The 236,067-nt window shown below is 36.0% G+C and overlaps 1 protein-coding gene across 1 annotated transcript; it reads left to right on the forward strand.

Annotated features, from left to right (window-relative positions):
• Positions 1 to 38,064: 38,064 nt before the first annotated feature.
• Positions 38,065 to 224,693, forward strand: LOC145680895 (methyl farnesoate epoxidase-like). The gene is made up of 9 exons (XM_081752053.1): positions 38,065 to 38,211; positions 94,823 to 94,918; positions 114,963 to 115,208; positions 116,442 to 116,866; positions 127,594 to 127,708; positions 152,836 to 153,016; positions 177,753 to 177,879; positions 206,103 to 206,247; positions 224,121 to 224,693. Exons 1-9 carry the CDS (start codon positions 38,136 to 38,138, stop codon positions 224,348 to 224,350), a joined length of 1,641 nt encoding a protein of 546 aa, XP_081608179.1. The 5' UTR covers positions 38,065 to 38,135; the 3' UTR covers positions 224,351 to 224,693.
• The last annotated feature ends 11,374 nt before the right edge of the window (positions 224,694 to 236,067 follow it).

The following is a 236,067-nucleotide window of genomic DNA, read 5'->3' on the forward strand; positions in this document are numbered from 1 at the left end:
ATTTTATGGCAAACAAGGAAATTCTGGACTAAACTTTAATCCCAATAACTCGCAGTTACATATAATAAATAATTTCTATTCTATTTTTAACAGATTATGCTCAGGTATATTATCATGTATGGTAAATAAGGGTCATTTTCTCGATATTAGAATCTCTGGCTTGGACGATTTTACTTCTGAAAACGTATGGGATTAAAAAATCAAAGATTGTATTCAATATTAAATTCTATCACCAAGAATCCTATCCGATATACAAGTAAATATTGCAAAGCAATCACAGTGTTAATACAGTCATTAATGGTAGCAAAGTAACTGGCTGGAACAGGGAACGAAAGATTCGTGTAATGTCGTTTTCTGATTATTCACAGGCAGATTTGGTTGGTCTGGAAAGTGGTAACAAATTTTTAATCTGCTAATAATAGTATGTAACGGATGTGGCCCACAAGAAGGAACCGTAATATTACACGTAAAATAACATACCATAATATGGAAATCGACTAAACATTAGTGGATACAGTGTGGTAGAGAGAGCACTTTTACATATAGTGTATTGAATTCAGAATTGATTCACGCGTTTAGAACTACATAGATATGTTAGACGCGCCAGGAAATGTACGCTCCACAAATACCGCAACTCACTTCTGAATTCATTTGGAATATTAATCCAAATATATTTTCATTTAAACACCCAATAAATAATTCGCTCATAGTCTATTTTAAACTATGTGCTTAACTACGATGAACTGTATAGCTTAACAATGAAATTATAAACAACGCTTAGTCTGTGCAGTACTGTCTACTTGCAAGTATGCACGGCAAACCAGGTTACAAGGAATGGCTGTGCTATCGATCTCCCCCAAAATAAAAAAAATAAATAAATAAATAAAATAAAATAAAATAAAATAGACAGAATATTGAGCGTTATGTATATAAGTTTCCAATCATAGTTTAGTGAAATCCATGCCAAATGTATAAACGTTAGCGCTTATTCAAAAATTTACTTGATTTTTTAAAAATAAGGAGACAATATAACTTCAGATATTGAAATTGGTTCCATTATTCAAGAGCGAAGATTTTCTGTTTGTTATAATAAAAATTTAACTAACTGCAGTATGTGCCCCTTAAGTTTAAAACTTCAACATGTTGAATCGCTAAACCCTACTATAATTTATATGAGGAATTACATTTTATGGGAAACTAGTAAATTCTGGACTAAACTTTAATGTCAATAACTCGCGGTTTCATATAATAAGATATTTTCTGTACTATTTTTTACAGATTGTGCTCAGAAATAAGATCATGTATGGTAAGCAAGTGTCATTTTCTCGATATTAGAATCTCTTGCTTGGACGATTGTTACTTCTGAAAATGTATACGATTACAAAATCTAAGATTGTATTCAATATAAGATTCTGTCACAAAGAATGCTATCCGATATACAAGTAAATATTGCAAAGCAATCACAGTGTTAATACAGTCATTAATGGTAGCAAAATAACTGGCTGGAACAGGGAACGAAATATTCGTTTAATTTCGTTTTCTGATCATTCACAAGCAAATTTGCTTGGTCTTGAATGTGGTAACAGATTGTTAATCTGCCGATAACATAATGGAATAGACATGCCCCTCATTATGAAACCGTAATGTTACATGTAAAATAACATACCATAATATGGAAATCGAATAAACATTAGTGGATACAGTGAGGTAGGGAGAACACTTTTACATATAGTGTATTGAATTCAGAATTGATTAATACATTTAGAACTACATAGATATGTTAGACGCGCCCAGAGTTCACGTTTATATACATAATGCTCACTATTACTGTCCCGTGGGTCCTCCTCTTTTCGTAAGTGAAAATAACTGATTTGATGCTAAATATACATAAATTCCTAGAAGTAAATACCATATCATTATAATGTATAATACTGTCGGCAATATATTATTGCATTCAACACACATTGATAGAACCAGTAATATATTCTCGAAACTGTAAAACATATTATTTCAATTTTGGTATTTGCTTTGGTCAGATTTTATTTTCATTTAATTTATTTTCACTAACTGCAGCCAGGCTTGGAACTGGCCCCGGCAGAGTTACCCACCCTCCACGCGGAAACCGAGAGCACAGTCATCCCTCTTACTTGATTTACCTTGCACAGTACTGCTTTTCGTTAGACAAGCAACTAATCAATACTAATCAGGTGTAATCTAAATATGTGCGCTTTATAAAATATTATATCATGGCCCTATTCTATAAACTTATCAGAACCGAATACGTGCTTTGATGCGACACACCTATTCCGTAAACAAATGAAGTTCAGAAATACTAGCGGTGTTTCGGGAATAAATTATTTCCATCCTCAGGGCTAGTATCTAGAGGCTCCAGTATATATAGTTGCTTAGTCCACCATCTTCGAAAAATGCAATATCTGTTCCATCGCCAGGCAACTTCATCCCGTTGACAATTACATACAGCAACACCACATACTCTAATATTAGCAACGGCTTTCTCTTCAATAGTCACCAAACTAGTATTCACTCTTTGACGGAAGGGGAAACACTTATAACAAAGTTCCTTTCTCCACTTTTATTAACTTTACACTTGGATTAAAATGCAATGTTGGTGAGACGTTGTCCTACATCTTCGCTGTTCGACTATTTGGGCCGTCTCCTCTTCACGCTGCTAAATGCACCCTGTATATGCTGGAGCCTCTCATATTCTGTCCCTGAGTTAGGAAATGTACGCTCAAAAAATACCGCAACTCACTACTGAATTCATTTGGAATATCAATCCTAATATATTTTCATTTAAACACCCAGTAAACAATTCGCTCATAGTCTATCTTAAACTATGTGCTTAACTACGATGAACCGTATAACTTAACAATGAAATTATAAACAACGCTTAGTCTGTGCGGTACTGTCTAGCTGCAAGTACGCAAGGCAAACCAGATTCAAGGAATGGCTGTGCTATCGATCTCCCCAAAAATAAAAAATAAAATAAAATAAAATAAAATAAAATAGACAGAATATTGAGCGTTATGTATATAAGTTTCCAATCATAGTTTAGTGAAATCAATGCCAAATGTATAAATGTTAGCGCTTATTCAAAAATTTACTTGATTTTTAAAAATAAGGAGACAAAATATCTTCAGATGTTGAAAGTGGTTCCATTATTCAATATCGAAGATTATTTTTTTTTTAAATAAAAATTTAGCTGACTGCAGTATATGCCCCTTAAGTTTAAAACCCCAACATGTTGAATCGCTAAATCCTACTCTAATTTTTAATGAAGAATTACATTTTATGGCAAACAAGGAAATTCTGGACTAAACTTTAATCCCAATAACTCGCAATTACATATAATAAAATATTTTCTATTCTATTTTTAACAGATTATGCTCACATATATGATCATATCTGCTAAATAAGGGTCATTTTCTCGATATTAGAATCTCTGGCTTGGACGATTGTTACTTCTGAAAAAGTATGGGATTAAAAAATCAATGATTGTATTCAATATTAAATTCTATCACCAAGAATGCTATCCGATATGCAAGTAAATATTGCAAAGCAATCACAGTGTTAATACAGTTATTAATGGTAACAAAATAACTGGCTGGAACAGGGAACGAAAGATTCGTTTAATGTCGTTTTCTGATTATTCACAAACAAATTTAGTTGGTCTGGAAAGTGGTAACAGATTTTTAATCTGCCAATAACATAATGGAATGGACGTGCGCCACATTAGGAAACCGTTATGTTACATGTAAAATAATATATCATAATATGGAAATCGAATAAACATTAGTGGATACAGTGAGGTAGGGAGAACACTTTTACATATAGTGTATTGAATTCAGAATTGATCCACTCATTTAGAACTACATAGATATGTTAGACGCGCCCAGAGTTGAGGTTTATATACATAATGCTCACTATTACTGTCCCGTGGGTCCTCCTCTTTTCGTAAGTGAAAATATCTGATTTGCTGCTAAATATACATAAATTCCTAGAAATAAATACCATATCATTATAATATATAATACTGTCGGTAATATATTATTGCATTCAACATACATTGATAGATCCAGTAATATATCCTCGAAACTGTAAAACATATTATTTCAATTTTGGTATTTGCTTTGGTCAGATTTTATTTTCATTTAATTTATTTTCACTAACTGCAACCAGGCTTGGAACTGGCCCCGGCAGAGTTACCCACCCTCCACGCGAAAACCGACAGCACAGTCATCCCTCTTACTTGATTTACCTTGCACAATACTGCTTTTCGTTAGACGAGCAACTTATCAATACTAATCAGGTGTAATCTAAATATGTGCGCTTTATAAAATATTATATCATGGCCCTATTCTATAAACTTATCAGAACCGAATACCTGCTTTGATGCTACACACCTATTCCGTAAACAAATGAAGTTCAGAAATACTAACGGTGTTTCGGGAATAAACTATTTCCATCCTCAGGGCTAGTATCTAGAGGCTCCAGTGTATATAGTTGCTTAGTCCACCTTCTTCGAAGGATGCAATATTTGTTCCTTCGCCAGGCAACTTCATCCCGTTGATAATTACATACAGCAACACCACATACACTAATATTAGCAACGTCTTTCTGTTCAATAGTCACCAAAATAGTATTCACTTTTTGACATAACGGGAAACAGTTATAACAAAGTTCCTTTCTCCACTTTCATTAACTTCACACTTGGGTTAAAATACAATGTTGGTGAGACGTTGTCCTACATCTTCGCTGTTCGAATATTTGGGCCATCTCCTCTTCACGCTGCTGTATGCACTCTGTATATGCTGGAGCCTCTCATATTCTGTCCCTGAGTTAGGAAATGTACGCTCCACAAATACCGCAACTCACTTCTGAATTCATTTGGAATATTAATCCAAATATATTTTCATTTAAACACCCAGTAAATAATTCGCTCATAGTCTACCTTCAACTATGTGCTTAACTACGATGAACTGTATAACTTAACAATGAAATTATAAACAACGCTTAGTCTGTGCAGTACTGTCTAGCAAGTATGCAAGGCAAACCAGTTTACAAGGAATGGCTGTGCTATCGATCTCCTCCAAAATAAAAAAAATAAAAAAATAAAAAAAAAATAAAATAAAATAAAATAGACAGAATATTGAGCGTTATGTATATAAGTTTCCAATCATAGTTTAGTGAAATCAATGCGAAATATATAAACGTTAGCGCTTATTCAAAAAGTTACTTGATTTTTAAAAATAAGGAGAAAAATAACTTCAGATATTGAAATTGGTTCCATTATTCAAAAGCGAAGATTATCTGTTTGTTATAATAAAAATGTAGCTGACTGCAGTATATGCCCCTTAAGTTTAAAACCCCAACATGTTGAATCGCTAAATCCTATTCTAATTTTTAATGAAGAATTACATTTTATTGCAAAGAAGGAAATTCTGGACTAAACTTTAATCCCAATAACTCGCAGTTACATATAATAAACAATTTTCTGTTCTATTTTTTACAGATTATGATCAGATATATGATCAGGTATGGTAAATAAGGGTTATTTTCTCGATATTAGAATCTCTGGCTTGGACGATTTTACTTCTGAAAATGTATGGGATTATAAAATCAAAGATTGTATTCAATATTAAATTCTATCACCAAGAATGCTATCCGATATACAAGTAAATATTGCAAAGCAATCACAGTGTTAATAATCATTAATGGTAACAAAATAAGTGGCTGGAACAGGGAACGAAAGATTCGTTTAACACTACACTGCTCGCGCGTATTACTATTGTAGTCCAGTGGGCTTCAGTTTTCTGTTATCTGAAGATTGGCAACACTTGTGACCTTAAGCGGTCGTCTACCTTCCTCCCTCATTTCTAGAACATCATTAGTTGAGTGATAGCACCCAAAGTCAACGCACTGATGTAATACGGATTGTTATTTTCGCATGGACTACTATTGTAATCCGTGCGAGTACTGAGGTGATAGTTTCTTTTCTGGCTAACTTTTTTACTGTTCTCGTTTTGAATGTATGATTTCACATTATTCGCTCAAATATATGTGATATATATATGTTAGTTTAAAATTTCAGAACAAGAATAGTTACGACAGTGGCTAACAGAAACTGAAAGTAACGACGAAAGTGTTTTGAGTATTGAATACTAAGATGAAATAGAGGACGATGTTGTTGAGTAGAGACTCTGAAGAAAGTGGTAGTGACGATTTTGAAGAAATAGAAGATGAAGAAAGGAACGGTGCTATCCAGGAAGACAGGTTTTATGGAGAATTTTACATTGCAAATGGCAGAATTACCAGATGGTATATTGATCCATTGCACCCAAGAAATACGCGAACAGAGCGTCATAACATCATACCTACACTCAATAGTTATTACTCCATACAACAACACTAAATTTGGAGTTGATATATTGGACAAATTGTGTAGCCAGTGTGATACAGCCAGGACTTCGCAAAGATGGCCACTCACTCTCTTCTTCCACGTGTTAAACGCTGCTGGAGTAAACGCTCTCTTTCAAAGCAAATAACAATGATGCTGTGATCAACTGTAGAGACTTCCTGCAATCTGTGGCTATGGAACTTATCGAACCTCTTTGTGGAAGATAAGAAACAAGAGTACCCGAAAAAGATGTTTCAGGTGCAGAATTCTTCCTTGGCTAAAACTCGAGAAAATAATTTACCAACCGATAAACATACATTTAAAACAAATACAAGCATCGCGAGCCTTAACTTTATTTAAACTTACAGTTACAAGGTATTGCACAAGTCTCTAAGCTATCAACCCTAATTAATCTTTTAGTCATTGGCATTGCTATTCCTGTGTTTTACAGGTTGCTCCTGTCTTATAATGAAATCAAATAAAACGTAATTTTTATACAATCTGCCTAATACATGGTAGAAACTCAATTGCGTGCTATGTTGTTCTTAAATTGTTAATTTCCATGCATATGTCATTATCCACAATACATCTGCATTACTGCAGGAATAACCATTCCTGCATTCAATAACAACTATATAATTTATAGCGTTCTTATTAAGCGAAACAGATTAGGCTATTTATAACATGTAAACTGAAACTTTTAGAAATCGTTGGATACACTGCAGAGTGACGCTCTCCTCTCCCCTGACTCACCGCGCTTACCTAGAAACTGATGTAAACACAACAGCAGCGACCTCCTCGAAAAACCGCACTAATATTCTGGTCAGGTTATAACTGCTGTAACACAGCTAAGCAGACTTCCTTATTGACAGTTTGACCATGTAGAACAAATTCGTGATGCATTATCCTGAAACAATCAGTAGCAATTTTAGTACTCGAAATTCGATTTGTCTGACCATTTTGGATCTCGAGGATCCAGGTGACATCCATTGGGATGGCATTACCTTGGTTTCAGGGTCGTATCTCAAAACCCAAAATTCATCGTCTGTGATGATATTGGCCAAGAACATCGTATCATTGTCGGCTGTTTTCTTCAGATCCCTGTTGATGCTAACATGAGTGTCTTGGCCCTAATAAGAATCTTTGGTATTAAATTTTCGTGTAAGTTTTGGGGACATAAGGGGGATAATTTTGGAACTGGGGGGGAATCAGGTAAAAAAAAAACACCTTTTATATGGTATTTAAACTAGTTTCATGGAAATTAAAGGTATCTTCATAAGAGGAGTTTGTTCAATGTAACTGTAAATATACATATTCTACATGGAATGTTTAATTTCGTCCTTTTTTAAAAGCATTAATTATAGTTTAGAATTCCCACCCCAAGGACGTTTCATGATAACGTCGCATTGTTATAGCCTACCTAGCCATGTAAACATTGATTGAAATCTGATTGAATGCGATGTGTTGATACGTGTCTGACTGTACAAGGACGATGGAAAAGAATAGCGAATCGGTAATAAATTTGGTTTCAAACTTGGATAAATAGTTACAAAGACGCACAAAATGGTACAAAGGGAGAATTCTAGTATACATTTTTACACACAGGCACAAAAAAAGAAAAAAAAGAAAAGAAAAGAAAAGAAAAAAGCAAAATAGAAAGAGAAAGAAACGCAAAAGAAATTGAAATTGAACATTCCATGTAGAATATCTATATTTACGGTTAAATTGAACCAACTTGTCATATGAAGATACCTTGTAATTTCCATGAAACTAGTATAAATACCACATAAAATGTAAAAGTAAGATTTTTAAAATCAATTAAAAGGTATTTAAATATGTATACCTAGTAAATTCACTTTCAATCAACTCAATTATGTATAATGCAAACTGAATTATACAACGTTAATAAAAGGTATTTTTTATGTAGGTATAGTGGATCATGAAAATATAACTCAACACTAAAACCTGATCATTACTATTATTACAATAAAAAAATTGGTAATACATTCACGTGTGTAAGAGATGCTGATGGGGTTCCTATTTACTTCAATGCCGCAGTGCATGTGTTGATTCTACTATTTTCTCACGGTATTGCTACGAACAACGCACGTGCTTATTTCTTTAATTTCACGCTACAACCACTGACGGTGTGCAATATGAGCACAGAAATTAATATAAAACCACTTGCCGTAAAACTCAATAATTAAAATCTACCGAACACACTTTTTTTGTTGTTGTTTGAATATTGGTATGGCAACTGGTACATTGTTATATAAAAGAATTATTTTAATTGTTTTCTTTGTTTTCTAAATATTTTGTTGTAACGACTCTAAATATTGTTGAATTGTCTTTATTTTCTTTAAAAATCTGTTAAGTTTTATTTGAATAATGTTAGTTTTCCTTGCTATTGTTTCGGCTACTTTTCGTCTACATTCATGTTCAGAAGTTAAGGGATTCGATATTTTTTCGAAGCCTCAATGGCATAAAATGTGATTTTGTCGATGCCAGAAAATACCACACCATGCGTAACGTAAGTGACAATTTGTAGGCACATGGTTAACCAGGGTTGCCAACCGTCCCTTTTAATTCGTCCGTTTTCATTTTTAAATAACCCTCTTTTCTACTTTCTGGCTACACCCTTATCCGATTTTACCCCCTCCCCTTCCTCCGAATCAATAGCTCATAATTGCTTACTTATTAAGCTCTTGTAACAGAGAGGAGTTCATCAAATTCGTTTTTAATTGTGGTTTTCTTCGTTTTTCTATATTTTCGCACTATTAAGAGGGAATTTCACCCCCTTCCCCTAGTCCAATTTTGTTTCCCAACGAACTCGACCTATCATTTGAACCAATAAACACTCTGTGAAACGAACAGTAGACCTAATGATAAACCTGCGAAAGTTTGATTCGTATTCGTCAATTTTCACTTTTAGATAACCCCCTTTTGTAATTTTCTACCTACACCCTTTTCCGATTTCCGATTTACCCGCCCCCCTTTCCGAAGAAATAGCTCCAGATCCCCGAAGTATATTTGCTGATTTATAAAGCTCTTGCCGGAGAAAATAGACCATTAAATTCGTTTTTATTTTTTTCTTTTCTGTGTTTTTCTACATTTTTGCACTTTTAAGGGGGTTCCACGCCCTCCCCTTGGTTCGATTTTGTTCCCCAACGAATGATCTGTAACTTGAACCAATAAACAATCTGTGAAAGTTTCATTTGAATCGGTTCACACGTTCGACTTTATCGTGCGACATACACACAGACAGACAGACAACACAAATGCCAAACTTTCGACTAGAAGACCTTCGCAAGCTCGGTCAAAAATTGTCAACAGTAATGTAGCTAAAAATAGTTGCAGGAGCATTGTGACAGCAAGTGTTAGCAGTTTCAGGGTTAGTGTGAAAATTGTCAAGGCAACCGTGAGTATTTGGAAGATAAACATAAACCAGTAAGTCGGCAACTATGAACCCTAGGTCCGCAATTATGAACGAAAAGTCGGCAACTATGAGCGTTTTGACGGCAACTGTGAGCCCTGTATCGGCAATTATGAGCGCTTATCGGCACGTGTGAGCATTCTGACGGCTTGTGTGAGGATTCTGACGGCAACTGTGAGCCTTTTGACAGCAACTGTGAACCACTTTGTCTTACACTATCAGCCGTGTGTTTGATATTATGAATGAAAAGTCGGCAACTATCAGCATTGTGACAGCGAGTTTAGCAGTTTCAGGGTTAGTGTGAAAATTGTCCAGGCAACCGTGAGTATTTGGAAGATATACATGAGTTATGTTTTCAACTATGAGCCCTATGTCCGCAATTATAAACAAAAAGTCGGCAACTATGAGCGTTTTGACGGCAAGTGTGAGCCCTATGTCCGCAATTATGAATGTATAGTCGGCAACTATGAGCACTTTAGCGGTAAGTGTGAGCATTCTGACGGCTTGTGTGAGGAATGTGAGGAGAACTGTGAGCCTTTTGACAGCAACCATGAACCATTTTGTCTTACACTATCAGTAGCGTTGCCCTTGTACATTGGTAACTCCACCTACCCTTTGTACATTTGATAAAAAACCCACCTCTGGGTTTAAACCTGGGTAAAACCCAAAAGGTAAAAACCCGAATTTTTTCCCATCACTAGTCACAACAAGTGGTGAAAAAAAAAAAAACATTTTATTTTTTTGGCTTCAAATCCAAAGTTTTAAACCGGGTTTAAACTCAGAGGTGGGATTTTATTAAATATACACTCGTCAAATAAATAAATAAATAAATGGATATATAGTTGTGTTCGTCATATCCTTCAATATTGGACAACTAACCATCACTTGTGGTCACTTGGTGGGTGAATACGAAAGATCTCGAAGAACCTTGGTATTAATCCACTAAGCAACCAGATGTTCGTTTTTAAATCAAATGATCTGACAAATACAACTGTTTATTCACTTGTACGGGTGTACAAGGGCAGTTAGTGTTATCAATGTACAAGGGCAACTGTTCTCTCTGATTATACTGCAGTGTTATTTTTATACCACCGTGATATTCATAAAAACCGTAAGAAGTACCACAGACATGATTATTCGGATATAGTATACAACAGTTCCTCATCATTTCCCGAGGACTCACGAGTTCAGTCTTTTACGGATTATTCATTGAGGATCTAGGAATTTGAAAATTGGGTGACAAAGCGACTTTCATTTACTTATCGACTGAAACTTGTACATGACATACCACCATTTCTGTACGTGGTGCAAGAGTTAAAATTATTCTCGAGTACGGTGCACTTTATGTGCGCCTCTGTAGTGCCCTTGTACTTTATATTTCACTATGTGTGTGTGTGGGGGGGGGGACTTGAACGCATATTGCATGTCTCGTGCTCGTGGATAGTTCTTACTGTTGCATTACGTACAAACGTGATGGTATTTCATGTAGAAGTTGTAATAGCACACATACACCGTAAGAAACGCAGATCACGGTGTACTCATACTGCATATTCCAATGTGAGTACAACATGATCTGGGTTTCTTATGTGTTCTAGTACCACTTGTACATGACATACCACCATTTCTGTATGTGGTGCAAGAGTAAGAACTATCGTCGAGTACGGAACACGATGAGGAACTGTTGTATATTTATTTATTTATTTATTTATTTATTTATTTGCCTGTTTTGCATACAAATGAGAGTATTCTCGAGCACGCATACAGTTGTCAAAATTACAAAATAATTACATATATGGTATAGAAAAAAACTTAGATAAAATAATACATACATAACTATGACTTTTATAAGCTTATACAATCATAATATAATTAACAAAGGAAAAAAACATTTATACATTATCTTCAAAAAACTCATTTACCGAGTAGTAACATTTATCTACTAAGAACTCGTGAAGATCCGATTTAAACATAGAATATGATTTGTTTTGTTTTAGAAAGTCAGGTAACTTATTGAAAATTTTTGTACAGTTAATATATACACTTTTTTGAAAAAACGAGAAATTTTGGGGGATAACATGCAAATTATTAACGAATCGAGTATTGTATTTATGGACGTTACTGTTTTCAATAAATAGGTGTTTGTTACTTACGGTAAACAAGATAACTTTATATAGATACGCACAAGGTAATGGTAATATTTTTTGTCCTCGAAAGATGGGCTTGCAAGAAGATTTTGGTGACAATCCAAACACATCCCTTAGTGCTTTCTTTTGTAAGCGAAACGTGCTAATACATTCAGTAGAATAACCCCAAAAAATAATACCGTAAGTTATTAAAGAATGGAATTTTGCATAGTACACCGAAACTAAGGCCTCTGTTGTGACATTACCTCTTAGTCTACGGAGGCCGAAACAAATACTACTTAATTTTTTGTTGAGTTGAGAAATATGCTCATTCCAAGTTAGTTTCGAACTTATGGTGACACCAAGAAATTTAGTTGAAATAGAAAAGTCGACTTTTTTGTTACTTACCATTACGTAAGGAATAAATTTATTTTGAAGAGGATAATAAAAATTTAGCAAGGAAGTTTTATCATTGTTTAGAACTAACTTATTGTTACTTAACCAGTTACTTAATCGTGAAAGCGCAGTGTTTAGATTATATTCAATATCATGTCGTGAGTTACCTGTAATAATAACATTGGTGTCATCAGCAAATAAAACACATTTATTAGGCTACATTTCATATGTCAAATCATTGATGTAAATAAGAAAGAGCAATGGACCAAGCACTGATCCTTGAGGGGCACCAGTTAGTATTGTACCTTTATAACTACTAAACTTACGCATTTCGCCATTATTTTCGTTCGTAATTTGAACTATCTGATACCTATCCTTCAAGTAAGACTCGATCCATTTATTGGCAGTTCCTCTTATACCATAAAAGCTTAATTTTTGAGTAAGAGATCATGATTTACAGTGTCAAATGCTTTAGTAAGATCAACAGAGTCCAATTGCCCATTTTTTATTATTTATTGCATGCATAACAGTACTAAGAAAATCGAAAATCGCAGAATCAGTTGATTTGCCAGTTAAAAACCCATGTTGAGATAATGGTATTAGATTATTGGAACGTAAGTAATTCCTTATCCTATTTGACATTACCGTCTCAAAAATTTTTGAAAAGACAGATAAAACTGAGATAGGGCGATAATTCTTAATATCGTAACGACTGCCTTTTTTGAACAAGGGAATCACTTTAGCCACTTTTAACCGTTGTGGGAAAATGCCTGATTGAAGGGAAAAATTTATTACATGAGTCAGGTGAGGAGCAATTATCGAAGCAGATTGTTTTATAATAGTGGACGGTACTTCATCAAGACCTGCAGAACTGCTATTTCTCATCTTTCCTATAATTGCTAATATTTCATCAATAGTTACCGGGGTAACAAAAATACATTTTGGATAAGAAGGCATATTTGAAGAACCACTTGTACCAGCTTGGTGGGATAGAGCACCAAGAGCTACCTGAGGAGAAGTTATAAAATAATTATTAAATTTATTTGCAATTTCAGCAGGGTTTGTAATTCTTTTATTGTCAAAAATGACGTGATTCAAATTAGCAATATTACCCTTCTTTGCATGTAGTCCTACCGACTGGTGAATAATATTCCACATAGTTTTAATTTTATTTCTGGAGTTATTAATCATTTTCGAATTATGCATTCGCTTTGCTGTCTTAATAACTTTCTTATATGTTATCTTATATTTTTTAACGTAATTTCTGAATACATCAGAAACATTTGTATCATTAAGCAGTTTAGCATACTTAATTAAATTTCGTTTGGAATTACGAATACCAGTTGTAATCCAACTCTTCTTAATTTTATTACATTTACTAATTGGCATGAGAGGAAAAGCTACATTAAAACAGTGCAAGTATACATCTAAGAAGGAGTTAAATTTTTCGTCCATAGTGGAAGCTGAATAGATTCCATCCCATGTCTCAAGAGCCAACAAATAACAAAAGTAACTAATGTTACTCGGTGAAAATAACCTTTTTTCAATTCTGGTAGTATTTTGCAACACTGGTAAGTTAGATGATGGAAGCGATAAGCTAACTAATTGCGCATCATGATCTGAATAACCTAGAATAGAATAGAATAGAATAGAATAGAATAGAATACTTTATTAGTCATTAGACAACATAGTTGCAATAGACTTCGTCCAGAATAGTATTTAAATTGTAAAAATTATTGAAATGTAACAAAAAAAGAAACTATGGCTATTACTAATTGACAGTTAATAACTAATTGAAACTATTGCTAACAGTTATAACACAATTTGCATTCTTCATATTTACATACTTCATATTTACATACTTCATATTTACATATAGACTTCATAATTACTTCATAGAAGTATTACTACATATATACTTCATAGAATAAATATATTTCATATTTACATTGTTGGCACTACCACATATCAATAAACAAAAAGCCCATTATTACCATTATTAGGGTTAAGCCTTCTATTGAATTACATCTTTCAAATTTGGGTGAAGATCCGTAGAAGCAATAGCAATGGTAACAGTAGCGATAGTAGTAGTAGATTAGGTAATTGCAGGTTTAGTTGATTACTGCTACCATGTTTAAATCCTTTAAGGAAGTATGTCGTCTACGGAACTTTACCCTCACATTTTTACCAGCTATTTACATTTTATTGATTACAAATGCATTCCTCAAATTCCGTAATACTATATATACAATACTCTATTAATATATTACTAATGTGTTTAACAAACTGCTTGTTTTCCAAATTACGTACATGTAAAGGTAACAAGTTGAACAGTTTTATTGCATTATATTTAAAATTTTGCTGCGTCTTGCATAATCTGACAGACGGCGTTTCTAAATTATCTTTGTACCTTGTATTATAATCGTGCACGTTAGATCGCAAATTATAACTAGTTTGGTTTTCCTTGATATAAATTAAACTATAATAAATATTTATTGAGGGAACTGTCATGATTCGGTATTCTTTGAAAATATTCCTACAGGACTCAGTATCAGGTACACCTTTAATACAACGTAATGCCTTCTTTTTCCATTTGAACACGTCCTTTGCACCTGCAGAGTTTCCCCATAGTAAATTACCATACAATAAATGAGAGTGAAAAAGAGCATAATATACTGAAATCATCATTTCCTTACTTACAGACCTTTTTAATTTCCGCAATACGTAAAGAACACGAGCGAGTTTTTTGCATAGTTCCTGAGTGTGAACTGCCCAGTTTAATTTTGTATCTAAATATATGCCTAACAACTTCACATAATTCTGGTTATTCAAGATACACGGTGGTTTATTTAGGTAAAAGAAATGAGTTTCTGTTTTTGTCGTGTTTAATACCAAGCTATTTGTTTGGAACCATAGAGAAGAAGCCTTTAACATTTCTTTATTTTTAATGTTTACATTGAGTATGCTATGGTCATTTGTAATAAAAGTAGTGTCATCAGCATAGATTGTTGTTTTATACGGTAGACAACTTGGTAGGTCGTTCATGTACACTAAGAATAAAAATGGGCCTAGTACCGAGCCCTGAGGAACACCAGTCAAAACTTCTAACTCATCAGATATCTTATTGTTAAACTTTACTATCTGCCGTCTGTTAGTGAGGAAACTCTTAAGAAGAGATAGTTCAATGTCATTTATTCCATAGAATCGTAAGTTTGTAAGTAAGATATCGTGTACAACTGTGTCAAAAGCTTTACTTAAATCAATAAGAGTAGTACACGTATATGAGCCGGATTCAAAACCATTTAGTATTTCGTCCACGACTGTCTCGACAGCATCAATAGTAGATAACCCTGATCTGAAACCAAAATGGGCTACATTAATAAGTGAATTTTGTTCAAAATAAGGAGATAATTGCTTTTTAACGCAATACTCTATTATTTTAGAAAACACTGGAACAAGGGATATAGGACGGTAGTTACCAGGGTTACCTCTATCACCCTTTTTATATATAGGTACTGTTATTGTTACTTTTAGGCTATCAGGAAAACAGCCGTCGTTTAGTGTCCAATTAATAAGGTGCGTGATAGGAAATGCAATTATATCAATTATTTGCTTTAAAATAAAGGTAGATAGACCATAAAAATAATAAACACTTCTGACCAGAGTATATACACTTGTTTATTAAAAAACTAAATTCCAGTGTAACAGTTTCAACAACGTAACGTTGTCTTCATCAGACACTAACTGCAGTTAGTGTCTGATGAAGACAACGTTACGTTGTTGAAACTGTTACACTGGAATTTAGTTTTTTAATAAACAAGTGTATATACTCTGGTCAGAAGTGTTTATTATTTCTTTAGTGAGCTCCAGAGTCGTGATGGATAGAGTACCATAAAAATCTTCACTGTACGTATTTTTCATTTTTGACACAATATTTAAAACTTCATCTGCACTAACCTGTGTCCATTTAAAATTTAGGTTGTTAAGTTGTGGTAAACTCTGCCTATTAAGGTACACATTAAGATCATTGTTAAGGTTGTCAGCGTTGTTCTTAGAAATATTAGTTACATGTTGATTATTTACAAAGAAGCTATTAAACTCGTTAGGTGTAATGCTAGGCAACTTTGTTCCATGTTCTGTCTTAATTTCTTTTTTTATTATTGACCAGGCAGCTTTGCATTTATTACTTGCTTTGGCTATGTGTTCTTCATGAAGTTTTTGCTTGGCTATTTTTATTTCTTTTCTGTATTTTTTCTTAATCACATTGTACTTTAATTTAACAATATTGTCACCATTTTTAGCTTTAGCGTGTAAATTGACCATTATAGCTCGAAGGTTAGCTAATTTTGGAGTAAACCATGTTAAATGTGTTATAGGTTTCTTATTATTTATGTGAACAGTTTTAGATTTTATTGGACAGCACTCATTATAAATACTGACGATAGTGTTTATAAATGTATTCCATGCTGTAGACAAATTATTACATGTGCTTAACAAATCATAAAAATTTACTTGATACAGGCTATCCCTTAAGCTACTGATATGTGACAAGCTTAGCAATCTATACCTCTTAAATGTCGTAGTGGGAGGAACGGTATGATTTAAAATAGGTAGGACAAGCCATAGACCACTATGGTCTGATAAACAGGGTTCTATAGTTCCACATGATATCATACTTCTGTTTACATTAGTGATCACATTATCAATGCAAGAATTCATTCTGGTTGCTTGATCATTAACATAATAATAGTCATACGACCTGAGAGTATCACAAAATGATTTTTTTACAGTGTTATCAATTAGAACATTTATATTTATATCCCCCATGTGCACTACATCAAATCGTTTGTACCTATCAATATATAAAGCAAGTTTTTCCCACTGTAACATAAATATATTAGGATCCGAATTCGGAACACGATAAAAAGAAATAATCACCAATTTTAAACTGTTAAATACGATACCAGTTACTTCGAACACTCCTTCAATACATAGGTGATGCATATCCAACGGTTGATACTCAGTGTTAATATCTAATCGTACATAAACACCAACGCCTCCCTGATTCATTACCTTTCTGGTGAAAACACTAGCTAACTTATAATTTGAGGGGATATACATATCTATTTCGTCATCAACTAACCAGTGTTCGTTGACACAAAGAACATGACAGGGAAATTCTTTTAGAAAAATTTCTAACTCGGGTAATTTATTTCTAATCGACTGTAGATTAATGTGAAAAAATAGTAAATTTGTTGTATTTTCTGGTTGTGAAGTTTGCATATTATCATTATTATTAATAGAACATACTACATTATAAAGACTACATTCAAGCGGCTTCGTTAGACTCGATTGTTTAACCTGGCTCCATATTGTTACCGGTACTGAGTTTTTTATGGAGTCAGGTTCGCAAGAGAGTTTCCCTGTTCATGCCAGCTCATTGGTATTATTCCTTTACACATACTTGCATATATTTTGTTACTTACATTCTGTATTTCGCGACTGACATATTTCTTACCCAGCTTATTAAGGTGAAGTCCGTGACTTGTATAAAATCTTCTTCCAATCAAACTTATGTCAACGACACTGACATTTTTGAGATGTTTGCTGAGTTTGTATATTTCTTGATTTACTCGGTGTATTTCCCTATTTACACATGATGAAGGTAGGAGGTCATACCGATGAGGCACTGTAAACACAAGGACATTGGTATGCAAAAGAAGTTGTAATCGTTTCCTCAGATTACTAAGAAATTCACTAGCTTCATTTCTAGCAACATCATTTGTTCCTGCTAAGAAAACCACAAGATCCCTTGCACCGAGTTGCTGATTTTCTTGAGGCACTTCCGCTGTAACAACCTTGAAAGTTGCGCCAGGTTTCACCGTACTGCATATTTGATTACTTAATTGAGTATGGAGCTCCGTAGCTATATTCCTTCCTTGGCTATCCGCATACAAGCGTATTTTCCCCTTGCGATTTCTATTGCTCGAAGACTTCTCATCACCGGAATAACCCTTACTGTTATGTGAATTCACCTTGCACTTCGAACTATTTGTTTCTTCTTTTTCAGCAGGGATATGCTGAAGCACCTCGAAACGGTTTCGTAGTTGGATGTTGAAAGACTTGTCCTTCGTAAGACTCTTGGATTTCTTTTTGTTCTTGACGACCGATGTCCATGAGTTGCTTTCATTACTGTTCGACATGTCCGGTAGATTTGGCCAGTCTTTACCTAAACTGTACCTGTGATGGTCCTGAGATTCTTCACCTTTGCTCTCTAATTGTCTTTGGAGAATTTGATTTATTGTTCGCACAGATTCCAATTCCTCCATGAGATTTTTAATAATATTCTCATAGTCTTCTTTCTGTTTGACATGGTCCTCACATTGTGCACTTTCTTTTGTCACTACTTTTTGGTTGTTTACACAGAGCATACACACCCACGCATTTTCCGGTATATTGTCCTCATTTATATTAGAACATTTAGAGAAATGATACCATTTATCGCAGATATCGCACAAAATTCCATTTTTCACTACACGAGTACATTTGCCACATTTATTGTCAAGTAAAAACACTGAAAACTGAGAGCACGAGATACCTATGTCTACCTTGTCAGCCGCCATTTTTCTGTTGAATATTTCAAGTTTGTGGTTATGACACTCTCTGCTTACTATTACTTGATCAAGTGCTGATTTTCCAAATCTGGTAGGCGTATTAACCATAGATTTGAGGTTAAATGAAGTTAATAGGTTTTGTAAATCAGTTTTAACTTTAGTGTTAACCATCCAATTTATATTTATGTCACCACACAAAATGATAATACTGTATCTTTTGCACAGATGGTCAATAAGAAGTTCAAGATTTCTAAAAAATACCCGTAAGTTGCCCGAATTAGATCTATAAATACTACATATACACACTTTATGAGCAAGACTTATTGCAACTACTTCAAAGTGAAGTTCCAGATTGAACATCGATACATCAACTTCATCAGCATTTAACTTATTATGAACGATTATGTATACTATTACCGATTATTCAATTACAATATCATATATCAATACTGAAAAATAAAAACCCGGTTTAAAATTTAAAAAAACGAGGATTAAAACCCAAAACTGCCTAGGGTGGTTCAAACCTATTCAAGCCATCAGGCTTTGGGGCCGCTACGTTTCGACGACACCGTTTCGGCGCCAGCTCAGTTCGGCGAAAATTTTATGTACAAGGGCACACATCCCATTTGATTAACATAAGCGCCGAGCTGAAACGGTGGCGCTGAACTGAGCGGGTCCGTCAGGCTTTAACGCAGCACCTAGTCACAATTAACCACACATGCATTTAATACAAAAGAAAACGCTAAGACTGCGGCTATTCGCCGTAAAAAGCAATCGCAGAAACTTTAAACGTGTTCACCTCTAGTGTTTGTGATTGTATTACGTGGTGAACATTTTGGAGTTCCAATTCAAAATAGAATCAATTTCGAACTAATGTATTCATTGATTTTTCGCGTCTGAAATGTAGAATGGCGACGGTTTTCTACACGCTTTCAATTTATGCTTTAAATCATGTTCACTTTCACACGCGATCACATAAAAAAATGCAATGTTTCATTTGATTTGCAAGATATCTTGATCAAAAGTTGTTCGTACATTCTCCTATCCTTCGACAATAAGGATATAAAACTAAACTATGATCACTCTGGCGGTTTCTTATACAATTTTTGTCCGTGCGCATCTCAGAACGTTTAATTCCTAGACCTTAGTAGGCCTATTGGGAAATCCGGGCCTGCAGCAACAGATAATGAAATCTAATTGGAAACTTTCGAAATGTGGGCATAGAGAAAAAGGTAAATTATCAGACAAAATATATAATGAAGGAGAGCAGAAGAAATTAAGTGCTGTAACAGCAATATTAAAAAGATGGAATTAAAGAGAAGTAGAATGGGTGAGACTACGCACTAACTGAAGAATGCGATAGGCCAGGGGGAGCGAGAAAGAAGCTTAGTATTAATGCAGACTCTTCAGATCAAATATGTAACACTTGTACGAAAAGCAAGTATCAGCATTTAGCTGCCCGTCTGTCTCATTTTCCTTGGATTAGAGTCATAAAACTATCCACTCTTTCATACACTAATGTCAAGCAAGAGAGTTCCACACAGAATTTTCTCTACAATTCAAGACTACATCTGTATAGCTCAAACGATTGATTCAATTCTAACATTGCAGTTTGGAAACCCACACTTTCTTGTAACATTGTTCCGATTGTTCTCCATCGAGATGGCGTCCGTAGAAAAACACCCGAAAATAATATCAAGATTAGCACAAATAATTGTTGTTCCAGCCTAATGCTGCTATGACACTGTTAGTTTCCTTTATTGTTGTTACTGGTTTAAATAAAATACAGTGATGCACCTCTGAAAATATCCTAAATATGGTCTATACCCTCCTCAAAATATTCTAAATATGGCCTATACCCTTCTCAAACAAATCCTGGGTGCGGCCCTCTTTAAGACGAACCCCATTCTCAGCTTTTGAACATCCTACTAAGAGGCACGCAAACAAAAATGCTCTATATGGTCATAAATCATGATTTTTTAGATATTCCTTGTTCTATCAGATAGTCTTCCAGAAACCAGATACACTTAATTTGCTTACGATTGCTCAACAGATGATCTCCCCAAATAACTCACTTCCATAATTGTTCATCAAAAAAGTCCTTTTTTTTTTTTTTTTTTTTTTTGCGAAGTGTAGGCCTACTCACGCTAATAATTGATTCACCTTCCGTAACGAAATAAGCGTTTTCACGAAAAGAATTTCATAAGACTAAGCATTTAACCTGATCAAAGAAAGCATTTAACCTGATCGATGTTTAAGAACGCGCCCCTAGAGTCAGCGATGCATGAAAACGTGGCTTTCACGGCAGAGTCGCACGGTCCGTACTTACCATGATTTTTTAGCGGAAATATTGCAACGATTGCTAAATACTGCTTGTAATTTTTTAAGTAAAACGAAAATTTTGTAAATAATAATCATCTCTTTTAATAAAAGATAAATAAATTTAAAATAATTCGAAAATCCTCTAGTAGAGGGCAGTAGCTGACTGGCCAATAGCGATATAGATGCGAGCCATGCAACTCTATATTGAAGGGCATGTATGTATGAACTGGAAACGCCTTAACTGGTAGAGTTTGTTAGAACAGACATTTCAAATTGGGTCGTTGACGACAAGCCTGGACACATTACTCAAGTGTCCAGGTTTGTCGTGGTCGATCCCGACAAGCTTGGACATCTTCAGGACCTTGTCGGGATCGACCCCGAGACGCTTTGACATATCTCATTTTGGGTCGCTGACGACAAGGTTGGCCAACGACAAGCTTGGACACAAAAAGTGTCCAGGCTTGTCGTCGTCCAATCTTGGCGCGGTCCCCTTAGGAGCAGCTGACAACCAAGCTGTGTGGCCATAAGTTACCTAGGTAGAACCGGACGCATTAAAACTTCGTAAGTGTTGAGGAGATGGAGACCTCATTTGGTACTGATTAAGCGTTTGAGTAAATTGAGTAGGGCTTTCACGATGACAATGAGATGTTGCATCCAAATGAGCTTGGAATCAAACCTCAATGCGAAGATACTTAAAAGTACTGTGGATTGTGACCGGTGAGTGGTCAACATGAAGGAGTAACAAGTAGAAATTTCGATTGACACGAGACTGTCGTCCAAATATAAGAGTATGATTGCTTGTGTTTTCGTAGTATTAATTATCAAGCGCAAAACGTTGCACTTGTCAACAGAAACGTTAATAGCTAGTTGAAGGCGATGTTGGACAGAGTTAATTGTCCGTCTGACAGCCAGAAATGCGGTATCATCAGCAAACTGAAGAAATTGTATGTTAGGAGTAGTAGGTAAGTCGGATACATATAGCAAATATAACAGGATGAGATGAAAGATTCCTGAGGAACGCTGGAATTCAAGAAAACCGGAAAGAACAGAACATTGTTGATCGAGGTGTTAGTGCAGTCCGTAAGTGAAATAATTTGTATGGATTGTGCATTTCCGGTTACCAGCACGAAATTTGGTCAGAGTGTTTAACGCGACATGTAAATGAGAAAAAAGCCGGGAGACAGCTTCTTAATATGTTTCGTGTGCCTCTGGGCGCCATCTTGAAAAATAGCATACTTTTCACAAGTTCCTCAAATTTTGTCCGATTTACACCGTCTTTGGGCTCAAATTCACAGGCAAAACGACTATAGAAGACTGTGAACTGATAGACAATAACGGCAATAGCTTTAATTTCTTGAGGGGGCTAGAGAAAGGGCACAGGCATTCTGGGGGGAGGCAGTTATTTTGTGTACACCAAAAATAAGACTGTTGTGTTACTTGACCTTATATATCAAGTCAACATCTCTGCAAAGGGGGCTCACGACAGGCCCGTATCCACTAGGGTGCATCGAATTTCCACTTTTTTTGAAATCAGCTTACCCTTAGTGATATTTTTTTGCGAAATGGCCTCCATATAACGTATAAAAAGTTGCAAGTCGATTGGTCAATATCTTTAGGTGCCACCAATGGCCAAAAGTTTTAAAATTTTGTTAAAAAATAAATATTATTTTTAAAAATGTAAAATATCTAGTTTTATGAAATATGGTTATCCTATCTGGTTTTGTTTCTGTAAAAGGTCAATATTTTACGTGAAAAAAAAATCAGCTTGATGAGTTAAGTCATTCAGGTGCCACCTGTGGCTTAAAATATGGACAAATGTGTCCCTACTTTTTCATTTTTTAAAATTAAGTAGCATTGTTTGTGATTCATCTGGATCGTTAATTAGATAAGAAAGATTTTGTTTTACATCTGCAGCTATTTGCTTATTTCCAAACGTTAATGATTGAAATGACCCAGAACTCACCATGAGGAGGTGGCTGTAGTTCGAGTTCCGCCCACCCGTATATACTAATGTTGCATATGGTAGTGCAAGTCATATTGTTACTCTTTTACCTCAAACTGTTTTTCTTTTCTTTTTTGTATTACATTCTGGTATGTTTTTTTCTTGATTGTAGTGTTAATAGGACAAATCTATGTCGTGCTTCTTGCCCACATACCGTTGATGCCGCTTCTGTCCTCAACTTCACCATTCTTTCTACCGCGCGAGTGTGACAGGGTAAGGATGTAATATATTCATTAGCCATTGGAGCCGTCTTTACATTTTCTCTTAGCTTCTGCAGGCTCAAGTGTTTCGTCAGTGGTGACTCTGTCAGCGTCATGCTGACCAATTAATCATCATACACACGAATGAACTCCCATTTCGACATTTGATTGAATTTATAGACGGCAAGTCTACTTTACCAAATACATTTAAAGGACCAATAGGATCAGCACTTCCAATCTGTGAAGAGTTGTCACTCCAGATTTTTCAGCCCGTTCCAGTAGACTGGGATCTCAACTTCACTGAAGATTCATTAAACACGGATCAAAAATAAGTGCTGAATATCTGCCAAGCGGTTTCTTCAGGAGAATGGCCCATTGAGTTAGCTCACATGAACCCTGGTAAAATCCATCAAGCCAGATGGGTAATTACAGCAACTAGAGTCTTACGTTTGTGCGTAGGAACAAAAGAACCCACGAATGAACTTAAAACCATCGTCCAGTACATCATGATGGTCTACGCTCCACTCCGGTTTGCTGTGATCCGTAATACATCGTGTGCAGAAGAAGCTCGTCATTTGTGGCAACTCATCACGACTTCTCGCCACATGGAAGCGAAATACAGGAAAATAATTGATCCAATGTCCGTAGAAATGAGTGGTACGGTCATCCTGAAAACCTACTTCTATCAATGACTGACCAAGATGCTAACGTACGAGAGCTCGGCTGGAGGCGAGTCCTAAAAGTAAGACAAACGACCCAATCTGGTGATCGCGTACCGGTACGAGAATTCGTCATCCCTGAAATCAACTTAGAAGCGACAAACTATGTTGATATGATTAATTGGTCAACATGACGCTGACAGAGTCACCACTGACAAAACACTTGAGCCTGCAGAAGCTAAGAGAAAATGTAAAGACGGCTCCAATGGCTAATGAATCTATTACATCCTTACCCTGTCACACTCGCGCGGTAGAAAGAATGGTGAAGTTGGGGACAGAAGCGGCATCAACGGTATGTGGGCAAGAAGCACGACATAGATTTGTCCTATCAACACTACAAACAAGAAAAAACATACCAGAATGTAATGCAAAAAAGAAAAAAAAAACAGTTTGAGGTAAAAGAGTAACAATATGACTTGCACTACCATATGCAACATTAGTACATATGGGTGGGCGGAACTCGAACTACAGCCACCTCCTCATGGTGAGTTCTGGGTCATTTCAATCATTAACGTTTGGAAATAAGCAAATAGCTGCAGATGTAAAACAAAATCTTTCTTATCTAATTAACGATCCAGATGAATCACAAACAATGCTACTTAATTTTAAAAAAATGAAAAAGTAGGGACACATTTGTCCATATTTTAAGCCACAGGTGGCACCTGAATGACTTAACTCATCAAGCTGAATTTTTTTTCACGTAAAATATTGACCTTTTACAGAAACAAAACCAGATAGGATAACCATATTTCATAAAACTAGATATTTTACATTTTTAAAAATAACATTTATTTATTAACAAAATTTCAAAACTTTTGGCCGTTGGTGGCACCTAAAGATATTGACCAATCGACTTGCAATTTTTTATACGTTATATGGAGGCCATTTCGCAAAAAAATATCACTAAGGGTAAGCTGATTTCAAAAAAAGTGGAAATTCGATGCACCCTAGTATCCACGGGGGTCATGGGGGGCCACCCCTAAATTTCTACTGCCCCCTAAAGTTTTCACGGTAGGCATGCAAGAGCAGATATTACAGTTAATATGGTTGGATCAGGCCCCCTAACATCTGCCGCACCCCTACATTTTTGCGATGGATACAAGCCTGGCTCACGATGCCACCAGAGGGCACTTGCCCTCTTCTTCCCATCTAGCGTTGTCACAGTGCTGCATGTACTTGTTCAAGCTGGAGTAACAACGCCCGGTTCAGCTGATGCGCTTCTTACGGCATCTCACGTGAAATGTGCCAGGTACGCCCATGAAATCACAATCGCTGCGCTACACGCCCTACTGTACGAGGCCTACGAGTCTTCCAATCATGAAGCTTCCGAAACTAGTAATATAGCAATGTGGATATCCTAGCAGTGGCAGCACTCGGGTCAATTCCAATACTGGGTTACAGTTATGGAGCTACAAACACTGTTGTTACTGTCTGTGAAAAGTGTGCGTGATGGTAATTTCATGCTTTATATAGAAGTACTCCAGTCCATGTGTCCGTGTCCTTGGACCACGTACACTACGGGTGATGGTTACCAGTCTTTCTTCATACTCTGAAGCAACTTCCAGTTCGTCATCCTGACGTATTTAAGGAATTCTCTAAGGGATTTTTCACCAGTAGGAAATCTTACCGGCACTTTTCACGTATGTCAGACGACCAGCTTAACGAACAGAAGAACAAACTGATAAAAGAAAGTGGTTCTCTATGGGTAGCTTCCGATAACCCATTTACTCTTTTGAACAAAATAGTCAGTTGTCACGAAATCGCTCGTTTACTGGCTGACAGCAACTCTGTTGAGTTGCACATATCGAGATCACACCACGAGGACACGGATGGATTCCAAAGCAAGTACAGGAAACATGTGAAGAACCTAATTGATGTACATCGTGACACTGGTAATCCTTTTGAAGAAGAGCATCTGTCTACAGTTGGGTTCACCAGACGTATAGCGCCAGAAGATTCGTGCCAGTCTGTCCGCATCGCAGCTACCACAGGAACCAAAATATATGAGGACTTCGTTTATAACCGTCTAATGACATGCAAGCAGTCCATACACGATGTTATAAAGAAAGTTAATATGCAGCTTCTCATCTGTAGCTCGTTGAAAGTTCGTTACAAAGATAAGATGAAACTTGCTAGTGCACACAAAGATTAGGCCTATAACCTGTTCTGCAAGATGTTCATAGCATGTCAGGAAAGGGAGGGCGATATCAGAGAATTCATTTCTCATGAGAACACAACTTATCCTCCATCAATATCTGAATTTGGAGATCTCAGACTTCCTACCTCTAAATCAGATATTTTGAAAAATTGGATGGGTGTACAAGTACTATCATCCCTCATTCCTCTTGTCTTGTCGTCGATGGAGCGATGCTGGTGCACCAACTGCAAGAAGGAGCAGCGAAAACATTTGCAGAATATGCCGCAGTTGTGAATAACTGAGTTTCTTTCACACTTTGAGACACTAAACGCTTATACGTGGTCTTTGATTGCTACATTGAAAAGAGCTTGAAAACACAGATGCGTCAGAAGCGTGGGCAGGGCGACCGCTTTGTTGTCAAGCCAACGGGACCGCTTCCAAAAAATTTCCAGAAGTTCCTTGCAAACGATGACAACAAGGAAAGACTATTTCATTACCTCCCCGAAACAATAACTGCAGCTGATATTTCAGAAAGAGAAATATTTTGCACAAGAGGAAATCAAGTCTTATCCTCTTCCTCAGGCTTAGATATTACATGTATTTCTCCCTCATCCCACATAGTATCTGATGGAAGAATCCTTGTGCACGTCCGTCATGCCGTCGAGAAGGGACACAAAAATATTACAGTTCGTACAGTTGAATCCGATGTTGTTGTAATTGCTCTCTTTGCGTTTCTGCATCTGTCACCCACTCTGGAGAAACTATGGATTGATTTTGGTTCTGCAAAAATGTGACGTTTCATTCCTATACACACCATGTGCACGAACTTACCTTCTGGGAACGATAAAATTGCTGCCGTTTTTTCACAGTTTTACGGGCTGTGACACAGTGTCAGCCTTCCTTGGCGTTGGCAAGACAAATGCATGTTATACGTGGATGGCGTTTAAAGAAATGGATACAGCTTTCCGGGAACTATCAGTCGTTCATTCTCACGATGTTGTAAGCCACCAATCTCGCATGCTAATCCAGCGATTTGTGACGCTCATGTACGACAGATCAAGTACTTGCTAGGAAGTCAACGAAACCAGACCTATTCTATTCAGCAAGAAAAATCGCACAATAGACAGAATACCTCCAACCGAAGACGCATTGAATCTCTATACAAGAATAGCAACTCTTCAGTGCAAGATCTGGCGACAATGCCTCGAAAAGGATGTGCATGATGTTGAACCCTTCAACTGGGGTTGGAAGGAAACAGATGACCGAGTCGGTTACCAATCTGTGTAGATTACGTTGAGGAGTATGTCTAATAACAGTCGACGACTAGTGACATGCCGTTACAAACTGCGCTGTACTGGGAAATGTACTTGTTTTAAGAACGGCCTCGTTTGAACGTTGCTTTGCAAATGTGAAGGACAATGCTCACAGTGATATCACTATGAACAGAGCATCTGAACTTTTTACTTAAATGTGAAAGTGTATATGAGTTATGTAGATATGTAACATTGTAGAAAACGTATTAAAGTTGTAGAATGATAAACTGTATTAGTTTGTACTTGATATACAACATCTCTACAATAAAAACTCACAGTGAGGTCGGGTGACCGGGAAGGCCATTCATGCAGTTAATCCTTATGGGACCTTGCCTTTTTTTAGGTAAATTTTAGTTTCAGTCAAGCACCTATTGCAACGAGACTATTTATCGTAGGATCATGGTTCATACCTCGTTTTTTGTAATGAAGCTGAGTTTCCAGCTGTATTAGTCAAATTTCCTTATTTTGTACCTAAGGCGGGAAATTCCCGCCCAAAGTGGGAAAAACGGAAATTACAAAAAAATGGCACCAATATCTTCCCTCGAACATGCAAATGGTACATGACATGAACATGCAAGTGGTACCAAAACAAACTTTGCTTTATAGTGAATAGAATGAGGTATGAAGAATGCCCCCCCCCCAAAAAATTAGTGCAGATGCTCTAGCCGATTTACCAATTTCTCTCAACAATACATTGTCAGTCAACTGTTTTTCAATGAGCTTCAGCATAAAGACTATTCTTCGTAGGAACATGAATCGTACCTTGTTATCTTTGGAATGAATCAACCTCTTGAGTGGTAACCCTCGCATGTGGGTACCGTGTGCCTGTGGACGGAAAACTACCTCCAAATGGAAATTTTGTCAGAAAAAATCACTCTCTTTCAAGTTTGGGTCCCTCTCCCCCCTGTGTTAACGCTTGGATCTCAAAATTGCTTAGAACATACTACATGGTGTATGTAATATCTGTGGAAAATACCAATCTCATACCTTGAAAACTGAGGGCGGTAAAGAAAATTCCCCCACGTGGAAAGCATAACCCGTACTACTTTAATGGAAAAACAAAAAATCCCTGACGTACCTATTTATCCGAGGATCATAATTCGCAAACGATTTCGTGTCAAATTAGAGTAGATTTCAAATGGTATCACATATCCGCATCTCAGGAGGTTGCAAGTCTACGGAATTCGATCATCGCGACCCTTCCAACTGACTTTCTCCACCCACTCCCGGCTGTGAAGATTTTTTTCAGGGTAGCCAGTCTTATATATACAAATACACGACTAACTCTATTCCTTGAAATGGAAGGGTCTTGGAGAAAACGAAGCAACGGAAGGGCAGATAGTGTTAGGTGTGTGCATTGTCCATTCTCAACATGGCACTTGACACAATCTGTTTCACATTTATCACATGGCTACTGGTTCACATTTGTAAAGAATACTCTCATTTCACGATAATTTAGAACTCGTTTTAAGTCCTCCCAGTGAACTTTTTAAAGCGTGTATCCATTCGTGCTTCAAGATAAAGGATTATCTTCTCACTTATTGACAATTCATTCATAGAAAGTGTCCTACAATATAGAAAAAACTAAGAATACTAACTGCAACTTTTTCGTTCCATTTGACCGAGATCCCGCCTCTATGTTGGATACCAAATGCCCAAACTCTTCCTGTTTTTCTTTTTCATATCAGACAAATACTAGAACCGGCACTTAGAAAAGCTTGAGCCACTTTTTTCCTCATTTTATGCCATAAAATGTAAGCAGGTATTTGGACTTGAGATAAAAGTATACATGCAAGATGCCAACAAAGGAAACAATGTGAAGTCTAGTCTAGTGGCATTTTGATGTTATCCAACAATCGCAAGTTTTCTCACCTTTCTACATATGAACTTATACATAAGAATATTAATTAATAATAATGTCCTCAGCTAAATCTATTATCCATGAAAGCATTATGACGCAATTGAAATAAATAAATGCAAAACATTTTCTAAGAAACCCCCCAAAAAAGTATGTCTTGATCCCGGTCGTGTGGTAAGAAAGTTCTTTAGAGAACTCTTTTTATTGCACTTATTAGACATAGCTGTCCGTCAGATCGTTGCACGGGTTTTGCTCTATCGTAAGTTCTTCTTAGTTATTTTATACTTATCCAAGGGGGTCTAGGGGGGCCGGCCCCCTAAAATGTTCACGATAGGTTTGCGAATGAACTATAATATGTAGATGATTATAATATGGTTGGATCGGGCCTCCGTAATTTCTAACGCCCCCCCCACCCTACATTTTTGGTCTGGCTACCGGCCTGGCCTTTCCCTTTAGTTATGATTTAGTCTAGAGTTGAAGAACTGTTTGGTTTTATGTGAACCGCAAACTGAAACAACATAACCTAAAAAGATTAACTCGAAAAAGTTTTCTAATTACTTTTCGTTAATCATCAACAAAGCACCACTCCATAATCGAAAAAAGTAGTGTATATTATATTTAAGACTAGCAGCGTTCACCCCGCTTCGCTGCGGTCACCCCGGAACGCAATAAACTTTGTTACTTAGATAATTTTTACTTTTTCGCTTTCAAGTGATATGATAAAAACCATAGAAGATTGCAGTAAATGTTAACATTATATCGCCTGTCATTTATGTTAACCCGCCCCGCTTCGCTGCGGTCACCCCGGAAGTTTTCGCTTTCAAGTGATATGATAAAAACCATAGTAGATTGCAGTAAATGTTAACATTATATCGCCTGTCATTTATGTTAACCCGCCGAGTGACACGGTCATGCGGGTTGCATATAAATACGTTTATTTTTACCTATGATGAACTAACAAAGGATTTGTACGTTATGGACACTTGAATGGTCAATTATCTCAAGACACTGGTAATTAAAAATTAAAGTGATATGATAAAAACCATCTAGGGTCCAAATCCTAATAACCCCCCAAAAATAAAAGAAATTGGTTCAGCCGTATTAGCGTGATGAGGTAACAAAGGATTTGTGCGTTCTCTTTTATATATAAGATAAAGAGGCATATATTTAAGATATGATGGCTGAAATTAAAGAAAGATTTTTTATTGCTGCGGGTGGAGTGGTTATAATGTATGTAATTGCTTGCATTGTATTCCATTCTCAATCCTTCTTTGTTCATCCTTTAAAAAGTGAGCATTTTTAAAAAGTAGGCCTACTCTTAATTTGTAATTTATTTCTTATATCCGAATGTTAGTAAATATATAGTTTGTACGTTAAAGGGCATATATTTAGAATAGGAACAGAAATATCATTTGATTGTTACCTTTCTGTTTCTGCTCGAGTTTTTTTAATTTCTGTTTTTCACTAATCTTTCAGAATGTCTCATTCCGTTTATTACTAAATTCTACTGCTTGTTTGTATGCCTGCTAAGTATTTTTATTAATATGTATATAATTTTAATCAGTGTGAAATTTGTTCAGATTCCGAGTCAAATCTGATCAAGTGCTCCTAAATTTGCCCTTATTAGCCAAACATAACTGCAACTGAAATGGATAATTTTGGATCAAATCGCTCACGTTGGTAAGTTGTTGGATAGTTGTTTCATAACCGTAATTACAAGTATCTCGATATGATACTAAAAAAGAAAGGAAGTTATATTTTGAGTAACCATTGACAATTAGTTATTGAAATTTTGTTAACAAAACTAAAACTATTTAAAAAAAAAATGTTTGGAAAAACTTCCTTTAAAAACTGTAGGCAGCTGTTACACCGACAAGATAAACATTTCTTGACAATTTCCTGTTTTGACCAATCAAAAGCAAACATTTGCATTCATGTTTCAACTGCATACTATATGTATCCCAGTAACTACCCTTCAGTTTTGTATAAATTATCCCGATTTGCATTTCCATCATTAATGTTCGTAAGTGCTGTAAGAAAGTTTTGGGAACTGTAAGAATAACAGCTAATTCCTTTAGGTAATAAACCATGATGATATTCTTCCTCAGGAAGAAAGTTACGAAATTAACAAACGGGTAATCACCAAGAAGGACAGTAATCACAGATCCTGTCAAGTTTTTAAGTTTAAAACTACTTTAAACCAAAATATGAGATAATAATAATAATAATAATAATAATAATAATAATAATAATAATAATAATAATAATAATAATAATAATAAAGTTGTTCGAGTCGATAATGAATGCTAGCTGCAAGAACTATAAATTCAATGGTGATGCGAGGTAAATTGATTTATAATTTTATTTTCTGACCATGGAAGTATCAAGACTGAAAAAAGTGTCAAATAATTTGTATTTATTTTTTCAAACAATCTCTCCAGACTCTCCCTGTACTCTAATAAATTAAACTAGCGAAATGAGTAGCATATTTACTCTCAATAATTGAAGTACAGGGAGAGGGATATTTTTTCTCCTTCATTTTAAAGACTAACAGGAAGACGGAATTTCTCTGCTCTTTAACTGCTGGCTAGCCATGTGTCAGGTGTCACTGAAGCTTGATTTACAGCATCTCCTCCCTCCAAATGATCAGAAGGGAACATTTCTTTGGATTTCTACACAAACATGGCATTCACCATATACCTGGCAACTCTGAAAAAAAAAAACTTTGCTTTTGGAGAATAATAAACTATCGTAAAACTTTTCAGAGGGCAACAACTATACCCTCTGCTCCCCACTTCCTCACCCCGCACTTGTATTCTCCTCTGAAGGGGACAGTACATGTCTCCATCGTGTCCCTGAGGGGTGAAATCCCGAAAAAGGGAATTTTTCCCTGAAAAATCTCATTTTTTCAATTTGGACGAGATTTTCTCACTTCTGATACACAATAAGGGAAATTTTAATAGTACAGTTGAAAACAGTGCTTCATTACGAACACAACGAGGTACGAATCATAATCCTAGAATAAATAGGAAGTGTCAAAAAATTACCCAAAAAACTCGAAAATTTACCCAATTTTTTCTTCCATAGGCATCGCACGAATGACTGGAAAATGCCCATGAAACACGTTCTTTGATGCTTTCACGCTTGAATAAATGCAAAAAACCCGATGTGAAAAGCTTAACTAGAGACTTATAAGGCAAATTCCAAAGGTCGACGCTATGGTACAGATCTGTTCTATCGGTCTCCAAAGGGTTAAATGACTAGAATCGGAAAATTTTTGCTATTAACTGTTTCTTGTTCTGTGTGGCAGCAGACTGGAAAAGAAGAAAAGTTTTCTAAAGCTTGCATGTAAATATTTAGATTAAGTTGCTAGAAGTTAGCCATTTTCCAATATGGCATCCAGTGTCGACCATAATGATTCTACGAACTGTCTCCCGGTAATTTTCCAACCTTGATTGGACATGTAACAAAATGGCGAACTTTCATGCTGGTAACCGGAAATGCAGGATACTTACGCTAACATACCACACTATGTAGTTGAGTCGAGGTGTGGGAAAGGAATGCATAACTGATGTAAGAGGAGGAAGTTAGAAGGAGTATAACTTGCATATAAGACCCTGGTACCAAACTTTATCGAACGCCTTTTCAAGATCGAACGTGACCAGACAGGATGGATTGCCTCGGTTGAATTAATTGTATATAGAAGTGCTGAGATGTAACAGGGGATCTGGAATGTTAAAGTTGAGGCAAAACCCAGCTTGGCACAATGGAAGTGAGGCGAGAGTCTGCAAATGGTCGTGGAGACGACGAACTAATATGCGTTCGAAGATTTTGCTTATTGTAGAGTGGATGTCAGTTGTAGCGGTCGATAAGAGGTAACGCCAGAAGGTGGTTTATTAGGCTTAGGGACTTTTGAGTACTTCTAAGTAATGGTGAAGAAGCCTTTTCGGAGTATGAATGTATAAATGAATTTCAATATGATGAAGACTACAGGAGCATCATTCTTAATCAGAATATAGGTAAAATCGTCAAAGCCTGGAGCAGAATTTCATTTATTGAGAAGTGTAACCCTGATGTCTGGAGGTTGGATGGGTACTGCAAGTAGATGATTCAATTTCAGAACATAATTTATGAATAGGTTATAAATGTGCTAAGTTGGGATCAGGTCGCCTATCGATAGCTGTAGTTAAATGTGGTGGAGTGTGTCCTCCAGATAGGGGAGTGAAGATAGTTTGAAAGGGTTCGGCAAATGTATTGGATTTGTCATGATCATAAGATTCTTCTAGTGGATATAGTGTCCGTTGAAATTTGGCGATGAGTTGATTGTTTCGATAGAGTGTTGCGGGTTCCGTTTGTCGCTATTACCATTTAAATGGCGAAACCGGAAATTGTTAATTTGAACCATTTCTGGCTTATTAGAGTGTTGGCGGAGGAGGTGAAATTTATTCTTGAGACGGTGAATCGATTGCATAAACCGCATCTCGATATATCTTACCGTTTTTACTCTACGGAAATCAATATTCATTCCAAAAATAGCAGTAAATATCAGCCACCTCCGGTTTTGGTAGTGTTACGAGTTATGATGATGTGTTCTCTCTAGACCTAATTATTTGTTAAAAACAGCTTCTCGCTATCTGTTACCATTTTTGTTTTGTGGGAATAAATGTTGAAAGCATAAATGACTCATTCGAACCACTTCCGGTTTGAATAGGAGGTTAACGGAAAAGATTGATCCTCTTCTTGGCACACTGAATCGATGCAAAAAAAATCCCAATTTCTCTTATTCCTTTTGCTCTGATACCTGTTAAAAGACGAATGAACATAGCCATTTTATAAGACTTCTGACATTTATACAGAGGATAGTTTAGTTGTCTAGAAGTTATATTAATAGTTAACAACTCATATTGAACACAATAGGTAACTTTTCGACAGAGAAAATCAGTGTACAAGATAGTGAAAGAAACATATCCAACACGGAAAACGTCAGGAAAGTTATATTTTGAAAAATCTAAACATTAAAATTATAATAAATCCATCGATCTAAAAACGTGGTCAGCATAATAAACAGGCACATCGCTACTAACAAAGGATAAAAGCGACATGCAGGGGCGTCGTTAAGGGGGGGTAAAGGGGGGGAGCCTCCCCCCCCAAAGTTACCAATTGCTTGACAAGTTGGCAAATTAAAATACATAGTTGGCAATTTGAAGAATGCCGTTTTGTTCAATTGACTTATTCGGTTTAACATTTTCTTAGGTAGCCAGTTGCTGTAAAACATTATCAGTTCTTTTATAGACTTGGCATAAATTTTGTGTAGTTACCTATCTTGAAATAAATTGATTTATTCGTTTAAAGCTTCTTTACTTGTTGCAAGTGATTACACTTCACTTTTCTTCATTTGATATTCGTAAACATTTTGAAGAATCTTTAATGAAAATCGGAAATTGTACCACTGACAAAAGCAGAATGGAGTTGGCATGCAAAGACAGACAGAAAAGGCGTTTCGGTGGCAAGTAGAGAATTTACGCAAAAGCATTTGATACAAGAGCGTATACAAGGCAACAGGTAGTGACTGAAAGAATTGATATTAATAAAACAAGAACAAGGCAGTGACTGGTTAGTATTAAGCCTACTGTTCGTCCCGTATAAAACGGGACAGTCCCGATTTTGGGCCCGAGAATACCGCGTCCCAATAAATTTAGTCAGGACAGGCAAATGTCCCATATTTTAATTCCATCCCATTTCTCCTATCAATATAAGCTTATTCGAAAAGTAATGAAGTGGCTGGGATAATGTGAATGAACGATAAAGTGTAGCATGTAACAGTTTTGATCAAGTTATCACAATACCCTGTCCGACTTGATAGCGAGCGAAATTTGCAACAATGCTTTTTCCATTGTACCTGGTGGAAACTCGGATACTCTCCAACATAAAAAAAAGAAAAAAAAAGTAAGATGGCTTTGAGTGTTTCTACATGTACAAGCACAGGAAAGATGAGTGACTTTTTCTTCATAGAGACATTAAATAAAGTAACAAGAATTATAATATTTTTGAGATGTTATGGGCACAGAATTGTGCTTGGTCCAGGGCTTAGAAATATGTAAATCTGGTCCTGATAATTATACACGACACAAGGAGAAAAATCAACTTTTCATCAGATTAAACTGACAAACGTAATTTTGGCAAATACTACCATGTAAATAAATATTGCTAAACACGCGAAGAATATTGAATGTAGATTGTATGACTGATTTGAACCGTTTGCATATTGTTTTTCTGTAAAGCATTTATATAAGACATTATCTTAAGTTTTTAAGGCATTTTTTTTATTGTAGTTGGATTGTAAACATCTTCAGTCCGTCAAGTTAATTGCAGGGAACGACGAGAGAAAAGTAGCTGCAGCTTAGGAAACTTCCGCCTATTATATTGTTGAAAAAAATAAATGTTGGCTAGGCTAAAGGAGATGGTGATGATGAGAAATGAATGAAATGGTGGAATGAAGAAAGTGGGAGGAAACGGGAGAACCCCGAGACGCACACGGTGTTTTTCCACTACAAAGCTCACTGGAAGTGAGCTGAGATCGAACCAAGGATCCCATGCACCAGAAATGAACGCTATACCACTGAGCCACCGCGGCCTATTATACTGTTATTCATAACCAGAGGTACAGTTTATTGGATTTTGTTGGAAAGTTTTTGGGGGGAAAGGGGATCTAAGATCCCGTATTCCCATGAAGAAAACATGGCAGGTTTATTAGTATAAACCTTTTACTATGTATAGTATGTGAATTTGACAAATTTAAGAGTTTTTTTCTAATAGTAAAGTGTCAAAGGGAAGTAGATTTTTATACCAGAGTGAATATACTTTGTATTGTGTAACCGTGTATGCTTTGTGTGTGAATAAACCTTTCGCTTTGAAACAAAAGGTGATCATATTAATATAGAGGACAAGGATAGCGTATTTCAGTTCTGTTTTGCAGTAAGACTTTCTATTTACAGGGCTTTTCGAGTAGGGAGAACTGAACAAAAGTGTGTTTTGGGAATGATATCATCAGTGCCTTGCATAACGGGGGTGATAGCTCCGGGCTCCGAAGAAAGGGGGCGCAAAATTGGGGAAAAAAATGAAAAAAGAGAATGAAAGAAAAAGAGAGACAGGAAAAATTATTTGGAATACAACTAGTATGTACTTAAATCCTCTTTCTGCTTTAGGAAATGGTCCTATAATGTTACTCATGTTAGGAAAATATATGTACACATATATAAAATGGAAGGAAAAAAGTAATAAAAGGTGTTCAAAATCAAGGAAAAGCAGGGTTTATTTTTGAAAATTTTCTTACGCTTCGCGCCAACCATGGTGGCGCTTCGCGGATGATCTGTCCCCTAACTCATATGTACGAGGACGCCGTCATACTCTCGCCCCGGCTGCTGATTTTCCATGCCACGGCACAGGGGAACACAGTAGGTTTCTGGAAATGTTGTTCGATGGACGAAAGCTACAATTCATGAGTCAAGTCGTTCTGTCTCTTCCGCTATGAACCTAAGTGCATGATTCCAAAAGTCACATTTTGGGGGGCCAAACAATACGTCTGCTGGGTGAAAGCATAGACCGGTGTGTGTTTCACTTCATTTTCATACAAATGTGTTGCCTTTCCTACTTCATTTTTAATCACGTAGTTGGTTCTTTCGGAAAGTAAAACAAAAATTGCAATTCTTCCTTTCTTTATAGTATTTATAAGTCAAAGCATTACGTAATCATTGTATGTTACTTACGTAGCTCATGGGGAAGCAAGCGGGGCACGTGCCCCGGGCTTGTGGTTGGAGGGGCGCCTAAAAGGGAGGTTATATATTAGTATTTTTCTTGCTGGTATTTAATAATTTTCATCAGAGTGCGAAATTATGAAATCGAAGTGGGAGGAGACTGGAGGACAGAAGAGAAAAAAACTCTCCGCATTTCTGGTGAGGACTGACTGGCGCAGACTATCAAAACTAGCCATAAGTTGTCAAATTAACAGTTGTACATCGTGGGAGATGATAGTGATTCTGAGTTGAGGTGTGAAACTTTACTCGAAACCGGGGGCTGTTCGTCCGTCACTCAGATGGGGCAAGGAATGGGGCGAATATGAAAATAAGGTTGCTGTGAAGTTTTCCGCAGGTAAAAGTGAGACTAAGATTTTCGAAACACTTGATATATATATATATATATATATATAATCAAGACTTGGCATTTTTAAAATCAAGACTTGGCAATTTCAAGTTTCATCCCCCCCCCCCCAATCTTGTAATGCTCGCTACGCCGCTGGCGACATGGATTTAGGATCCGCACTTGGAGAAAATACCTCACAAGAAGTCGAAACGAACAATTGGGAGATTCCCGCAAATGTCAAGACGAATTCGAATCTTTCATTATGATACGTCATTTTCATAAGTGTTTACATTAAAATCACTATCTATCAAACTATAGTAATATAGGTAACAGAAACTCGGTTTGCATCTGAAGATGATAAACTTTAATTGAAGTTAAAAGAAAGAGAAAACGATTCTGGTTGATATTCAAAAGGAACAAATAGAGAAGTTTCTAGGTGCATTTTGCGAATAAGTAAAATAATGTGTCCTAGTTTTAATCCCATGAAATTCAGATCATTACAGGATGTAATACATGATGCTAAGGAACTTACCCAAGGTTTGCCAAATATTATTTCTCTTGCGAGATTTCTAGTGACAATCATTAAAAGTCTTGTTTAAAAATTTAATTTCGAATGACACAGAAATCGATTGATGAAATTCTAAAGGCGTTTTAGTATACTCCTTTTGACTTAATTCTTACATTCTTGATTTGAGGTTTTTGCTCACTTACGTAGGTGTGTCTCAACTTCTATTATAACTAACGCAGAAAAACGTTTGATGCCTTGTTTTATTTCCAATTAATTAGTATAACATTCGTGTCGGGAACATATATATATGTATATACCGGATGTACCATTTATAATGTCCCACCTTTATAACAGAGGAACCAAAGAGAGAGAGAGAGAGAAGCGAAACTTTGCACAAATAAACTACAAGAAGCGGGACATCTATCCGTATATTGGGTAACATCACTAGGTGAACAGTGTTGCCAACCCGGCTTAAGTTTAGAGTTGCCCCTCCAGTCTGAAGTTGCCCTTGGACTTTGCAACATACAAAAAACAGTGCTTAAAGTATTAAACATTGTTAGATTTCAATTAATTTCAGTACTCCGTGTGTTTCACAAAAATGTAAAAGGTTTTCTTCATTATTTCTGCACATCCGTTACACCTGTTCGCCATATTCGCCATATTTTACAACTACCATGCTGCTGAAACCTTCCGCAATGCTTCCGCATCCGGCAAATAGTACTAACTTCCACATATCTTTTCTCGTATTAAACATAACTCTCCTGCCGAACTTGCATTCCTAAACATCAAATAAAAACTTCAAATTATCATTGCTTACCTCATTTCTCCTGTAAATTTTCCTGATTTTTTTATAAAAAGCGGAGGGGTAACTCTAAACTTAACCCGCCAACCCAGTATAAAGTTATAATTCTTTAAATGGAATGACCTAAATTTAATTTCATAATTCGAATCAGCAATGAAAACAAAGACGAAAGGGATTACACTCGCAGATCAGTGTTGCATACTTTTTGAGTTGAGTTGATTTTAGTTTAGCGTCCCTTTCAGCAGCGAGGCTATATAAGACGTGGACCTACTGATTAACGTGGAATCCGAACCACATGAGCTCCCACCGGGAGTCGAACCCGGGTCTCCCACGCCAAAGGCGCATACGCTAACCGCTTAGCCACGGAGGAGCTCCTGCATACTTTTTGAGAAATAATGTTAAACATGTGTCAAATTTAAACGCTAACACACAAGGTATGAAGTAGTAACTATTTGTGCACATTAAATTAAACACTGGGAAGAACTCTTTAAAATGACTTCAAGTTTAGAAGGATTAGTTAAAGTGTTGCCAGAACAGAAGAGAGAAAAGTTGAGTTTGGAAATAGTGCAATAACATGGAAAAGGACCCTAGTACAGTATGATTTAAAATTTATAGAACAAATCAGTATGTCATAAGGAGCATTGTCACGTTTATTTGAGATCGATAAGTCAAGTACTTACCGAGATATTCGTAACTTTGTAAAACCTGATAATTTTGTGCTGTACAAGATGGTAACGCTGTTTCAGAATTCCCTTTTTTCCCTCAGCGTTGGAGAAATCGTGAAGAAATGATTAAAACGAAATAAAACATTAATGAATGGACATACAATGAAATGAAACCCATTCGAGTTCTTGAAGGGACTAATTAAACGTAATGTGGATATAAATTTTTCTTGAGTTAGTCATACGAATTCACATTTCAACAAGATGGTAGAAATACGTTTACGAGAGTTACCTAATATCTATTTCGTGCGCTGAATATACTTAATCTCGTGCAACCAGGGGTGGATCCAGGACCGAATTCTGGGGGGTGTCATACTGCTACTTTTAAGGGTTCCAAACTTTGGGATGGGTTTTATTTATATATATATAACAAGAAAGCTCCCTCTTCCGGGAGGGGGGCGATCGCCTCCTGGATCCCCCCCCCTGTGTGCAATTTTAGGGGAGTAATATCGAAACAATTCAATATTATCTGTAAATATTACCGACTTGTTACCATTTCTTTTTTAAACACGAATGAGTGAAATAAGTAACAGTTTGTTGCAATTGAAGTAATAGAAAGGATGGTTTCCAAGCACAATTTCTTTGGCTGCGTTGTAGCTGATTGGTGTAACCAAGATAATTACCCACTTTCTTCGTTTGCTAACATACATCTAAGAGGATCATTCGCAAGCAATGTTCAAGAAATTGTACATACAACAAATGTAAGAAGTCATCATAACTGCTATACGGAGGATCACTAACAAAATGGTAAATATTGCTTTGCGTTGACGCAATCCATATCGGAATAGTTCCCCAATCTCTCGCATTACCCATCAGGTCACGAACAAATTTCTTTGTACAGATGAACTCTCACCTAGGAACTTAAAATTTTAGTCATTGGCCCTGAGTATTTTTTTTAATTATTATCATTTTGCTAACATATTATAAATCTCTGCAAAAGTTAGCTGTATGAGTTGTAGCCTATATTCGCCAATGAAATAGGCATTTTTCTGTAAATACATAATTATATGTAGAGGAAAGTTGCCAATTATGGTGAGGTTTTTTTTAAATAAGGCTTCCTGCTTAAACATGATTTGTAGGAAATATGTGTAACTTCCGGTAATACTGTACAGAAACCTTGTTCGTCTATTCTACACATGAAAATGTGAGAAAAAACAATAGTCACAAAATAAAAAAATAAAAACAATCAGTATTGCTGTTCCCCATATTAGGCTACCGGGGTTCCCAATATGGGGATGCTGGGGTTCCTAATATGGAGCTATGACATATAGATGCTTACATCAATATTACTTGCATAAAGCAAGGACACACAACCTTTCTGAGAAACTATTGTGATAAATACGGGAAAATGAAATAAGAAGATACAATATGATTGTATTGACGTTATTGTTGATCAAAAATAAAATAGATCTACATTGTTCTAAATCTGGAAAAACATTAGGTCTAATACAAAACGTTAATACAAATCATTAAGCCTACATAACTGTGAAGAAAAAGAATTTCAGATGCAGAACACAATATCTTGGAACTATTTAAAGAAACAAATGCATTTATAATAAATTGTTGTTTGAAAATAGTTTTTATAAAAAAGAAGTCTTTTCCCATTTCTCGTTGTCAATTAAATGATAGACGAAACATAAAAAATGTCTCTCTTCCTGTTTACTGAAGTTGGAAATCTAGAAAAACTTAAAAGCCTGATACTTTTTCACTCAAATTGTAAATCCACACACGAAAAAGTCATCTTCTTTTCATGTATATATTTAATTGTAAATCTACGAGAAAAAAGAAACACTGCTTTGCACTGAAATTAAAACTCGACAAACCATAATTTTATTTAGAGCAACATCTTTCACAGACGAAAATGTCATCATCGATGCCAGCACAGAGAACATGATCCCACCGTGAACACACTGCACATTGAATCCACTCTTCACCTTCACGATCTTCGGAAAATAGTCCATTGCAATAGAAACACTCGGCTTCTTCTTTGTTATCTTCGTCGGGACGTTATCGTAACAGCTACGGACCTACAACTATAACTTGGTGTTTCATATCGGAGGAAGTCATGAGTTCTGAAGATATGTCTATTAGTCGGAAATAGGCCTGCTCTTTTGAAACCACTGGCTGCATTTTCGGCTGTTGCTGCTCTCATGTACGCATTTCCAAATAATTCGCCAACCTTATATATAGTCACAACACGTCCTGGATTAATTCGCAACCAGCGTTCTATTTCCTGCCTGTAATAGCACTTTAATGGTCCCATAAATGTTAGATCCAAAGGCCGCATCTTATGGGCGGTAGTGATATAATGGTAACATAGTTCTCGCGTCCTAGATTTATGACATCTAAGTTCCGTACATGCGAGAAATGGCCATCTCAAACCAGAACCACTGGATCTTCTTCTGTAGCGTTGACATAGTTTATAAAATGTCGGAACCACTCTGTAAATATATCACTTTGTATCCAACCAGATTGGTGACATGCATAAATAGAACCAGGTGGGGTTCCATTCATCAGTTCAATTTTCATATTCTTGCGTGGGAATACGAGTAGCGGTGGAACGTAATTTCCTGTAGGGCTCATGCATGTCACTACTGTGATAAGAGTACCTCTTTCAGCCGACTGGAGAGCAGAAATCTGGCGTTTTCCTTTATGAGCAATGACTTTGGTATGTTTACTTTGCACAACAGAAATGCCAGTTTCATCGCAATTAAACAATCTTGATGGAGAATGCTTGATTTTATCCATAGCTGGTTCAAATAAGTCAAAAAATTTATCTACTGCTTCAGGAGTAAATGATATAGCTCTAGAACGTGAGACCCTGTGGCGTTCTAATCGATAGCTAAGGGTGACGTTTAAGAAATTGTTTCAACCATTTTTTACCTGCCATCTTCTCTGTCCGGGAAAAAGGATTCGGAATTTCATTTCTGACTGCCAATTGGTACGCTAAACCAATTGGTGCCAAGCCAAATAACTGTTTTTCCATACTAATGCAATGATTCACAAGGTCTTCTTCAATATGTAACGGAAGAACGTGCTTCCTACCTAATTTGGTTACCCTCGGTGCAGTATCCTGGCCTGATTCAATGGCTTGGGTTACATATCTTTCTAACGTTGTTTGTGGTACGTTATAAATACGGGAAGCCTTGAAACTTCCCATTTCCTTCTTCATCACAGAGGAAACAGCTGCGTTCATATTCTCTTGCTGCCATTGTTTCCTTTTCAGCATCTAAAACAGACAGAAAAGTAGGTCTATCCTCAATTTCCAGAATAAATTAAGGGTTCGTAATATGGGGAGCCCCATATTAGGAACTTCTCACCACCCCATAATAGGCAACTTTCGTTGACATTTTCCTCACGCATATATCAACAATTAGTAAATCTAGAAAACACGATATACACTATTTACTATGAGCTTCGTTTTCTACTTAAGCGCGTAAGATAGTGTAATTGAATATTTCTTACCTTTACAGCGACACACAGACGTTACTTCCGAGACGGTGCAAATTTTCTCTTGCACACCAATCACTTCCATTCGACTGAGACAAAGAAACTAGTTGCGACGCCACCTATCTTAGGCCGTGTTGCCAGTTCGTGACATTAATTTACCGTTCACGCAATTTCTCTTCCACAAAATTCCCTCGTTTATGAGAAATCCCACCTCCCCATATTAGGCAACCTCCCCATATATAGCAACTTTCCTCTACCATAAAATTGGTGTACTTTTTAAATTTCTATTTTGCCGCCAGCTTGTCAAACTGCACGTTATCTTCTGTATTTGTCAGCTCTTTTATTGAATTATAGTTACAATTCATCGAATAAGTTTGAAACGCTCTACTACCTTTGATGTGAAGCTCGACATAATGTTTTAAACACTTTTAAGAATATTTCTCGTTCAGGTTCACTTTTGCCGCACCACTCAAAATAATTGTTCCAAAATTACAATTCTTTCACAAATTCCTTATTATTTACTAAATGATTTGCGCTGGCCGACATGAAAACATCTCAAATGGCATAGTTAAGTTTCAAGGGGACTATCATAATCAATTGTAGAAAAATTAAAATGCTTGTAGGATTTGCGTGTTAATACGGCGTCCGGATGTATGCATAAAAACTGCAATGCAAAAAGAAGAAAACCTGTGTTAGTAGGCCACTAAAAAGCACGAATGCTATCTAACCGAGTCACGGCAGGGCAAAGCTTGGGGCCCGAGCTCTAGCGAGAGGTTGCGTCCGAAGGAAGCAGGTGCGTCAGCGAAGGTTGGTATATGCGAAAATGAGGATAGTGAAAACGAATGGATTTTGGCAAATATGAGTTTCAATAATACTTGTCAGGGTTTCACACTTGTAGCGTTCCACATGTAAACATAAAATACAACTTCTGTAAACTGTCCAGAAATACAGCTCCAGTGGAAAATAGTTTCTAATACAACCATCATTTATATGCACTCATTTATTTTATCCGTAGTAAAGTACTCGTAAGGATTTTACACTAATAACCTACACTTGTAAACATAAAATATAGCTGTGTATTACTTTGTATTTAATTCCATCGCTCTGCAGAAATTTGTTCCTTATAAATATGTCTTTTCATGAGAAGTACGGAATTTTACCTGTAAATCTTTCATAATTTGGTGCGCCGAAAGTAGACCAGCACCATATTTATTATAAATTCAAATGTAAATAAATTGACTAAAATGCAAGTAGTAAGACTGACGTAATGTACTATATAGAGGCTCACGCACAGCAATGCGTGATATGTTTAACTTCTGTAATATAGTGCTGATGTGGTTCAGTATATTTTACTTCGGCGTTTTTTTTTCTTTTTGTCCTTGAACATAAAATATGAGTTAGAATGGGTAGGTTGGCTTTGGTCAGCTTAGCAGAGTATAAATTTGGTAAACTCCTTCTATGATACTTCACCAAACGTGAATTGTTCATTAATATCACAAAAATCACAGGTTCAAGTTTTCCTTTACATACGCAGCAGCTGGGTCGTAATTAATGAATGTCTTAAAATGTTTCATGCTGCTTCATTCTCCCGTGGATTAGGTTAACGAAATGTAAAGTTTGGCTTTTTTGCAATACTTGGTATGCTACTTTAATTACTTATTTCGTTATATTCGTTTGTTTGCGATGCGCAAATTTTGCGAACATTAATACGAAATTAAACTCATATACTGTTATTTAGCATGGCACATAGACTGTTATTTGTTATGATACCAATAGTTTCTAATGTTTGCATTCAGTGTTTAGATGTACCATTATGTACAATATGTCCTAGCAACAGTTCGGAACGTCTTTTGTAATATATTGTACGACAGCCATTTGAAAAGTTCTGCACACTGAAAGATATTATGGAATTAAATAATTTATTGTACAAAATACTTTTACAGACCTTCAAAACAATCTCCATACTTGTTTACAGGCCCGCAACCAGCCCCAAAATTTAGGGGGGGCGACCCAATCATATACTTCGTCACCATATCATAGTTCATTTGGAGGCCTACCGTGAAATTTTGTGGGAGCCAGCCAAAATTTAGGGGGGGCCGGCCCACCCTTGCCCCCGTGGATACGGGCCTGCTTGTTTATGACAGCCTCTCAACATTCTGTATTCTGGATAGGGCACCTTCATTGTTAAGGCGTTTGATCACTCGGGTCACCTCACTGAAAGCTTCGTCATTCGAATCAAATCGTTTTACACAGAGAGTTTCTTTAACCCATTTGGCGCCAATGTCCTATATATAGGACAGCGACAAAATACGTCGGTTTGTAACACTGATTAATCAACCGAATGTTGTTCGGTTCTGTGCATGTTCAGACAAGTACATGCTTTCTTTGTTCGTCGTGTCTGGAAGATTGGTACATTTTGGAGGGAAATCTGGTATCGTTAAGTATCTGGAATTTCGATTGTTGATGAACGTTTCTCTTGTCTTCGAAACAGAAAATGGAAAAGGCCGATAAATCGAAGGTAAGCATTTGTTTTATATTCTTAAAATATAATTCTTTTTGATACATTAGTTGTTTAAACTCAGAAAATAAAATAATGTGATAAAAATACCTTGTTTCTTTAGTGTCCTATATATAGGACATCGGCCATTTAGCCTACTGGTTTCAAGGAATTTCAATTTCCGGATAATATAGCGAGGAAACTCTATGTATACATAACTTTGAACCGGATTTGACATTTATTTACGGAAAATTTGAAAACAGAATTAACAAACCGAACGCCAATTCAGATATTCGAACATTTCATTGAAAAGATTATTGCACACATCGTTACTGAGACAAACCGATATGCTGCTCAACATAATACAGACTTTTCCGTATGTGAAAATGACATCAGGCAATTTTTAGGAATTTTGTTGTATAGTGGTTATGTTTTTGTTCCACGTCAGTCGATGTATTGGGAGACACCAGCTGACTGCAATTTTCCAGTAATTGTGCAAACTATGTCACGCAACACATTCAGACATAAAAGTTCCTTCACTTCAACAATAATGACGTTATAGACAAATCTGACGGTTACTTCAAAGTCAGACCCTTGTATAATCTAATAAATGATGCTATTAAACAGTTTGTGGTATTTATCCATGTACTAACTATGAGAGAATGGTGCGATATTATGGTAGAAATAGTTTGAAAATGTATATGAAGGGTAAACAGGTGAAATTGGGTACAAATTATGGATGTTAGCCACACACAATGGTTACCCACTGCATATAATTTCCTACCAACCTGGATCTCAAGGGGATACCAGATTATCCGATTATGTTGTGGAATCTTTGCTGTCCGTCGTGGAAAACCCAGAATGCCATTCGGTATATATGGACAACTTCTTTTCGTCATACAATCTTGCTTCCAATCTGAGACAAAGTAACATTTTCATGACTAAAACAGTCAGGAAAAATAGAACCGGAAAATGTTCTTTGATGTCGTCAAAAAGAACTAAGATAAAAAAAGGAAAGAGGATTTGTGGATACAAGGTTTGATGGTAATTCAGAAGTCAGTATGGTTAAATGGAATGATAAGGCTGTGACTGTTGTAACGAATTGTGAATCCGTTGATTGTGTGGAAACAGTAACACGAAATAACAAAGGGTGTAAAGAAAACATCAAAGTGCCTTAATGTATTGTTTCATATGAAAAATTCAAGAATGGCGTAGATTTATTTGACACATTGATGAGCTTATACTCAATCAAGATCAATGGTAAGAAGTGGTATTGGAACTTATTTACGAATGTTGTTGAAACTGCTTTAGTTCCTGGATGGAAACCTTTATCAGATCTTGGACTTAAATAATTTGGATCTTCTAGAATTTCACAGAAGTGTTACAATGGCATTGCTCTCACAGTCTGCATCGACAAGACTTCGTCCGGGGCTACAGAGACTGTACAGAAAGTGTTCAAAAGCACGGAAAGCTAACAAACATACCCCAATACGAAATGAGAATGGAAAGCAAAGAAGATGTCATGGATGTCCAAAAAGCCGATAACATCATGTCAGGAATGCCAAGTTGGCTTGTGTGCTGTTCCGTGCTTGGATAATTACCATCGTTAGTGTAACAGTGCTGTGTAAAGGTGCTAAGACACATTGTACGGGTATGTAATCTTGCAAACATTGTTTAATAAAACTTAGTAAAAATTAGATATAATTGTGCTTATTTTTTAGAATTGTCAATCCAAAAGGCCAATGTCCTATATATAGGACAGGCTGTACCGGGCGTACCCCGGTACATACAATCAAAAGCTATTTTTGTTTTGTATATGTGTCCTATGTAAGAGAAAATATGTAGCACTCAACCAAAAATATGCATTAGAAAAATTATGGCACCAAATGGGTTAATTTGGGAACAAATCAAAGTCTGATGGAACCAAATCAGGGCTATATTGGAAAGAGAAGTATTTCCCATCAATACTTGGTAAGTGTCACCCTTACTTGTAAAGCAGTATGCGGTCTTGCATTATCGTTCAGAATGAGGACACAAGCTGCAAGCATGTCAGGATTTCTTTCACGAATTTTCGGGCGCAAAAATTTTTGCAGAAACCGCTTGTAGTATATGCCTGGTACAGACGTCCACTCTATTGTAGCCATCTCTCCATTTGTATGATACGCAAAGATCATCGTGAGTTAAACCTTTGATTCTTGCCGGCGGAATTTCTTCGGGCGTGAAGAGTCTGAACTGTTTTATTGTCACGTCTGAAACTTCAGTTCTGGTTCAAACTTTAGTATCCAGGTTTCATCAATTGCAACAGTTCTTGTAAAAACTGATTTCCTTCTGTTTGATAACATTGAAGCAATTTTTCTGCAATTCTTTTGCTACGTACTTTCTGCTCTTCACTCAGATAATGCGGAAACCATCTCATTTTCATCTTCAGCTTCTCAGTAATGATTCTGTAAACTAAAATGACAAACATTTTGGCCTCATATGCAATTTTCTTACATGTTTTCGTCGATCCTCTCTCAAAATGTCATTCACAATAATCTCAGAGGTGTAGTCTGTTGCAGTTGATGGTCTTTCACTTCTTGGGGTGTCTGCAGTGCTTACACGACATTCACGAAAAGGAGCTGAGCACAGTAATACAGTGCTATGATCCACTACACTATTTCCACAAACCTCCCGCAAAGCATTGTAAATTTCAATTGGATTCTTTCCACATAGAGTTTCGATATAGGAACGCTTATCATCATGTGTAACCAACCTCAGTCAGGTTCACCACTGAATTTCTCACAACACAGATACGCAAATTAGAAAACACAGGACCAATCGTCAAGCCCAAACTCTGACCCACAACTAACCTAAATGTGAACTGGATCAAACCACTCAAACGGTTGTGCATGGTCTGTGTAAAAGACTTTTGAAATGACCCTCGTACTTACACCTGGACCTCATTTTGCAACGGTTTGCATTAACACAAAGCGAAAATAAGCATTTCGTTTTTAATTTCACGTGGTGACGTGTTTGTTTTCTACGGACACTGTTCCACATTTGCTTATCCTGAACTCCAAGAATATGTTACATTATAATGGCCACGTAGCACAGGATGGTGCATGTTTGGCTCCCTTGTCTTCCTTCAACAGTGGGAAGCAAGAAGGTGCTTAAAACATCAATGTAGGCCTGCGCTGTGAGAATACCACCAAAACAACAAGGGGTGCAAGCCCCCTCCAAGAAAAACACGACCACACCGTAACACCACCACCTCCGAATTTTACTGTTGGCACTACACATGTTGACAGATGACGCTCACCGGGCATTCGCAATACCCACACCCTGCCATCGGATCGCCACATTGTGTACCGTGATTCGTCACTCCACACAACGTTTTTCCACTGTTCAATCGTCCAATGTTTACGCTTTTTACACCAAGCGAGGCGTCGTTTGGCATTTACCTGCGTAATGTGTGGCTTATGAGCAGCCGCTCGACGATGACATCCAAGTTTTCTCACCTCACGCCTAACTATCATAGTACTTGGAGTGGATCCTGATGCAGTTTGGAAATCCTGTGTGATTGTCTGGATAGATGCCTTCTTATTACGACCCTCTTCAACTGTCGGCGGTCTCTGTCAATCAACAGATGAGGTCGGCCTGTACGCTTTTGTGCTGTGCTGTCTCTTCGCGTTTCCACTTCATTATTACATGAGACACAGTGAACCTAGGGATGTTTAGGAGTGTGGAAATCTCACGTACAGATTTCTGACACAAGTAACATCCAATCACCTGACCACGTTCGAAGTCCATGAGTTCCGCGGAGCGCCCAATTCTTTTTTCTCACAATGTCTAATGACTACTGGGGTCACTGATAACGAGTACCTGGTAGTAGGTGGCAGCACAATGCACCTAATATGAAAAACATATGTTTTTGGGAGTGTCCCGATACTTTTAATCACAGTGTATGTCTATATATGTATATAAAATACTTTGAACCTAATTCTCCTCACCTGATGATCCTTATTTGAATCGAAATTATAAAAACAGAGCTTGACTCAAGTGCTATGTTAAAAAAAGAATAGTAGTTATTTATTATCTTCTCGAAAGCCATCGACGACTCAGGTCTTTAACCTAATATATCTACTATAACAAACAGCATTTATTCCGAAGTCGGTCATCAGCCTAGTTTTTGGCTAAAAGCGTAATAATTGGTTCCTTTGTGTACCAAAGTTTAATATTTAATTCACATTCGTAATAATATTACCGAGCAAGCGTTAGCGATTGAAGGCGGGTTAGAGCCTCGCAGGGCGCGTTGTTTTCTGTCTTTATTCAACGAAGTGGGAAGAAGGACCTGTGTTCTAGAACCTTCACGCCATGTTGGTTATGTTACTTATTGTTACACTGTAAAAGTATAACTTTTTTCACGTTCCTGTACAGTTAATTGCTTACCGTCCCCATGCCGTAAACGTCGGCAACCCCTAGTGGCCCACTTGCCGGTAAATGTCAATCGTCGCTATAGCGACACGTCGAAGGACTGCCGCTAGTGTGCTACTGCCGGCAGGGTTTTATCGAGTCGAAAGAGATATCTAGAGTTGGAGTATTGAAGATACTACCGCGTAGCAGCGAGGACTTCATTTTGGTCCGCGCTTCTTCGATTCGTCACGGAGAATCGCGAAGGGACTATGCCCAATCATGTGCATGCGGTTATTGATATATATTATTTTTCCTGACGAATTATTCCTAAAGTGAGCTCCGGGGTCAAGAATAACCCCTGCTTCTACATCATGAAGTGAAAAATCTTGAGATGAGTGCGTATAATTGTATGAATTTATATGACAACTGTAGCAAATCATTTGAAAGTGAATATGGGAGAACCATGAAATAAAGTAAATAGACGCGCGTCATTTTGTTATAAAATTACATGTCGAACGGATTTTATCTAGTCTCAAACGGTTATAGTCGAATATACACAGTTACAGGAGCACTCTGATTAGGTAAATTAGAAATACCTCAACGATTTATGTCCATACAAGCGACATTTTCCCCATCGCCTCCGTGGCCAAATGTGGTTTTTCGTTACAGACGGTTGAACGGAGCGGGCGTGTGGAAGTACAGCTCCGACTACCTGTGTTACTAAGTTTGTTTAAGCAAGTGAATTTGTTTTTCTTACATTTAGTGTGTGCACTATAATTCAGTGATTTTTGTTTTGTGTTTGAGAAGTACTGTAATCAAGTTCGATACCAGCAATGCAAGAACATCGGAAAAACTCAGTCAAATTTGTTTTTGACAAAACCACGCGCAGTAAACGACCTTCGCCAGCCGATTTATATTCCTGGTTATGTATACATTTCGAGAATATATTCCAGGATATTCAAGCCTTACAATTGCACAATGAGGACTACAGCATGTACTCCCATGCGCAAAAAAAATTGCGCGTATACTGTAACTCACGATTTTTCGCAATTATTTCATTTTCCATATGTTTACGGGTAAAATTTAGTTATTAGTAAGTGGAGATAATAGAAAGCAATCCATCTAAGGAGATATTTCCAATAAATATAATAAAATAATAAAAATATAAGCAAAAAAACAAAATTATGTTCGGTTTTGTGTATACTGGCAATAATGTTTTCGAGGGAATTTTTGGAGTAGCACAGCACGATTGCAGAGGGAATAACAAGATTAGTAGGAGAAGAGCTGAATGAAGGAACTGGAAATTGGAGTAAAATATTGCATTTATTGGCTTAAATCTAGGGTGTAAATTGTCTGCCAAATATAAATTAGCTTCTGTAAGCAAGATGTTATAAGAAAATATATAAACAAAGAGAAAAACTGTTGTCTTAAGTTTGGAAGTGACATGCTCTATAGCCATGAGACTTTATTTCTTAAGAAAAAGATAGGCAACAAAAGAAAATCTGTGTGGTCAAGTGGGTAGAGTGACAGACTAGTAATTCTTATACTGTTTTGACACCAGATCGAATCCCATCCGGTCCTGTTCAATTTTTTTTCTTTACAAAACATTGTAGAAAGTGTATAATTTTTATGTTAATAAAACTGAAACAATACAATTAGGAAATAACTTTTTGTTTCCTCTGATGATGTATTTATTTAGAATTAGTGTACTATTAGTAATACCGATTGCTTTCAGTTTATGGTGTTGTATAGCTTCCTTTATCATCCTCTTTTCTTGAAAAAAAAATTGTCTCCAGTCAAGTATGAAAAATATATATAGTCAGAAACAGACATCTTAGTATCAAACGTGATTTATCGTGATGAAATAAACAAGTTTCCCGTTATTAAAAAAGAAAACTATAGAAAATCATTGAATTTGGTCTTAAGGTTTTTATTATGCTATATATATTCTTTATAAGACTATACTTTATAAGTCAAGATGAGCGATCATACCCTCAAATTTAGCTAGTGGGTGAAAGATGTTTTCGGCACAAATGTTTTACAGGTTTAGGTGCATGAAACACCAATACGCCATGGTCTTGACCTGCGTTTATTTCACATTATTATCCGACATATCATAGCAGGTAAAAAGCAGCATCAATCGGCAAGAAGAACTGCAAGTTGTGGTCTTAGTCTGTTTTTGATGCTCCGGACTCGATCGCCTAGCACGCTCGTCTATACCTTGACTCATACGTCTATCATTCAGTGCAGGCACATATCCAGCTTTTCTTTTCGGAGGGGGCCCAACACGAATCGTCGTAAGCACGTAATTCTAATGTTTCAAAAATATCAATAATAATAGTAATAATAATAATAATAATAATAATAATAATAATAATAATAATAATAATAATAATAATAATAATGCAACAGTTCTGTATTTCTCTTAAACGTTTCTTACTTGTCATTTATGAACCGGTAAAACTTAATTCTAACTCACATGAAATCAAAAAATATTTTCTAGAGACATGTAAGGAAAACTGTCTGCTACGTATATCACATAACAAAAATAGCAAATGGCAATGAGTGTATCGTTCTAATACAGTAATGTTATAAACAGACCGGAAACGAAATTGTACTCCCATTTAAAAGTGTTCTTTAATTCCACCTGGTATCAATGGCATTACGGTATATTCTTACAAGTAACACTTCCCAAGTGTAACACTCCGATTTTGATAAAATTTGACAGGCAGATACTACACATAAAATAAACGAATACATGTTTTTTATTTTCTGCGGTAAAACTGTTTTACGGGGGCAAAAGCACTCATCCAAAATTTTGAAAGTTGACGCCCGAAAGACAAAAACAAGTGGACCAAAGTGTACGAAATTGTGCACAGATATGGCAGACGTAAAATGAAGGAATACGTGTTTTGTATTTTCCTGAAAAAAACGGTTAGGTGGGACGCAGACCCCTCCAAACCTTTGATCATGAAATATCAAAAGTGCTAGTAACAATATGTCTGATGTGTGTAAAGGACGAAGAATTCCGATGACACTTTGTGTATGGACAATACGCAAAAACTAAACGAATGCCTGTTTTAGGGTACAAAATCCCCCATCCAAAATGATGAAAGTTGACGCCCGAAAGTCAAGAAGAAGTGAACCGAAATGAATGAAATTGTGCACAGATATTGTAGACGAAAAGTGAGGGAATATGGGTTCCGTATTTTTCTGAAAAAAAGAAAAACGTTTCGGTGGGACACAGACCCCTCCAAAACTTTGATCGTGAAATATCAAAAGTGCTAATAACAGTATGTCAGAAGTGCTTAAAGGACATGAAGAATTGGAACGACACATTGTGTAGGGACAATACGCAAAAAAAAAAAAGGTTTATTTTCTGCGAAAAATTGGTTTTAGGGGGCAGAATTCCCCACCCAAAATTTTGAAATCGTGCACAGATATTCTAGACGTAAATTGAGGTAATTGTGTTTCGTATTTTCCTGGAAAAAAGCGATTGAGTGGAACACGGACCTTCTAAGCTGTTGATTAGGAAATATCAAAAGTACAAATAAGTATGTATACGTCAGAAGTTCCTAAAGAGTATGAAGAATTGCAACGAAACTTCGTATAGGGACAATTTGCAAAACAATAAATGAAATGCATTTTAATTTGTATGAAAAAACAGTGTTGGGGCCTAGAGCCCCTCCAAAAAAAAGTTAATATTACCGTAAAAGTGCAGGAAGGAGTGGACCGAAGCAAATGAAATTGTGTGTAGATATTGTATAGACTGTATGTAAAATAAGGACTTTCGTGTTTTAAAGATGTCCCTATCAATTTTGGCACATCAACAGCAAACAGGAAATTAATCGGTACGTGTTTTTGTTTATGCGGAAAAACATTGTAAGGGTTAAAGTTGCCTCGTGAAATACTACAAGATACGCTATACTGTTTGTGCTTGTTGTTGATCTGCCAAATTTGAAGAAATCTGATGGAGACACTTGTGAAACACGAGAGGCTTTATTTTTCATATCCAATATTTACAGACAATTTCATTCGCTTCGGTCCAATCCTTCCGACACTCAACGCCTCGGTCCACTCAAAAGGTTTTTTTCTCTTTTCAGGAAAATACGAAGCACGTATTTCCTCATCTTACCTCTACAACATTTGTGAACAATTTCATTCAGTTCGGTACATTTTTTCTTGCCTTTCTTGCGTCAAATTTCAAAATTCATGGGGGGGGGGACCTTTTGTCCTCTAAAACCGTTTTTTCGCAGGAAATAAAAAAGCCGAATTTGTTTTTTTTTGCTTATTGTCCTAACACAAAGTTTTGTTCCAATTCTCCATGTAAATTTAGGCACTTCTGACATACTGTTATTACCACTTTTGATATTTCATGATCAAAGGTTTGGAGGGATCCCACCTAACCGTTTTTTCCAGGAAAATACAAAACACGTATTCCCTAATTTTATGTCCGCAATATCTGTTCACAATTTCGTTCACTTTGGTCCACTTGTTTTTGCCTTTCGAGCGTCAACTTTCAAATTTTGGGTGAGGGCTTTTGCCCCCTAAAACCGTTTTTCAGCAAATATATATATATATATATATATATATATATATATATATATAAATAAAAAAAGCACTTAATTGTTTATTTTATGTATAGTATCTACCTGCCAAATTTTATCAAAATCGGAGTGTTACACTTGGGAAGTGTTACTTGTTAGAATTATAACAACAACGCATTGTCCACAGTTTGGACACTAACACAAAGTAATCTGACATTAAAAAAAACCTCAAAAGGGAAAAAGTAGGTTTATTAAAAAAGTACTTGAGGTTTGGTAAGGGACAGTTTCCAGGACCTCACGCTGGATACGTCACTGAGTCAATGCATTATATTTGTTTCTTGCAAAGATGATAATTAGATGCGTAACGTGTAAAATTATATTATAGTTTGTCTTTTTATAGATCTTTCCTTAACACATCCATATTATCCGGCGTTCTGCCTGCCTGTTTTATGTCGGATAAGCGAAACTCTACTGTATTTTCAGATAGCATATACACAGGAGCTAGAGGTCTGCACGGGCCGGAATTTTTAGAACGGACCCGGCCCGTCCCCTTTAATTTATATTCTATAGGCATTAGCGGATTAAGGGCGGAGCCAATGGAGCCCAGGGCCCCTAGCTCAGGGGGCTCTTTAAAATCCCTCTGTTTAATACTTACGCTCGCGGTATCGCTAGGTTTAAGTCTTTGCATCAGCAGCATTTAACTGTTAATAATGAATGCAATTATTTAATTGTTAATAATGAATTTAACTAAACTAATTATTGTAAACTTGGAACACATTCAAATATTACAGCATAGTTCTCGGTAGTTCCATAAGTAATTTCAGAGACCACGGTGTTTCAGTGGTAGAGCGTTCACCTTTGGTGCATGGAGTCCTTGGTTCGATCTATGCTCGAGCCAAGTGAACCTTGTGCTAGACAAACACTGTGTGCGTGGGTTTTCTCGAGGTTCTCCCGTTTTATCCCACTTTTTTCATTCCTCCATTTCATTCATTTCTTATCATCACTGTCTCCTTTAGCCTATCCGGCATAATCGTGGGACGTAAAACTTAAAAATTTCATTTCAAATCATTTCAATCAAAAAACAGTTGCAGGAATTATGTAATTTCGAATAAAACAAACAATTCTGAGTACCGTATATTATTCTTTTATGAAATTCTCGCGAACCTTATTTCTAAATTGAAGGGTAAGAAGACTAAATTCATTCTCTTATTATTATAGATCCATTTCAATTGAAGCAGTTGGAATAGTTGGAAAAAAAATTTAAAAAAAAAACACCCTATATTCCAGTGTGCCACAATCGGTATAACGCGCCACACTGGTGTGTCCAGCAAAGTGAACAGTGTGACGTAAACTTTTTCCTATTATTTGCAAGAATATTTGTCGAGTTCCTGTTATTTATTATTATTATTATTATTATTATTATTATTATTATTATTATTATTATAACGATTTTTCCATGGATCAGCTGTCTGTATACGGTTAAGCAACCACAAGTATCACATTGAAGGAATAAGTGTAATTATTTACTTTAATAGTAATACAAAAGTCTAGTTGCTTGTATATTCTACCGGTAATAACTGCATCCGTCTAGAAAGCTAGGACTAACAACAAAGGGATACCAAGTTGTGACCACACACCGCCCCAAATCGTGGGCGCCACAAGTTCTCTTCTACGCCTTAGAACAATAAGGACTGTAGCGTTCAGGGAGAGAGAGAAACAACTTAATTCCATTTCAGTTATATGCTTATTAAATGTTAACTTATATTTATCAATTATGTAAGTGATCGTATGGTTTTCTGTTTATTATTATTATTATTATTATTATTATTATTATTATTATTATTATTATTATTAATAATAATAATAATAATAATAATAATAATAATAATAATAATAATTCTTATAATTATACATTTCTTAATACGTTGATTGCCATGTGTATGGAATTCCATACACACGGCTGTCCTGTACAGTAGAGCGTGATTATTTTCCATACACAAACAATGTAGATATTCCAAGTTTGTTGTGTTCGTTCTATAGGTGTGTATGTAATTAGATACATATGGCGTAGAAATCAAAATTTAATGTCCATGCCACGTATATGCAAAACCATAGACAAAGACATTTATGAACAAAGACATTGAGTTTGAGTTTAACGTCTCGTTCAGCAACGAAACTATATGAGACGTCGGCCTACTGATTAACGTGGACTCCGAGCCACGTGAGCTCTCGCCGGGAATCGAAGCCGGGTCTTCCACGCCAAAGGCGCGTACGCTAACCACTAAGGAGCTTATGAACAGAGACATTTATGAGCTAAAACAAAGGCGAAAACAAAGATGTGTGATGTGATTTTGAATTTATCGTCCCTTTCAGCAGCGAGGCTATATGAGACGTGGACCTACTGATTAACGTGAAATCCGAACCACATGAGCTCCCGCCGGACGAAAACAAAGACCTTTGGAATTGACAATTGTTTAGACATTCCAGTCAAACCTACGTAATATTAACAACGTTTCTACGATAATTTCGTAACATTGTATTATTTCTTTTGTTGATTACCTTGGTTAGGCTTATTTAAACACTTTCTTCTTTGCACCGACGTGTCACATCTCTTGGATGAAGATACACTAGCTCTCACTGGAAATCTAATCCAGAACCAATGCACTTGAACCATTTGACCACAACAAGGCACATTTATAAAGAAGTTTCGATTTTGTTCGTAAAATTGTGATTAGGTGTAACATTTAAAAATATATTTAAGAAAGGGTACGGAGTAAACGCACTGTACTTTCTCGCTCGAATTTTTTACACTGACTTATTTTAGGCTGCAACTGCTATTGAAACTTTTATTTGGGAAATTGCGAATAAAATAATGTTTTGGAAAACTTTGCTAGAAGAAACTTCAGGCCCAAAAGTAAAGTACCCATTGGTCATATTTCCGTTACAAATAACTTGATCCATATATTAGAATTATAAAGGATATAATTGTATGTGAACTATAAGCAAAAGCGTCTGAGTAATTTCTGAGAAAATTATGCAAAAAGTCACCCCCAAGAATAAATTATCCCTTGTGGATCTTTTCAGTACAAACGAGCTATGCTATATTGTTAGTGTTTTCATAAAACATTTATTTATGAAATACGAACACAATCGCCTGAGTCGTTCTTGAGAAAATCGCAGGGTAAAACTTACTGTCAAAAGTAATATACCATTTCTAGATTTTCCGGATGAGGGAATTATACCATATAGCTAGGTTATTTATGTAACACGTATTTATAAAATATGAACAACAAACATATCCTGAGTTGTTTTTAGGAAGGTCATCGGGAAAAGCTTACCCCCAAAGGTAAACTCTTCTATCTGTAATTTTGACAGTATATCGAGTAATTTTTAAGCAAATCGTCGGGAAAAATTTCACTGTCAAAGTAAACTATTTCTTTTGGATTTTTCTTTTCGGAACAAGCGAGTTATACCACATTGTAAGATTATTTCAGAAAATATTTTTACTGAAATTAGAACAAATTTGTCTCAGTTATTACTGAGACAATTGTCCAAAAAAGTCAACCCTTGAGAAAACCACTTCTTCTGTATGTTATCGGAATAAACTATTTATGCTCTATGTTAGTTTATTAATGAAATATTTCTTACGAAATATGAACAAAATTGCCTGAGGCGTTAATGGGAAAACCACCTGGGGAAAGCTCACCCTAAGATTAAGCTACTCCTTCGAACGAGTTGTCATATTGTTAGGTAATTAATGATACGTTTATTTATGAATTGTGGTTGAGAAAATTGTGCAAAAAGAACGCATACCATACAGTAAATTACACCATATATATTTTTTCAGAAAAATTATTCATATGTGGTGGAGATTTGTTAATAAAATATATATTTATCAAAAGTAAATAAAATCATCACAGCTTTTTTTTATTTGAGAAAATTGAATTATTTTAAATTTTAATCCTTCAGTAAATTACCATTGCTTTTAGGTGTCGAAGGACATAAAATTCGAAAGATATTATGTTATTAAAACGTTATGTCTAGAATTCGGTGCAGATACGTTGAACAGTATGGCCTCTATTTGAGTGCGTGTAAAAGCGTGACGAACCGAGAGACAAATACATGGACAGACATCGAAAAATCATTTTTTTTTCGATATGTAGGAGCCATGTAACTTGAATTTATTGAAATCTGGTATTCGGTTTTCATAACTATCACCACACTTTCTTCTTTCGTCGCTCGAATGTGAAAACGAATAGGCCTACACCGACACGTAATGTGATAATTTGTAATCCCAAAGATTTAATTTGTTATGTTTAATGTGTGGTTACTCTAGGAAAAAAAAGCTCATGCATGTTACATCATTTTATTATCAGTTTTTCACGCTACTGTATAGTTCGGTACGATTATAGTTAATATTCATGGCATCTTTTGGAAGCTTTCGCGTTCCTCACAAAGAGAGCTGTAAAATTTAGTTTTGTTTAAAGAAAGCACTCTTGATTTTTTTTCACACAGACTTGCATTTGTTGCACTTGTGGATATGAAACAAAAGGAGACAGAGAGAGAGAGTCAAAGAAACACACACAGAGAAACACTAGAACAGTTTTTTTTCTTCATGACAACGAGCTATCGCTGTGACTGTGTTCCTCACGCTGTGTGTAAAGCTGCAGATTGCTCTTGTTTTGTTTTTTCCAGTTCCTGACTCACAGACACTCGCAGTGAGTTGAAGCTGTGTAAAAACGGAGAGGGAACGGTTAAGCATACCATATCATAAACTAAAAACAATCGCTATTAGTAATAAATAGTAAGCTAATTCTGAATAAATACGTCATCAGAAAAACAAAAAGTTATTTCATTATTATATTATTTCGTTTCTTATTAACATAAAAATTATACACTTTCTACAATGTTTTGTAAAGAAAAAAAATTGAACAGGACCGGATGGGATTCGATCTGGTGTCAAAACAGTATAAGAATTACTAGTCCGTCACTCTACCCACTTGACCACACAGATTTTCTTTTGTTGCCTATCTTTTTCTTAAGAAATAAATTCTCATGGCTATAGAGCATGTCACTTCCAAACTTAAGACAACAGTTTTTCTCTTTGTTTATATATTTTCTTATAACATCTTGCTTACAGAAGCTAATTTATATTGGCAGACAATTTAACCCTAGATTTAAGCCAATAAATGCAATATTTTACTCCAATTTCCAGTTCCTTCATTCAGCTCTTCTCCTACTAATCTTGTTATTCCCTCTGCAATCGTGCTGTGCTACTCCAAAAATTCCCTCGAAAACATTATTGCCAGTATACAAAAAAACCGAACATAATTTTGTTTTTTGCTTATATTTTTATTATTTTATTATATTTTTTGGAAATATCTCCTTAGATGGATTGCTTTCTATTATCTCCACGTACTAATAACTGAATTTTACCAATAAACATATGGAAAATGGAATAATTGCGAAAAATTGTGAGTTACAGTATACACGCAATATTTTTTGCGCATGGGAGTACATTCAATTCAAAACTAGTGCCTTACATAAACAATTTCTCGAACACGCACCGGACAAACTGTCTTTTACCCATTTCGATCAGACCACCAGTGATGTCTACATTCTGGATGCTCAAGTACATGTTACCCGTGTGAAGATCATGGACCTCCCTTTCGATTATCCCGATGAGAAAGTTTCGCAAGTGTTAAGTGACTATGGTGACATACTCAAAATTGAGCATGAAGTATGGAATACTATCTTTCCTACACATATCTATAATGGCAATCGAGTGTTTTCCATGACATTGAAAAAACATATTCCTACCAGACTCATTATTGATAATGTGAAATGCAGTGTCTCTTACGGAGGTCAACTTCAAACTTGCCATTTTTGTGGTTCCTTGCAACATCTTATGTCTTTCTGCCCAAAGCGCTGGCGTCCAGCTCGTCTAATGAACCCAGACATCGAACCAGCAGTGATGACGGATCTTCGGAAAGTGTCCACGTTACATAAAACAAATTCGGGACCTGCCCGAAATCCCATTTCCCTAGTTACCAGTGTGGAGGATACGCGGGATTCCGTCCCAGAACCTCCCGCTCTCACGGCCACAGAATTTCCACCGCTAATGTTGACATCGCAAACTATGGCTAGTGTATTAAAACCTCGAACCATACTCACGGACGTTAACGACGAAAAGAACCAGAATATGCATAATACCAACAACGACGATCGCATCCACGACCTTCGTGATAGAAGCCTATCTCCTACTCCTAACGTGCTTCCAGAACAGACGACCGTGGCACTAACGGATGAGCATGACGTTAACACGGATAAGTTGGCTCGTTCTCTCTCCCCTCCACCTTCTAGTGACGCGAGTAGTGCCGTACATAATGTTTTTCCAATATTATCCGTAAAACACGTTAAAAAACGAAAAACAAAATAACGTGAGTTTCAAGGTGACCTTCAGGATGTTAACTGTGAGTCTATGGTGTACGGAAGTTGTGTCTAGATAAGCGCTCTACATAACCAGAAGGCATCCAAGGTGTTTGTGATTATAACGTGCTTTTGTTTCTTGTCGTACTGTGGCAGTGTTATTATTATTATTATCATTGGGGTTAGTGTTATGATTGTTACATGGTCCACAGCCTGTACTCCCGAGCAATATTTCTTGCCTTGTTCACACACATAAACAGGTGAGTTACGATTGTGTTCTGTTTACTATTTATCGCCTCCAGTTACGGCGGTTGCACGTTTTGGTGCTATGTCTATACAAGGGTCACTGATTTGATAGGCGTTTTAAAACATGTTTTTGTTTCTATCTTATGTGTTTATAAGATGATAGCCAGTGTTAACGGACGTTCATATATGACCTTGAACATTAATTCTATTAGTAGCATGGCCAATAAACAGGTTTTAGCCCAGTTTTTACTCGAATAAGATTGTGACATATATTGCCTTCAAGAACTGACCTTTAGTGATCTATCATTTGTTTACAATTATACAGCAATAACGAATATGGCTCCCAACGTGTTAGGTACAGCAATTTTATTAAAACGAGGACTAGTAGCTTCACACATACAACTCTCCTCGTCTTGTAGAGCGATTAGTTGTGTCGTAGACAAGTTGTGTATCCTCTGTGTTTACGGGCCTTTTGGAACAGCTCAACGTGTGGCCCGCGAGCGCTTTTATGCGGAAGAGGTTGTCTCACTGTTACCCACCACACGTTACCCACTCCTTATTCTCGGGGACACAAACTGTATTATGTCCCCCCAGGACACAACTGGTATTTTTAATCCATGTTTAGCTTTCCAAAAGTTCGTCACTCAACTAGGTCTCGCTGATATTTGGTTACATACTCATCATAATCACCAAGCCACATATAAGTCGGCGCGAGTTCAGTCTCGATTAGATATGTGTTTTATTTCAAAAGAATATCTTTCTAGCGTGTTTGACATTCAAAATTTACCTTTGAGCTTTTCGGATCACTCATCATTAAAGCTCATATTGAGATTTCCTCAGAACATTCCCCGGTTGTATGGTCGTCCTTTTTGGAAATTGAATAGTCAGCTTTTAACTGATGACGTAATACAACAACTCTTTGCTGATAGATGGGAACAGTGGACACGTGCTCAGACAGTTTATCTGAATATAAATATGTGGTGGTGTCATTTTGTCAAACCCCAAATTCGTTTGTTTTTTCAAGGAAAGGGCAAACAAAAACGTCAGAGATATAGAGAAACTTTTGAATTCTTATATGCCACTTTATGCGATCTCTGGAAACAACCAAGCAGTATTTCAAATATGGCCGCCATCATGCGAGTGAAACATCACTTAAAACAGCTACAGTTGGAACATTCTCTTAGTGTCTGCGTTAACAAAGGGACACCAGGCAGAATGGTTGCGGAACCTATCTCCTTATACCATTACATACATAAGTTACGATGCCAAAACTTACAATGTATCACAGAGGTGACGTCCACGACTGGCACAACCTTTACGACAGCTGATGGACTCTAGTCCCATTTTCAGGAATTTTATACCCAACTGTACTCACTTCAGCAATGCGATACCTCGTTGTCAGATCCCTTTGTTGCCAGCATTCCACACAGCCTTTCCGATGAAGAACGACAACAACTTATCACACCTGTCACGGTTCAAGAAATACATGACGTTCTCCGCACGGTCAAGCGACGCACGGCGCCTGGAAGAGATGGATTGATCTACCAGCTTATATGTGTCATTTTTTCCTTTACTAGGTCCGACCCTATGCAATATATAGAACTTTTTGTTGCAAGGTGGTCCAATGTATCAGCACGAAGGAATCATTTTAATACCCAAAGGAGGAAACCAAACTGGAGTTGCTGACTCTCGACCTATCACTCTGCTCAATACAGACTATAAAATCTTCACTGCTCTCCTGACTCGACGTATCAAGAAGATTGTCCAATCTTACAGCAGTTCAGCTCAAACGGCGCTTCATTCTGAACGAAACATCCATACAGCTCTTGCAACCATTCGAGATATTCTAGCCTATTTCAAATTTAAAAGACTCCCTGTAGGTTTATTAGCTTGCGATTTCCACAGAGCTTTCGACACCGTGTCACACGATTACTTATACAGGGTCTTGCAAGGATACAACTTTCCTGCCCAAATTATATCTGTAATACGTCACCTATACGCAGGAGCGACCTCGCAGCTACAAATAAATGGGCATCTTCTTCCACCTTTTGAAATCCTTCGAGGAGTTCGTCAAGGATGTTCGCTTTCAGGTCTTCTGTTTTGTCTTGCCCTTGAGCCTTTACTCCATTGATTGTCGACGCCTAATGCGGGCGACACTCATCCCTTTCGGCAATTAACAGCCATTGCCTTCATGGATGATCTAACTATTTCTTGCTTAACCTCTCAACAACTCATGTGTGCGTCACAGCAAGTGGAGCTGTTCTCGCGCGCAAGCGGCCTTCATCTCAACATGCGGAAAACAACCATCCTTTCTGTAAACAACTTTCATACTTTGTTACCAGAACATTTGTCACAAGCATTTGATCACACAACTAATAAGATTATTTTAGGTGTTCCTTTCACAGCTGACCTGACTCCTTCCTATGATCACGTCTGGAGCCCATTAATTCGAACTTTGCGTATGCATCTGGCAGACACTCGCCTGCGCTCTCTTACGCTTGCTCAGAAAATTCAATATTTAAATGTGTATGTCAGCTCAAAGTTATGGTTCACTGCACGAATTTTTCCATTGCCAGAAAAGTATGCGCGCCAAATTGATTCACTTTATGGGTGGTTCATTTGGAAAACTTACATGTTTCGTGTGAAAAGGCAGGTGCTCTATCTTCACCGTAATCAAGGAGGTTTCGATCTTTTTAGTGTCCGACACAAATGCCTAGCATTATATATGGCCACAGCCAAGATGCATATGGACAATGAACTATTGGCACCACAGACAGCGCAGTGGCTTCATTGTTGGGTGCCTCATCTCTGGCCTAACAACAATCCCGCATATGTTCGCTTTCCAAATGTGTGTCCTTCGTATATTTTACAGTTAGCACTCGCATGGTCCACAGTGCCTTTTGAGGATATGCCGGAACATTTGAGCCCAAAACTCCTCTATACTGTGTTACTTGCGCCGATTATTCAAAGTGTCATACCCCTATGCCAGCAACGAACACCAGATCGTAATTGGATGAGTATTTGGAAAACAATTCATGCACCATACCTCATGAGACGAGCCACGGACGTTTGGTATGGCATTGTGAATAATCTAGTAGTTACCAACGTACGACTTGCTAAAATAGGCCGCAGTACATCCGAACTTTGTGACTTGTGTTCGCACATAGATACTCTGGAGCATCGCTATACTTCTTGTGTTGATACTCAACCTGTGTGGCAGAGGCTATGCGGCTTTCTCGGACTAATTTGCCGCTGTCCAGCGTCCGCCTTTACATCTACTATTCTCTTTTTCCCTGACTTTCAGTGGTATCCTCCTATGAAACGACGGGCAGTAGTTTGGTTAATTGGTACTACTATTCTTTTTATAGACCAATACAGACCTTATTGTGATCCTCGCCTATATGTACAGTATCTTAACAGGGTAAGGAAAAAGACTTTCACTCAATCTCAAGAACAACAACTCTTCGCTCGCTTTTTACAGGTAATATTTGACAATTGATTTTTTTATTGTACCATTCAATTTCTTTGTAAATTTACATTGTTCAGTGACAATTTCACGTCTACCAAGCATCAATGTGATATGCTAAATAGCTTGGTCATGTAACTTGTTTTCCGGAAATAAAAAAAAATCGGAAGAGTACGTGCCTAGTAATCCAAAGGTTGGTGGTTCGCGCCTACCTTGGGGCATTTTTTTTTACTTTTTTAAAAGTGTTTTTTAGACTGCTTAATGTAACAAATTACGTATATAGGCGATTTAACATATTTTGCGGTAGTAATTTTGTTGTTCATTGGCGTTTCGTCTCGTCTCTGACGCTAGTGATCCGCTGTTGTTATAATTTTCGAAACGGAATTGAGGCCACCGCGGATCTTTGCTGTGGAGCCGCCAATTTCTGGTGAGATATCTCTAGTTGCCCGTCGATGTTCCTCCGACACCTACGGCATGGGGGCATTTTCTACAATCTTTTACTTAGATTTATTAAGCCATGACTTTTACTTTAATAGATTCTCCTGATTATCACCAGCCATGTTTGCAAAACTAATTCTTATTACATTCCCATAACTCTACCATGAAGTAACTTGTGCCAAGTAGTTCTCTCCGCTTGCCAGATAGTTCCATGTTTAGAACCTCTTATTAAGAAAATAAACACAACTTTTGCCCTCCTTATACATTATCAAGCACACAAACAAACAAATTCTTCATTTCTTCAAGGTAAATACTCAAAATTTTGCTAGAAATGGACTACCAATTTTGGAATTTAACCCTAACAAACCTCAGTGACTACCCAGACAGCACGTACGTGTACGGCACATGTGCACTATCCATGCATAAACCGTACGTGTGCATTTGCGTGGATGATGCACACATACATAACCCGTGCTTAAGCCGTATATGTGAATTTGTGTGGATGAAAGACATACATAACCCGTGTATGTGCACATGTGCATTTGCGTGCGTTATGAACACGTACATAACCCGTGACCAAGTCGTGCATGTGCACGTATGCACTTACATGGGTGAAGCACACATTTATATAACCCGTGCCTAAGCCGTTATGTGCATAAGTGCATTTGCGTGGAAGAAGCACACGCACATAACCCGTGATTAAGTCGTGCATGTGCACATGTGCATTTACATGAATGAAGCACACATTTTTATAACCCGTACCTAAGCCGTTATGGGTACATGTGCATTTTCGTGGATGAAGCACACGTAAATAACCCTGATTAAGTCGTGCATGTGCACATGTGCATTTACGTGGGTGAAGCACACGTACATAACCCGTGATTAAGTCGTGTATGTGCACATGTGCATTTGCATGGATGAAGCACATATTTATATAACCCGCGCCTAAGCCGTTATGTGCACAAGTGCATTTGCGTGGATGAAGCACTTCGTTTAGACCGTCAATATCTCCAAATAACACACAATTACATTATAGCCTACAAGAAAAGACAGTGGGTTCAAACGCTTACCACGGAAACTCATCCAAGCAAATATTGGCGTAAATTCCATCAACTCACTGGCAAAACGTCTCGCACGCCCTATCCTCTTATTCACAACAATCAAGCTCTTAATACTAACATCGACAAGGCTAGTGTTTTTGCTGCATTTTTCCTAGATATCTTCACTCCGCTTCCTAGATGGCACACACAGCAACGCCTTCAATCCTCAATTTACCGTCACGCTGATCCGACATTTGTTCATTTACAACCATCTGACCAGCATGTTCTGGAACCTAATAATCCACTAACTCAGACTATAGACCCAGATGACATCAGAGCTACTTTAGCAACTAAACGCAATACGGCACCTGGATTCGACTCCATTACCTATGCTCTCATCAAACATGCACCTCCTTCTTTCATTCCGATTCTCAGTCATATTTATATTTACGTTCATCCTTCGCACTGGCTTATTTCCGCTCGATTGGAAATACTCCAAATTTCTTTTATTTCCTAAGCCAAAGAAACCACCTCTGACGTCCAGTCGTATCGTTCAATCCATTTAACAAGTTGTCTTTGTAAAGTATTCGAACGTATACTCGTTCAACGACTTCACGAACACCTCCTTACATACAATCTTCTGCCAATCCATCAAGCTTGTTTCCGACCGCGTTTCAGCACACTACATCAACTATTATGACTTACCAATACCATTTACAACCAATACAATAAGGCCTTTCCTTCTTGTTTAGTTACATTTGTTTTGGAAAAGGAATTTGATAAAGTCTGGCATCCTGGCTTGATATACAAATTACATAATTATCTGCTACCCTATCTTATATACGCTTAATCAATACCTTCTTAACTGGACGTATTGCATATATTTCTATTAACAACACTTTGTCACGCCAAATGTTCTTACACTCTAGCGTACCTCAAGGATCTTCTTTGTCTCCATTGCTGTACTTACTTTACGTTGCTGTTCTCAGACTCACTCCTCATGTCCAAGTCTATCAATTCCCTGACGACACAGCATTTCTAACAACGGCTCGTACTATCCAGCGTATCAACAGACTTATTGCAGCCAGCTATCGACACATTTGTCCACTGGTGTCACGTATGGTGGCTCAGTATTAACTCTCGAAAACACAATTTATTGTATTACTACCACCTCGTAGATCATCCAGTGTTTCGCAATCCAAATCTATTAAACATTCATGTGGACAACACGCTAGTTCCCCTTTCGTCGTCTCTTACTTACTTTGGGGTGATATTTGACACAAAGCTCACTTGGACACCACATCTTAAGAAAATTATTACTCAAGCCAGGAACAGACAAAGTCTCCTTAAACGCTTAGTTGGAACCAGCTGGGGTTTACGACCACCTACTGTCCTCCATACTTACAAAGCTTTTATGAAGACTATTGTAACTTACAGCCATACTGCTTGGGCCGCTACCCTTGACAAATTATATAAACAACTATCTATAATGGAGCGACATGCTTTCAGATTGGCCTATCGCATTAAATTATCAAGTCCAACCAGGCTCCTATTTGTCCTCATAGATTTTCACCATTGCTCACCCATCTAGAACAGCTTCGCATCCGTTATATTACGAAACGTTTTGGCTTGTAACACCCCATGCTTCAGGACATAATACGCTATGACCGAGACAATGATGCACCACCACGATACGTCGATACTCCGCTCCAGCACTATCATACATTGTACAACTTGCAAATGGATCCTGCCGACCGAGACCCAGAAGTATTTGTTATATATCATCCACGTCATTTGTCATCTTCCATATATCCATCATGTGCAGTGGCGTATTTAGGAGGGGCTTCCGGGCTTAAGCCACCCGAAATATTACTTACTATAGTAAAGTATATGAAATATCTTGCTTGATTTTCACATTTTCAGGCAAAGCCCCCGAAAGTTAGCAAAGCGCCCCCGAAACTAAATCGTAAATACGCCACTGATCATATGCACAGTAAATACCTACTAACATGGGCCTCTTCTTTCTACATCAGTTCCTGAATAGCTCCAGGAACAGAAGATAACCGCATCTGTGCACTAACAGAACCTCGTGTTGTGGCGTCCAGAACAATTCATCCTCATTTCATCATCATTTGAAAATAATTATTCCTATGAGGTCTATTATTCATGTTATTATGTTTTTGCTATGAATTGTTATTCCATTTTAATGTTTTTCATATTTGTTGTTATATTCACGCACTGAGCCTTTATGCACTGCACTGATTTTGTTACTTTCTTGTTTCATATTACTAATCGCCTCCATGCACATCTTTCTCTTCTTATTTTGTTATTTATGTATATCACCAGTTCAAGTTTATTTCTAATGTATACATGTTAATGTCGTTAAAAAATGAATAAAGAAAAATCCCTTAGACCAACCAAAATTGTTATAGCCTTAACAATATAAATGTAATACTTCCCCGAAGAAAGGGCGCAACCCTTTAGACGGGTAAACCGTAAAAAAATATAAAAAAATCTTAATGTTTACAGATGGTGTAACAGCGTAAGGCACCAAATATATAAACTCCTTTTTTTTCGTTAGATCTCGAATATGCTTTTACATCACCTCTGCACTACGAGGAAATCACCTGTGTTCTGCATGTAAATCATCTGGGTACTGCGTGTAAATCGCCTGTGTGCTACGTGTAAATCACCTCTGTCGTACATGTAAATCACCTCTGTCCTACATGTAAATTACCTCTGCACTATATGTAAATCACCTGTGTGCTACGTGTAAATTACCTCTGTCCTACATGTAGACTAAATCAAATACGTGCTACGTGTAAATCACCTGTGCGGTAGGTGTAAATCACTTGTGCAGGACGTGTGCATTGTAGTAGTAGGCCCCCCGTTATGCGCGAATGACTCATCCTCACTCTCTTTTATGACCGGGATTTTTGAAATTCGTTCCCTGTTACGGCTTAGATGAGGGTCAATGACCTAGGGGTACATAGGACCACCCCCTCTAAATTATGGCAGGGGTACCTTGGCCCACCCCCCTTAAATTTTGGAATTGCCAAATCTAAAAATTTGGTATGGTAGTCTAGGACCATAGTATGTACCTCTATCAGTATTGGGAGTGTATGTTGTTCCCTTTCATGGGTAAAAGATTGCCAAAAAATCAAATTTCGGGGGTTTTTGACCTAATTTATCCCCTTTGATGAGGTGTTATTATCTTATATACTTATATGGGCGTATACAGGGGCCCATTCCCTTTCATAAGACATGGGTATATTAATTCACCCCTTGAAAAATTTGGGAGGGGTACCTTGGTCCACCCCCTTAAATTTTGGAAATTGCCCAATTTAAACATTTGGTATTATAGTATAGGGCCCTAATATGTATTATGATAAATTTGGATGGTTCACCTCGTTCCCTTCTAGGGGTTCCAAATTGCCAAAATATAAACGTAAGCAATACGTAGTACCACGTGTTTGGTTTTCACCTAAGTTATCCCCCTTAGATGAGGCCCTATTACCTTATATGGTTATATGGTCATGTATAGGTGTTAATTCCCTATCACAAGACATGGGTATATTGGTGCACCCCTTTAAATTTTTGGGAGGGGTTCCTTGGCCCACCCCTAAAACTTTGGAAATTTTCCAATTTAAGCATTTGGTATTATAGTACAGGTCCTCAATATGTATTATGATAAATTTGGATGGTCCACCTCGTTCCCTTGTAGGGGTACAAAATTGCCAAAATATAAATGTAAGCAATACGTTGTACCACGTGTTTGGTTTTTGGTCCATTTTATCCGCTATGATGAGGTCCTATTACCTTATGTGGTTATATGATCATGTAATCGGGTCCATTACCTATCATAAGACATGGGTACATTGGTGCACCCCTTTAAATTTTTTGGGTGGGGTATCTAGGCCCACCCTTCAATTTTAGAAATTGCCCAATTTAAACATTTGGTATAATAGTATAGAACCCTAGTATGTATCACTATAAATTTGGGTGGTCCACCTCGTTCCCTTTCATGGGTACAAAATTACCAAATTTTAGTACAACCACGCGTTTGGTCTTTTGACCTAATTTATTGCCTTTGATGAGGTGTTATTATCCTATATGGTTATATGGGCGTATACAGGGGTTCATTACCTTTCATAAAACATGGGTATATTAATGCACCTCTTGAAAAATTTGGGAGGGGTACCTTGGCCCACCCCTTAAATTTTGGAAATTGCCCAATTTAAACATTTGGTATAATAGTATAGGACCCTAATATATATTACTATAACCTCGTTCCCTTTTAGGGGTACAAAATTGCCAAAATATAAACGTAAGCAATACGTTGTACCACGTGTTTCGTTTTTTACCTAATTTATTCGATTGGATGAGGTCCTATTACCTTATATCGTTATATGGTCATGTATGGGGATTCATTTCCTATCATAAGACATAGGTACATTTGTGCACCAGTTTAAATTTTTTTGTAAGGAGTACTTTGGCCCACCCCTTTAATTTTGGAAATTGCCCCTTTTCATGTTTGGTATTATAATATAGGACCCTAATATAGATTAGTATAAATTTGAGTAGGTCACCTCGTTTCCTTTCATGGGTACGAAATTGCCAAATTTTAGTACAACCACGTGTTTGGTTTTGGCTCAATTTATCCCCTTGGATGAGGTCCTATTACCTTATATGGTTATATAGTCATGTATATATTGGTCCATTTCCTATTATAAGACATGGGTACATTGATGCACCCCGGGAGGGGATTCGGTATCATAGTACATGCCTCAACATGTATCATGATAAATTTGGGTGGTCCATTTTGTTTCCTTTCATGGGTAAAAATTGCTAAAATATAAGCATAAGCAATATGTTGTACCATGTGTTTGGTTTTTCGCCCAATTTCTCCCCTTTGATGAGGTTCTATTACGTTATATGGTTATATGATCATGTATATGGGTTCATTTCCTATCATAAGACATGGGTACATTGACGCACCCTTTAAAAATTTGGGGGGGGGGTATCTTGGCTCATCCACTCGGTTTTAGAAATTAATATAAGCATTTGGTATCATCGTACAGGACTTCAATATGTACCACTATAAATTTGGATGGTCCACATCGTTCCCTTTCATGGGTAAAGAACTACCAAAAATCAAATTTAAAAAACTTAAAACTTAAAAAATGTCAAACCAAAATTTTCCAAACAATTTCAAACAAAAAAGTTTGCAAACAAAAATTTCGAACAAAAATCTTTGAAACAAAATTTTGAAAAAAATAATTTGAAACGAAAAAACTTGGAAAGGAAAAAAATTTAAACGAAAAAATTCAAACAAAATTTTGAAACGAAAAAAATTCAAACAAAATTTTGAAACAAAAAATTTCAAACAAAATATTTGGAAACGAAAAATTTCAAACAAAAATTTTAAACAAAATTTTGAAACGAAAAAATTTTTAAAAATTTCAAACGAAAAATTTTTAAGCAAAAAATTTTGAAACAAAAGTTGTCAAAAATATTTCAAACAAAATTCTGAAACAAAAAATTAAAACAAAAATTTGAAAGCAAGAATATTCAAACAAAAAAATTCAAACTAAAAATTTTACGTTTCACGGTTAACTGTCAAACTGTATCCGGTTTTTAACTATTCGATTAACAAACGGTTTTGATTATATTTATTAGTGAGTGCAAAATGTTGAACGAAACCAAGATTTTTAAATGTTAAACAAAACTTAAAACTGAATGCAGCAAAGATTTGAAAATCATCAATCAATCAGATTGCACGAAAGATAGTGATCAACCAATCAGATTGCAGGAAAGATAGTGACCAACCAATCAAATTGCATTAACAATAACTTTGCTAGTGTCAGATTACATCACCTTATGATTAAATTTCAAACTGTTGTAGCATGTATTGCCTTTCGTCTATGAGTCATAAGATTCAATAAGGTTAACTATCAGATTTCTAAAGCTCAACGTCAAATCAATCACCACTTAGACTATGAGCTGTGACTAAAGTTCAATGTATTGTTTCAAATTTCGCGCCTTATGTTAAAATTCTGTTTATCATCATTCCCAAATTTAAAGAATACTTCTCTTGATATACCTAAGTCTTAGAGTTAATCATATCATTATATGTTCAATAAGGTCAATAATGTCCGTCAATTGTTTACCAGAGTAGAACCAACTGTTTTCTAGAAGTGTGTACTCCAACTTAAAAAGTACCACAACAAAGGAAATGAATCCCTGTACACTGCCTTATCAAGGACAATCACGTGGTACAACGTCTTGCTTACGTTTATATTTGGCGGGAATAATCAAAACCAATGACGTAATTTCATTTGACAATTCTCAAATTATCCTACAAAGTTTCAATGTACCAATGTCCTGGACTCCTAATCTCATCATAGGTCAATAACTGATCACGTGATCATACTCATATTTGACAATTATTTACCCAATGAATGAGAAACTATCCAATTTTAAGAACAATTACCAATTATTGATATGACAATAAGAAATGTACCCCCCCTCCCAAAATTTAAGATTGGTACACAAATACAACTGTGCCTTATGAAAAAGTAATCAGTCATGTACTCATTTAATAATAAAGTCGGTCAATAACCTTTAAAGTTTGAATATTTGGTCATAAGAGGAACACCAACATCTACAATGGGTCCTAGAAAACGTTTACCGAATTTTGTTATTTGATAATTCCCAAATTTAAAAGGGAACATAAACATATAAAGGTAATAAACCTCTGTACATACCCATATAACGTGCTAAATACTTATCCAAGGGGTCAATAACCTCCGAAATTTGATTTTTGGTAGTTCTTTACCCATGAAAGGGAACGATGTGGACCATCCAAATTTATAGTGGTACATATTGAAGTCCTGTACGATGATACCAAATGCTTATATTAATTTCTAAAACCGAGTGGATGAGCCAAGATACCCCCCCCCCCAAATTTTTAAAGGGTGCGTTAATGTACCCATGTCTTATGATAGGAAATGAACCCATATACATGATCATATAACCATATAACGTAATAGTACCTCATCAAAGGGGAGAAATTGGGCGAAAAACCAAACACATGGTACAACATATTGCTTATGCTTATATTTTAGCAATTTTTACCCATGAAAGGAAACAAAATGGACCACCCAAATTTATCATGATACATGTTGAGGCATGTACTATGATACCGAATCCCCTCCCGGGGTGCATCAATGTACCCATGTCTTATAATAGGAAATGGACCAATATATACATGACTATATAACCATATAAGGTAATAGGACCTCATCCAAGGGGATAAATTGAGCCAAAACCAAACACGTGGTTGTACTAAAATTTGGCAATTTCGTACCCATGAAAGGAAACGAGGTGACCCACTCAAATTTATACTAATCTATATTAGGGTCCTATATTATAATACCAAACATGAAAAGGGGCAATTTCCAAAATTAAAGGGGTGGGCCAAAGTACTCCTCCCAAAAAAATTTAAACTGGTGCACAAATGTACCTATGTCTTATGATAGGAAATGAATCCCCATACATGACCATATAACGATATAAGGTAATAGGACCTCATCCAATCGAATAAATTAGGTAAAAAACGAAACACGTGGTACAACGTATTGCTTACGTTTATATTTTGGCAATTTTGTACCCCTAAAAGGGAACGAGGTTATAGTAATATATATTAGGGTCCTATACTATTTTACCAAATGTTTAAATTGGGCAATTTCCAAAATTTAAGGGGTGGGCCAAGGTACCCCTCCCAAATTTTTCAAGAGGTGCATTAATATACCCATGTTTTATGAAAGGTAATGAACCCCTGTATACGCCCATATAACCATATAGGATAATAACACCTCATCAAAGGCAATAAATTAGGTCAAAAGACCAAACGCGTGGTTGTACTAAAATTTGGTAATTTTGTACCCATGAAAGGGAACGAGGTGGACCACCCAAATTTATAGTGATACATACTAGGGTTCTATACTATTATACCAAATGTTTAAATTGGGCAATTTCTAAAATTGAAGGGTGGGCCTAGATACCCCACCCAAAAAATTTAAAGGGGTGCACCAATGTACCCATGTCTTATGATAGGTAATGGACCCGATTACATGATCATATAACCACATAAGGTAATAGGACCTCATCAAAGGGGATAAAATGGACCAAAAACCAAACACGTGGTACAACGTATTGCTTACATTTATATTTTGGCAATTTAAGGGGGGTGGTCCTAGGTACCCCTGCCAAAATTTAGGGCGTGGGCCAAGGTACCCCTGCCATAATTTAGAGGGGGTGGTCCTATATACCCCTAGGTAATTGACCCTCATCTAAGCCGTAAAAGGGAACGAATTTCAAAAATCCCGGTCATAAAAGAGAGTGAGGATGAGTCATTCGCGCATAACGGGGGGCCTACTACTATTGTACACTCCGCATCAAAAAATTGCGACACCTAACGCCGTGCAGTTAGGCCACCCAATATACACTTTCTTATCCCATAATCGTGTCTAGTAAAGAGAACACCTCTCCCTCCGCCTTTCTTCTCTCCCATACTAAAATTAGCTAACAACATGAGCGCAATTCTGATTTCAAACTACACATGCATTTGTTTCGATAAAATGAAATAACAAAACCGAGACGAAACAAGGTTCATAAGTTGATTTAGGGAGAAACTGAAACAAACATAATGAAAAATTGAAACCAATGGATGTAATTACACAGAGATTCATAAATGAGGCAGAGAGAGAGGGAGAGAGAGAGAGAGAAGGAGAGATAAGAAGAAAAAGAAAAGGGAAAACAGATAAAAATGTAGAATTTTAAACTTAGTAAGAAAACAACCTAACATTATAAAGTTCCGTTACCAGAAATCCAACAGTAATATAGAAATAACGATTGTTTTTATATTTTTTTCAGGACTGTTCGAATACATAGAGAATGCTTGAAATAATCATTAAGTCACTTTCAAAAAGGATAGCATACTCAATTTCAGTAGAAATGTAGATCTCACAGACGCATCTAAGATAATGTCAACAGTTTAACACACATGCTTTGTTTCCGCGTAGTTCATTTGTAAATTCGGTAGTGTTCATTGGACGTACTGATGCAAACCACATTCAAATAAACCCAGGAGGTAGCGTAGGTCATATCTTCCATTCCAGACTACTAATGCAAAGTGAACAAAAAACGAAAAGAAAAAGGAAGAAAGAAAGTAAGATAAAATTGAATGAGTGCTATTTTACTGGTAAATGTTTATCGGAAATATCCTATATTAAAAGTCCAAACTGTATCATTATGAAAACTTACAAATGTTCAAATGGAAAATTGGCTGTTCCTTTTAGATGTAGCAAACCTTGAATGTTTCAAATTTCAACGTGAATAAATCACACTGAATTATAGGGTGGAAACAAATTTGTCGAACTAGTATAAATAAAATTTTGTTTTCAAATAACCATAGATGTTGTTATTTTCTAGTCTTTTCCGAAGATTTATCTGTTCCGAACATCTAGCATCACTTTCATCTCTTGCGGATATAACGTTGTAATTTGCATAGATAGAATGAACACGCCAGAGCTCAAACGGATCATAGTGTCAGTCGAATGATATTGGGTAACTTATGGACCAACACTTGGTCGAGGATTCAAAGCCGTAGTGACCCAGTAATTTGACTGAGACTCCGTAACCCAGATGATAAAAAAGATATTTTGCTTATTCCCTTGCGTTTAAACAGTATTTCTTTCAGAGATGACCAGGACTGGAAATGTTTACCCCAGAGCACAAAAACTCGACGCTGAATTTGGCAGTTAATTACATATTCCAGACCAGGTCTATCGGTCTGTTGCTCCGTTTTAATTTTGGAACATGCAACCCAGAGAGAGAGAGAGGGGACGTGACAGAGAGGGGAGAGAAGTGAAAGATGCAAAGACAGGATAGGGAAACGTCAAGAATGACAGAGAGAGAGAGAGAGACGAATATAAATATGAAATATACTTATCATTACAGTGTATGATGAACACACACACTGTTTATTCGAATTCTCATCAGTGATGCTTTGTAAGTTCTCCAACAGAAGATAAATCTCTGTTTGCAGCCATTATTTTATGCGAAAAAGTTAAACTACCTGACGGGGAATCGAACCTAGATTTTCCGCTTGGACGTCTGGTACTTTACCCCTACACCACCGATTGCTTTACCCAAACTTTGTCCAACAAATGCTATAATATTTCTTTCTGAGAACGATAACATGAAAAGTATTTACTGCAGATCAATGAAGTGTTTCGAATGTCCTGGTAAATCCCTTGCCCTTTCCCAACCAATATTCGTAAATCGTCTCTATCATGATAAAGGTGTTTGCTTCCACATTCTTAACCATTGCACGTCTAATATGAGAAATGGATTCTTCACTATCACTTTGTAAGAAATGCAAGTTTGGTTTGAACAGGATTCGAATCTATGCTTGACAGCTTTATTAACCATAACTCCGTTACGTTACCGCTACACTAACATGCCACCTGAAACTAAAACCGAAATATTACTTACCTTAGCCTTGATCTTTGGAACGATCAAGCTTCTTCCTGTGAGGTTATTTGCACCTAAGTGCACAACGAAATTAATTTATTCGATGACCTAGAGAGATATTAGTGCCCATTAGTAATGGAGATAGCATACAATCCAGGAAAAAATACAGAAATAATAACATATTATGAATTAATTTCGCCTTGCAAGTTCAAAAGTACACGAATAATTTTATTACGATCCTTTGACTAATTCTAGTGTTAGCTCGTTCTCCGGACGTGTTTCCAATGCTGTTATCAAACTTTCATAGCTGTCCGGTAAACTGCATAATAGCATCGCCACTACCAAATGAGAGCTCCTCCGTGGCTAAGCGGTTAGCGTACGCGCCTTTGGCGCGGGAGACCCGGGTTCGATTCCCGGCGGGAGCTCATGTGGTTCGGATTCCACGTTAATCAGTAGGTCCACGTCTCATATAGCCTCGCTGCTGAACGGGACGTTAAACTCAAAATCAACTCAACTCAAGCCACTACCAAATGATCGGCCAATGTCTCTCCTAGTCCGGTAAGCTGATCCACGATGTTTAACATACTATTAATGTGTTGTTCCATATCACCATTTTCTTCTAACTGCATACGACACAGTCTTTCTCAGCAGAAACATCTTGTTTGTCAAAGTCTATTTTTCATGATATGACCTTAAGGCTTCTCAGTAGTCCTTTGCACTTTCCTGTCGCCGTAAATGAACTAACTGATTATCTTCAACTAGCAGTCCGATCGTTGCCCTAGCTTTCCCATCCTTCTTGCACCATTCTGCATCAGGAGATTCCGGTTTTTGCTTTTGTACGACATCCCACAGTTCTTCTTTCATGAGAAGCAACTGCATTTTATATTTTCAAACACTGTAATTGCTATTGTTTAATTTTGGAAACAAAATTTTTGCTGTGTCCGCCATCTCGTGCAAGTTTTGCGCCAATGAGAAAAAACGATCGATCCTAATGACTGCGAGACGTCAAAATCACAGATACAATTTTAACAGTTTTAAACCAATTCATTTACATTTTCCTCGTCTTCATCGACATTTCACTGGGTTTAAATACTTAACTCTCTGGGCCCATAAACAATGTTCTGATTTGTGTAATGACACGCAAGAATTAAACCACAGAACCTTTATTGATAACCATGATTTTGTGCAAGTCAGGTGCAAGTGCAATAGCGATCACAGAATACAAACTTCTACTACTCACAACACTGTTGCCATAACATGTATTTCGAAAAAGCCAACTTACAATACCAACAAATTCCACTTCCGCTACTTGGGCACAAATTACAATAAATGCCAGAGGAGGATATAACCCTCTCCTCATGTTGGAAAGTTGTCTCAGCTGTAGGTACGGGCACAAATTCCGGGGAAATGGGGATACATGTCCACCCCTAACATTGGAACTGGAGACTCTCCCAATAATCCGATTTGAAAAGTGCTTTTTGCAGGTAAGTGTGATGATTTGTTTCCGACTGCCACGAAGGAAAGTGAGATGAAATTTATTTCTGTTGGCTTTTCCATTTTTAATGAAAATGAAGGCGCGTGACTGTGCGTGACGTAACCTGATATGAAATCTTATCTCCTTTTCTCCCCTAGGCCCTAGCACACGAAGAGTATACAGACTATCCAATGTCAGTAGAACCCATCTTTTCAGTAAATGCGCATTTAATCTATTTGTAGTATCAGCCTAGGCATCTACTCATGCTTCGTAAGCTAACTAACTCTATAGCCTATGGAACCCGGAGGTTCAATGCCGCGTTCACAAAAACTTTCCACTGACTTCTATCCTTAGCCAACTGGATCCAGTTTCTACTTTGTATTCCTATTTTTGCGAGATCATCTTAATATTGTCTTCCCATCTGCGCCTATAGATCTTCCTAATGGTCGTTTTTGGGTTGGTCTTACCGCTAACACTTTGAAAGCGTTCCTATTTTCTTCTATCCTGGCTATATGCCCTGCCCACCTAAGCCTCCTAGACTTGATGACCCTAACAATGTTTGGTAAGACGTATAATTTACGTAGTTCGTATTTACGAAGTTTCCGTCATTCCCCATTCCCGTTCCTCTTGGGTACGAATATTCGTCTCAGGATCTTGTTTTCAAATACTTTCAGTCTATGTTCTTCCCTCAGAGTAAGCGACCATGTTTCGAAACCATACAGAACAACAGGTATGATTTTATCGTTTTATATAGGATCTATTTTAAGCTTCAAATTCCTCGACAGAATTCGCGACGACAAGATATTTTCAACTGAAAATAACACGAATTCCCTGTTTTTAGTCGACATTTAATTTCTTCGTGAATATGATTTTCGTCTGTTAAGATTGATCCTAGATGTTTGAAAGTATCCACATTATCAAAAGTAATATTTAATAATTTAACGCATTTATAATTTGCCGTATTACGGTCCCGACGCACTTCCATGTATTTAGTTTTCTCTGCCTTTACTTCTAAACCCTTGTCCCTGCAAGCGTTTAATAAGACCTCTGCATTTTTTTCTATTGTTCTCATATCATCCCCTATTTATTTTACATCATCAGCGTACGCATAACCTGGTGAACACCGTTCAGCTCTAGGCCCTGGTTGCTATCTTTGATTTTCTTTATAGCGTATTCCAGGACAAAGTTGAATAATAATGGCGATATCGTATCACCTTGTTTCAGGCCATTCTCGACGTGAAAGCTCGTGGCCAAAACTTTTCCTACCCGGACTTTACTTTGGAATTCATTTAAACATGCCTTAATTAATCTAGTTAGTTTTTTCGGTATTTCAAATTCTGTAAGAACGTTGTACAATATTTCTCTCCTAAACGAGTCGTAAACCTTTCTAAAATCAATAAACAGTTGATGTACCGGAGTACTGCATTCCCACTTCTTTTCGAGTATTTGGCGAATGGTAAATATTTGGTCGATAGTTGATCGATTTTGTCTAAATCCGCACTGATAATCTCCAATCATTTCATCTGCGTATGAGTCAATGTTGCTAATAGAATATTTGAAAGGATTTTATAGGATGTTGACAGAAGAGAGATGTCTCGATAATTATTACAGTCAGTTTTGTCGCCTTTCTTGTGGATTGGAACAATGATTGATTCTTTCCACTCTTGTGGCAATTCTTCCTTGTTCCAGATAAGGATAATGAGTTTGTGTATCTTGGTCCACAATTTTTCGCCTGCGGCTAAAATTAACTCAGCCGGAATTTCGTTTACACCCGGATATTTGTGTTTCTTTAATTTCTTTATAGCGATTTCTACTTCTATTCGGTTGGGTTCTGGAATATACGTTTTTGCGGTGTGTATCTCCCTTTCCCGACGCACATTAGTTTTTGCTACGTGTTAAGCAAATCGTTAAAGAAATCTTTCCATCTATTTAAAATGCTATCTGTATCAGTGAAAACTGTTCCATCAGCTTTCTTTAATATAAGCACGAGGTTGATAGCCTTTCTTAAATTCGTTGATCCCTTTATACATGTCCCTAATGTTTTTATTTTTACTATTATTTTCAAGTTCCTAAATTTTAGCTTTCAAAAAATCGCGTTTCTTTGTTCTAAAAGTTTTGGAAGTTTCCCATCTGATGTCTACGAAATGTTCTGTAGTTATTTCATTCGGATTTTGTAGCCAACGTTATTTTGCCTGTTTCTCTTTTCTGCTAGTTCGAACCATGGTTTGTTCCTACATATTTCCGCGTGTCCCAATTTTTCTTTTGAGAGAGGATGCTTCGTAAGCAAAGAAAAGAATTCAATTGGTGGAATATTGTTCTCCATAATCTTAAGGTTACATCTGTTAACTAAAGAGTATATGACATGCGTCAGATTTCTTTAATGATTCCTGTAATGTTATTGAGATCAAGGGCGCCGATCCTGGGGGGTCGGGGGTCCCGGGCCCTCCCAAAGCTCCCGTGAACCCCCTGTATTTTTATGAATATATATTTTTATATGTATTTTCTCTTGTTATATATATTGTTCTATGCATTTTTTATGAATGCCCCCCCCCCTCCCAAAGTTACAGAGAAATCGGTGCCCTTGATTGAGATTATCAGCATTTTGCTCAAAGAGTATTGTTGCGTCATACATAATTGATATTCTTTCTTCATAGTTTTGGGGAAGTCATTATTTATATTATTAGTATATATTATTATAAAACAATTTTAACGTGGATCTTTGTGGATGCCTAATTAGAAACATACCAATTATAAATATACATGAATTCAGATTTCAGAATGTGTTCACGGCAGTGATTTGTAATACTAGTACTACTACTTCATCTACATCGCCTAATATATAATATACTCTACAACAGTTGATCAGATTCATCTACCGTAATATGGTTCATCTCCCTTCTCTAGAATAAGCTTCAAATCTGCCTACTTCCCAATGTTGGAGACAACCAATGGCGTATTTAGGATTTTGTTTGGAGTGGCTATGCCCAACACAAAGAAGGAAGTGGGCAATTGCCCACCTGAGTTTGAGAATTAAATATATTTTAATTTATGTATAAATTGAAGTTATAATGGCAAGAATTGCAGACCGATAAATCCTATATGATATGATACAAAAATTTAGGAGTGAATCTAATCCTTTATTCTATTCATACAAGAAAAAGGGAGCATCCTCTTGGCCTTACTTATTTCCCGGGCTAATTATTCCCCCGTTTTGATTTTCTTTAATTCAAACATTTCCTTCTTTTAAAAATAACTAAACGATATAGTTTTCCCTTTGTTATAATAACTCAAGTCCTGTCATGTTGATATCCGCGCAAGTTGGTGTGGAACACTAGTTTCGCTTATCAACTCCTCTTAATTTTGGTGTTACTGATGACGGCCGACTTGAATCACAACTGACAACGGTCCATAAAGTATGATAGACGAAATGAAAGAAAGTAACTTCAAGAAAAAGAAACAGAAAAGTAGAAAGGACGAAAGAAAGAACAAAAGGACGCAGTTCTTACATGGAATGAAATTTGACAAGTACAGTATTATTTCTGAACAAAGAGCATAAGAAAATGGAAAGTCAATGGCCTTCTTAAAAATGGTAAGAAGGATTATTGTTGTGCGTGGAATGCGAAAAACTAACAAATTTATTTCGGGGGGAGCTTGAGCCCGATAGCCTCCTAAATACGCTACTGAAGACATTCTGCTCCCCTGATCCTTCACAGCATTGTTTTTCAACTTCATGAATATTTTGAACATCTTTTATAGATAGGTTCAAAATATTCATGAATATTCATGTTTATATATATATGACGGTATGTCCTCATTGCTGAGAAACCAGAGGCGGTATGGCATACCACTGCATACCGTCTCACTTCGACCGCTATATATATATATATATATATATATATATATATAATATGGGAACGGTCTTACCCGTTCCCCTAATGTTGAAGACAAATTTGCGCCGATGCGTATGAATAAGACTCGTCAAGGCATAAAATACATAAACATACATAGTTGTGACATATAAATACTGATTACATTAAAGTACTAGGCTACATTTACGGTCAGAGAAAAAACACAAAAAATAGACATTTTTAATACTATAAGTAATCAAATTAATTTACACATGTAGGTATTCCTTCACGGAATAAAAGCAGTGCTGTAATAGATAGGTTTTCAGTAATCTTTTGAATTCTCCTCTTTGTTCTGTCATTCGAATATACTGAGGAACTTTATTATATAATATGATACCCATAAATGTTGGATTCCTTTCGTATAACTTTGTCTGATACTGTTTTCTGGGGATTTTATCCTTGCGCCTGGTGTCGTATTTATGGGTTGATGGTGTGTTGAGTAATTCAATGTTGGTTTCAACGAAGAGTAACATGCGAAGTATGTATAGTGACGGTAAAGGCAATATTTTAAGTTCTTTGAATATTGGCCTACATGAGTCGTTTATTTTGGACCCTGTTATAGTTTTAAAACTCTTTTTTTTAATCACGAACAATATATTACTTCTTTGAAAACTTCCCCAGAATATTATGCCATATGTTAGTAAAGACTGAAAGAGTCTGAAACATAAGTTATGAAGAGTACCTAGATTTAAAACATGTTTGATTGATTTTATTGCATAGAGCATTTTATTAATCTTTTGTGCCAATGAAGATGCGTGTGTTTCTCAAGAAAGATTATGATTTAGCCAAAGTCTCAGAAATTTGGTTGAGCTTGAATACATTATTATTTGATTATTTAACATTATATCAATATCTACGCAATGCTTATTTTGAATGTGATAAAAATTTAGGGCTGTAGATTTGTCTGTGTTTACTTTGAGCTTGTTTTGGGCAAACCAGTTTTCTATTAGAATTGGGCAAACCATTCCTAATATTGACCCTTGAGGAACACCAGTAGAAATGCTTTTAAATTTAGATTTATGAGTAGCTGAATCAGCTGAGTCTGACACAAATGATATTTCAACAGCTTGGGCACGAATTTGCAAATACGATTTAATCCACGAGTTGACAACTACTCTTAAATTGTAACCCTTAAGTTTATGGATAAGAATGTTATAAGGGCCAGAGACGAAAGCTTTGGATAAATCCAAAAATACATTTCCACGCATTTTTTGCCTTTGTCCAGGGCTTCCGTGACCTAATTGGTATAATTATATATAGCAATTTCAGTTCCTTTGTGTTTCTGAAAACTAAACTGTGTGGGAGGAACTACATTATGTTTACATAAAAAATGGTATAATTTGGTGAGAATAGCTTTTTCAATTAATTTTGAAAAAGAAGACAACAAGGAAATTGGTCTGTTATTTTCTATTTTTGTTTTGGTCCCCTTCTTATATAACGGTTAACCTGGGCATATTTTAACTTCTCAGGAAATATGCCTGTTTGAAATTACATTTTAATGAGGTAGGACAACGGTTCCGAGATATGTAAGCTGCATTGGTATTTCATCCAGATCAGAAGACCATTTTGATTTCAATGCCATTATTACATTATGTACCTCTCTTGCTGAGATGGGGCGTAAAAACATGAAACCGATGGTTGTATTTATCTTGGGGTGCGATTTATCATTAGGAATATGCTTGTTATGAATATCTGGTAATAATCATTGAAGGCGTTTACAATATGGGCTGGATTTGCAACTTAGTTCCCATTAACCTCTAATTCAGTAATTTCATTTTTCGTTTTGGTGCTATGTTTTAATTCTGTGTTTACTACCTTCCACATAGCTGTGGGTTTGTTTTCATTATTGTCTATGTAATTTGAGTAATGGGATTTCTTAGCAAATTTAAGTATCTTTCTATAAATGCTTTTGTAGCGTTTATGATATTCTTGTATTTCTCGAGATAAATTCCCTTTTTTATACGCCACATTTAGAGATCTTAGTGTCTTACTTGATATTTTAATACCGGTTGTTACCTATGTGTTTATTATTATATGCAGAAGTAGGAACGGTATACTTTTATTTTATTTATTTATTTATTTATTTATTATTTATTTATTTATTTATTTATTTTTTGAAAACGCTTCATTGAAATAATTTACGAAGATGTTGTGAAAGCTATCCCATTCATTATTCATGTTATTAGCCGTGTATACTATCTCCCAAGTTTCGTTTTGCATTTCAATCAAAGTGCAATGGTAAAGACAAGTCAGTCCAAATACTACGTTTATAAGAGCATTTTGAGCGGTTCAATCGTGGGAAATTAAGATACTGCATATTGTCACCTTCAACCTTTAAAAGCGGAACTTCGAAACACTGTGACGAGGGGCTATTTATTTCTAATATGGAGTTTATATAGGCCCTATCGGTACCAAGTCTCGTCTGCCTAACTTGAAGGGCTCAAAAAATACGCGATTTTTGGCATACATTTTAGACTCTCATTTTCCCTTAGAATACTCGTATTGATTCCAGTAACAAAAGAACCGGACTCAAGCTAAGTAGACCTACTATGTTAAAACTCCATTTCTAACGGTTCACCAGTTTTCCCTTGATCATGGAAGAGACAACATAGATTTGAATGTAAATGAAAGATATTATAATTGCCTTCTTGCCTCTTTCAGAACCTAATTTTTTAGAACCAGGAGTTTATGTATAGAGTATCATCTCCCCAACTTAAGAAACTTGCGAGTTACTTAAAAAGTGCGGCCAAGTTTAGCCCCAGTTTCATCTTCCCATGAATTTGCCCGAAAGTGATTGCAATCGATAGCTTCCAATGCGTAGAACACGCCTGTGAAGGAACCAGAGTTGTCAGATGCACCGTTTCGTTCCAAAGGTGTGGGATGCCATGAGATGGCGCCAACATCGAGGTTAAGGCCGACGTGGCACTTTAGTTTATCAAACTCAATCAGGTACATCCTCATCATCGGAAGCATTTTCAATGCGAAGATAAACGTTGGACAATCGATGACCAGGCACAACAAATCCATGGTTGTGGCCGTATTATTTGGTGGCTACGTGTGAACAACATCCTACTATACGTACTTCAGACTCACACGCATACAGTAGTAGGCAATGATTACCGCTCTACTTGTCTTCGTCTTGTCCATCAACACAAATATGTAGTGCTCGGTTCGGTTGCGATATCTCGAGTGCAGTGTAATCGTTTTATTTTGCAGCAACTATAAGCACTAAACCAGAGCCGTAGCTAGAGATTTCTGCGCCCGGGGCGAAGTAGAATTCGGCGTCTCACTACATTCACCATACCAAACTTTTATTTATTTATTTATTTATTTATTTTTATTTTTATTTTTTTTTTAAATCAAGAGAAGCAGCTTTTGTTATGCTATGCTGGATTTTTATCAAACTGCTTGGGCAGACCATTGCAACATCCAAAAACGATCATTATGTATTCTTTTACAAATAAGAACTGTTTTCGAAAGGCTTTTTTGGACTAAAACTTCACAAAACTATCTTTGGTTGTATACAAATCCACTTGGAGAACAGTTATGGAAATTTACAGTGTTTCATACTATCGATAAGAAATGGAATGCCAATACATTAGAAACTATGTACTTTTAAAATGTTCGAAATAGGTGACAGCATTAATTTCTAGTAATAATTGTAAACTTCTGTAGTTTTATTCTGTATATAAAAACACAAATAGCATTTTAATTTCGATTCGTTTAATACCAGCAATTAAACGGGTTGAATTTGTTAATGATAGACTTTCTTTTATTACTCTTAAGGATTGGCGGTGTGATATTATTGTTTTAAATATGCATGTTTCAACAGAAGATAAGGATGACGATATAAAAGACAATGTTTACGAAGAAGTAGTAGAACAAGTATTTGTTCAACTGCTGCAATACCATACCTAGAGGGGAATACCAGATTGAAATGTCGAATAGATTTTTGGTTGTAGAAGATTCGGAGTGCACTAGTGTTGAGGATACTTGAGTTCAAATTTGGGATAGCAGTAAAATTCCAGTAAGAGAAAAAAAATGGGGCACGCGGAAATACGTAGGAACAAACCATGGTTCGATCAGGAATGCATTAAGCTAGTGGAGAAGGGAAAACAGGCGAGACTGCTTGGGTACAAAATTCAAACGATATAACTACACAAAATTTCGTTGACATCAGATAGGAAACTTCCAAAATATATAGAACAAAGAAACGCGATTTTTTGAAGGCTAAAATTAATGAACTTGAAGACAATAGTAAAAAATCGAGACATGTATAAGGGCATCATCGAATTTAAGAAAGGGTATCAATCTTGCGCGTATAATTTGAAAAGAGATGACAGAACAATTCTCACAGATACAGATGGCATCTTGAATAGATAGAAAGATTTCTTTGACGATTTGCTTAACACACAGCCAAAACTAATGTTTGTGGGCAAAGGGAAATGCACGCAGCAGAATTATCCTTAAGAAATTAAAGAAACACAAATCTTCTGGTATAGACAAAATTCCGGCTGAGTTCATTTTAGCTGCAGAGGAAAAGTTTGGAACAAGGTACACAAACTTTATTCTCCTTATCTTAAATAAGGAGGAATTACCACAAGAGTGGAAAGAATGAATAATTTTTCCGATTCACAAGAAAGGCAACAAAGCAGATTGTAATAATTATTGAGGCATTTCTCTTTTGTCAACATCCTATAAACTCCTCCCAAACATTCTATTAACAAGATTGATCCCATACGCAAATGAAATGATTGGAAATTATCAGTGGGGATTTCGATCAACTATCGATCAGATATTTACCATTCGACAAATACTCGAAAAGAAATGGGAATACAGTAACTTGTTACATAAATTATTTATTGATTTTAGAAGGCTTACGAATCTTTTAGGAAAGAAACATTGCACAACATTTTTGCAGAATTTGGGATATCGAAAAAGCTAGTTAGAGTAATTATGATATATTTGAATGAATACCAAAGTAAAGTTGGAGTAGGAAAATTCTTGTCCATGTGCTTCCACGTCTAGAATGGTCTGAAACAAGGAGATGCCTTGTCGACATTATTATTCAACTTTATTCTGGAGTATGCTATAAGGAAAATCAAAGATGGCAACCAGAGTCTAGAGCTAAATGGTATTCACCAGGTTATGGCGTACGCTTATGATGTAAATCTGAAAAATGAAATGAAATCTTTGAGTTTGACGTCCCACGGATATGCCGGTTAGGCTAAAGGAGAAGGTGATGATGAGTAATGAATGAAATGGTGGAATGAAGAAAGTGGGAGGAAACGGGAGAACCCCGGGGAAACCTACGCACACGGTGTTTGTCCACCACAAAGTTCACTTGGCAAGAGCTGGGATCGAACCCGGGACCCCAAGCACCAGAGGTGAACGGATATAAATCTGATATGGCATAATAGGAGAACATAGAAAAAATGCAGAGGCCTTGTTAAATGCTTGCAGGTTTAAAAGTAAATGCAGAAAAACTAAATACATGGAAGTTCGCTGGGATTGTAATACTGCAAATTATAAATGCGTCAAAGTATCAAATAATACTTTCGATAAATCCACGAAGAAATTAAATGTCAATTGACAACAAGGAATTCATGTTATTATTCAGTTCAAAATCTCTTGTCGTCGCGAATTCTGTCGAGGAATTTGAAGCTTAAAACATATAAAATGATAATCATGTCTGTTGTTCTGTATGGTTGCGAAACATGGTCACTTACTTTAAGGGAAGAATGCAGACTGAGAGTATTAGAGAATAAAATCCTGAGACGAATATTTAGACCCAAAACGAATGGGAATGGGCAATCTCGGAAACTTCATAAAGAGGAATTGCATAATTTATATCCTTTACAAACATCGTTAGAGTTATTATATCTAGGAGGTTCAGGGAGGCAGGTTATGTAGCGAGAATGGAAGAAAGTAGGAACGCTTTCAAAGTTCTGACTGGAAATTCAATAGGAAAACGTTCATTAGGAAGGCCTAGGCTCAGATTAAGATGGATCTCGCGAAATAGTAATAGAAAGTAGAAACTGAATCCAGTTAAGTAAGGATAGAAGTTATTGTAGAGGCTTTATGAACGCGACATTGATCTTCCGGGTTCCATAGGCCATATAGTGAGTTAGTTAGTCCTTTTACGGTAAAAACAAAAATATTTTGTGACGTATAACGGAAATTCACTCCTTCTTTGTGAATTTCGATGGAGGTGAAGAATATGTTTAATGTTTGTATTTAAAATCCAAAATGTAGTTTGGCTACTACATATGTTTGAAATTATAGTAATTACTTAATTGCTTAATAAATGAAGGTTCTGAATTCAAGATTACTTATTATTAAGTAACATATTAAAAGTACACTAGAAAAAATATCGTGGTGATGCAAGTAGTTGATGGGGAAATGCTACTAATAAATTCCTTCAATTTGGAAGCATTTTATATGTCAATGGAATAAAGAAAAATCACTCGTAGTTATGTCTTTGAAAAAGACGAAATTCGTTGTGTTAAGTTCTGACACCTTAAGCCCCTATTCCACAAGTTCGAAAATGTTATTATTACCCTTGTTTACGTTAATTTTGAATGTTCCCCTGTAAACAGCAGCTTACGTGTGTCTCTTCTTTTCTCTCGTTTTCATACCTTCATTCTCACCATCGTGATTAATCCGATTGGGTAGAAAAGTGTGATTAACTAAACTAACTCATCAGCATCACAACGCCGAACACGTGTTTCCGACTTTAAAACCGCTCCTCCGTATACAATAGGTCATTACTCGGCACCTTGTATATCACATTGTCATTAACAAATCAAAGTAATAAGTAAACATTTGTTGTGGCTGTCATTGAAACGTGTGAATTGCAAGTGGAGCGAGCAAGAAAATTTTTAACAAATTTCTTTCTTTGCAAACCGACAACAATATTGATTTAGTAGGGCGCCAATATTCATACGGGGCGCTGCGTCGTTTGCGCGTTTCCAACATCTTTTCTTTCTTCTTGCTCGTTCGGCGCTCCCTTGCTATCAGCGCCCGAGCAACCGCCCCTCTTGTACCTCTCCCCCCTAACTACGGTCCTGCACTAAACACGAATGCAATCAGTTGAGGGAAGAAAAGATAGAAACAACGAGCTTGATCAACGAATTTAATACGATACGGAGTTATGTCTGTGACCACTACAACGTACTAGCTTCACGCTTGATAGAAATACTCTCGGGGCGTGTAGAGGCGATCTCGTAGCTGCGCCTCGATACTGGCGTCATCTCGTGGCATCACACATCTTTGGAACGCGATATCGCAGGAACGGTGCATCTGACCACTCTGGTTCCTTCGCAGGCGTGTTCTACGCATGAGAAACTATTGCTTGCACTCAAATCCGTGCAAATTCATGGGGAGATGAAATTGGGGTTCCAGGCTAATGCTTTGTTGGCCTCACTCTTCTTCCACCTCGCTCGCATTAAATGTATCTTGTGGTGGACGAACACCATGTGCGTGGGTTTCCTCGGGGTTCCCCCGTTTGCTCTGACTTCTTCATTCTGTCATTTCATTCATCACCATCTCCCTAGCCTCAGAATATAATCATGGAACGCTAAACAAAAATAAATAAATTAATTAATTAAAAATAAATAAATAAGCATGGTATTGAACCAAAGACCTCTCACACCAGAGCAGGCTCGTAGCCAGGCCAAAAATTTAGGGGTAGGGCGGTCGAAGTTTATTTATTTATTTATTTATTTATTTCTCTTTCTCTTCCCCCCCCCCCCTCTCTCTCTGTGTGTGTGTGTGTGTCAGACCTACTTTGAAGTTTTAAGCACAAGTTTGCTCACCCTTGGTTTGGTGTGAAAAATAATGGACACTTGTTTCGAATTTTTTTTTATCCTAAGTTACAAACCGACGTCTCTTCAGAGTATAAAGAGTGGAACAGTGGTGGGATTAAATATTTCCGGTGACGACAAATTTAGATATTGTGTCAGAATTTTGAAGCTTAGGGTATGGTATCGTGAAGTTGAGTGTCATATAGGGAGAATATCTTCCATTGGCAGCGAAGCCTGTTCCTGTTTGAAATTGTAAAATGTGTGGGAGTACGGAGGATATCTGTAACATTTTTCAGTTTGTTTTATCGAAAAAGGCTCGGTATATTCTTTTTATATTGTTACCATGTCTTTTTTTTTTTTTTTTTTTTTTTTTGTTTGTTTAATAAGAGATAGAGAATATGTAGAATTGAGAATATTTGTAACAGTGTGTGACAACGTTCGATTCGAAGATGACAAAGTCAATTGTGCTGTCGTAGCTGTGCGTTTCTGTGATGTTAGTATTTTTGTTCGGATAATTACGTTTTCGTGACTTCGTAAGTTAAAAACGCAAATACAAATTGTGTTTGTTTATATTTTATTAGTTCGTGAAAAGGCATTCGAAGACAATTGATAGCTTTTTTAAGCCAGTGAATAAGGTAGTTAAAAGTGAGTCGGCTTCTAATTCAAAAGTCAAAATCCAATTAAATGAAGATGATAAGAACAATGATGATATGTCCAGTGTTTCCTTCCATCGAAATAACATTGGTTTGTTAATGAAAGAGACAAAATATATCAATATTTCAAAGGAAGTGCGATATGAAATGTTGATTTATTATTTTAAGCCAGAAAGATCATTTGTTTTTCCTATGGAATTTCATGGTTTTAAAGGACTTCCATTTCAGTATCAGTTGCTAGTGAAGGGGATTGGTTAACTTACTCGAAGATGAAGGATGGAGATTTCTGTCGCTACTGTGTTCTGTTTTGTAAAACGAATATTATTCATTCTTCACAGAAGACAGCTTATCACAAAGCTAGTGTGATATTAGGTGACAACTTCATGGCTGTAGAGAGTGGTTAAACGCAAAATATAGCCAGTCTGATAAGTTGTCAAAGAGCGAAAAAAGTAGAAGAAAAGGAAGCCGCATTTATTTCTATTGTACAAACCGTAATTTTTTGTGGACAGCAAAAACTCCCTTTGAGAGTAGATAAAGATAGCAGACTTTGTCGAAACCTTCACAGAAAGACGGACACATTCGCTATCTTCTTCGGTTTCGTGCTAATACCAATGCAAATCCCTAAAGAAAAATTTAACAAATTCTAAAAGAAATGAGAAATACGTTAGTCCACTAATCCAAAATGAAATTATAGAAAGTTGTGGGGAGTTAATAAGAAATAAATTGGTATCTTAAATCAATGAGACACAAGTTTTTGTGTTATTGCAAATGAGACTGTGAATATGGAGGGAATTGAAAGGCTTTCATTAAGTGCTCGGTATGTAAACACTAGCCTTATGTTGCGAGAAGTCTTTTTGGAGTTTGATCCAATTCATGACTTTACTGGAAAGGATATTGCGAAAATAATAATTGAATAATGTGTGAAAACGGATCTTGACATGAACAATCTCGTAGGACATGGCTATGACGTTGTGGTTTCCATGGTTTGCAAAGTAAACTGAGTTCAGTCAAAAGTGACAGAAATGTATCCTAGGGATATTTTTGTACATTACGCAAATCACCGGTTAAATCTAGCACTTTCCTCTGCCGTGAATGTCCCTCATATCAGAAACTGCTTAGTTACGGTGTTATAAAAGACGTTTGCGATTTCTTTCGAAATAACAATTTTTCTGGGATTACTCTGAAACAATACACACAAGAACTATTTCCAGCAAGCAAGAAAACTAAATTAGTCGGATTGTGTGACAGGACTTTTTGAGCGCAATGATGCCATCATAGTTGTTGAACTATTTGAACCAATTGTTGTAAGTTTGCAATCTATTGTTGGAAGTGAGAAAAACAATACCCATACTGCTCAAGAATTGTTGTCAGCTATAGAAAAAAGCCCCTTTTTGATCTCTTTGTTAACATGCGAAAAATTGCTTAGTCTAACAGTCGACTTTCAACTTATCTACAAAGTTTCAAACGTGATATAAGTTCAGCAATGGAATATACAGAAAACATCTTAAAAGAACCGGAGATTTTAAGAACTGAAAATGTGGAAGCCATATTCAGCGATATCTTCCAATAAGCATCCCGTATCATTAAATCTCTTATCAGTAGCAAAATGAGACTTCCACGTCTAAGAAGAAAGCAAGCAAAGCGAAAGAATTACCCATCAGAAACACCGAATGCCTTGGAGCAGTACCTCAAAAAGGTTAATTTCATACTCCCTATCGATACCTTGTACCTTGTATCATCCTAATACCTTGTATCATCCAGCGTCTCAAGAGAACATACCGTCGCAACCTGCAACACTCTACCAAAACCAGAAGTGGTTAAAATTTACTAAAACTGTTGGTTTCAATACTGATTTCTATAGAGCAAACATGGTAAGAGATATTGAGATGCAGTCTTTTGCTATCGATTCAGCTTCCCAAGGGTAGGTTCTATTTTCTCCCTTAATCCTTTGAACCTGAAAATGATTAAAATTAACCATTTCCAGTTTCAAAGGCTTCCGGTTTCCTTAACGATCTGTTCAATTCGGAATGGGTTCAAATTATCGCCAAATTACTATAACCTTTATCGCCATAGAACAAAAACAGTAATGCTTAGCGAGTAATGGCTTTTTAATATAGATTCAGGTACGGGGAACAGGTTTTTTTTAATCTATTGCTACCAGTAGTTATAAATGTACTACAAAGTTTGAGTATTGAATTCACATAGTTTGTAATTTCACACTACGAAACGAAACTTACTTTTCTATTACTTGATTATAATACACATCTGGAGGGCAGATGTCACCGGGGCTCTCCCTTCGCCTCTGACGTTAGCACAGATTTTTTACCTTTACATAATTCAGTACATCGCAAACGTATTAGGGCATAAAAAGTAGAAAGGTACCACGAAGGGCTATGGAACTTCAACTAGGGAAACTACAAGAGGGAAAACAATAATATGGTAACATGTAATAAAGAAAATAAACATCTTATATAATGGAAAGTTCAATGGCGCAGTAGTTCAAGAATATAAACACATCTGTGATAGATTCTACAATTAAAAAAAATAGAGTAATTCAATGGTGGATTGCCCATAAAGTAGAATACATTTGTAATAATCGTACCTACAAAGATGCGAACTTCCACGCAATATACAGTACATATTTTATTATTTCTTGTAAATGATAAGTCATACACTCAAAGGATATGTCCACGAGAGTTGATTCTGTACTAAGACAAAGATGAATCTCTCCTTTCGAATTCTAACAGTATTTTTCTAATTTGAACGATGTACTATATTTACTTTAGTTAAAGTATTGTACTTGATTGTTATTTTTCCTCATTCAAATTTGTCATAAAATACTTCAGAAATTCTGAAATTTCTTTGAGGGTCACTCTTGCGCCGCCCCTGCATCACATCCAATTCTACGTTTATAGAATCTATGGGTAAAAACAATAGACATTTCCTTTTATCTGATTTCAACTCGACATTTTGTTCTCGAACGATGACTGTTTTGCGTTTTACCGAATACATTTTTGGCTGATCTTAGCGCCGAGCATTTCTATAAACATGTTCGTCTATACTTTTTAAAATATAATTTTGAAATTAACATAATTGAAGTTTCACTTAAAGATATTAGTCAAGTTTCACGCCCTTGATATATAAACAATAATATCAAAGATTTGCAGATAGTTTCTTATCATAAAGTTAATACATTCACTGTGTGATTGTTTTCATCAACTCATTATTATTATTATTATTATTATTATTATTATTATTATTATTATTATTATTATTATTATTATTATTATTATTATTATTATTATTATTATTATTATTACTATTATTATTATTATTATTATTATTATTATTATTATTATTATTATTATTATTATTATTATTATTATTATTATTATTATTATCTCTCACAAGAGGAAGACCTAGGCGCAGATGGAAGGACAATATTAAGATGGATCTCGCAGATATTGGAATACAAAGTAGAAAGTGGATGCAGTTAGCTAAGGATAGAAGTCAATGGAGAGCTTTTGTGAACGCGGCATTGAACCTCCGGGTTCCGCAGGTCATAGAGTTAGTTAGTTAGTTAATTATTATTATTATTATTATTATTATTATTATTATTATTATTATTATTATTATTATTATTATTACTATTATTATTATTATTCCCAAATAATAATAATAATAATAATAACAATCATAATAATAATAATAAGAAGAAGAAGAAGAAGAAGAAAAAGAAGAGGTGTGAGCGGTCTCGTGTTCGATTCACGGTGGGGACACTCAGTCGAAAAAGTGTAACAGCTTTTTCAGGCCAGCCATAGGTTTTTCCTGGGTTTCCTCACTCACACCAGGCAAATACCGTGATGGTACCTAACATACAGATCCCAGGTTGCTTCCTTCCTTCCCCAGTCCTTTCTTCCTTCCCTTTCATCGGATAGTGTGCTCGCCGAGGGACGTCATTCCTCGTGAACGTGACGGGCTAAATGGCCTTAGATGCCGACAGCCCAGAAATCTAATTAATAATAATAATAATAATAATAATAATAATAATAATAATAATAATAATAATAATAATAATAATAATAATAATAATAATAATAATAATAATAATAATAGTGGGATGTTATCTTTTGAATATATCAACTTAGTACTAAGCTATTGACATACTATCTCTGCATTGAAGTAGTAATTCTAGTATTTTATTTTTATCTTTCTATTTTTTCTTACTATAGAATTGCGAATGACAACATCGTTCCTTACATATGTTGTTGCACCATTTTTGATCTTAGTGTGGTGGTTTTTCAAGAAACCTGAAAAGTTTCCTCCAGGTAAGTATCAAGAAAACAATTCGATTACGAAAAACCATTACAACAGAATTAATAAAGAAAACTGAAAAGTAAATAGAAGAGTATATAAGGGACATAAAACAAGAGAAAATTACATAAGTATTAGGATATAATATCATGATATCAGTCGATAATGATTTTCGAGACTATATTCTATTTGTTAATTTATTTTTGTAGTATATTCAGATAGTGATATTGTTCTTAGTAGAAGTGGACAGGACAGCCGTTCTATTCAAAGTGGTCTTATAAATAAGGCATAAAACAGTTGTAACACTTCAAAATATGCAATTCCTATTATAAAGAAATTTGTACTTAATAACAATCATAATAAAAACTGCACGTGTTCGTATAAGGTGGCACTAAACATTTGAGCTTTTGAAGAATCATACATTCCAAGTAAGCATGTAGATTTTTAGTTTTTTTCATATCCAGAGGTTATATCGTAGTAAGTAAGTAGTAAGTAGCTGTATCGTTAAACACTACCTTCTCACATTTTAATCCTTCGTTATCACACCAAGAAAATTTCTACATCTATTCTCATTGTGTGATAAATTGTTGCAATAGATAAAGACTATTATGGCTTGATGCTCTTGCTAAGAGTCTTCCAGATTGTTGCTTTTCGTAATCCCAGTGTTGTATTTGAAATTAATTTCTGTGGGGTATGCAAAAAACATGTTTGCATGGATTTCCTACTTTGCTCTAAAATTGACAGGTAGCTAGGTGACTTTTTCTTGCACAGGTAGTATACTTTCGTAAAGTATTTGTACATCGTAGCAATTAAATTGCCACTAAGTGAATTGTTATTGAATTTGACAAGAAATGCACATTGCAGAGTAATTACGGGTTTTTAAATTAAACAGGAAACCAATTATATGCGACTATTTTTTACATTTACAGAAAATCTGTTCATTCTTAAGAAGTTAAATCCAACTTATGATTAAATTTCTTTCTGTGAGTGTATAGGCTGGCTTCATCCGCGCAAGATATCATATATCAGCTAGAAATAAGTTTCCAATTAGGTATTAAAAAAAGGTATGAAAGACATGCTTCGGAAAATTTAAGAAGGCAGGCATTTGGTATCTATAACTTTCCGCACAAGATCACTGTCAAGATGAGTTGGGACTTCACTTCTCCTATGGCATAATTATCACTTAGAAATATAGTTTTCAGATCAATTGCAAATCTCCTTAAATATCGAAAAGTGTATCAAGTGTTTTAAGAACTTTTTAGTAAATGACGTAGTCCACTCAGAAATATATCGGGTCAGATGTGATTGTGATGGTATCTACATTTGTATGACCAGAAGGAACATTGGTACGCAAATCAAGGTGCATATAAAGAATGTTAAGGATTATAATTCAGCTATTTCGGGATAGTAAAAACAATTAGACATCAAACATGAAATAAAAATTGTCAAAATTATATGCAAAACTTCATCAGAAGTTGAAAGGAATGTCTTTGAATCGTGTTATATAAAAATAAAATAAAATAAAGTAAAATAAATCCATCTTTAAATTCAGAATCTGCATAAAGACTGGGATTTGTAGTAAATAGCTTTATCCAGACACGCAATTTTCGAAATTCTTTCTTCTCTATATACAGAATGCAGTTAATTTATTTTAGTTTAATGTCCTGCAATTATGCACCGAGGCTAAGCACGCACGTAGCCAAGGGGGGGGGGGGTCCAGGGGGTCCGGACCCTCCCCCTTTCGAGACCAGAAATGAAAAAAAAATTAAGGAAGAATTAAACAAAGTAAAGTGAGAAAAATAAGGATAAACGTTAAAAATAATAATAATAATAATAATAATAATAATAATAATAATAATAATAATAATAATAATAATAATAATAATAATAAAACAACTAAAGGAAGCCTTTGGTTACTCTTTCTTATGAGGAGATCTGTATTACTTACAATAGATGGTGGCGAGCTAAGCGAGATATCCTGGAAGAGTCAGGGATTTTGAAATTTCTAGAAAAGTTACGGAATTCTCAGAATTTCTGCTACTATTCAGGGAGATTTCAAGTTTCCAAAAGCATAGTGTCGTTGTGTAACAGTGTGGACTTTTTTTATCATAACTTTTCGTCATCGCATCCTTGCAATATCAAACATGTTATTTCAAGAAAAATTTTCTACTGCTCCTTTAATCTGTCATTTGGAACCGACAGTAATTGGCGGAATAATAAAAACAAAATTTTTTGTGTGGAATGTTTTGTTAGCATTTGATTCAACAGAGAAAGGAACACAGATATTGTATAATAGTTTACAAGACATTATTGAGTATGTAGTTTTTATAATAGTGAATATGTACTTTTTATAATAGTTCAGGTCATAATGAAAGGAAAATTGTTATATTTGAATAAACTGAGGAAGAACGTAAATATTGTAAAATCTTCAATACGTTTTTTTATTATTATTATTTTACTCGAGATTTCTTCATAGTTTTTTTATGAAAATACTTGCCAACATATCCTCATTTTATTGTCCTAACAAACCAATATATGTTGATAGTAAAGTAGTTTAGATTGATCAAGCTCCTGGGCCTTCAGAATTTTTTCACCTCCCCCCACCCCCTGCCGTTACGAAATCCTGGCTAAACGAACCAATATATGTTTCAGTAAAATAGTTTAGAATGATCGAGCCCCTGGTGTGATGACCACAGTATTTCATGTCACGCCCCCCCCCCTTCACGAAATCCTGGCTACGTGCCTGGGCTAAGGGAGACGATGATGATGAGATGGATGATGTCAATGGTGGAATGAAGGAAGTGGGAGGAAACGGGAGAGCCCGAAACAACCCACGCACACCACTGAGCCACGCGTCCCTATCGAAGAAAGGAAAATAACAAGAATGGTATTTTTAGATTTTTCTAAAGCCTTCCATAGACTTGATTTCGATATATTATTAGCTAAACTAAGTTCTTATTTTAACTTCTGCTGTTGGATGCACTCATATTCATTCAATCTTAAACAAGCAGTAATGACAGATGAAGAGTCATCTTAATAGATATATTTACAACCACAGGTACCACAAGGTACAGTACTTGATTTTTTTTTTTTTTTTTTTACTTATTATATAGGCTTACTCATGATCTTCCAAAAGTTACAAGGTATGCAAAATATCATCTATACGCGGAAGACGTCCAACTTTATGTATCAGCAAATTCACCTAATATTTAAGAAGCATTAACAAAATTAAATTATGACGTTCAGAACATCGAGATGTGTGCAAAAGAAAACCCACTCGAAATCCACCTCAATCAATATCCTATTTTCATTGGATCCATGAGAATTATGTCAAAAACGAACTATTGATACCCCAAAACATATCCATAAATAACGTAATAATACCTGTTGTGGATAAAGTAAAAAAGAATAGGGCTCTTTTGATAAATATTTGAACTGGGAAAGGCATGTTGATTATATATGCAAAAAAGATTTTGCCTCCCTTCATTCCCTAAGTAGACTGAAAAAAAATCTCCCAATATCCATAGAAAATACTACAGTACTGTTTATTTAGATTTGAACGATCATCTATCGAATAGATTGCAAAGAATTCAAAACGTCTGCATTCGTTATTATATTTAACTTGAAATATTCGGAAATATTTAAGCAGCTAGTTTGGGAAAACTGAAGTGGGTGAAATTGAAGGTACGACGTAGATATTACATACTTACAACTTTATTTAAGATATTAATAAAACCAGAGTACATAATGTCGCGTTTTCAGTATCAGCACGAATCTCATTAACGCAATACCAGGAGTAACGAAATATCACTACTTTCTCTGCCGAGGCATAAAACTTGTATTATGTTGTTATAGCCCGTGCTTACGGGTTGCTTTATCTCTTCCGATTACGCAAAATTTTATTTTTGATAGTCCCACGACGGGTGACATGGACATGCGCCGTGAAACTGTAGGCCCATGGTCGCCATAGAGATGTGTCCTCTAAATATGATAACGCATCCGATATTGCATCCAAGTCCATGAATTCTAGAGAGGCATGATGAAGTCCAAGTATATCACAAATCACGGTGGTGAAATCTTTGAACCGTGACGTAATTGGAATCAGAACTTAATAATGATTTGATAATATAGAGTAAGTTACAAGTACACAGCACATGAATTAAAATGTAAATAAATTGTTAAGATAATTTTGAAACAGAATGTTGTATTCAGTCCAAAATAAATTGCACTAACAACATGTAACTATAGCACTGAGATCCAACAACATGCGTATACGACAAATAAATAATCCCAATTAACATAAGTTGAATTGAAAAGCTTTTAGTCAAGTTAGAAAACCATATACAGAAGTTCAAAGCATGCATAGAATAGTTTCAAGTTTATTTGAGAGCAAGCAAAATGATGGAAGTAAATAACATAGATGTAAGCAATAGATCCTGTTAGATGTATGTTACATAAAAGCGTAGGTTAATTAGAAGAACGTTGTGCCTTAATATAAGAAAAAATATAATCAATATTTATTTGTTTATTACAAAGATGACAGGTGAACGAACCATTCTTGAAAACAATTAAATATGACCAGATAAATTAAATTGCTTACATATTGCACGTGGCAATACCTCTTTTTAGTAACATTCATACTAGTTTCATCATTATTTATTATCACTAAGAATAGCAATAATTAATATACTTTAATTAATTCACCATTGGACTTTACTCTCGAAGAACTAGATTTTTACCGGTGCATATTAATTGTACTTTATTTCATTTAGGTTATCATGTGTCAGCTGTCTCAAGAATGACGTACCTAACCCCAAGAATATCGTTCTTATGTAACAACATCAAAAACTTCCATTGTGATTGCTAGTGTTTTGCTCTTTAATTCTCATTGTTTAGAACTTCGCACATTTTACTTCTTAATATGTTATTATTGTATTAATACACTTCCTTATTACATGATGAATATGAAATTTTAAAAGCCAACTACCTGGTGTTTTAATCACAAATTGGAAAGACAGCAAACAATCGGCTTACTTGAAGTTACCATTAATTTTGAGATTTAAATGCAAATATTAAATGCTACATGAATTTGGTGTTTGGTCGCTGTCCCGGATTATTGGAGAAAGGGGAAGTTATTTTTGAGATTATCGAAGCCTCTTACTTTTACAGACACATAATCTGCTGGTCTCTTCTCTCTGTCACGAAATTAACAGAATAATACACACAATTATATCACAGTAAGTTCTTACGTAAATACTATTAAAATATTGTGCTTTTTCTCCTTCTATCAGCATTGATTTCTGTTATGGTCCAGACCATATTCCAAGTCCCCTTAACGCAGCTTATGTAACTAAGTTGAAAACAAGGTATCTTCGACAAAATTAACATGAACTTCATTAAACATTTCAGAATAATAAGAAGATTGTAATACCCATACCAAAAGGGGCATTACAATGTCAAATTCATGCACTGTCACACCCTAAAATTGTGGAATGACCTTCCGGCAGGTATTCGAAAGTCATCCTCGATAGTCATGTGTAAAAATCAACTCAAAAATGACTTCTTTCAAACTTACCAGCACAACAAAATCAAGACTTATTTCGGTGTGTACTATATCTAGCACATGGTCATTATTATTTTTTTTTCGTATTTTTAAATGTGTTCTCTTTTCAATGTTTTTTTTCCATGCTCGGTATTTTTTCTATTTTATTTTTATTTGTTTTTTTTCTTTTTTTTTTTTGACAATGTAACTATATATTAGATCGAGTGGAAGATAAGGCATAATCATGTGGTTTGGATTCCACGTTAATCAGTAGGTCCACGTCTCATATAGCCTCGCTGCTGAACGGACGCTGAACTAAAATCACTTCACTTCAAGATAAGGCATAAACCTTAACTCAGTCTTTAATGAATTGAATTGAAATTGAAAATACAGTCAAGTTTATCCGCTTGTTCAGAAGAGACCTACAAGAACAACAATTGTACACACGGCCCTCAACGCTAGTCTAGTGTCTAGCACGTAGTCCCATGTTCGATTCCCGGTAGGAGAGTATTTAAAAAATCGGAATGCATTATGTTAGTTTGGATCCCACCTTAAATTGTAAGTTGACGTTTGATATTGCTTCGGCGCTGAAAAGGGGCGCTAAACTTCAACAAACAACAAACTGTACACAGGTTAGAAATGTCAATGATTTCTATGTAATTATCATCATATTTTATGTATTATAGTGTCCTCTTCTTCTATTGATGTTGCATGTTTAAATGTCTTAAGTGTCTTCCAAGTTTTATTATATATACAAACTTTTTAAAGCTTGTTTCCTTTGCATGAAGAGTGAATCGCCTTAACATAATTGACGAGACTATTTTGAACAATTTTGATCTTCAACTCAAACACTTTGCTGGAGGCTGTGTAAAGTGGGATATCAACTTTTGCTTTTCTACGTCGACTGATGAAAGAATCTGTGAGACACTAGCTTTCGAATTTGATTTCGAAAATAAGTTGTGCAAGAAGATGAAGAGAATTATGTTTTGCAGGTATGTGAACAATTGTTAAGGTATATGGAAAGAAATAAGGAGACAATTGGAGAAGTTTGTACAAAGACTTGAAAATCAGGAGAAAATAATATAATTAAAAATGAAAAAAAAAAGAATATAATCAATTTTTTGCAGATGAATAGAACGAAAGAAGAAGGGAGGTTTACACACACAAAAAAAAAAATGTCAAGAAAAGAGTGCTCGACAGGTTTATACTATCATAAAAGGAGTAATATACATTCAGGTAGTACTAAAATGAACATTTTTTGGAGTAACGAAAATGGAATAGAAGTTATAAATAACGAGAAGGGGAGAAAGAAAGAAGGCATTGAACTTCTATGGATTGTTAGCTGAAAACGGATACACGAATGAAGAATTGAGAAATTGAAAGAAGAGAAGGAAAAAGAGTGAAAGAAGAAGAAATAAAAAATATGTTTTAGGATAGAAAGTAAGTGAGCTGAAACAGAAATTCTTAAAAAGATATTGAAGAATGAAGTATAATATATAGAAAAAGAAGTAAGAGAGTATTGGACTTCCAGAAAAGAAAAAAAAAGTAATGAAGCGGGTAGTAGATAGGATTAACTGTGAAAAGTGTGAAGAGACAGGGAAGAGGCTGGTAGAGCATTAAACGGCACAAAGACAACGGAAGATTAAAAAAAGAAAGCAACGCACTGATGAACATGTGAAAGAAACAGGTTATAAAACACATTTGAAAAGTGTAGAAGAACTAGAAAGGGAAGGAAAAAGAGTTATAAAAAAGTGAAAAGAGGCTCAGTGAGTAAGGAAAGAAGAAGCGAAATTAATGAAGTGGACGAGTGGACTAATGATTCTAGATTTATAAAATGAAATATTAGATCAAACAGGAAAAATAGAGGACGGAAACACAGCATGGTGATTGGTTCCAAAAGCATGTAGAAATAAATAGAAAACAGACACCTAATTAAAAGTTCAAATGTTAAAAGGTGAAAGTGTTTCCCTGATCAAAAATTGAAATTTGAAAGGAAAGCAAGAAAAAAAGGTATTTAGTTAAATGTTGAATGTGTTATTTAGATGAGATGCTCAATGAGCAATAGCCAATGATAGGCGATATTTAGCGCAGTGTTGCAAGATTAGGGCTTCCATTTCTCTTCTCACTCTTTCTCAATTTAGCACAATGACAAATGAATTAATAGAACTATCCAAACAGCAAGAATATTATTCCATAAAATTTTCACGCTATTTCCATTATTCACACTAGAGTATATACTAAATGTTAACGAAATTAATAAATTGTTAATTTATTTCGCTGGAACTGCTACACGCCTGTCTTCTGTTTGGCTTTTCAATTGCCATTGTCCATGATAATTTTCATTGTGCCGCTGTCTGAGTGTGAACTCTTATTTACTATAATATCTTCCTAATTGTGTTACTCACTATTTCAGGAAATCAATCTTTTGCAGTTTTTCTGCATGTTATACAAAGTTAAATTCCCAGTCTTCTTGTGTGATTAGTTTCTTGTTAATTAGTTTAATGGGAACCTTTCTTTCTGAAGGGGACTGTCTTGATTCAGCACAGATATAACGACACCAACGAAATATATTCCAAATCCTCTGTTCTGAGAATTTTGGAAATTAAGTTTATGTCTTTCTTCCTCTGATGGGTATTCGTTTTATTTTTCCTTTTTAAAAATATTATAAACACTAAAAAATAATTCTTGGAACACTTAAAATGAAAAGAAAAAGGAAAAACGAAAGAAAAAGAAATTTGATTTGATAACTACTTCATTTTCTTGAAGTTTTTCTGTAGTCTACAAAACGACACAATACGAACTGCATCCACTAAGACGGAAAGTGAAAAATCCATGCATATTATTCATAAAGAGGTTATGCTTCAGCAACAGTTTATGTTACGTCACTGGACCGTTTCTTTCACAGTATGACTAGCGCCTTCACTTTATGTTGAATTGTTATTTGTTTAACTTTGCAGGCAAATATCTGAAACAAGAGAAAAGAAGAGCCATTAGTTTGACAATAATATCTGCTAGTGGAATGTGATGTTTACCCCCCCAACTCCCCAATAATAATAATAATAATAATAATAATAATAATAATAATAATAATAATAATAATAATAATAATAATAATAATAATAATTTGAATGGAAAAATAGCTTCACAGTAGCACCAAATGAAGAACAAATTGTGGAATTCCATAACTAACTGCAATTAGTTCTTTCATATAACAGCAAATGAATTGTTAAAATTACAGTGACAGAGCTATTCCTCAACCTTGCTTAGACCAGGAAAATTAGTGAATATTCTGAATCTGACGAAAATATTGATCTGATTCAGAATATTCCGACTACTATTAGAAACAATAGATTTGTAAGAGAAGAATTCCAAGATCATGGTTCATTTATAAAAAGAAGTGAAAATAATATTAAAATAAATTTAAATACGCATAGTAAAGTAGAAAACTAGGAGAACATAATAATACAGAAAATTACTACAAAAAGTGAAGAAACATAATTAAATATTCTTAATTTAAATACCCAAGGTGTTGAGAACAAAATGCCAGATCTGAAATTCTTCTGAACGAATTACCAGATAAAATAAATATTTTGTGTAAACATTAGTTTTGAAGTGCGATACTTAATTTGAGCGATTATTCCTTAATAAATTAATATAGTAGAGAAAGCTTTAAATGTGGAGGTACGCGTGTATTCGTAAAAAATGGCTTCACCATGATGGCTTAAAAAATGACTTAAACATAACTTAGGAAGAAGAATGCTTTGAATTCACAGTAGCAATGCATAAGGACAGTAATATAATTTTAGCAACATTATATAGAACACTAAATAGTGATTTAAAACGATTTTAAAATAAAATATATCTTTTCTTGCTGAAGTTAGTTCACTGGGGCACAATATTGTAATATGTGGTGACATAAACATTAACCATCTAAAAAATTCAAAGACGAAAGATGAATTGGGTCTAATCTTGAGTACATATGGTATAGAAGCTATAGTGAACTTTCCCACCAAGACAACAGCTAAATCGGAGTCTTCTGTTGACCAAATAATGACAAATCTGAAGAACAGGAAGATAAATTTAACCTGTGAAAACATAATTGCAGAATTTTCTGACCATGATGCACAATTGTTAAAAATCAGTTGTCTAAAAGGAAATCCCTCATCATTAAATCAAGTGCACATTACAAGGCCCCATCTGTCAAAGAACATAGCTAAATTTAAAGCCAAATTACAATATGAATATTGGTCTGAAATGTAAAATCACAATCTATTTGAAGATAAATTTAATAGTTTTAGTAACACCCTAACCTTATATTACTTAGAATGTTTTCGCAGAAATACTAAAATTATACATAAGAGTAACACAAAAACATGGATAACACAGGGCATAAACATTTCTAGCCAAAACTAAAAGAGCTACACAAAGACAGTAAGTATAACTTGAAAAAAATCCTTTCAAGAATACTACTTAAAATATAAAAAAGTATACCGAACAATATCGCGTGCAGCGAAACCAATACAATACAACTTAGCAGTAATAAAAATGAAGAAATATGAAATATTATTAAAAAAGAAATGAATGTAAATTCACTAGCAACAACTAATCTAATACCTAAAAATAACCACACTAAAATACATTCTTCTACCAAAATAGCAAATATTTTCAGTAACTGTTTCATACAATCACTCGAAAAAATACAGAACTCACATTGTCAACAAGTAAATAAATCAACTTTACAAAGCATAAAATTCAATAAGTATAGTATAAAATATAATATACGAAGTATATACAAAGTATAAAATTCAATAAGCACAGTATCTGTGTTCAATATATATACCTTTTGAAAAATAAAAATTATATATTAGGTTTTTTCTGTAACTTACGTAGAGCATTTGAAACTGTTGATCATGATATACTTCTACGAAAGATATTTAAATATGGCATTAGAGGAATTGTCCTCAAGTGGTTTGAATCATATTTGTGCAAATAACAACAACCTGTTCCTCGCTGCTGAAAGGGACGTTAAACTCAAAATCAACTTAATTAACAACAAGCTGTAAATGTTTCTTGTGGTACAGTAGGCAATATAAGCGACTGTAAATAAGATATAAAGGAAATAATATCAGGAGTCCCACAAAGAAGTATATTAGGGCCATTGCTTTTCTTATTGCATATACATGACCTTCCAAATTTCGTCGAGACCGTCCATATGACACTTTTTGCAGATGATACATCCTTGCTAATAACTCAAAAAGATGTGAAAATATTTCAACAAAACGTCAACATTATTCTCGAAGGGTGGTTTGAGGAAAATAGACTCGTGATGAATGAATCAAAAAAAAAGTATTTAGTTTATCTACCATGAATACAATGAATGACAAAGAATAAACGAAATAAATATAAGTATAGGCATTAAAATCTTACTTAAAGATACCACGACTAAGTTTATAGGTATAATATTAGAACAGAGTCTCAAATTTGATGATCACATAAAGCAACTAACACAATGTGCTCTGCAATTAACTCATTAATCGATGAGATGTCATTGCATGCAATCATAACATTATATCATGCAAGTGTGAAATTTCACATAGGATATAGAGTTGTGTTATGGAATAATATTACAAGTTTTCAAAGGTGAAATAAAATTATCAGAGCCATCACACGAAATAATCAAATTATTATTTAGGAAATTAAATGTGCTAACTCTACCATCGCTTTACATCCTTGGCTATGTAATGTACGTAAAACAAAATCCGGAAATATGAAAAAATGTAAATTTGCATAGTCATAATACAAGAACTAAAGAAAATATACATGTTCCTTCATGTAGACTGGAAACATGTTGAAAAAATTTCTTCTAGACATCCATTAAATTTTTCAGTCATTTACTTCAAACTGTTTAACTGATTAAAAATGTTAATTAGTTCAAGGCAGCAGTAAGAAAAATTCTGTTAAATGGTGGATTTTATTCTGTCAATGAGTTTTAAATGAAGAACGTGAATAATATTCTGGAGTAACGGTAGCAATTATTTCACTTAATGCCATGCATGTAAATAGTACCTTTATTTATTGCAATCAGTAAATTATATGTATATATAATATGTATTAAGTGTATGCTGTGTCTTCCGACATGTTGTATACCAAAGTGCTATTTTCACATGTATTTGGTACATGGAACTTAGTAAATACAATAGGTGATAATTAAAATATTACGAGGTAAAGTTCGGATTACTCTGTATAATACTGTATTTTATAGAAAAGCTAAAAATTACAACTGAAAATGTAAAGAATTCGGTGACGCAGCATAAACTATTGCTGAAAAAGATTTCCGCGTAGATTGAAAATTTCAATTCAAGGAAGTTACATTTCTTAGGATCTATTAGGTCTGGTAGAGTTAGTACATTTAATTTCCTAATTCCCTGTACGTTGGGAATGTAAGACATGCAGTATATACGCATCTGAATGGAGAAAGATCTCAACTACAATTAATAGCTTGTAATAGGTATTTCCTATGAGAAGGAAGATTGAACATAAACTTGATTCCAAATCTAGTCCACAACTTATGCTCAAGATATTCATAATTGTTTTGTATTGAAACATTTAAAAGTCTGCGTCATGTCAAAAGTCTGTACCATTTAAAAGTCTGTTGACATAGAAACATGTATACACATTATATGTTTGTAAATTCTTATTTCTACATACCAAAACGAACAATTAATGTGTTTCTAAGTAGCGGTTCTGGTATTGGCACTACACGCAGTAGCGCGAAAGTTTATTACACAGCAACACATGTCGTTGATTTAAACACCGCGTAAATCTGATTAGATGAAGCAAAAAACCTGCTTAAGGAAAAGTATCTTGACATTTGAAAAGAGCCATAATTAAAAACTGAGATCTCTAGAAGTGAAAGGAAATATCTGATTAGATGTTAGAAATAGCTTCCTTTGTATGATTTATGAGCTGTAGCCTTAGATTATACCATCGTAATGGGCGTATGAAGACAATAATATATTGACAAAACTGTAATAAAAATTATTAATATAAGATTTTTTGGATTTTGGTCAGACCTTGATTTTGTACTTAAAATACATAGAGTAATTGAAAGACGTTTAAATAGATCCTGCAGGGAAATATAAACGGTAAACTTTCCAAGCATCTTAAGGACTTATTTTCCCACTTGAGAATATTCTGACCAAATAAAATTAGCTGTATCTGAATGCTCCTCATTGTAGCTTTCAAACTACTTTCCTCATTGTAACTTACACAAAAGTAAAATCCGAGAAAGAAAACTTATTACTAATCTTACTACTGTGTTATAATCTAGGAAATATATCACTGCCTTTATCGGTCACATTTTTGTGTCTTATGATAAAGTGTCCGATGAAGACAATGATATGCGCCCGTAATTGTAACCAGCATAATAATAATAGATTCATCTAATAATAATAATAATAATGGGCACTGCTACACCGTAAAGAAGATCACGCACACAAGTTTCAATTTCGTCCGGTACATGTTAATCGTTGGAATGTTCGCTACTATCTAACGGCGTGATGTGTAACTTTTGCTACCTTTGTTTCAATAATAGAACCTGATACACCGTTAAAGTAACCGTAACCTGAAGATGATAATGGGTTGATTCTATTGTAGGGTGTCCATATTAAAAAAAAAACAATAAAAAAGTAGTAGTAGACCACTGTGTGTATATATATTCTGGAAATAGACACATTCATATACATCTGCAAACATATTTAGTGGAAACGATTTTTTTCACTGAATTCGGAGTGTGAACGAACACAACAGTAAAACCATAAATCATATTCGTATGCAAGATTTCCCGCTAATAACAACTCAAAACTTGTTACATCACATAGGAATTAACTATATAATAAACTACCAAAATCGTGAAAGAAAACCAAATTTGCAGTTTAAAATTTATTTTAAATTATTGTAACATAATCATCTATTTTGTAACGTAGAGGAGTAAATTAATCAAACTTTTATATATATATATATATATATATATATATATATATATATATATATATATATATATATATATATATATAAGACAAAAATTAAAATTTACTTTCTGTGTCCAGCAAATATATATTACGTACAAACGGCAGTTATTGAAACATTTTGTATCGCGTGAGAAAGATATGAACTCAAAAGTTCCTAAGACGGATAAGTAATTGAATACATAAATTACTCCAATCGTACTTGTTTGAAGTTCCTATTGCATTCAGTAAATCAAGTTTACAAACTTGGGAGGTTCAATGTTGCCATCTCATCAAGATGCTCATTATGGAAGGAAGGGGGGGATGAGCCAATTAAGACTAAGCATAAATTATTTATCAGAGTATAAAGATAGCCATAGCTAAGGATCACTAATTTTAAAATATCCGCGTGTTATCCTTTGTCCACACGTCTGGAAACAAATACACGATTCTGTTTCCGCACTTAAATTGCACAACAGGCTGCTCGGGACGCACACGATCCTCAGAAGAAAAACCCTTCTGTAGACAATGAACACCTCCTTGCGTTTTACTGACTTTTCTAGTGTTGCCAACACCCAGCTAATACCCTCGCCTGCTACCAACATCTCTCGCCATGCCCGTAAAGTCTGGGTTTGTTATTTACTTCCTTCACTTGTACAAAACGGAACAAATACTATTTTTTTTCAATCTACAACGGGACACGCCCCGAAAACGGGACTGTCCCTGTCAAAACGGGACGTATGATTGCCCTATTACATTGACAAACTTGGCTGAGATATTGCAACTTGTTCAAATACTAGTTTCGGTCAAGAATGATCGTGTGGAGAACTGTACGTACTAACATTATAATCATATAAATGCCACTTGCGTGATCCTAATAAGTGTTTGCTTTGGTCAGATTTTACTTGTATTTAAGAATAGCTCGTAATAAGGTACCGTACAGATCAGAATATTCGATTTGTTTAACCGAACACAATTTTAATCAATAAAATCTCGAATAGCTTGATGGATTTATTAAGTTCGGGTGTTAATATATACTTTAAAGGTATATTAACAAGAAGATATATCTTCTACTTGTTTACCTCAACCATAGGTTGGTGGGCAACATGGAAATTGTAAAACTTTTCTCCCGCATGGGAGAGCTGTTTTATACTTTGATAAGGCCTCTTCTTCCTAACTGCATCTAGATATTCGATCCTTGGTTTTCCTTCTGCCTTTCCCTCTATCAGCACGGTGATCCAATCAGACTGCCGAATAAGATGGCCAGGCATGCTGTTTCTTCTTTCTCCTATTATTTTCATGATCTGTTGTCCTTCATTAGCATCCTTTAATACGTTTTCATTCCTTTTCCGTTCGGTCCATGATATGCACAGCATTCTGCGCCAGCACCACATTTCAAATGCTTCTAGCTTAGATATTTCAGCTTTTCTCAATGTCCACGCCTCTGATCCGTAAAGCGCCACGTTCCATACCAGGGTCTTAATAAATCGTTTACGAACGTCCAACAATACATTTCTTGATGTTAGTAGTCCTCTTTTCCTATTGAATACTTGTTTAGCCTGCGCTCTTCTGGAACTTACGTCTCTTTTACTTCTTCCGTCCGAGCATACTAGACTTCCTAAATAGGGGAACGTCTTAACATCTTCGATTTTCTCTTCATCTAGCCATACGTTTGCCTCTTCCTGTTCTGCTCTTGTTTACTTTATCACTTTGGTTTTCTTCATTTTGCACGTTTTTGCCAGTTGGTCGTTCAAGTTTGAAAGTGCTTCCTGCAAGTCCTTTACGTTTTTTGCTATCAATGCTATGTCATGAGCAAAACTTATTATGCTTAATACCTTAACATTTACGTGTACGCCTTTCTCATTTTTATCAAAGAATTCTTTCATAGCCTCTTCTATATAGACACTGAACAGGAGAGGTGAAAGTCAACATCCTTGCCTCACTCCTTTACTTATTCTTGCTTCTTTCTGATTTCTTCCTATAACAACTGTCTGGTTCCTATAAAGTTGGTATATTATTCTTCTGTCTCTGTAATCCACTTTCAGATTCTTCAAAGCTTTGAACATTATATTCCAATCTACGTTGTCAAAAGCTTTTTTTATATCTACAAATGCTATCACAATTGGTTTGTTCATTCTAATGTGCTGTTCCATGATCAACCGTAGACTCTGTATTGCTTTCCTTGTCCTCTTTTCTCTCCTGAATCCAAACTGGTTCTCCGATAGCAGTTCTACGATTTTCCCTTCTATTCGTTGTGCGATAATTTTGCACAGTATTTTTGATGCATGGGCAAGCAAACTTAACGTTATATGTTCTTCGGATTTCAGTGCGCCTTTTCTCTTTGGGATAGGTACCAATATGCTTTTCTCGAAGTTTCTTGATATGTTTCCTGATGTACATTTCATTAATAAGACTAAATAGTTTCTTCTTTGTTACTGTTCCGAGATTTTTAATTACTTCTGTTGATATTTGACCTATTCCTGGAGCTTTACCATGTTGCATTTTCCCCAGAGCATTGCCAAATTCGCACTGTAAAATTGATGATCCTAATTCATTTTTATCGATGTTTTTTTTCCTTCTCTCTCTCTCTTCTTCGATCACTCTGGGGCCGCGGTGGCTCAGTGGTAGAGCGTTCACCTCTGGTGCTTGGGTTCCCGGGTTCGATCCCAGCCCCCGCCAAGTGAACTTTGTGGTGGACAAACACCGTGTGCGTGGGTTTTCTCGGAGTTCTCCCGTTTCCTCCCACTTTCTTCATTCCACCACTTCATTCATTACTCATCATCACCGTCTCCTTTAGCCTAACCGGCATATCCGTGGGACGTAAAACTCATAGATTTCATTTCATTTTTTCTTCGATCACTCTGTCTCCTTTGTAGAGTTCTTCAATGTATTCCTTCCATCTTCTTGTTATCTGCTCCTCTTCTATTAGCGTTGTCCTGTCCTTGTCTATGATAATGTCTGTGCCTTTCTTTTTCTCATCGAACTGTTTTCTAATCTTTCTATATGCCGTTTCTGTATTGCGTTTGACTATATTTTCCTCAATTTCCTTGTTTAAGTTGTTTATCCAGTTTTCTCTGGCCTTCTTTACTTCTCTGTTGATGTGATTTCTGCACCTTCTGTATTCCTCTTCTTTGTCTGTTATCTTGAACTATATTCTTATCTCCATCATTTCCAATATTTCTGCTGATATTGGAAATTGATTTCCAATATTTCCAGGGCTTATATTGGGTTATCGTTTTTCTTCCTATGTGCTCATAGGCAACTTTTGTAATCCCTGCTTTCATGGCTTCCCATTTCGAGTTGATGTCATCACCTGCTAAAGCTAGCCTAGACATCTCTTTGTCTATCGCGTTTGCAAATTTCTTTTTCATGTTTTCACCTCTTCTTAGCTTGTGTTCCATCTTTTGTTTGGTGCTACAATTCTTTTCCTCTTTAGTCGGAGTTCGCTTTTCATCAAAACTGAACTTTGGTCGTAGTCAACGTCTGCGTCTGGGTAACTCTTACTGTTCTTCACTTGATTTCTAAATGCTTGTCGGACCAGCATATAGTCTTAACAAATAAAATTGGAGGAGTAGTAATCACTGGAATAAATATGTCTTATGGGTTCTGTAGTGTTCAAAAGTCAGATTAGTGCCAAAACGAAAAGAGCTTTTGTAACTAGACTATGTGTGTTTCATGGATTCAGTTTTTGTAAATAGAGTGTGTCGTCTTCCTTGGTAACTTCAGTACAAGTAGGAAAGTTTCTCTTGCTTCGAGTGATGAGCCATATATTGCAAATGCGAAACTATTGAAGTTTTGTAAGGGGTAGACGATAGGACAGTATTGTTTAAGAAGATTCGAAATATATAATTTTCCAAAAAAAAAGTTTCTTTTCTTTTCTTGTTCTTCTTTCTATGTTTAGCGTTTACGAATAAGACTAGAGTAATCCACAATTAAATTATGATATCATAATCCTTTATAATATGTTATATATAACATATGTTTATATATATTATATATAACCTATGTTATATATAACAAACATCCACGTGATAGTAAACACTAAAATTAAGAAAAGAAAAAAAAGAAATCCAAATCAATATAAATCCATACGGATTTCTTTAAGAGCCATAGTCTTCGAAGAATTGATTTTTCCAGAGTTTTAAGAAACTATAGTTCACAATGTACCACTGAATGTTAATTCAATGACAAATATGAAAAATAATATCCATAAAATGCGTTGATAGAGAAGTCATAGCTGGGTGAATCTTGAATAAGAATTGAGTGATAGCAATGTTTTTGTTTTCACCTCTTGTTACAGAGTGTAGTTTTTTTTTTTTTTTTCTATTAAAGAATCGCTTTACTCAAGAGTCACTAGTAATATGTTCTAACCCGTGGGTTTAATTGTTGATATTTCTTACACTTGCCGTGCAACACAGATATATGGAATCATTTCAGATATCATTTTTCAAAAGTCTATTTTTTGGAGTCCGTGAATCCTAAATGATGCTTTTATACATATATTAATAGAGAGCATTAACTTACTTTTCTATGTTCCAGTCGTCATGTACTTCGTGTGTGCCATTTTTGTATCTTCACATACACACAAATACTTAGTTAAAATAGGAATACTACATTGCAAAAGTGGGCATTTTAAAATCAAAATAAAGTATATTTGCATTAGTGTTTGAGTTTTAGAACACGTTCACATTGAAGACACAAAATAATAATAATAATAATAATAATAATAATAATAATAATAATAATAATAATAATAATAATAATAATAATAATAATAATAATAATAATAATAATAATAATTTTTAAGCTTTGAACCGAATCTCTTTCTTCTTTTCTTTTTTCTTTTCGAGACATGAAAGTTACGTATCTCTAGTTAGTGACTTCAATATGGATGAGTTTTAAACAATTACATAAGTATTATGAGGACTGAAGGAACCACGATTTTTTTTTTTTTTTTTTTTTCGTATTCTCTATAGGTGTGAATTCAATGAAATTCAAAGAATTAAAAGGTTCGGCTGAGCAGAAGATCGAAGTCTGGTCTTCAGCTTAACGTGCCGGTGCGCTAATTACTACTCTACTCAGTCCATCCTTGACCAATTATATATCACTGTTGAGGTCAGTGCTCAGCGATCCACACCACATAGACTGGGGCTCAACTTCTGTTGTGCTTAGGCAATCTAGTATGTGTATTAATGAACATGATGCATAGTTGATTTAGGGAGGGGCTTGGGAGCTTCAGTCAGACCGCCACTGCTACAGGCCCTGCACAAAAAATGAGGAGAGACTTTGAAAATATTATTACATGACTGTTATTTCTCTTCTATTATTGACTTGGTTTGAAAACACATATGAAAATGCTTTTAACGTAGGTCTATTGCATTTAGTTGATCCTCACTTCTCTTTAATTATGTGACTTTTTATTGTGCAGTTACGTTACGAAAACTTTCAATTTTGACTTTATCGGGAGCACTTGATCTGTTTTAAAATCACACAATTCGGTCATATTTCTTCTTTGTGTGTGTATGCTTCTCTCTTAATGTTAATCTTTAATATAAACTCATTAAGTTACATTACTTCATTGTCTTTCAAATCTCCTTTGAATGTTGAAAAACTTTAGAAAGAGAATTTTTGTGACGAGATTCTTGACGAGACATTACTTTCACGACACATTTCGTTTTCGGGACGAGATAGCATCAGTTTTTGTCTCGTGGGCATTCCTATGGAGCAACTTGTAAAACTATTATTATTATTATTATTATTATTATTATTATTAGCCATTTTTCTTTTATATATTTTACCAACCCCTCTAAATAAATCGTGTTACTTTTAGTCGGTAAGGGCTGCGCAACCTGTTGGCCCCATGTTTCTAAATGTATAAATCCCGGCCTGTTTTTATGTATTACTAGAAATGCGGGAAAATCGCTTTTTCTTACGCAGTATTCCATATAGCACGCCTTATACAGTTCATAAAGTGTAAATGGCTGAGCATGTTTTACCGGCCTAGGAACGGAGTGGTGAATAGCGAATTGGCATTATGGTAAGCTGTACACCCGACTTTGATTCCCGGCCTAAACGTACATTTTATTCTTTGAATTTAATTAAATTTCAGTTAAGTACTTTAGGTTAAGATTGAAAAGTTTAAGTGTTGTATGAGTAATATCAGAAGTCTAATACAGCAAGTACGTTTAAGTAAACTATATTCGAAAGGCAGGATGGTTTAATATCAACGAACAAAATGCAACGTGAATAATAGAAAACTTGGGTGTTGAAAACTGTACGTACTTAAAGACATTGCAGTGCAAAAGAGAAAGAAAGGAAGACAGGAATAATTTTGTGCTAAACCATCATTCACCGTTTAAATGAACTTCATTCTGATTTCAAAGGAATAGAAAACTGAGGAAGGCAATAAATATTTTAAATAACAACTATACAATAGAGTAAAATATGTCTACTATGTTTAAAAAATCACATATGTTTGCAGTATCTTAAGGAACATATAAATTTTTGTAGGTCCTCCACGGTGGCCGTTTCTAGGAAACATATTCGAACTGAAATTTCTTGGTGAACTACCTTACCAAGCAATTCAAAACATAGCTAAGCGTTATGGAGAGGTAACTGGATTCTACCTAGGTCGACGCCCAATTGTTATTATTTCTGGTATGGACGCAATTAGAGAAGCGTTAATGAGGCAGGACTTAGGTGGTCGGCCATTAACAACCGAATACCAGAAGATGTTAACAGGAGGTTTCGTCTGTGGTATGTAATAGTTTCTTTCTTTCTTTCTTTCTTTTTTTTAACTTCTTAAAAAATAAATATAAGTACAATATATCAGCCGATTTCCTTGTAGCCTATTTTAAACTAGAACTTTCTGTTATAGAAGAAAATGTTAATAGTTGTGAAATAGTGAGTGCTAATATTTCGTTAAGTCAAATGTAGGGCGTATTTCTTTTAAATATTTCAAATATTAAATTTTAAATAGCGCAAGTTACTGATATTTCATTAGATATATTTCTCCTTTCTTTCTTTTTTTTAATGTATATTGCCCACTGCATGTTTTATTATTCTGTTATAAGTTAAAATCAAACAGTGTACCATATGATGGAGACTCTCGTAATATTTGCATTCGCCATGCAAATGTGATTTTACAAATATGTTAAATAATTGCTTCAACCACTAACGCCTTAATTTTGAATAAAACAGATTATTATTAACTGAAAAAGTGTATCTAGTTTTCTAATACATTGTATCCGCTGCTATATTTCCTTTTCATCAATCAGCAATAACTATCATGTTAGTAGTTAAATAATCTTCACAGCATCTTTTACTATCTACTTGTGACAGCGTTCACAGTGTTTTTCGCTGTATGAACAAGGATTGTTTGAAAAATTGCTTAAGTATCCATATAGTGAACGCAACTTAAACCTTATGTAACATCGACTTTTCAAAAATTGTTTTGTTTTATTTATTTATTTATTTTGTAGATATTCCAGCAACTCGTGAAGAATATGGTTATAATTTAGGTTTCTTCGGGGATAGAAGGAGATTTTTTAATACTTCTTTTCAGTTTTTATTGTATTAAAGAAATATTCATATCTCAGGACAGTAAATAAACCAATTACCAGTAAATTGTTTATTGTGGTAAATGCTGTGTACTGCTTTGGATTTTTTCTTTTTAAACTTAAAGCAGGTACCATCATTATTCGTAACTTACAAAATATAACGATGTCTAAATGAATGAGCTGGAATTTAAAAGTCTGAAAGCTTAGTTCCCTGCAAGTCGAGTACGTGCATTATTATTATTGTTGTTATTATTTGGAGATAAAGTTCAGTGAACATATCTCAAAGTGTAGAGAAAATTTTGAATTCTTGAATTTCTCAGAAATAATGTCACATTTCCGGGAGTCAGAACGAAAATTTTGAGTAGGAATAAAGAAACATTTATTACCAAACAAAAATGCACATTTCTTTGTTTACTTTCTCTTTAACTAGGTATTTTCAACACAGAAGGTCACTATTGGCATGAACAGAGGAAAGTAACTTTGCAAATACTTACGAAATTAGGATTTGGAAGCATTAAAATGGAGCCCATAGTACATGATGAAATTAGACTTTTATTTGAAGAATTGTGGTGGAGATTGTCCGATCCCTCTGAGACTGAGAATACAATTTGGGCACAAGAAATTCTGGGAGCAGCTGGTATAAACGTAATTTGGCGAATGATTGCTGGAGAACGCTTTGAGAACAATGAGTCTGAAATTAAACAAATTTTAGAAGAAGCTAGAATTTTTGAAAGCTTAGCTGATGCCTCCGGTGGTATAGTAAATAATTATCCAATCATTCTTCATCTCTGTCCAAAACTAACAATTCTTCCTACAGCTAAAAAAATTCGCAAGGATCTTTATAATATTATTGGAGTAAGTAAGTTCATGTTATTGATGAGTAAGAAAGTTGATTTCTATGATTGAATTCGTGATTTGAATTATTTTAACACCACTAGTACGAAGTTTGAGTAATTTATATTATTAAATTACATATACTTGTAAAATAAGGATAAACATTTTGAGAAATTTAGCTCCCTCATTGAACAATCTCTTTAAATGCCGTCCCCCCACTTCCAGAAAATATATGTCGCGTCCCCTCACTTTCTAAAAAAAATACAATGGGTAAATATAGGCACGGGAAATCTGCCTATCTTTTCAGATCCACTTTATCCCTGGTTACAGCATTATATACATAGTACAAACTGACATTTTTTCATTGAATATCTAAAATTACGATCCACTACGTGTATGGTGTAATCTTGTTAGCTGACCATATGATAACACTGTTCAACAACGAAAATGTAAATTGAACAAAATCAGTTAATTCTTATTGGTTTTGTGGTGCTGATCACGAATTTGAAAGTTATTTTCGGATATTAGCTCTACTTTTCGTTTTACAGGCATGTCTAATAATAACGCTTTAAAAATAAATATATTCGCTTCGTTTGGGGTAAAATGTTACACTGATCCGGCAACACTGGAGAAACTATATGAACGTTTGGTTTCATTGTGTTCCTTATCTCAGTAGTGTTCTGCTATTGTTAGAAAAGACAGGTTTAGTGCAGTTATCAGCGTTTTGGGTGTGACGTTTGTGTAGTGCAGGACATAAAAATACAACTACAAGTACGCAAAAATACTGGTATTTCGAATGTATATTTTTAAATAGTTGTCGGAACTATTTCAAGTGACATTTTGAGGATTTCAATAAACAAAAATGCCGCGAAATTGTGTAAACAGTGCGGATAGCTTCTGCTACGTGTGTGGGGAAGTGACATTTTCCTCACAAAAGCAGACTATAACACCACTAATAAGAAAAGCCTATCAATATTACTTTGGTTGTAAAATTGGAGACCAAGATAAATCTTGGGCACCCCACATTGTGTGTAACACTTGTGCCAGCAATCTAAGAAATTGGATTAATGGGAAGGGGCGCTCAATGCCTTTTGCAGTGCCCATGATTTGGAGGGAGCCAAGCGACCACATCAGAGACTGTTATTTTTGTATGGTTCCTTCCGTCAAGAAAGGAATTTCCACGAAGAAGCGGGCCTTGATCTATCCTAACATTCCTTCTGCAATGCGCCCTGTTCCACATGGAGAAGGACTACCTGTTCCTGACCCACCTAAAGAATACGATCTTTTATCTGATGATGATCAAGAAGTTGAAGCTCCTGAATCAAGTATTTCGAAGGACCCTACGTTTGTTGTAAAAGAACCTCCATGTGAACCACATACACTTACTCAAGAGGAACTAAGTGATCTAATCAGAGACTTGGACCTCTCGAAAAGCAAAGCCGAAATTTTAGCGTCACGCTTAAAGCAATGGAATTTATTGCAGGAAAAAGTAAATATTTCAGTGTATCGGAATAGGGAGAAGATGTTCACTTCATATTTTTACTATGGAAGACACACTTGTGGCATGTACAGATGTAAATGGTCTCATGAGGGCACTTAAAATTAATTACGAACTTACGGAGTGGAGGCTCTTTATAGATTCGTCCAAGGTGAGTTTAAAGGCAGTGCTTTTACATATTGGAAATGAACTTCCTTCAATTCCTGTAGGTTACGCAGTTCATATGAAGGAATCTTATGAAAACTTGAAACGTTTACTTCAAGCCATTAAATATTACGATTTTCAGTGGCTCATTTGTGGTGACCTTAAAGTAATAGCACTGTTGCTAGGTATGCAGTTAGGGTATACAAAGTATTGTTGCTTTATATGTGAATGGGACAGTAAAGATCGTGTATCTCATTACCGCAAAAGTGATTGGAGTACCAGAGAAACTCTTCAGCCGGGAGTGAAAAATGTGCAGCATGAACCACTGGTAGATCGTAACCGAATTTTGCTTCCCCCTCTACATATTAAATTAGGTCTTATGAAAAGTTTTGTTAAGAGCATGAACCAAGAGGATGAGGCCTATAAGTATCTAAGAGGACAATTCCCTCGATTAAGTGATGCCAAAGTTAAAGAGGGTGTTTTCATAGGGCCACAGATTAGGCAACTATTCAAAGATCACAAGTTCGACGAAATTCTCCAAGGTGAGGAGAAAGCTGCGTGGGAAAGCTTGAAGAGTGTTTGTTCACAGTTCTTGGGAAGACACCGAGCAACAAATTACAAACAACTGATAGCAAAGTTGTTATTGTGCTACGAAAATCTTGGTTGCAATATGTCTCTGAAACTCCACTTTCTTCATTCACATCTAGACTTCTTTCCCGAAGATTGTGGAGCAGTAAGTGACGAACATGGTGAGCGTTTCCATCAAGATATTGCAGCCATGGAGAAGAGATATGAGGGAAAGTGGAGTTCTAACATATTGGCCGACTACTGTTGGACTATTGCAAGGGATGCTCCAGATGTAACCTACAAAAGGCAAGCCAAGCGAAGACGCTCAAAATAAAATAAACATAATCCTGTACAAGGGATCACTTGAAAATTTTGTCTACATTGCAGTGTAGTTCTTGCACAAAAAGGTATTTGTACATATTTTTCATGTTTTGATGTTAATACTGATTTTTATTACGGAATTGTTAATGTTTAACTTGACCACGGTTACTTTATTTTCTGTATCGCTGTGAAACTGGTATTTGCGCAATTTTGAAAAAGGAAGTACAAGGGTATAGAAAGCTATAGGTTAGGGTACTTCTTAACTCCCCAGCTTATCACATCACAGTGAAATAGATAAAAAAAAGTGAAATGTAGGTTTCTACAAGGATTTTGCTTAAATGTTCTATAAATATTAATACATTTGTATATATACAGCTACTATTGTACAAGGGCGTTTTTTTCACAACCTGAGCTAAGAAAATTCTTCTATTATCATTTCCTTTCATATTATGCTTAAATGAATGTAAAAATCGCAATTTCAAAGAATTTACATACTTTCGATCAAAATTTGTTGAACAGTGTAATCAGTGGGAAAAAGTGAGTTTAAAATGTTGTCCAAACTTGCAACTATTTATCTCATAATATTTAGCTTATTAAGTATGATGTAAAATGTAATATAATCTCAAAAGAAAAATGAAATGACTGAAATGAACGTTTTATAACTATTTATTAAGTGTATCACCTACAAATGAAGGCGATAATTATGTAGAGAAGTAAGGGAAGCTTCAGGTATCTAACAGAATTGTTTTTTCCAACACATATTGTGTTTCTCATGTACTGTAATGATCAGTAGAATACTCATCCAAATAATATTCCTTCCAATTGTATTTCTTTCTGATATTCCAAATGTTTTGCAAGTGTCCCACTTTTCGTAAGACCGAGAACTTAATTTACCTTGTTATTTTAGGGACACCGTATTTATTATTTTACCACTGTTCTGAAATTTCCCTTACTTCTCTACATAATTGCCACTGTCATTTAAACATTTGTCGTATCTGTTCACTTCAAAATTCCCATGTTATATACTCTTCTGCCGCCAGTTCATTAAGTCAAGTGTGTGATATCGCGTCAAGAATGTCAGTATTGAGCTCATTTTCTGAGTTTTATGTTGATCACTCAGTTGCTGCGGAACCTATCGTGCACAAATTTATTTATTTATTTATTTATAGAACAAATTCCCAGATACAGCATAACTTTGCCATTTTACACAGGGACATGCTAACAAAAGAAAGAAAAAAAACAAGACAACAATAACAACAACATAGAAAAAAGAGTGTAAAAGTAAAACTATTCCGTCAAAGCTCCTTTAATTGCTCTTTCAAACACTGGGTAGCTCGAAAAAATGTCCACATCAGTTGTTACTTGATTATAACAGTTTGGTATTCTATAAAAAAGAGACCTCTGTATAACAGCCAACCTAAGACGGGCAAGATGGAATAGGTGGGTATTCCGGGTGATGCGGGAAGGGACACGTAAGGATAGTTCCTGAAGTAATATTTCCGATCTTAAGCTTCCATTAACTATTTTATGTAGATATTTCAGGTCAGAGATAATTCTGCGTACTTCAGGAATCTGAATATTAAGATGGCGCAAGAGCTCCTTCTTAGATAATATTCGAAGTGCAGGAACACGAAAACGGACTATAGCGATGAAGAAATTGAGAACAGAATCAAGTCTGGAGAGATGTGTAGGTGCTGCCATGGCCCATATGGGAGAGCAGTATTCGATCTTGGGCGCTTAAAGTCTTATAAAAAGTTGCTAATGAAGAAACAGTGCGTAGTTCGGTGAATCGATAAAGAAGTCCCAACATGCGCATTGTATTCTTTAGTATTGAGGAGATGTGGTCAGAGAAGGTGAGTTTTGAATCAAAGATGACACCAAGGTCGTTATGACTAGCAGAATGTGTGATAGGGGAATTGTTGATATGGTATGTGGAGGGGACAGGAGACTTTTTCAAAGTAATAGTAATACTGTCACATTTCTTACTGTTGAGTTTCAAGTGCCACATTTCACACCAGCCTGTAAGGTAATTTATGTCTTCCTGTAGAGCAATTGTGTCATGGAGACACGATATTTCTCTGAATAACTTACAATCGTCAGCAAAAAGCAGAAGGCCACCAGGTTGAGCTGATAAGTGCGTGTAGAGATCATCCATATACAGGACAAACAGCAGAGGCCCAAAGTACACTCCCCTGAGGCACCCCTGAGATCACGGGTTGGGGGTTAGAAGTCGCCCCTGAAAGAACAACTCTCTGTTTACGGTCCTTCAAGTAGCTTGTGATTAGAGAGAGAAATTTGCCATGTAAATTAAATCTATTGGAGAGTTTATGAAGAAGATGAATGTGACTCACAGAATCAAAGGCCTTCGAGAGATCAAAGTAGATAACATCTAATTGAGTATTGTTATTCATACATTTGACTGCACAGGAAAGAAGAGTACTTAAGTTTGAGAGACTAGAGCTTTTCGGTAGAAAGCCGTGCTGAGAACTATGGATGTAAGGTGAGGTGAATTTAAGTAGCCTGTCTTTGATTATTTTTTCGCAGATAATTGATATTACAGAAAGAAGAGATATTGGCCTATAGGAGGATACATGATCTTTAAGTCCTGATTTGTATATTGGGGTCACGTGAGCTAGTTTCCAACTGGTGGGATAATACCCTTCCTTGAAGCATCTATTGAATAAGATAGATAGACGGACCGCAATAACTGAAGCAGTTTTGTTGAGAAAGAGAGGACTAATTTTATCGGGTCCAAGTGATCTATGTGGAGATAACGATAGCAAGAGAGCCAGAACTTCGCCTGGGGTGGTAGAGAGAATGGATAAGGTGTCCGAACAGATGGGGTGGAGAGGGGGGAGATGGGTTGTAGAGGGAAGGGAAGTAAATGTTTTGCAGAAGTAGTTATTGAAGAGGTCTGGTCTTTGATCATCACTCTCTACAGTATTTTCATCTTGAACTGTTGCCGGTATACCCGGAGATTTTGTTCTAGATTTAATTACAGACCAAAAGACTTTAGGGTTACTAACAGTAAAATCACCAATTGAGTCCATGTATTCAAAATATTTACGCCGCTGTACCTTCTTGGCAAGACTTCTAATTCTAGCAAAGTTTTTGTATGTGTAGTCACTCGGATGTGATTTCCATAGAGTCCAGGCAAGCTTTTTGTTTTTAAGAAGTTCACGAAGTTCATTGTCGTACCAGACTGGAAACCTGTTTGATTTTGATGCTTTCACCGGCACAAAGTCCTTTATGGCTGAGTGGACAACAGATGTAAATAAGTCCACAGCGTCGTCAACAGTTCCTACCTCTAACAAACACCAAGGAAACAGTTCAATAGCCCGGCAGATGTCACCCCAGGGGGCTTTATTCCAAAGAAGTTGTGACCTACTTTTGAGGGGCTGGTTTGTAGTAGTGGAGGGGAGGAAATCGAAAGAAACATCCAAGGAATCGTGATCCGAGGGGAAAAGATTTCTGCATGGGACAACACAACGAGGTTCTAAGTTAGAGAGAATATAGTCAAGATTGCTATTATTGCGGGTATTATGCATATTATGTTGACCTAGACGAAGTCCATGAATAAAATTGTCCATGAAATAACTGTCGTTTCCATCTTTAGCGACGCCATGATTGCTGTCCTGCCACGTGATGGAAAGGTTGAAATCACCCAATAGGATGACGTCACCGTGTGACAACGCATGTAACAGTGAGTCATGACAAGCTTCTAAGATATGCTGGGGGGTGTTCTTGTGCGGCCTATAGAAGCACCCAATAAACACAGAACGACGCTTTGGAATAAATACTTCCACCCAAATAAGTTCACAATCCCGTTCGAGATCCAGTCTTCTCTTGCTCTTCCACTTATTATTTACACAAATCATCACTCCACCTCCACGAGTTATGCGGTCTTTACGATAAATGGTGAAATTATTAGAAAAGCTAATTTCACTGTCGTTCACTGATTCATTCAGCCACGATTCGGTCACTGCGAAACAATCCAGTTCCCTTATCTCACCTAGGTTCAATGAGCACACAAGTAATTTGTTTTTAATGCTACGAACATTTTGATAATATATATTGAAAGCACTGGTGTAATATGGACAGGGTGGGCCAGGATTTACGTGAATATCACCACAAAGGAGGAGAAAACAAACGAGAATGAGGCACTGTTTTTTTGCTTTTGACTCATACCTTGGCACAAAATCACTGGTAGTTCCTCCGTCACTGTTAGCAGTACCAGAGAGAGCATATGGCGGTCCTCTTGGTATGAAGGCAGCAGCAATAAAATGAAATGATCTTCCACTACACTTCAGTCCATGTTTCATTGGCAATGCTTCACTTGGGAAAGTCACAGCACTGATACCACATGAAGATAGTAGAGCACGCACATAAACACTACACACAACCACCAAAAAAAGGTAAACAATAAGAGCACCACTTTGCATCGACTTCGAGCTTGACGCCATCTTGCAATATATGATTGCAAATTTTGTTATAGATGAGATGTTGCGACACCGAGCAAAGAATGAGAAATGTCTAGAAACACAATAAGCAATTCGTCGAGAGTTACGCGCCTATCTTGCAAGATTCTGTTGTTCATTGCAGTCTTCAGATCTTCTTCGATGAGTAATGGGGGTCTAGGTCAAGTTTCATTGTGAACAGTTTTTCGTCCATTGTTGAACATCTTAAACCATTTTCTCACATTTCTTTCGTTCATTACATTATTAGCATACACTGCTTTCAGCTGCCGGTTTCCCCTTTTGAGCGTTCAGGAATCAATTAACTCATGTACTCGTGTAATTCACAGTCGGCGAGGTTTTCAATCATGCAGTTCATTTTGAACAGTAAAAGTGCACAAGGGCGACTTCAACTTTCACTCACAGTGTTATGAGCACAGCTGTTACAAAAGCCAATTGATCCTGAAAAGAGAAACAGGAGTGATCTGCGTGACGGAAATGCATGAGCTGTCTTTCGTTTGAATGCAGTGGCCACCTGGCTTAATGAACTGGCGGCAGAAGATTGCAACATGGAAATTCTAAAGGTTGTGAACAAGTACGACAAATGTTTAAATGAAGGTGATAATTATGTAGAGAAGTGAGGGAAGCTTCAGGTATCTAACAGAATTGTTTTTGCAACACATATTGTGTTTCTTATTTTATATACCTAAACAATCTTTGTTTTTGGATGGCTCTCGTAATTGTAAAAGGTAACATTTGACCCCTTAATAACGGTTTCCATGTTGATATGTTGCTGCATATATGTTTCTCCCTAGATTTTTTTCTTAAAGGCGAAATATTAAAGGCTGTCCGATCAGTAATAACGCTAGAGTGGACAAGTGGACAGTCGCCTGTCCCGACTGCCCCTTTCAGAGATGTAATGTAGATCAAGTAAATAAAACTGTGTGCTCCCAAAATCTGACTGTCTCTCCATTTGGCCCTCTCTCAAGAAATTAGAGCTGGCGTTGTCACTGTGTCCGTACTGGGTTGACTACCCATGAGTGCACTCCTGACGTAGACAAACTAGTATATTTTAAAGAGAATCAGGAACTTTTAGGGGGAAAGGTTCAGAACTGGTGAACCACCTCACCCCGCTGTAGTTGCACCCTGCATACAACTATCTCTAGATATTAAATATAGAAATACTTCACATACATTCGTTGGAGGAATTTTGTTAGAGATAACGTGGTGACACTGAATGTCAAATTCACAGTAGGATAGTCTTGAAATATGTCAAGATGACTGCCGATCTCGTTTTTTGTTGTCAGGGCATGTTTAGAGAAGACCTGTCCTCGTTATGTAGGTCAAGGATAGTCGTTACCTGATCGAGTTAATTTTGAATTTTGCGTTATCATCATCGTGAACCGTCTAGAGCTCATGTAACCATACTAATATTATTTTTACACGTATGAACATTTTAAATTTTGCCTTATCAAGTAAAAAATCACACGTGATCATGTTAATATAAATTTTGCCTTCTCATGATTTTGAAAAGTTTACGTTATTAAAGATTTAATTATTAATATATATTTTCGTAAATATAAATATAAATATTATTTTAAGGAAGTATAAATGGATATAAGAAATTCTTTCTTTCTTTCTTTACTTAAAATGATGAATGGGTCAACAATTTGCATGAACATCCATTTTGTATATATTGAAGTCGGGGCTTTATTGAGACTGTAGGTGCATCTGCTTCGTACTAGCGCTGAGAAGAGACTGACCGTTAGAGAAGAGAGGGGATGTTAAATGACTTAGTGCACCGTTAGATGTCGTAGTGAAAAGTTTGGAGATGTTGAAAATAATGTCACACACTTTTGCTTTATTTATAGAGTTTACGCCGTTAAATCACTTCATGTTATTTCTACACTAGGAACTGTTAAATTACTTCATGCAGATTATTTTTATTTAATACCGTTAAATCATCTCATGTAAATTAATTTTATTTCTGGGCTTGGCAACGTTAAATCATCTCATTTTTGTTTTAAATTAAAACTCATACACATAAACCTGATATCGTGTATTACGGATTACTAAATATAATACACATCATATAACTTTATTATTAAATTAAGTATGCATATCACATGGTATCACGTGAAAATGACATCAGTGAAAATTTTGTTTAAATATAGTGTACAGCTAAGTTTAGTATAGTATTTTAGTATTTTACAAATTGAAAGTTTAGTATACAGCTAAGATGGATTTTTCTTTTGAAATTGAAGTCTTAGATTTTAACACAAACTTTCAATTTGAAAAACTGCGAGGAAAAAGCAACGTCTGGAAAACAGGTTAACAAATGATAAATTGTACATTCTCCACAGTCTCCAGATTAACCTACCGCGGGAAACAGGCGTATTTTTATATAAGGAAAGTATACAATGCGTATTAGCTTTAGAATTGGCAGAAAAAAAATGGAAGAAAAATTGAATTATTTTCATCCGCTTACCCTACCGCCTATAGTCTCTCTTTCACTGCCACCATCGCTTTCAATGTTGGATTACGGACATCCAAATTGTGACTGTAAAACTTATGCATTTTGAATCATTTTTCCTTAGAATACGCATTTTGATGAAATTGACATGATGAAAGCCCGCTTTAGCCAATACTTAACTATGTACAAATTACATTTCAAATGGTTCAGGTGTTTTCCTGTGGTGATGAGACAAATATATGCCAACTTTTTTAAATAATGAGTTTATATATCGTGTTTTATCTGTCTAACTTGAAAAACTTTTGAAATGCCCTATTTTGGACATAATTATTGAAAAATGAAATGAAATCTTTCAGTCTTACGTCCTACGATTATGCCGGCTACATAAATTTTGAACCCGATCACCTGCTTATAATATATATATTTTGATGAAAATGCATGATAAAAACCAGGAAAGAAACAAGTGTTCCAAAATCCATTTCAAACGATTCAGCTGTTTTCATGTAATGATGAGACAAGCAACGAAGACGTCATTTTTATTTATTTAGAAAATATTATCGAGAAATTATCCACTTTCTTCTCTTAAGTGGAATTTTCGGAAACACTGGGACAGCACGTTTCCACTTAGTATTTTAAATAAGGAGCTTATGTATGAAGTTTCATCTTTGTAATGTCAGAGGAAGTAACATGATTAAAATGTGGCTCAAGCCAAATGCTAACTATGTTCAAAAAATCATTTTAAACAACTCAGCCGGTTCACATTTTTTAAATAGGCAATATCGATTTGAATATGGAGAGAAAACATAGAAGTTTTTCTCTTCTCCTTTAGCAGTGTAATTTTCGAAAATGCTAGGACACATGTCCAATTATTCTTAATGAACATCACACGCACCGAGTTCTATCTTCCTTACTTGAGGGTCTCCGTAGATATATTATTTTTGACATACATTTTTTAAATGCACTCTCTCCCCTTTCGCATTTTGATTAAATTGATATCATAAAAACCCAGTTCGAGGTAGGTGCTAAATGTGATCGAAAATTCGTTTGAAACTGTTCAGCTGTTTTTCCGTGACGCTGAGATAGCGTTGATTTCAGCTTTTTATATGATGCATACGTATGTTTATATGGTATGACGTGTTTTTATGATATATATAGATATAGATATAGATATAGATATAGATATAGATATAGATATAGATATAGATATTCTTCATATTTCTTTTTTCATTTATAGAATCGTAATAGACATAAACAACTTTTAATTTTTACCTCTTTAATTTTTTTCCTATAGGAATCAATTAGAAAACATTTACAGTATCCAAGGCCAACAAATCCTCGAGATTTTTTGGATGAATATTTGGCTGAGAGAGAAAAGCATATTTATGATCCTTATAATACATATACATGTAAGTTTCTTAGAAGGCTTCAATGAGTTAGAAATTTAATTAAAGTTATACAATTGTAAAGATTTAAAATATATTTCTTTGATTGGAATTCAATTTACTCAAGTTTCGTTTTCGAAACCGATGGACCGAGGTTAAGTCGGAAAATAAGATTTTCCTTGCGCTTATAGATATGTGTTTACAAAAGACTGCATAATATACTGCGAAAATAAAGAACAAGGTTTACTTTTTTCTTTTTTTCTTCTTCTTTCTTTTTTTTAAACATAAGAATCAAGGACGTTAATGCATTTGTCATAACACTTTATTAGGTTTAAATCCCTCTTGGAAAAAGTGCGTGTCTTGCACATGGAAAAACTCCTTTACGGCTATCTTTACTTTGTCATTGATTCCAAAGTACCTTTCTCTGGGAGCCTTCATTAGTGCCGGAAAGATATGAAAGTCCCTGAGCACCAAGTCGAGATAGGCAAGGCACTCCCAGCCAGTGGTGGCAAGATAGTTTTCCGTTGCTGCCGATGAGTGTGGTTCCACATTGTCATTTAGAGGAAAACGCCAAATGTCAAAAGGCCAGGCTGCTTCCTGCAGATACTAAATTTTAGTCGCGCAGTGTCGAACAATACCGCTGAACATTGATTGTTTCAACTTCCGTACTTGCCGGGAACAATGGACTGCTCATCAAAAAATTCTGCTGGCACTGTTATAACACAATCTGTAGGATCTGGTCGTACTTCACAAATGAATCTACAAGTGGCTGTCGTATTAAACCAATGTCCTATTCCTCATTGCTTTACGATTTTTTTTAAAAAAAGAAGAAACTTATATTTTGTCTTCCTCGCACTATTTAAAAACAAATAAACCGGAGGTAAAACACTATTTGGAATTTGGATTTACAGATAACGTAAAAATGAATTGAGGAGCGGTAGTTTTCCATTGAAATTAGAGGGTATTTATAGGACGTGCAGTCGTTTGACTTATATTTTTAATAAGCTGCTTCACTGCGGATATTTTTTTCCTGCATTGATTAACTTTTTTCTCCTAATATTTTATATACGTAAGACAATTGGAAAACTATTTAATTAAAAGTAGTGAATTCCAATTTAATTAACTTTGGACTATCCTCAACAAAAATTTTCTAGTTGCGTCTGCAAAGTATGTTGCATTTTTGTCAAGGTAGCCGTGTTTATTTGTCTCCAAATAAACATATGCATTTCTGAGTATAGAAGTAGGTATTATCGACACCGAGAAACGTGCAGCAATCGATAGAGATTTATTATTTAGAACTGCATACTATTCGTATGTAAATACTTAATAAATTTTCAAAGATATGCGGTTTCCGAAACTTTTCATTTTTCACATACAAGAGAGGTTGTATATACGTACGAAGAAAGTATTCGTGAGGCTAATAGCACCTTTGTACCCTTGAAGAACACCATGAATTATTGTAACGTTTATATAATAAAGCACATTTCAGAGTTTTAATTATTGCAAACCAATGGTACTTTATCTTCTGATACATCTCAGTCAGAAAGTTATGATCATTTCAGGACTAAAATATAAAAGCATTATAATCTAAAAATACACTGCAGTAATTAGAGAAGCAAATGCTCGAAAAAAAAAAAACTTTTGGGGGAAGAAATCAAGCTTTCTCCACGGCATTTTTGCCTGTGAAATTTTGGGCTTCTCTGAACTTTAATGAAGAAATAACAGTACGTTCCACCTTTTTTCTCCGTTAAAATACGAAAAACATTTAATTATTGCACTCTGAAGAAAAAAAATATAAGTTCAATAAATCAGAGATAATCGGTCACTCTATAGAAAAGGAAAAATGGCAAATTGATTGACGCAATGAGTTTTGTAGTTCGAACTTTTTTCCTTTGTTTGTAGAATTATTAATGTAACATTCTACGACAAAAATGCTTAAGGAAAATTTATAGTGTCAGCAAATATTTGTTCTAAAAATGTAGTAATTAAATTGAGTGAGACGAAATTATCAACTACAATTTATGCATAAATTAAAACTTCAGTTTTTTTGGAACTAAAGATAATTTGAGGTTATGCGGAACAAGTGTATTTATGTAACACGTAAATAGCATTTATTGAACTCGTTAAACTCCGAGAGAGAAAAAATTAAAAACAATATGCCCAGGTTTTCTATTTTAAAATTATTTATATGATATTAAGAAAGAAATAATCAATTCTGTAAATAATGAAATTTTACTACCGTTAAACTAAGATCATACCCAGGATGGCAGTTCATTGCTTTAGTTTTGTAAACTGAACTTATATTACGTTCTGATAGAATATCTGAAGCTCACGGTAAAGTCAATTTCGAACGAAGAACGAGATGTAAGCGAATTAGGTAGCCCGTAGCACCTCAGAAGCTTGATAAGATTGTTAGGCAACCAATACAATCCTCGTGATATGTTAGGTTGCATAACTTGCTCTTGATAGCCATCAAGAAATGCCATTTCGAACGACAATAAAAATAAGTAGCGCCGGACTGAACGTAGAACTCGTAAGTAGTGAATGTTGTAAACGCACGTTTTTTTAAATGTACAATCCACTACAGGAGGACAAAGGCAATTCTTAAATAAGAAAATTATAAAAAAAAAAAAGCGGCATTTTCGCATCTCTTAGCAGCGACACTTGAAATATGAAGACCGTGCTAGAGTTTTCATGATAAGTTTCGTTCGTGCTGTGTGGAGGTTGAAGAGGAATTTGGTTACAAGTGCATTTGTGGAACAGTAGCCTCACAGTCCATTTGATGTAATTTTTATTGCTAAGGTAATAACTCACTATTAGCTAATAAGTAGCTGCCTTATAAATTCCAACACTATTCCACAATGACACATTCTTCCTGGATATACACTTATAACTCATGAAAAGTAGTATTAAACCTATTATTTTAAACATCAAAAACCATTACAAATAACAAAAAGGTAATTGATTCTGTTGTCTTTGATTAGATTACAATAAATTGTAAGTTTACTGTTCCACAGATACACTTTTAACCGATTTTTTTTCAACCTCCAACAATCCACTCCTCCTATTAATATATCTATGTTTTACCTACAGACGCTGAAAATCATATTTTCTTATTGCTATCAAACACACTGACATTTCAGATCCGCATATAATGTTTATTTATCTCCACTGCGACCCCAATTATATATATATGTCTGTATTAATATAGATCTGATAAAGTATTTTAGCGAAAACATTTACTGTGTTTCAAAACACAGTTATCTCAAAGGATTTTACTCGAGGGAGGAACTTTAATACGCAGGTTCCTAAAGTAGTAATGTGAAAATACTGGTAACCCTTCTTAAGCATGATCAAAGATTTCCCGAAGGAGGAGCCCCTGTTAAATCATTACTGTATGTAAATGCGTTTTCACTATTTCGTGTTAGGTTTTCTCAGGCTGCATTTCTTACAGCTACATCTACCTAGTATTTGTCTTTCTCGTCTGTTTTATTTTCATGGTAATTTGTTCACGTACTAGTTCATCTACTACCAAATATTTCTTCCCTTAGTTCACTTCAAAAAGCTTCTGGCATACATTGTTGTCAACCCGCTATTGTATGACAAAATTGTTGGTTAATTTTGAGTTTAATTTGCACCCATGTTTCTCTATGTTTTTTAAAACAACAGATTTCTCTACCAGCATACCATAAATCTTTCAAAGGATGACTTCGTCATTGTATATAAATTTTCCGGAATCGGAAATTTTACTTTCCGGACTTCGGAAAAACTTCGGAGTTTGGGAAAAATTCCGGAAATCTGAAAAAATTAGAAATTCGGAAAAATTCAGGAATTAAAAAATCCGGAATTCGGAAACATCCGGATTTCGGAAAAATTACGGAATTCGGGAAAATTCCGAAATTCGGAAAAAATCCGGAATTTTTCCGAATTTCGGATTATTGCCGAATTCTGGATTTTTTCCGAAATCCGGAATTTTCCCAAAATCGGAATTTTTCCGATTTTACTTTTCGGATTCCGGAAAGTAAAAATTCTGGAATTGGCCATCCCTAGCTAGTAGCTGTTAAAATAATAATAAAAAAGAACACCATAATGAATATATACTGTAACTTGTATTAGTTTCTTGTAGTTGGAGATGTCTTATCACTTAGGTAGAGAATTGCTACTGCAGTTATTTACTGCTTTATAAGGAAGGTGTTATTTTCACACACAAAAAAAGTCGCCAGTATGTCTCAAACATTATCGTGTTCCCACCTGCAGCTGCTCCAAAGCACTGCATGCTACTTTTTAACCGGATGAAAGGCAGTAAAGGAAAAGAAATCTCAACAACCATTCTGATAACATTCGCTTATTGTCAACATACCTATATACAGTAAATACAAATTTATAATTTTTGACGTTACGAAGTATACAATGTAATTATTCAATAATTAACATAAGTAGGCATTCATTAATTTATATTAATATAATAATTAATAAAACTAATAAGCGGATGATTGATGGCTCAGTGGTAGCGTTTCTATTTATGGTATTCTAACCCAGGTCATGTCGATTTTCGATGACTAATATTGTGTTTGCAAATTTTCCCTTCTCGTGGTTCCGTGGTTCTCTTGGTTCCCTTTCTTTTATTTCTTCCATCATCACCCATTAATGAATTTAGTTTTCGAAAACTTATAGTCCTATATTCATTCTGTCCGTCAGTCCGTCAGGGAAACAGTCTCAAGAACTATTTGATGGATTACCATCAATTTGGACACGATGTACAGAGTCAATAGTTAAGAATGAGTTCCCTCATGAATGTAATATTCAAACCGGAAGCGGTACAAATCAATCATTTTCGGTTTTAACGTTAATCACTGTACAGTAAATATAGTAATAGATAGCGAGAAGCGGTTTCCTGTAATCGACATATATAATATTCAAGTAGATAGAAGGGTACTCAATTTGTGCATCTACTTAAAATAGTGAGTCTAGGTATTTAGATAGCATTTTCCGCTTTAGAAAATGTGTGCTTGGTAAAGAATGTAGAGAATTAGCTGGATCAAACGGGAAACAAATGAGAAAGTGTTAGAAATAGTAGGGAAAAAAGAACAATTTTAGGTGTAATAGAAACGAGGAAGAGAAACTGGTTGGAACATTACTTTGAAAGGAACTGCGTCATGAAGAACGTGCTAGTACATATGGTGGCAGGAGAAACAGGGAGCGGTGAAAGAGGCTATAGTTGATGGATGGTATTAAAACACGAATCAAGGTATAAGTTGGTATAGGTTTGATTACTTGACCTGGTATGAGTCAAGTAATGTAGGTTTGATGCATATGCATTGTTTAAGCCTAGCTGTGACTTATTATATCTATTGATATATGCTGAATTTTGACAACACCGAGATGAAGGTTGATTAGTCATATTAACTTCAAATATGGATAGGAGATGTCGTTTACCGTACAATATTTAAGTTTTCTTGCCTTTGTGAATATGTTCGAAAAATTATCGCTTTCGTCCCTCATAAGTAGCAGCAATGTAAAGCAGATGTAAATCATCGATCTCTTTGGTTCTTGGTCAATTCATTCATCTTTTCACCTTTTCTAGTTTCTCAAAATGCCATACTACAATCGAATGATCAACGCCTAGTTTCTTTGCAACTTGTGTTGTTTTCTGCAGAACTGCTTCGGGGATCAGCTTCAATTCGTAGTGTCCAACAACCGAACGACGTTAGTGATCTTCCTTATCCTCCAAGACTAAGTCACCACGACAGAATTTTTAGAACCAACCTTTTATTGTATGTTCACTTACATTACCATAATTTATATCTTACTTTCATTAATGTTTCAATTTGTTTTCAATAAGGAAAATATAATGTCCATGAAGTTGACAAGCCACTTAACGTCAGACCCCAAGTTCGACTTTGCTCGTCGCTAGTGCTACGTTAGTGTTCAATAGTGACGCAAATCGTTGGTACTCCACAGATAACGTGTACCTTTTAAATGATGAGTATGGGTCTTGTAACTGTATGCCAATAGGCCCACATCTAAGAATCTTCTCAAAAATGAGGTTAACCGCTAGAACAATGTAAGCGCTCATTAGTGCCATTAATATTAATGTTAATGCTTCCATCGTACAGCTCTTAGCGTAATAATATGACTTTAACAACTTTATACATCAGGCTCACCTTATTAAAATTAGCTAAACGAACATGATAACACCACGCTCTTTGTTAGAGTGTCAATGAGTCTCTCAATTCTCGCGAACATAATGCGCAATATGGACGTGTTGCCTGACGTGCCCAAGTTAGTTACTTTGTTGCAACTATTGTTTATCTGCTATTTATTGCTAGTCTGCGAAGTATTCCTTACATTAATATGCCCTTGTCCTTGATAGACATTGCGTATTTACAAGTAGTATGTGCATTACTGTTAGAAGATATCAAAAAATTATAGATAAAACTTGCTATTTAACGGTTCATATTTTTATTTTACAGTATAAAATAATAATAATAATAATAATAATAATAATAATAATAATAATAATAATAATAATAATAATAATAATAATAATAATAATAATAATAATAATAATAATCCAGCATAAAAGTTATCAATTGCACCACCTTGGCAACAAGCGACACATATTTTAACTTCATAAAAATTCGTTTCTCACGATTTTCTCGGAAACTACGCATGATATCTTAATTATGTCATTTTGTTTATCTCGGTGTGTATTATCTCTGGACAATATCACAGTAAAACAAAAATTAAATATTAGGAGTACATCATACTTTTGGGCTACATCTCATTAACAATGGAAATATTAAATAGTGTATACTTTAGGATGTAAGTGTCAGCTTAACTTGCGTGATATATTCTTAGGATTACAAAAAGGAAATTTGTTCGTTTGCATTAGAACAAAATTCTTAGGATTACAAAAAGGAAAATATTTTTTCCGAATTCCAGATTTTTTCCGATTTTACTTTCCGGATTCCGGAAAGTAAAAATTCAGGAATTGGCCATCCCTAGTATGTATGTATGTATGTATGCATGTATGTATGTTTGTTTGTTCTGGAGGCTGAAATACATTCTCATACTTTAAATAATTTTGAGAAAATAAGCGACTTTTGTAGATTAAACCATAAAGGAGGTGGTGATTTAATACTAGTGAAAAAGGGCCAAATTATAAGAGAAAAATAGAAAACATGAAAAACAATGAAGAATTCGTTTTCGAACATACCATCATTAAATTAAATGTACAAGGCATCAAGACTATAGTTATGTGCCTTTACAAAACGCTAAATTCTTCGTCGCAGCAGTTCTTTAAACTTTTGAATATGTATTACTAATCTTACCCCAAACATTAAAAATCGTCATAGCGGAGATTTTATTATAGACTTCCTAGATCGCCAGAACAACTATCTTCTTAACTAACGTAACACATTAATTCAACTGAACATCTACTTACATACACCTAAAAAATTACCTCTCATTCGAAGACTTGCTTAAACTAAATAGTAGTTGGAAAGGAGGTACATATTCTACAAACATATAATCTTCAGAATGCTTTTTCATATCATAATGGTATCGTATTCTTGCACGAAACAAATTTCGACGAAATATAAACGTAAGTTAAAATTAGAAGCTTCAACTAACAGAATGCACGCCACTTTATCTATCTATTAAATAAAGAATCCTGGACAAACGTGTCTCTCGCGCAAGATACGAAGAAGAAAGTGGATAAATTTTATTCAATATTCCATTGTATTTTGATTTAAATTTTTTGCAAAGGACAATTATAGTTAATACTGTCATTCACTCCCTCCTTGGATCATCAAAGAAATAAAATCTATTAGTGTACATAAAATACACATATGTAAATCAATCGAAAGTAACCCTGAACTTAGTAATCATTACAACACTTACTCTAAAGTATTGAAAAGACTCATAAAGGCTGCAAAAAAAAATGCATATGGATACTAACGTTAAAGAGATGATAAATAACTCTTCGTAAATTATCAGTAACTGTAATGTAAACACTAAATCAAAGGAAATTAAAGAAATTCACTTATACGGAATAATAATAATAATAATAATAATAATAATAATAATAATAATAATAATAATAATAATAATAATAATAATAATAATAATAATAATAATATAATAATAAGTTGAAAAAATGAATAGCCATCTGTATAATTTAGCAAATAAATATTCATCAGCTTGTAATCATAATTACAGCACTATAAACTTGCCATACATAAGCCACTCTGTTGTAACTTTTAATAACCCCTACTACAGAACAAGTCATTTCCTCAGCTATAACCAATTTCATACTGAAAAGTTATACCGGAAAATTACTGAAATAAAACTGATTAATTTCTTAATACTGGTAAAATTGATATTTAACATCATTAGTTACGTGATAAACTGGTCAATTCCATATGGTACATCTAAACTGGTACATCTAAACCGAAATTATCTGTCTACAAAGTTAATGAAGAGATTATTGCCAAGAATTAGGAAAGGTACTGTTACTATTACTATCATGATGAGTATTCAGTCGAAATATTTCTTCATAGCTCAGGATTCCAACGATTACCAATTGTTTCATACCTTTTTGCTCTGGAATATCTGTAGGGATAAAAGTTTTTTTTTAAATTATAAGTTTTTATCGCGCTAGGTTAGAAACATTGAGACTGCATAGTTATGTGAGGAACAAATAGAAAGTAACAATAAATGAAAATATCTTTAATATCTCATAATGGTTAACACATGTTCAATTGGTTTTTCCAACGTTTTTACCTTACGGGGTTGGTGTTTGAAAAAAAAAAGTTAAAACTGTAATGTGTTGGACATCTGATAAGCAGTTGATATATGGAGAACCGTTTTGTCTGCAGAAAGGCCTTTTTATTTAGATCCATTAACTTCGAACGCCACCATCCCAAAATTCATTCTTTTATATCTTATCGTTTTGCACCCATTTTGCATCGTTTTGCACCTTGATTAAAAAAGTTTTGTACCCTCACCATTACTGACAAGTAAACTTTATGTTTGGGTGAATCGAGTTGCTGACTGAGACACATATGAGAAAGTAGTACTAAATGTGGTCAGTATTTCAGTGAAGTTGTAGGTGCGAAGCTCCAAGGGCTTAGGAGATACACCTACCAGAACATCACATGGAAGTACAGAATAGTCTTCATACAGTTGGAGGTAAAAGCTCTGTAAGACCTCTTGTAACGACAAAAGATGAATAATAAATATATGGGTACATATTAGGACTAGGGGGAAGTCATATAGTAAGAATATACCTGACGGCAGCCATCTTGAAATCCGCCATTTTGAATTAAGGTTAAGTTTGTAAAATAGGAATAGGGTCATGTGATACATGATTTAAGGCGCAAATTTAATCAGAAGAACAATGGTGACGTTAATTTTGATTTACGCGCAATTGGTAAAAAGTTACGGGGAAATTAAATATTGCTGCAGCATATGCGTTAGTCCTTTACCCCACCTTGTAAATTTTACGTTAATGATAATAATTAAATAAAAAGCAGGTAGATAAATATTAGGCCTATGTAAGAGTTGCCTTGATGGCGGCCATGTTCAAATCCGCCATTTTTAATCAGACAAAAGTTTTAAACAAAACGCATAACAGTAACACCTTATTAATAGCAAATTTTACCATAAATCCAACGGTATAACCATTTTTGCTTTACCATTAACCAGCACAAAATTAAATGGATCGCTCCTTACGACTACTGCTTTGACGGAATTGTTAACGACAAATGTGTCAAGTGTAACTCGTCTTTGTCAGGTATACTCACTGTGAGCAGAGCATTTGTGCAAGTCATGCACTCTTTTCTGAACTACATATTGATTGTACTAATTGAGGACTTTTCTGGAAAAAAGACCCAAGTTCAATTTTGACTATATTCCACTTTGGTCATTTTTTCTTAAATTAACAACTTGTTTCTGCGATAACAAATGCTGGTTACTGATAAAGCAAAAATGGTTATACCGTTGGATTTATGGTAAAATTTGCTATTAATAAGGTGTCAATGTTATGCGTTTTGTTTAAAACTTTTGTCTGATTAAAAATGACGGATTTGAACATGGCCGCCATCAAGGCAACTCTTACCATAGACCTAATATTTATCCACCTGCTTTTTATTTAATTATTATCATTAACACAAAATTTACAAGGTGGGGTAAAGGACTAACGCATAAGCTGCAGCAATATTTAATTTCCCTGTAACTTTTTACCAATTGCGCGTAAATCAAAATTAACGTCACCATTGTTCTTCTGATTAAATTTGCGCCTTAAATCATGTATCACATGACCCTATTCCTATTTTACAAACTTAACCTTAATTCAAAATGGCGGATTTCAAGATGGCCGCCATCAGGTATACCCTTACTATATGACTTCCCCTTAGTCCTAATATGTACCCATATATTTGTTATTCATGTTTTGTCGTTACAAGAGGTCTTACAGAGCTTTTACCTCCAACTGTATGAAGACTATTCTGTACTTCCATGTGATGTTTTGGTAGCTGTATCTCCTAAACCCCTGGAGCTTCGCACCTACAACTTCACTGAAATACTGACCACATTTAGTACTACTTTCTCATATGTGTCTCAGTCAGCAACTCGATTCACCCAAACGTAAGGTTTACTTGTGAGAAATTCGAAATTCAAAATGGTGTTCCAAGTAAATAGTATTTTAGCCACTAACTCATTTTCAAGATTTAACACTAAAATCATCATCTATTAGTTTTGCACCGTTTTGCACCCTCTTTCAAAAATTTTGTACCTCTTTCAAAACCGAGAAAATAACATTTGAAAATTCAAAATTTGCCACAAAAGCGAAATTTAAATTTTAACCTGCCATAAGGTAGAGCACGTTTTGCACCCTCAGAAAATACCAATACTTCATTTTGTACTCTCACAGTTTCCGAGAAATTTAAAATTCAAAATGTCGAATTACCATTAACTTGGAACGCCACCAACTCGTTTCGAAGAATTAACAATATGAGCATCATCTACAAGTTTTGCACCCTCACAAAATGTCGATATTTCATTTTGTACCCTCACAGTTAATGAGAAGTTCCAAATTCAAAATGTCGAATTACCATTAACTTGGAACACCACCAATTCGTATTAAAAATTAAGAACATCCGCGTCTTCTACGAGTTTTGCAGAAAATTTCGATATTTCATTTTGTACCATCACAGTTAATAAGAAATTTAAAATTAAAAATGCCAAATTACCATTAACTTGGAACGCCACCAATTCGTATTAAAGAATTAGGAACAAATCTCGTAGAAGACGCTGGTGTTCTTAATTCTTCAGTACAAATTATTGGCGTTCCAAGTTAATGGTAATTCGGCATTTTGAATACGAAATTTCTCATTAACTGTCGGGGTACAAAACGAAATATCGACATGTTTTGAGGGTGCAAAACTCGTAAAGGACGCTGGTGTTCTTAATTCTTTAATACGAATTTTTGGTGTTCCAAACTTAATAATAATTCAGCATTTTTAATTCGTTTGTCATTAAGTGTCAGGGTACAAAACGAAATATCGATATTTTATGAGGGTGAAAAACTCGTAGAGGACGTTGGTGTTCTTAATTCTTCAAAATGAATTGGTGGCGTTCCAAGTTAATGGTATTTCGACATTTTGAATTTTGAATTTCTCATTAACTGTGAGGGTACAAGATGAATTATCGACATTTTCTAAGAATACGAAACTCTTAGAGGATACCGGCGTTCTTAATTCTTTAATACGAATTGGTGGCGTTTCCAGATAATGGTAATTCTGGATTTTGAATAAGGTATTATTTATCATTAACTATGAGGGTACAAAATGAAATATCGACATTTTCTAAGGGTGCAAAACTCGTAGAAGACGCTGGTGTTCTTAATTCGTCAGTACGAAATAGTGGCGTTCCAAGATAATGGTAATTCAGCATTTTGAATTCGGAATTTCTCATTATCTGTGATGGTACAAAATGAAATATCGACATTTTCTGTGGGTGCAAATCTCGTAGAAGACGCTGATATTCTTAATTCTTCGAACCGAATTGGTGACATTCCAAGTTAATGATAATTCGGCATTTTGAAATTTAAATTTCTCATTAACTGTGAGAGTACAAAATGAAATTTCGACATTTTCTGTGGGTACAAAACTCGTAGAAGACGCTGGTGTTCTTAATTCTTCGAAGCGAGTTGGTGGCGTTCCAAGTTAATGGTAATTCGGCATTTTGAATTTGGAATTTCTCATTAACTGTGAGGGTACAAAATGAAATATCGACTTTTTGTGAGGATGCAAAACTCTTACATGACGCTCGTATTGTTAATTCTTCGAAACGAGTTGGTGGCGTTCCAAGTTAATGGTAATTTGGCATTTTGAATTTTAAATTTCTCGGTAACTCTCAGAGTACAAAATGAAATATTGGTATTTTCTGAGGGTGCAAAAAGTGCTGTACCTTACGGCAGGTTAAAACTTAAATTTCGCTTTTGTGGCAAATTTCGAATTTTGAATTTTGAATTTTCAAATGTTATTTTCTCGGTTTTCAAAAAGGTACAAAATTTTTGAAAGAGGGTGCAAAACGGTGCAAAACTAAGAGATGATGATGATAGTGTTAAATCTTGAAAATGAGTTAGTGGCTGAAATACCATCAACTTGGAACCCATTTTGAATTTCGAATTTCTCAGTAATGGTGAGGGTACAAAATTTTTTAATCAAGGTGCAAAACGGTGCAAAATGGGTGCAAAACGATGAGATATAAAATAATGAATTTAGGATGGTGGCGTTCCAAGTTAATGGACCTTTTTTATTTTCGTTTATAAACAGATATCAGCAGCGTAACCTGTGCATGTCGGTAAATGTTGTAGGTCTGTATGAGATAATTCAGTTTTCAATCTGGTATAGTATTGAGGTTATTTGCAAATGTCATCTCTTTGCAATGATTAAATTTACTTTCGCAAGGTTCATTAACCTCAGTTTTCTCATTCTCTACTCCCATTTTCTTCGTCATCTTTTGCATCACTATGATACCTGCTATGGAAAATTTGCGGAGGAGTACTAATAGTAATACTAGATTCAATTTCTGTTGACTTTTTCTCTAAATCATGTAAGGTATCTGAAATTGTTTCTAAATTATGTTTCTTATCTCCCGTTTCTCGTTTTATTACATACATTTTTACTTTACTGTCCCTAGCCTGATTAAGTTTATCCTTTGTCTGTTCTTTTAACTGTAGTACTCCGTATTGTATGCAAATGCAATTGTAATTGCGTATATAAAATATATATAAACCATGCTCTAAATGAAATATTCAGTGAGAACATTTTTTTAATAAGAGAGCTACGTTTCGTGAGACGACTGTTGATTATAATTTCTCAAGCATGTAAAATGGTGCTAACTCACTACAAAAAATATCCAAAACCCACTGAATATTCATAAACACCGTACATATAAGAATGCTTTAGTTCAAACAAATTTCGATTAGCAATATTGTCGACTGGTGCCTGTTCGTTTTGGCTATATTTAATGTGATAAAAATAGAATTGGAACGAAAAGATCCTTTGTTCTGTTTTCTAGGATGACTAAATGGAATTGTTTTCTCATCAATGTTCACTAACATACAGAAAGAGTTTTTCTTTCCTGTGAGCATAAAAAATATATTAAAACGGATTTTTCCTTAAGTTGCCTTGTATAGTCAAGGACAAAGGAATATATGTAATCGAAAAGAGGTTATATCTACAAAGTTATTTGTTTCTACATATTCAATATCTAACACTTGTATAAAATATACTTGTACACCAATAGCCTATGTTTTGTTCTTATTGAATTTTCAGGTCTTTTAGCTATACAAATTGTTTCTCGATTGTCTATTAGTAGTCTTCGTTTTTCACTTTCCTGTCTGTTCTCAGACCTCTTTTAAATTGACCAATTCTTAAGTTACCGATAAAGCTGGAATATATTCTGATTCTGTGGAAGGTAATGCTAAACGACTCTGTTCCCTTCAATATCAACTTTCCATCAAATACTATACTTTCACTAACAGTTTTTCTGTTGTTTTTATCTTCTGCCCAATCTGAATATGAATGTCCTTATAAGTTGAAATAACTACTGTTCTTAAGTGTTAGTCCTGTGTTCTCTGTTGCTTTTAAATATATTAATATTCTTTTCACAGCTGTCCGTAATTGTATGGTTGGTTTGTATATCTACTAAGATATTATGTAATAAAACTTAGATCTGTTTTTGATACTTCTGCTATATACATATGCCTTCCCATTAATTCATTATATGGCAATTTCCTGTAATCTGTATTATCATTTTCATATTTAAATTTACTTCTGTTGGTAATTTTCTTTCTTTGCAGTTAGTAATTTCAAACTTCGTTTATATTCTATTTATGGTTTAATGTTTTACTCTAATAATATTATCTTTCTTTTGAAGTTTCATTCCTAAGAAGTTTTTTTTATAGTCTCCAGGTTTATTTTTCTATTACTCTTTGAATTCTTCAATGATGTCTTAGTTATTTTCTATATTTTATTGTCAACATATATTAGTATTTAGTAGTGCTTTTTGTAGTGTAAACAAAAGTTATATTCTGATCTTTGAAATCTTTTCTTCTTTAAAAATTTATTTATTGTCTCATTCCAGCACTCACATGACCATATAAATCTCTCTTTCGTTTTATGACTCTATTTTAATTTTTTAAATTCATTGCTTGTGGGGGTTATCCATAAATTTATATTTTTAATTTACCATTTAGAAATGCGGTTAGTATATACGGTTATTGTATTTTAAAATCTTCTTGTAATGCTTGTGATATAAACATTCTTACTGTACCGTGAATATACATCGATTGAACGTCGTGTTTTACTTGTAAATCACTAGCCACTAATTTTGCCTTTTTAATTTCATCTTCATTCCCATCTACTATGTTAATCGCTTGCTGAAATTTCTAGTGTTATAAATGTATAGGGAAATTTATCTTATGCTTATGGAACAACTTCACGATTCTGTATACTCATACCTGGAAATATTTGTGCCAATTCCTTTGAGTTCCCATGATTTCGGATCCAAACTAAAATTACCTTGTTTTCTTCGCTTACTGGTACTGATTGAATTCTCGACATTTTTTTAGAAGGTGCATTATACCAAGTGCGAGGCATAAATAGTATAGAAAAGGGAGACATTTGGAAATATGAGTAGAGTGTGGAATAGGGCATAATTATCTTTTGTATCGTTGATTAATCGACTAAATTTTTTATTCGGTTAACATTTTGTAAAAATCGTTTCTTGATTAAATGTTTAGCCCTTTGTACTCTCTCTACTAACTCATTATTCGCTGGAGAGTAAAGCGGTGGAAAGATTTGTGTAATTCCTCTTTTTCGACAATATTACTTGCATTCATAACTCTGGAAAGGAGGTCCATTATCCAAAACCACATTAGGAAAACCCATAATATAGAAAATATTTTCCAATCAACATTAAGTAGAGTTGCAATAAGTAGAATCTTGAACCTAATCGTTTTGAATATACATCTACCGTCATTACAAATATGAACCCAAATAACTAAAAGTGATCCACGTGTAACCTCTCAAAAGAATTAGTAGCATTTGGTCTAAGTTGATAATATGTCCTAGGTGGGTTGTTAGCTACAGTCTGACATACCTCACAATCATACACTAACTACTTAATGCCTATGTTATCATATCTGGCCACCAAATTTTTGAAGTAGTTATTCGTATCATAGCATTTAATTCCAGATAAACGCTATGGAAAACGCCAGTACTCTTTGTAAATATAGTGATCTCAGTTTGCGTGGCAGTATTGGGCATCTTTTTTTCTTTTTTTTAAAAAAATCTGAAATTTCTAACTGCCAACCCTTACGAAACAAAGCTTTGTATTCGTCTACATCTAAGTGTTCAGGCAGTCTCTTAGACAAACCTTGAAATAACTAACAACGTACTTATTCAAGTATTACATTATTACGAGTTTCCTGTACTACCTCTTCTTGAGATAGAATACACGACTCGAATTGATTCACATATTGTTGACCAATCTCCTGTTCATCCAACACTCAACGGAAATCAAGAAAGGAACTCTGCTACACAAACATTCTTGGTATAAGCAATTTCAAAATCATAGTTTGCCAACCCCAAGCACCAACGCTGCAACCTAGAACATGCTGTGATAGGTGGCTCTTTAGCTACAAAAATCCATCGGACTGGCTGACAGTCCGTTATTATTTTAAAATGTCCTGCAAGTAGAAACTTATGAAATTTACATATTCCAGATATTACTGCTGATGCTTCCTTCTCAAATTGGGTTGTTAATTTATACCGAAGAAAGAATAGGCGAAGCGCATGAAAAGTGTATAATTGATTGATTGATTGATTCTTTGAGTTTTACGTCCCGTTCAGCAGCGAGGCTATGTGAGACGTGGACCTACTGATTAACGTGGAATCCGAACCACATGAGCTCCCGCCGGGAATCGAACCCGGGTCTCCCGAAACGTGTATAATTATCTGTTAATCTCATTAAATAACACTGTCCCCACTCCTTCAGGTGAGACATCTGTCATAAGCATTATTTTTTCTTAATCGTTAAAAGGGTGTAATACTTCTGTATTCCTAAGCATATCTTTGATCAAGTCAAATACATTTTAATGAATGTCTGACCACACCGATGTATAAAGACAGAATTGCCAAAAACAACGAGGGAAGGATACCAGTACAAAAATTCACCATTCTCATAAAAGACTTGAACTATAAAGTATTTGTAGTTGTTGAGACGTTCAGATAAGATCTAATTTAATTACAGATCGCAAAATGCGTTGTTTTGAAACCTCACTCCTAAATATTTAATATTCCTCGTGAAAAATAATTTTTGTTCTTAGATGTTATACTTTTCAAATTGTTGCAATATCATACTTGTTCTATCATAGCACTCCTTCAAAGATGTTCTCCAAACCAAAACATTGTCCAGATACACCAAAGTGCACATTCTGACCCACTTTCAATTCCAAATAAGCCTGTTTTAAATCTAATAATACAAACCATTGTGCTCCTTGCAAACTATTCAAAAGATTTTATATCTTAGTCATGAATAGCTAACAAATTCAGTTACTAAGTTCAACGTCCGATTAAAATCAAAACAGTCGCAAACTCCCACTCTTCTTCTTTACTACGACCATGAGCATTTCCGAGCCAGAGTATTCTATCTTACGTAAAACTCCTATGGTACATAGCTGCTGTATCCATCTCGTTTGACTTTGTCTGATAAAGCATATGGTATCTCATAAGCTTTTCTGAATATGGGTTACGTTTTGCTTAATTGGAATTTGTATTTTGTAAGCTTCAATTGGCAAATTAATTCAGGAAAAATATGAAGGGAAACCAGTTGAAAATATATTGAATATATTTGTTAGTAAGCTGATCTTTGCTTATGTTACTGTTCAACTACTCATTTTGTGTAAGAGCCTTACATATAAGGTTCTTCTAATGTGGCGATATAATATCAATTACGTCCTATTATAGGATACAATTCATTTTCATCTATAAAAACCAATGTTAAGATCCAATTGAAATCCCCTAATTGAAACTACCTTTAATCTGGCATTGTATTTTAATGAAAGACTCATCTGTATTCTTTAATAAACCCACACATGGTTCCAGTAAATTAGATCTCACTAAGTCCGGTTAGCCTGAATTACAGAGACGATAGCCCCTGTATCAATCATAAATCTAATCGGTTTATCCTAGCTGCTTGTGTATAACCCGCTCCCCCAATTCTTTGTCACCGGAACTGGAAGAGTCACTACTACTACTACTGCTACTACTTATATCGAGAACAGAATCCAACCAACCCCTGCGGGGCTTCTAACCCGTTCCTACTACTAGTACTACTACTACTATTGCTACTAACTACCACCACCACTACAACTACTGCTACTACTAATGCTGCTGCTGCTGTTTATACTAAAGCTTCCTTACTACAAGATTTACATCTTAAAACTTAATAACATGCGATTTCGATATATTGTGAACTAATATGAATTGTTAGAATCACTATGATTCATTAAAAATCACTGGGGGGAGCGGGCTATTCTCAATCCATCCTAGCAATTTAATTAAACCAATTCGGGCTCACTCATCCTCATATAAACCATTTTTTTAAAATATATAACTGCCCCAAAATTGTTAACTCCAAGAGTACGTAACTATCTATATATAATATTATGCACCAGACGTTTACGATAGAAACTATGACCATACATAACCTTACGTGAAATGCATAGTGATATCCCAACACATCGTACTGTGCCCCAAAACAGGTCAAAGGAAATTGGATTGTCATCATCTTAAAAGATCAACACATCTCAACATCTAACTTGTCCTTGTTGACTCTGGAATTATTATTTAAATAATTAATATTTTTTCTGACCAGAGTAACACTTCTTTATTAAAAATAAAATATTTCTTAACAGTTTCCATAACTTAATGTTATCTTGCTCAGACGTTAATAGGTATGTTCATATTAATGTAGGTAATAGAGACATCATAATATTAAATTATTGATATACAATTATTGTTGTTGCTTATTATATAATTTTAAATTTGTGATAAGCTTTGCAACAGCACTTCCAAACTTTCGCCGGATGATTACAGAAAAAAGATCTCCTCCAGTTTCTTACCAGACGATAGCGCTCCCAAAACTGATGCAACGTTCCCTCTTCGTACTGCCATACTGATGCGTTGTAGTAGAAAAGAGGTTGCTCTAGCATCTCCTGACGATAAATAAATGCGGTGACCAACTTCTTTTATAAAGTTAAGGCCATCGGGACCCCATGAACCACCTGATTCAATAGCTATAGCGACAAAATGATATTTGTCGAGTAAATTGCTGTACTTCTTGCGTTTCTCTGTTTCACGGCGAGCAGCCACGTTCCCAGCTTGTGCTGAGGAAGAATGTAGATATGAAGGGGCGAAGGTGTCGGAACAAGTAAAATCCCATATAAGTGCTTTTCCTTTCTTCCACGGTATTAGGGTCATACCATCTGGCCTTTTGCCGTCTGCACGACTGTATCCCAACGGTTCGCATATAGAAGGAATGCCTGCTGAAATTAGTGTCCTCATGATAATGTCGTTCACGCTGTAGTGACGTGAATGTCTGCCCGCACTATCGGCACAGGAGAGTCCATGAAGGCCCTTCTTGTTTACGACACTTCTACAGGCAGGACATATGTGTTGCTCGCAAACATCTGCTCCCAAACGCAGTGCACTGGCAATTCGAAAACTATCATTGGGAAGATGTAATCCTAAAGAAAGTGACGAGATAGCATGGAGCCAAGCACCTGCTTCTGGAGATGATGTAGCTAGGAGTCTGGCCTTATCTTCTGGGTTATCGGATGACTGAAGTAGAGCTAAAAAGTGATGATTTATAAGAGGATCGTCCCAAGAAGATTGTAGTCCTCTTTTCTCAAGATCAGGGGATCTGATCCCACTATAGATGACCACTTAGCAATGCTATCGTTGACATCTGAATCCGATACTAAGCTAAGATCTTGTTGGAGAATGGTCTCGATCAATGACTTAGCGCCATAGAATGAAGACAAAAAGGATGAAATAGCCAGATTCATGGCGCGACGAATGCCGAGACCTCCGTGGTTAACAGGAAGGGACGCCTGCAACCAAGAGTTATTGTTGAGTGAACAATTCAGGATAGATTCCAAACCGGTTTTCAAGGTGTTGTCATAGTATTCCAGAAGATCAGCATCACGCCAAGAAGGAGCACAGCGAAGAAAGTATAGCAGCCTTGGCATGGACAATGAGGCACGTAGTAGGTAAAAGGCAGGGTGAGCTGAAATCAAAGAAAGACGTGTAAAGAAGAATTCTAATTTAGAAATTTTGTCTTTTAATATTGTTCGTCTTGCCTCATTAGATAATGCTGCTCCTAATAAGCTGGTGTCATCTTTCGAAATTCTTTGAATCCCAGCGCGGCTTCGTCAAACAGCTTGAAGAGATTATTAGACTGCTCATTGGAGACTCCGAGAAAGCTGACCTCATATTTGGAGAAATTCATTTGCAATCCGATCTCCTTAGCCCGTCTACGGATCATTTCTAATGTCTCTAGCGCTGTGTCCTTGTCTCCAGCTATAGTCCCGCATCCAAATACCATACATATATTAATGGAAAGTTATAAAATTTTAAAATGAAACGGTAAATTATAACAATATCGTATTCTTACATAATATAAATTTAAAATTATATAATGAGCAGCAATTACATATAAAAAAGATTTAATATTATGATGTGTCTATTACCTACATTAATATGAACATACATATTAATGTCTGAGGAAGATAACGTTACGTTATGGAAACTTTTACGAAATATTTTATTTTTAATAAAGAAATACATACTCTGGTCAGAAAAATATTAATTATCTCAACATCATATAAATATTAAACATAATATTCACAGAATATCTCAAATTAAATTAAAACAGCGCTTTGTCCGATAACATTTAAATTCAAATCTTCTCAACATACTCATACCATTTCAACATCTCTGTCATTGCCTAAGATGTAGAATTCATTGTTCTGTTACATATAAAAGCATCCATCGAGTCATAATTTGGGTCAGTTAAACAGTACATCAGACAAAGAACATTTTAGGCGTATATATCTAGGTATATTGCTTAGATTTTCGTGAATAAAGTTACAATACTGAAATGATGGACATTTTTTTATTATTATTTTTAAGTCCATTTACTGGGATTTTTCACATTACAACAAAATGTCCAACTCAAGATTTCCTACCTTGAGAGAAATATAATGAGATTGTGCTTTGAAGAAAAATGATATGCTGATTAGTCCCTGTCATATTCACTGACTAGTACCTAGTATATTCACTAACTGTACTTGACGTCAGGGGCGGATCCAGGGGGGCGATCGCCCCCCCCCCCCAGAGGTCGAAACTTTCTTATTTTATATATATAAATAAAACTCTACTCAAAGTTTGGAGCCCTTAAAAGTAGCAGTATGACAACCAACCGCCCCCCTTCCCAGAAGTCGGTCCTAAATCCGCCCCTGCTTGACGTCATTGTTAGCAGTTCAGCACGTTGTATTTTTCATGCTGAAATATATCTTGATAATACAAAAGCACTCTTTAAAATATATTTTCAATACTAAATACATTTGTTCAGATGTAGAATACAATAGTGTTAAAAATACACATTTTATAATATTGTATTTTTGATATTGTCTAAGGTAAAGGCACTAGTAGTTGACAGGGGTTCAGTAGTTGACACCTTGCAAGAAAAGTTTAAATAATAAGGTTTCTATAATAAATAATATACGGACACAAAAGTGGAAACAAATTGAAGGTTGAAGTTTCACTGAATATTATCTGGCATTCGCTGCAGAGTTGTATTATGTAATGGTGTGACATTGTAAACTCTTCACGCCATTTTGTGGATACGTTGTCTGCTACAGTTTTGTTACCGATTTCATTAAGAAGGTGAGTATCCTCTATTTGTAACTAACATGCAAATTTATGTTTGCTTTGCTATATCTTTATTTTATGATTTTACATCTTTTCTTCTGGTGAGTAACAAAATTATTTCGAGGAGCTTCAACAGAAAATTGAGTATTATTGAAAGGGTGTCAAGTACTGACATTCAATTCTGTTTAGACTTCAGAAGTTGACACCTGCCTGTCAAGTACTAATTCCAACCGTTCTTATACTAAAATTAACGTTTACCGCTTCAAATACTTTGTAACAATCGGAAACATTAAACTTTGCATCAGAAAGTAAAAGAACCTGTATGGAACTAGTACTTGACATGGGTGTTAAACACTGATACCAGTACATGTCAAGTACTGAATCTATTCTTTGTTGTCTCGAAGGAAAGATTTCAGGTTTTGTATTGAAGCTTTTCTTAATAAATATCAGAATAATAAGCACGTAAGTAAACACTTTCTTTTCTGGAAACGTTTTAAAAATGCATGGCGTAATTTGAATTACAAAGAGAGAGGTTCGCATGGCTACAACCATCAAATGCTTCCCGGAAATATTTTCCAAATTAATTCTGGTTTTAGTTTATTATATGGTTAGCAAAAAAAAAAAAAAAAAAAAAAAAAAAAAAAAAAAAAAAAAAAAAAAATCGGCCCATGTAGGCTTTTACGAGTCACATAGAATTTCCTCATTAAATATTCTTTTAAATTATTACCTTGCAAAGTAGATTAATCTTAGTCACTAAGTGTTCGGTCAATATTGGCAGAACATTTTCAAGAGCTAAGATGCTGGCATTTGTCGCGATCTTCCGCTAATCTCTGCGTTTCAATGTATATAATAACCTCTATAATATTATCTGTCAATTACAACCTCCTCTATCCACACTCTTTTTCCTGTTTCCATTTCCTCTATCATATTTTTCAAAATACAACTTCTTAACTAAGTTTTGACCCAACCAATTTCTTGTCAAGTTTCTGCTTGTCTCTAATATTGCTCTCGTCTATCCTGGTTTTTCCACACCCTCCTGTTCAGTTTTCTTCTCTATCCAGCCAACGCTCTCAATTCTTCTGCATTTTTACGTCTTTTCTCGTCAATTTTCCATTTTTCGCCTCGTACAGCACAATGCTCCATACACACACTTCATAATTAATGAGTCCTTTTTGAAACACTTTATTCAGAGGCTCACAAAATATTTTTTCTTTCCAAACATTTTTTGTGCCATTCACATCAACCAGAAATACGTAAATAAACATTACTTCCTCCTCTCATTACGATGCCGCCAGTAAAAGGAAGATTCTTGTCATATTTCGAGGAACAGATGGTAGAAACAATAAAGGATGTTCGTCAAAATGGAGTGCCGGTTGCAGCTTTAGCCAAAAAACATAATGTTCCACGAATAACTTTATTGTATAAAATAAAAGAAAAAAAAAAAAACAATTCGTAGGAAAATGGGTCCAACACCTATTCTCACGGCAGAGGAAGAAGATGTCCTAGTGAAGTGAATCATTGAAGTAGGCGAAGCAGGATTTCCTGTGACTGTGAATGAACTTCTAAACAGTGCCCAACAGTGAACAGATAATGCATGATTTCAAAAGAAAAAACCCTTTCAAGAATGACAAACTTGGGAAAACATGTTCAAAGAATTTCTTGGAAGAAATCCGAACATTTCTACAAGGGTCGGAGAAAAGAAGAGGAACTTCATTGAAAAAGTTCCAAGTGTTGTTCCTTCAAAGTTATGGAAGAAGTACTATGAAAGTAAAGCAAGAAGGAAGATCTGGAACGTCAGGAAAAAGAAAGAGTAGCAGAAAGACAAAGAAAGAAGGAGGAGACTGAAAGAATCAAGTGATTGCAACAGCAAACGAGAGAAATGAAGCTTAAAAGGAAAAGAGATGAACAAAATGTTAAAAAAAAAAAAAAAAACTTGATTGCTATATTTTCAGGTTCTTGAAGAAAGTGAAAACGCCACATCAGACACCGAGAGGAACTGCTTATAAAGAATCCTCTAGGGAATTAAACGAAGAATGTACTAGCGGTTCAGAAATCGAGTCAACTTCCATAACAGTTGAATCCAAAAATAAAGAAGTAGATGAACTAGGAAAATTACCAGTAGCAGGGCGCAAAATTTCAAAGTCAGACACACTCGCCAATCCAAAAATGATGGTCGTCAGTATCTCTTACGCACAAATTATGAGAGGTTTCCCTCCCCCATTCAATGCCCTTTGGTTTAATAAAGAAATATATTACATCATTGCATAAAATTTCGAAACCAGACAATTAGATTCAGGATAATCAATTTTGAATGCGCCAGGAAGCATACCATTTCAATTGAGGGTGGGAAAGGAGGGAGCGAATTACAAGTCGTGAAGACTTCACTTTCTATGTCCGTTGTGAAAACTTCACATTCCGTCTTTTCTTTCATTCTTGACAATTATTTTCGTGCTAAACAGAAACTGCGCAGCCCTGTTAGTTCAGGCAAAAACCATTCCTTCTGAACACTGGTCGCCAGTTCTAAATTTCTAGTCGGCAATGGCGACTGGAAATTTTTCGCCCTGACCTAGAGTAGGTGTGGGAAGATGTTGCTGATCATATTCAAGAACCTCAATCAGTAAGCAGTGGCGGGGCCAATTTCTTGTTCCTCAATTGGACAGTATTTGGAATTGAGGTTTGTTTTCAATGTCAAAGTTATTTCTATGTTTCATTTATTGCTTTTGTGTTTTATTGAGCTGCTTTGAAACAAGTTAGGTGAAGAGTGTAAAATTGCACTCTTTTCTATTGCCAAAGAGTGAGTTTTACATTTTATTGGATACTGAAAATTATACTGCTCACTTATAGTCATCTGAAGAGTTGATAATACACATTGAAATTCTAGCATGTTAACAATTTCCTTTTTTATCTTTCGTATGTATGAAATATTTTTAATGAAATTAGTACTGTCAACTATTAATCTCAAATGTGTTAACTACTAGATTTTTTAGAAATGAAACATGTCAACTACTAAATTTTTTTAAGAGTTTCGAATTAAAAAACAAATACTGAAAACTATACTATTCATTTAAAAATATATAGGTTCATAAAAAAAGAAGTTCAAAATATAGAATAAAAGATAAATCATAGAACAATTACAGTTCAAAAACATTTTATAAGGCAATAAAGAAAAGTCCTTAAAGTATCAACTACTGGTGCTGTTACCTTATGTCTTTGTCTATGGTAGACGTGCGGTTCATATCACAGGATTATCATTAGTATTTTATTTACTAATGAAAGTAAGTTCCAGGGTCAGATTCTAATATCTCTATTACTAACTTTCTGTTAAGATCTAATCTTCAATTTGCTTTTCAGTACAGTGAAGTAATTAGGAAGGGGGCTCCCGGGCTTAAGCCCTCCCCCCCAAATTTTATTTACTATATTAAAGTAAATGTAATTAAGTATCTTGCAGAATTCACATTTCCTGGACGAAAGTTAGTAAAGTTTGTACCTTCCCCCCCTCCCCCACCCCCGAAACAAAATCGTAATATATGCCACTTAAATTTCGACTTCTTATACGTAGTATGACTTCGGATATTTGAACTGTAGCCTACTATATTCTTTCTCAATGAATTATAGGAATTACTTATTTCTAATTTGTAGATGAACAGCTGATTTCAATATGCATGGACATTTTTATTGGAGGAGCAGCAACCTTCTATAATTTGTTCAGCTTTGCAGTTCTTTATATGGTTTTGAATCCAGAAGTGCAAACACGACTTCAGTGTGAGCTGGATAATAAGATAGGAAGGCGCAGGTTACCCTCAACAAGTGACAGAGGAAGGTAAATTATTTGTCTTAGTAAGAATGTTGAAAGGATGAATTCCTGATTTCACTTGTCTTATTAAATAAATACTCACATTTATTCTCAAAAAGTAAAAGATAGCTGACTGTAATTTTCATGCTTTTTTTTCTAAATACCCTTTATAGAGTTTTATTTTGATATTTAAATTTGTGATACTTTTTTTAATAAACGATTATATATTCAACAGGATAAGAATAATGAGAATTTAAGTGTTCTCTGCAAGCATTCAATTCCAGAAGTAAATGAAGGGGAATAGTATAATTTTTCTACATAGAAGAAATATTTTTAAGTTTCCAATGGGATAAAATATAGTGAATGCTTTTATTATATCAAAAATATTGAGAAAATATCCTAATAATTTCTCTTAAAACTTATGAGAGACATGTCTTTCAGAAGGTACAAACAAGTTGCATCTATTTACAGGTTGCATCTATTTGCAGAGCATAACAGTGATAAGAGGTTCAATACTTTAACTTTGAACCATAAAGAAATCGTCTACTTTTGAACCCTAAAAATGAACGATAACTCATTTTATGTCATTATTTTTATTTTACTTCTTTCGTTCTCGTCCAGAATAAAATGGTTATATAATTCCTTCTTATTTATTTGTGCTAATTTAAATTAATTTTGTGATGGTTAAACAACATTACACTAATACACCTTATGTGAAAAATTCTTTTGTTGTGTGATGAGCATAAGATTTTTAGCTTTACGTATGGCATACAGCTCAGTTCTGTACTCACTCTGAACATACAAACAGATTCGTAATAACGAGAAAGAAGCAAAATGTGAAATTTCGTACTTTAAACCATACTTCGTAACGTTTAGTCAAAAATAATTTCACACAGTGTGCAACACTTCTGAGAGAGCAGTGAACACTGGAACACTACTAAAGTACGTCTTAGAGTAGTGCTGTGCCAAGTGCAGAAGATTGTCGCTGAACAAAGTATGTATGAAGTTGAGTAATGAAGCTTATTGGAAAAATAATCATGCAATATCGGAACACAATTCTGAATGTGCGCAAATCAGGACTTGTGAAACACTTCTAAATATTAAGATTTCCACACATCTCATGGTGTATAATATATTGTCACTACACTACTGGAGAAGAGTATAAATGTGGATAAGAAACCTAGCAGTAAACGTTAACTGATCCCAAAGTGTTGCATCTGCGACGAGTGACGGCAGGTAGGATTGCAAAATCCTATCATGAGTTGGGTAGAATATTTCAGTGTAATGAAAAACTCAATGAAAACAGCTTTAAAGAAGATGAGTATTGAGAGGCGTAAACAAAACAATGAATTTTTACGCAATCTTGTGACAAAACGTTCACGGTGCAAAATGATGTTGCGTATATGATGGGTGATGAGATCTATTTTACGTTGGATGGCAAGGCATAGCAGCTGCAAACGTTCTACAATCCCAGAACTGCTGACGTGTCCGATACAATATATTTTCGTCCAAGTGGAAATTTTCATAGAAAGTGTTGATATGGCTCGCTATGAGTCCCAAGGACTCTCGCAGCCCCAGTTTTCATGGCCTTCTGGTCAATAATGAACAGTACGTAAATTTAACCAGTTTATCAACTCCTCCCTTATCATCCCCTCATCGTACGGACAGTGTGTGTAAGATCAGATCTTGCTATCTGTCGGAAGTCTTGCGGCCATGGAAACTTAGGTATCTGCTACATACCTAAAGATTAATATCTACATAATATTCCGCAACTTCGACCCATTGTGGACTTTTGACACTTTAAAGCGCAAAGTATTTGCTAATAATTACTAATCAAAATTCGTTGCCACACTTGTTTGCACGATGCGCACGTGTTTGAAGAAAATTGTGCCATCCACGTTTGCTTCAGCTGTGCTGTGTTAACCACATTTGTAGCATGGCCAGCAGACTCGGCGACAATGTGTATTTTTTATTAATGTACAGGTACGGATCTTGTATATTGACAAGCGAAACAAATAAATAGTGTGCTTTCCAGTGATGAAAATTTTCCGGAAAATTTTGAAACAGAAAATTTTCCGATTCATAAAAGCATACTCCACTTATTCCTATCGTTGTATAGCCGTGATGTGAGGTGGAAAATTTTCTTCTGTACTTTTCCAGAAAATTTTCCGTTCTTAACAAATATCAGTGATCAAGTAACAATTCCTCAGTATTCATAAAATTGATTGAATTTATGTATAGAAATGTTAAAAATTGAAAAATTGCTTAAAGAATCTGAAAATTTTCATGGCTCAGGCAATTTTCAGTACTATGTAGGAACAAGTGAAACAATTTTTCATGAATCGAAGAATTATCTGTCCTGTACAGCGATGAAAATTTTCCGAAAAATTTTGAAACGGAAAATTTTCCGATTCATAAAAACATACTCCACGTATTCCTATATCGTTGTTTAGCCGTGATGTGAGATGGGAAATTTTCTTCTATATTTTTCCGGAAAACTTTCCGTTCTTAACAAATATCAGTGATCAAGTAACAGTTAATCAGTATTCATAAAATTGATTGAAATCATGTATAAAAATGTTAAAAAGTGAAAGATCGTTTACAGAATCTGAAAATTTTCATTGCTCACACAATTTTCAGTACTATGTAGAAACAAGTGAAACGATGTTTAATAAATCGAAAGATTTTGTGTCTTGTATGGAAAAATTGAAGAACTTTTTATGAGTCGGAAAATTTTTATCATTTTGAAGCAAAAAGTAAAACAACTTTTTGTGAATCGGAAAGTTTTATTGCTCTGAAGAAACAAATGTAAGGAATTTTCATGCATCGGAAAATTTTCATCACGATGTAGAAACAAGTGAAAACACTTTTCATAATCCGGACAGTTTTCGATTTTATGTATAGTGATGTTAGGTGGAAAATTTTCCACTATATTTAACTGCACGTTGAGATATACAATTCCTGTAGAGGAAAATTAGACAGCAAAAAATCATAATTTTCCAATTAGATTTCGGGAACTAGAAAATTTTCTAATATTTGAAGTTGGGAAGTAAAAATTTACATAGTGTTTTTCTCTCTCTCTCTCTCTTTCTCGCTCTATTATATCTACTTATTTATAAACGTTGCAGAATGTAAATCTATAAAAGTACTAAAGCTATGAGAAAACCGTCTTATGCGTATTAACCTGACGAAATCTAATATTATAAGATGAAAGGTGGATTCTGAGGGAAGAACACATTGAAGTTTTTAAAACATTCTTGAAATGAAGAATCGTTAGATTTTTACTTCATGAAACTTTTTAAGGCAATATTTATTACCAATAAATTTTATAGCTAAACAACGATATAGGAATAAGTGGAGTATGTTTTTATGAATCGGAAAACATTAATGACTTTTAATAAATTGAAATTTTAAATAATAGAATAAGATATTTGTACTCTACGAACTCATGTTCTCTGCACTTGGCATATACACACACACACACACACAGAGAGAGAGAGAGAGAGGAGTTGAATTGAGTTGATTTTGAGTTTAACGTCCCTTTCAGCAGCGAGACTATATAAGACGGGACCAACTGATTAACGAGAAATTCGAACTACATGAGCTCCCGCTGGGAATCGAAGCCAGGTCTTCCATGCCAAAGGCGCGTATGTTAACCGCTTAGCAACGAAGGGGCTCGCAGATGAAAAGAGAGAGAGAAATACTGTGTAAAATTTTACTTCCCAACTTGAAATATTAGAAAATTTTCCGGTTCCCGAAAGCTAATTGGAAAATTATAATTTGTTCCTGTCTAACTTTCCTCTACAAGAATTGAATTTTATAGTTGAATGTGCAGTTAAATATAGTAGAAAATTTTCCACCAAACATCACCATACACAATATCCAAAATTGTTCGGATAATGAAAAGTTTCTTCACTTGTTTCTACATCGTGATGAAAATTCCTTTCACTTGTTTCTACAGAGCAATAAAACTTTCCGATTCACAAAAAGTTGTTTTACTCTTTGCTTCAAAATGATGAAAATTTTCCGACTCATAAAAAGTTCTTCAATTTTTCCATATAAGACAGAAAATATTTCGATTCATTAAAAATTGTTTAACTTGTTCTTACATAGTACTGAAAATTGTGTGAGCCATGAAAATTCTCATATTCTTTAAACGATCTTTCCCTTTTTCACATTTCTGTACATGAATTTTATGATTACTGATGAATTGTTTCTTGATTACTGATATTTTTTAGAACGGAATATTTTTCGGAAAAATATAGCGGAAAATTTTCCGGAAAATTTTCCCCCTCACATCACTAGTGCTTTCGCTATTGCACATTTAGGGTGGTCCAAAGCCAAATGCAAAAAATCAACTTGTTCAAAATAATTCTCCACAGGGCTTATATTTTTCCTCGTGACTTACCTGCTAAATTCTAGCCCTATTGCTCAATATTTACAGGTCGCTCCATTTTAAAACTTTTTGTTCATGTAGTATTACCAATGATCTAATGATAAAACTTTTGGGAGGCATACGCTGGACTGTTTTCAAAAATATAGTGTATGCCCACCTCCATATATACTCGTTCATTCGTAAATTTAAGGTAAATATATGCTGCACTACAAAAATATTAGATGAGTAATGGGTATACGCCCGATTATATTCCTGTATACTACATTATAGGTGTCAAGACTACGGTGCAATTTAGCACAGTAGCTGTACTAATAGCCAGATAGATATAAGTTCGTAACTTTCATTTTGACCACTAGATGGCGACAAGAATAGCTCACATGTCCATTTATTACTCCTTTGGTAATCATATTTAATGTAGTGCGTGTATTCTGAAACTGCATTTAGTGCCTGTAAAATATTATATATATATATATATATATATATATATATATATATATATATATATATATATAGATAGATAGATAGATAGATAGATAGATAGATATAATGGCTTTTTGGTTTTACTGTGCTGATTTTCTATTGCAGAATTAAATGTCTCACTATATATTTTAAACAAATGTTTATAAAATTCTATTTAATTGCCGTAATAGTTCAAATTGTTTGCTAGTGAAGTAGTGTTTGCAAGTGTCAATGTTAGCAAGTGTAATGAATTGATACCAGAAGCGTACCGGAGACAGCATTACTGCAGTCAAATTCTTATGAATGTTTGATTAGAACTGAGAAAAGTAATATGGTATCATGCATTTTAAGGTCTGATTCACAGAATTGGTTCCTTGGTAAACCATTTCATCAGTTATCAACCTCAATATTACCAAGTGGACTCGACGTGCTGCGACTAGTGCAACACCATCATCTAGAGAGAGGAAATTCTCATCCAGAGAGTTACAAAATAACTTGTAATGAAGTTATTTCTACTTGGGAAAGAGACAGAATTCCTGCTCAGCGGATAGATTTCTGTGTCAGAAAGCTGTCCAAGATTACGAAAAGTATTTGTTATTGAGAAGAATAGAAGACACAGAGATAGTGACAAAATGAAAGAAACTATGTTTAAAAGTGATCTTGAAGACTTATTTGATATTGCTGAAAAGGACGCAATACTGAGAATAAAGAACAAAGAAGATAGGATTTTCTTTCCATGCAGAGGGAAGATGTATTTTCTTGTAGGATAGGTGGAGTGGACTTGAAGACAAGAGCAAAGGAAAATAGGAAAAGGCAGTGGATGGAAAGGGGTAAGCTACTTTGAAAATGAAAGGAACAGAGTGTGAAATCCAGTGCAATAATGAAGAGGATGATGAACTCTCTTCTTTTTCAATTTGTCAGGAGTCAGAAGAGGATGATGAGTATAAACCTTCCGCATCAATGCCCATAAATAACTAACTCTATGGCCTATGGAACCAGGGGGTTTTATGCCGCGTTCACAAAAGCTCTCCACTGACTTCTATCCTTAGCCAACTGGATCCAGTTTCTACTTTGTATTCCTATTTCTGCGAGATCCATCTTAATATTGTCTCTCCATCTGCACCTAGGTTTTCCTAATGATCGTTTTCCGATTTGTCTTCCAGTCAAGACTTTGAAAGCGTTTCTACTTTCTTCCATCCTACCTGCATGACCTGCCCACTTAAGCCTCCTAGACTTGGTGACCCTGACAACGTAGGTAAACCGTATAAATTCTGTAGTTCTTCGTTATGAAGATTCCGCTATTCACCATTCCCGTTCCTCTTGGGTCCGAATATTCGTCTCAGGATCTTGTTCTCAAATACTTTCAGTCTATATTCTTCCCTCAGAGTAAGCGAACATGTTTTGTAACCATACAGAACAACAGGCATGCTTATCGTTTTATATATCTTAAGCTTCAAATTCCTCGACAGAATTCGCTACGACAAGAGATTTTGAACTGAATAATAACACGAATTCCCTGCTTTTAGTTGACCTTTAATTTCTTCGTGAATATGATTTTCGTCTGTTTATATTGATCCTAGATATTTGAAAGTATCCATTTTATCAAAAATATTTTTTAATATTTTAACGCATCCATAATTCGCCATATTACGGTCCCGACGCACTTCCATGTATTTAGATTTCTCTGCATTTGCTTCTAAACCCATGTCCCTGGAAGCGTTTAATAAGATCACTGCATTTCTTTCTATTGTTCTCCTATCATCCCCTATTAAATTTACATCATCCGCATACCTGGATGAACACCGTTCAACTCTAGGCCTTGGTTACTATCTTTGATTTTCCTTATAGCGTCTTCCAGGACAAAGTTGAATAATAATGGCGACAAAGCATCTCCTTGTTTCAGGCCATTTTCGACGTGAAAGCTCGTGGACAAAAAATAACTTTATTTTGGGATTCATTTAAACATACCTTAATTAATCTAATTAGCTTTTTCAGTATTCCAAGTTTTGTAAGAACGTTGTACAATGTTTCTCTCCTAACCGAGTCGTAAGCCTTTCTAAAATTAATAAATAGTTGATATAGCGGGGTATTGTATCCCCACTTCTATTCGAGTATTTGTCGAATGGTAAGTATTTGTCGATAGTTGATCGATTTCGCCTAAATCCGCACTGATAATCTTCAATAATTTCGTCTGCGTACGGGGTCAATGTTGCTAATAGAATGTTTAAAAGGATTTCGTAGGATGATGACAGAAGAGAAATGCCTCGATAATTATTACAGTCAGTTTTGTCGCCTTCAAGGCCTGTAATTGGTTTATCAAAACGAAAACAGAAAAACATTTTCCAGATCCCAAACCACTAGTCCTCTCTAGTGTAAGTACTAAGGTCGTGGTGCTGTATTCGTTGCAGGAGCTGTTACCAAAGCTCCTGGCCATGACGGCATACTGACAACCTATTCGAAATCACATTATCTCACAGTTCTATCAGAAGATCAAGAATGAAAGGAAGGAATGTAACATGTTTGGAACTTCTCTTTAGCTGGACCTCAACTGTTACACTGGGATGAAAGGCTACTACCAGACAATGATGGATCAAAAAGGAGTGTTGATCATATAGCTATTATTGTAACAGGGAGTGGTAAATTAAAAATTCTGGCAATCCCTAAAATGAAGAGAGCCACAGGAAAGAAACTGGCGGAGGCTTGTGTTGAAGCACTTCAAAAATGAAATATTACGTAATGCATTACAGGTCTCGTATTTGACACAACAGCCAGCAATATAGTTCTACATAAAGAGGCATGCATTAGAATTGAAGATTTAGAAACTGAATTGATGTGGATTGCATGCCGTCATCATGTTATAGGAGTAGTCCTCTCTAGTGTCTTCAAATGTTTGTTTGTCCAACAGAAGGTCCATCAACTTCATTGTTCAAACGATTTCACAAACAGTGGTCATCAATAAATCAGGATGATTTTGCAAAGGCGACTGACAACCTATTTGAGAATCCAGTAATGCAGAGACTGCGATATGAGATGTCAAAATATTTACCTAGCGCTCTTGAAGTCCAGAAGCTTAGAGGTAATTCTTAGGAACTTTTGCGTTTGTCTCTCATATTTTTTAGTGAATGCAATGACAGTCATTTCGAGCTCCAGGTCCACAACATCACGCCAAATAGATGGGAAAAGGCATTTATGCATTGATTTTTTTTTTTTAAAGTTTCAGTTTAAAATGACTGTACGCGAAACCAATATTATCACACGTTTAGCGCTGTTTGTCAGCCTTGTTTATGTGAAACAATGGAATGAAGCTCCACTTGTCAACCGAGCCCCTCTCAATGACATTAACTTTTTATCAGTTCTGAAAACTTACCCAGACGAATCTATTTCCAGTAATGCATATGCAGCCTTTTCAAGACATCTCTGGTTTTTTGTCGGAACATTTATCAGGATTAGCATTTTTTAATGACAGAGTATCAGAAGAAACAAAGGGAATGATAGTCTAAAGCTTGCAGCGGCCAACATTACTAAATACTCCACGGCGATTTGAGCCGACAAAGAAACCCGAAGAACTTAATTTGGACGATCTTGTAACAGAGAGAGTACTGTAGATATTTGATGTCCTAATGGAACAAGGAAAAGAGAAGACTCAGTCTTTTCTCAAACAAACTTCACAATACTGGGGACGTAATCTATTTTTTTTTTTTTTTTTTTTCAAGAATTTTGTGAATTATTAAAACAAATGGCTGAATGATGTAGCAGGAAGAGGTAGTAAATCTCATCCAAAAGTACTATAATGAAGCCTTCACAAAAGACGAGGAACAGAAGCAGTTTATCCTTCGATTGGTTGAAAACCACTGTAAAAATTTTCTCGCTCCACTGCAGAAAGCGTTTTTTGTAAATTGAGAATATAAATAGTGACTAAAAGTTTAGACAATTCTTTTTTGACAATAAAAAAGATAAAAAAAAATGAAGCGACCTGTAAATATGACTTAATTGTACTGAAATTTCGTTAATTATTTGTATACATTAGAGGCCTTGTGGACACTCGACCACAGTTAGTTTTATTTTTTGGACCACCCTGACCACTGCGTTTCGTTTTTGTGCATTTATTTAAAATCAAACAATAAGAACATCGGAACAAGAATCAATGTTTCATAGTATGTCAAATTAAAATAGCGTATTTAAAATCTTCATAATACATAGTAAGCACAGTCGCTTTCCTCTAAACAAGTAAGGAAAGGAAAGAATTAAGTGAACTTCTTTTGTACTGGAACTGGTACTACCGTGTTTTTTAATGTGACTTGGACTGGTAACTATGGTTTCGTAGTGTTTTGTTTAAAAGTGGTTCACTGAGTGAAGTTGAGCCGAAGAATACATTTATTGAAATGAATCACAAATTAACAAAGGAACAACGTGTTTTCGTGCTCCAAATTTAGTGGAAACACAACAGAAACCCAAATGTGGTGACAGCAGACTTCAGGAGAAGATTTACAGGTGCGAAACCACCATCGCGTCAAGCCATGAGAAACCTAAACCAACGATTCGAAGGTACAAGTTCTGTATATGATCTGCCGCGAAACAGACGACCATGATGTGTACGAAATGAAAGAAACACTAAAGTTGTTGCTCAGCGTTGTATATCTAGTCCGAAGAAGTCTACTAGATGGAGCACACATGACCTGGGAATGTCATGTATCTCTTTAAGTAACACGTTCAGGGATTTGAAGATAAGATATTATTGGCCAAAGCTTCTGCATGCGTTGGACGAATATTACCTGGACTGTGTTGAATTCTGTGAGTGGTTTCTCAGTAAGCACGAATCTAACTGAGACTTCTGGAAACGAATTTTGTGGACAGATGAGGCGTCATTCAAGATGAACGGTCGCGTAAACAGACACAGTTGTGTTGATTGGAGTGATATCAATCCACACGAAAGTGTGACAGAAGAGTTAACGTTCCTGGTGACACTGTTTGGAATGGTAGTATCATACGACTATTTTTTGAGGGATCTGTTACCAGGAACATATACCATCAGGAAGTTGTCAATCCAGAATTTGAAAATAACCCTCGTTACGAAAACATTCAGTTCACGTGGCAGCAAGATGGAGCAAAGCCCGACTTTGGTGTTGCTGTGAGGGATTTCTTGAATCAACATTTCGATGAATAAATTTGTCGTCATAGTACAACAAATTGGCCACCCCGTTCAAGTAACCTCACATCATGTGACTTCTTTGTGGGGGGTGTTGTCAAAGACGATATGTTTTTCGAGAAACCGCAGGATCTGGATCACTTGAAACAGCTAATCGAACAATCATTTGAGATATTGGGTGCTGATCCTCTGTTGTGACATGATATTTGCAGATCAGTGCTAAAGAGATGTATCTTGTGCATTGAACATAGTGGAACACAGTTCGAACAGTATTTATAAGTACAATAAAGATTGTTAAGTCACTTAGCTTCTTTTATTTTATTTCTTCACATATTGGGAAAGCGACTTTGTACCCACTTTGTATTTTGAGAAAATTTTCATATTTAGTAAAAATCTTAATACTCCTTCATATTTTATGTGGCTCGTGTGCCTTAACTGAACCAACTTCAACTAATTCGGTGACCTTGCAAGGCAGTGATGTAAAGATGAAATTTTTAGTAAGTATATACGCGATCGTGTACAAAAAAAAAGTGTATTAATCCTCAACCTCCAAGAAAAGCTATAGTACATTTTTGTACCATTTTACTCTTCTTTAATCACAGTTATTATATGTCTTGATCATGATGTGGGTTGGTATGCGATGTATACGTGTAATTCTATGGAAACATAGCCTTTCGTGGACTACTTACGAGGGGCTGCTGAAAAGTTCGTAGCCCAACCGAGAAGGAGTGAACGTGAAATGATGAAATTTTACAGTTATTCTATATACTCCCCCCGAAGTTCAAGATACTTCCTTGCACATTGCTCCAATTTTTGCAGATCAGTGAAAAAACTGAAGATTGTTCGTCACACACTGTTCCGTAACACTGATCACCTTCTTATAAGATCCAAAATGGCGTCTTTTTAAGTGTTGTAAGAGTATGAGGAATAAACGAAGCTAGATATGGAAAATAGAGAGGACGATCTAGACATTGAAACCCTAGATCATGCAATGTCAGTTGTGTTTTAGTGCTCGATGCGAGGGGCATTGTCCTGAAGAAACAGATATTTTTTTTTGTGTGTGTGTTAATTTTCCGCGGAGTTGCATTTTTCTCTTTCAGCTTTGTGAATAATGCAGAGTAATACTCTACACTAGACGTCTGTCCCTTGTGTAAGTAGTCTATGGGTATGACTCCATCCTAACAAGGTTTATTGAAATAGAAGGCGATAGAATTATGAATTGGAACCCTGGATTTAAAATTGATAAACATTGGAATACGTTATTAAGTATTCTTAAAGATGAATTAACTTAGATGTACGGGTTTACTTTTGTAAATTTAGTATTATTTATTATTTTTATTAATTTATAATTTATATTATATTATTAATATTCATATTTGGAAGATTATACCCTCGCTGCTGGACGGGAAAACTCATATTTGGGAGGTTGATGTGAGGCTTGTTTTGTTGATTGGATTGGACCTTTTTTTTTTTTTTTTTTTTTTGAGATGAATGTATATGGTGCTCAACAGAAAGGGGGAAGGGGAATAGCGACTTTTGTTTCTGTTTATATGTTTTAGTGTGAGTATAAGGGGATTGGTCGTTGCAGATTATAGTAATCAATCAGGATTCGTAGATTCTTTTCACTGTCTCATATATTAATTCTGTCACTACCTGTGTATTTATAGAGTCTGATGAAAATAAATTGGATAGTTGGCGAAACTGTTATACGTTAATTTTTACAATGAACGTATTGTTTTGCTCAGTTTAAGTCAAATTCAAGAAATTCTTTAAAAAAAAAAATGCAGATATATTTTATTTTTTAAAGTATAAGAAACGGAGAAACCCTTTTTGAATTTTTTCAATTCTTTCGATAATCGATTTGTTGGCGAACGACCAAACAATCGACTCATATTTCAATCTTGATCTAACAATACTATTAAATAGTATTTGGTCTAGGAATTAATTCGTGCGGTTGGTACGCACACATTGAAGCTGTAGTACAAACACAAAATACATAAATACCTTAAGAAAAATATTGTCCATCGCTAGCCACCACTTTCGCCCATCTGTCAGGCAATGTACGGATTCCGTGGCGAAAGAAGTCCTCATCCTTGGAAGCGATCCAGTCAGAGACCCATGTTTCGATATCTTCTGAAGAAGTAAACCGCTGTCCAATCAAATCGTTGTTCATGCAATCGAACAAGTAGTAGTCCGAAGGAGCAACGTCTGGTGAATACGGCGGGTGGGGTAAAACTTCCCATCCGACATTTTCTAAATAGGTTTTGACCGGTTTTGCGACATGTGGGCGAGCGTTATCATGTTGAACAATAAGTTTATCATGTCTGTTCTCCCATTCTGGTCGTGTTCTGGCCAGAGCTTGCTTCAAACGCATTAATTGTCGTCGATAACGTTTTCCATTCATAGTTTCACCCGGTTGCAGCAGCTCATAGTACACCACACCTTTCATATCCCACCATATGCACAGCATAACCTTTGCACAGTGAATATCTCGTTTTGGTTGTGATGGACCTGGTTCACCTGGTTTCACCCAGGCCTTTTTTCGTTTAGGGATCTCGTAATGGATCCACTTCTCATCACCCGTAATAATTCGATGCAGAAACCCCTTTCTGCTCTGTCGTTGAAGCAGCAATTCGCAAATGGTTTTTCGTCTTTCAACGTCTCTGTCTTTCAATTCATGTGGAACCCAATGTGACATCTTTTGAATCATTCCCATGGCTTTCAAGCGTTTGGAGACTGTTGTTTGATCAACGCCTAATGCTGCTGCAAGTTGTTCCTGCGTTTGACACGAATCCTGCTCGAGCAATGCTGTCAATTCTTCGTCTTGAAATTTTTTTGGCTGTCCAGCTCGCTCTTGGTCTGCCAAGCGGAAATCACCACTTCTAAACCGTGCAAACCACTTCTGACACGTTCGCTCAGCTAGAGCATGGTCTCCATACACTTCCACCAAAATACGATGACTTTCAGTCGCACTTTTCTGCATGTTAAAGTAATGCAGCAGGACACCCCGCAAAAACACTTTATCAGGCACAAATTGCACCATGTTCACTTAACTACAAACTGGTGTTGTTGACGCTTTAATCCACTGCCCTATACTACGAACGATACGCGATGACAGGGGTTTGCAACACATGTGTGGATACACGGAACTGTGGGACGCTCCGTTCGTTGCGCCATCTCTTGTCCACCCGCACGAATTAATTCCTAGACCAAATAAATTCAATTATGTGTTATTAATAAGATTCAGTTAAAATCTTAACTGCATAATTTAAGATTAAATATAAGATTCAATCAATTAGATTATAAACCCTAACTGCTTATAAGAATTTCTAACAGCATACTGCGTATGACCATTGAATGTTAATTTACTGTCTATAATAACTTCTAGATCTTCAATAGACTTCATGCAAGCATTGATTTTCCATTTATAAAGTATGTTGTTGTACAATGTATCTTGTTTCTAGTTAGAACCATGGAACATTTCTTTATATTAAATTGAAGTAAACTCCACTCAAACCGCGTATTGATATCTTTTTTGCAGTTGATGATTATCTCTTAAGTTAGTGTTACTTTATAACTTTTTATGTTGTCAGCATACATTGTGTAAACAATCCTCATTTTTTAACTTCGAAAGTAAATCATTAACATATAATATAAACAATAATGAACCCAAATTTAGAAACTTGGAGTACACTTAATTTAGCTATGTACTCAGTTAATTTAAATTTCGTAGATATTACATAATGATTTTGGTTTCTTTAAAATATGAGTCAATAAATTTCACGAATTGGGCAGCAAATCAAAAAGTTACCTAACTTAGATAATAAAATATTTTGATTGACCGAATTAAAAACTTTAGAAAAGTCAGACAGAATGCGCAAATGTACGAGCATGTAATGCACAACATAGATTCGGAGCAAAATTTACAAGCTTTGTCATTGAGTACCTGCACGAAAAAAATCCACATGTTTAAAATACGACTATGTAAAATTTGCACAAACACCCTTGCAGGTACACAAGGTATTGCCTATAATCTGTACTTTCGAATATTATTTGTATCACCAGATTTAAGTATAGGACAGAACTGTGTTAATTTCCATAATGTTGTGAATGATCGTTGCATGAATATTAGATTTAATATTGAGCAAAGAGGTTTCATAAGTAGTCTGAACATCTACTTATCATTATGTTTGCATATTTTCATTTTCTCGTTAGTTGCATTTTGTCAATAAATTTTGAAGCTTTATATCTTAAATTTTGTACTCATGAATTTATGTGCTGAATTTATAACCTATTTCATGTATATGAAAAACCTTATGTCGTATATATGATAAAAAGGACTCAAATAAATACAATATAGCTGTACGTTTCAGGCTGGGATAACCTAGTTTAGTTTCCTTATATATATAAGCTTAGTTTTGAGCATTATTTATAAAAAATGAAATGAAATCTTTCAGTTTTACGTCCTACGTTTATGCCGGTTAGGCTAAAGGAGACGGTGAAGATGAGAAATGAATGAAATGGAGGAATGAAGAAAGTGGGAGGAAACCCGAGAAAACCCACGAGCACGGTGTTTGTCCACCACAACGTCCACAAGGCGCGAGCTGAGATCGAACCAGGGACTCCAGGCACCGGAGGTTAACGCTCTACCACTGAGCCACCGTGTCCCCTATTATTTATAAAGAAATAGTTTCAACCCTCCCGGTAACAACATATAGCATCTGTGGTTTTACATTCAAATACGTGAACTCGAAAAGTTAAAAATGAATCTAGTGAATGGCCGTGGGTGGCTCCTTTACTTGATTAAGTATATTGTTCTGAAATATATATACACAATTTTAATATGTATGTATAAATGACTCACTGTGTTTGTAAATTTGTGCCTCTTGAATCACTCGAACTCTCTCTATCTCTATCTCTCTCTCTATATATATATATATACATACATATACATACACAGGGGATAGACAAAAAAATCTAAAAACATTTCATACAAGACACGTAAGTTTGGCCCTCCACTATACAACACGTGTTGCGGTTGCCGATCGTTTTTTGTTTTCAATGTGTCATGTGGACCTTCCTCTTCCGTCAGCAGTAACCAGTTTACTTGTGATTGTCGTGGTGTGAAAGTGGTGCGGTAAAATGGGTAACCTGACAGACTTCCAAAGAGGCATGATCGTTGGTGCCAGTCTATTTGGAGCTTCAGTGGCAACAGTGGCGAACATTGTGGAGGTATCGAAAGGACTGTGTCCAATGTCACGAGGGGCAAATGATGTCTGCAAAGCACAACAGTGGTCGAAAAACAATCCTGTCAGATAGGGACCGGAGGGCATTAAAACGGATTGTAGCACTTAAAAAGAAGACCACTGCAATGAAAAAAACGTCTGAACTCAACTCCGGCCTACAAAACCTGGTTTCATCGAAAACAGTGCGATGGGAACTGTATAAAATGAAAATTCATGGCACGGCCGCTATCGTCAAACCCCTGGTCACAGCAGTAAATGCGAAGAGGTGTATCCAGTGGTGCAAGGACCACAAGGCGTGAACTCATGAGCAGTGGAAACACGTAATGTGGTCCGATGAATCGATCTTCACCTTGTTTCCAACAACCGGTCGTGTTTACGTATGGAAAACGCCGTCTCAGGCCCATGATACAGACTGTCTGCTCCCAACTGTAAAGCATGGGAGTGGTTCTGTTACAGTATGGGCAGTGATATCGTGGTTTTCTGCAGGGCCCATCATAGCCCTACATGGAATTATGAATGCTAAGGCGTATGAGGCCATTTTGGGGGACCAGATTCTACCCATGGCCCAAAAATTGTTCCCTGATGGTGATGGCATCTACCAAGATGATTTGGCACCCTGTTACGCTGCAAAAACGGTGAAATCATGGTTTAAGGAGCATGACCAGGAGCTATCATACTTCCCCTGGGTCCCACAATCACCAGATCTGAACATCATTGAGCCATTGTGGTCTGAGTTAGAAAGGCGTGTTCGGTCTCGTTACCCTCCACCAGCATTCCTTACGAAACTGGAGCATGTTTTGGAGGAACATTGGTACAAAATTCCACACCGACGATTCAGGAGCTGTATACGTGGATCCAAGCTGTTTTAGATGCAAAAGAAGGCCCCACATCATACTAGGTATAATTTCCACTCTTTTGCAAATGTTTTAGATTTTTTGTCTACCCTATATATATCAGTAGCGTAGAGTGATATGAGACACTGAGACACTGTCTACCCTTTCAAATTAAAAGAACATAGTTTTCTTAAAAGATTCTCAACTCTTTTTTTTTTTTTTTTTTCGTGTGTGTGCCAATATTAGGCATGTTTTTTTTTTTTTTAAATTACTATCCCCCATTCATTACCTAACCAATTCTTATCTATATTAAGTTTTAAATTTTAAAAAAAAATGTCAGAAACAAGTCTTTCTTTCTTGGCTCCAATTTTAATTCTTGAGTCGATAATCTTATGTTTCTTTTAAATGTTTCGTAAGACCTTAATCCAAATGTGTTCTGATAACATCGCTAAGATGTTCTTTCACACGAACCTTTAAATTTCTTTTCCGTCAGGTCTACATAGCCCTTCAGGCAGCTGCATTTCATCTTGTAGATCTCCGTTTTTTCTTTTTTTAATTGGAATCCGTTTGATAGTTTTTAAACTGAGTAATATTCTTATCTAAAGTATTGGGAGGTTTAATGGTGCGTCTAACCATACTGTGTAAAAGTCATATTCAATACAGTTGTTAATCTGGGAAATATAGATAGTCCACTTTTTTATTTATTATTTATTTTTTTTATCTATGATCTTGGTTTCAGGTTCGAGGAAACTGACTTTTTTAACCTGATTGTACCAATTTAATAAAGTGGAAAACAAGATATTTATTCAGACTACCTGACCTTAATAAGTAATCGATTAAAAAAAGGATCTGCTTCTAATGAAGAAAACCCTATAGCATTTGTAGAAAAAAAATCCATCTTATTGTATTATCTTTGGCTATTGACGAATATGTTCTATAATGTATACAATATTTACAGCAGTGACCTCATGGTGAACGCTGGAACAGAGTTGTTACTGTGTCTTTTAATGTTAAGAGCTAAGTAGATAAGATCGCCTTCATTTGCAAACTCCACTGCAAAATTCAATTTAGAGTGGATCTCTTTTAGTTTACTAGTTAACATATCTAATTGAGAATTTTCTTTGTGAAGAAATAGTATTTCAACAACATATATACACATAGAAATGCACAGCATGGAATTCTTTGCTTTAAGGATCTTACTGTTGAAAGTATGGAGAACTAGATTAGCCGAAAACAACGAATAACATAGTTCTCCGTGCTTTTGGATGTAAGATCCTAAAAGCACAAGAATTAGGCGCTTTCTGTTGCCATGAATATGTTGATGACATGATGTATGAAGAACATTAGGAATTGGATTTTTAACAAGTAAACTAAATGAGATCCACCCTAACTTGAAGTTCACTATGAATTAAGAAAAGTATAATGAATTTACCTAGTTGCTAGGGAAGAACCGAAAGCTTGAAAGTGCAAGGAATTTTCAGGAATCAGAATATGAAGTAAGGAGATGATAGCTAAAATTCCTGAGTGTATTAGCGTATTGTCTGAAATGAATGGTGGTTTTAATGTGTTGTCTGTGTATAAAAAATTAAGGATTCGTTTTTCGTTGTAACGCTTTTCCTCTGTACACAAATCTCGGAGTAGAGGAGGTACTCTTTTTCCGTTTCTGGTCCGTCTTAATACACCAATTTTTACACTATATAAGTCATTTTCAAAAATTCGAAGTAGGAGTATTAAAGTTTGGCTCCCATAAGACCTTAAAAGGATCTCAAAATATTTAATGGAGTGTGAACCGCTAAAATGCAATTAGTCTTAGATACAAGATTGAAACTTGTGTGTAATTAGAGCGTACTTAAATTATATGTTCATATCATTCTACTTACAGATTTCTTTGCACCTCCGAGCTTTCAACTCTCCCCTGGAGTCTTTGTCACGGATGATTGAAACAGGAAAAAGAAAAAGAAAAACAGCGAGGAATAAAATGGAATTGACTTACCAAAGGAAGAGCGGTGCTGAAAAACACTTTGTCAAGTACAACTATTGAACATCAAATGACCAACACTACAGGGGAGAGTCGAAAGCTTGGTAGTATAAAAATTATTCAGAAATTACAGTTCATATTTGTCATTTCTTGCACTCTGGGTACCCGATTTCGTGTTCAAATAACCATCGAATTTCTAAACGTAGTTTGTAACAAGACGTTTGCTACCATATACTGGCAAGGTGTACTTCTTTGTCGAGTGTAAGCGGTAAGGTAAGATTTTGTATTACCGTCCTCACGTCCTCATATTTTATTTTAATTTTAAATAATAATCTGTAGATCGACGTAATTGTTGGTGGTTTATAATCCATTTTTATATCAAACTTGAGATACTTCCCTTTGTTTGCGGAGACGTACTGGGTCAGGCGTCTGTCTACCAACCAGACGGCCCGATAGATACGTGATTTATTCTCTCGAGATAGCCTCGTCGAAGTATCACTCAAGGTTTGACCCAGCCCTGTCAAGTCGGAAACTTGGAAAACTTTGGAGTAAAAGTGCCCGAAGTCTGGTGCTGATCACATCATTTCCTGTATGAAGCCTTATCTGATCATCACCGTATGCTGCATTGACAGTTGTAAAATACCGTTATACAGGGGAAGTTATTTTTACTGTATTACTTACAATTTTTCATTTATACATTGCTTTCATGAATGTGAATAATAAACGAGTTCAAAATAATGAACGATACATACACTATTTAATCAAAAGTATTCGGACACCTGGCTGAAAATGACTTACAAGTTCGTGGCGCCCTCCATCGGTACTACTGGAATTCAATATGGTGTTGACCCACCCTTATCCTTGATGACAGCTTCCACTCTCGCAGGCATACTTTCAGTCAGGTGCTGGAAGGTTTCTTGGGGAATGGAAGCCCATTCTTCACAGAGTACTGAACTGAGGAGAGGTATCGATGTAGGTCGATGAGGCCTGGCACGAAGTCGGCGTTCCAAAACATCCCAAAGGTGTTCTATAGGATTCAAGTCAGGACTCTGTGCAGGCCAGTCCATTACAGGGATGTTATGGTCGTGTAACCACTTCGCCACAAACCGTGCAGTATGAACAGGTGCTCAATCGTGTTGAAAGATGCAATCGACATTCCCGAATTGCTCTTCAACAGTGGGAAGCAAGAAGGTACTTAAAACATCAATGTAGGCCTGCGCTGTTAGAATGCCACGCAAAACAACAAGGGGTGCAAGCCCCCTCCAAGAAAAACACGACCACACCATAACACCACCACCTCCAAATTTTACTGTTGGCACTACACATGCTGACAGATGACGTTCACCGGGCATTCGCCATATCCACACTCTGCCATCGAATCGCCACATTGTGTACCGTGATTCGTCACTCCATACAACGTTTTTCCACTGCTCAATCGTCGAATATTTACGCTCCTTACACCAAGCGAGACGTCGTTTGGCATTTACCTGCGTGATGTGTGGCTTATGAGCAGTCGCACGACCATGAGATCCAAGTTTCTCGCCTCACGCCTAACTGTCATAGTACTTGGAGTGGATCCTGATGCAGTTTGGAATTCCTGTGTGATGGTCTGGATAGAGGTCTGTCTATTACACTTTACGACTCTCTTCAACTGTCGGCGGTCTCTGTCAGTCAACAGAGGAGGTTGGCCTGTACGCTTTTGTGCTGTACGTGTTCCTTCACGTTTCCACTTCACTATCACATTAGACACAGTGGACCTAGGGATGTTTAGGAGTGTGGAAATCTCGCGTACAGACTTCAGATACAAGTCACATCCAATCACCTGACCACGTTCGAAGTCCGTGAGTTCTGCGGAGCGCCCCATTCTGCTTTCTCACGATGTCTAATGACTACTGAGGTCGCTGATAATGAGTACCTGGCAGTAGGTGGCAGCACAATGCACCCAATATGAAAAACGTATGTTTTGGGGGGTGTCCGGATACTTTGATCATATAGTGTATAAAAACAATATTATTTAACGAAAAATGTTGTAAAATATTAACGAAAATATTTTATTGATAAAAGTAGTTTAATGCGCTAAATGGTACTAACAAAATATGTCCTCTATGCTTGTCTAGTGACTAGCGCGTAAGCTTTTATTCTCTTTTGTTATACGTGGTCCTGGGTTCGATTCCTGGTAGGAGAACACTGAATATATTACAATGGTTCGGATCCCACCTTAAACTATAGATTCATGTCTCATATACAATTAGTGTTGAAAAAGGACGCTAACTTCGACAAACAAACAAAAGAAAAGAAAAATCACCAACAGTATTCAAAATAACGTGTCTCTTAATATGAAGCATCCATTTTACTGTTTGTAACTGAGTTTCAAATATATTGGCTCATAGTAAACAAATTTGTCACCTTGTTATGGAAGTTTGTTAGATATTCCGTAACGGATAGAAGTTTCTTTTCAATTAAAAGTACTGCAAGTATAAAGCCTGGATGTTTCTTAAGTATCTTTTGATTTCTTTTAAAGCAGGTAATGATCTTTCTAATGATGCAATGGAGATGGAAATTTCAATGTTAACTTGGCAAGGATTAGTTATTTGCGGGAAGGTGTTGCAAAATTCCGGCTAATGTATATATTTAAGTATCCCTGATACTTTCCTGTACGAAGTCTTTACCTGAGTAAGCAATAGAAAGTTCACTTCACAGTCGAGGAACATAAATTGTCTAAATAATGAAAATTTAAAAGTCCGAGTAAAAGAACATATTAGAGATTCAATAGCATAAAATCCAGTGTCATGTTTATCGAAATATTTAAAAGAAACGCAACACAGGGTAGAAGATTCAAAAATTTTATTTGAAGCTAGAAATGAAGTAGACAGAAGTAGTAGAAATGAAGTAGTGAAGTAGTCTGTCTACTGGTTTTTGAAAATTTATTTATTCATTTTTAAAAAATTAAATCTAGATAAGGGATGGTTGAGGACGAATGGGAGGCGGTAATTACAAAATTTTCACAGCATTGGTTTGCCAATAAAAACAACTCGAGTGGGCAATCTTCCAACAAGGAACAGGAAAGGTGCGCAAATTGACTCCGCCATATTTTAGTTCGCTTCACCTGATTTGGAGATTGCTGACGCACTGGACAACGTGTTTTTTATACAACACAGCTCTTCCATTGATAAGTCCGTTCCTTTTTATTCCGTGATGTTTCTATTCTTTTTCTTCCCGTTTTTAACCCCTTTGACCAAGACTCCAGGAGAGAGTTGAAAGCTTGGAAGTATAAAATTTCAGGAATTACAGAAATATGTAAGTAGAATGATGGTTAGAATTCCTGAGCGTGGTTCTGCAATGTTTGTCTAAATAAGCTTCTGAAACATTTCATGCTCTTGAAATGAGCATGAAAAGATAACAAACTTCTTGGCTCAAGTTGGGCAATAAAATAAATTTTATTAAAATCAGAAAACCTCTCCTGTATTTTTACCACATATGTGTAAATAATTTCATAGTAAAGTCTTCTGTGAGAATTTTTCAAACAGATTTTCAATTTATATTTCTCTACTGCAGTAGGGAAATTAATGACAAGTTTCTTCATTCATAGACTTCTTAGCATGTAAATAAGCTTATCAAAATACTTTCTTATTTTATTTAAAAAATAAAACTTCAATCTTCTTTCGGCAGTATTCTATGTCTATCTTTTCTTTTGTAATTTTTCAAAAATCATGATATTCCTTGCCATATTATGAGAAGAGCAATACACAACACAAGTGCACTTTTATGCTGTTGTTTGTCACTAGATTGTAATCGTAAGTCTCTGTCACCTACTTTTCTTCCTATTGACAAACTTTGAAAATTTTGAAAGTATGTTTCATTAATGCATTTATCGTAAGGTCACTAAAAACACAGTAAATTAAAAAAGAAGGTTCATAATATCACCTCTTCTTCCCCCATGTTGCAGTATTGTGAACATTTCCCATTTGTTATGTCCATAATTTTGTTGATTGATTCCCTGATTTGTTGATTGTGCCGTTCAGCAACGAGGTTATGGAAGACATGGACCTGCATCTTAACATGGGATCCGAACCACATCAGCTTCCACCGGTAATCGAAGCCGGGTCTCTCGCTATGGTTTGGCTTTTTATAATGGTTACAAATGTTGTTAATTAAATTTGGACATTTAATCTCTAGGAAATGCAATTAATTAGATCGTTACGAATGCCACTACGTAATCCAGAAAACACCATAGGGTATCCGAAATGCAGGTTTAGTCTGAATCCCGATTCGCTATCCTCATATCTCCTACTGGGGGCCGCGGTGGCTCAGTGGTAGAGAGTTCACCTCTGGTGCTTGGGGTCCCGGGTTCGATCCCAGCCCCGCCAAGTGAACTTTGTGGTGGACAAACACCGTGTGCGTGGGTTTTCTCGGGGTTCTCCCGTTTCCTCCCACTTTCTTCATTCCACCATTTCATTCATTACTCATCATCACCGTCTCCTTTAGCCTGACCGGCATAACCGTGGGACGTGAAACTCAAAGATTTCATTTCATTTCATTTCATATCTCCTAATTAAATCTACCAGTTCAATTAAGTTTCCGCGATTACTGAAGGCTCGAAACGAATCGTCCAAGAGCTTATGCTAAACTTAAAAAAATAAATAAATAAAATAAAAGAAGCTCATATTTTTGACAGGTTCGTTGTGTTTGTCGTATTAATATTATATTGATCTCTTAATGAAAATTACATACATTCTGGGATCCTTACCAATTTTTTAGTGTCACTTTGAAAACAATGCAATTTTCCGATTATTTATTTATTCTCACAAAATCACCATAAATTTATCAAGTCGTTAAATTAAGTCTTCCTCCAGGAAAAAGGCTGTCAACAGTAACTTTCGCTTTTTTTAAAAATGTTATTTTTAACAATTATAGTTTTGTTATGTCAGACAACTACTAAAATTACCGCTTTTAGTTGTCAAGTTAGATAATAAAGGTGTGTCTGTATTTAAAAATTGTCAGCTTATCCGTAAATAGTCTTATCCTGAAAGAATATCTTAACAAGCTATCAATAATGCAATTACATCTGTCACTTTAGCCTTCAACAACCGGATAGCATCACTGTATGATAGCAGCTACAGATATCGTAAAACACACACGATAAAAGAAAGAGAAAATAATCTCGCATATACAAAGGCACCAACAGAAACGTCATCCTTAAAAAGACTCTTAATCTAAATGCTTACATGACTGCCTCTTACACCGTGGCTCCGTATCCTACGGACAGTTTGAATGTCTGCTAGCACCTCTCTCGAAGTGAGTGACCACCGGCAGGTGGTGGTGTATTAGCTAAAGGGACTTTTAAGCCAATACACGGATAGCTTTATTGCAGCAGAGACAAGTACTTCCGATTGTAAACTTCTCTTGGTGGAGGGAGGAAAAAGCTTGCTACTCCAAAGACTAACTTGTAAGAAAAACGAGACTGCGTTTACAGTTTTAGTTCAAAAGAGCTCCAATTTTGCAAGAAATTTGTCATTTCCATAATTTTAAATTGTATGCATTGTTTACAGAGCTTATGTGAACGCCTCGTCTCTGCTCCCACATCAGGAAACTATGTTAATAGTGCCTAAATACGTCAGAATTCGAGAGAAAAATGATATTTCGTTTCTTCCAATAACGTCGAACTGACGGCTCGACATGACGCCACGTACAGTTCTTGTCAAAGAGAGGCACAATAAATTTAATTGATGATCTCCACTATCTCATTCAATGACCCTTTGTTAAGAAAAATAATCATTAGTATTGTATTTTGTAAAATGTTATACGTGAATGTGAAAGATGTTTTAGAGAATGTCCAAAATATATTTACCAAAATTGTGTAAATAGTAAATGATTGGAGAGTTGTTCGTAAAATGTTTTAGCCTTTATGCTTGATTATTTGTTGCTTTATCTTGGTTTGAAAAGAATTTAAAGAATACAGGGAAAAAATAATCATGGCTAGTTTAGGTTTAAATGAAGATATCAGTACTTTCATAATCTATAATTTTATACTAAAAAAAATTAGTGTCAATAGAAGTTGGTTAAAGAGCTGCGGTGGTGTAATTTTTGGGGCGTCTATCTACCAACTGGATGGTTCGGGTCCTGGGTGGAGCGAGATGAATTTTTCGTTCTACCCGCATTCCAATGAGATTCAGAGGTTACTCAGCCTCTGTAAAATGGAGCTGGGAAAATACTTGTCGGATAGAGGAGGCCGAAACTTTTACTCACTAAACCTTCAAGAAGTATCGAGCTTCTAAACTTATTTTGAAACAGAATTCTCCATTTTTTCGGTTTTTCTTCAATCTATGTATTATTATATAATTTTGAGTTTGACGTTTGAATGTCGAAGTTTGAGTAAGTCCACATAGCACGTCGACTTTCATTGCCTTTCCCAAATTGGGTCGCACCTTTATCTTTTAGAAACTGGTATAAAGATGAAGGCTTGGGACTGTTTACGTGCTAGATAATCTAAGTGTACATGAAGGAGCTGTGGATAGAAATTAAAACTTGATTTTTCCCCGAATCTTTACTTATAGGACATTATTAATTTTCCTCTGTATTCTTCATTTGATAATTCATGCATTGAAATAATACTTGAACTGTCTATCAATCTTGTAGTATGATAATATAATATCAAAGTACCATATTTAAGTATTACAATTTATTCAACAAAGGATATTTTTCCAGATTACTCTACACTGTGGCTACAATCCAAGAAATATATCGTTGTAGCTCTGTAATTCCAATGTGCGTTCCTCATGCACCTCTGCACGCTGTCATGGATGTACACTTCAGAAATTACATCATTCCAAAGGTATGAAACTTTTGTCTTTTAAAGTAAACCAAAGTAAGAAATAATTATTTTCCTTAAAAATAAATATTTTAATCTGGATATTAGTAACCATTGAAATTTCTGATGAGGAACAGAGGTATAGATAGGAACTATATTAGGAAAGGAAGACTTCTTCGAGGAACTAAACCATAGATACTATTATCAGTTCCGAATTTACCCTTTTTTAGAGCAAATAGTTCTTCACTTCTGTCTCTACATACAACTCATGAATGAAGACAGAAATTGTATTAAAATGTTCTCTCTCTTGTATTTCCTTTGATGATCTGAAAAGGAAAACAAGATAATCCAAACGCATGTACACATCCAATCATTCATAAAGAATGTGCACTGCCAGTTAGGTTTCAAGTTGTTTTTTTTTTTTTTTTTTTTTTTTTTTATGCAGTTTCCAACGCAAAACAATTTTCGATTAACTTCTTTGTTAAAATAAGAAAGGCAAAGGTCAAAGTTTCAACAATAAATTGTATGAATGGAAGTAACTATCAATTTACTAATTTTTATTTCAATATTTCTGTTCGTTTACAAACCAACATCATTTAAAAATATTATATTTATTCCAATCCAACTAATTTATTTCTTGTGAACAAATCACCAAATTTGTATAGCAGTATACACTGCTTAACTTCCGTATTAAAAACGGTCTATCCCACCTATTAATTTTTACTGGTCCATTTAGTTTCAATAATTCATTAATTATTTCATTAAATAATTATTTAAGATTATTTCTTTTATTCCACTCACTTAACGTGCAATGTACTATAAACTAAAACTACATTACTAAAGCTAATGAAATGATACTCACCAGATATCAGATTTTTTCACTTACTTGGCAAATAAATTCGAGTAATTGGTAATGAAACGAGTTTGTTTCACCTTCTACTTCCATCAACTACCACATTCACTCAATTCATTCTAATTTCTTTTAAAGGATTTATCTATTATTACGTCAGATTATTAATAATTATTTAAAGAGTTTACTTTAAATATTATATATTTTAAATTCCAATTTTGTTTAAATAATTAATATTTTTCTGACCAGAGTATGTACTTCTTTATTAAAATAAAAATAATTCGTAACAGTTTCCATAACATAACGTTATCTTCCTCTTCCTCAAACGTTAATTGGCATATGTATGTTCATATTAATGTAGGTAATAGAGACATCATAATATTCAATTGTTGCTTTTTTAAAATTTTAAATTTATAATACAGGGTGCGGCACGTAAAACCGGCCCGTCGTAATATTCTGGTATATTGTTTTTGGCAACACTTAAATAATCTACCTTCCTACCAAGAGATGGCGTGTCGATGTCGGGTCGACTTACCTGACCTGCAGGAGTCACGTGCAGCCGCAGCCAGTGAAACTTGTCGAAACCAGTTGAGAAAAAGGCCTCGTTGTGTTAAGCCGGGTGAGTGTCAGTGTGTGATAATGCCGTATTGGATACCCGAGCGTGTTGCCATTGTTGAAGGGTTCATTCTCACTGGATCTTTTGTGAAAACAAAGAATTTGTTTCGGGAGAAATTTCCAGGACGTTCTGTGCCAGCAAAAAGCACCATTCAGGAATTGATTGAAAAATGGCGGCGTACAGGATCGGTTCAAAATGCTCCCAGGAACAGACGACCATCTGTCTGCACACCTGAATTAAAGATGCAGGTGGAGGAGATAATGACAAGAAGTCCTCGAAAGTCAACCAGGAGATTGAGTCAACAGGTCCATGCGAGTGAGAGAAGTTGCAGACGTGTTTTAAGGGGACTGAAGTTAAAACCGTACCGGATAAGTGTTGTGCAAGAACTGAAAGAGCCTGACCTGCAGAAGAGGGTGCATTTCTGTTCATGGCTGTTGAACAATGTTGCCAGTGGTTTCTTGGATCCACTAATGCTCATCATGAGTGACGAGGCGTGGTTCCACCTGTCTGGGTACGTAAATTCCCAAAACAACTGGTATTGGTCGACAGAAAATCCACACGCAATCCACCAGGTACCCTTGCATGATGAGAAGATTGGTGTTTGGTGTGCCATTTTCGCCACAAGCGTTATTGGGCCCATATTCTTTGAGACGACAGTGAACAGTGACGTGTATATGGGAATCCTGGAGGAGTTTTATGCACACTTGACCGAAGAGGAGCGTCAGTTATGTTACTTTCAGCAGGACGGTGCAACATGCCACACATCAGCTGCATCATTGTCCCTTGTGCATGAGATGTTTACACCAGAGAGGACAATCAGCAAAGGCTTGTGACCTCCTCGGTCACCAGACTTGTCCACGTGTGACTTTTACTTATTGGGACTGTTAAAGGGAAGAGTATACGAAACAAATCCACACACAATTGAAGAACTCAAGACCAGGATCCAGGATGTCACCAATAGCATTACAACACAAGAACTGACAAAGGTATATATGAATCTCCTCAATCGTGCTCACATGTGTGTTGAAGTGGGCGGAGGACACTTTCAGCACCTGCTGTGAAGGTGAGTAGTCATATTCAATACATTACATTTCATTTATGTGCTGTAGTTAATCATATTCAATACATTACATTTCATTTTATGTGTTCACTTTACGGGCCGGTTTTACGTGCCGCACCCTGTATATAACAATAAGATATTCTTTTAATTTACCGTTTCATTTTTATATTATAACTGTTTTTATTAATATATATATAATCACTATGATTATTTTTTTTCTCTTTCTTTTCTTCTTATTCCCAAATATAAGTTAAATTTGACGTTTCCTCTCCATTCTATGTTCCATAATGTAATTTTTTCATTATCCGTGTATTTATCAAATAATTCATGAATTTGAAAGTCTATTTATCCAATTCATTAATCTTTCTCCTTTTTCTCTCTCAATCCTTCTCACTTCTTTCCATTTTCTTATTAATGTTCTCTTCTCTTTATCTAAACTTTGTGCCCCTTTTCAATCTATATCATGTCCTGTTTCTTTTACATGTTGCGTTATTCTCTCTTTTAAGACTCACATCATTCTTATGTTGTTTTATTCTTTTCTTAAGTTTTTTTTGTGTTTCTCCAATATATTTCACATTACATTTCTTACATTTCACTTCATACACTACTCCCTCATCTTCTTTTATGTCTTTCTTCTCATTCCTCATTTTCTTAATCGTTTCTAGGATTCTACTTCCTCCTTCTCTGTATGTGTTCACACCTCCTTTTCTTAATAAGTTCTTTGGTATCTCTGTCTTTTCTCCAATGCTCTCTATCCCATGCCATTTTCTCTTTTCCTCTTCCTTTGTCTCTCTTCTCTGACCTTTCCTTCTGTCCTGTTTGATTCTACTTTTCTTTAAATTCTTTATGTTATAACCATTTTCCTCTAGAAGATTGTGAAACTTCTCTAGGCCTTCTTTCTTTTTCTCTTCTTCACTATGTATTTTTTCTATTCTCTTCTCCATATTTCTCATGAAGTTCTTTTTCGTGCTATTATTTACGTCACTTCTTTTATGACAGTAAATCCCTGTCGAACATTCTTTGTTATACTATCTTGTATTCAATTTTCCTTCTTTTCTTTCTATTGTCATGTTCAAGTAATTTATTCTATTGTTTTTTCTACTTCTGTTTCCAGGCTTATCCCTTTCTCTTCATCTTCAATGCTTTTTACAAACTTTTCTACTTGTTTTCTTGTTCTCTTGCGTATTCCTAAACAGTCATCCACGTAACAAACATGTTATCGCTCTTTCATATCCCTCGTTCCTAGTGAAACGTTCTTTCGTGCACCTTTACTAAGGATTGAGCTTTTGAAGATGTTGATTCAACTTGCAGCCTTGCGGCAAATGTTGAGTGTATTGACAGCATTGGTAGTTGTGCTACAGTCGAATGGATGGCGCAATTGCTATAGGAGACGAACTGAATACTTTTACGAGCGACTTTTGTAATGGAAGTTTACGAATGTTAAATGCCAATTACATTGAATAGAATAAAAATAACTACTACTCTAAATTAATTTAAAACTGCAGTTCTCTTAATTGTGGTACTAAGTTTCGTTTTCGTTGATAGTAAAAATTTAATAACATATTTAACTATTCCTAAGTGGTTAAAAGTTTAAAGTGGTTAGGTTTATCCCACTACATTATTATGTTTTTTCCTCCTTCTTTTATCACCTTCTGTTCCCACCTATTCATTACTATTTCAGATAGAACTGGATTTAATTTCGAACCTATACTTAAGCCTTCTTTTATTTTTACCCGTTTATTATCTATTGTGCAAATGCTATTATCCTACAGCATTTTTAAGGCTTTTACTATTGTTTGTTTCATCCATTCTCTAATTTTCCCCTCATTTATTTCTTTTTCTATTACTTTTATCACATTTTCTCTTTTAATACTGGTAAACATTGCTTTAACATCCATACTAAATATAATCATTTTCTATCTCATCCTCCCTAATATTTCTAACATCTTTTACACCTCTTCTGTGTTCTTCACTCTGTGACTCTTTTGGCTCATTTTTATCTCTTCTGCTATTTTTCTTAATTGTTCTTCTAATGGTTCTAAGCAGTTTCTTGTGCAATCTTATACTGGTCTTAATTTAATGTTTTCTTTATGTACTTTCGGTCAAATTTAATTGATATTTGGGAATAAGAAGAAAAGAAAGAGAAAAAATAACAATATATATATATATATATATATATATATATATATATATATATATATATATATATATATATATATATATATATAAACAGTTATGATATAAAGTTTTAAAATGAAACGGTAAATTAAAACAATATCTTATTGTTACATATTATATATTTAAAATTGTAAAAAAGCAACAATTGAATATATGATACTGTCCTGAAAACTGGCCTTGAATCAATTCTGAACTGCTCCTTAAATGACAACTCTTGGACACAAGCATGTTTACCTGTTGGTTTGGGCGGTCTTGGTATACGACGAGCTGTGGATATGACGATTCCTACATTCTTAGCGTCATACCACGGATCTCTGCGTTTAATCGAAGCTCTCCTTCCACAGAGTTATTGTTTGGACCCAGATGGTTCAGTTCAAGAAGACTCTAATAAGTGGGCAAACTTGGCAGATACAAGCCTTCCGGAGATTAACAAAAAGTGTTATCAGTCATCTTGGTATACACCAATTGCATGTCAATTACATAATCATTTGTTACAATCTGTTGCTGTTCCGGAAGATAAAGCCAGGCTTCTTGCTGCCTTGTCTCCCGAAGCGGGTGCATGGTTGATGGCGATACCTTCTCCGCCTTTAGGCCTTCATTTGTCAAATGAAAGCTTTCAAATTGCTGAAGCCTTACGTTTAGGCTTAGCAGTTTGTGAGCCTCATCGCTGTCCAGCTTGTGGGGATGAGGTTAACCAACGTGGCCTGTATGGCCTTTCATGCATGAAGAGCGCTGGTAGATTCGCCCGACATTCCTCTGTAAATGATATAATACTACGAGCCCTCAACACAGCTGGATTTCCTTCAATACGGGAACCTTCTGGTTGCTGTCGTTCTGATGGAAAGCGACCGGATGGGATGACACTGGTTCCATGGATGAGAGGTAAATGTTTATTGTGGGACTTCACATGCGCTGATACATACGCTCATTCAAGTCTCCCTCTGTCAGTATTGAATGCTGGAGCTGTTGCTAATCGCAGAGAAGCTGAAAAGCAAAGAAAATACAACAACCTTCTCGAAAAGTTTGTTCTCACTCCAATCGCTATTGAAACAAGTGATGCTTGGGGTGCAAGAAGTCTTGAATTCATTAGGGAGGTAGGAAGACGCATTTCTTGTGTTTCCGGCGAAGTTCGCTCCCCATCTTATTTAATACAGCGGATATCCGTTTCTATCCAACGTGGTAACGTCTCGTCGGTCCTGGGCACTTTATCACCTGGCAAGGAACTGGATGAAGTGTTTATACTCTGAGGGACTATAGCTTTTCTTTTGACGTTATAATTACATAATTATTTCTGATTTAATATTTCTTGTTTCCGACCATGAATCGACAATACAATAATTATTATATTTATTCTCGATCACACAATAATTAGTTACGGGCAATAATTAATATTCTGTTATTTTGATTTTGTCAGTGGATTTATATTTTAGAAACTTGAAAAATAAAATTGAATATTATGATGTCTCTATTAGCTACATTACTATGAACATACACATGCCAATTAACGTCTGAGGAAGATAACGTTACATTATGGAAATTGTTACGAATTATTTTAATTTTAATAAAGAAGTACATACTCTGGTCAAAAATATATTAATTATTTTTAAGTAATAATTCCAGAGTCAACATGGAAAGACCCAATTTTGTATATTAAAAATAAATATCAATTTCATAATATTTAATAATTCCTTTTCATTTTATCTTAAGCAATTTCTTAAACTATATTAACTTTTAGATGGTGTGGTGTATTATCCATCTTTCAACAGTATGTTCCGGTTTCCCAGCCCGCTAATGGTAGTTTGTTTCTTTACAGCTTAGTGATTGTTTTTAAAAGGATCTTAAATTTTCTTTCAAATAAACCATGTTAGATTATGAATGATAATTAGCTTTTTACGATTTTTGAAACCATTAGCACTGTCACAGTCCAATAATACCGTTTAAAACAAAAAGAAGAAAATAAAACACAAGTTTTATCTTGTCTAACAAGCTCACTAACACACGTACAGCCACCTTAGCACTCTAGTCAACTCGGTTATATTAGTACGAATCGTCGAAAACAACTGTGCTCCTTTCCTTATCTTTAAATTGGGCAATTGATTCAAAGAGAATTTGAATTACGTTAAGTTTAACTCTTTGGCTATAAAAACTTACACATAACATCTCTCACTTTATTACAGCAAATATAGTTCGCGAATTAGGTAAATTTACAATTAGTAAGTTTACTTTTTCAGAAAGCGCAGCATTTTTTGATTTAGAATTTTATATTTTAAGAAAGCTCACAACTTTAACATCAATATCTTATTAGAGAACACTTCACACAAATTAAAATGCACTTAATTTATTATCCTTCATACTTTAAACTTTCAAAAACTTTAGGAATAATTAAATGCGTTATTAATTTTTTACTATCAACGAAAACGAAACTTAGTACCACAATTAAGAGAACTGCAGTTTTAAATTAATTTAGAGTAGTAGTTTTTTTATTCTGTTCAATGTAATTGGCATTTAACATTCGTAAACTTCCATTACAAAAGTCGCTCGTAAAAGTATTCAATTCGTCTCCTATAGCAGTTGCGCCATCCATTCGGCTGTAGCACAACTACAAATGCTTTCAATACACTCAACATTTGCCGCCGCAAGGCTGTAAGTTGAATCAACATCTTCAAAATCTCAATCCTTAGTAAAGGTGCACGAAAGAACGTTTGACTAGGAAAGAGTGATAACATCTTTCTTACGTAACTCTTCTCTGCCATATCTATTGCGAAACACAAATATTTAAACTAAATTGGAATTTACAAAACACCATTTTTTAAAATAATTGAATATTTCGTTTTACTATTGCAAATTTCTAACTTGTAACATCACATATCACAGATTTCACCCTAATCTGTAATCCTTAAAAGGGATGAAAATTTGAACACACAGTAAACATCATAATTTAAGTTTTTTACTATTATTTTTTTATTTTGGTTTTTTCTTGAGACAAAGCTAATAAAATATACACTTGATGTAGCAAATTTTACCTGCGTTCATAAAGAGCTAAATTGAAGCTTACTGCGTATCTACGCCAAGAAGAACTGTGGACTAATATTATAATTTATCGTCGTTAAAGAAGAAGCTGTAATGGAGAACATCAACATTTAAATTAAACCAACATTTAAATCAACATTTAAATAAACATCAACAACAACAACAAAAAACAAGAACATCAACAGTGTTAGCTCAGGTGCTTAGTAAAATAGAAAGCGTTGAGCAGAGAGTTAAAGAAAGTAACGATACGATAGCAGAAAGTAATGAAAAAGCTGAAGTTAACAATGCTAGAATTCAGGAGTGCATTGTTGAAAATGTACATAGCCTTTCCACTACAATAAATAAAATAGATGAAAGAATGGGTAGTGTAGAAAATCTTTGTAATACTTTAACTATTAATCATAAAGACTTGCAAGCGCAGTTAGATACTGTGAAAATAGAAGTTGATAGTAATAAGTCGTGTATTGAGTCTGTAGAGTCCCGTGTTGATTCCGTGGAATCTCGTGTCGATTCTGTAGAAAGTGAAGCAGAATCTCATTATAAGGCATTAAGGTTGTTTTTGATAGAATCAAGAAATTAGAGAATGAAAACGATGAAGTTAAGATTGAACTAGAAGGGTGCAATACTAGTCAATCAAAGCTCTTTTCTGAAGTGTTAACTTTGATTAATAAAGTGGAAAAATTACAGAAACCGAAATTTATGTCTGTGGAGTGTGGAAGCCGGAGTGAGAAAAATATTCCTTGTAAACGCCCTTGCATTAGTGTTGACCCTCCTGCGTCATTATCCCAGTGAAGGGATAATTTTCCTACTAATACTATTACTAGTACGTCTACTGAATGCGATATGTTTGTTACTAGTTCTGTTAGTTATTCAACTAAACCTGTATTTGTGCAATCAAAGCCTGATATTAGATATGAGTGGCCAGTTAGCCCTAGTGAAACTAAAGTTGTTGCCAGCGCTTTAAATACGTTTTCTGATGTAAATTCTATTGTTTATTATAATAGTAATGTAGGTAATAGCACTCGCACTACTGATACTGTCACATGGTCCGTGTCGAGAGGGACTACTTCTCATGTTGGTAGTAGCCCACCGGTGTTTAATACTAGCTGTTTAAAGTCTAGTTATGATCCTAGTGTTTTTCACACTACTATTGTACCGAATAGTCAAGTACCGCGTAACAGTGTTGCCACCTTCAGTGGTATAACACCAAGTTCATTGCCTTTTACAATAAAGCAAAAAGATTTACAATCTTTTCCTTCGTATTCTGGGGATATTAAACCTGGAGCCCCAAGAAAGTTTTTGAGGAATCTTGAGAAATGTTTAAGTGTGTATTTACTTACTGATGGAGACCGATTACGGGTCGTGGAACACTGTATGGTTCGAGCTGCGTTTGCTTGGTACAGCTCAGTAGCCCCTGAAATTAAAATTTATCAAGACTTTGTGCGTCTTTTTAACAATCAATATTGTTCGCCTCAAATAGAGCGTGCACAAAAGAAGTCGTTGCCATCTTTGCGCTATGATAAAACTAAATTCGCTTCATTGTTAGACTACGTTTGGTTTATAGTTGAAAGTTACTACAATATATGTGAAACCCCAAGTACTTCGGAACTTGTGGAATTAATTTTGAATTGTTTACCGCCTAGGGACATGCGTTTGCTATCTGTCCAGCAATACAATAGTGTTGATGAATTAATGAGTAAAGTAGCTTTATTATCTGGAATTGAGGATACTTCCATACACGAAGTTAGGCCTCCGACAAAGAAAGTATTCGCTAAGCAAGCGAAAATCATTAATCGTAGTTCAGAACACGTTGACAGTAGCTGCCAAACTGAATTCTTAAGCTACGCTCAGATTGAAAATAGGAATAACAATAGTAATAACAGTAATGGTAATAATTATCAGTATAATAATCGATATCGAGGGAATGGTAGAAACCGTTATCGTGGAAGGAATCGAGGACGTAACGGAAGATATCAAAACAATGATAGGAGACAAGATGAGGTATCTTCCACTCCGAGGGAAGATCAACCTACATCCACTTTGGAAAACTAAGGTCGCAGTCCTTTCCGAACACGGGGGGAAACGACTGCTATATTTCTCCGGTCCCCGTAGATAATGATTCTGAAACTAATGTCAAAACTTATAATGTCTTGATCGAGTCATTATCTGGAGACAATGACAATAACGAAAGTAATAATGCTATGTTGTTTAACGTGAACTTTGTAGTCGAAGAGGATGAAGAAAAAGAAAAGCCTGACTATTATTTTTCTTCCTCCCCTGTTGTAAAAGGGAACATTAGAGGAGTCCAATTAACTTGTACTATTGACTGTGGATCCGAGTTGTGCCTTTTAAATTGGAATATTTGGAAACAGTTAAAGATTAAATTTCCGTCTGCTAAATTGCGACCATATACTGGTTTGTCATTGGGTGCCTTTGCAGGTACAGAGAAGTTTTCAATTCAAGGTGTCCAGATATTTAGTTTAAATATTCAGGGTCATTTATTTGACATTCTGTTGTTCGTCATTAAGTATCTTCGAACTGATCTTATTTTGGGTTGTCCGTTCTTGGACAAACTTAAAGCTGTTCTTGATAGAGAGAAGAAGAAAATCAGATTGCGTGATAATGCTGATAGTCTTGTCGTAATTTCGACTGATCAACCTAGTATTCTTATGGTAGCTTTGTCTTCGAACAAGGTTGAGATCGACAGGACCAAATGGCCATCCGATAAGCAAGAAATACTTTCTTCTGAACTTTTGTGTTCTGATGTTAATATTTTAGAGGTTTCTCTTTCAGTAGAAAATTCAGCTGTTTCTTCTGTGAAAGATGTGTATATGGTTCCTGAATCCAACCTTTCAGAAGCTGAAATTCAGAACTATATCTCATCTCGAGATGATTTAGATAACAATGTAAAGCAACGTCTGTATGATTTGTTAGTTCGATATCGTAATATTTTCTGCGAGTATCCTCGTAGGATACGAACGCCTTTGTATAAAATAGAATTAACCGACGAAGAGCCTGTTGTAGGACCGTATTATTCTGTGCCAAAATCCATGGAAATGTAATTTGAGGCAGAATTACAAAAATGGATAGAATTAGGCATAGCTTGTGAACAGACCTCACCTTACCGGAACCCCATGCATTGTGTTCGCAAGGCGTTTGGTGCTGTCAGGCGTGTGATTGATTTTCGCCTGTTGAAGCTTCGCGTTCGAGCCCCTAAGGCTCAAGTGGAACCAATAGGTGATATATTGAACCGTGTAGCAAAAGCGCAATATTTTTCAAAATTCAACTGTTCGTCAGGATATTATGGCGTGGGCTTACATCCTTCGTCATATCTCTGCACTAGTTTTGTTTATAAAGGACGCCAGTATGTTATGATGGTTTTGCCTCAAGGAATCAAGAGTGCGCCCGGCATTTTCCAGAGTGTAATGCATAGTTACTTCGATCAAAGTACTAAGCACTTCGTCACTTTGTTTCTGGATGGCATTTTAATATCTAGTACTTCTCTAGATGAACACTTCGCCCATCTGGAGCGTGTGTTCGAAATTTTTGAACGTGGCAATTTTTCTCTGAATTTACGGAAGTATTGCTTCCTCCTAACGGAAGTGAACTTCCTGGGACATGTCATTAGTGGTCAGACTGTCAAAGTTGACCCGCGTCACAACGAACCAATTCGTTGCTATCCTATCCCAAAAACCAAGAAGAAAAAGCGTCAATTTCTAGGATTATTGAGATGGCGACAGCGGTTTATTCACAAATATTCAACTCTTACCTCCCCGTTGTTCGATCTCATTAAGAAACATGTCAAGTACAAACTTACTCCTGAGATTTTAGATCTCTTTTACAAATTAAGGGAAATTGTTAGTAATCCGCCCGCGTTGGGGCAACCTGATTTCAATTTGCCGTTCCACATTCATTCGGACGCTTGTTCGGAAAATTCGGCTGGTTTTTTGGCACAGTACCCTGAGGGATCTGATCATCCAAATGTCATTGCCTACGCTAGTCGTAGAGTTAAACCTCACGAACTTTCGTTGTCTTCTTTTCAGTTGGAATTGCTTTCTGTTTTGTTTCTGTGTGAACGTTTTTCACAATATATCCTTGGGAGAACCACGTACATTCATACAGATAATGCTGCCAGGCACGTAGCCAAGGGGTGGGTCCGGGGGATCCGGACCCCCCCTTCAAGACCAGAAATTAAAAAAAAAATGAAGGATGAAACAAAAAGAAACGAGAAATAGGAAGAATCAGCGTTAAAAATAATAAGCGAAAAATAAAAATAATTTCTCATCATCGTTTCTTTACGGTTTTCAACTGCTCCTTTAACTTGTCATTTGGAACAGACAGTAGTTGACGGAATAATAGAAACAAAAAGCAAGCAAGTTCTGTTAACATTTGATTCAACATAGAAAGGAACGCAGATATTATAAAATATTTTACATTATTGGATACGTACTTTTTTTAAATAGTTGAGGTCATAATGAAAGGAAAATTGTTATATTTGAATGAACAGAAGAAGAAATGTAGATATTGTAAAATCTTTTAAAATCTTTTTAATATTCTTTTATTCGAGATTTCTTCATAGTTTGCTACTAAGATGTCCTCATTTTCTTGTCCTAACAAACCAATATGTGTTGCTAGTAAAATAGTTTAGATTGATCGAGCCCCTGGTGTGATAACCACAATATTTCATGTCACACTGCCCCCCCCCTCCTCCCATTACGAATTCCAGACTAAACGAACCAATGTATGTTACCAATAAAATAGTTTAGAATAATTGAACTCTGGTGTGACAACCACAGTATTTCATGTCTCGGACCCCCCCTATTACGAAATCCTGGCTACGTGCCTGATGCTGCTGTCACTCATTCTTTTTCTATGAAGAACTTAGACACAAGAACGACTCGTATGCTTCTTAAGCTACAAAGATTTGATCTTGTCTTTGAACATTGTTCCGGGTTCGTAGCGGATACATGAAGTAGAAATCCACCGGAAGTGCCTTCTAAGTTAGAAGAGTATCATGCCAATTTTCTGTGTTCAAGATTCGTCTCTTTTCAACGTGGAGAAAGTCAGGGAAAAGCTACAGCATGATGATTTCTGCATTAAGTTAAGGTCTTCATTAGACTGTTCTCCAGAGCTTGTCACATGTTACCAAGGTCTGTTATATTTCAAGCATAAGAATTCGAACCAATGGCTTTTGGTTATTCCTCAGGAATTAGTAAAAGAAATAGTTGGATTAGTTCATTCGCGTGGTCACTTTGGAGTAAGGAAATGTTGGTCTGTATGTCGTTCTTTATTTTACTGGAAGAAGCAAAGATTGTCGGTTCGACAGTATATCAGAGATTGTATTGACTGTGCTGAGACAAAGTTCGCCAATCAGGTAATACTTAAAGAGGAGATTCATATAGAAGCTACTAGACCTCACGACCGTCTAGCGATCGATCTCGTAGGGAAACTCCCAGTCAGTAATGGTTATCATTATATTTGGTCTATTATAGATATCTACTCTAGGTTTGTTTGTTTCTTCCCTTTGAAGACTGCTCATGTTAAAGGTTGTTGTTGGAAAATAATTATTTTTATTTGTTTCCCTATCCTAATGCTATCGTCTCAGATAAAGGTTCACAGTTCCTTTCGCGCCAGTGGCAGGACTATTGTAAAGAAGATAATATGAAATCAATATTAACGTCTAGTTACTCACCTTCTCCGAATGGCTTGGCTGAGAGGAGCTATAAAGAGCTCAACCGTATTATTCGTTTAGAGTGTCATAGTAATCATTGCAAGTGGAGCACTATACTCAAGCAATGTCAGGAGTTAATTATTCGTTATGCGGTAGCATTGATTGTACGCCTGCAGAGTTATTTTTATCTTATTCTGCTATTGAAGCATTTAAGAAGAACTTTCCTTGGCCTGGTGTTCTAGAGAAGACACCTACCCAAGATCGTCATATTACATTGTATCCTAAAGTTACTAATAAAACTAAGAAAGTTTCGAAACAAACAGGAAAGGAAGTTAAATTAGAAGAAGGAGACCTAGTAATGGTTCGACTTCACAATCTTTCTTCTTCAGTTAAAGGAGAATTTGCTAAATACATGAAATGTTTCTCAGGCCCTTTCTTGACTAGAAAGATCCTGAAAAACTCCGCAATTTTGCATACCCTCACTGGAGAAAGTGTGGGAACACAAAATTTCCATAATTTGAAGAAATTCAACTGCTCCAAAGAACGGAGAGATGAACTTCTTCGTAATAACCCACATAAGTCATTCTTACCCTCGAGTTGAGATATATAGGGTGTTCAAAAATAACTGATCTAGGTTAGATCACTTATTTTTCCTGTCCCCTGGGTGGATGTAACGATCCTCTCTGAACGTTACATTTTCTCAAAGCGATTATTTTATAGAATCATTTAATTAGCTCTTAGTTAAGTGTTATTTCTTTTTCCTTTATTTTTCTCCAATTCTCGACCCTTTTGAAGGATTCAAGATGGTCGCATCAGGTTTTCTTACAATTTGCAATCTTTATTTCGAACACTACCATCATTTCAATATACGTATATAGTATTATATAATTTCGGAAGACACGAAAGATACTGCAGAATAATTCAATAAAACAATTTAAACAAATAAACTAGATTGCTTTGGTTACATTAAACAATGTTATACACATGTAATACTATCATAAACGTTATTTTCTACGGTATAATATTGAATACACTTACTTGAGCTGGTTCTCAAGTTGATTGAGAAGTCATTTATTCCTTTTTAAATGCACGCCTCCTTGTTTCCCTACAACTTCCGTCGTAACTGTCACGATCCTTCTTCATCATCCAACAATAATCTGCCAACTTTATGATATTCCATCTGCTTTGATATCTGCTATCCATTTCAGAAATATATTTGTGAAAGCTTTCCCCTTGCTCTTCGCTGCCCTCACCAAGATTGGCAGGAAAAAAATCGAGATGAGAATGTAGAAAATGTATCTTGAGGTTCATGTTACACCCAAGTTCGCGAAAATGGGTCATCATATCTTCTACAATTGCTACATAGTCAGAGTGTTTCTTGTTTCCGAGAAAGTTACCTGCAACATTTCTAAAACTTAACTAGGCGTTCTTTTCCAATTCGGTCATTGAATTTTCAAATGTGTCATCTATTAACAGCTGTTTAATTTGTGGCCCTGTAAAATACTTTCCGAAAGTTTTGCTGCACATAATGATGAAAAAGTTTTAGCTATATATTGAAAACACTGCCCATTCTTGTTCACAGTTTTCACAAATTGCTTCATAAGTCCCAGTTTCAGATGAAGTGGTGGAAGTAGCACTTTATTGCGATCTATTAGTGAAGTGTGCATTACACTTTTCTTACCTGCAGACAAATCACAGCGCTGAGACAACTCTCTCACATTCCAGTGCTTGTCTCTGGCCCTGCTATCCCATTCACATAAAAAGCATGGCTATTTTGTATATCCTGCCTGCATTCCTATTAGAAGACCTATGACTTTCAAGTCCCCGCAAACAGACCAACCGTGGTCTTCGTCTTTTAGCTTAGAAAGTATTAATTTCAAGGCATTGTACGTTTCTTTCCATTTAACAGAGTATGCTACAGGAATTGATCCAAGTTTGTTTCCATTATGCAGAAGAACTCCTTTTAGGCTGGATTTCGAAGCATCTATAAAGAGTTTCCGATCGGATGCGTTATAAGAAGCACCCAATGCATCCACAACAGCTGGAATGTTGTTGCAGAACACTAACCCGTCTTCTTGAGAGAAATAATAAAGAAATTCTTTCTCTCGGTGTATACCATGAGTAATGTGTCCTACTGGCCAAAAGGTTTTTCCATTGAAGTCTAGACCCAAGAACTTCTGTACTCTTCTTTGGTAGATTTAAATCTCGAACAAGATCGTTAAGTTCTGATTGTGTAAACGGCTGCGGAATCGTGCTAGGATAGTTGCTATCATCCTCGCATGGAACGTCTGCTTCACTACTACTAGATGATAATAAAACATCCATAAAGGCTGGTGGATTGGGAATCGGTAGATTTTCACCATGAGGAACGGGCCGAATTGCTGAAGCTACGTTATCTGGATACAAAATACCTTTCTTGTTTTTTGCATTGTATCCTTTAACATTTATTGCACAGAAATAACAGTCATCATGATGGTTTCGAGGGTTCCTCCACACCATAGGTATTCTCAACTACATTGCTTTCTTTTTACTGATTGGCCAGGATCTCAGTTTCTCTATTAGTGGCGTAGCAGTAGGGTAGGCAGGGTAGGCATTGCCTACGGGCGCAGGGAGTTTCGGTATATTAGGGGGCGCCCCAGGTTTTTAATTAAAAAAAGAAGCAAATTATATCAATAGAGCCCCATGTTTTCGCGATCCTCCTTTCTGAACATGGCAAGAATAAATATTCCTGCTCACTTCACTCGCAGTTTATTACATTTACGTATCAAATTATTGGCATTACTATAAACTTGTTGAGGTTACAGCACTGTATGATTAAGAAATTGATCATCCCGTATTAATACAATATCAGTCCCATATTACATGTATTGAGCTTACTAACTTTAAATAAAATCCCCCTGCGCAACAGGTTTCAACAATAATGAAAAATTCTATGACCTATAAGATCTGGATTAAAACGAGTTAGAAAGTGAAGCCATGATTATGAGGCACAGTACAATTGCCACGTACGGCGGCTACACAGAACCAAACACAAGCACCAAGGGTCGGGCAAACCGGACAACTGCCCGGGGCGTCGCCGCCCAAACGAGCACTCCAAAATAAATTTTCTAATATATTTTCTAATATCACTGTAATCAAATGTTAAATATAGGCTAGGACTAGGTGGGGAGCGGCAAAAAGATACTTCGAGCGAGTGAATATTTTTTCTCACGAATTGCAGATCTCTGATCTGGTAAAATAATTTGCAAAAGCAAAAGTGGGAAAGAAATACTTCTGATTTTGTATACAATTTTTCGATTAAAGAAAAACTGAAAATAGAAAGAAATACTTATAGGGCCTAAGCGGTTTCAGAAGATTTTATAATTATGCAAAATCGTAACATACTATATAGGCATATTCATTTGAAATCTTTCTGGTAATACTGGTTGATGCATTTATTTACACTACCACTGCAAAAAGGTCCGAATTTTAAATGTGTATATTTTTAATGAACAGGGCATCCTGTCCAGTTTACTTTTAAACACACCACAACAACATAAAATGAGAAACGGTCAATATCGTGTCACTTTTAATTTTTGTTTATGGCCATTTCTGTGCGTACGCATCAGTTATAGGTGGTCATGCATGGGGCTTATTCGATGGGTGAGAGGGCGCGACTAGGGGTTTTGCCTACGGGCGCCAAAAACTATTGTTACGCATCTGGTCTTTACACATATAATCTGCACACACTGTGAGATGCCCACGATTTATCTTGATCGCCTAATTTGATACCAAAATAAGCCAAGTACACTTTCTTTATGAAACTTGTAATAGGGAGTCTCTGTTTGAGCACAGTGTAACTGCCATACACATAACAGAAAATATCAAGGTCATTGAAATATTTCCGCGATGTCATTTTCTAACAATTGAGTCACTGCACTAACCAGGAAGACACAACACTACCAGGAACACACAACAAGTACCAGCACATTAAAATATTTTTAAAGAGCTAACTTGAGTCACCACAAGTTATCCAAGAAGACACAGCATTGCTGAAATTAGTACATTAAAACATATTTGTTAACTAGTTTAAGTTCCTACACATTAACTAGAACAACACAACACTGTCAAAATAAACAAAATAGGAACTTCTTTTCAAATTAGCTAGCTTCAGTCAATGCCCATCAACCAGAAACAGCAAACCCTGTTCAAATAAGTACTTGTTTTTTTATTTTTTCAGCCCATCAAAGAACAAAACAACCCTCAGAACAACACAGCACTCGCAAAATAACTACACGCTTTTTTTTTTTTTTTTTGCTAGCCGACGCTAGCTACCCGTTCGAGGATTATGCCCTCCATGGGGAAAGAGAAGTTTTGGGATTGTGATGACAAGGACTGGGAGAGGGTCTAAGGGATGTTTCATTATTTTATTTAAACTTTAATTCTTAATACTGTGGTATACAGGAGGGGGTTATTGCTATCTTTGCGATAGCAATCATAAGAATAGGGACAGGTTCATTATTGTACAGTAAATTCTGGCTTAGTACATTGTAAGACTGGACATTATTTTCTTTGTGAGGGCAAAGAGATAAGAGAGAGATGATGATGAGATGAGGTGCGCTTGACATCACAACACGAGGGTGAGAGTTACAGGACAGATGCAGGTAAATCTTCTCGCTTGGGAGCTGCTCCAAGCATTGATGAGAGACAAGGGGAAGCCCTGTTAGTAACAGCGGACTACTGTGCGGAATATGACGGTATGATATGAGGTGGAGGATGGTCGATGAGAAAAGTACGATTGAGTGGAAGATCGAAGTGGTCGGGTGGTAGAGAGTAATGATACAATGTGAAAAGGAGTGAAGGAGGAGAATGTGTGGTGGGATGTGGAAGATCGAAGTTGGTATGAGCGTTAATGGTATTTCTGAGGATCGGCTGATGAAAATTGAGATGTGTCTGAAAGTATTTAAGGCGAAGCTTTTCGAGATGGGATAAAATGTGAGGAAAAGGCGTTCGATTGTACAGAATCTGAGTTGGACTGAGAAGTTTGATGCAGTAGGCTATACGAAGGGCGTGTCGTTCAAAGACTTTAAGTTTGTGATAATACGAAGGGGGAGCTGCAATCCAGGCAGGATGGCTATAAGTCAGCACCAGGCGAAGGAATACTTTGTAGTTGTTTAAAAGAAGGTCTAAATGAAAACCCCAAGTTGTGCCAGTTAGTCGTTTAAGTAAGTTAAGTCGATGGTAAGCTTTTGCTGTCACATCTTGTAGGTGTGCTATCCAAGTAAGGTGTCTAATATAGGCCGAGGTATTTAACTGGTTTAGAAAGTTGAAGACGGGTGTCGTTTACGGTGAGATTAAATTGAGATGGATTGCGATGTACTTTGGAGCGTTTATTGAGTGGTAGTAATACTGTAGTTTGAGTTTTACTGGCATTGATCTTGAGTCTCCATTTGTCACACCAGAGAAAATATGTATCTATCGCCTCTTGTAATGTTGGTGAACAGTTGCGGCCTACGGCAAGAAAGGCTGTGTCGTCAGCGTATTGATATAAATCAACGTTGTTAGGAAGTGGAGACATATCGACGACATACAGCAGCTAGAATAGAGTAGAAAGGGAAGAGCCCTGTGGTACACCGGAATGAAGGAAGATAGGATGATATGATTGCTGATGGGTGAAAACGTATGCGAGGCTTCCAGAGAAGAAATTATGAATGAATCGTATGTATGCGAGGGGAAGGCGAAAATTCAGTAACTTAGAGAAAAGTTCTTGATGCCAGACTTTATTAAATGCCTTTTCCAAATCAAAAAGGACCAGGCAGGATAGTTCTGCCGTATTGTATTGCCGTATTGATTAGTGATGTAGCTTATAAGACGCATGAGCTGACCATTAATACTTAATTCCGGGCGGAATCCTGCTTGGTGTAGTGGTATGAGATTGTACCGTGAAAAATGGAGATGAAGACGTTATACTATGATTTTTTCCAGAATTATGGTGAAAACCGGGGTGAACTGAATTGGACGGAAAGAGGATACTTGTTCGGGAGGTTTCTCTGGTTTAAGAAACATAAGAAGTTTAGATGTTTTCCATTGAGTGGGTATATAGCCAGTACGAAGAATGAAAGTATAGATCAGGGCAAGAATATTTATCAGAATGTTTGGGCTTTCTTTCACATGGCGATATGAGATGTTATCGATGCCTGGAGTGGTGTTGCGTTTGCGGGTAACTACATTCGTAATCTCGGTAGGAGTGATGGGGGCAGTGAGTGCTTTGTGAGAAGAGAGTGTGTGATTAGCACCAGGTTGCAAATGTGGAGATCAGAAGTTAAAGTGCTCTGTGGGATGATGACGAAAATTGCGTGTAGCTGGTAAAGGCGTAAAGATATCCTGTGAATAGGTAGCGAGGCATTTGCTTTATCTTAATTTGGGTGAAGTGCTTGATCTTGATGAATGAGTGGATAGGAAGTTCCGGTGTATTTTCCGGTGAGTGCGTTGCAACGCTTCCAATATTTTGTAGGAAGGGATGTATCATAGAGTGAATTGCAAGCCTTGATCTACTGTCGTAATTTGTATGCTCGAAGGTAATTACATAGTGTTCGATTGAGGGCTCTATGATGTTGAAGAGCTTCGCGGTTGCCAGTACGAACGTATTCTTTATAAAACTGACGGGAACGTTTAACCAGAGAAAGGTAGTGAGGAGAGAGTTTAGGACGATGGGGTGAATATGTGGTATGAGGGATGAACTGCTCGGAAGTAAGTTGTATATGAGTGGTGATCGAGGCGACAGTGGGGTATAATTCATCTTCAATAGAAGGGGGAGTGAGTACTGACAGGGCATTGGTTAAATGTGTTCGGTAGTTGGACCAGTCCGCTTTATCGTAGCGAGGTATCAGTTGTGGAGGCGGCAGGTCAGAGATAGGAGGAGTGGAAACTTTTAGAGTGAGTTTAATGGGCACATGGTCACTAGCGAGAGGATCTAGGATGTCGATGATGATGCGGTGGGAGAGCGATGAAGATGTGATCGCTATGTCAGGGGTAGTATTAGATTAGGGACGGGTTGGTTTTTGAAATGGATGGATGAAGCCTGTAGTGGAAGTAGTGATGAAATTGTGAAAAGCTGCCTTGTCTCGGTATGAGCGGCTATGAATGCTAACATCAGCTAATATCAGATAATGTCGGAGATGATTAGAGATATAGTTTAAGAATGAGAGGAATTGGATGACCTGGTCGAACATAGATGGTTGCGACTGTGACACATAATGACTTGTAATAAAGAGTGATGATTGAATGTTCTGGTATATTAACAAGAGAATGGAGACGGTACGGTGTGTGAGAGGAAAATCCTTTTGCTACGCCGCCATTGGCTCGTCTTGCAGGAAGGTTATTATCGTGTCTAATTAGTTGATAACCAGGAAGTTTGCAACTGAGCTTGGGAGTGAAATGGGTTTCGTTAAGAAGGAATGTGTTAACCTGTTCCTCATGTAGGAGTTGTTCAAAGATGAGTTTATGAGTTAAGAGTGAGCGGATGTTGAGAAATAGAAATACAAGTGCCATAGTTAAGTCCATGAGGAAGATGAAGTTAAACAGTTGTTGCGAGTGGAGATGCATGAAAGTGCACGTACGGGCCATTGTAGGCTGCGTGAAATTCAAGGTGAAAGATATTGCGAGCTGTGTGGTGAGCGTGTTGTAACATTAATGGGCGTGCAAAGGGGTGAACATTTTAAAGAGTGAGGGTGACAAAGGGTAATACGCTCTGTAAATAATTGATGAATGGAAACAGAATGATCAGATTCTGATAATGGCTCTACGGTTTGATTTTGAGCATCATGATTTCGCAGTGGTACCACAAGTTCCGGCTTGTCTTCTTCTGGAGCAGGTCGAGATTTACACTTGTAGCTGTACGTCCGATGTGTGCGTTCATGGCAAGTGTTGCAAGTTGGAGCTTGTTGCAGATTCGGACAGCTTTTCGTAGGATGTGATCCAGTACAGTATCCACATTTGATTTGATTGGTGCAACTGTGAGTAGGATGCACGTTGTATTCCTGACAACGTTCACATCTGAGAGGAAGTGGTCGTAGGGAGCGGGATGCTTCAACTGTATGTGCCTTCTTAAAAATGAAGGCACCATTATCCAGAAGGTCGTTGATAGTATCCTGGGAGGTACTTAGAATTCGAACCATGTAGGTAGGTCCCTGATTGTTGCGAATCCGGATGCATTTTTTTAAAGGTGTAGTCTTCTCGTAGTTCAGCTTCTGTTTCGTCATCGGTTATGGATGGGTCGACTCCTCGTACCACGACGGACATGGTGGGTGGCTGACGTGGTGGCGGTGGTTGCTTGTAGCGGCTGCTGGTGAGAGAAGTTAAAGTTGCAATTTTCCAGAAGATTTCAAAACTGTGTTTGTCTCTGATGGTTTTTGCAAAGTTAGCCAATTTTGATTTGATGATGAATCCATTTCTTGTTTCCACTATCTGTGAAATCTCTGAGCGTGGTCGATACTTCAGAAGTTGTTGGAGTAAAAGCTTCGAGTTCCTGTACTTTGTATCATAGTTTTGCAATAGGAAGCTGTAGATACGCTGCAGAGGAGGAAAATCTTCGTCGATGATGAGCTGGTTGGAGTCAGAGTCGGAGCTGGAGATGCTATGTGCGTCGGTATGCTTCTTCTTAGATGGTGGTGAACTAGTTGATGGTACTTGGTTGAGCCCGTGGATTGGAGAACTAGAACGCTCAGGACTTGGTTCGGTGGACCTCTTATCCCGTTAATTTCTCCGCTTCTCAATCATCTTCAAAGGCGATGGAGGAGGTTGCCCAGTATCCATGAAGCGATGAAGATAACCGATCTGAAGCAGGACCCACGAGTATGAGATGAAGATGAGAATGAGGTTCAAAGAATGCACTACTTGTGCACTTCACCTAGCTTCCACTTGGGTAGAACCCTCAATCTCTTGCAGCCTCTCACCCGCAACTGTGTTCGGATCACCGTGGGTCTACACGTATGCGATAAACACAGCCTGGACTTGGCAACAATGCAATACCAAAAGATGTACTACGCCAGGTGGGAAAATATCATTCCGAACTACACGCTTTTTTTGCTAGCTGGAGCTAGCTACCCGCTCGAGGGTTACGCCCTCTATGGGAAGATTTGTGGTAGCATAATAGGAAGAAATAGGAGTAGTTGTAGCTGGTCTATGGGATAGTATCATACTTAGGAAGGGTAAAGAAAAAATAAGGAAAGACGGTAGGATAATTATAGAGAGGGATTTTTATTTATTTATTTCAAATATTGTCAGGTGAAACATTGTGATCTTTAGATCACAATCATGAGATGAACATGAAAAAGGCGAAATGTAATGTTGTGAAGTGCAAAAGACAATACATTACTGATTATGTTAGTTGACAGATGCTGGTTAATCTTCTTGCTTGGGGGCTGCTCCAAGCATTGATGAAAGACAAGAGGAAGCCCAGATAAGTGACAGAGGTATTACAGTGCGAATGATGGACAGATGAGGGGCTGGGGATCATCGGTCTTCAATTCTATTGCTAAGGGAAGATAGTTGTGGTTTGGGGGTAGAGTGTAATGGCAGATCGTGAAGAGAAGAGATAGTTGTGTATGTATAATAAGAGCTGAAATTGGAAAGTCTATGTGGGCGTTCATGGTGTCTATAAGGAGCGGATGGCGTTCATGCAGATGTTTATCGATATATTTGAGACGGAGACATTCGAGATGAAACAGGATATGGCAAAGGCGTTCTTTCGTACAATTCGTATGTCGGACTCGCAAATTTTACCCTGTATGTAATGCGAAGTGCATGGCGTTCCAAAATCTGTTTGTTGTAGAAGGAAGGAAGTGCAGCAATCCAAGCCAGATTAGCATATGTCAGAACTGGACGCAAAAAGACATTATAAGTATTTACACGGTTGTGGAACTGAGACCCCAAGTACGAGTAGTAGCCGCGAGACATTTTAATAAATTGAGACGGTTTGAAGCTTTGGCAATGACGTCCTGTAAATGTGGTTTCCAAGTGAGATATGCGTCTAAGGTGAGGCCGAGTTATTTGACAGATTTACTTAGTTGAAGACGGGTATCATCGACTGTGAGATGAAGTAGGTTGGGGTTTCGGTGGACCTTCGTGCGCTTTATGGGCGGCTAGGTAACTATAGTCTGGGTCTTCAGATCGTTTATCTTGAGGCGCCACTTTTCACACCGGTTAACGAAGGACTCTATGGCGGATTGCATTGAAACGTTAAGTTGGTGCACAGTTTTGCCGAGTGCTAAGAAGGCGGCATCATCTGCATATAGGAAAACATGAACGTGCGGAGGCAATAATGGTAAGTCGGCCACATAAAGAAGATAAAGCAGACGGGAGACTTAAGAACCTTGGAGTACGCCAGAGTAAAGGAATATAGGATGAGTAAATGCGTTATTATTAGAAACGGATGCAAGGCGACAGTGCAAAAAGTTATAGATAAATCGGATGTAAGTGATAGGAAGACGAAAGTTCAAAAGTTTGTACATAAGTCCGGCGTGCCATACTTTATCAAATGCTTTTTCCAAATCAAATAAGGTAAGACAAGATGGTCGTGATGTATTATAATGGTTCATGATGTGATTGAGGAAATGTAATAACTGATCGTTAATGCTGTAGTTTGGGCGAAATCCGGCTTGTGAACGTGGTAAAATATTATAATGAGTAAGATTTACGTGTAGATGTTGCACTAAGATTTTTCGAGAATTTTACTGAATACAGGTATCAGTTGAATAGGGCGATATGAAGAGATACTGTCGGCGGGCTTATTCGGCTTAAAGAACATCAAGATCTTAGACGTCTTCCATTGGGATGGTATAAATCCAGAACGGAGAATGAAGGTATAGATGAATGAGAGAAGGTACAGAACTTTGTATGGTCTCTGTTTGATGTGGAACTCTGGAACTGTGTTACGTTTCCTTCTTATGGCTTAAGTGATATCGTCAGGAGTGGTCACTGTTAGTGGTCTGCCAATGTTCAGTGGGTGGTTAGCGTCTGGCTGAAGATGAGCGGATGAGAAATCAAAGCGATCTACCGGATGATTATGAACAGGTCGATCAGGAGTAAGTGGCGTGAAAATATCTTGAAGATATGTGGCGAAGGCATTTGCTTTATCGAGATCAGAGTGTAGGGGTGTGTCGTTAAGAATGAGTGGATAGGATGTTTTGTTAAATTTGCCAGAAAGTGCATTGAGGCCTTTCCAGTAACGTGAAGGATGGGGTGTCTCCGAGAGAGAGTTGCAGGTTTTTACCCATTGACGTAATTTGTAGACTTTGAAATAATTTTTACTGTACGTTGAAGAACTCTGTAATGACCAAGTGCCTCGCGACTTCCTGCATGAATGTAGTCACTTAAAAATTTTCGAGATCGCTGCACCATGGCAAGTTATTGCGGCGGAAGTTTAGGTTTGTATAGTGTATATTGCAATTGTGGGATATATTGTGCAGAGACGTGATTCATATGTCGTGTAATAGTATCCAATACACGATATAGTTCATCTTCTGTAGTAGGCGGATCAACCCAGGTTTTTTGAAATATATAAACTATACTTTTCCCACTCTGCTTTATCATATCTTGGGGTCATGCGAGGTGGAGTTGCGTCAATAGGTCGTGGAGTGCGACTTTGAATGCATAGCTTGATCGGTACATGATCGCTTCCTAAAGGATCTAAGACGTCAATTATTGCGCGCTGTGTTAAGGTAGCTGAAGTATTGACTATGTCAGGAGTCGTGTTAGAATCTGGACGTGCCGGTTTTGTCAGTTGATGATATGTGCCCGTTGTAGCAGTGGTGATGAAGTTCAAAAAATTCGTTTTGTCTCTGTTGGAACGACTATGGATATTTATGTCAGCTAAGATGATATACCGCTGAAAGGAATTTGAAATGTACTGGAAGAAGACCAGAGGAATTAGGTGGCCGGGTCGAAGGTAGATTGTTACTATGGTGATGTAATCTGATTTGTAATAGAGTGTGATTATTAGATGTTCCGGTAGATTCTGAGCTGGGCTTGTGTGTATGCGGTATGGAATATGATGTAGAAACCAATTGCAACGCCAACGTTGGCACGACGTGCTGGTAGAATACTATCTTTACGGATTCAAGTGTAGCCTGGAATTTTGCATTGCAGTTTGGGAGTAAGATTAGTTTCGTTAAGTAGTAGAGTATTTGCTTTTGATTCCAGAAAGAGTTGTTCAAAAAGTGGTTTGTGAGTGAAGATTGAACGAGTAATAAGAAAGAGAACAATTAAACCCATAATGCTCATGACGTGATGGAAGTTAGAGACTTAGTTGTGATGGAAATGTATGAAAGTACGCTGTTGGTCCATTGTAAGTTGCATGAAATTGGAAGTGAAAGACAGATTGTGCTGCAAATTGAACGTGTTGCAAAACTAGAGGACGTGCAAACGAATGTATGTTTTGAAGCGTCAGAGTGATGAAAGCTAAGAGCTGCTTAATAGTTATAGGTTGGTCGGATGCGGTACAGGTTTCAGTGGTTTGATTTTGTGCATCGTGCATGCGGAGAGGAACAACTAATTCAGGCTGTGCTTCTTCAGGAACAGGTTTCGATTTGCATTTGTAACTATAAGGATAACGTTCGCGACAGATAGGACAGTCAGGTGGTTGTTGCATGTTTGGACAGGTCCGGACCACAGTAACTGCATTTGAAACAATTAGTGCATTTTGATGTTGGGTGCGTATACTCCTGGCAGCGGTCGCAGCGTATTGGTAAAGGGGCTGGAGTTTTCGAAGGTTCGACTATGTGTCGTTTCTTGTAGATGTATGCCCGTGTTCTAAGAGATCATGAATATTCTCTTGCGATTTGGTTAAAACCTGGACCATGTAAGTAGCTCATTGCTTGTTACGGATGCGGAGACATTCCTTGAATGTATCCTTCCTGTATGTAATTCCTCCTCAATTTCTTCGTCGCTGTACGATGGATCCACTCTGCGAATGACCACAGATAGCGTAAGAGTTCGTCTTGGTGGTGATATAGTTTGATACAACTGATTTACTCACAGCACTGGCAATTAGACTTGCGGCTTTCACATTGTCCTTCTTCCATTCAGATAGTGCTTTCTTTTGTTATTCACCGATATAAGGAACTTCAGGGTTGGTTCGAGTCCCATCAATGATATCTTCTAAGTCGTATTGCTCGAATTGCAAACCCATTTGCCACTTCCACTGCGTCCAACCTTCTAGATGTTCCAGCTTTCCAATCTGCACTTTAAAGCTGCAATCTGTTCACACGTACATGAAAAGCACAGTTTCGCTCGTAAGATACAAGGCTGGTTTAACCACAAACTGCTACCAGGTTGTGTTTTTTTTTTTTTAACCGAAACTATGTATGGTAAAATGCAAAATGGGTTTCGAGCAACTGACAGTGAGAAAATACTAATAACCTATTTTGTAACGTAGCTATTATATTTTGAATAGATCTCAACAAGACATCCAAACTACACTACATAAAACGAACGACGACTATTTTCTTTCTTTTGGCAGTGTGTATATCGCTGCTTTATTGTTTTCAGTGTTGACAACTACACACTGATTTTATCCAAAACATTAGCATTGCACAGTACATTCTCCGTACGGTGCAAGAGAAGTGGGTGAAGAGGCAGAACCTAAACATTGCAGACAATGATGGCTACATTAAATGTATAATTTAAGTCTACCTGAAGTCTACAAGAGAATGAAAAATCCGATCTCTAATTATAAATAGAATACCGATACGGAAAAAAGAATGAAAAAGAAAGAAAAATAAAAAATGCTACAATTTTCAGTGAAATCAGAATGTGCCTGTTAATTTGGCGTAGTTCAAGTCAGTGTATTCTTCCCGGATTATGAGTTGATTTCTTCTTCACTAATACAACTCTTAATTTTATATATTAGTATGTTTACTCTAAACTAGCGACCCTTCAACGGATATTTTCATTGATAGATCACTACTCTGTAAAGAAAGTAATTTGTTACAGTTTTAGTAAGACAGTAGAGCTGTGGCGGTGCTGCGTGTCAAATAGTTATGTAAGTGATAACGGTAAATTAGATTCAATACAGAAAACCTTGTTTAGTGGTTCCATAGCAAATACGAATGATATAATTTCTCAAGCAACTAAAGAGAACTACAAAGAATCACCTCAACAAATTTTAACGTGATTTTGAATAATGTGTTACAAAATTTCAAAGAAGACAGCTTTTCCATTTCTTATACGAACGCTAAACTGCTACTCATGTACGCGTCTCAACACTCAACTCAACAACTCAACACAGTAGTTCCAAGCCGACGTGTCGCGAAATTTTATAATTTTAAATCATGAAACATACAACAATTAGTTAAAATCAATTTTGAGACAGACTGTACCAATCAACGCGTACAAGCAGCTACACTAATCAGTACTACATAGAGTCATTACTTTAAAGAAACTGTAGTCTTAGGCTAGTATAATTTATATTATTATTAATAAAGAACAAACAAGAGTGTTGCGATGTAGTACGCATTCAATACAGTGCGCCAGTAGTCAGAAAAGGTTATGAGCCACTGAGTCTAGCAGACAGTATCTTCTTTTAGGCTTTGTGCTTTTAAATTCTTTTTATAAAAATATACTTTACTTATTTTGTTTTATATATATATATATATATATATATATATATATATATATATATATATATATATATATATATATGTAACATATTTTTTACACCCCATGATCTTTAAGATAAGTTCACACTTACTTCTGAGGCATATATTATGTTCTGCAACTGTTGTGAAGAGTTCTGTAAAAACTATTTTGTTTCCCATATTTAATAATATTTTTATTAAAAACAGATAAATTATAATTATTTCAGAATAGTCGCATTCTTTTGAACATTGGGGCTCTACATATGGAGAAGGAAATTTGGGGAGATCCTGAGAATTTCAGACCAGAACGGTTTATTGATAGTCGTAGTAATACATTAATTACTCACGAAGCACTACTTCCCTATGGCAGAGGTAAGTACTCTACTCTACCTTAAGTACTATACTCTACCTTAAGCTTATATAAAGAAACTATAGAAAAGTTTAAACCAAGAGTTCCATTTTTTAAAATGTATTTTAATGTTTGCGTAGCCGAAACACTCCGGAATTTACATAATCCGTCTTCCTAATCTGAAGGAATTGTTCGGAATTCCAAATGTTCGGAACATAAGGTAATATCATTCGTGCGATATATATATATATATATATATATATATATATATATTTAAAAAAAAGAGTATTAATAATGTCTGAACAGATAGGAACTTCCGGTAAGTGTTGATCTATTATTTACTTATTTTTGGTATTCTAGCAAGAAGCAAGTGCATGGCTATGATTACACATGGTGTCACAAACAAAATGACCGGTTAGCTGTCGATGGCTTGGTTGTCAATGATTTGGTCATCAATATTTTAGGTGTCGGTGATTTGGTTATTGATATTTTAGGTATCTATGATTTGGCTGTCGATGATTTGGTTGTTGATATTTTAAGTGTTGATGAATTGGTTGTCGATGAATCGACTATCGATGAATTAGCTCTCTATGAGTTTGCTATCGATGTTTTGGCTGTCGATGACAAAGGTATCGGTGTTTTGGTGTCAATATTTCAGATGTCGATGTGTTGACTATCCATGATTTAGTTGTAAATGAATTGGTTGTCGATGATTTGTGTGTTAGTGTTTTGGGTATCCATGTTTCGGGTGTCAATGAGTTTGGTTTTTGGTATCAATGTTTTGGGTGTAGATGATTTGAGTGTCGTGCTTTTCATTTTTATATAATTGATATACATGTATCCGTTAGTCTGAAAAGTAGTGAGCCATTTGAGCGCGAAAAGCATTAGTGTTCAGAATCTCAGGGTGTATGAGTCACAACTGGTCGAACCTAACATCATTCGACAGATAACATTTGAACCTAGTAGTTGGACAAAAAGCGTTGGAATTCTTACTATTAGACGTAAGTTATTACAATATGAAAATGAGTGAACTTTACGCAAAATTGCACTACATTTTACAATTTTATTTCGATAAAGACGCAAATGCTACTCAGGTTCGTAAAGAAATTTTAACTGTTTATGGACAAGATACGTTGCAGAAAGCAACAACGCAAGATGGTTCTAGGAGCGCACTTATGAGGGAGTCCATCGGGTCCAGACTTCTCTCAAAACTTCCTAACTCAACGCACACTTCTACACATTCTCTATAAAACTATACTTGTTTAACAAGGAAGTGATTGATATAGCATGAACTTTGATCTCACACTTCATCTATACTCTTAATGTTATAAAAGCAATTTAATTTTATATTTTTTCTGAATTATAGGTGAAAGTATTTTACAATTACTTACCGTATTTTTCGGTACAGGATAACACCCGTTCAATCCTACATAGACGTAGAGGCTTCTAGTATTGAATCCCAACAAAAATTGTTGGGTGAACACCTGGATAGTTCAGTCGCTTTGGTTCCAGTAATTTCTATATCTAAGATGCTTTTCGCAGTGGTCGACCAAGCACAGTGAAAGTGAATGATACTCTGACAGAAGTTGAGGAAGACCGCCATTTAAGCAGACATGACATCACCAATGACTTAAACATCAATCACCAAAGAATGTGAAATCAATTGGAGAAAGCTGGCAACAAAAGAAGCTCGACGTTTGGCTGCCACATGATCCCACTCAAAAACACTTACTCCATCAAATTTCTACCAGCGAATGTGTACTGAAACGTAACAAACACGAGCCATTTCTAGAGAGACACGGTGGCTCTGTGGTTGAGCGCTTAACTCTGGTGCGTGGGGTTTGGCCAAGTAAGTTTGTGGTGGACAACATTGTGTCCGTTGGTTTTCTCGAATACTTACGTTTTCTCCCACATTCTCATTGTATAAGTTCTTCCATCATCATTCAGTTCCCTTAAACATTTTCTCCCTTAAGCTAAAGGGCATAACTGTGGAAGTTTAATTGAAAGATTTTTAGGAGCCATTTCTTAAGCGGTTGATTACAAATGATGAAAAATGAACAACGCACGGCAACAATGTGCGAAAAAGTTCGTGATTGAAAGGAGGAGATGCTCCATAATTTATGTCAAAGTCTGCACTGAGGCCTGGGAAGGTTATGCTGTACTTTAATGGGGTTGGAAGGACATTGCACCACGAGCTGCTACAACCAAGCAGTACGATAGACTCGAATCTGCACTATCGATAATTTGTGCGAGTGCACTTAGCAAGTACAAATAAATGTTCTAAACTGATTAACAAAAAGGATGTCGCATACCATGCTGACGATGGCAGACTGCATACATCTTTGACGATCAGAAATAGAGAAAAATAGCTGGGAGGTTTTAACGCATGCACTGTATAGTAGGGTGTACCGAAGAAAAACTTTTTTTTCGAAATGTTAAGATGGGTAGTGCGGAAAAGTGGCCATTTGTGACCAAAAAGACGCCAGATTTTTTTTCAGATTTTTTGGAGGTCGTTTAAGTGGCGCGCATCGACTTTGAAGTTTTAGTTATGCAACCACGCACAACAATTTCACAAAATTCTTAATAATTGATTATTTTATATAATTATTTGTAGGTTAAAGTAATTTCTCATTTGCTCCTGGCAAATATATTAAATTTGTGCCTCAAGGGGTGTCCTATGTTATTTACGTGTTATTTTTGGCTAGAAAAGTGATTTTCGGCGAAAATTCCTCTTTCTATGGATTTTTTCTAATTTCTTTTCAGTTTGAATTTTTTCGATAGTTTCTCGATATAAAACACTAAAACACGCTTTTTCAGTGTTCAAATTTATTACCGTTCCTCAGTCTCTGTCCAGCTCTTCGCTTATTTTCATTGCTAATTGTGCTATGAAAATAACCCAGAGCTCACCACGAGGAGGTAGCTAGACTGCGAGCTCCACCCACCCACCCACTCCAAATTATCATAGTAAACAGAAGTTTACTAAGAGGCTAGCCAGGATTTTCTTTTAGTTTTCTCCTTTAACTTTATAGTCACTTTTTGTTTGAAATGTCGGTATATGTCCTCTAGAATTCAATTTTGCTTTGATGTAGCCCTCACGTGCGCTGGCGCCGAAAACGGAAGAAGCAGCCTCTGTAATAATTTTTACAAGTCGCTCTACACCTTGGGTGTGACAGGGGAAGTCTTGAAATTCTACTATTTTTTTTTGTTTGCTTTTAATGTATTCATCCACTTCTTCATGTGTCATCTTCTTGGTCAGCGGAAGCTCGTGGAGGGAGTATGAAGCCCAATCAATCATCTCATAGTATCGCTCTGCATTAAAATTGATGACTGGTAAAACAAAAGTTCGTATTCTCTTGCCTTTTGTCAATCCTCTTGCTTCCTTAATTCTTCTCCAGCCAAGACTTCTGATGTCTGGATTTTGATTCGTTACTAAAGCCAGCAGAAGATCTTCAGGGTGAGCAAAAAATGCATTTTGTTGAATGACCCTATCAGTCAGATTTCTCAAGTGGTCTGGAAGAAATCGGGACAAGTGGATCATATTCCAGAGGTGTCGGGCTCTGTCAGTTATGGTTTCTTCTTGATCTCAAACCACACCGGTGCGTACACGTTCATTATATACCTTGCAAGAAGTTGCAGCTGTTCAGAGGAGTGGGGTGTGCTTACATACAGCCGAAGAACACGGCATGCTGTCGTTAACGATCGTGACTGGACAAGTGGCCCAGGCTTTTTCCTCGCTAGACTGCGAAAACAAACGCCGCTCGAAACAGCTGAAGAGATATCCAACAGATACTGTTGATCCGTGCTTAAATCTGTTATACCTGACATTTCTTTCACCCAGTTTATTGTGATAGGTTCAAACTTACAAATTGGAAGATTTTCACAGGTTTGTATGGCTGTTCCAATTGATCCTGAAAGTTTTGACGGACCTTTCGTGAAGCCATCTAATGTTGTAAATAAGTGGCAAAACGGCAATTCGTTCAAATGAAGAAGACAAACTGCGTTTTGGAGTGATTTGCCGACTTTTTCTTCAATCAAACGGATGACTCCACCTTTCCATCCTGTATTTACCAGTGTGCCGTCACATCCGATCACTTGTATATCACACAAATCAATGTTGTTCTCTACAATGAAATGAAAAATACTATTTTTAATCTCCTCGGCAGTTCCAGATGAGGGCGTTGTGTGCCCTAAATAAACACACCCTGGTTCTTCTACTGAACACACATGTTCTTCAAAGACATCTTTTCGGTAAAAACGATCTCCTTTTTGCCCCTTTGCTAAAGTTTTATCTTTACGCCCATCAAAGTAAAGTCCACTGATAGGTTTTTGATCCGGTTTTGATGTAGACTCAATTTCAGCTCGAAGTTTTTTCATTTCTCGCGCCACTTTGTTTTTATCAACAACATTATCTTTGTTGTCATGTGAAATCATTCCGACATCTTCCAAAGTAGCAGATACTATAAGAGCAACTTGTCTCCTCGAAGCCCCTGTTCTATAAGCAGCTGAAGCAACGGCTTTTAGATCTAGACGTTTCTGTGGTTTTACTGAGTTTGAAGCTGATGCCACTGGCTCAAACTCCGAATCACTTGCTCCAGATATATCAGTTGCACTTGAAGAGTCTTCTTTTATCGCAGATCCCGTCCTCCTCCTCTTCATACTAGTATCTGAAATACTTCTTTCTGATGCAGACCTCTTCTTCCTTCTTTCAGCCTTTTCTTGAATTATTTTCGTCATTTCAGGATTCACTTTTCCAATTATCATTTTTCTATTCGTTCGTTGGTCCATAAGAAATGGTTTCTCTCCTTCTGGCACTTTTTTTCACTCTTTCACAGTTACACAACTTTTCTGGGTCGGTACACTTGCACGAACAAATATCAAAGAGTTTGTGTCCACTATCCCTAAAACGTTGTAGTTTTTCTTGAGTCGAAGCACGTTTTGCAGATTTACGCAAATTCACTGAAGATTTGTTATAATCCAAAATCATGTCCACTACTCGTTTTTTAGAAACTGTAGGAATCGAAGCCTTTGTCCAGATTTGTATCGTCTTATTCGCGGTAGCGTTCGTCAAATCTGTGAGGGAAGGATTTTCACCAAATACATCCTTTCTGTGGTTTCTTTCCCAGAGGAAATGTTTCATAACATCACGATAACTTGGAAGTCTATTGCCGGGAAGCTCTTCTGGCCAACCAAATAGCAAGTCCTTGTACGTCTGGCGCAACACTTTCTTTTTACTCACTGGAAAAACACTTTATAAGAATTACAAAATGGTAGTAAGTGCGCAGTGAACACTGAACAACGACAAAAAATAACGCAATTCAATTATCGACACACGCGGAACACTAGCAATCGACAGCCGCAAAGCTCAAATCAGACGAAGCGTCTCATATTGAAAACATACAAACTCCTCTGTCCACCCCCCTTGTGACCCCTACGAAAGTACCAAAGTTTGCTTCTCACTACCAACCCCTTCTCCTACTCTCTCTCTGTCCAACAATAATAACACAATCCCTTCCCCGCCTAAATCTGTTACTGTATTTTTTTACATTAAAGTCGCTTTATTTTTTCTTATTTTCTTTTCTTCACGCTTCACCGATATAAACAACATAGAACCCTTTTCCTGAGGCACAAATTTAATATATTTGCCATGAACAAAAGAAACGCTATTTTAAAGTAGAAATAAATACATAAAAAAGGCAAAATAATAATTTTGTGAAATTGTTGTGCGTGGTTGCATAACCAAAATTTCAAAGTCGATGCGCGCCACCTAAACGATCACCAAAAACTCTGAAAAAATCTGGCGTCTTTTTGGTCACAAATGGCCACTTTTCCGCACTACCCACCTTAACATTTCGAGAAAAAGTTTTTTTCGGTACACCCTACTGTATAGCCTAAAGTTGGCACCCATGAGACTATCATTTGTTTTGGTCTCTGCAACACCCTCTGAATGGTGTTAAGTTACTTTCATAAGAAAAAGCACTACGAAAACCACTTGTCACAATTTTCTGACCGGAGCCAGAGAAATTCTAAAGCAACGGGATTATGATGTTGCCGGAAAAAATGGCAGAATGTCATTAAACAAAATAGTGCATATGTGGTTCCATAATATTTTCAAATCTCAATAACTGTATTCTCAATTTTTACCTGAAAAGGCTATATATATATATAGGGGGTAGACAAAAATCTAAAGAAAACACTTCATACAGGACACGTAAGTTTGGCCCTCCACTGTACAACACGTGTTGCGGTTGCCGATCGTTTTTTGTTTTCAATGTGTCATGTAAACCTTCCTCTTCCGTCAGCAGTAACCAGTTCACCTGTGAGTGTCGTGATGTGAAAGTGGTGCTGTAAAATGGGCGACCTGACAGACTTCCAAAGAGGCATGATCGTTGGTGCCCGTCTGATTGGAGCTTCAGTAGCAACAGTGGCGAACATTGTTGGGGTATCGAAAGGCAGTGTCCAATGTCACAAGGGCATAAACAATTTATGGGCAAACGACGTATGCAAAGCACAACAGTGGTCAAAAGACAATCCTGTCAGATACGGACCGGAGGGCATTAAAACGGATCGTAGCGGTTAAAAAGATGACCACTGCAATGAAAATTACGTCTGAACTCAATTCCGGCCTACAGAACCCGGTTTCATAGAAAACAGTGCGACGGGAACTTCATAAAATGAAAATTCATGGCACGGCCGCTATCGCCAAACCCCTGGTCACAGCAGTAAATGCGAAGAGGCGTATCCAGTGGTGCAAGAACTACAAGGCGCGGACTTATGAGCAGTGGAAACATGTAATGCGATCCGATGAATCGACCTTCACCTTGTTTCCAACAACCGGTCGTGTTTACGTATGGAGAACACCGTCGCAGGCCTATGATACAGACTGTCTGCTCTTAACTGTAAAGCATGGGGGTGATTCTGTTACAGTATGGACAGTGATATCGTGGTTTTCTGCACATCCCATCATAGCCCTGCAAGGAATGATGAATGCTGAGGCGTATGAGGCCATTTTGGGGGAACAGGTTCTACTCGTGGCCCAAATATTGTTCCCTGATGGTTATGGCATCTACCAAGATGATTTGGCACCCTGTCAGGCTGCAAAAACAGTGAAATCATTGTTTGAGGAGCATGACCAGGAGCTATTACACCTCCCATGGGTCCCACAATCACCAGATCTAACCATCATTGAGCCATTGTGGTCTGAGTTAGAAAGGCGTGTTCGGTCTCATTACCCTACACCGGCATCCTTTAAGGAACTGAAGCATGTTTTGGAGGAAAAATGGTACAAAATTCCACACACCACAATCCAGGGACTGTATATGTCCATTCCACGGCGGATTCAATCTGCTTGGGACGCAAAAAGGAGGCTCTACACCATACTAGGTATGATTTTCACACTTTTGTAAACGTTTTAGATTTTTTGTCCTACCCCTGTATATATATATATATATATATATATATATATATATATATATATATATATATATATATACATTTGTGGAGTATGAACGCAACATTCATCATTCATTACCAACTATGTGGAACACGCTGTCAAAGGACGGGAGTTTTACATTGTGTTCAGTGTTTGAAAATTACATTCCTTAAATTGGCACCAGATTGGCTAGAACATTCTTTCGTCCAGATAAGATGTTACACAAAGTCATCACCTTTGCTGATTAGCCAATCACAGAATGTAGTTCATTGAGCCTTATCATGGTCAAACAATTTAGGCCCACCTGTAATTTGTATATAGTTATAAGTCCTTTTTAAAGATCCGCCGCACACTTGTACGTGGTATATGCACTTGACGACACAATTGGTTCCCTATTTAGAGCTTTATTCGACAGCAGCAAATGCACCTCTGCTTACTGTTACAGTATGTACCCTCCCTGTGTCGTGGTCTCTTGCTGACGCCATTGTTGTCGCCACTTACACGGTATGATTCCGCGTATGTACAAATTGTACTTCCCGTTCGCTTCACACTAGTATTTACTCTTCCCTTTGGTTCCGCATGCAGAAACTCTCGAATCATCTGACTTTGACCTCGTAATGCGATCATGTTGCTGCCACAGAGGAAGAAATATGCTAACGTGTTTCCTCTCGACGTTTTTCTCATTGTGAGCTTGTTTCAATGGAAGCACAACCAACCCCTGTTTCCATGTCAAATTTTGCAGATGACCCTCGTTGGAGGTATTCACGATACGATCCTTTGTTTGACGGCTCTATGTGCATTATTAGCTTAGATAAAAGCCTGCTACGGGTAGTCAGAATCAAGTCTGCAACAACGCCTCTAGCGGCTAAATGGGAAAGGATATGACAAAGTTTGTCCTCTAAAAGTTGCTTGACATTTAATGTCCTTTCGAACGATTCCAACAGATATAACATTTTCCATTTCAAATTTTGAAGTTGCCCCCCGTTGGGGGTATTCACGAGACGCCACTGGTCTCGCTACTATTTTTATTGCATTCTACACATACGATTTGGTAATGCAATTTTTTGTTTGAAGGTTCTACGTGCAGTATTAGCTGGAATATAGGCCTGGTATGTTCTTGTGGAGTTTGATCTGGCAACATTGTGAAGAGTTTAAAAATATTTGACTGTAATGAGTCGTAGTAGTTCTGCAGAAGCTAGAGAAAAGGTGGAAGTCATGTGTACCGGTAACATTTGTAATTTTTGAAGACATTCAGTCATTTTGTATGGTTTTGGTCTTGTTTGTAGAATGATATAGTAATGTGTGATGTTTAATGGAAAATAGACAAAAGATAGAAAGTTGTGGTTTGATTCTTAAACACAAATTGCTTTTATAGACTGTAACATTTTGGCACACCAGCATGAGGCGGGAAAAAAGGACGAATCATGGATAAATTAGTAAAGGCTAGGAAACCGGTGCAGATATCGTTTTCAAAGGCTTATAATAGCTTAGTGGCTGAATGTAAAAAGGACAATGTAAATGTGGAAAGTGTCAAGTTATATTTTACGAAGTTGGAGAGACTTATAACCGAATTGTCAACCTATGATGAAAATATTCTTGAACTGTTGCTTAGTGATACAAGCAAAAAAAGTGAAGCACGTTACAATGAAGAGTACAACAACGTGGAAAGTTACCGGGAAATGTTCGACGAAGCGCGTGTAAAACATGAGAACATTTTGAAAAAAGTAGCTCCTTCTAGCAGTTCAGGTGGTCATACAGGTAGAAAGAAACTTAAATTACCGAAAATTGAGTTGAAAACTTTCAGTGGGGAAATAAGTGAGTGGATAAGTTTCTGGAGCCAGTTCAAGCGAATTCATAACGATGATGAAATCGAGAAAGAGGACAAGTTCCAATACCTGCTACAAGCAATTAGTACCGGTAACAGAGCATGGGACGTAGTGAACAGTTATCCACCCACAGCCGATAATTACGATAAAGCCATAGAAAGTTTATTCAATCGTTTTGGTCGAGAAGAATTGTTGATAGAGTACTACATACGTGAACTGTTAGGACTTGTTATACAGAATGTTTCGAATGACAAAAATAAGTTAAAATTGTATTCCTTATATGATAAACTTGAGTCATATTTACGTGCGCTAGAATCAATAGGTATGACTAGTGAAAACTATTCTGCTATGTTATTCCCCTTGGTAGAATCTTGTTTGCCTGATGAAATTTTGAGGGTTTGGTTAAGGCATACAGCGACTGCCAGTGTAAGTGATAGTAATGCAAATACGTATAGTGAGAAACTAAAACAGTTGTTACAGTTTCTGAGAAATGAAGTGGAGGGAGAAGAACGCATTGCGTTAGCTCAAGCAGGGTTTAAAGTGAAACAAACTTCCATGGTGAATTTTAAAAAGAATAAAGAAGAAAAAAGGGTGCCTACTGTTAATAATCTGTTTTCTGGACAAAATCAGGTAAAAGAGGACAAACAGTGTGTTTTTTGTGAGGCGTATCATTTACCACAAAAGTGTGAAAAGGCCAAAAGTATGAATCTGGAAGAGAAAAAGAAACTGTTAATGCAGCAAAAGTGTTGTTTTCGGTGTTTAAAACCTCAAAAACACACTGCCAAGAACTGTACGTTTAATGTTGTTTGTTTTTTGTGTAAGGGAAAACATTTTTCGGTTTTGTGCTCGGAAAAATTAGAAAACAAAACAAAACAAAATTCAGAACAGCATAACGTAACACTTACGAATCAAAATGGTAGGGATGAGTTTCTCCTACAAACACTTAAGTTAAAATTGAAAACAAACGGGAAAGAATGTGTAGTGCGTGCACTTTATGACAGTGGTTCACAGAGATCATATGTCTCTAAGCGAGTAGTGGAAATACCGGGTTGTCAACCAATATGTACTGAAACTTTAGAACATAGTTTGTTTGGTGGTGTCAAAACACAAAAGGAGTCCCTTAACAAATATAGTATACTTGTAGCTGATGTTAATGACAATCATTCGTGTAGGATGAAAGTTTTAGAGAAATCAGTAATTTGCGGTGAGATATCTTCTCTTAAACATGGACCTTGGTTAAAAGAAATGAAGAAGAGAAAAATTTGGTTGTCTGATTTAGATAGTACGGGAGAAATGGAACTGTTAATCGGTGCGGATATGGCTAGTGAATTTTTAACAGTAGATATGTTAAAGTTAGAGTCAGGACTATTTGCTGTTAGATGGACAATAATGGGTAAGTTACCGTCCAAAAGATGTTATGGTATGTCTGCCAATGTTGTGATCACTTTATTGTCAATCAGTGACCGTATTTCGGATTTGTGGAAATTAGATACGTTAGGCATCTCTGACCCAATGGAAGTTAAGACTAAGAACGAAAACCATGAAGTGATTTTAAGACATTTTGAAGAAACTTTGTGCGTGAATTCAGATGGTCGTTACGAAGTTAAATTGCCGTGAAAGGAAGAACCTATGGAACTACATGACAACAAGGAAATAGCTGAAAAGAGATGTGTGAAGATACGAAGGAAGATATGAAGGAAGATACGAAGACTGTGACAACGTCTTTCGGAACTGGTTGGAAGAAGGAATCATAGAAGAAGTACCGGAGGAGGAGCTGGACAATCGAAGTTACTATTTACCACATAGGGCAGTGATAAAAGAGAATTCCACTACCCCAAACAGGCCAGTTTTTGATGCGTCTTCAAAAACAAAGGGTGCATATTCATTGAATGACTGTTTAGAGAAGGGTCCAAACCTAATTGAAGAAATTCCGTCACTAGGTTTAGAGAGAAAAAGATAGGGATTATATCGGACATTAGAAAAGCTTTCCTGCAAATTTCGGTAAATAAAAACGATCGTGATTATTTAAGATTTCTTTGGTGGGAGAATTTTGACGAAAGGAAGTTTAAAACTTTTAGACATATGCGAGTTGTTTTTGGTGTGAATTGCAGTCCCTTTTTGTTGGGGGCCGTTCTTAACTACCATTTAGAAAATGCTTCCCGTGAATATGAAGAAATAGCTAGTAAATTGAAACAATCCCTTTATGTCGATAATTGTGTCACGTCTGTAGACAATGAGGACGAAATGTTTGCTTTAATCGAAAAATCAAAGACGCTGCTCAGTGAAGGTAAATTCGATTACGAGGATGGGTATATAGTGGTTCTTCTATAGGCAGTAATGATGTTTACACTCCAGTTCTAGGTATGTTATGGGACACATGTACAGACACTTTATTGTGTGATACAAAGAATTTAGGCAGAGTAGAAGGACCAGTGTCAAAACGAGTTATTTTATCTACTGCTCATAAGTTATTTGACCCTCTAGGATTTCTGTCACCAGTGACGTTGATTCCAAAATTGTTACTTCAAGAAAGCTGGGAAAATAACAACTCTTGGGATATACCAGTTTCTTCAGAAATTTCCAGGTTATATCGACAGGTGGTATAAAGAACTGGCGATGTTGGCCGAAATAAAGATTCCTAGACAGTTTGCACAAGATGTTACAAGGAACTCTTGGACGTTACATGTTTTTTGTGATTCTAGTAAAAATGCATATGCTTCTGTCGTGTTTTTGAGAAGTGAATGCAATGGAGAAGTTAATGTCCAGTTGTTATTCAGCAAAGCACGTGTTGCGCCATTGAAAAAGTCAACTATTCCACGTTTCGAATTAATGGCCTGTTGTATCGGAGTTAGACTTGCTGTGTCTGTGATTGAGAGTTTAAATTTAGACATTCTTGTGTTCTATTGGACAGATTATTTGGTGGCACTTTACTGGATAAAAAATGATGGACCTTGGGGAGTGTTTGTAATGAATAGAGTGAAGGAAATTCGAGCTCTCTCCGATGTAAAGTGTTAGAGACATGTACCGGGAAATTTGAACGCAGCTGACCTACCCTCAGGAGGCTGCAATGCTGCAGCGTTACTGAAAAGTAAATGGTGGGAAGGACCTGACTGGTTACGGCAGACGGAAGAATTCTGGCCGAAAACTATTATGAAACCAAATGCGCTTGAAGTAAATAATGAAAAACTGAAAACAGTTGTTTCATTAAGTATTGCAAATGAGCCAAAGTGGTATATGAGTAGTTTTCAAATTATGGGAAATTAATACGTATGGTTGCATGGATCTTGCGTTTTATCCATAATTGTCGTTCAAAGGAAAGTAAAAGATTAACGGGTGAGCTATTGGTATTTGAAATAGAATCAGCTGAGAAGGTTATAATGAGAACTATTCAGAAAGAATGTTTTGTGAGTGAACCAGATCGTTTGAAACAATTGTGTACTTTTATTGATGGTGAAGGTTTGATTAGGTTAAATACTAAAATTGCACGTAGACTCGATGAAGATGATTTTCGGAGTCCTATTGTATTACCACCTGAGCATGAAGTTGTGAAGATGTTGATATTGAAGGAACATTTGAAATCATCTCATGCTGGAGTTAAAGTAGTATTGACAAAGTTGCGTGAAAAGTTTTGGATTCTTCGTGGGAGAAAAACTATAAGTTCTGTTGTTCGAAGATGTGTCAAATGTAAACGGTACGATGCAAAAATATTAATGTCACACCAGCTTCCTTGCCAGAAGACAGAGTTAAAGATGCATTAGTTTTCGAAATAACCGGAGTGGATTTAGCTGGGCCTCTCTTCCTTCAAGATGGGAAAAGATGTTGGATTGTCTTGTTTACTTGTGCCGTTTATCGTGCGGTACATTTAGAACTGGTACTGTCTTTACCGACCTCTAGTTTTTTGTCAGCTTTTAGGAGATTTATTGACAGCCGCGGAAGGCCGAAGGTAATTTATTCTGATAATGGAACGAATTTTGTCGGTGCAGATAATCTCTTTAAGTTAATCGACTGGGAACAAATTTCTTTGTACTCATCAGTAGAAAGAATTCAGTGGAAATTCATTCCACCTACCGCTGCCTGGTGGGGTGGATGGTGGGAGCGAATTATACAAATGATCAAGAAGCTTCTTCGTAGAACGTTGGGTAGAGCGTCTTTAAGTTATGAAGAATTGAGTACAGTGTTGTGTGACATAGAAGCAGTTATCAATGCACGTCCGTTGACTTATTTGTCAGAAGATTCAAACGATCTCACACCCATTACTCCAGCTATGTTTTTACAAGATAATTTGGAGATAGGAGTACCTGATCTGGATCATATAGAGACAGTTGATAAGTCAAAAAGATTTAGAAGACTGCAGCACATAAGAACACAATTGAGAGATAGATTTCGTAGTGAGTATTTAAGTCAGTTAGTACTGAAGCAAACCGGAAAGAAAACTTGTCGAGAAATAAAAGAAGGAGACGTTGTACTTGTTGGAAGTGACAATAAGAGAAGACTAGACTGGCCTTTAGGAAAAGTTACAAAGGTGTTCCCTGGGAAGGATGATATTGTAAGAGTAGCTAGGATTAAGAGTGACAGTGGAGAAATTATAAGACCTGTTCAGCGCTTGTACCCCTTGGAAGTGAGTTTTGTTCAAACTGAAGAAAGTGTTGTGCAAGCGAAAGATGAAGAGGAATGTCCGTCTAAAAACTTGACTTTAGGTAAAATTGAAGAAAAGGGTGACCGTGTTGTCACAACAAGAAAAGGTCGAAAGGTGAAGATACCTGTACGATACTTAGTGTGATTTTGTTTTGATTTATTTGTCATAAATCAAAAGGTGGGAGGATGTGGAGTTTGATCTGGCAACATTGTGAAGAGTTTAAAAACATTTGACTGTAATGAGTCGTAGTAGTTCTGCAGAAGCTAGAGAAAAGGTGGAAGTCATGTGTACCGGTAACATTTGTAATTTTTGAAGACATTCAGTCAATTTGTATGGTTTTGGTCTTGTTTGTAGAATGATATAGTAATGTGTGATGTTTAATGGAAAATAGACAAAAGATAGAAAGTTGTGGTTTGATTCTTAAACACAAATTGCTTTTATAGACTGTAACAGTTCTTACTGAATCAACCCGTAGGGGAGAGCGGGGCAAGTTGTGACAATTTTTACTTACAACCTTGTAACTTCTTAACAAAATTTATTTCTAAAATAGTAACACTTGCTTACTAAAGCTTCCGATATCCGCCTAACATAAAACTCTCGGGATTAACATAATCGTTTTACAGTAAATTATTTTCATGCACAACCAAATCATTTGGCACAATATGCCCCCTCTATGGGGCAGGTAGTGACACACATAGGGCAAGTAGTAACAACATTTATTAAACATTGGCATTAGTATATACCACTGTAATATACTATTTACTGAAAGAAAACAGTTTCTTCCACATAACAATGTAAACCAATGAATACTTTCCAAAGAACACCCCAATAAATTGGATCTTACAGTGTAAACTGACTATTCTTCAAAGGTTGCATATTGACTTGTAAAAGAAAAACTAAATCCACCCACAATTTAGTATAAATTTAAAATGCAGGATTTTTAAGGATTGTGTGAATAACATAAGCTTCAAAAAATAATAACTCAAGGACATTTATTATGAAATCTTATCTTTAAAAACAATTCCGTATATACAGACTGACTTTGGGCACATTGTCAATTTAAACATCAGACTGGCAATTAAGGCAAACATAATAGGGACCTTTATTTGTGCAGTTCACATGAGCCCGCTTTTTACATTCCAAGCATTAAAGCCATTCATCTCCATGTGCTGATTTGCTGAAGGGCTTAAAACGCACTAAACAAAAACAATCATCATCTTCAGAAGACTCGGATCATCTAATACAATATTTCTTCTGCGTTGTTTTTTGACAATGCCCATAGTTTCAATTAGTCTTATAAACTCCTTACTTTTAATTCTTTTTCTTTATTTAATTGCTCTTGTCTAAACTTCTTAGTGCACGAAGACCAATCTCATAAAATATCTTGGAAGTTGACAGTGAATAATCGCACAACTCTTTTTCTTCAGATTCCGAGAAAACCATACGTATCCCATAGTGACAGCATCATTTCGGTTGTTCTTATTCTTCATGTATCTAAGCAGGGACATTGTAGTCACATGGAAGATTTCTTGTGCTTTACGTAAGCTGCATGCACCTCATTAAACTTCCTTCGCAGTTTTTTCATAGTATTCTACAGTTGATTTAGCTCTCTCTGTTCTAAGTTTATAATTACGAACCATCTCTGAAAACGAAACAAAAATCGAACATAAGTTCATAGGTGGGGTAAGTTGTGACTGTGTCACAAGAGCCCCATGTCACGTTTCACAACTAGCCCCATTCCCCCTTTCTTTGTTTCACATTGTGACGAACTAAAACAACAGCGTGTTGCTTTCAACATATCATATGAACTAATGTAGGAAACACTATTGCCTAAATATATAATAACAATTTTTACTTACCTCACCATAGGCTTGGACTGACACTGTTTCAAATTATTCCCTAAATTTTACTTTTGTGCACTAAAAACACTAAATTTACTGTAGTATCAACGCGCAATGATGTGTTGACTTCAACTTTACCTCGATTATTCTGTAACAAACTCTGCAACTTGCAGTGATGCAGTGATGTTGCCACCTCACAGAAAAGAATATATCTGCTTTGTCAATACTTGCCCCTGTCACTACTAGCCCCGCCCTCCCCTATATATATATATATATATATATATATATATATATATATATATATGTGTGTGTGTGTGTGTCTTGGGGGCAATATAGTATATGCAATATGTATGCAAGTGAGTTGGGAACCTGGGGTCTCGCAATATTGTTTCCAATCGGGCTCTGCACCTTCTAAGTCCATTAGATTACCTTTTCCCCGCTTACTCTGAAGCAAGGAAGCTTTAAATTTTTAACTATATGACTTCCCTCAGGAACAGCCTCTACTTTCAATTATGTGTTTGAAGACATATTGTCCTGCTAAAATACATTAAATTTTTCTTTTTTCTATATGAGTGCAAATAACTAACTCAAATCTTTTACGTAAATCTTACATAACTCCTTATATGTTAATAATTATAAGAATCTATAAGTGGAAAACAACACTTTTTAAACCTATCACCATTATCACTCTTATAATTTGCACCACGAGACAAGACGAGAATTTTTGGAGTCTTGTGAGCAACACTAGTTCACCCAAGTCTTAGGTCTCAAACACTATTTTAGCGCTAAATGATCCGTTTGAAAAATCTATAAATTGATGAAAGTGATCACAATGAAGAGCATTTATGAACGTTTAAAGATACTCGAATCACAATATATGCCAATAATAAATATGGTTTAAATGTTGCTCGATACATCCTTCTTTGAATTTCTAGATAAGGGAATGCATTTTGTACGTAAATCTACAGAACGAGACAAGAAGTGAGTCGTCGAGAATCGAGACAATAAAGAAAGTTTCCAAAAATTGAGACGAGACGAGACTTCTATAAAATTTACAAGACGAGATGATAAACCTGATTTCTCGTTTCGTCTCTTCTTATGGGCAACACCAGTTTGCACCGAAAAATGTAAAGGAAACTATTCAAATTTTATCTGAACATATTCATGGTAATATTAAACGTGGAGTAGTCAATGATTTGTTCCATTTTAGATGATCCCGAGTAAGTTATACGATGGTATGTTTAGTTTTCTTTGTTTAGAACGTATGTTAAGGAATAATTCAGCAAATAGGCTGTAAAATTTAGGATCTGATCCTCGCGAGGGCGATGGACAACTCCCTTCGCGAGGGTGAGAGTGAACAAGGGCGAGAGCCAACTGCTATTGCCAGGGCGAGGAGAAGTTTCCAGTGCGAGAGCGAGGGCGATGCACAACCATCCTCGCGAAGGCGAGTGTGAATGAGGGCGAGGGCTAACTTCCACTGTGAGGGCGAGGACAAGTTTCCAGCACGAGGCCGAGGGTGAACAAGGGCGATAGAAAACTCCCATCGCGAGGGCGAGAACCAACTTTCACTGCGAGGGCGAGGGTGCGCGAGAGCGATGGACAATTCCCTTCGCGAGAACGAGGGTGAATGAGGGCGAGGGCCAACTGCCACTGTGAGAGCGAGGGTGAGTGAGGTCGGAGTAAAATGAACATCTGTGTCCAGTACTGAAGAACGCCTCCACGATGAACGAAATTCCAACGGTGGTCCACATCACGATGATTCCGTGCAACAGTGAAAGAAACACGTATCAGTAACTCTCATCCTTACATTTGATGTTAAGCTATATGAAAATCATGCAAGACTATTATTGCTTACACTATTCAAAATATAAATATGTCCCATCAATATGGTCCATCCACTCTATATATATACCAGAAATATTATTTACACAGAATTCTGATGGAATGGGTATGATATCTAAATAAGCAAGTATATAGTATACTGACAACTATCAACCAAATTAAGATTGAGAATTAACTGAAGTTGACGTACTTGAGCTTTCATTATTTGGTTTAATCCAATTTCTAGCTTATTTAGATTTTTATTTATTACTACATAATATGAAACGAATAAAATAGCCTTATGTCTATAAAATAGTATCGTTATTTTTTTAATTATTCCCAGGTAACAGAGCATGTATTGGTGAAGGAGTTAGTCAAATAAATATGTTCCTATTTCTGACGTCTTTGCTGCAGAATTTTAGGATCACGAGTGCCGACTTAGAAACGCCTCCTTCAACTGATCGTCGTGGTGGAATGACGGTGTCACCGAAGCCATTTAAGGTCGTACTTGAAAGGCGAATGTTGCAACAAGAAAATATTCCTTCATTGTTTGGCAGCAATGTAAAAGAATGATGTCTAAGTAATTTTAAAGGCATAGATACATCATTTTATATATGTAAAAATGGGCGGAGAATAGTTTTATTCAATATCATAAAATGAATAAGCAAATTCAATATTATGTAAGAAAGAAGCAAGTATTGTAATACCGTAGAATAAAAAAATGCTATTGGATAAATTATTAAATTTGAGGGGAAAAGTATCATATTGTGTTTTAAATTTAGCTGGAATATCATATCTGCAATTTAGTTTTTCTTGAACAAGGAGAACGACTATCTGTAGACATTGAAATATATATATACTTCATGTATTTATGTTAATTTCCTCACGACTAATACATATTTATCTAAAATTATTTAATGTAATTCAGAGTCTATTTCTATTTCATATTTTAAAGAAAAATAACTAATAGATATACAGAAACTTGTTCGATTAATATTGGATCGAGTTTGAAATATACATATATTACAAGAAACCTCGCCGTCACCACTGATTGTGTTGTGTTGGACACCCAACACTGTGGACTATCGTCCTGAAGCAAACTCCAGGCAACCACGAGCGAGGGAATTCAGTCCTATTCCTCCCTGCAAACTTTCCACATACCAACGAGGGTACGTGGACGCCAATGTGGAAGACGTCTTTTGAACAGGGCAAAACGACAGATACTCATTGGACTAGCATTCGTGTTCGTTACAGGAATGCCATGAAACTGAGTTACATGAATTCTTAATTCCCGTTCCATTTTCTGGTAAAATCGCAGAGCTGTTCTGTTGGGGTGACTTGAAGCCCTGTACATATGGTTCCTCATGTGGTTGTCGTCTACACCGCACAATCGTGGACTGTGCATCCGAAAGATAGGTGTCATAATGGATTCCTGGAAGCAATACTAAGTTCCTCAAATAACAGCCCATAACAGCCATAAACCCACATGGGAAGCTGTCCCAGCAGTGGTAAACAAAGTTGCACTGGCTCTTGCTTCCACTGTCACAGTATAGCAGTGCCTGAACGTGGCCACCAGCAGTGGAATGAATCTCTGCTTCATCCATTGTGACTGCTGTCTTTTATTTGGATCCGCCAAATACTTTTCATACAGTTTTCTGTAGTACCTTTTTCGTTCTACAATGTGTTGACAGAGCAAGTGGTGTACGCGAATCTTACGGACGCACCTCAGCCGGAGATGCTTACGAATGGGTGTGTACACAGTTAAATATGTCAAATTGAATCGCCGCCCGTAGTACGTTGGGTCGATGGATTTTTCCGGCACGGCAGTCGGTTGATTCCCCGCAGTACTGCGGATGACACTTATCTTGGAGCCCTCTTCCTGGTGTTTGTCGTGGGCGATTCTTTTGCCATGATTCCTGGTTTGTGTAAGGGTCACAATAGCTTTTGCAGTAATCACCCCGAGTGGAACTCATCTTTCATACTGTGTCTTTACATGCGAATATCGGAAAACCGAGCGTGATAAAGGTCCAGTAACGGTTTAATTTAGGCGCCATTTGTGACATTCAAGTACTTGACTCACCCACTTACAACTTCAGAAACACTACTGCTCACAACAGCAGACGCGTCGTTCTAGCGTCATTTCCCAGATTATAATGGTGTTCCTAATTCGGTCTGATATAAATCAAACAACTTTATGTATAAATCTGGTATAAATCAAAATATAATTGCACACCGAAGAGTCTGGCAACAACGCATTTGAAGCAATAGGAGGGGAAGTCAAAAGAAAAAATAACGAGACTTCCGGAAACAGCTCCAGTTCTCTGTTTGAAATACTTACGGTAGCTTATCTTCTGTTACTTAATGTAATGATACTTTTAGAACAAAATAGTGTTTAGCAAATGCAGGAAATTTAGTTGTAGGTAAAACACACACACTTTTCGACCACAAAGATCGTTAAAAAACGAAAAGGTTTATTAAGATCTTCTTTATCTACCCATACGACTGGAAGAAAGCTTTGTAGCTCGTTAGACAGACATGCATGCTGTTTCTATTTTATTTTATTTTATTTTTATTTTTTGTGGAGGTTCAATACTTTTAAACCTGGTTCGAATCTCACTAGGTAATTTTATTTATTTATATTTTGTAACTTTTCAGTTATTTTCACCGTACAGTTTTATTGTATATGTATTACGCGAGGGTAATTCAATTCCAAGTTAACAATTGCATGTTGAAAAATAGCTAGGTACACAAAGTCATATGGGAACATCGACCCCAACTATGTCAACCCTATGTATTCCCATAACATTCAGGTGTGTTTGTAGGTACAACTTACAGAAATTACGTTTCAATTCAATACATCGCAAACTTGATTTTTTCTATGTATTTCACAAAATATCTTAAAATATCCCTGAGTAGATCTTCATTATTTAGGCTGCAATTGCCTTTCGCACAAAAAATAATGAACTAAGTCGTAGCCAGAATCTATTCTCTCCTATTATAAAATATAATTAAAATTGTTTGCAATTATTAATCATATCATCATCTCCCCTTATTAATCATATCACTCTTTTTATCATATCATCTTCCCTTAAGAATTCGGTAATACATATCTTTAACACTAGAAATACCAAGCAGTCATTTAGATTACTTTCTAGAAATTTAATAACTTTTCATTTGTTTCAGAGAGTGCTCTTCTTTCTTGACTTGTAATATTTTTTGATAAGAACTTTAAAATTTATTCTTTTGAAATTTTATTCGCTTCATATGTGGCGCTAGTGTTAGTTATACTTAGAAGTACCAAGCAGTAGTTTTGACTGCTTCCGATATTAGCATGTATTAAACCACAGTTGATCTTACATGTGACTTAAAAGATAGCACTGATTGAATTTTTTTGTACTGGTTTTGATAATACAAATATAATGCAAGATTAGAACTAGCACCTACTAGTTTTAGCAACTAAATATTTTATTTCAACCCTTATGTATCACCAATACTAATGTTTACAATGAACTGAGTTCTGCACTCAACAGTGTACATATTCTTATCTATTTAATCTATTTCTGTGATACATAAAGTAAAAGTTGTGTGGCATATAATGATTTGGAAACAATATACTAAGCCATAATGAAACTAGAAGAAATTCTTAGAACTTTCCAAAATTTATCTGACGATAGATCCGGTACAGACGAAGATAAGGAATCATTAGATGAAGATTGTGATCCGGATATCAACGTACTAGTCTCAGATTATGAAGAATCGAAGTTCTCGAAAATGAGGATGCCGAAAAAGATATTAGAGCGAAAAATACTCGGTGGCTGTAGTGGAAAAAAAGTTAAAAAAGAACAGAGTGACGTAGGTCGTGCATCCAAGCAGAATATTATTCGCGATGCTCCGAATCCAAGAACATATGAAGCATATAAACCCCGCATAGTTGAAGACGAATATATTAGTGCTTTTCGTCTTCTCTTCGATGGAAAATGCTTCGTCGTAATCTGAAATGCACTATTTCCGAAGCTCATAAGCAAATTAAGCCCTCTAGTTGGGACTTAATTCTTTCTAAACTTGAAACCTCCTTAGGTCTTCATATCTACCGTGGCGCTACTGGTGCTTCCGAAATTTCATTCAAGAAGTTGTTGAGTAAACATTCTGGTGCAGAATTCTACAGGAAAACTATACCAAGAAAAAGATTTTGTGAAATCAAAAGATGTTTACGATTTGACGACAAGTTAACCAGATCAACGCGAGACTTTGTTTTAGCCCCAGAAATTTGGAATCTATTTATTGAAAACTCCAAAAAGTGTTATAATGCCAACGAGAATGTTTCAGCAGATGAACAATTGTACCTCACGACAATAAGATGTAAATTTATTCATAAATGCCTAATAAGCCAGATAAATTCGGAATAAACTTTTGGTTATTGCCCGGTGTAAAGTCTAAAAACGTACTTAACGATTTTCCATATTTGGGTAAAGAAATCCAGTTAAGGGAGGGTCTTGTGCACACTTTGATTGATCCTTCCAAGAACAAAGACCTAAATGAAACTTGTGACAACTCATTCACCACAAGACATTTATCAGAAGTCCTGAAAGCTAAAGAAACCAGTTTAATCGGAATTGCCAAATAAAATACGGGAGATTTTCTTAAAGAAGTCCAGCCAGAAAAAGAAGGCGTTATATCATACTAATGTATATCGTGATGAGAATGGAAACACATTCACAGTATGCACGTATAAGAAATATAAGAGTGTATGTATTCGTAGTACTATCCACAAGTCTGTATCAGTTTCACCTACGCCGAAAATGAAGCCTGATAGTGTTATTTTGTATAACAACACAAAATATGGAATAGGCGTTGTAGTCCAAATGGTAAAGAAACATATTGTCAAATGTCCTTGCAGAAGATGGCCAATGTTCGTCTTCTACAATGTGATGAACTTAGCATGTTTGAACCCGTGGATTATCTGCAGAGAAATAATAGCAAAGTATGAGAAAAGAAGAGTTCATCTACAGATGTTAGAGAAGAATTGACGCATGGCGTCAACTGTGAGAAGAGCGACGAAATGTCTGAAACCGAGGGAGAGATTGCAACGCGTAAACGCAAACAATGTCAAATTCATTGTGAAAAAACAACAAAACGGCTGATACGTGCAAGAAATGAAGGAAATATGTATGTGGTAAATGTACCGCTAAAATTCGAAACCAACTAATTTGTAAGTGTAACTAAATTGTAAGAGACCATGCTACTTCATCTCGCGCTGTGTTGTAATTGCGAAAAGTAACTGCACGGCATATCATAGGAAAAAGCTGTAATTGATAGAAAGAAATAGCAATACTCTGCAGCAAATAGATGGTAAGAATATATTCGGCATTTAGAGTTATTATTATTTGTCAACGTTATTTGTAACATGAACAAGAAAAAGTTATTAGATATTAAAATATTTACATATTCAAATTGTAAATAATATGATAAAGTTCATTGTTACATATCCTTTAGTAACATTTCAGGTATGTAGATTTTGAGCTTTATTCATATAAAAAGAACGTAAAATACCAACACCAATTTGTTTTATAATAAATACTAACACATACAATAGATAACTCCAATTCTTCAGTTTTGTGTCGTATTTCCCGCTTATGCCGGCTAGGCTAAAGGAGACAGTGATTATGAGAAATGAATGAAATAGTGGAATGAAGAATGTGAGAGGAAACGTTAGAACTCCGAGAAAATCCCACGCACACGGTGTTTGTCCACCAAAAATATCACTTGGCGCGAGCTAGGTTCGAATCAAGGACCCCATGCACGCTCTACATTTTAACTGCCTGACACTTCTTTGTATATATATAATCGTCTGTAGTTCTAGTCAGGGCCGTATCCAGGGGGGTCTAGGGGGCCGGCCCCCCCCCTAAATTTTTACTGGCTCCCTCTAAAATTTTCACGGTAGGTTTGCAAATGAACTATAATATGGGATGAACTAATATTTTTGGATCGGGCCCCCCCTAACTTCCACCGCCCCCCTAAATTTTCGGGCTGGCTACGGGCCTGAGTTCTACTGTTAAAATAAACAGCTACAAATTTAATAAATTCCATTCAATTTATATATATATATATACTGTTTTCTAAAGATGTTCATCTGTCCATTCAGTCTACTTTTACTTTTCCAAAGGATTGATCATAGTATATTATAGATAAACTTGATAAATTTGGATTATGTTCATATACGTATATAAAACTCTTTCGATCATTCTTTACTGATGGAAAACAATATGTAGTATACAAACACTTTAAGTCCTTTGAGTATAAATGTAATATTGGAGTACCTAAGAATCCAATCTAGGACCTCTCCTTTTAGTATTATATATTAATGATATATTTAATACGGTTAAATATATTGACTGTCCAATGTACGCTGATGACATTAAATTATTTATCGAAGTAAAAGAAACCTCGCAAAGATAGCAAGATATTGATCAACTGTAAAACTGGTCGGTAAGAAATAGACTTCAATGTAATGTCAAGAAGTGTAGTTATATTGTATTTGGTAATATCAAGCATAACCCGGAAATTAAATGTACAATTAATAAACAGATATTTCAGAAGATAAATTCTACTAAGAACTTCAGTACAATATTGGATTCAAAATTATACCTAAATTGTATTGTAAAATGTGCACACAAACAGTTAGATTTTATCAGAAATGCATCAAACTTTAAATCAACTGATTTTAGTAAAGTTGTATTTAATAGTTTAGTAAGAAGTAAGTTGGAATATGGATCCTTAATATGGTCAATGTTTACCTTCTTCAATTCCAATAAAATAGAAGAACGTTGTTTACGCTACTTATATTTCCAGAAATATCAAATCTCAACTATAAGACGTAGAACATCATACCTAAATTTGTTAAATGAAGTATGTTACATCAAATTATCTACTAGGCAAAAAATAAATTACCAAATATTTTTATACAAAGTGGTTAAAATTATATATGATAATATTTCGTTTTAGAGTCTAATTAAATTTAATACAAAAATGCTATTATATACTCGACAAAGATATTCATTATTATATTATACACTCAGAACGGAGCATTACAGAAATTCACGATTGGTTCGAATGTGCAAAGCATATAATATTATATTACAGAAATTACTGTACGTAGATTTTAGTATGCATTTCAAACTTACTATAAATTATTTCGTCAAAACGTTTTATAATAATGTGAAGTAACATCAAATGTCTCAAACATTTACTTTGTTGTTTTATTTTATTTTATCCATGTCGAGAATATACAGTAGTACATACGTTACGGCAAGGCACACTTATTGAACTGAACTAAAGGAGTGCAGCAATGTAGTCACTCTATAAAAGATAATGCTGTCTTATACTTAACTATATAACATACAATACAATAAAACGTCGTCCAGGAAGATAAAATTAGATAACCAATCAGGCGGTGAGCGTATGGCAAAGCGATTTCTTTTGGCATTTTGTTATCCATAGAAGGGGATAAGCAGGACCAACGAAATTAATACAAATATACGAGTTCAGTTCTAGAGAACATTTACCAAATTTTGCTTTTGACAAGTCCGAAATTTAAGGGATGGGACAACGTACCTCTTCCAAAATTTGTGATGGGTGAGTCATTGTATCCATGTCTTAAGAAAGAAAATGGACTCTTGTAGGCAAAGAAGCCAAGTTTTCGTAGTTTGATTGATTACTTGTCTATGGTTATCAAAATTATTTCAACTTTTGTATCGTTTACCTTGAAAAGCCAAAGAATTACATGATCAAGTTTTGTCTCAATCACGGCATATGTAAATAATAAACTCAGATTCATGTTAAAATTAGTTGATTCGCCTGCCATTTATGTGATATTCCTAGTTTTCATCAATTTTTGCGATGCAATAGTATCACTTCTCAAAATAGTCTGCTAGAGGTTACTGGATTGTATAGAACAAAATATATACATCTAGAAAAAAGATGAATCATGCACGAAAATTACCGTTTTGGCATAGTACTACTTGATTAATAAAACAGAATGAAACATTTTTTCGCGGAAAATGTCACTGAGCATTGAAGGCGAGCAATTAAACGCGTTTTCATATACTGTAAAATTACATCCCACTTTAGTTACGTAATCACATTTTCATTTCAAATGATTACTTGTTCATATTACTAAACATATATATAGAAATACGATGATAGATTTATAATCAAACCTCTGAAGCATGAGGTCCCTGGTTCGATCCCAGCTCGCACCAAGTTGACTTGTTGTAGACAAACACCATGTGTGTGAGTTGCCTCGGGGTTCTGCCGTTTCATCCCACTTTATTCATTCCACCATTTCATTCATTTCTCATCACAACCGTCTCCTTTAGCCTAGCCGGCATAACCGTGGGACTTAAATCTGAAAGATTTCATTTAATTTACAATCAATGAAATGTAATAAATTACATATTTTAAAAACTTTTTCGACGATTGTACTTGAATACGTGTAACCACACATCTTATGCAGGAGTGCTAGAAACACCACAAAGGCAAAAGTCTCGGCTAATCACAATCAGGTTGACCAATAGCGAACCAGAATAGTTGGTTAGTCCACATACACACACGCCTGTTTTTCAACTTCATGGGAACCTGTGTCTTAATGGGAAATCCCCGTTAATTTGCTTAATAGTATTTGCTGAAACTCTTGCTTCTTGTTAAGTGAAATAAAATGCAACAATCAATTTCACTTTCAAAGGGCCTGTGACACATCCATAAGGTGTCTGGGCCACAACAACCGATTTTGATGAAACTTTGTAGACTAATAGGACACTTTGCAAAACTAATGTAACTAGCAGGAATTTGTCGAAAAAGCTGTAGTTTCTGAGATACAGTCGATTCATTAAAAATGACATTTGTCATGATATCTCGAGAACGGCTTCACCGAGAGCAAGCAAACTTTACAAGCCATAGTAGATATATGATAGCTTTAAAACGAAATTAAAACGAATTGTCTGCACCTGCGCAGAACTGCGTATAATGCGCAAATATTTGTGCGCATGCACATATCTCGAAAACGTGAAGATGTGATAAATTTTTCTCTTGCTTAGTTTGAACTACATGACAAGTATAACATAATGCAAGAAAAAAACTAGACTCAAAGGTGAGCGTTTTCAAGCAATTGAAGTAAGAAGATGTTGGGGTGGTCTGCCCTCGGACACTCACCTCTACTTACGCACTCTGTCTGGCTTTTCAGTCATACATTTCCATTACATCTGTGTAGAAGTCATATAGTTAACATGAATAGTCCCCATATTCGGGGCATAGTGATATCAAGTACTGTAAGTTATCAATGTTACACAACAGTAACACAGTATTAAGAGTGTACGGATACACTATCAGGCCTATGGTCGCAGTCTATTAGAACACATCAGTGTGATGCAGGCATCTATGCTTCAAAGAAACATGCCAAAATCATAGGGCATAGGGTTACCTATATATAGTTAGTGTGGCCATGAGACGAAACCTTTGGTGTTGTCTTATCTCGTCGCGTGAAACAGTCTCGTCACAAACATAAGATGCTGATGTCGTCTCGTGTCTTTATCTCGAAGCCTGTGCCTGGTGTCGTGTCGTCTCGTAGAACATTACGAGACAAGACTCGTGATAAAAATTAAGAGAAAACCGACTATATGCTAGTCATGACCCGAACAAGCCTGCGTAACTACCGTCGCGGATTTCTTATGTTAACCTTTGCTTTATACAACTGGGTAGTATTGCTACGAGACGAGACGGAATGTCGGGGCTGTCGCATCTCGTCTCGCAAATAATAGACAGGTCTCGTCTCGAAGTGTTTACTCGTTGTCGAGACGAGACGAGACATGAAAAAGGGGTTGTCTCGTGGCAACACTAACTATATATAGGTAACCCTATGGACTATGATTTTGGCATGTTTCTTTGATGCATAGATGCCTGCATCACACTGATGTGTTCTAATAGACTGCGACCATAGGCCTGATAGTGTATCCGTACACTCTCTTAATATTGTGTTACTGTTGTGTAACATTGATGACTTACAGTACTTGATATCACTACGCCTTGAATATGGCGACTATTCATGTTAACTATATGACTTCTACACAGGTGTAATGGAAATGTATGACTGAGAAGCCAGACAGAGTGCGTTAACTAGAGGCGGGTGTCCGGGGACAGACCACCCCAACATCTTCTCACCTCAATTGCTTGAAAACGCTCACCTTTGAGTCTAGTTTTTTTTCTTGCATTATGTTATACTTGTCATGTAGTTCAAACTAAGCAAGAGAAAAATATATCGCAGTCTTCACATTTTCGAGATATGCGCATGCGCATCATGCGCAGTTCTGCGCAGGTGCAGACAATACGTTTTAATTCCGTTTTAAAGGTATCACGTATCTATTATAGATTGCAAAGTTTGCTTGTTCTCGGTGGAGCCGTTCCCGAGATATCACGACAAACGTCGTCTTTAATGAATCGACTGTATCTCAGAAACTACAGCTTTTTCGACAAATTCCTGCTAGTTACATTAGTTTTTCAGAGTCTCCTATTAGTTTACAAAGTTTCATCGAAATCGGTTGTTGTGGCCCAGACACCTTATGGATGCCTCACAGGTCCTTTATTGCGAAGCAGTAGATATTGAGATACAAGGTGCCTTAAAATACCTATTTTACATCTGCAACTAAACATGCATTTGCTTATGTGTATGAGCGTATTACATTGTTTACTAACCACGAATTTGAACTAACTTTCAGAATTACAGTTTCAATTACAGGTTCGTACTTACTAATGTAAACAATATCATTTTTATCAAGAAAAATACTTCTTCCTTCTTACACATGCAGCTATCGCCCACCTGTTTTCTCCTCATTTTCAGACAACAACTAACAATTAATGGGAATAAGTTGTTTGCTCATCTAAACTATAAAATTCAAATCTTCATTAGATGTGTGATTTTTCATGGTGTTATATATATATATATATATATATATATATATATATATATATATATATATATATATATATATATATATATATAAGTAGTAATTGCAGCACCTGAGGACACTTTGGACTCTGACCCCGACCTTTGTGACGTCATAGGTCAAAGGTCAATGACCTTGGCCCGGGGTCAATGACCTAGGGGTACATAGGACCACCCCTCTAAATTTTGGCAGGGGTACCTTGGCCCACCCCCCTAAATTTTGGCAGGGGTACATAGGACCACCCCCCTTAAATTTTGGAAATTGCCAAATCTAAAAATTTGGTATGGTAGCCTAGGACCATAGTATTTACCTCTATCAGTATTGGGGGTCTATGTCGTTCCCTTTCATGGGTAAAAAATTGCCAAAAATTCAAATTTCGGGGGTTTTTGACCTAATTTAACCCCTTTGATGAGGTGTTATTACCCTATAAGGTTATATGGACGTATACAGGGGTCCATTACCTTTCATAAGACATTGGTATATTAATGCACCCCTTGAAAAATTTGGGAGGGGTACCTTGGCCCACCACTTAAATTTTGGAAATTGACCAATTTAAACATTGGGTATTATAGTACAGAACCCTAATATGTATTATGATAAATTTGGGTGGTCCACCTCATTTCCTTCTAGGGGTACAAAATTGCCAAAAATATAAACGTAAGCAATACGTTATACCACGTGTTTGGTTTTTGGTCGATTTTATCCCCTTTGATGAGGTGTTATTATCCTATATAGTTATATGGTCATGTATAGGGGTCCATTCCCTTTCATAAGATATGGGTATATTTTTGCACCCGGGAGGGGTACCTTGGCCCACCCCCTTAAATTGTGGAAATTGCCCAATTTCAACATTTGGTATTATAGTACTAGACCCTAACATGTATTATGATAAATTTGGGTGGTCCACCTCGTTCCCTTTTAGGGGTACAAAATTGCCAAAATTTTAGTACAACCACGTGTTTGGTATTTGGTACATTTTATCCCCCTTTGATGAGGTCCTATTACCTTATATGGTTATATGGTCATGTATAAGGGTCCATTATCTATAATAAGACATGGGTACATTGATGCACCCCGGGAGGGGTACCTTGGCCCACCCCTTAAATTTTGGATAATGCTCAATTTAAACATTTGGTATTATAGTACAGGACCTCAATATGTATCATGATAAAATTGGATGGTCCACATCGTTCCCTTTTAGGGGTACAAAAAATTGCCAAAATATAAACGTAAGAAATACGTTGTACCACGTGTTTGGTTTTTGGTCCATTTTATCCCCTTTGATGAGATTCTATG

This window comes from Thermobia domestica, chromosome 3 (genome assembly GCF_964235325.1).
Source record: "Thermobia domestica chromosome 3, izTheDome1.hap1.1, whole genome shotgun sequence".
Lineage (NCBI taxonomy): Eukaryota > Metazoa > Arthropoda > Insecta > Zygentoma > Lepismatidae > Thermobia > Thermobia domestica.

Excerpts from the sequence above, each read along its gene's own strand:
- LOC145680895 (XM_081752053.1), top strand. The coding sequence starts at position 38,136 with ATGTGTCCTAGTTTTAATCCCATGAAATTCAGATCATTACAGGATGTA. Across the intron at positions 177,880-206,102 it reads GAAATTACATCATTCCAAAG|AATAGTCGCATTCTTTTGAA; the intron begins GTATGAAACTTT and ends TAATTATTTCAG. Across the intron at positions 206,248-224,120 it reads ACTACTTCCCTATGGCAGAG|GTAACAGAGCATGTATTGGT; the intron begins GTAAGTACTCTA and ends AATTATTCCCAG.